Genomic DNA, 243,793 nt, shown 5'->3' on the forward strand with positions numbered 1-243,793 from the left:
CAAGTTGCTTGTCTTTGGCTTCATGTTTTTGGCTTAAATTCTACAGTTTTCATTTAAGTGCATATACCTTAAAGTAAATGTAGCATCTATAACAATAGATCTGCTTAGATCTGGACTGGAAATGGCGATGAGAGATGAGCTGAATCTCTTATCAACTCTACTTTAATGGTAGAGAGCCCTGAATACTGTACAAATAAAACAGAGGCAAATGGAAAGAAGGGGGATGTGTGCACGCGTACATACACACACACACACACACACACACACACACACACACACACGCTAAATGAGCTAAAGTAGCATTTATTTCTTTTGCATAATGCTTCAAAATCCAAAGTCACCCCTCTATTCCTTCCAGAGTAAGGGATGTGAATCCCTGCAGTGTTGAGCTCTGGTCCAGGACACTATTAACATTTCCCAGATGTGCAGCAAATTCCTTACTCTGTCAAAGGAAGGGGTATTCTTCTAGTGAAATGCTCCACCTGGCACCAGAGACAGGAAAAAGGGAAGATAAATGGCTACACTTTCTCTTTGTTCATAAATAGTGTCTTTATCATTTTTGGTTAAACTGTGATTGGACTAGAAGGAGAGAAACAAGTTGTGTATTATTTGGTTAAACTGGGTCAGAAAACAATTATATTTTCATTCTGTACGTCCAGAGTGCAATGATAAAGCAACAGAGTGAGTCGCACCAGACAGGACAGAAATAAGATCTATAGTCAGAGGGACCCAAAGGGAGAGACAGAGGACTCAATGGCAGGCACAAGAAGGCAGCATCTAGTGTTTATCAGGTATAGTGGTGATGTAAGCATTCTGGCTTCCTTTCTCCCCCTACACCACCCTTACAGAGATTAGATAAGTAATGAAGACCATTTTCTCACCAGGCAAGTACTCTGTCACTAAGGTAAATCTGCAACCCTGTAATTTTGCATGTGAAAGGAACACAAAATGTAGCCAGAAGAGAAGAATGGGATAGGTCATATCTTCCAGATAACGAGGTGAGAAAATTTGCTGTTCACAAACCTTTAATCCCAGCACCCAAGAGGCAGAGATAGGTGGATCTCTGAGTTCAAAGCCAGCCTGGTCTACAGAATGAGTTCCAGGATAGCAAGGGCTACACAGAGAAACCCTGTCTCAAAACAAAACAAAACAAAAATTTGCTGTTCACTTGCTCCTCTTCACTGCAGGTTTGTCCTTTGCTAGTTATTGCCACAACATTCATCAACATTTATGCCACTATTGCATTAGTATATTTTCCAGGTAGGTAGATGTTGCAGGATGCAGGTTACATAGCTTGGTGGTATTGATGATTACTTTTCTCTGGTACCATTCAGAGAACCTTTCAGAACCATGAATGATAGTCAGAGTTGAAGCTTCTAGTCAAATATCAGCTCAATTTCCTCATGTTCAAAGACATAATACTCAGCAATAGGTTACTGTTAGGTTGTGGAAGGTAACCAATAGCCTTTGCAATAGCCTATGCTGTTTGAAGGGGACTGCCAAAAGGACCTCTTTGGCCAATGATTTGTCAAGATATAACTGGTACTGAGGGTTTTACTAGATGGAATAAGATGTCTAGTTGGGGCACTGAGGCCCCTCCCCCATTATATAGTAACTCCATTTTAATTTCTTTCATATATGTATGTATACTGTTAGCTTCTACTGTGGTAGGTGTCAGACAAAAGTCCCAGTACAGAAAAGTGGAGGTGGACACAATGTCCCACCCCTAGCCAGGAATTTATTTGCAATTGATACTTGCTAGAAAAGGGAAAGTCAGCTTCCTCCAATGGAGAGACCCTGGGAACACCAACCACACAACCAAGGCAGGCCCCATGCCCAGGAGTGGTTGGCCAACACAAAAAACGACTACTACTCTAGTTGGCAGCTTGTAAAAATGAAGCAGCCTAAAGCCTCATGCGATTTATACTCTGAGGTTAGGAAGAGTCACCTGAGAAAAGCATTCATCCACAAGAACAGGCTGCATGGGACAAAAATGTGTTTTTCCATAGAGACTTATAAAGAGTTGTAATGAATAATCTAAAGTGAGCTCACCCCTATCTGCTAAAGCTGGGAGGGTTGTGGATGCACATTCCAAGAACAATTCCGTGTTTTTGAAGAAACTGAGATCACAAGACTCTTGACTTGTTTCCTTGGACTTTTTTCACAAACACTCAGAATTCCCCTAGCATGACTCCATTCTTGGACTGTGTTCCAACAAGACACCATGTTTTTTTGTGTGATTTTTTTTTTTATTTTTTTATTTTTATTATTTTATTTTTTTTGCTATTTCTGTTTGGTAGTTTTTTTGTCTTATTGGGTTTTGTTTCTTTGTTTTGATTTTTCGCTGCTTTATTTTTTTTTTTTGAGAGAGAGAGAGAGAGAGAGAGAGAGAGAGAGAGAGAGAACATGAAATAGAGTTGGTAGGGAGATTGTGAGGACCTCGGAGGGGTTGGGCAAAGGAAAAGAATGTGAATACAACATATTGCATAAAAATTTTAAAATAACAATAAAAAACAAAACAAAAATGACAACCACAAAAGAATGCTTGTTCACACAGTAAACTACCAGGCTGATGGATGCTCAAGTTCATGAGAACATGGCAAGCAAAGCTGCGTCCAAAATCCACATCCTAATCTCCAGTCCCCTGCAAGCAATGCTGAGTGATTCATCTTGAAAAGTCTGACCAGCTGAGCTCTTAGATGCCCACATTTCACAGAAGCTACATGAGAAACCCAAGAGAACCTTCTGTCTGAGACCATGCCATGTGTTGAACTACAAAAGGCAGTCATACTACTTAGTATTCTTATGTAACTCATGCTGCTGCGCTTGTAACATCAAGATAAGGACGTTGTTACAAACTTCATCTTTCCTCTTCCTTCCTGACATTAGAGGTGCCAGAATACACATGCTGTCTCTGCTGGTCACATCTTTGCTTCCTAGAAAGTCAATTTCGACCATTCAGAGACCGGTTTCACTCTCTATGGTTTGTGTTTACTTTTTATTCTTGCTTATTTCATTCTCCTTTTAAGAAATCACTGGCAAGAAAAGCGTCTGGTGCAATAGAGTTTTACATCATACACCTTTACAAAACTCAAAAATTGAGGCCCCAAACTTGCTAGCTTCTTAAAGCAACAAGTACTAAGGGAGAGCAGTGAAGTGGGATAAAAATGAATTTACCCTTAAATGCTATGCTCTCAATATCAGGAATAGAAGAAACCAATTGATAAACATGTGAATACATTTGTGCAAGTACTGGATGTCAGTATAGGGAGGTTTTTTCAGTCACTGTTCACGAAAGCATCTTCTATTTTTTGTTAGACTTCTAGTGAATGCATACTCATGCACTGATACTTAATGAGAATTCAGTTCATTTACAAAGTTTTGTGTAACATGTTATTACACACACACACACACACACACACACACACACACACACACACACACACACACACAGAAAGAGAGATTGCTAAGAAAGATGCTTCCTAAGCAACATGTCAATGAGCTCAACATTTCTCTCATTTCTTAAAAAAGAATTAGGTTGACTAGTCTGTTGCATGATGTATGAGTAGGATGTTTAGATGACGGACAGAAAAACAGGAAAGATCACCTGGGGTAGGCACTATGACTAGAGACTAAGGCACAATCACCAAAGTAAATGTCCTCTTTCAAGGAAATACAGGAAAAACTTGGGACTTTCTGCCCCCCAGGAAGTCTCCTGTGAGGATAAATCCTGTCAATTTGAAGCAGTGTTTCCTACTGTAAAACCCGAAGTTAGCCTATAGGCCCCACCCACCTGGAATGCTAAGGGTTATATAGTTTTTTTAAAAATAACAGCCAAGCCACATGGGAAAATACGGTGGCCATATGGGTTTGTCCTTAAATAACTCTCTAATAGACACCTCAAGGTCACTCAGCTGGAAATTCTAGGGCGTGGTCCTGCCAAACTCCATCTTGATCAGTACTTAATATTTGAAGAAAGCTTACTTCAAATTTGGTTCAAAAATGTAGAATTGGTTTTTCTCTGGCAAATCTCAGGATTAATGTTTGGAGGCTTCAGAGAGATAATTCCACCCCAAATTCTAAAGCTAGGCTCTTTACTCCTTACACTGAATGGTCATGCTAAAGAAAAAACGGTGTGGGTGGGGGGGGAATAGCAAGCTTTTTTTTTTTTTTAATGGAGGCCTTTTTTTGGTAAGTCATTGAAGACTTTTTTTTTTTCCTTTTTATTTATTTATTTATTTTTAATTTTTCCAAGCTAGCTTCCTGTGACAATTTTCTGCCTGGTTTCTGGATTCTGGTTATGGGGTATCCCCTTATCTGGGACCACAGGGGACCTGACAAGGCCCGTCAATCCTTCATCCAGGGAAAAGGGAAATGTCCTACCGCCCACCGATTATATTGATTAATTGGGAGTTCAGCCAGAGCCACCAGTTGTTTTACGATCTGCCTTGGAGCTCTGAGGACGAGCTGGTGATTCTAGGGCCTGGGTCAGGAAACTCAGAGAGGCCCAGCACCTTGGTACCATCAGCGGGGTTCCAGTACCCACGCTGTACAACAAAGTCAAGGGTGCCCCAGGACACTGAGGGCCAAACCTAGAGTTTGGAGAGGCCCAGTGCAGGGACATCAGGCAGTCCAGGAGTTGTACAAGGAGACAATCAAACAGCTTCATATCTGTTAAACTCTTTTGGTCAAACCGGTGAAACGTCCGTGCAACACCAATTGTTAAACTGTCTCGTGATTTCTGTTGTTGTTTGGTTCTGTTTTCCACCATTGCTTTGAGTCTTGTCTTGTGGATGTGCTTGCCATTGTAAGTTCTGACTTGGAAAGATTGATTGGCAAGGTCACTTCAGAAACTGCGGAGCTTTGGGGACTTGGGTTTGATGGCAGTTATGTGTCGGGCACAGAATACGATGTGTGGGGCCAGTGGGCAGCTTTGAAAAACTCAGTCTCCATAGGGAAGCCACTATAGCACCGCTGTGTCTGGGAGAATTGGATTCTACAGCAGCCCCACCCCCTTCGAAGTTAACATTGGAGGAAGTAAGAAGAATTTTGTCTGTCTGTTTTGAATGTATGAATGTGGCCACTGAACGTTTGTTTCTGACTGATCTCAAATGTGTGAGTTCACTGTGTTCTGTGTTTCTTGTCTGTAGCTCAGCTGTTACTATTGCAGCCAGCCTCCTAGGCTCAGAATTCGCTTCTGGGATTTCTGGCCATTGGATCTAATATAACAGGGATTCAAGTGTCATTTGGGTATTGGATAAAATTAAAGTTGTTTTATGCTGTTCTACTTTATTAAATGGCTGGCTCTATAATTGGGTTATGGAGTGCCCCTTTTCAGACACAGGCATGCTTTTAAAGTCTCTATGTCTGGGGTCAGAAACTGACAGGGAGAAGGGAAAGAGCAGGACAGCTAAAAAGGGATTATTGTCTTATAAGTTCATTGGGTATGGTTAAAAATCTGTAACAAAAAGTTAGCTTAAAACTTGTAACATGGGGTTAGTAATTAAAAGTCTGTGCACAGATAAAGAAACCATGTGGAAGGATTCCATTCTGGAATATAAGCAACACGTGGCTTGCCACCATCTTGGGCAGCCACATGGTTGGTCACCATCTTGCCTAGAGTTGGAGAAGATTGATGTCATGGCTTGACTGCCATCTTATCTAAGGGAAACCATGTGGTATAGGCCAACCAAGGAGATAACAAGTCTCCAAAGATACTTTTAAATTGGGATAGAATTTTTGTATGGTAATTCCTGTCCTGTCTTAAAAACAAGATTTATAAAAGATACCATTAAAAACAATGCTTGTTTAATGAGGTATTAAAGCTGCACCCACCTACAAGCAGTCACATAAAAGAAAGTACCTTGTTGGTAGCCTAACTTTGTAAGCTAAGAATCCCCCAAATGGTATTAGTTTTAGAGACATTGAATTGTTGCACTGTTGGAGCTCAGTTTTGCCTTGTACAGATTATCATTGTACCCTCTATCTTCACTCTTGAAATTAAAATTACTTTATTTTGATATTGCAAGAGTGCACAGCTGAGAGATTTTAAACTTCTTTAAAAGGAGATATTAGAGTTTTACAGAAAGTTTAAATTAAAAACCTGAATATTTTAAAGAAACTCCTTTTAAGAATATTTAAATTTAAAAGGCTATGGGACATTTTATATTTATAAAATATTTTATTATAATGTCTTCATTAATATATGGTCTTGACAAGTAGATAAATAAAAGGCTAAAAACTAAGGCTGTGGTGATATTTTATTTGTGCTCTAACAAATAAAGCTTGCCTGAAATTCAGAAGGAGGAGCTAGCCACTAGTTAACCATAGAGGTCTGGAGGTCTGTACAGACAGACAGGAAGTGATAGAACTGAGTTTAGAGAGGAAGTGATAAGACGGGGTGGAGAGAGGAGCTCACTTTCTCTCGGTGGAGGATTTCATAGGGGTAAGAACTAGTGGTTTTCTGCTCTGCCTCTCTCGTCTTTCATCTTTTACCCCCAAATCTCGCTTTGGGTTTTTTATTAATGAGCATCAAACATTAAACACCAGAGACTGAGTTGTTCCTATCTTATGATGCAACAAAGCAGTGACCTAAGCAGTCTACCAAAAGGTCTCTCCTTACCTAAAGTTTATTCAAGATAACAGAAATAAATGTATGAATGTATATCTAACCTATTTCCTTTTTCTAACATTTTTAAGCTGTACCTATTTTGAAAAACTGAGTCATATAAAAAACAGTTATGTTCTGTAATGGTGTGCTATTAAAAAGATAAAAAGGTTCCCAGTCTCTTTATGGATTATGTTTATGAGTAAAGTGTCTTATCTTGATATTGAAAGGTTTTCAATTCAAAAATTATTTTTATTATAAGCTGTTAAAAATGATTAAGCTTTAATATGTTCAGAACTATGCTTGTAGTTGTGATTAATTTCAGGAAGAAAGCTTTATTTAGCCTCTTTATATGCTTCAAGATATAGCCTAAATCAAATATCTAAAAATAAGTAAGAGTTGTTTAGCTCAGATAGCCTTAATGGATAGTGGTTCTCTAACATGTCAAAGATCTGCTGAATATGGCATTTAAGATATTTAAACTTACTATGACTGATGGAAATTTCCAGATCTTAGAAGGGATCCCAAGGTCTCCAGGAAGATGATGGACACAGTGATAATGACTCCACCTAGATTGTGGTAATGCTAACCACTGGGAAAGACTGCCCCAATGCTTCACCAAGACCTGATCCAAACTGTGGACAAGCAGGACACTGGAGAGTTGATTGCCCCCACTTTACCTAGGCAAAGTAATGTCAGACCCCCAAGTTCCTCCTCTACAGGAAAAGCTTCTCATTTTCTGGGACTAGCAGCTAAAGACTGATGCTGTCCTGATACCTTGCCTCCAATGCCATGGGGACCACAAGATCCTGGGATAACTGTCTAATGGTAATGGGTTATGGACTGGTCTGTCATTGTAATTGATACATAGGCTTTTTGCATTATACTTCCTGCTACAATTTATCCTTCTCAGATTTCTGATGATGTTAATAGCTAGGCTAAATGTAGCTTTGTCAGGTAGGCAACAGCAAACAATCAGTTCCTTCCCCCCAAAGGCTTCAGCCACCTTGTTAGTTCGTTAGTCAGTTCATTAGTTAGTTAAAGTTACTAGGTCTCTTGTTAAGAAAAGGCACACAGGTTTGCCCTGCTAACAGGCTTCATAATAAAGGATCAACAGGTTTCAATTGTAACTTTCCATTAAAGAATCATGCTTTGCAATGACTGTTTTCAGCAATAACTACTCATGTTGTGTATCTGGTAAATGATTAGATTAAAAAAAAGAAGAAGAATCAAAGTCCATGCAAGGTTTGAGGATGTAAAAGCTAAAATAAGTTCTGAGGGTCTCAAGAAATGATTTAAAATATATACATTCAAGTTGTAAAGGTATATAAAAATAATTTAAGGCACATAAATAATGAAAGATATTTTAGATTTCTCTTTCCCATTCTAAGCTATTGTTATACTGAGTTTTCAAAGGCTCAGAGTTTTAACATTGACCAATAGTTCTGATAAACTGCTGGAGCATTGACTACTTACCATTCAGTCACAAGCCAATTTCTTTTGGTTGTCTTCCAAATATAGACTTAAAAGTGCTTTTCTTTCTTTCTTTCTTTCTTTCTTTCTTTCTTTCTTTCTTTCTTTCTTTCTTTTTTTTTCTTCCATTTTTCGAGACAGAGTTTCTCTGTGTAGCTTTGCACCTTTTCTGGAACTCGCTTTGTAGACCGGGCTGGCCACAAACTCACAGAGATCCACCTGCCTCTGCCTCCCCAGTGCTGGGATTAAAGGCGTATGCCACCACCACCCTGCCTAAAAGTGCCTTTCATTGAGCTAAAAACATAATTGGCTCTCTGGAGTGATGAAAAAGTATTCATGCTTTTTAACACAAAATTATAGTTTTCACTGGGATGCAAAGGCATGAATCTACCCCCCCCCCATTTTACAATGTGGATTTTAGTACAATGGCAATACTAATATATCTAGAATTTTTATCTCTTTTTGTAAACTTAAAATTCATGCAAGCTTCAGGGAGTTTAAAAAAAAAGCCATAAGACCTGGGTCTACCTGTCACAGGCCAAATGGACTCCAGACAAGTATAACTTATCTGGATAAGTTTCCTCACTTGCCTATTTCTGAGGATGGGGACTCTCTGTCTCTCTCCCCTGGTCTTGGGATTCTTCCCATCTCCTAATTACCAGGTCTATGGGCCTAAAAGTTCCAAATGTAAGGTTTTCTTTTAAGTTCCTAAATTTTAACTTCTGTCCCTAGACTATATTTGTCTCAGCATATTTCCACTTGGCTGACAGACATCATCCAGGGATCACCTGAGGACAAATTGCTGCGCTCTGAACATCCTGAAAGCTGATGTAAGCCTGTAATGTCTTTATTTGTACCACCAATTTCCAAATAATGACACAAAGACTTATTAATTATGAAAGCTTGGCCTTAGCTTAGGCTTGTTTCCTACTAGCTCAATAACTTAAATTAACCCATTTATATTAATCTACATTCTACCATGTGGCTTGTTATCTCTCTTCCATATTCATGTTCTGCTTCGTCTGTGTCTCAATGGCAAATTTCATACACTTAGATTCATCCTCTCTCTGCCTGGAAGTCCTGCCTAACCTCTCTTGCCTGGCTATTTGACATTCAACTCTTTACTAAACCAATCAGAAAGTGCTTTGACGGAGACACATCTTCACAGTGTACAAAGATTATCCCACATTTCCCTCTTTTTGTCTAAACAAAAAGGAAAGATTTTTTACTCTAACACAGTAAAACTATATACAGTAAGAACAATTATCAGATGAGAATTATATTCACAATGCCCAGTCCATCTGTATTTGGCAACTTTGGAGAAAGAACTCTATTATCTATCCTGTCTTGATGAGTCCAAAGTTTTATACCTATACCATTTTCCATCATAACTTGTATTACCAGCCTAAAAATATCCTTTTAGACCTTAAAACATTTTCTTAGATAAACAACTTAAGCTTTTATGTCTCTCAACCTCATAAAATTTACATCTCTTTTGTAAGTTTCCTTTTTGAATTTGGTTACAAAGAAAACATTATGAATATCTAGCCTTCAACCCCATCAGAGACCCAAGAAGGATAAAATATTACCTGAGTAAACAGGAAGTGCAGAGAAAGCAACTTCTAAAACTATAAAAATGACAAGGACACCTGGCTGCCTAGACAGTCACCCAAGGTTTCTCTGCAACATTGGAGCATCCATCTTTGGCTTTCAGGCCTAGAATATCTGACAGACTTATCTGTGAAGCAGGAATTTTGGAGGATTGTCCTACCTTGTCTTGGCAAAATTTGGCAGTCACTTTCTTTTATGCCCTGCTTGCCCAATTTGGACAGCATGCTGTCAGCAGTCTAGGCAAGGGTAGTTTCTTGCCCAGTGGTCAACTTTATCACAATGAAAGCAAACTCCATATGGAGGTTCTTTGATGCCCATTATCCTCTCTGAAGTAGATTGATGTTTTCAGGGGCAGACATGTCTCACTACCATGAAAAGCCTTATATTATTAAAACATCTTAAATGCCATATTCTCTAGGTCTCTGAAGTGTTTGAAGACCACTTATCTATCTAAAATATATATGTTTGACCTTGAAAACATACCTAACATGACTACAAGTTTGATTGTTTATAGATGACTAACTACTAATCTGCATTTCTTAATTATCCTAAATAGTTTCTAATAATAGCTTTCAAGGACTAGAACTTTATGCTACATTTTAAATGAGCTGCATAGATATAATACCTTACAGTATGCTGTAACAAAATAACCTTAAATTTGTATAAATATATAAAAATCCATACCAATGTAAAATATTTGAGATTAATATTTGTTTTTTAGTTTAAAAGTAGATTCAATAAACTACTTTTTATCCTAGCAGTCCTATATCTCCTCTTTTCAGAATGAGATCCCTAAATTTAATCTTCCTTGCTTAGTTTTCTCCTTTGTCATAACCAATAACAATTTACAACCAACGCCCTAAGTGGTGACAAGCATCCATAACCCACCAAACAACCAAAAACCATCAACCCTACTTCTTGGGAATGTGGAAGTCATGTTCTTAAAATTCATTTCTGCTTTCTGGTGGCAAACACATCTTTAGGGGACCCTGAGAAAATTGAGATAATGGTCAAGTCCTGAGAGACCTAGCTGTATCATTTGTTGTCTCTGTCTAATGGGAACATGCAGGAATTGCCTGAAGTCCTGACTAGAGCAGTCTGTGAGGCTGGCATCTTAGGTAGCAGCTCTGAAGATGTTGCGGATTTTTGGGGAAACTGCAACAGAGGCATTCTAAGAGGCTGGATCACCCAGGCTACTTGTCTTCATTGGTGTTTGGTCCTTCAGTTCTGAAAACACAAAAACTTTTAAAGGTAACATACATAGCTACATTAACAAAAGTATGGAAATGTGCAGTGTTCACAAGTCAGCTAAAGATGATTTTCTGCTCTATGTTTGAGCAGGTAAAAAGACATCTGTCAACTTTATAAATCTGTTTGGACTGCACAACTAAATGGTAATATAAATTACCATTCATGCCATATGAAAGGATGCATGTAATAATAAGTCATGAGGACTCTTTAGCCAACAAGATTTATCATGTCTCATCCAGTCTCAGAGCTGCTCCCATGCAGAGGGATCAGCATATACATCACATGTCCTACAGTCTTTCCTGGTTTCTTCCTTCATGTCTGCAGCCAAAATTTTTTAGGAGGTATCCCCCAGTCAACTCTGATCTCTATTAAATTTGAAGGAATCCATACCTTTCATTTCCTGTGGAAACAAAAGCAAAATCTCTCCCTCAATGCAATATATTTTCTGACTTCCATTCTGAAGTTAAGACATCCTTAAAATATATAGGTTAGTTTAATTCAGCAGTCCCTTCTATAATCCAGTGTCTCACAGCACCTGCTATTCTTTGTTCAATGACATTCAAAAAATCAAAATGAACAAAACACCATATAAGGTCCAAACTCCCTGTGTTACAATATTTCTCATCCTTATGTGACTTATTCTTTATATATCACTTTACTCTTTTTAAATACTTTATTATTTTTAAATTATTTTTCTAATGATTGTCTATATCCATTATATTTTCTTTCTTCCACACCTAAGCACATTTTAAGCATATTGTACCTTTTCAGAGGTCTGAACTTGGGGCCTGCAGCATTCACTGACCATATAAGCCAAGCCTTAAAGGGCCATCCACCACATGGTACCACTTAGCACATGGTGCTGGTGACTGGCTCTGATTCCCTCAGGTCAGTCCAGCAGGCTACCCCAGGTTCTGGGGTACAGCTCATGCCTACTGGCACTGGGCCAGGAGCTGTGTTTTCCCACTCTGGCTCTGGGAAGTTGGTGGGCCCAGCAGAGGAGGGCTTCTTAAAGGAGCCATGCCTCTATATTCTACAAGCACTAGGCCTGCCCAAGAGACTGTAGTTACTAGGAAGCTGTGTCTAGCTCCATGTTCTTTTTTTTTTTTTTTTTTTTAGCTTTCTTGGGCCCTATGTAGGTATATGTGCCTGGACATTGGGCGCCACATGTAACAAGTCTTTCTTTGTACTGCCAGCTCCCAAATAATGACATGGAGACTCATTCATTATTAATTATTAAAGCTTTGCCTTTGCTTAGGCTTGCTTCCAACTAGCTCTTATAACTTAAATTAATCCACTTATATTAATCTATGTTCTGCCATGTGGCTTGTTACTTCTCCTCCACACTTCATGTCCTGTTTCCTCCATGTCTCACTGGCAGATTCTGCATGCTTAGATATATCCCCTGAGTTCCTCTCTCTACTCAGAAGTCCTGCCTAGTTATTATCCATTCAGCTCTTTATTAAACCAATCAGAAGGGTCTTTAGCAGAGACACATCTTTACAGTGTTCCAAAGGTTTATCCCACAACAATTGCTTCCTGACTCTTCAGCTGGATCAGCTAATTAGAGGCTTCTGATAAATGTCCTGTTACTCAGCCTTTGAGTAGTCTTTCAGCATTCCTGGGCCCTAACAATGATGTCCCAGTTTCAGCTAGAAGTAGTTACAGAAAAGAGTACATTGTCCGTTGTCCCCTCCCTAATAGGCTGTAATGCTAAATCAAAAGGAAATTCTCTGACATAGAGGGCAAAATGGCTACCTATAGTGCCAATTTACATACCAGGAAAGTGGGCCCAGATTTATCAACTGGTCGATTCATTAAGTACAATATCATAGGAGACTTGACCTGCTTTATGCAGAACAAAAATGTATGGGTTTTTTTAGTTGTTATTTCTTTATAAGCCACTTGAGATTCAATCTTTTTATACTCAAGGAAGTATTACCAAAAGTATACCTGAGATGAAATAAATGACTGATGCCCCATCTATTTCCAAGATTCTTCTAGTCAGTAACTCTGATGTCAGCTATCACAGGTCCTTTGGCTCTTCTGCTTCTGCTAGTTACCACTGGCTTTACATCATTGTCTTAGGTTTTCTATTGTTACAAAGAGACACCATGACCATGACAACTCTTATAAAGAAACACAATTGAATTGGGGTGGCTTACAGTGCAGAGGTTTATCCCATTATCATCATGTTAGGATATGGCAATGTGCAGGCAGACATGGTGCAGGAGGAGGAGCTGAGAGTCTTACTAATCCACAGGCAACAGAAAGTGAACTGAGGGTCTTACTGAGTGTAGCTCGAGTAAAGGTACCTCAAAGCCCACCCTCAGAGTGACACACTTCCTCCAACAAGGCCACACATACTTCAATAAAGCCATACCTCTAATAGTGTCCCTCCCTATGAGCGTATGGGGGCCAATTACATTCAAACTACCACAATCATTGATTCAATAATTAAATGACAATTTATATCTGGGTACCACCATTAAGCTGATGGTTATTAGATCCAAATACAAACCAGGACCCATCACAGAGTTAAGGGTTTGACCCAGGATACAACTCAAGTGTAGGGGGAATTTAAGCCCTGAAGTAAACCTATAAGCCCCATCTGACCAAGGACCAAGTAACTTCCTGGAATGTTGGAAGTCATAGTTCTTGAACAATAATAGCCAAGCCACATGGGAAAAATGGTGACTTGTATGGGTTTGTCTCTAACTATCTCTGCAACATGTGTCTTAGGATCCACTCAGCTAAGAATTCTAGAGAATGGTCATGACCAAAGTCCATCTTGGCCAGTATTTAATATTTGAATAAAGCTTGCTTCAAATTTGGCTCAAAATGGTAGAATTGGTTTTTCTCTGGTGAATCTCAGGATTAACATTAGTATGATTGAAACATCAAAATGCTATGGTCTGCTTTATATTTTAAAATGCTCCCTCAAGTTGATGTGTATATGTGTTGAATCATATCTTAGTTAGGATTTCTGTTGCTGTGATAAAAAACAAAAAACAAAAAACAAAACAAAAAAACAAAAAAAGACCACTATGAATAAAACCACCACAGGGTAAGGCGTTTATTTCATCTTATAACTTATAGTCTATCATCTAGGGAAGTAAGGGCAGGAATTTAAGGCAAGAGGCAGGAACTGATGCAAAGGCCGTGAACGATTGCCCGCTCTTCATGGTGTGCTCAGCCTGATTTCTTACATCATTCAGCTGGGCCCAACCACATCAATCATTAAACCAGAAAACATTACACACACTTGCCCAAAGGCCAGTCTGCTGGGGGCATTTACTTAACTGTAAGTTCCCTTTCCAGAAAGACTCTAGATTGTATCAAGTTAACAAAACAATACCCAGCGTAGGCTGTGATTCCAGTGACCAACAGTATACAAGTGAACAGAACCTTTATAAACCATGTTGATGAGAAATCAGTCAATGCAAACAACGTATTTAGAAAAGTGTTCTACATGACCCTACTGCAGCCAGGGTCTGCGTTGGTTTCCGAGGCCCCTGTTACTGTTGAAGGCCATGCAGATGCCCGAGGTCTGAGCCACCATCTGGAACCCTGCTTGCTGAAGGCCACACTGCTACTAGGGCCAAGATGATCTGGGTGGCCTGTGCTGCCACCTGGAGCCATGATGTCCTTCGAGCCTGAGCTGCTGCTGAGGGCCGTGTCTGGGTCCACGGTCCTGCTGCATCTGGGCTGTGTGTTAATGTCAGAGGGCCGTGATGAGCCGGCTCACCCTTCGCTGGTACTGAGAAAGCTGGCCTTGCCCCTTACTAGACACAGCAGCAGGAATGCTGGTCCTGACCCCCCACGCTGGGGAGAGACGGCCCCACCCTTCACCAAGGGCAATGGGAGAACTGGACCTGATGGCATGGGCATAGGAGAGCTGGCTCTGCCCCTCACCTGAGAGGAGCAGCCTCAGTGGCCTGGACTGACCAGCTCAGCTACTGTTCAGGCTCACAGCCGGGCCCTGGGTTGGCCCAACCTAGGCCCAACCTAACTAACGTCTACCCCATCTAGTCCCTGCTGGAGCTGTGAAGGGATCGGTCCCTTCAATACCGGCAGTATTTCCATGACTCGGGGCAGCCGCCGGATATCCAGGAGGAGTTTCAATGAGGATCCAATAATGATGGAACACCAGAGACCAGAGGCCTTGAACCCGACCAAAGACTCATTTGTAAGGTACTTTTACAGGTAAAGCTGATTGGACAAAGGGTATGTGTATACTATGTGGCACACCGTGGATGAACAAATAGGTGTTGGAGGAGTGAAGAGATTTTGTTTGCTTGCTTGCTTGCTTTGGGTTGGCTCTTTTTTTAAAATTTTCTTTTGGGAGAGAGACACTGTAGGAGTAAGGGAGAGATATGGGGGACATGGGAAGTGAGCAGAATTGGGGTACACGACGTGAAATTCTCCATTAATCAATATAGAAATTAGATTTTTTAAAAATGTTTTAATTTTTTTTAGATTTATTTTTTCTATTTAATGTGCATGAGTATTTTGTCTGCACGCATGTGTGTGCCTGGTGCCTATGGACAGCCTTGCTCTCTAGGCCCTAGCCTCCAAGGGCAAATCCTGTGCCTCGCCCCCACCCATAGAAGCCCCAGAGACCCTGCAGCAGCCTCCCCATGCCCTTTCATTCTAGCATAGATCTATCTAAATCCATCTACTTGAGAAGGTACTTATATCAGCATTTTAAAATTCCCCCCAAACCTCCTGAAACTGAGAAGCTTTTATAAGGCAAAGGACACGGTAAATAAGACAAAATGACAGACTACAGAATGGGAAAAGATCTTCACCAACCTCACAGAGTTACTATCTAGAAGGATATTAGATGCAAAACAAAGAATAACCAGGCTACAGTCCACAACCCTACAGAAGGTAGGCAAAAAGGCGGATCCTAAGAGGGACATACATGGAGGGCCCCAGGAAGGGAAAATAGTTGAGATATCCTGGGTAAAATGGGAGGGGAATAGACAGGAAGGGATGGGGGATGGGAACATGAGGGACTGAGATGGTCAAGTGGAGGGAGGGGTGGAGAGGAAGAGCAATGAAAGAGATTCCTTGGTAGAGGGAACCATTAGGAGGTTAGGGAGAAATGTGATGCTAGGGAAATCCCCAGGAATCCACATGGATGTCACCAAAGATATGACTGCTAAGACTCCTAGCAATAATGAAGAGGGTGCCTGAATTTACCTTCTCCTATAATCAGATCAGTGACTATCCTAATTGTCATCATAGAACCTACATGCAGTAACTGATGGAAGCAGATGCAGTGATCCCCAACCAAGCACTTGGCTGGTCTCCTAGACTTCAGTTGAAGAGAGGGAGGAGGGACCACAGGAGTAAGTGAAGTCAAGATCATGATGGGGAAAACCACAGAGACGGCTGACCCAAGCTGGTGGGAGCTCATGGACACTGGCCCGTCAGCTGGGGAACATGCATGGGACTGAACTAGGCCCTCTGAATGTGGGTGACAGTTATGTGGCTAGATCTGTTTGGGAAGCCCCTGGCAATGGAACCAGGACTTATCCCCTGAGCATGAAGTGGCTTTTTGGAACACATTCCCTAGAGTGGGATACCTTGTTCAGCCTTGACACAGTGGAGAGGGGCTTGGTCCTGCCTCAACTTGGTATGTGAGAGTCCGTTGACTCCCCAAAGGAGGCCTTACCCTCTCTGAGGAGTGGATGGGGGAGATGGGATTGGAAGAGGCTGGGGGGTTGGAGAAGGGGAGGAAGGGGGAACTGGGATTGGTATGTAAAATGAAAAAAGTTTAAATCAATAAATACAAAAAAAACCATGAAGCTTCAAAATTGGCAGTTGCTCAACGTATAAGACACTTGTTACCAAGCTATTGAGTCTCTCATTTGCTTAACATTAGTAGCAGCATTTAAAATTATTTCTTAGTTTGGAGTTCTGTAATTTTTTATACCCAGGAAGATGCATTTTATCAAGACTTCATGATAGACAAGGGCTGTGGGGGTCCTCTGGCTATCTGGAAGAAAGGCAATGGGAACAGGGTTGCCTTGATGAAAGCCAACTCAGGCATGTAAGTTGGAAAGGGTGCATACACATACATACTGAGAAGTTAGGAATTGTTTCAAATTTATCTTGCACCAATACCTTGCAAATTCTTTCTGCACATGGCTTGGAATTCACTGCTGCAGTTGGTAAGCTCCATAAAAGCATGGTATTGTGCTTCGCTATATTTCATGCCAACAACACATTCAATATTTTTTGGTAAATCGTAAGGAAGTAGGAGGACAAGAGAGGGTTGGTCCATTTTCCTATTCTTCCCATATCTTTCTTCACCACTCTCCTTACGTGCTGTATTGAGGTGCAGTCACTGAAACACCGAAAATAATTCCTGGCAACAGGTACCCAAGCTAGAAATAATAACATTAAACGTAAACACGCACGAGAACAAATCTGTCTTTATTACTCAGGAAGAATTCTTGGGTAATATTCATTTGGGAGACAGCGAGTCAGGTTTCTTGAGTGAACCCATTTCATTATGGTCATCACTGAAAAATTGGGTTCTCAGCCTCCTCATCCTCAAGCCGGTCGGCAGCAGCGGGTGGTGGTCCAGTCCATGGCTGAGCATTGACAGTGGCAAGTATTTCCATTCTGGATCTCCCAAGATTCACAGCCATAGCCGCAAGCACAGCCAGTGACAGTCATCCCTGCATGGTCATGTGAGACACAGACATCAGAGTCCTTGTACTCTAAAGGGACAGTGATTCCCCAACTATTCTCCTTAGGAAGCTCATGGGTAAATCTAGGCTTAGGTGAAACCAATTCAATTTTGGGGATTATCTTCAAGAAAAAAAAAGTCATTTAAACTTCTTAAACAAAAATCACTTAAACAAAAGGATTTGGAGTTTCAATGTCGTTCAGTTGATGACAAATTGACCTCCATGTTGGCTCTCTGCCCAGCAATGCAAGGGAATAGATTGGGAAAGAAATGAGGACCATATCCATGACCAGACACAAAAAAGTGATGGCACACATGGCTGGCATCTGAGAATCCAACAGAAAGAAATGAATGGAAGAACAGAAACCTGAGTTCTCTCAGTAGCATCTCTGAAGGATCTGAAAAACAGTAAGGGATGACTGGGTGCCCGGGACTATGGTTTATCTCCATGGTAGTATACATTTGATCTGGGAAAATAATTCATTATTAGAAGATTGATGGGGAAGAACAGAGGACATCTTGCTCATAATTTTTTCTTGTGGAGTTACTCACCAGGAGGACAGGAGGACCATCTGCCTGGATTTCTGACACTGGTGCAGAAGACCTTTGAAGACCCTGTCAAGAGATGTTACTTGGAGTAGTAAAGACTAAGGAGTATTGCCCACGTTCTCTTTCTTACAACCTCCTTCAAAGTCCTCTTCTGTCTTAGAGTTGCTTCCCCCGCCCCCAATAATCAGGCTACTCAGTAACATTCAAGGTTTAATTTCCTTTTTAAAAACCTTCTCATGTGCATGGGTGTTTTGCCTACATGGATGTCTGTGCATCAAATGCATGCCTCAGTTAGATCTTCTGGGTGCTAGGAATCAACCGGGGTCCTCTGGAAGTGCAGCCAATGCTCTTAACTGCCTAGTCATCTCTGTGGACCTCAAATGTAATTTCTTAGTTTATGAAATAAAAGTGATAGTTATTCTTAGCTCATAAGCTGGCTGTAAAGATTAAATGAACTAACCAAAGCCTTTGAATTATACTTGATTCAGAATGTGTTCACACATTATGGCTACCACCCTCCTTCTCCTTCATCATCATTTTGACCAAGAGCTCAAAAAGGAGTAGAATAATAAAGGAATCCCTGAACAGGAAAGAGGGACTGCAGTGGAATAATCAGAGGCTGGGGTCTTTGAATGGGATGGAGATGAAGTAAAGGATTAGGTGGCATAAGTAAGGGCTAAGCTGAGATTTTCCTTACCCCAATGCGGGTCTATACCATGGAGTTCATCCTGGTTATTTTTATTCACTGAAGAGTCTACAGAGGACTGAGTGTTCACCATGATCATCAGATGGAGGAGGGAGATGAAGATAAGAAGAAAACGTATTGTAGGCTTCATGCTTGAAGAAGGTTAGCCTCCTAGAGCTGGAAGAGAAAGGGAAAGAAGGTGAATCTCTGAGCTCTGGTGTGGCCATGAAGGAAGGGAGAAGACAATGTTTAATGTCAAGGGAGTAAATGGGGAGGAGGATCAGCATCCATAGTGCAGTTCTTCTAGCTTTGTGGAGTAGCAGAGGGGGTTCCTAAAGAGCAGATTCACCCACCAGAAAGCTCAGGGACATGTTGGTTGGGAAGAAGTCTTTCCTCCTGTGGGTTTGTAGACCTGGACATCTTTAATATATATAAGTGCATATACAAAAGACTTTCAGTGTCTTGTTAGTGGGGTGTGACACTTCACCACAATAAACTTTAGTGTGTCTTTGAGAAGCAACAGCTAGCTGCCTTTGTTATGGTTCCCTGCCAAGTCATTCTGCCTGCTTGTTCACTCCCCTCCTTTCTTGATCACCTACCTGATAAGGACAACCCCTGCACCTTCAGTTGCCTGTCCCATGTTAGGTCTCTCTTGCTTGATCCTCCACCAGGAAGGAGGTGCTTTGTGGTCTTCTGAGCGAAGGTGTTACTTAACACCTGTTCAGACACCATTTTCTTGTTGAAAGCTAATCCCCTCTTTGTAAAAGTAATAGAAAATCTGATTATTCCTGACATAGAAATAAGGAAGGAAAAGCATGGTGTATTTGCTTTTCTAGAGTACTTTCAGAGTCTCAACAAAGTTATCATTAGACTGATCTTTTCATACTTCTTTCCGCCTTTCTCAATTTATCTTTTGATTGTGCCTTCTCCTAGTCACAAGTGGCAAGTAGCACATTCTGAGTCCAGACTGAGCAAAAAGGAAACATGAAAACAATCCCATTATCTTTGGAGGCTTTGTCTTATCTTCTCATTTTGGAAACGGCTCATCACTATTGTTAAGTTCTGGATCATATTACTTAGCCTTTATACTACCTATGTCTGGTATGATGATTAACAGTCTCAGCCTGGTGGGATTTAGAACCACCATAGAAACAAACCTTTGTACCTGTGTGTGAGGATGTGACTACATTAGGTTAGTTGGCGGGAAAGGATATACCCTATGTGTGGATGGCACCATTCTGTGAGCTCAGATCTCAGACTGAATACAAAGGAGAAAGGGAACTGAACACTAGCACTTGCCACCTCCTGCTCCCTGCATATACAACATGACCAGCTGCTTCACACTCTTGTCACCAAGTGTTAGTTGCCATGATGGACCACACTTTTTATAAGCCAAAATATACCTTTCCTTCTTTAAGTTGCTTATGAGAAAAATGACGAACAGAGAAAGAACACTGGGTCCTGAAGTGGGTTTGTAGCTGAATTAACTTGACCATGTGGTTTGTAAGCCTTTGGAACTCATTTGCTGAAGGATTGTGGAAGAGATCAGAACTGGAAGCTAGAAAAACTCCATACTGCCATATGCGGAGCATTATTGGGCTGTACTGGAGGGGGCTTAGAAGACAATCATTTCAGGAGAAACATAAACACTGATAGCCTCTCTCATGTTACAGAGGGGACAAAGTACTCCGCTGAGAACTGAGCTGGCTGGGGCAATTAGTGCTGGAAAGGCATTTGCCTATGCCCTGAGAATTTTATTAAGGCAGAATTGAAAGGTAATGAACTAATTTGTTTAGCAGTGGAAACCTCAAATTGGGACTCCATTCTGACCGTGACATGGCTACTGCTTACTATCTTCTAGCTCTGCCATGAAGAGCAAAACACACAGCCAAAAGATGTTAAAAATGCGCAGAGTGTGAGCAACTTTACAATTATAGACAAGGCCTGGATAGGTGGAGGACACCCACATGCTCACCTGGTGCCATTTGACCTGGATGGGCAGAAGACAACCATGGGCTGGCCTGGTAACACTAGGTCCATACAAATGGGTATCATTATGGTAAGTGAATATATGGTGAGGAAATGAAAGAGAGGCAGAATGGTTCATGTGCTGTGGAGAAGGGTGGATCTGAAGAGGTGAAGGTGGGCGGGAAGGGATGACAGGCTATTGTGGGTGGCCTGCTTGCTACCAGCCCAGATATCATGATATCTGGGCCCAGGTAGCTGCTAAGGGCCATGTCTGGGTCCATGGTCCTACTGCAGCCATGGTCTGTGTCGATGTCTATGGCTCCTATTACCATGGAAGGTCATGTGGTACGGGGGATCTGGACCACCAGCTGGGGCTGTGTTGGTGTCTGAAGAGCATGCCACAGCAGGGGCCATGCTGATCTGAGTGGCCTGCACTACCAGCCTGGTTCATGGGGACATCCAGGCCTGAACTGCTATTGAGGGCCATGTCTGAGTAAATGGTCCCACTGCAGCCAGTGTCTGTGTTGATGTCAATGGGTCCTGTTACCACCAAAGGCTGTGCAGATACCCAGAGTCTGGGCAAACACCTGAATTTATGTTAATGTCTGAGGGTCATGTTACCACCATGGCCATACAGATCTTAGTGGCCTGTGTGTCTACCTGGGACCATGGTAATATCTGGGTCCAAGCTACAGCCAAGGGCCATGTCTAGGTCTGTGGCCCTGCCATATCTACAAACTTGTTGATGGTCAAGGTTACTATTACCACCAAAACCTGTACAGATACCTGGGATCTGGGCCACCACTGTGGGCCATGCTGGTGTCTGTGGGCCACCCTACAGTCAGTGCCATGCCAATCTGAGTGGCCTGCACTGCCACCCAGGGCCATAGTGACATATGAGCCCAGGCCACTGCTGAGGGCCATGTCTGTGAAAGCTAGGATCTCTGTTGATGTCCACTGCCTATGTTGCCACCAAAGGCCACACAGATGCCCAGGGTCTGGGCTACCACCTGATGCCCAAGGGCCATGCTGCTGTTGGGGCCATACAAATCTGAGTGGCCTGGGATGTCATTCAGGACCATGGTGTCATCTGGGCCTGAGCTGCTACTGAGGGCAATGTCTGATTCTGTGGTCCTACCACAGACAAGGTCTGAGTCAATGTCCATGGCTCCTGTTACCACTGAAGGTCACACAGATGCCCAGGCTTTGGGCTGCCACCTTGGGCCACGTTGGTGTCCAGGGACCATGCTGCCACCAGGTCCATGCCAATCTGAGTAGCCTGCACTACTACCCAGGGCCATGGTGACATCTGGGCCCAATCTTGCTACTGAGGGACATGTCTGGGTCCATGGCCCTGCTGCAGCTGAAGTCTGTGTCTGTTGCTCATGTTATCACAGGAGCCCATGTAAACCATGTATGGTTGAGCTGGCTCCCACCACTCATTGGCTCTGGGAGAGATATTCCAACCTCTATCGGAGAACCAGCCCAAGCTGGTCCCAACCTCTCACCGTGGGCATAGGAGAGCTGGCTCTGCCTCTCACCTGAGAAAGGTGGTCCCAGTAGCCCATACTGACCAACTCAGCTACTACCCAGGCCCACAACCAGGCTTTGCATTGACATACCCCAACATTTATGTATAACATGCTGGAGCATGTAACTGGTCCTGTGGAACCATAGCCATAGGATCTCCACAACTTGAGAGGCCTTCAACCTGACCAAGAACTCACTACACAATGAACATTGCAAGTAAAGCTGTTTGGACACACGGCAGCTCCCAGTGCCACTAAGACAAATATAGAGGTAATGGGCAGGCGGAAAAGATGGAGGAGCAAAGCGTTCTTTTTGTTGGTGGTGACATTTTGTTTTGGTTTTGTTTCTGATTTTTGTTTGTTTTGACAAAGGGCAGATACAGAGGGATGGGTGCCCGATGTGAAATTCCCAAAGAATGAACAAAAGTTATGTTAAAAAATAAATTAATGAATGAATAAATAAAACAAAATTACAGACAAGGCAGGTTAGAAAGAAGCTCTAATTGCTCAAGATTAGTGTCATCAAAGGGAAACCAGGAACTCTTCACTCAGACAACAGGGAAAGTCCCCCAAAGGCAAGGTCCCACCCACAGGAGGCTCCATCTTGTGAAAATACAAATACATTTGACAGGAGCAAACCTTAACTGTGACTGCCATTGAAGGGGTTCCCTGCTGAAAAGCAATGTCCTAGGGAAATGTTTCCTCAGAGTCAGCAAACAGAAGCTGATGCAACTGTGGTCCAAGTGCACCAACCTCCATCCAGTGGTGGTAGCCAAATTTGGCAGCATGGTCCATATGGTACTGGTTTGGTAGGCATGGAAGATGCAAGGTGGAGAGGGTCATGGGGTTCTGTGTCATAGTTTCAGAGACACACTGAGGCAAAGATTTAGACTCACCATGGAAACAAATACCATGGAGGAATTTTTTTTTTTTTTTTATCAAGTTAACTGAGGTGAGAAAATCCATTCTAAGAATTGGTGGAGCCATTTCATGAGCAGGGTTCTTGGACTGAATAAACAGGAGGTACACTTTCTCACTCTGCTTTCTTATACTTGTGGATACAGTGTGACAGCTACCCCAGGGCCCTGCCACTATGTCATTCCATCATTATGGATTGTACCCTTGAACTGTAAGCCAAGTAAACCTTTCCTTTCTTCAGTTACTATGCTGGCAATTTTGTCACTAGGATAAAAGTTAATAAGACAGTTGGGAAAATAATAGGGCTCTGTACTGATTTCCACCAATTTCAAAAATGCCAGGGAAAAACAACTTCCAAAAAGGAAACTTAATTTTGGTTCAAGGTTTGGATTTTGTTGTTTGTTTGTTTTCCTCAAGATTTTGTGCTAGACTATTATATTATATTTACATCCTTTCTATCCCTATTTCTCACCTTCTAACTCTTCCTATGTTCATCTCCCTACAACACCCTCTCAAATTCATGACCTCCATGACCTCTTCTTTTTAAATTATTATTGCTATACACATGTACACACATGCACCCCATATATATGTGTGTGTATATATACACAATATGCTGAGTCCATTTAGTGTTATTTGGATATGTGTTTAGTGCTGGCCACTTGAAATTATACAACATATTCTTTCCAGAATTTTGACCAGTTGTGGATTCTGTGATGGTCTCCATCTGCTTCAAAAAATGTTTATTTGATGAGAAGTAAGAATTACACTTAAATGTAGTTAGAAATTATGTTGTCTTAGGGCAGTGGCAATAGTTGACTGTCCTCTAAGGCCCATGATCTCACCAGCCACAGGTACTTGGCTAGGCTTACAGTACCAGGCATGGATTCCCTTCTGTCGAGTAGCCCTTAAGTTCAGTTTGGTGGTTGTTGATTACCTCCTAGATATAAGTGCCAGTACTGGGTAGGATATGTTATAAAGTATCAATGGCTATGAGAACTTGAGCCAGAAACTAATTGTCTTAGAATAGCCAGAAAGCAAGTGGATAGTTTACTAAGTTAGGGCTTCACATACCTACTTCCGTCTACTAGGTACCACCTCCTAAATGAGATTATAGTAGTCCATTGTTGAGTTCAGAGCCTTTCCCAGGCAAACAATTCTTTAGCACATTGTTTTGGGAGTTCCTTTTGTTCCATACCACAGTAGACTCCTCAATCCTTCCACCTAATAACTCGGCTGATTGTTCTCTCTCTCCTCCTCAAGGTTTTACCTGTGATATGTAAGCATACTCCTCCACTGAGTTATATCCTCTGCCCTGGTTGGTAAATCAAATAAACAAAGCAATAGAGTAGAAAACAAGCCTAGAAGAACATAGATTGAGAAATATAGATCAAATTGAGTTGACTTGTCAATTTGGGGGATTGACAAAAAGAGAGGAGACAATCCTAGAATCCTTAATACATAAAATGAGCCTATACAACAGGCGTTTTGGCCATGCCTCCAAGGGATGCTTGTAGCTAGTGGCATACCCAGAGTATCAAATACCCCAAAGAAGTCACTTTTAACACCTCTATTCTATATGTAACAAATTATTTTAAGTAATAATTATGTAATGATTAGAAATGTCATTATTTTTTAATGATATTCTGGCTTTAACACAAAAATTAATATCAATAACAACAAAAATCTAACTTTAGTAATATGATTCAGTACAATATATTATATATGTACTAAAATTTGTACTTATCAAACAAAAATATAATAGCACTATTTCAGTTTTAATTATGAAGGTATGTAATTTACATAATACAGAATGTTCAAATTGATGCAATTAAAGTTTTATTAATTCCTTCTACAATTGCTGGGCTATTGTTGGTTATTTAGAATCTACTGTTTAAATGTAAAAATATATAGAAGTAATTATGTATTGGAGGCATTAAATGTGAGAAGCAAATATCTGTTAAAATATATGTAGAAGTTTCCTGAATTAATATCCATGGGCAATACATTTGTCAAAAGAGATATAGAGAGCCCAGCACCAATAATCCTTCTGTACACTATGCAAATATATGTCACTATGATTAGTTTAATAAACAAGCTGACTGGCCAATAGCTGAACAGGATAAAGTTAGGCAGGAAAGCCAAACTGAGGATGATGGGATAAGGAAGGATGGAGTCAGGAGTCACCAGCCAGATGGAGAACAAATCAGACACACAAAATGGAATAGAGGCAAAAGCCATGAGCCTCAGGGCAGCATATGATTAATAGAAATGGATTAAGTTGTAAGAGCTAGTTAGTAACAAGCCTGAGTTTTGGCTGAGCATTTGTAATTAATATAAGCCTCAGTGTAGTTATTTGAGAGTGGTTTCAGGGCAGAAAAACTCCACATACAGGTACATGTACAACACAACTCCTGCAATAAGGATCAGGGAACATCTCAGAAGAGGAGCAGAAGACCATGAGGACCAAAGGACTAGGAAGTCTGCTGTGAGATTGTGTCTCCTAGAAATGACAGGGAAGCTATACACTCACAATACCTGAACAATGTGCATGTTAAAACAAGACCCAAGCAATGACATGCTAATGTGGATGGGGGAAACTCACGGGGTGCCACCCCTAGACAAATAACTACAGACAACTAATGACTACTAAGAGAGGAAGAATGTTGAACTCTCCTTGAGGACTATGTAAAAATCCCATTCTGTAGACAAATTTCTAAATGGTCTTTTTAAATAAAGAACACAGAGCCAACTATAGGGGTGAAAGCCTTAGATCGGGGAAATAGGAAAAGCCACCAGCCAACCTTACCTCACCAACTCTGCAGCTTCCAAACGCAAGTTACTTTCTGTCTGCCTGCACCTTTATTACCTTGCTGTTCTGCCCTCTCATTGGCTATCTTATCCCAGCTACCTCACTTCCTCTTCCTACACAGCTCTGTCTCTTTCTGTCTGTCTGTACAGACCTCCAGGCCTCTATGGTTTAGTACTCGGATTAAAAGTGTGTCACCATGCTTGGCTCTGTTCCCTAGTGTGGCCTTGAACACACAGAGATCCTGCCTGCTAAGGGAATAAGGGCGTGTGCTGCCTGACTTCTTGTTTACTTAAAATGGCTGGCCTTTCCCCCTGATCTCCAGGTAAGCTTTATTTATTAACATGCAAATAAAATATCACCACATCTCAGCATAAATAAAACATCACTACACCATTCAATAATACAGAGCTCTACACCATGAAACAGGGGAAATTTGGGTCTATAATATTTGTTGATACTTCTAATTAACTGTGAAGCCATAAAAGTTCCTTATCTACCAAGGTTCAGACATGTGCTCCTAGAGTTTCTTTTCTACCTGTCATTCTGTCGTTTTGCCTTAGCAAATAGGGGGGAAATGGAGCGGTGGGTAATAGAGGACTCTAGCATTCTGACCCAGGAAGGAAATGGTCCATGTAGAGAGGAAACTTTTGCAAATTGTTCATGGCCAAGCAGAAGTGATATCATTTCTGTCATATTCTTAAGGTAGACACTCAGCCATTTCTAATGAACTTTCTAATGAATTCTTTTTGAAGGATCTTCTACAATGGTTGGGGGAGGAATGGATGCTACTGAGGAAAATTTGCGAGCCATGTGTCCTTTAATTCTCTAACATTGTAAGAGGAGAGCTAAACTAATCAAAAATAAGAAACACACACACACACACACACACACACACACACACACACACACACACACACTTTAATCTATTAATCCTAGTTAAATACTGGTACTTGTAAGGAATGTAACTGAGTTTGGAATTCTTTTTGATACTTGCCATAAAACCAGAGCAAACATAATTTGAGAGGTTCTGGATGAGGATACCATCATTAAATATATGTTATATATTATAGTCTATAACAAATGAAATAGAAATTTTATAATATATTTTTAAAAATTTCAGTACATTTTTGCATGCATGTGTGTATGTTATAGGTGTGTGTTTGTGTGTTATGTGAGTACAAAAACCCAGGGCAAGGCTTGCATGTGGAAGTCAGAGAACAACTTGTGGGAGTCAGTTTTCCCTTCTACAATCTGGATCCTATGAATCCAAAACAGGTAATTTGACTTGGGGACAGTCACCTTTACCCATTCAGCCATTGAACCAGTTATTATAACACTTATGTTATATATTTCTTCTTTTGATCACTACAATATGACTAAGAACAGTGAGTAATAACCATGCTACAGCCTTATGTTATGTCAGGTTGAAGTTTTCTTTTTTGAACAACTTAATACATAGCTGTTAAATTCAGAGAGACTAAAACTTTCAAGATGTGGACATAATGTAGTTCAGTTTGTTGGCAGAAAGTATCATAAGTGTTTTCTAGTTTAAATTCCCAATAGAATTCTTATTCTGTTTTGAATCTTAGAAGTCTAATTGTCCCTGTCCCCATTTCCACTGGAATTATGGTCTTCCAAACTCCTACCATAATAACCCACTAACTTCTGCATAGAGCAACCTAGTTCTTCTCTATGTATCATATATCAGACTGAGATTACCATCAAGTATTAGGGCTTGCAAGGCCCTTGGAATGGAACAAACCAGACTTTGTCACTCAAAAGGGAACCCATGGAAAACGGTGGAGATCATTGTGATTTACCTAAGGTCAAAAATGAGCACTATTCGAGGACCTTGACTTGGGAGTAGAACCTTTGTTCCACTGCATCATCCTTTGCATGATGCTGTCTAACTTTTCTGGAATTAAATGCAATCTAAAGAATGGGATGCAACATTATCTTTGCTAAACTTTAGATACATTTTCTATTTAAGTGAGTCATAAAAGAGAAAAGTTATATAAATAATATAGCAAAAATGTTTACATCATAATTAGAAAATACAATAGCAAAGTTATTTCCTTTTCTTGATGCCAGGCTGAGACCACAGAGTAATGGAGATGCTAACACTCAGTTTTGCAGACTATATTCCCCTTAACAAAGCTATTTTCAAACCCAGGTGTCTGGTGAGAAATGTTAACTCTAATCTCTACCAATGGGTAATTGACATTTATTTAAAAATTAAATAATAGCATGCAGTAGCTGGGAAAAAGAATTCTGACAACAGCTAGTTTCAATATTCAGTGTTTTGTAGCTCTCTTTCTCAAAGCGTAGTCTTCGTGGACATTATGTTCACTAATGTATTCCTTTGTAATTTATCTCTATTATTATTATTATCAATTGTTGTTATAACTTTTCCATATCAAGCCCTGGTAAAGAGCTTTGAGCTGGGCATGAGACTTTATAGCTGTGTTACCAAGCAGAATGGCCACTATCTACTGCCACTTGCACAAACCTGGGTGTTGTGCCATAGATCAGCATCTAGGAGCTAGTTCTGCTTTGAAGACTTCTGCTGTTCCCTGCTGCACTTCCTCTCTGGAGTTTAAAAGTTCAAGTATAGAATTAAGGAACAATTTAAACCACTGGTTCTTATTGAAAGGTGGCTGATGCTAACTGAAATATCTGGGTTATGACCTCAGCATTCCCTGCTTACATCAAGTTTGGCAAAGGCTCCATAATTTTTTAGTATTCCAATTTTTGTTGATTTTCTTTTGCCAGTAAAATAGGTTGTATTAATACAACTGGCAAGGACCCAGTTCATTTTGGGCAATGTCATTGTGTGTTGGCATGGTGCCTGGCCTTTTTTTGAGGTGTAGTCTGGAAGTTTGGTACCAGGATTAGAGATCTGGGCAACATGTGGTACAAGAGACAGAAAAACTGAAGGATGGCAACAGCCCTGGTTTGGGGAAAGACTTTTATTTAATTTTTAGTTCAGTCAAGTTCCAAACTTGCCAGTTGGACCTGGAGAGACCCTGGAACAAAATAAGCATAAAAACAATGCTGGGAACCAAGTAAGAAAGTCTATCTAACAATTTAAACATTTCAAAATTTGGCTGCAAAGCTAGGGATTCATAGTATCTGAAGAAAATTAACTTGTTGTTACTAAGTGTGTGTGTGTGTGTGTGTGTGTGTGTGTGTGTGTGTAATTTATCTGTGGCAATATGGGAGCATGTTGAGGGATGCAGGGAGGTCTGTATGTGTGGAGGTCCAAGGTCAACTTCTGGGATAGTCCTCAGGTTCTGTCCACCTTGCTTTTGAAACATGTTCTCTTAGTTGGCTTGAAGCTTGCCAATTCAGTTAGGACAGCTGGCCAGCAAGCCTCAAGGACCTGGCTGTGTCTGCCTCCCAAACAATGGGAATAGAAGCAGTTACCACCACAACTGAGTTTTCATGTGAGCCTTGGTTAGTGACCTCAAGGTTTCTGCTTGTACTGCAAGTACTTTACGAATTGCACTTGCCTCCCAGCCTTAAATTTCCATTATCCCATTATCTTTCCATTTTCCCAGAAATATATAAAGAGTATGTACATTCTTTTGTGTTTTCTTCTAAAAAGATAGTTTACTGCTTAAGTCAACATAGAAGTCTCTTTGACATTTCTCATTCTGCTTCTATCTCTACTATGTTCTCATTTTTGCTACATCCTTCCTCCAAATCTTTGCTTTTGGGGAGAAGTAACATTGGAAGACTATCCTTGGCTTCAAAGTCACTATTTGACTATACTGAAACAGGTTTTTTGTTTGTTTGTTTGTTTTTCAGACTCATTTTTAACATCTCTTACATTTCCATGATAGTTTCCATCTTTTATATCCCTTATAATATTCTATGTGTTGATTTATAAAACAAGTGTTTACTTAGGAGACCAGACATTATTAGACCAGTCCATAACCAAAGCCTCTGCTCCGATGGAGATAACAGCACACAGGAAAAAGACAACATTAAATATGTCATAACAATTTACAGCAATAAGTACAGATTTATCATTTGTTAAAGGTTAAGGTGAAAAGTGGAAGAGAGTGTCCCCTGTGGAAGAGACAGTGATGAAACTTGATCAGTAGGAGAGCCTGGTCAAACACCCTGAACAGGAAGAAACCCTTCCAGGAAGACCTTCAAGATGGGAGCCACACCGGATTAACAGGAAAGTAGCCCATGAGACAGGAGCAAGAATGTATTTGGGGACAGTCTAGGAGTGATCAATGGTCTTCATGAAAGGTGCTGGACATGTAGAGCAAGTGGTAGGGTAGCAGACTGGCTTAAGGAAGGATCGATACTGGAGATAAAAACAAATCTCTGAAAACTGCTTAAGGATTTGGTAATGCTGCTAATGTGCTGTGTTCATTATACAAGCTTCCAAATACATCTGAAAATCTTCAGTAAAATAGATGCAGATCCTCTGAACAGCAGGTGGCAGATGGGATTAATCACAAGAAGATTTCCTTAGGAGGCACATCTGAAGAAAACAAATGGGTAAAGGGCAGAGAAGGCTGGTGAGCTGTAAGGGAGTATGCAGGCTTGGACTGGATTCAAGAAGAGAGCAAGAGATGAAAGAGCCACCCTGCAAACAGAGTCAGTCACTGAAGGGTCTTTGTGCCCTGTCCCATCTCCCTGCAATTTCTCTGCTCAGCGTCCCTGCCACAGTCAGTCTGATAGGTAGAGTGATAAATTTAAGAACAGAACCTGGGTGCTTGAGTTATCACATTGCTTTAGCTAGAATTCTTAGAGTCTCAAGGCCATTGTGCCTTTGAATACATGCATTTTAGCTAGTCTACCTACATATCAGCCCTGACAATCCCCTGCAGTAAACGTAGGGTCTCCAGTAACCTGCTGGAGCTGGAGGATGGGGTGTCTAACAAAGATGCTGTGGTACTGTAATAGTAGATTTATCTCATGGTTTTTCATATTGTCTCTCCCAGGTTTCTATGCATCTGATTTCTACACCTTTTTTTTTTTCCCTCTTACAAGTCTTCACACTGCCAGAGAAGCAAATTCACAAAATCATTTATATGAAAAAATAAAGTATTTTCCTAATATTTTATTCCCTGAAATTCTTTTCTTTTCTTCTTAATTGGATCATTTGAAGTAGGAAGAAGATCCACTTTTTTTGAGCTGAGGATCGAACCCAGGGCCTTGTGCTTGCTAGGCAAGCGCTCTACCACTGAGTTAAATCCCCAACCCCGAAATTCTTTTCTTACTGAAAAGTTTGATTTAGCTCAACAAACAACCCTAAAATTCCTGCCTTATATTTTAATCTCTGTCTAATTTCTGCGGGCATCTCAGAAGATGATGCCATTTCCTCCTGTCCCAGCTGTGAAGAAAGAGGCTACTTATCTTCTCAGGAAACCAAGTTTTCCATCTTGAGAATGGACAGACTCCCAGGAGGATGGTGAGGATTAAATGGACTGTGTGTATAAAATTACAGTGATAGTTCCTACATAGCATTTAATAAAGGTTAGTTATCATTATATCTTTGAAAATGATTATATTACCATCCTTTTCCAAATCAATCTCAATAAGCTTGGCATAGGTTAACTGGTTATTGAGATTAAACTGGCTCATTGTAAATGTGAAGAAATATTTTTTGCTTTGTCAAGGTGGTTGTTTTGTTTCAAAGATGAAGCCTCAAATTGTTACCTCAACCTGGTATGTTCCTAAGTCTGAGACAATTAATAAATCACACCTCAAACTCAGAAACAAATAATGATTTCACAGTCAATTATATCCTTTCATTATGGAACATAGTGACAAAATATAATGATTAATTAGTATTTGTGTATTATGAAGAGGAGAGTCTAGCCATGTAGGCTCTCAGTTTAAGTCTGTGGTTTTTTTTTTTTTTTTCTCTGCTTGCATAATGCTTACTCTGAGGACTAAAAAGTAAACTTCCTTCTTCAGAGTTGAAATCAGCATTAACTTGATTGCTGGTGCTGTTCTTTTTCCATGAAAGTTAGAGTTATGTATGATGTACAGGAACATCCTTCTTGTATTGATTACTCTTGTTGTTGTGGTAAAATACTATGACCAGAAGCAACTTGTATAAGAAAGAGTGTTTTTGGTTTATCGTTCCAGAGGAAGAGTCCATAATGCTGGGGGAGGCATGGCAGCAGGTGGACAGAGCAGTAAGGTGGATGATCAATTTTCATCACACAACAAGGCAAAAGAGCGAACTGGAAGTGGACAAGGCAACATGAGTTTAGGCCCTAGATGTCACCCAAAGAGAAGCCATGCAAGACAGAAGGAGAATGTAGTCAACTACAAGTCAAGGAGAAACATCTTACAAGATTATTAGTCCTTCTCCACCTTGTTCTTAAGGTGCCAGTCTCCAGCACTGTGAGATGCTAAATTTCTATTTGCTCCATTGCTGAGAGCCTGCCCTCTCATGTGTTCCTGCTCATTCTAAAGATTTCATAACCTCTCCAAACAGGGTTGGTGAGCAGGGATCAAGACTTTAAATACATGAACCTTTGGAGACATTTCTCGTTCAAACCACCAACCTTCTTAAACACTCATTCAGCTGTTGGCCTCTTTACTTCTCTCAGACAGGCTTTCTTATGCTTAGAGATTTATCATTGTCAAAGGGAAGGATATCAAGCCTAGACAAGAGAAAACACAGCTGAAGCTGTTTACTGTTTTCAGTCTGTTTCCAGGTTTTGAACTGGCACTTTAAGACAGGCTCACATGTTCAGTTCTGTTGTTGGTCTTGACTCTTGAGTTACAAATGACATCTGTTACAGACTATGATGCCTTTATTCTGCACTGTTGTTTTAGTTTCTGCATACTGAGAAACTCAAGAAACAGACATTTAGTATCTTGCAGGTCTGAAGTTGGAAGACTGAGACCAAGGTGTAGTTGGACTATGGTTTTATAAGAACTTCCTCTAGCAATTGGAGAAAACAAATGTAAACAGTAAGACACTCTGGGAGCTTCTCTGTGCAGAGAAAAGAAATGCAATGTATCTATAGATATTGTATCATTAGGAATATTTGTTTGGTATGATGTCTTAAATGGGATAAATAATATTAAGCCTTAAAGAAAAAAAGAACTTCTTACTTATAGCCAGACGCCTTCTCCCTGTTTCCCATGTTCTGCTTTTCCAGTGACATCTATGTCCTAAGCTTACCTTTTCATGAGTACACCTGGATCATCATATCATGTCATTGACTCAGAACCTAATCTATTTACCCTGAATTACCATAATCACCTTTAAAACTCCCTGTCTCCAGTACAGTCACATTCTGGGTACCAAAATTAAAGTTTCAACATGTTGGTGAGGAGGAGGCACAATTCAGCCCGTAATACCATTATTGTAGGGAAACGGAAGGGAATCCATTTATATTTAAAACAAAGAGTGGCTGTCTATCAGATGGAACAACCAGACAAGCAGTTCAAAGCATGTATTTGAGTGGAAAATATTTTTTACAATGTATTATGATGAAAGTTTAATGAGATGCTTCAATAGAAATATAGAAAGCTTGCTTTGTATGCAGCAAGATGGGAAAAAACAGGCAATTTAGGTGTCAAAAGGAGGTCAGTACCTCTTGGGAGGGGGTCATGAAATAAAGAACACTTTGTTTGCTGATATAAGCATCTTTATCTCTGTTATCTCAATTCTGAGAAAATAAAATAATGGCATGTTTGTGCCAAATAAGTAGCACACTCTAAACATCTGATGGGGGAGGGTGTATGAGAAATACAGGTTCCAACTAACATACCATGGTGGGGGCTCTATTCTGGTAATGTCTTTAGGAATTAGAGAGGCTTCCACAGGAGTTTAAATAACTACCTATATGTTTAGCTGTGGTACACATTTTTCTGGTGGCTTAAAAGGAATCAATATTAACAAGACATCTGAATATGAAGGCCAATTCATATTCTTTTCCTTAGAAAAATATTTTGGTATCTCTTTATATGAAATACTGTCATCTTTTTAATCCTCTCTCTTAGGCAAATACATTAAAAAAGAGGATGTTTATGTTACTTTTGCATCACTCTGTGTCATTAATTACCTGACAGAAACAAGAAAGGGAAGATTTGTTTGGACTCACGGCTTCAGGGAGGTGAGTCCATCATGACATGGAAGGCATGACTATGGGAGTGTGGTGCAGTAGCCTGTTCACATGGTTGTGTGCTGGAACTGAGAGTACCTGACTGGAACCAGTGGTATAACCTTCAAAGACCAACTCCCAGTGACTTGATTCTGCTATTCAGCTTCCATCTCCTAAAGGCTCTAGTCTTCACAAGAGTGCTGCAAGCTAGGTTCTAAGCAGTAAGCAAAAAAAAAAAAAAAAAACCATGAGCCTATGGGGGCCATTTCAGACTCAAACTCTAAATACATGCACACACAGAGGGGAGGGGGTTAAAAGTTTTAGCTCTGCCTCTCTAATATAAAAATACACACAAATGGTTTCTGGATCATTACCTGGAAATCCACACATTTGCCAGGATATTTGCACCACAACTTAATTTGTTTTAGAACAGTCGTTCTCAACCTTCCTAATGCTATAACTCTTTAATACGATTCCTCACAATGTAGTAACCCCCAACGATAAAATCTTATTTTTGTTGCCACTTCATACCTATAATTTTGCCTTCATTGTGAATAGTAAAGTAAACATTTGTGTTTGCAGATGGTCTCAGGTGACCCCTGTGAAAGGGACATTTGACCCCCAAGGGGTTGTAATTCATAGGTTGAGAACCACTGTTCTAGAAGGTTGTATTCACATGAGTATTTGCCTACCTAAGAAAATAATCTACTCAACACCATAAAACAAATGTGTTACTGTTTCTTATGGCAAAGATATAGAATTTGAAATTGTGCAGTTACATTTAAGCCTTAAAGAAAAAAAGAACTTCTTATTTATAGCCAGATGCCTTCTCCCTGTTTCCCATGTTCTGCTTTTCCAGTGACATCTGTGTCCTAAGCTTATCACATTAAAATGTTTGTGTAGCATTCCTGGAAGGTAACTTTCACATGTTCCACACAAACAGAACCTGTGATTGCTGCAGGGGTCTGTTTAGTGGAACAGCTCTGCCCAATAGAACATTCGTGAACAGTGGAAAATTTCTATGAGATGTATGCTGTCTAGATGCACTATGCATTCATCAGATATTTGCTTTGATCTCCATTTGGTGCGTTTAATATGTTAGACATTGGAAAGGAAATGGCAAAGAACGTGTAACCAATTCTCTTAAGCGTCAGAAGAGCTGGTCAAAGCATGTGACCCAACTGGAGTACTAGAGCATTGTTTGTGAGTTGTACAGAGAGCTAACCAACCCAGCTGTGTGAAGGAGGGTTGGGGAAAGGCTGTTGATTATTATATAATTCAATTAACTTTTGTGGTAAACATATCCTTACACTTCATTTTTTTTCAAATACAGAAACTTACGCTTTTATCTTTCTATCTGCCTATCTGTCTGTCTATCTATATATCCATCTATCATCTATCTATCTATCTATCTATCTATCTATCTATCTATCTATCTATCTGCCTATCTATCATTTATCTATGTTTCAATACATCCCAGCTGTAGTTTCCCTTCTCTCCATTTCTCCCATTCCCCCACTGCATCTCCTCTCTCCTCCAGATCCACTCTTCCTCCATTTTCCTTCAAAAAAGAACAGGTCTCCCAGGAATGCCTACCAAACACGGTATAAAAAGATACAATAAGACTAGGCACAAACCCTCATATCAAGGCTGAGCGAGGCAACCCAGTAAGAGGAAAGGGTCCCAAGAACAGATGAAAGAGTCAAAAACACCCCTGTTCCCACTGTTGGGGTCACACACACACACACACACACACACACACACACACACACACACACACTAACAACCATAGCATATATGCTGAGAACTTACCACAAACCCACATGGGATCATGATTACCGTTTAAGTCTCTGTGAGCCCTCACGAGCCCTACTTAGGTGAAGTCCATGGGCTGTATTCTTTTGGTATATTTGACTCCTCTGGCTCCTACATTTCTTCCATTGAGGTTCCAGAGCTCCAAGGGAAGAGGCCTGATGGAGATCTCCAAGTTGGATTTTGTCTTAGTTAGGGTTTCTATTGCTGTGAAGAGACATCATTACCATGGTGATTCTTATAAGGAAAACATTTAATTGGGATGGCTTGCTTGCTTACAGCTTCAGAGGTTCAGTCCTTTATCATCCTAGGAAGGAGCATGGTGGCAGGGAGGCAGACATGGTTCTTGCTACATCCTGATCAGAAGGCAACAGGAAGTGAACTGATATATTGGATAGTATCCAGAGCGTAGGAAAGCACAAAGTCTGCTGCCACAGTGACACACCTCCTCCAACAAGGCCATACCCACTCCAACAAAGCCACACCTCCTAATAATGCCACTCCCTATGAGCTTATTGGGACCAATTACATTCAAACTACCACAGGCTCTCCCCTCACCTAATTTTTGGATGTAGGTCTCTTCATTTGCTCCCATCAGCTACCAGAGGTAGCCTCTTTGAAGACAACTGGGCTAAGCACGGATATATGAGTATATAAGAGTATCATTTGATTAATTTTTTTCCTATCATAGGTTACTGGGTGCAGTGGCTTAAAAGAAAATGGCCCCCAAAGGGAGTGGCACTATTAGGAGGTGTGACTTTGTTGGAGAAGGTATGGCCTTGTTGGAGGAAGTATGTCACTGTAGGGGTGGGCTTTGAGATCTCATATATACTCCAGCCATGCACAGTGTCTCAGATCACTTCCTGTTGTCTGCAGTAAGATATATAATTCTCATCTACTTCTCCAGCACCATGTCTGCTTCATGCTGCCTTGCTTCCTGCCATGACAATAATGGACTGAATTTCCCTGAACTGGAAGTGAGCCACCACAATTAAATGTTTTCCTTTATAAAAATTGCCATGGTCATTGTGTCTCTTCATAGCAATAGAAACCCTAAGACACTGGGCCATCCAGCCTCAGATTACTGACCATCCAGTCAGTGTTGGGCATCCCTCTTGTGGTGTGGGCCTCATATTAGAGCAGTCATTGGTTGGCCACTCACACAAGTTCTGTGCCTGCATTGCCAAATTCGTTGTGCAGGTAGGATAGAAGGTTTTGTGGCTGGGTTGGTGTCCCAGTCCTACCTCTGGAAGCCTTGCCTGGTTACAGAGGATTATTCAGTTCAGGCTCTGAATCCTCTGTAATTAGGAGTACTGGCTAGGGTCACCCTTGTAGAATCCTAAGAAATTCTACTGGACTAGGTTTCCGAATCATTCCCATCACTCACCCCCTGTTCCCCAAATGCCAGGGGAAGTACTGGGAGAAAAGATTGGAATTGGAGGGCATTTAAGGAAGGTCAAAAAGAAACCCAGAGCCCCATGAAACTGCTTAGACAGATTGCTTAAACTGCAAAAGTTACATGTTTTGTACTGCTCTCCCAAACTGCCAGTCGACATTTAAGAAATGTGTTTGTATTTGGCATAGTGTTGTACACTTTTAATCCTAACACTCAAGAGGCAAAGGCAGGAGGATCTTGTGAGTTCAAGGCCAGCCAGGGCTAAAAAATGAGACCCTGGCTTTAAAAAAAAAAACAAAAACAAAAACAAAAAAAACAGTGTTTCAGAATTTCTGTACCCTGGTTTGTTACTATAAAAACAAGGATTTTCCCAGCATGATAAGAACAATGAGACATCTTCCAGCACGCTTCACTCTACCCCCAAGTGTTTTGTTGGTTCTTAGTCTATACACGAGGCAAATTATTCTCTATATATTTTTTTACATTTTGTTTGTTCTTATTCTATCAAAAATAGTAAATATAGGTGCTGGAGAGATGACTCAGAGGTTAAGAGCACTGACTGCTCTTCCAGAGGTCCTGAGTTCAATTCCCAGCACCCACATGGTGGCTCACAGCCATCTGTAATAAGATCTGGTGCCCTCTTCTGGCCTGCAGTCATACATGCTGTATACATACATACATACATACATACATACATACATACATACATACATACATAAATCTTTAAAAAAAAACAATAAATATAGGCTCAAATAGTGTTAATCCTGAGATTTTCCAGAGAAAAACCAGTTCCACTATTTTGAGTCAAATTTGAAGCAAGCTTTAATTAAATACTGACCATGATGGACTTTGTCAGGACCACTCCCTAGAATTCCCAGCTGAGTGGCCCTGAGACACGTGTTACAGAGCTAATAAGGACAAACCCCTATGGCCACCATATTTTCTCATGTGGCTTGGTTCTTATTTTTCAAGAACTACAACTTTCAGCATTCCAGAAAGTTACCTCATCCTTGGGTGGGTGGGTCTTATACTAACTCAAGAGATGTCAATTAAGAGAAGAATGAAATCCCACATTTTTTATTATAAATGTCAAGTTCCTGCATTTTCTGTCTACTGGTCATTACTCCAACTTTATTTATGACCTATGCTCACTTTGGCCATATCTGTGTTCCTATACATTACACTCACCCTCCTACTTCCTACCCAGCATGAACTATAATTAATTAGAGGACAAGTCCAAATCTGAACCCAGGTCAGCTTCTCATACTTTCCATGACTTTTCCTCTACCCCAGTCCTGGCCATGTAGCAACAGACATTTTTTACCGGGTGCCTGGATCCCTAAGTGTGTATAAATAAAATGTATGTTTGTCAGATAGTACCTTTGAGAAAGAAAATACAGAGAGAAAAGATGTAGGCCAGAGATCAGCAACAGTAAAAGTAGTTGTCAAATTGTGTACATCAGATTAATAGTTAGCTGCCAACTTTGTGGCCATTTTCCTTTTTTGTGATAACAGAATCCTGATTCCATTTCAGGATTATAATATATCCTACCTTGGAGAATAAAAATGTGTATTTAACTGAAACCTTTAGTGACCAAATATTCTGATTCCTAATTATCTCAGTGTACGATGAAGAAACCCAGGCTAGAAACCCAAATCAAACAATACAAAAAAAATTCTGCTTTGGTCTTCTGAGAAAGTATGCTTCTTAAATGAAAACCAGAGGCTTGATTCATTCTTCCCACTAATGTTGGGGATACTGGTAAAGTGCGTGATCTACTTTCACAAAAATATCTTTATGAAATCAATCACCATGACCATTGAATAGATGCCAGTTAAAAACCCAGCCCCAGTAGTCTACAGTGGATGTATCATTGTGGATTTCTGGGGACCTCTCTAGCACTTTGCTTCTTCCTGTTCTCATGTGGTCTTCATTTATCATGGTCTGTTATTCCTTGTTCTCCCTTTCTGTTCTTGATCCATCTGGGATCTCCAGCTCCCCTAAACTCTCTTTACCTCGAACTTTACCCTTCATTACTCCCACTCTTGTCCAGGTTGTTCATGTAGATCTCATCCATTTCTTTGTCATTGGGTGATCCCTGTGTCTTTCTTAGGGTCCCATTTTCTAGGTATCCTCCCTGGAGTTGTGTAGCAGTCTAGTCATCTTTGTTTTACATCTAGTATCCTCCTATGAGTGAGTACATACCATGTTTGTCCTTCTGAGTCTGGGTTACCTCACTCAGGATGATTTTTTCTAGGTCAATAGAAAGTCTGATCTGACCTAGTCTGGTGATCAGATGCCCAAACACCCTAAATGTCCTGCTGGAACTCTCACCCAATAACTGATGGAAGTGGATGCAAAAGATCCTTGGCCAGGTCCCAGGTGGAGCTCCAGGAGTCCAATTGTCAAGAAAGAGGAGGAACTGTAAGAGTGTGAATTGTTGAGACCAAGATTGGAAAAGCACAGGAACAAACAGTCAAACTAATGGAAACATATGAATTATGAACCGAAAGCTGTGGAGCCCCCAACTGGATCAGGCCCTCTGGATAAGTGAGACAATTGAATAGCTTGAACTGTTTGGGAGGCACCCAGGCAGTGGAACCTGGACCTGTCCTTAGTGCATGAGCTGGCTGTTTGGAACCTTGGGCTTACACAGGGACACTTTGCTCAGCCTGGGAGGAGGGGACTGGACCTGCCTGTACTGAATCTACCAGGTTTAAATGAATCCCTAGGGGAGTCTTGGACCTAGAGGAGATGGGAATGGAGGAGAAGGGCTGGGGGAAGGTGGGGATGGGGGCGGGAGGGGGGAGGACAGGGGAATCCATGGCTGATATGTAAAGTTAAAACACAAATATAATTTAAAAAATTAAAAAAAAACAGCCCCAATTTATATATCCACAACAGTACTCCTACACCTAATGCTCAAGGAACACCCAAAAGAGGAGGCCAAATGATGAGCCTAGAAGATCAGAATATCTGTTGGGAGAGTGTGTCTTCTACACATAATAGGGAAGCTACACCCATCACATTTCAATAGTATGATTTCCTAAACAATGAAAACACCAACTGACATGGAAATACAGAAAGGAGAAATCTCACAGGCCCCACCCATAAATGAAGAACTATAGCCAATTAATGACTTCTTGAGAAAGGGAGAATCAGTCTTCCCTAGGAGTGAACCCCCAAATTGGTTATTCAATGCCAAATGGTTAACCCTAAGTACACATACATACGAGCAGCCATAAATGAACTTAGCAGGTTGTATGTATAGATTTACTCATATATATGTCTATACATACATAATAATAATAAGTAAAAGTATATTGCCCACAAATTTGAGGGGTAACACAGAAAGAGTTTGAGGGAGAAGGTGAAGGGGAGAGTGATGAAGGAACACATATATGAATACATAAAATGCTTAGAAGTTCTCAAAAAGAAAAAGTCAAAGAGGGGCAAAACAGGCTTAAAATTAAGACCCCTGGGTTTTTTTGTGCTATTTATATGCAGAACGTATGTCTGGAGCCATGACATCTGTCTTCTAGTATGAGATTTTTTGTGGTTACTTTTGCAAAGACACAAATAGTTGGGGGCCAATGTCACCTGATAAGAGTAGATACAACCAGTAAATTTCAACCCACACATGCTTTTTCTGTCAAAGCAATGAAGAAAGGGCCCATAAGAAACATGATCAAACTTGCAAGCTTATTCAAAGGTGATTTCAAGGTGTTGGAATGCATAGGAAAGAATTGAGGAACATAAAGAAAGAGGCAGGAAGATCTCACCTCCTCAAAGCAGAAGTCCAGGGCAAAGGTAGCTGGAACCTCTCAAGATATATACACGAAATTGTCTCAGGCTCATTGTGAACCTTAGACCCTTTCCTACTACCTTGGATCCCATTCACTGCCAGAGTGTTCACTAGCGGGCAGGGAGCAGGAAGACCTGGTAGCCGATACCTCTAAAGAGGGACATCTGTCCTCTCATCTCGGCAGCATTGTGTTACACAGGCAGTGATTCTAAAATAATCATAGACATAGTTGTCTTCATGACACCTGTGCTTCTCAGGTGGATACAGAGGAATGAATCTGTATGAAGACAAACGTGATGTAGGCTTTATGGAGACTGACCAATGAAGGCCCCAATCTGAACTCTTCATGTGTCCCATAGTCTCAGCCTTCAAACTATGTAAGATAGTTTTCTCATTTACCATCTTCACGATGAAAGTAATTTAACCTCCACCATCTTCCATCTTCCTTTCTCAACCAGATCCCACAATGCTTTTGCTCTAGCAGAAAAGAAAACACCTGAAATGAGAAGAAACAAAGGAAAACTGGATACAGGGCTTTTCTTAAACTCTAAGAGCGCTGGATTTTCCATTCCCTCTACCTCTGCCACCCATGTCATGCAGGGTGCATCATCACTGGAGTTCCTGTGGCTATGTCTATGAGTGATGGAACATTCCAGTGACAGGATGGGAGGCCAAATACCCCTCTTTAGGGATATGGAACGCCAAAAGGCCTCCCACCAGTAAATACTCTTGCAGTAATAGCTGGGATCTAAAGTAGCTGAGAAGGGTCATAGTTTCAGGCAACATGTTATTGCCAGTGCACTGTGATAGGGTGGATCACTGCCCACCAATTCAGCTGATCTAAATAAAAATGCTAGTAACTCAGTCTTCCAAGAAGACCATAAAGCCATGAACTCAAACAGGATACTTCTACCACTGTTCATGCAAACCACAATGGCTCAAAACATGGCCTTTTTGCTTTCTACACTCTACTCACAAATAACAAAGAAAATCTTGTCATCTCTGTGTGCTTGTGGCTTCAGGATCACCAGCCCTTGACTAGCACCTTCTCTTATCTACAGGCTATTTCCCCTTTCCAAATGCTCCAGCTAGGGGAGGCCACGAGGTGGTACAGAGGAACTGAAATCAACATCTTGCCCAAAAGGCCATTGTACAGCTCTTCTGCAATCATTGAATTGCACTATTATGGGCAACAGAGATACAGAGAAGTCAAACCCTAAAAACATTCCTTAGATACCAATGCATGAGTGGTCTGTTCCTCACCTTGATCTTCCCATACGCTTTTTAAAAATACGTGTTTTAGCTTTATTCAGACATGGTACAGCCAGTGGAGCAGGCAAAGATGATCACTGAACAGAAAATTATGCTCATATATAGAAGAGAGGGAATATACCATAGCAAGGTTGGGGAGAGGCTTATGAGGTCAGCTGGGAGGCAGTAGGAATAAGAGAAATTATGGTTAAAAGCCTCAACTGTGGGTTCAGTTTGAAGGAGTTCCCAAGTGTATGAAGCTTTGCAGATGGAGGAGCTGGCTCAAGAGTGAGGTACTTGCCTCACAAGCATGGTCGTCTGCACTCACATCTTCTGCAGCCATGGAGACACCCAGCTGGCATGGGGTCCACTTGTAACCAGAACTTAGGAGATAGAGAACCTCTACTCTAGGAGCTTGATAGTTACACTAGCTGAGCTGAAAAAGTCCGAAAGCATGTGGAAGACATTGCCTCAGGATACAAGGTATAGAACAAGGAAGAAACATACCTGATTGCATTATCTGGCCTCTACACACAGATGCAAATACATATGCTAGTACATACACATACCACACATGTATATGAGCAAAATCAAAAATTTCAAGATGTATTAGGATTGGCTGGCTTGAATCATTTCATTGTGTTCTGGGAGAAAGGAGCTTTCCTAGTTGTCTATTTCCTGGCCCTGTGGTGACTAGAACAGGTGGAGAGATCACTTGTTAAGAGAAAGTGCACACAAAACTGAAGTCCAAGTGGATCAAAGACCTCAACATAAATCCAGTTACTCTGAACCTGATAGAAGAAAAAGTAGGAAGTACTCTTGAACGCATTGGTACTGGAGATCACTTTCTAAATATAACACCAGTAGCACAGACACTGAGAGAAACAATCAATCAATGGGACCTGTTGAAACTGAGAAGCTTTTGTAGAGCAAAGCACACGGTCAACAAGACAAAGTGAAAGCCTACAGAATAGGAAAAGGTCTTCACCAACCTCACATCTGACAGAGGGCTGATATCCAGAATATATAAAGAACTCAAGAAATTAGACAACAAAATGCCCAACAGTCCAATTAAGAAATGGGCTATAGAACTAAACAGAGAATTCTCAACAGAGGAAGTTCAAATGGCTGAAAGACATTTAAGGAATTGCTCAACATCCCTAATTATCCAGGAAATGCAAATCAAAACGACTCTGAGATACCACCTTACACCTGTCAGAATGGCTAAGATCAAAAACACAGAAGACAGCTTATGCTGGAGAGGATGTGGAGCAAGGGGAACTCTCCTTCACTGCTGGTGGGAATGCAGGCTTGTATAGCCACTTTGGAAATCAATGTGGCACTTCTTTAGTAAATTGGGAATCCATCTCCCCCAAGACCCAGCTGTAGCACTCTTGGGCATATACCCAAGGAATGCTCAATCATAACACAAGGCATTTGCTCAGCTATGTTCATATCAGCACTGTTTGTAATGGCCAGAACCTGGAAACAACCTAGATGCCCTTCAACTGAAGAATGGATAAAGACAATATGGTACATATACACAATGGAGTACTACTCAGCAGAGAAAAACAATGACATCATGAGGTTTTCAGGCAAATGGATGGATCTAGAAAAAAATCATCCAGAGTGAGATAACCCAGACTCAGAAGGACAAACATGGTATGTACTCATTAATAGGAGGATACTAGATATAAAACAAAGATGACTAGACTGCTACACAACTCCAGGGAGGATACCTAGAAAATGGGACCCTAGGAAAGACACAGGGATCGCCCAATGACAGAGAAATGGATGAGATCTATATGAACAACCTGGATGACAATGGAAGTAATGAAGGGCAAGGTTTGAGGGAAAGAAAGCTTAGGGGAGCAGGAGATCCCAGCTGGATCAAGAACAGAAAGGGAGAAAAGGAATAACAGACCATGATAAATGATGACCACATAAGAACAGGAATAGGCAGAGTGCTAGAGAGGTCCCCAGAAATCCACAATGATACATCCTCTGTAGACTGCTGGCAATGGTCGAGAGAAAGCCTGATCTGACCTAGTCTGGTGATCAGATGCCCAAACACCCTAACGGTCATGCTGGAACTCTCATCCAATAACTGATGGAAGTGGATGCAGAGATCCTCAGCCAGGCCCCAGGTGGAGCTCCAGGAGTCCAATTGTTGAGAAAGAGGAGGGACTGTAAGAGTGTGAATTGTTGAGACCAAAACTGGAGAGGCACAGGGACAAATAGCAAATGAATGGAAGCACATGAATTATGAACCAAAGGCTGTGGAGCCCCCAACTGGATCAGGCCCTTTGGATAAATGAGACAATTGAATAGTTTGAACTGTTTTGGATGCACCCAGGCTGTGGGACCTGGACTTGTCCTTAGTGCATGAGCTGGCTGTTTGGAACCTTGGGCTTACACAGGGACACTTTGTTCAGCCTGGGAGGAGGGGACTGGACCTGCCTGTACTGAATCTACCAGGTTTAAATGAATCTCCAGGGGAGTCTTAGCCCTGGAGGAGATGGGAATGGAGGGGAGGGTATGGAGGGAAGGTGGGAGTGGGTGTGGGAGAGGGGAGGACAGGGAAACCCAAGGCTGATGTGTAAAATTAAAACACAAATACAAAAAAAAAGTAGATTCATTCATATTACACACCATTTTGGGTATTCCCTGAAGTTGTATTTTCTATGCTCATTGTATGTTCCAGCATCTCCATGATTGTCATACGTTATGGATACAAGAAAAGGGTTCAACACATCCTCAGCACTCATAAATCCCCCAGAATCTCCCGTTGAGTCTAGAGCTACACAGACCATTCTTGTCTTGGTTTGCACCTTTCTAGCTTTTATTACCCTCCCCTCCATTTTACAAGGTGACATTGTTCTTTCTCATAATGCCAGTTGGTGGATAATGAATATCACAGCTATCATTTCTATTACTTTTCCTACTTTAAGCCCCTTTGTGATAAGTCATAGTTCCATTATTTCCAGATTTTGGTTTTTCTGGGTAAAGAATATAAAAATGAAATAATATTATAAATGTGTAAATTATATCATTTTAATGTTTTATATTGAAGAGTTTAGACACTCATGTCCTTCTAAATATCAGTCTCATAATTTATAGTATGTATTAAGAGTAAGATCATTTCACAAAAGAGAAGTAATATATTTTGAAGGCTTAAGTGAAACACACATGTCTTATGATATACTGCAAATGTTTTTTACTATAAGTCTAATCACATAGATTAATACAAAGCTATCTTTTATTTCTGATACTGTTTATATCAAAACATACTCCTACTATTCCCATCTTTGACTCTTCAGAGAAATGACAGAAATACTCTACAGGGGAACAAGACCAATCTGCCACATACACACTGCCAACTGCTTTATCTTTATGTGGAAGTACCATGACTAGAACAGAATAAAGGGTGCATTTTTAGAAAACGATACATGATTTTGCAGTTGTTGATAATGTATTATTCCTATAATAGGGTTATAAAGGTGGAACATTCAAGAAATGAAGTGAGAAAAGTAAGTATATACTTACTTTTCTTTCATTAATTCCCTAATTTCCAATATGTTCCACATGAACTTCACATTGTTCCCTTTTGGATTTGAACATGTGTCCTCTAGAAGAACAGTCAATGCTCATCATCTCTGAGCTATCCCTCCATCCCTGTTGTTATTATTTTTGTCTAAATGCTCCTAAATCAAATAGCAAGGTGGGATAAGGGATTGCTTTAGTCTGAAGTGATCTGGTCTATTCATAACTGGGCAGACCTCACAAACACAAGCAGAGAAATACCCTACGGCACAGTGTTTCATGGCTTCATTCATTTCCTGGGGTTGCTGTGACATAGTACCTCAAACTTAAAACAACAGAAACTTATTATAAGTATTACCTCAGCTATGGAGGCTAGAAACCCTCATCCCAGATGTCTGTGGGATCAGGATTTCTCTGACAGTTCCTGCATCTTCCCCTGCCTTGCCCGGATTCTGGCACTGGCCAGAAATCGTATGCTCTGTTTGGCTTGTAGCTGCTTCATTCTAACTACTACCTGAGTACACGTGTCTGGGCCTCCTCTTATAAAGATGCAGAGGAAGAACATCCCTACTCAGGTATGACTTCACCTTAACAGTATCTCCAAATACTGTTTCCATGTAAGGACACATTCACAGGTACCAAGGGTTAGGACTGCAATGTATGCTTTGGGGAGGCACAATTCACAAGATGGTAAACAAATGTTTATACTAAGTTGGTGATGGTGGGGAGATGAGAACAAGTATTTACAGGGCAAGCCTTCTGCTTCCTCCTGTGTAACCTTAAATGCCTGGATTTAAATAATGATGAGCTGAGGCCCTGGGTCTACCTCTTCCAAATCTAATCTCAGAGTACCTCCCTATCGTGGGGTGGATGGGACAAGGGTTCTAGGCACTGGTACCTGGCCACTAAGTTTTAGATTCCTTTAGATAGTTCTGCATTCCTTTTTAGTTTTGAGGAAGATTGATTGAGTTAAACTAGGGAATTGAAGCCAGAAAAGGGTTGGGGGTGATAGCTTAGATACATTTTTAGAAAAGGAAAAAAAAAAAAAAGGATGTGTTATCTCAAAGAAACAATGCATTCATAAGTTACTATCATGTAATTCTGATGCAAATTTAAATGTCTGCATATTTTCTTATTTGTTTGAATGTAAAACAGAAACCACACAAACCTTAGCACTGTCTCTCTCCTCAGTATAACAACAAAAACAAACTGAAGGAACTGAAAAATCCGTAGCTTTCCTTAGATCTATCACAGGGCCGTGGTCAATGGATGAACCAACAACCTGAAAACTAAAGAGGCTGGTGAAGATACCAGCCACTTATCTACAATGGCTCATCCCAAGTCTTCATAAAACCACAGACAGTACCACTCCTACACTTAGCATGTTGTCCTATATGCATGTACCCCAGACGGGGTTTAAACCAAGATGGCTACTAAATGGTTTATGGGCAGGATGCTTATATAGCCTTGGTAGCCTGGACAAAAGAATGATTTGCATCCCTGGTAGGGCAGAGCACAAGATTTCAGCCTGTTGCTCAAAGCACTGTGTATGTTAAAATTTAAAAATTGTTGACTACTGATTTTTTCCTGAATAATATAGTTAGACCATAGTTAACATTGAATAATTGAAGCTACAGGTGTTGGGGAAACTACGTAGAGAATGTGGGTCTGTCTACCTGAAGCACAAGCCAGTAACAGGTAGGAGACAGATATATTTTTAGGAATTATAAGAGGTTATAGACACACTAAGAGGCATGTTTAAAAACTCCTGGAGGCACATTTGCTTGGTTTTTACCTTCAGGACCCCATTACATTTTCATGGTAAATATAGAAGAAAAGTCCTCTCAGGTATGTCTCAGCCTGCTTGTGTTACTTGATGAGAAAGTCCACAAAACACTTGTGAAGTACAGAGACCAGTGGGGCAAGCTCACTCAGACACTGAGATCTGATTACAGCATCTGCCATGAGCTTACAGGCAGAAGGCCTTCCAAAGCCAGACACTATGTTAGGAGTTCCTAGGCAATCTAAAGACTGCAAGAGGGTTTAGATCAGAGTGCAGGAAAAGGCAGGACAGGAAGAAAGAACTATGGAGACATGGAATGGAAATGAGCCTTGTCCCAGAGACTGGCTGAAACCTTTCAATAAGCTAATAAACTCAGTTCCAACGTGGAGCAGAAGACAATTCAGTGGTAAAGGGGGTAAAGGAGATTCTGCCAAGCCAGATGACCTGAGCTACATTCCCAGAGTTCACATGGTAGAAGAAGAGAAATGAGTCCCACAAATTGCACTCTGACTTCCATACAAGCACCAGGAGTACCATACATATGCTTTAAAAAAGAATTCAAACATTTAACATTGCATAAGGCCCTTCTCCACTCTTAAACGAACAGGTTTTTAAGAATCTCCCCCTAAACTCTGCTTACAGTAAGACACTATCCTAAACATTTATGTAACCCTGGTGGCTCCTGGTTATACTTTATCAGATTGCAATCCCATCTAAGGTCCTTCTGGAGCCAATCTCTATATAATCCTGCCTAATAAAAATAAAGAGAAAAGTGCAGATGAAGTTTCTTAGCAACTCTACTAGTCAGAATTCCCTAGAGGAGCAAAAGGTGTGTGTGTGTGTGTGTGTGTGTGTGTGTGTGTGTGTGTGTGTGTCCCTCTCCCTCTTCCTCTCTCCCTGTAGATCAGGATGTATCTTACAGCTACTGCTCTAGCACCATGCTCCATGCCTGTCTGCCCATTACTATACTCCCTGCCATGATGGTAATGGACTAACCCTCTGAAACTGTAAGCAGTCCCAATTAATGCTTTCTCTTAAAAGAGTTGCCTTGGTCATGGTGTCTCTTCACAGCAATAGAAGAGTGTATAAGACAATTGTGTGTGTGTGTGTGTGTGTGTGTGTGTGTGTGTGTGTGTGTGTGTGAGAGAGAGAGAGAGAGAGAGAGAGAGAGAGAGAGAGAGAGAGAGAGAGAGAGATCAGGGTGCCTTACAAGCTGTGGTCCAGGTAGTCTAACAATGGCTGTCTCCCAATAGCCAGGCTAAGAATCTGGCAGTTGTTCACTCCATAGAACAGGACATCTCAGCAGTCCCAGGCTGTATACTAGAGTATCGGAGAGGTCCTAGAGAGCTGCCAGTCTTCAGTGTAGACTAAGTAAGTTCTAATACCAGGGAAGGAATGCCTAGGCAACAGGATAGTTGAACAATGAGAGTGAGGCAAGTGGGCAAAAAGCCACCCTTTGGGTTTCTTGAACAGCATTTTCTATCCTCTTAGTATACCGTGATACAGATTCCTAGCAGGGGGGTTGGGAATTTCTGGAGACACTTTTGGTTGTTGTACTAGCAGGAACTGGATGATCATTACCTGCCGTGAGTCTAGGCTGTGATCCCTGGGAAATATTCTCAATGCCCAGAGGCCTCCCAACAAAGAAATTCCTCACATGAAATAGCAGTGAGGCCAAAGGCTCATAAACTCTTTACAAGGATGTGCACTTCTATCCTCAGATAGGGGAGTCCATTTCTGAACTGAGAAGGACGTTGGTGCAGTTTTTGGAGGTAAAACAAAAGTCCTTCTAAGCCTCTCTATCTCTTAACCTAATATCTCTCCCTTTCTACTCTGTATCTTAGGAGCTCACAAGCCAAACAGAGGAGAAGAGTGGCAGAGAACTTGCCACATACATGACATCAGTGTGTGTCCTTGTGGCACTGGCAATCAGAAGCATATTCTTAAACTATGTCAACTGGCCGACAAAAACATACCAATTAAAATGCAATTAGCAGTATTTAGAGTGGCAAATTTCCACTTCCACAGAAACAATAAAATTGACCGTGGAGGTGGAGTTACCAGCATGTCATGTTTTATTGGCCCATATGCCAAGTGGAGTTGCTTACTCACTGCACTCCATATGTCGGGGGCAGGCCTCATGTACCTTTTGTGCAGCAGTAAATGGAGACTTATCATGGGAGCCACTTCTACTGCAGTAAACCTCCACCAAGCTCCTAATTTTTACCTGTCACACACAGTATTTTTGAAATGGTCAGTGTTGTTTTAGCTAAATAAATCTCTTACTTAGATGAAAAGACTTTCATTTTTCCTTCTGAAAAAAAAATGTGTAAGAAGGGAATCTCCAAACATATCATCTATATGGGAAGACAACATTGTCCTCTGACTTGTACAGAAGCCCTTGGGCTACGGGCTAGAGGTAGAAGGATCCAGACAGAAACTCCAAGAAGGCGCTAAACAGAATGAAAAGACAACAGAAGGCATTTGTGAAGCCCCACACTGATAATAACATTTGCCTCAGCATCAACAACTACTTCCACAAGTAACGCTGCAATTTGAAGGACTTCAAAACTCCCTACCTGTCTTCAAATGCCTGGTCTATTCTTTTTACCCTCAACTGCTGCTACTAGGTTAATTTGGGAAGTAGACATGATCAGAAATCTTTGAGTCTCTCTCTCTCTATATATATTAATAGCAAGAGTCCTACTCTGAGCCTTTCTAAACAGGATGCTTTGTATAATGGGAGCAATAATAGAAAATTAAATTAAAAAAATAGTCAGGGGGCCAGGAGAGCTGGCTCAGTAGTTAAGAACACCCACTCCTCTTACAAAGGACCCAGTTAAGTCCCCAGCACTGACATGGCATCCTTCAACAGTCATTCCAGTTCCAGGAAATCCAGCTTGCTCTTCTGGCCCTCATGGACATCAGGCACATACACAGTGAGCTTATACACAAGCAGGCAAAACATTCACACACATAAAAAATAAAAATACATTTAAAAATAAAAATCTAAAAATTGTTTTTTCAAATGACCCTTAATAGTAGCTGTTCCTCCCCATATTCCCTCCTTTAAACTGCCTTCCCCTCACCCCCCAAGTCAATTCTGCTACTCTAGTTTTTCCTTTACCCGTCCATAACAATATATTATATTTATCCTTCCTTGAGAGATCTTCATGTCCTTTCTGGTCCCTTACCAGGAATATAACCTATGTGGTTATTCAGATTATAGCATACACATCCAAACCTAAAACGCTAACAGCCCCAGAAAAGACAAAAAATGCAATATTTGTCTTCTTGGGTCTAGATTATCTCTCGTAAGATGATTGTTTCTAACTCCATCAATATACATGAAATTTTCATAGTTTCATTTTTCTTAAGCACCAGACAATACTCCATTGCATAAATGTACTACATTTTCGTTATCTACACCTCAGTTGATGGAGGTCTGAGCTAGTCAACATCTCTTGATTTTATAAATACATCAGCAGTGAACATGGCTGGGCAAGTATCTCTGTAGCAAGAGGTAGAGTGGGTATATGATCAAGAGTGGAATAGTTGGATCTTGAGGTAGATCTATTCTCCACTTCCCGAGGAACTGCCACACTCATTTTCAGAGTGGCCATACATGGTGTTACTCTTGCTAGCAATGGATAAATGTTCCCCTGTTGTAGAATATTATTTTAAGGGGTGTTACTTTTGTTTATGTTGCATTTGTTTAACTCTGTGAAGCTGTGTTACTGTGCCTGTCTAAAACACCCAATGGTCTTATAAGGAGCTAAGTGACTGAGAGCAAGGGAGGAGAAAGGATAGGTGGGGCTGGCAGGCAGAGAGAATAAAGAGAAGGAGAAATCTGGGAGAGAAAAAATAGCCAAAGAAAGAGGAGAACTCCAGGGGCCAGCCACCCAGCCACCCAGCCAGCCACAAAATAAGAGTTAAAGTAAGATACACAGAAGTAAAGAAAGGTAAAAACCAGAGGCAAAAGACAGATGGGTAATGTTAGTTAAGGAAAGCGGGCAAAGAAACAAGCCAAGCTAAGGAAAGGCATTTATAACTCTGAGTAAGTCTCCATGTGCGATTTATTTGAAAACTGGGTGATGGGCCCTGTAGTTCGTAGCTGCCAGCTTTGATCTGGAGGTTCCAGCCCCCATTGAGGCTCCAGTAACTGTCACACCTACAAGGCAGGGTGAAGGGAGGACCCTGAAGACTCGGGACCCAGGTTTGCCTGCTCTCTTGGTTCCTGGACCCTGGACGCTGGAGGTATACCAAGCAGAGTTCTCCAGAGAACACCACCAGACTGCGCCATACCTTTCCCAGACCCTGTAATCTATCCCTTCACTTGTAAGTTACCCCACAAATTAACCCGCCCTTTTAACCTCATGGAGTGGCCTTATAATTTCACCAATAGGGCCCCCCAAAAGAGCAAAAATAACATTCCCCTTTCACACATCCTTGCCAGCATATGCTGCCATTCATTTAATTGATCGTGGCCACCCTGACTAGGGTAAAAGGAAATGTCAAAGTAGTTTTAATTTGCTTTTCCTAACGGATAAAGGTTATTTGTGTTTCATCTTTGGAGAATTTTCTGTTTAGATCCATACCCCATTTTTAAATCAGATTATTTGTTTTCTGGAAGTTTAGGGGTTTTTTACTTCTTTATATATTCTAGACACTAACCCTCTATTATATATATACTTTAATAAAGATCTTTTCTAAGACCGTAGCCTGATGCTTTGTCTGAATGACACTCTCTGTTACCATAGAGAAACTTCTCAGTCTCATGAGGTCCCATTTATTATTAAGTGTTGTTCTCAGTACCTGTGCTATCAATGTCCTGTTCAGAAAGTCTTTCCTGGGCCAAAGGGTTCAAGCTTATTCCCCACTTTCTCTTCTAGCACATTCGCGTTCCTAGCCTTATATTGAGGTCCTTGGTGCATCTGAATTTGAGTTCTGAGCAGGGTAATAGCCAACGAACTTTTCAGGATTCCGTTGGTCATCTTTGAAGCTCAGCCTCAGTGGGGGGATGGGGAAGCGGGATGGAGGAAAAGCTGTTTTCTACTAACTCAGAACTTGCTGGGAAAGAATATCACAACTGTAGAGAAATTTCTAGAAAAAACAGGCATGTGAGGTGTGTTTTTAGGGATGGAGAAAGAAGAAATGATAGGAGAGGAATTAAGGAGGCTGAAGAGGATAGAGAAAGTACTTAGATGAAAACAGGAAGTTTCCTCCCTCTACAGGCTGAGAGTTGGTTCTCAACAAAAAGAAGTAAAGGTGACAAACCCTGGGAAAAGAAAAGTGTGGGCTCCCAATGGCATGCAGCTAGCAGGATTGCAAATTGACTGAAGCAAGTCTCACAAGGAAAGGGCTCAGTCAGTATTTAATGGCATGCTTAATTAATGGTAAGCAATAAATCTATGAGAGGTTTAAGGTAACTAAGTGTAGGTGGGTAGTCACTTCACACTTCCAGAGAAAAATACACTGGACCCAGTTTGCTCTAACTCCAATCAATTCCTTTAAAAGTAAGCGAGTTTGTGTATGGGTCATGAAACTGGGGGGAAAAAAAGATTATGAAAGAGGAAAAAGAGGTCTTAAGACAGAAGAGGGAAAAACACGCACAGAGAATAAGAGGGTATAAGTGACAGCAAGGCAGAGGAGGAACTGGGGGCAGAGTGAGGGGAAAGGGAGCCCGAGAAGGACAGGGAGAAGATCAAAAACAAAGAATGGGTGGAAATGTCTAATAATAACCCGTTCTTTTGTATGACAAATTATGAACCTAATAAAAAAGAGTAAATCCAAACCTATCAGTATTGATAATCATAATAGCAGGTATTTAAATTATATACAACCACAAAGTTGGTAGGGCCTGCCCATTTGGGGAGGCATTTGGGAGTTTGAAGGGAAAACAAGCACAGATATTTTTGAGTTTCCTACCGTATGAAAGTCTCAAGAGGAAAGAAAAAATAATACTAAACAAAATCACCTAAGATAAAGGAAAGAAGAAAAGCTGTCAGAGACACAGACTAGGAGGCAGATGAATGAGGCAAGACTGGTTTCAAGGAGGAAGGCCCCAGCTCATGAGACACAACACTCACTAAAAGCAGAACAAGAACAAAATCAGATAAACTCAAACAGCAATCAGCTTGTGGTTATTTCAACACTCGAGGAGGAGATTGACTTTTCCAATTTCAAAGCAAGCCATGTGCAAGCATAGAGGAAATAACATAGCCCCTCCTCTGAACACTAGATAAACCTGAAACATTAGTGCATTGCTGACAGTATTTTCTGGAGAGAACACATGTTTGACTGTGAAATTATTATTTGTTTCTGAGTTTGGGTGTGATTTAGTAACTTTTCTCAGATTTATAAACATGCTAAAATGATAATGTGTGAGACTATCTTCCAAACATATACCAGTTTGAGAAAGCCAAACCATGTGTCTTCACACTTAAAATGAGACAATTTTCCTGCACTGCAAACCAGCCCTTATCACTCTGGTGTACCTTATTGCCTTCTCCCTGCTTCTTTTCAACCATGGTCCCTACTGAAATCCTTGTGTTGTCCAGCTGCAGCTCAGAGGACCCACAGCTATTTCACTAATGATTTTCAAATGTGTAAGGATGTTTGCTCATTAAGCACATGCTAACAGTATTACTGAATCCATTAGCAATTTTCACATTTGTATTCCCATCTCAGGTACCTTCACTTCTTTTAACTACTTTGCTCCACATGTCCAGCATCTTTCATCAAGATTATTGATCGCTGCTGTCTCATGAATGCTCCACATAGTGGCTGGATAGTGTGTTCTGAGTAGGTATCTTTAATCTAACACTATTCCCTGAATCTAGAAATGAGTAGATATGGTCAATTAGATAGGATCATTGGGCAATGTCCTCCCATCTCCATGGACCTTGTCGCCTTCACTTCTCAACATTCTGCTTTCTCTGTTCCTGGATGAAATCTCCTGCAGGTCCTGGCGTGCTCTGGGCACTCTAGAAGATTTTTGTTTGTTATGATTCTGTGACTTGGCATGTGAAAACCTTAGCCTTTACAATAGTACACTGGCCAGTGCGCTGTGTCTGGGCTACTTTCCTATCAATGCAGCATGGCTACTCCCACCTGGAAGTTCTCACAAGATGGGTTCTAACCTGTTCTGGGTCTTTGCCCCAAGCTGCTCTCCTAATTTTCAAGTCTCACCACAGCATTTACCTAGGAAACGCTTTTTTCTTCTTTTCACTCTAACTTTTAACGAATGATAAATCTGTAGTTATTTCTGTAAAGTGTTGGCATGCTTAATGCTTTCTTCTTCCACTGTCCTATAATATTCATGGAAGCAGAGGCTTTAGTTTCACAATCTCATGCCTGGTTCCCAGAGAGTAACTAAATATTTGCTTTGATTAGTGAATATAAACAAAGTATTAGTAGATATAAAAACAAAATAGCTATGATGGAAGTTTAAAGAATGTTAAACAGGAATCAACAAAACCAAAATTGTTTGGATCACCTGTTTGAGTTTTCTTAAGTTGTGATATTGAGATGAGAGATGGGTGTTCAAATGTTACCTTTCCCCAGAGAATAGAGTTTTGGAGGCAAGACCTGACAAGGCAGGGATTGAATCTGAATTGGGACCTGCCTATTTTTCAGACAGTTCTTGATTTTGATAACTAACCTTCTCTTTAGGAGAAAACAGAGAAAAGGGTGGTGTTTTTGTACTCATTCTGGGAAAACAGAAAACAAAGACTGGTAAAGTCAGTAAAGAACTTGCAGCACAGGCCTAAGGAAATGAGTTTGATATCCAAAATCCAACTAAAGAGCCAGGTATGATGGTGTGTAATTGCAGTCCAGTGTTGCTGACAAGCCATCCTAACCAAATTAGAAAGCTTCAGTCCAAATGAGAAAAAACATGAAATGGACAGATCCTGAGGGCAACCCCTAATAATAACCTGCCCCCCCACATATTCACATATATGCCTGTTTGCCACTACCCCCAAGATACACAAAAATGGAGATTTAGTGCCAGAACACAAATGTGGAATGAAAATTTCCTCTAGGGTAAGTCAAGTTCTTAGTAAGAAGTTGATAGAACAGCTTCCTTGGCCTGGGCTGGGAACAGGAGAACTGTGACTCTTTCTTGGATACTTGATGATTAAATGACAAGTTAACTTTCTCAAATACTGTGCATGCCTGACTCTGAAGCCAAAGTTTGCAAATTTTAAATTGCTACACTTTCTTGCTCAATTCCTAGCATTGCTTTTATGCATAGCTCTTGACATCTTCGGTCTTGACAGACACCTAGTCCAAGGGGCACATGTGGAACTTAAACTGAGCTAAAATCAGCAAATAAATAAATACATTCCAGACGTATACATTACAGCTTATCATTTTACACTGAAAAGAATAAAGAGGATGAAAATCCAGAGAATGAGAAAATATAGGCGCTGTCAGAAAGAGACAACTAAGAGCCTTGTGTTGTGCTTGATGTCAACAGGAAATGCTGAGGTCCCATCCCTGATGTTGCAGTTGGCATCAGACAGATTCAATAAGAAGCAGTGGTTTAAATTGTTTCTTGATTCTACACTTGAACTTTTAAACTCCTGAGAGGAAGTGCAGCAGGGAAGAGCACAAGTCTTCAGAACAGAACTGGCTCCTAGATGCTAATCTATGGCGCAACAACCACGTTTTTACAAGTGACAGCAGATAATGACCATTCAGATTGGTAGGGTAGCTCTAAAGTCTCATGTCCATCTGAAAGCTCCTTCCCAGGACTTGACATGGAAAAGTCAGGATAGGTATAATGGAAATTGCAGAGGACTATGATAATTATCACAATACACAAGACAAGTATGATTAGAGGAGATGAGCTACAAAAATATTGAATACTGAACTAGAAGTTGTTGATATTCTTTCACAAATATTGCATGTTTCTGTTTAGTTTTATAATAAATATCATTTACCTAACAGGAGAGAAGGGAACCAACATCCATCACTATACCTCTGCTTTTGAAACAACTTTGTTAAGGAGAATAAAACCCTTGAAGCCAAGTATGAATAGCCTCTGTAGTCTCAGTAGTCTTGCATTGAGAGAATAAAAGTCATTTTATTTTATTTTATATTGTGTTTTGAAAAGTGCAGCATAATTTATATAACTTTATTCTTTTATGCTCAATCTCCAAGTCAAAACGAATAATTAGAGGATGTACATAAACTTGGCAAGTATCATGTCTTTTTCCATTTCTCGTATTTCATTTAGCCACAGAGAAGTTAGACAGCTTCATGCAAAGGATAATGCAGTGGGAAGGAGAGACTGTGGTTCTAGTACCAACTCCCAACCTACAAGATGCTCACCTGTGACCTTAGGTAGGCACAATGTTCACCTCAGTCTTGGGTTAGTTATCTTTAGAGTGAGGGCATCAAAGGAGTTCAGGTCCAAGGACCTTTCAAGCCCTAATCCTCTGATGTGGATGCCAGGATGACATATGAAAGACTGAGATGCCCTAAGGGTACTGCAAGCAGAAGGTCATGCCCATCGTGGTGTGGGGTTTGGAATGTTCAAAGGCCAGTAGAACTGTGGAGGGTGAAGACTGGACTCACAAGTCACTGAGGGAAGTAAGGACTCTTTTGGGAACTGGACTAGAGGCCATTCTGACAAGGACTAGATGCATTCTACTGTATCTAGAAATTTGGAGTGAGCCTTAATTCAAGGGTTACATGTTAATTTTTTTGAAATTTGAGTCAAGAAAATGCCCCATAGACCTGCCTATAAACCAATGTGCAGGAATTCACTCAGTTGAGGTTTCCTCTTCCCAAATGGCCCTAGCTTGTGTCAAGTTAACAAAATCTAGATAGCATACAAAGAACAACTTGAATAAGGTGGGGTATAAAAATCCACTGATATTCGAGGAGTCCCAGTTTAATATGCAGCTCATTTACAATTATAGACATGGATACTGTAGGATTTAAAAAGTAACTGTCACATATCACATGTGTCTTAGAGGACCATACTACTCCAAAGGATTTAGCATCTCTCTGGTCCTTGTAGCTTATTTGGAGTGAGATCTCATTCTCACTCCTTCAGTCTACCTGCATGCATGTATTTTCAATGTGTTTTAGAACATATAGAACACTCAGAATTTAACATCATGCTCTCTAGGCAAGAAAACCCCTTTGTAGAGAGGATGGTCAGAATTACAAAGTAAGGCCACCATCCTATGATAAATAATGGAACACTGAAGGTAATCTTGAAGTACTCTGAAGGTCCACTGTTGACCATTCCAAGTAAATAGAAATTGGACTTGAGAAACAACAGCTAAAGGGATTAAAATAACAACAACAACAAAACAAAAAACACCTACACATTAGCAAGGTCTAATTGAGCATGGGAAAATCCTATCATTTGTACCTGATTGACTTCTTCATCATGGAGGACCTCCACGGGATGGATCTCAGATACATTTCCTCAATCCCTATGGGTATTTTTGGAGCTAGCTCAAGCTATTCCTGCCTAGTTACACTCCACCCAGATTCTGCTCGAACTGAAGCTCTGGTATCTCCCCACCTCTCCCCTCTCCTCCTCTCCCCTCCTGCTTCTCCCTTCCTTCCTGCTATCTCTGTCATGGGTTGCTTCAATGTAAGCCCAAGGCTAGAACAAATTCCACCCTCAATTTACCTCTCTTCAGGACAGAAATGCAACATTTACTCTGGATGGGTCATTGCTCACTCTAGTGAAACCTGGTGCTTTTTACCTGGGCTGTCTTATTCCCATATCCACCCACTGCTGCCCATTGCCCCAGGTGCTTTTGAGACTTGTCATAGATGCACTTGCTCCAGAATCTCCTGAAGCCCAAGTAATTCGTACATTAATGGCAGACTGATGAGTTCATAGTTTGATGGGAGGCCTCCAGTCCATGAACGGCCCTCAGGGAACTTTGATCACCCTGTCAGAAAAGTGGATTGGGTGGTCTCCTCCATAATAGTAGTTTCTGTGAAGATCCTTTGTACCTTCTTAAGTTTTGCTCCTTCTTTTAACCCTTGGTGAAACACTGGTTAGGCTTGAAAAGCCTTCTCGGAACTCACAAAAAGTGTTCTGTTTCATTTTTATCAGTTTTTTTTTTTCTAGGAACTCTGAGAACTCAACACAAATCTTGCCACACTTGTTTTTTTAGTAACTATACAGAATTCATCAATTGTTTTTCCTCTCCTCATCTACTGTGTGTTTTAGTACCTTAAGAACTTAATTTATATTCTGCTCTTGATCATTTAGATCTTCAAAAGCCTCTCTTTATTGAAGAAAAAAATCATGTTTCATCATGGGACTCACCAGTCACTAAAGCCCAATAAAATATTCAAGTCTCTGATCAATTCACTTTAAAAAAAATTTCTCCTGAGAACACAGTTTTGGTGAACTAGGCACTAAACATCACTTTTGTAAGCCTTTATTGTTTTCTTTATTTTCTTTATTGTTATTTTTACACCAGGTCATTGTTCTGTACTACCTGACCCTTCCCATTAATTTTAATTTTTTTAATTCCAGACAAGGCTCTTAGTACAGATCTTACTTTGACTCTCTTTTTCTTGGATCTATAAGAAATGATAAACCATTATCTCCATCTCATTTTCTCTTTTATTCAACTGATGTTAAGCAGGCTAGCAGAACATTCCCTTGCATTTATAATTGCTACTTTAAAAAGGCAAGTCCTCACAGTCTAGCCATCTTGGCATGATATGACTTTTTACTAAAAATAGAAGTGTTTATGCTACTTTGGACCCAGCTTATGTATACTCATTTCCCTTACTTTTCACTCTCAGGGACAAAAAATATTGTTCTCAATCTTTAACCTTTCTTGGGACAACTATGGGTTGAAACATTGGGTTTACATATGGAAGGCTCCACTCATCAGCAGGTATGTCATTCCATATCATATAGAGGAAGATAGCCCCATTTGGATTTCCCCTGCAGACTACCCACCCAGACTTTTCCTCTGGACAGAAGATACAGCCATGATTATATGTCTCATCACCCAAAGCAAGGCCCATGCAACCCCTGATATAGCAATAAGGTATATAACCGCATACCATATGAAGAGAGCGAATTATATCAAGATTTCTGCTGTGGATGTCTACCCTTAGAGATCAGCTTCAGGTGAATGTCTCAACATCCTAACTCATCTTTGGTTCATGATCATATCCCTAATCATGTATCAAATGAATTGTTTGTACTTTTTTTCTCAAAAGAGATACACATGACTATTCATCCTAAGAGATAACTGATAATGGATCAACAGAACTAATCTACCCAAGTCCAGCTTGGTGAGTCAATAAGTTACTGGAGTTCTTTATAGGCATCTAGGTGAAGGGTTGCTTACAGGAGAAGGGATAAAAAGAAGCAACTGACCTACTGAAAAGCCCATCCAAGCATGGGTGATTTTAGGGAGCAAAGAGCCTTGTGCACACAGATAAGCTCTGGAGAAGCCAGGAGAGTTAAACACACAGCTTACCTCTTCATTTCGTAGCTGTTTTTCCTGGAACGCAAGGAATGATGCCCTTTTACAACCTGGTGATCCTTTGCTGTCTGATGAGACAGGACCTGCCCTTATCTCCCAGAATTTATGTTTTTACTTATCCAAGATCCTTTCCACTAAATCTTGAGCATCACTTTTAAACCATAAAACCAAGTCACCTGTGCTTCACAACAGCCTAAGTGACTTCTATGTTATCTTAGGGCCAGGCCAATCTCAACATCCACAGGTGTAATGTTTACCTTAGTCAAGCTCCCTAGACACTAAATCTTAGCACTATCTCTGAGTCAATAGCACCTACCATTCTTGTAAATTCCAGATGTACTTTGTAAAGAATCACAATGTAAACATGTCTTAAATTGTTGTGTACTTGGACTGAGTTAATTGTTTTCTGACTACTTTTTGCAAAATTGTGTTGTTCTTAAATATGGCTAAAGTAAAATGATCTGGCCAGACTCTAGAAGTCTTGGTACAGCACTGGTTATAGGAAAATCGGGCTGAGCTGAGTTTCATTCTTGTCTCTTTGTGGATCAAAGAGACAAGTCTGCTGTAAAGTCTGCAGGGACTCACCATAGCTGGTGCCCAATGTGGGGCCTCGAGCTCTCTGTACACCTTGCAAGCAGCTAAACAGGTAGTAGGCTCTCCTCCAGGCAGCTCAGCTGGTCCGTCTCCTTCCTCAGCAATTGCTTAGCTGCTCCTGGGACACTAGGCAGGGGCATTTGGGAAACACTTTGAGAGCACGTAAGTTTGGATTTTCCAGCCAGCCATGTGCAGTGTGTTTACCACTTGAGACTCAAGAACCTCTCTACAGGTGCTTGAGGGAATGCTTTAATGCAGAGGAAATTGCTAAAAACTATACCTCAGCTGCCAGAATTTTTTGAAACTATGGGAAGTATTTACATGGTGGAGGTGAAGGGTTGTGTGTTTCATATACTAATGGCAGCCAGGCTGATAATCCCGCAGAGTATAAAAGCATCCTTGCTTGGCTGGCCTTGGAAACCTGACTGATTTTTATGAGTGAATCTTCCCTGTGGGAACCCATCTTTGCTTCTCCAAACAGCTAGAACACTTGCAGCATGGTTGCTTTGTTCTTCCCTCTCTACTCTCCCCAGAGTGTAACTGTCTCCTCCTCTCCCTCCCAGCTAGCTACTCCAGAGCTCAGTGATCTCATCTTCTCTGCCTTTTTTCTTCCAGGACATTGCCTTTCAACAGGATGAGGACTACAACCTGCTCACTTCTCATCATCATCTCCCTTCTTCAACTGATGATTCTAGGGAATACTGAAGAGACTTTAGACTCCATCATGAAGAAGCTCAAGGAAGCTCTCTGTCACCTAGGTAACAGATGGCATAGGGGAACACTGAGCTTAGTCAATGTTCACGCCTCCTATTCCTACATTATAATTTCATCTCTATCCTATTCCAAGATCATGCCTCTATTTAATCAATTATAGCCCTAACTCCTTGTTCAGGACTTCCTTTATAATCATATCTTTTTTTGAACTCATGGTTAAAAGCTCCATTTTCTTTGATAATCAATAGGCCTAGGAGGGTAGTACCTGTAATTTATGAACACATTTTGAAAAGGCATAATATAAAGCTTTAAGATAGTTCGTTTTAATATTCACTGCCATTATATGAGATAAGCACAACTGTTATTTTGATGTCACATGTGAAGACACTAAGTCTTAAAATGTAGTCATTAGCCTACTCGTGAAAACAGGGACTTCTCTGAGACGGAGAATGGGTAAGAAAGAGAGCTGTAGGAACAAGTGATTATGGTAATACCCCTTATTCTCTTACCTGCAGAGCCTCCTCGCTCCACTGTGACTAAGAGTGTCTCCTGCACTACTATCAAAGCTGTGGGAAAACTGGCTTCCTGTCCACCTAGTGAGTAACTCATAAGGGGAATTTGTGAGTAATTCTCAAAGCTCACAGAAATCCTCAAGCACGATTGCCTGTATCTTATAATACATCAGATTTTTATTGCCAATGGGCTGTGATGTAGTCCCAGGTGCCTAAACATTCCTTCCTGATTTCCATTTCTCTTAAGGATGCTCCTGAGGGACTCTGAGTTTGTTCTTGTTACATCTTCCTTTGTGACCATACATAACAATTTACCAGACTTCAACTCTGTGGCCATGGACATGGCCCTCTTTAGTTTCCCATTCTATTCCTTTGTAGTGGTGGAGGAGGAGCCAGCACACAGGTGAATTTTCCATCAACTTAAAGACAGTGAAACCACAAGTCTTTTCATTTAGATGATTTTTTTCTTGAAGAAAATACTCAAAACTGATTTAGTTTTATGATCCACAAAATGTAGCTATATGCATGAGCTATCTAGGGAGAATAGCTAGGGACTCTCCATTTCTTATGGTCCAGAGTCTCTGATGTCTTTGTCTCACAAAATCCTGCTTGGATGATTGCTACTGGTTGTTCTTGTGGCTTTGCTTGTGGATCATGGAACGTCCAGAATGAAAACATTTGCCACTGCCTGTGTCTATTCATAGACTGGACTGTTGCCCGCTGTTGTGAACTGAGGAAATGAGGAAGCAGAGAATCCAGTTTTGAAATGACCATTATAGTGAAACAGTGATCCCACCCAGGAAATCTGACTCACTGCTCTTCTGATAAATTCCTATTACACAGCAATCCTGCTTCTTAAGTAATAAAGATAGATTTGCACTCATCTATGTTTATGACTTCAATGTTAGATGCCACAACATTTTCAGGATCTCAATGATTACATCTCACTGTATCTGAGATGGGTGGTCAGGAAAAGTATGAAAAGAAAGAAGACAATGATACTCCCCCACCCAGTTCTCCAACTCCCCCATTTTATAAAAAGTTTAAGTATATTGGATGGCATGAAATACCAAGAAGTGGAGTAGCATGCTTTTATGAGAACCAACATCTGCAACAGTGAGATTTGAAAGACTGCAAAGTGTAGGCAGATGGGGAAATTTAAAATAACTATGTTCTAACTTTTCAGCATGTGTGGACACTCTTTCCAATTCAAGTGCCTGTGGTGGCTTTAAGGTGACTTCTTTCCCAATCCCATGTCTCACATATGTTAAAAGAACAGCAGAGTCCTCATCTGTCACTCAGAATTCTTTTTACTTGGGCATTAAAAATTTACAGACTTCCAAAGCAAAAAACAATTAAAATATTGGTGACAATGTTAAGAAAGTAAGCAAGTGATTGGGCATAAAGTATTCTGTAAGTTTAGGGGCTTGCAATTGTGAGCTTTCACAGGAGGATATAATTCATGTGCCAACTTTAGACTATCCAAATAATTTTATATAATAAATAGTGGTATGATTATTGATAACTTGAAAAGAATTAAAATAAATTGAATTCAACCACACTAAAAATCTTCTCTTTCCATCTTCTAAATTATGGCAGTAGATTTCTCAAAGCTAAAAACCATGAAGAACCTACTTTCTATATCTTAAACTCACATAAAACAGACAGAAGTGCTAGTGCATACTAGTAATCCAAGTGTTGACAAGGCCCAGAGGGGTGGATTCCTTGGACTTACTGCCTGGCCAGAGTAACTGAATTGGCAAGCTTCAGGCAAAGTGAGAGAACAAGGTAGACAGAACCTGAGGATAAGCCACAAATTGACTTCCAGCTAGCTCACATATGTACAGGCACACACACACACACACACACACACACACACACACACACACACACACAAAACACAGAGTTGGGGATGGAGGAAGGAAAGGAGGGAGATTGGGGGTGGGGGGTGGAGAAAGAGAGAGACTGGTAGGGATTAAGTGCCAGAAGGCAGATGTGGAATGAGAATTTTCCTCCAGGGTAAGTTAAATTCTTGGGGTGGAGCTCAAGATAGAACAGCTCCCCTTGCATGAGATAAGGACACATGAGGTGATTTAACATTATTTATGTTTTATATTGTGATATTAATATTAGTAGGAGACCTTAGGGATAAACAATAAAGGAACACTTAGAGGTCAATAATGATGTGTTTGTATATCAAGTTGGCATGGGTTGATTGCCCTGGTTGGGTTGTTTTTTGTTTTTTTGTTTTTGTTTTTTTTGTTTGTTTGTTTGTTTTGTTTTTTGGGTTTTTTTTTGTTGTTGTTAAATTGACACAAGCTAGAGTTACATTTATGAGGAGCTGTGGCTCTCCCTTTGAATGGTGATACCTTACTGCTTAAAAAGTAACTAATTAAGCTTATTTAAACACTGTGCAGGCCAGGCTCTCAGAATAAATTTGCATTGAGATTGGACTTTCTTACTTGGTTCCTAGAATTTTTTTTTTACATTTACTTTGCCCTAGGATCTTCTCAGTTCCCAATTTCTTATATTGTACTCCTGGTCAAGTGGCATGCTTTGAACTTAACCTGAAATAAAAATAAATACATACATACATAAAAATCTTTCCAAAAGTAAGCATTGCTATTACTATCCAGTATTTCTATCTTTTGAATAACATGTTGCTCAGTCCTCCAATTCAAGGACTAGGCTTCCAGGCCATACTTGACAAAGAAGTCAGGCTCCATGCCATCAAACAGTGACATCCCCCAATATGATCTGGGCCCAAGAATTTTGTAGCTATGTCTAGCCTTGTACCTTGGGTGAATTCATCCTCTATGCTTGATCATTTATGGGTACATGAATAGTTTTAGATTTTATTTAATCTGAAAAACACTGAGAGATTAGCATCATGCTATAGAGGGTTGTCACCAAGACACAGCAAGGACCCAGGACATCACCCTACTGCAAAAAATGTGACTATCAAGGTAATCTTGGGGACTATGAATGCCCACTGGTGACCATTCCAGGGAAATGCAAACAATTCCTGATGTCCAGTAGCTAAGCAGATGCTAAAAAAAAATGCACTAGCAAGATCTAGTACATCCTGAAAATATCCAACTACTTATTACAATCATTTGGCTTCCTTATACTAAGACAACTCAGTGAGACCTCCAAGCATTTTCCCATCCCTAAAGCCTGGGTGGGGACATTTCAAATTAGCCCAGGGGCAAGTAGGAACAGAACACCCCCCCCATGCCCTGCTGGACCACCTCCAGGGACTGGTAGACTGACCTACAGCTCTGCACATTTCCACTGTCTGTCCCTCGGGCAAGCCTGGCTCAGTGATAGCCCCTGGTTAGCACACCTTTTTGTATACTTTTCTCTAGGGTAATTATTGCCCACCTAGGACAATCTTGGTTTGTTTGACTTGAACTGTTTTATCCCCAGATCTTGTTATTCTTTGGGGGACTCTAGGTACAACATTTTGAAGGGTCCACCAAGATTCCTGAAACCCACTGTGAGAGCAAGACAAACCCTATTTTAAAGAAAATTCCATTTCAAACAGCACTTGGCCAGGATCTGAACTTAGTTCCAGTAAAAACCTCACAAACAGATCAAAGAAAAATCACAAACAGCTAGGGCGTAGGTCAAGGTACCCCACCAGAATGGTCTGGCCAATGAGTAATTTTGATAAATAACATCTGTTGGCCCCAAATGTCATTGGTCAATGTCAGCAGGCTCCAAATATCCTTCTGATTAACATTTGTAGTTGAAAAAAAATCCTCTGAACCCCAACCAGTGGATTCAAAGGTTATATACCCAAACCCAAGCCTATGGCGCAAAGGCTTGTACCAACCTGCCTGTGGTTTATCCCTTTAAAAACCCTTCACTCTGAGAGCTCAGGGCTGTCCTCCTCCACCAACTGCTGTATCAGACTGTTGGAATATGGAACAAGCCTGGGTTTGTAATCAATAAAACACTGTGTGTTTGCATCAGATATTGGCTCTGTGGTCTCACGACGTGGGCACAACACCACCACGACCACCATCCTTTGAGTCTTATGGCTCCTAATATCAAGTAACTTTCAGATTTTCCCAGGCAAGGTTTTTTTGGCTTCTGGTATTTGTTTCTGGCCATTTGTGGCAGTGGGAGCTTTGTCAGTGAAGCCCACACAAGATCCATGGTGGAAACTGTCTGACTTCTGGTTGGGGTTTCTGGAGACGTCCAAGGGGTCTTCTGGTGGATCAGGAGATCTTTCTCTTGTGGATTGGATTCCCCTGGTTCCTCTGGAGAGGCTGAGCAGGTCTCAACAGCAAACTGATGTCTTTGTCTTTGTCTTGGTCTGTGTTCTGACTGTTACTATGTTACTGTGCTGTTCCATATGGTTCAGTGGACTAGGTCCCCCTGACTGAACTGAGTTAAGCAGGTAGCTCCTGCCAGGTTGGGCTAGGATACTGCAAGAGAAGCCATCTGTTAGATAGGGCCCACTAACTGAGAGTGAGGCCATGTTCTCAGCACTTGTGTTATGGTACTTATGTCTAAGTATTATTACTTCTTTCTGTCTACTAACCTCCCTCATTTTCCTGGAAGAGATGGAGAGAGAGGCATAGCATGGGTCACTTCCCTCTGTAGCTCTCTTGCTATCAGGCCTGCAGCACAGGTTGGGGCTGGTCTTGGCTTGCAAGAGAGGCCTGCAGCCAGTCAATGGCTCTCACAGAGGGTGGGGGTGCACACTATCAGTGCAGGTGGGCAGCAAGGAATTGACAGTTTATAATTGACAAGCTGCTTGAACACCAAATAGAGACTCTGGGATTAATTGTTAATTATTATAGTGAGGGGAGTTAACAATTTTTTTCAGAAACACTGGAAGCCAAAGCCATACTCTGTGCCTACTGCCCCTGCTCCCTTCCTTCCTAAGCCAAGTTCTTTGTTACTATGATAAAGTCAAGGTCTCTTCTGCTGGCCAGCAGCTTCCCATCTTAACCCTTCTCTGTCCTGATAGTGCTTGAAGAAAATATTAAATTACCAGCCTGCATACTTTGAAAAGATTTGACTTTAAAATAAAAGTCAAAGATGCATTGTACCATTATGCTTTTACTTCCACAGGAAACGGGGAAAAAAAATACATGGATTTTGGTCATTTGAATTCAGTGGGTTACAAATATTTGTCATCATTCAAGAAAACTGGTTAAAAAATTACTATTGATTAGGATTAAAAAACTTCTGCTAATATAAAATGTTTCACATTATACAAGTTTTTATATACTAATGCAAACATCTTTTATTATAATATATGCAAATATTTCTATTCTTCTTTGAAATGTTATACCTATATAATATTCTAAGCTGCTGGGCTAGAAACCACAGGAAAGGACATTGATGAAAATTGGTATGTCAACTAAAAAGCAAGAGAAGGCATAAGACTGAAATAATAAAAGGAAAGGGAAAATATAAAATTTTCTACGTCTGGCTGTACTACAATTGTAAAAGGCCTGACCTAAAGATACATGGAAAATCATAAAAGGCCAGAAGGGATATAAACTATGCTGAATATAAAAAAAACATAAAATATATTGGGAATTTAAACATGTTGGGTTAATTCAGATGAGTTTTCTTCATTTAGAAAAAAAACTGATGATTCTTCATTGCAAAATATTTATATTAAAAATGAAATCATGCTCTTTAAAGGAGATAGGAGGACAAAGGTCTAAAATACAGGTTAATAATTAATCATCATATTACAGTCCTCTGTGTTATAGGATTATATATATTAGGCCTCCTATGAAATAACAAGGCTAAAGCTCTTAGAAATTCAGAGTTACATAGAGAAAGCCAAACCTCTTTCATAAAACTGTCAATATCACATCTATGGTCTATAAAGAAAACTGCAGTCTAACGGCTAAGAGATATAGATATAGATAGATATATACATATATACATAAGAAAATGCTTATAAAATATACTTATAAGAAAAAAACAGAACCCAGAGATCCATTTGACTAATATATCCATAGGATAACAAATTGGCCTGGTTACTGTTACTAAACTTAGAGATGCTTTCAAGATTAGGCCTAGATTTATTTAGCTCAGATATATTTAATAGATAATGGTCCTCAAACCCATCAAAGATCTGATGAATATGGCATTTATATTATTTGATAAAAGGCTTACTATATATAAACAGAGACTCTGAGATCCTAGCAATGACTCCCAAGGCCTCCAAAGAAGATATGGAATAACAAGACAACACCACCTGAATTATTGACAGCACTGACCACTGGGCAAGATGCCCCGACTCAACACCTGCTGCCAGGAATCTGGCCCAGACTTGATAAATGAGACACTGACAAAATAAGGTCAGTCTTCCCCAAGGTCTTCCTCCATTGAGAGAACTTTCACCTTATGGGCCTACAGCTGAAAATGGATGCTGTCCTGTCACCTGTTCTGCCAATGATATGAAGACTACAGGAGCCTGGGATGATGGCGGTCTGGGTAATGAATAGTCTCTCTCTTCTCTCTCTCTCTCTCTTTTAATATTTGGAAGTCTGCACTCAGATAAAATTTATCCTTTTCAGATCTTTGATGGCACTGATGACTGGGATAGATATGGCTTTGTCAGCTTAGCAACATCAGACAATCAGAGTCTTCCACAAGGTTGCAGCCACCTTATTACATTGATCAGTCCATTAATTAATTAATGCTACTAGGTCTCCTGGAAAAAAAAAAGAGACAAACAGGTTTGCCTTACTCACAAGCTTCATAATAAGGGATAAATGGGTTTTAAATATAATTTAAAATGGATGTTCTTAAAAAGTAACTGCTTATACTTCCAGTAAATAAGAAAGTGTAAGAGTCTCAAAGGTATAAAGATCCAAGAAAAATATATAAAAGATATTATGAAATTTCTTTCATTCACTATACCTTCATTGCATTGAAACCTCAAAAATTCAGAATTTAACATTAATAGAATTCTGACAAGCTAGTAGAGCAATGACTACTTACTGTTTGGGTTATGAGCTCAAGATTTTAGATTTCTTTTGGTTATCTACTGAGTATAGACTTACAGATGCTTTTCATTGGGCCAAAGACATTTCAGTCCAAATTTATACCTGGCCCTCTGGACAGAAAAAATAAATTACATTTTTTTAAACCCAAATACATAGCTTTTGCTAGGACTCAATGGTATGTGTGTGCTCTTGTTGTTTTACAGATACCTGTTACCTGCTTTTTATACAATATGGATTTCAATACAGATTGAGAATGCTAATCTATCTGGAACTTTTATGACTTTTCATGAAATGGAAATTCACATAAACTTCAAAAATAAACAGGAAAGGCATAAAACTTGGATCTACTTCTCACAGGTCAAAAGGATCCCAGATAAATACAGCCTAAATTTCACCACCTGCCTATTCCTGAGGATGGTATTTTTCCATCTCCTGAAGTTGGGGATCCCCGCTTCCTCAATTTCTGAGACTATGGGTCTGAAAGCTCCAAATAATTTCATGAATTTTAACTCCTGTTCCTAGTTTACATCTGTCTCAACAGGTTTCCACTTGGTTGACAGACACATCCAAGTACCATTTGCTGGAGACAACCTACTCCAAATGACTGCGAGCCCTGGATTTGCTAAAAGCTGATATGGACCAATCCACCAGATATAAATGCCATCTTTTCAGCTGGTCAATGAAACAGATCCTTCTAAATTCTCTCCTTGCCTTTGACTAATATTCTGGCCTTTAGTGCCCTGACAACAACATCCCAACATCAACAGGAAATAATTACAGAAGCAATAACGTCACCCTTGTTCCCCTGCCTCAGGAATATTAGATCAAAAGGGAATTTCTTGTCAAAGGAAACCTGAGATAAAATATTAACTTGTCCCCATTCTCGTTTCCAAGTTCCTTTAGGATAAGAAACTCTGTCAGCCATCACAGGGCTTTTGGCCCTTCTGCTTCTACTAATTGTTGTTGGCTCTTATTGTCATTGATGCCTTAACTAAATGATGATTCTTTTCTGGGAACCATTAAACTGAGGATGCTAGAATCCCATTATCAGCCCCTGGACCAAACCAATGATACACTTGCAGATGGCAATAACCTAAAAAGGGAAGGCTCACTTTGCTGTTGATAATGTGAAATAGTCTCTGTTTGAAACAACCTCTATGTGTCTATACAAACCTCTCATTCAGTATCCATGAGAGCTAGCTTCCTGATCCCACTGGAGGATACCTGATGGAAATATATTTCTGCCTTGACCCTATATATTAATGTTCAAGTTTTAGACCAAGTAAACAAACACTCAAAAAACCTCTTATGTCCTGGTACAATTAGTCACCAAAATAATTTATTACCCTGATGATAAAGTCTTTTACCAAAAAGAAACATGTCCAAGATTGGAGATGATATAATACTCAAGGGGGTAATGAAAGGACCATAACAGGCTTCTCAGGCTTCTCTCAGTAATCAGGACTCAATTTCACCTTCCTGAGACTGAGAAAGCAGTTTCTGAGAGGGCAATGAACAAAAGACAATTAATCGCTGGTGACCCTACCAACAGGGACAAGGAGATAGGACACATCAAGCCTGGGCCACTGAGCCAGCCCCTTTAGTCTGTATGCGCTAGCCCAGCTAGTCTCCGTAGCAGCTCAAGGACAAGGCCTAGGACTTCTCCAGGCCTGCACAAAAATGGACAACTGTAACACCCAACTAACCTTAGCCAATTAAAAGTTACTAACATGATTGCCATTTGCATAAACCAATCCTGGGTCTGTTCCTGTGTAGTCTGTAGACACCAAGACACCCCCATGCGTTACTCCCTATAAATACCCTACCTTTTTACAATTTGGAGTCTCTCCTGATCTGCCTGCTGCATCGGACTGATGCAGAGGCCTTGGGGATATTCTCAAAAGTAAAAAGACTCTTTGCTTTTGCATTGGATTTGGTCTCTTGATGGTCTTCATGGGGACTCTAGGTACAGTATTTTGGAGGAACAACCGAGATTCCTGAAACCCACTGTGAGAGCAAGACAAACCCTATTTTAAAGAAAATTCCATTTCAAACAGCACTTGGCAAAGAGCTGAACTTAGTTTCAATAAAAAACCTCAAACAGATCCAAGAAAAATCACAAACAGCTAGGGCCAAGTTCACGGTTCCCCACTAGGATGGGCTGGACAATATCAGCAGGCTCCAAAAATCCTCCTGATAACCCTTGTTGTTGAAAAAAATCCTCTTTACCCCAACCATTGGATTCAAAGTTTACATACCCTAACCTACACCTATGACGCAATGGCTTGTACCACCCTGCCTGTGGTTTTTCCCTTTAAAAACCCTTCACTCTGAGAGCTCATGGCTGTCCTCCTCCTCCAACTGCTGTGTCAGACTGCTGGAATATGAAACAAGCCTCAGTTTGTAATCAATAAAACCCCGTGCTTGTGTGTTTGCATCGGATATTGGCTCTGTGGTGGTTTTGCTCTGGAGTCTCACAACATTAAGAGGTATGCTTACATCATGTGGAAAAACGTCTCAGCATCATTTGCAGGGACATGATGCCACTCTGTCCTAAGAGCTTTAGTTCTTTTTTGGTTCTATTCTTGTACCAAGTGTGTTGTGTGAGACTTCTTTTTAGGATTCAGAACACATTCTCTGTTTGTCTGTCTCTCTCTGTCCTTTGTGTGTGTTTGTGTGTATTTGCATGTGTGCTGATTTCAGGAGTTGGGACAATATGAATGCAGCTTCATTATTAAAAAGCTCACACCAGAATGTTTTACAGTTCTCTGATACTGCATCTTTGGAACTCTGCCAAATTTTCCAGGTCCCTCTATGGGACCAAGAGTCTTCCCTTAGCAGTTCAGCTTGGCAGAGTTAACAGCTGATTGCTTCTCCTATAACTTGGGGAAGGATGTGAATCTTGTAAGTTTCAGTTAATTCAGACAAGCTATGAAGGTCAAATTCCTCAGATTCATGAACCCCACCTCTTCTACTTTAGCCAAGTGTCTTAATTCGCATGAATTTGTCATGCAAGTCACCTGGACTGTCAAGATGTATGGAAAGCATCCATGTCACTAGAGTGTGCTTGTACATATTAATGGTGTCCAGGTCAACTATCCCACAGTCTCTTTAAGCATCTCATCTGGTCAGTCCCTGGAACCACTCCTGAGCTTCCCGTGAGTCAGTCAGCTTGGGAACCTTCTCTGTTTCTGCAAATGTCTGAAACAGTTACAGTCTGCTTACTTCTGTCACCTCCTCCCTTCTCTCTCCAGAACATTTCCTTTCCCTCACAGCCATGCCAGAGCTCAGTGATCTCATCTTCTCTGCCTTTTCTTCCAGGCCCAGGACAGTGACTTTCAACAGGATGAAGACTACAACCTGCTCCCTTCTCATCCTCATTTCACTTCTCCAGCTGATGATCCCAGTGAACACTGAGGAGAGCTTAGACTCTGTCCTGAGGAAGCTCAAGGAAGCTCTCAGCTATGGAGGTATAAAATGAGTAGGAGAAACAAGAGCCTAAGTTTTGCTCATGCTGTCTGTTGATAAACCAAAAATCCCTTGTCCCTCACACTAATATCTCAACTTGTGTTTAGTCCACTTCATCCCTGCCTTCCTGACTAGGGCTCTACTCAGTAGACTACCCTTTTTTACTCTTAGATAAGAACTCAATGTTCTTGATGATGATGAAGAAAAGAAGTATATGTCCTGTATTTTATGAACACATTATGAAATATGTGTAATATTAAGCTTTTAGTGAGTTTGTGTAATTTTCATAGCCACATTATGAAGTAAGTATTGTTTTCTTTGTATTATCTTTTCTCTTCACAAATGAAGATACTAAGTCTTAAAAGTTATTGAGAGGACTACTTATCGAAACAGTGATACACTAAAGATTGAAGAGAAATTTTAAAATATTCATATGCAAAGATAATGGGCAATATCAAGTTTTTGTCTTACTCAGGTAACCATCGCTCTACTGTGACTCAGACTTTCTCCTGCACTAGTGTGAAGGCTGTAGGCAGACTAGCCTCCTGTCCTGCTGGTGAGTAACTCCTCAAGGAGAATCTGTAAATAAAGTTTCCCTGTGTTCACCCCATCAATTCCCTAATACCACCTTCTCCTAACTCTGGCTTCTATTGCCATGGAGATGAGGTGTAGTTCCAGAAGTTTACACATCACTTTCATGTTCTCAGTCCTTAAGGATGCTATTGTTTGTCTTGTCACATCTTTCTTCATGCCCACAGATGACAGTCTTCATGGACCTAAACTGTGTGGTCACTGATGTGGCCTTCTTTAGTTTCCCATTCTATTCCCTTGTAGTGGTAGAAGAGGAGCCAGCACAGAGGTGAATTTTCCATCAATTGAAAGATAGTGAAACTACAAGTCTTTTCATATAAATGAGTTTTTTCTTGAAGAAAACACTCAAAACTGATTTAGTTTTATGATCTACAAAATGTAACTATATTCATGAGCTTCCTAGAGAGAACAGTTAGGGACTCTCCATCTCTTTTGGTCCAAGGTCTCTGACATGTTTATCTCACACAACCATGCAGGGATGATTGCTACTGGATGTTCTTGTGGCTTTGCTTGTGGATCATGGAACATACAGAATGAAAACATTTGCCACTGCCTGTGTCTATTCATAGACTGGACTGTTGCCCGCTGCTGCCAACTGGCCTGAGAATGAGGAGGCTGAGAATCTAGTTTGGAAATGATGATTGTAAAGAAACTGTGATCTCTCCTGACTGAAAAGCCTGACTGATTGTCCCTGTGATGAATTCCTATTACATAGTAATCCTGTTTCTTAAGTAATAAAGACAGATTTTCACTCATCTATGTTTATGTCTCAATGTTATTACTATTGACTTGTGGTGTCTAATGCCTGAAAACATATTCCAGATCTCAATGATTTCATCTAACTGTATCTGAGATGCGTAGTCAGGATAAATATTTTTTAAAAAGGGGAAAATGGACCACCCCACCCAATTCTCCAATTTCCCCATTTTAATAAAAAGCATAAGTGTACTGCATGGCCTGAAATACTGAGAAGTGGAGTAGCATGCTTTTAAGGGAACCAACATCTGCGACAGTGAGATTTGGAAGACTGCAAAGTGTGGGCAGATGAGGGAAATTTAAAATAACTATGTTCTAACTTTTCAGCATGTGTGAACACTCCTTTCAATTCAAGTGCCTGTGATTGCTTTAAGGTGACTTCATTCCCACTCACATGTCATATATATATATATATATATATAAACAGCATGGTCTTCACATGTCACTGAGAATTACAATATTGTCTCTTACTGGGGCATTAAAAATTTACAGAATTTCAAAGCAAAAATAATTAAATTATTGATGCTAATGTTAAGAAAGTAAACAAATTATTGGGCATTAAGTATCCTATAATTTTGGGGGGCTTCCAACATTGAGCATTCACAGGAGTATATAATTCATGGGTCAACTTTAGACTACTAAAATAGTTTTAAATATTTAACAGTGGTATGCTTATTGATAACTTAATAAATTCAGTATAACTACACTAAAAATTTTCTCTTTCCATCTTCTTAATTATGGCAGTAGGCTCTTCAAACCTAAAACTCATGAAGAACCTATTTTTTATATCGAAAACTCACATCATCTAGCCAGACATCCTAGTGTATGCTAGTAATCTCAGTGTTGAAATGGCATAGACAGGCAGATTCCTCGGACTTACTGCCTAGCCAGAGTAACTGAATTGTCAAGTGTCAGTCAAAGTGAGAGACCAAGGTGGACAGAACCTGAGGACAAGGCCACAGTTGACTTCTGGCCTGATCAGACACACACACAGACGTAGGTACACAAACACAAACACACACTCACAGAGACACATACAGACACACATACACAGAGACAGAAAGAGGGGGGGGGAGGATTATTTTCCATAATGCAAATGTGGAGTGAGATTTTTCCTCCAGGTTAAGTGAGCTATTGGCTGAGCATTTGTAATTAAAATTAGCCTCAGTGTACTTATATAAAGCGATGTAGGCTTTATGAAAGGTGATGTAGGCTTTATGGAGACTGACCAATGAAGGCCCCAATCTGAACTCTCCATGTGTCCCATAGTCTCAGCCTTCAAACTAAGTAAGATAGTTTTCTCATTTACCATCTTCACGATGAAAGTAATTTAACCTCCACCATCTTCCATCTTCCTTTCTCAACCAGATCCCACAATGCTTTTGCTCTAGCAGAAAAGAAAACACCTGAAATGAGAAGAAACAAAGGAAAACTAGATACAGGGCTTTTCTTAAACCCTAACAGCTTTGAGTTTTCCATTCCCTCTACCTCTGCCACCCATGTCATGCAGGGTGCATCATCACTGGAGTTCCTGTGGCTATGTCTATGAGTGATGGAACATTCCAGTGACAGGATGGAAGGCCAAATACCCCTCTTTAGGGATATGGAATGCCAAAAGGCCTCCCACCAGTAAATACTCTTGCAGCAATAGCTGGGATCTAAAGTAGCTGAGAAGGGTCATAGTTTCAGGCAACATGTTATTGCCAGTGCACTGTGATAGGGTGGATCACTGCCCACCAATTCGGCTGATCTACATAAAAACGCTAGTAACTCAGTCTTCCAAGAAGACCATAAAGCCATGACCTCAAACAGGAAACTTCTACCACTGTTCATGCAAACCACAATGGCTCAAAACATGGCCTTTTTGCTTTTTACACTCTACTCACAAATAACAAAGAAAATCTTGTCATCTCTGTGTACTTGTGGCTTCAGGATCACCAGCCCTTGACTAGCACCTTCTCTTATCTACAGGCTATTTCCCCTTTCCAAATGCTCCAGCTAGGGGAGGCCACGAGGTGGTACAGAGGAACTGAAATCAACATCTTGCCCAAAAGGCCATTGTACAGCTCTTCTGCAATCATTGAGTTGCACTATTATGGGCAACAGAGAAACAGAGAAGTCAAACCCTAAAAACATTCCTTAGATACCAATGCATGTATGTTTTACTTCCGTTCCAGAGATACCTGAATGAATGGTCTGTTCCTCACCTTGAGCTTCCCATACGCTTTTTAAAAATACGTGTTTTAGCTTTATTCAGACATGGAACAGCCAGTGGAGCAGGCAAAGATGATCACTGAGCAGATAATTATGCTCATATATAGAAGAGAGGGAATATACCATAGCAAGGTTGGGGAGGGGCTTATGAGGTCAGCTGGGAGGCAGTAGGAATAAGAGAAATTATGGTTAAAAGCCTCAACTGTGGGTTCAATTTGAAGGAGTTCCCAAGTGTATGAAGCTTTTCAGATGGAGGAGCTGGCTCAAGAGTGAAGCACTTACCTCACAAGCATGGTCATCTGCACTCACATCCTCTGCAGCCATGGAGACGCCCAGCTGGCATGGGGTCCACTTGTAACCAGAACTTAGGAGGTAGAGAACCTCTACTCTAGGGGCTTGATAGTTAGTTACACTAGCTGAGATGAAAAAGTCTGAGTGCATGTGGGAGACATTGCCTCAGGATACAAGGTATAGAACACTGAAGAAACATACCTGATTGCATTATCTGGCCTCTACACACAGATGCAAATACATATGCTAGTACATACACATACCACACATGTATATGAGCAAAATAAAAAATTTCAAGATGTATTAGGATTTGCTGGCTTGAATCATTTCATTGTGTTCTGGGAGAGAGGAGCTTTCCTAGTTGTCTATTTCCTGGCCCTGTGGTGACTAGAACAGGTGGAAAGAACAGTAGCTAAGAGAAAGTGCACGATAGAGGAGGTGGATGAGGTAGTGGGTTACTGATAAAAATCCATGGAAGGTTAGATATTCCACATCCTTAGGAATTAGTTACAGAAGTAGCCCCTCCAGGATCAGTAATGACCCAGTATCAAAGCAAGGCTACTTTACATATTTTTACAAGTCTTCAAATTTCTTCCTACTTTCTCTACAAAAGAAGCACTATATTTAAATGATCTTTATGCTCCAAGAGGAAATATCCTATGTAATCCCACAGATCTTTTCTGGGCTATAATCCCATCACAAGTGCAACATTCAAATCCTAAAGAAGGTGGAGGAAAGAACATGGAGCCTGAACCCTACACAAAGAACCACAGGCAACTAAGGAATGCTGGGAGTGGGAGAAATAGTCTACCCCAGGGAAGAGCACACCACTTGTTTATCCAATACCAAATGGTCAGTTCTGAAACATACATACAAATTATATTATGCTGACTGAGCAGGTTGTACTTATGTATTTAGGAACAGACACACACACACACACACACACACACACATACACTCAAATGCATAACTTAAATTAGTGGAAAAGAGGCCATGGGTTCTTTTTTTTTCCTTTTTTATTATTATTATAATTGAGTTTTAATTTTACACATCAGCCATGGGTTCCCCTGTCCTCCCCACTCCTGCCCCCACCTCCACCTTCCCCCCATCCCCTCCCCTCCATTCCCATCTCCTCCAGGGCCAAGACTCCCCTGGGGATTCATTTAAACCTGGTGGATTCAGTTCAGGCAGGTCCAGTCCCCTCCTTCCAGGCTGAGCACTAAGGATAGGACCCGCTCCCACAGCCTGGATGCCTCCCAAACAGTTCAAGCTATTCAACTGTCTCACTTATCCAGAGGAGGCCATGGATTCTAAAGAGCATCAAGAGGTATATAGAAGGGTTTGAAGAGGGGAAAGTAATGGGGAAATTTATGTAATTATATTCTAAATTCAAATAGTAAAAGAAGCAATAAAATGGCTTATTTATTTTGAAGGCTTAAGTGAAAACACATGTCTAATGATATACTGCAAATGTTTTTTACTATAAGTCTTATCACATAGATTAATACAAAGCTATCTTTTATTTCTGATACTGTTTATATCAAAACATACTCCTATTATTCCCGTCTTTGACTCTTCAGAGAAATGACAGAAATACTCTACAGGGGAACAAGACCAATCTGCCACATACACACTGCCAACTGCTTTATGTTTATGCGGAAGTACCATGACTAGAACAAAATAAAGGGTGCATTTTTAGAAAACGATACATGATTTTGCAGTTGTTGATAATGTATTGTTCCTATAATAGGGTTATAAAGGTGGAACATTCAAGAAAGGAAGTGAGAAAAAAGTTAGTGTATATTTACTTTTCTTTCATTAATATCCAATATGTTCCACATGAATTTCACATGTTCCCTTTTGGATTTAAACATGGGTCCTCTAGAACAGTCAATGCTCATCATGTCTGAGCTATCCCTCCATCCCTGTTGTTACTATTTTTGTCTAAATGCTCCTAAATCAAATAGCAAGGTGGGATGAGGGATTGCTTTAGTCTGAAGTGATCTGGTCTATTGATAACTGGGCAGACATCACAAACACAAGCAGAAAAATACCCTACGGCACAGTGTTTCATGGCTTCATTCATTTCCTGGGGTTGCTGTGACATAGTACCTCAAACTTAAAACAACAGAAACTTATTATAAGTATTACCTCAGCTATGGAGGCTAGAAACCCTCATCCCAGATGTCTGTGGGATCAGGATTTCTCTGACAGTTCCTGCATCTTCCCCTGCCTTTCCCGGATTCTGGCACTAGCCAGAAATCATATGCTCTGTTTGGCTTGTAGCTGCTTCATTCTAACTACTACCTGAGTACACGTGTCTGGGCCTCCTCTTATAAGGATGCAGGGGAAGAACATCCCTACTCAGGTATGACTTCACCTTAACAGTATCTCCAAATACTGTTTCCATGTAAGGACACATTCACAGGTACCAAGGGTTAGGACTGCAATGTATGCTTTGGGGAGGCACAATTCACAAGATGGTAAATAAATGTTTACATTAAGTTGGTGATGGTGGGGAGATGAGTACAAGTATTTACAGGGGAAGCCTCCTGCTTCCTCCTATGTAACCTCAAATGCCTAGATTTAAATAGTGATGAGCTGAGGCACTGGATCAGCCTCTTAAACATCTAATCTCAGTGTACCTCCCTATCGTGGGGTGGATGGGACAAGGGTTCTAGGCACTGGTACCTGGCCACTAAGTTTTAGATTCCTTTAGATAGTTCTGCATTCCTTTTTAGTTTTGAGGAAGATTGATTGAGTTAAACTAGGGAAATGAAGCCAGAAAAGGGTTGGGGGTGATAGCTTAGATACATTTTTAGAAAAGGAAAAAAAAAAAGGATGTGTTATCTCAAAGAAACAATGCATTCATAAGTTACTATCATGTAATTCTGATGCAAATTTAAATGTCTGTATATTTTCTTATTTGTTTGAATGTAAAACAGAAACCACACAAACCTTAGCACTGTCTCTCTCCTCAGTATAACAACAAAAACAAACTGAAGGAACTGAAAAATCCGTAGCTTTCCTTAGATCTATCACAGGGCCATGGTCAATGGATAAACCAACAACCTGAAAACTAAAGAGGCTGGTGAATATACCAGCCACTTATCTACAATGGCTCATCCCACGTCTTCATAAAACCACAGACTGTACCACTCCTACACTTAGCATATTGTCCTACATGCATGTACCCCAGACGGGGTTTAAACCAAGATGCCTACTAAATGGTTTAGGGGAGGATGCTTATATAGCCTTGGTAGCCTGGACAAAAGAATGATTTGCATCCCTGGTAGGGCAGAGCATAGGATTTCAGCCTGCTGCTCAAAGAACTGTACATGTTAAAACTCAAGAATTGTTGACTACTGATTTTTTTTTTCCTGAATAATATAGTTAGACCATAGTTAACATTGAATAATTGAAGCTACAGGTGTTGGGGAAACTATGTAGAGAATGTGGGTCAGTTCCCCTGAAGCAGAAGCCAGTAATAGGTAGAAGACTATAAGATATATTTTAATGAATTATAAGAGGTTATAGACACATTAAATGAGGAGTTTAAAACTCCTGGAGGCACATTTGCTTGGTTTTTACCTTCAGGACCCCATTACATTTTCATGGTAAATATAGAAGAAAAGTCCTCTCAGGTATGTCTCAGCCTGCTTGTGTTACTTGATGAGAAAGTCCACGAAACACTTGTGAAGTACACAAACCAGTGGGGCAGGCTCACTCAGACACTGAGATCTGATTACAGCATCTGCCACAGGCTTACAGGCAGAAGGCCTTCCAAAGCCAGACTCTATGTTAGGAGTTCCTAGGTAATCTAAAGACTGGAAGAGGTTGTGGTATTGTATTCCCCCAAAATATTGTGCACCCTAATAAACTTATATGGTGTCAGAGAACAGAAAAGCCACAATATTAAGCATAGAGGTTAGGCTGTGGCACTCACACCTTTAATCCTAACATTCCAGAGATAGAAATACCTCTGGATATTTGTGAGTTCAAGGCCACATTGGAAACAGACAGGCATGGTGACACACGACTTTAATCCCAAGGAGTGAGCCTTTAATCCCAGGGAGTGATGGAAGAAAGTAGAAAAATATATAATCATGAGGACCAGAAACTAGAAGCATTTGGATGGTTAAGCTTTTAGGCTTCTAGCAGCAGTTCAGCTGAGAACTCAGAGGCTTCCACCCTGAGGAAACAGGATCACCTGAGAAATTAGCAAGGTGAGGTATCTGTGGCCTGTTCTGTCTCTCTGATCTTCCAGCATTCACACCAATACCTGGCTCTGAGTTTGTTTTTATTGATAAGATTCCTGAAGATTCCTGCTACAAAGAGGGTTTAGAACAGAGTGCAGAAACAAGGCAGGACAGGAGGAAGAACTATGGAGATGTGGAAGGGAAAGGAATCTCATCCCAGAGACTGGCTGAAAGCTCTCCAATAAGCTTTGAAACCCAATTCTAACGTGGAGCAGCAGAAAATTCAGTGGTAAAGGAGGTAAAGGTGCTTCTGCCAAGCCAGATGACCTGAGCTATATTCCCAGAAGTCATATGGTAGAAGAAGGGAAATGAGTCCAACAAATTGCCCTCTGACTTCCATACAAGCACCATGAGTACCATGGGTAAGCATATACACATACACATGCTTAAAAAAAAGAATTCCGTGCTGGGCAGTGGTGGTGTACGCCTTTAATCCCAGCACTCTGTGAGTCTGAAGCCAGCCTCGTCTCCAAAGTGAGTTCCAGGGAAAGCACAAAGCTACACAGAGAAACCCTGTCTCAAAGGAAAGAAAAAAAGAGTTCCAACAATTAACATAGCATAAGGCCCATCTTCACTCATAAACCAACAGGTTTTTAAGAATCTCCCCCTAAACTCTGCTTACAGTAAGACACTATCCTAAACATTTATGTAACCCTGGTGACTCCTGGTTATACTTTATCAGATTGCAATCCCATCTAAGGCCCTTCTGGAGCCAATCTCTATATAATCCTACCTAACAAAAGTAAAGAGAAAAGTGCAGAGGAGGTTTCTTAGCAACTCTACTAGTCAGAATTCCCTAGAGGAGCAAAAGGTGTGTGTGTGTGTATGTGTGTGTGTGTGTGAGTGTGTGTGTGTGTGTGTGTGTGTGTGTGTGTGTGTGTGTGTGTGTGGTTTGAATGAGAATGGCCACTATAGGCTCAAATATTTGCATGCTTAGGACGCATTTGGTGAACTGCTTAGAAGTTTTAGTAGGTGTGGCCTTGTTAGAGGAGATATGCTGCTGGCAGTGGGTTTTGGTATTTCAAAAGCCTATGCCAGACCCAATAATCTCACTCCTGTGTGTGTGTGTGTGTGTGTGTGTGTGTGTGTGTGTGTGAGAGAGAGAGAGAGAGAGAGAGAGAGAGAGAGAGAGAGATCAGGATGGCTTACAAGCTGTGGTCCAGGTAGTCTAACAATGGCTGTCTCCTAGTGGCCAGGCTAAGGATCTGGCAGTTGTTCACTCCAAAGAACAGGACATCTCAGCAGTCCCAGGCTGTATGCTAGAGTACCGGAGAGGTCCTAGAGAGCTGCCAGTCTTCAGTGTAGACTAAGTAAGTTCTAATACCAGGGAAGGAATGCCTAGGCAACAGGAGAGTTGAACCTGCCAATGAGAGTGAGGCAAGTGGGCAAAAAGCCACCCTTTGGGTTTCTTGAACAGCATTTTCTATCCTCTTAGTATACCGTGATACAGATTCCTAGCAGGGGGGTTGGGAATTTCTGGAGACACTTTTGGTTGTTGTACCTAGCAGGAACTGGATGATCATTACCTGCCGTGAGTCTAGGCTGTGATCCCTGGGAAATATTCTCAATGCCCAGAGGCCTCCCAACAAAGAAATTCCCACATGAAATAGCAGTGAGGCCAAAGGCTCATAAACTCTTTACTAGGGTGTGCACTTCTATCCTGAGATAGGGGAGTCCATTTCTGAACTGAGAAGAACGTTGGTGCAGCGTTTGGAAAAGGTAAAACAAAAGTCCTTCTAAACCTCTCTATCTCTTAACCTAATATCTCTCCCTTTCTACTCTGTATCTTAGGAGCTCACAAGCCAAACAGAGGAGAGAGTGGCAGAGAACTTGTCACATACATGACATCAGTGCGTGTCCTGGTGACACTGGCAATCAGAAGCATATTCTTAAACTATGTCAACTGGCCGACAAAAACATACCAATGAAAATGTGATTAGCAGTATTTAGAGTGGCAAATTTCCACTTCCACAGAAACAATAAAATTGACCGTGGAGGTGGAGTTACCAGCATGTCATGTTTTATTGGCCCATATGCCAAGTGGAGTTGCTTACTCACTGCACTCCATATGTCGGGGGCAGGCCTTATGTACCTTTTGTGCAGCAGTAAATGGAGACTATCATGGGAGCCACTTCTACTGCAGTAAACCTCCACCAAGCTCCTAATTTTTACCTGCCACACACGCTATTTTTGAAATTGTCAGTGTTGTTTTAGCTAAATAAATCTCTTACTTAGATGAAAAGACTTTCATTTTTCCTTCTGAAAAAAAAAATGTGTAAGAAGGGAATCTCCAAACATATCATCTATATAGGAAGACGACATTATCCTCTGACTTGTACAGAAGCCCTTGGGCTACAGGCTAGAGGTAGAAGGATCCAGACAGAAACTCCAAGAAGGCACTCAACAGAATGAAAAGGCAACAGAAGGCATTTGTGAAGCCCCACACTGATAATAACATTTTCCTCAGCATCAACAACTACTTCCACAAGTAACGCTGCAATTTGAAGGACTTTCAAAACTCCCTTCCTGTCTTCAAATGCCTGGTCTATTCTTTTTACCCTCAACTGCTGCTACTAGGTTAATTTGGGAAGTAGACATGATCAGAAATCTTTGAGTCTATTTAAATATATATATTAATAGCAAGAGTCCCACTCTGAGCCTTTCTGAACAGGATGGTTTGTATAATGGGAGGAATAATAGAAAATTAAATTAAAAAAATAGTCAGGGGGCCAGGAGAGCTGGCTCAGTAGTTAAGAACACCCACTCCTCTTACAAAGGACCCAGTTAAGTCCCCAGCACTGACATGGCATCCTTCAACAGTCATTCCAGTTCCAGGAAATCCAGCTTGCTCTTCTGGCCCTCATGGACATCAGGCACATACACAGTGAGCTTATACACAAGCAGGCAAAACATTCACACACATAAAAAATAAAAATACATTTAAAAATAAAAATCTAAAAATTGTTTTTTTCAAATGACTCCATCCATATACCTGAAATTTTCATAATTTCATTTTTCTTAAGCACCAGACAATACTCCATTGCATAAATGTACTACATTTTCGTTATCTACACCTCAGTTGATGGAGGTCTGAGCTAGTCAACATCTCTTGATTTTATAAATACATCAGCAGTGAACATGGCTGGGCAAGTATCTCTGTAGCAAGAGGTAGAGTGGGTATATGATCAAGAGTGGAATAGTTGGGTCTTGAGGTAGATCTATTCTCCACTTCATGAGGAACTGCCACACTAATTTTCATAGTGGCTATACATGGTGTCACTCCTACTAGCAATGGATAAATGTTCCCCTGTTGTAGAATATTATTTTAAGGTGTGTTACTTTTGTTTATGTTGCATTTGTTTAACTCTGTGAAGCTGTGTTACTGTACCTGTCTAAAATACCCAATGGTCTTACAAGGAGCTGAGTGGCCGAGAGCAAGGGAGGAGAAAGGATAGGTGGGGCTGGCAGGCAGAGAGAATAAAGAGAAGGAGAAATCTGGGAGAGAAAAAATAACCAAAGAAAGAAGAGAACTCCAGGGGCCAGCCACCCAGCTACCCAGCCAGCCACAAAATAAGAGTTAAAGTAAGATACACAGAAGCAAGGAAAGGTAAAAAACCAGAGGCAAAAGACAGATGGATAATTTAAGTTAAGGAAAGCTGGCAAAGAAACAAGCCAAGCTAAGGAAAGGCATTTATAACTCTGAGTAAGTCTCCATGTGCGATTTATTTGAAAACTGGGTGATGGGCCCTGTAGTGCGTAGCTGCCAGCTTTGATCTGGAGGTTGCAGCCCCCATTGAGGCTCCAGTAACTGTCACACCTACAAGGCAGGGTGAAGGGAGGACCCTGAAGACTCGGGACCCAGGTTTGCCTGCTCTCTTGGTTCCTGGACCCTGGACGCTGGAGGTATACCAAGCAGAGTTCTCCAGAGAACACCACCAGACTGCACCATACCTTTCCCAGACCCTGTAATCTATCCCTTCACTTGTAAGTTACCCCACAAATTAACCCGCTCTTTTAACCTCATGGAGTGGCCTTATAATTTCACCAATAGGGCCCCCCAAAAGAGCAAAAAATAACATTCCCCTTTCACACATCCTTGCCAGCATATGCTGCCATTCATTTAATTGATCGTGGCCACCCTGACTAGGGTAAAAGGAAATGTCAAAGTAGTTTTAATTTGCTTTTCCTAACGGATAAAGGTTATTTGTGTTTCATCTTTGGAGAATTTTCTGTTTAGATCCATACCCCATTTTTAAATCAGATTATTTGTTTTCTGGAAGTTTAGGGGTTTTTTACTTCTTTATATATTCTAGACACTAACCCTCTATTAGATATATACTTTAGTAAAGATCTTTTCTAAGACCGTAGCCTGATGCTTTGTCTGAATGACACTCTCTGTTACCATAGAGAAACTTCTCAGTCTCATGAGGTCCCATTTATTATTAAGTGTTGTTCTCAGTACCTGTGCTATCAATGTCCTGTTCAGAAAGTCTTTCCTGGGCCAAAGGGTTCAAGCTTATTCCCCACTTTCTCTTCTAGCACATTCACGTTCCTGGCCTTATGTTGAGGTCCTTGGTGCATCTGAATATGAGTTCTGAGCAGGGTGATAGCCAACGAACTTTTCAGGATTCCGTTGGTCATCTTTGAAGCTCAGCCTCAGTGGGGGGATGGGGAAGCGGGATGGAGGAAAAGCTGTTTTCTACTAACTCAGAACTTGCTGGGAAAGAATATCACAACTGTAGAGAAATTTCTAGAAAAAACAGGGATGTGCGGTGTGTTTTTAGGGATGGAGAAAGAAGAAATGATAGGAGAGGAATTAAGGAGGCTGAAGAGGATAGAGAAAGTACTTAGATGAAAACAGGAAGTTTCCTCCCTCTACAGGCTGAGAGTTGGTTCTCAACAAAAAGAACTAAAGGTGACAAACCCTGGGAAAAGAAAAGTGTGGGCTCCCAATGGCATGCAGCTAGCAGGATTTCAAATTGACTGAAGCAAGTCTCACAAGGAAAGAGCTCAGTCAGTATTTAATGGCATGCTTAATTAATGGTAAGCAATAAATCTATGAGAGGTTTAAGGTAACTAAGTGTAGGTGGGTAGTCACTTCACACTTCCAGAGAAAAATACACTGGACCCAGTTTGCTCTAACTCCAATCAATTCCTTTAAAAATAAGTGAGTTTGTGTATGAGTCATGAAACTGGGGGAAAAAAAAGATTATGAAAGTGGAAAAAGAGGTCTTAAGAGAGAATAGGGAAAAACACGCACAGAGAATAAGAGGGTATAAGTGACAGGAAGGCAGAGGAGGAACTGGGGCCAGGGTGAGGGGAAAGTGAGGCCCAGAAGGACAGGGAGAAGATCAAAAACAAAGAATGGGTGGAAATGTCTAATAATAACCCGTTCTTTTGTATGACAATTTATGAACCTAATAAAAAAGAGTAAATCCAAACCTATCAGTATTGATAATCATAATAGCAGGTATTTAAATTATATACAACCACAAAGTTGGTAGGGCCTGCCCATTTGGGGAGGCATTTGGGAGTTTGAAGGAAAAACAAGCACAGATATTTTTGAGTTTCCTACCGTATGAAAGTCTCAAGAGCAAAGAAAAAATAATACTAAACAAAATCACCAAAGATAAAGGAAAGAAGAAAAGCTGTCAGAGACACAGACTAGGAGGCAGCTGAATGAGGCAAGACTGGTTTCAAGGAGGAAGGCCCCAGCTCATGAGACACAACACTCACTAAAAGCAGAACAAGAACAAAATCAGATAAACTCAAACAGTAGTCAGCTTGTGGTTATTTCAACACTCGAGGAGGAGATTGACTTTTCCAATTTCAAAGCAAGCCATGTGCAAGCATAGAGGAAATAACATAGCCCCTCCTCTGAACACTAGATAAACCTGAAACATTAGTGCATTGCTGACAGTATTTTCTGGAGAGAACACATGTTTGACTGTGAAATTATTATTTGTTTCTGAGTTTGGGTGTGATTTATTAACTTTTCTCAGATTTATAAACATGCTATAATGATAATGTGTGAGACTATCTTCCAAACATATACCAGTTGGAGAAAGCCAAACCATGTGTCTTCACACTTAAAATGAGACAATTTTCCTGCACTGCAAACCAGCCCTTATCACTCTGGTGTACCTTATTGCCTTCTCCCTGCTTCTTTTCAACCATGGTCCCTACTGGAATCCTTGTGTTGTCCAGCTGCAGCTCAGAGGACCCACAGCTATTTCACTAATGATTTTCAAATGTGTAAGGATGTTTGCTCATTAAGCACATGCTAACAGTATTACTGAATCCATTAGCAATTTTCACATTTGTATTCCAATCTCAGGTACCTTCACTTCTTTTAACTACTTTGCTCCTCATGTCCAGCATCTTTCATCAAGATTATTGATTGCTGCTGTCTCATGAATGCTCTACATAGTGGCTGGATAGTGTGTTCTGAATAGGTGTCTTTAATCTAACACTATTCCCTGAATCTAGAAATGAGTAGATATGGTCAATTAGATAGGATCATTGGGCAATGTCCTCCCATCTCCATGGACCTTGTCGTCTTCACTTCTCGACATTCTGCTTTCTCTGTCCTGGATGAAATCTCCTGCAGGTCCTGGCGTGCTCTGGGCACTCTAGAAGATTTTTGTTTGTTTGTTATGATTCTGTGACTTGGCATGTGAAAACCTTAGCCTTTACAATAGTACACTGGCCAGTTGTGCTGTGTCTGGGCTACTTTCCTATCAATGCAGCATGGCTACTCCCACCTGGAAGTTCTCACAAGATGGGTTCTAACCTGTTCTGGGTCTTTGCCCCAAGCTGCTCTCCTAATTTTCAAGTCTCACCACGGCATTTACCTAGAAAACGCTTTTTTCTTCTTTTTACTCTAACTTTTAACGAATGATAAATCTGTAGTTATTTCTGTAAAGTGTTGGCATGCTTAATGTTTTCTTCTTCCACTGTCCTATAATATTCATGGAAGCAGAGGCTTTAGTTTCACAATCTCATGCCTGGTTCCCTGAGAGTAACTAAATATTTGCTTTGATTAGTGAATATAAACAAAGTATTAGTAGATATAAAAACAAAATAGCTATGATGGAAGTTTAAAGAATGTTAAACAGGAATCGGTAAAACCAAAATTGTTTGGATCACCTGTTTGAGTTTTCTTAAGTTGTGATATTGACATGACAGATGGGTGTTCAAATGTTACCTCTCTCCAGAGAATAGAGTTTTGGAGGCAAGACCTGACAAGGCAGAGATTGAATCTGAATTGGGACCTGCCTATTTTTCAGACAGTTCTTGATTTTGATAACTAACCTTCTCTTTAGGAGAAAACAGAGAAAAGGGTGGTGTTTTTGTACTCATTCTGGGAAAACAGAAAACAAAGACTGGTAAAGTCAGTAAAGAACTTGCAGCACAGGCCTGAGGAAATGAGTTTGATATCCAAAATCCAACTAAAGAGCCAGGTATGATGGTGTGTGATTGCAGTCCAGTGTTGCTGACAAGCCATCCTAACCAAATTAAAAAGCTTCAGTCCAAATGAGAAAAAACATGAAATGGACAGATCCTGAGGGCAACCCCTAATAATAACCTGCCCCCCCCCACATATTCACATATATGCCTGTTTGCCACTACCTCCAAGATACACAAAAATGGAGATTTAGTGCCAGAACACAAATGTGGAATGAAAATTTCCTCTAGGGTAAGTCAAGTTCTTAGTAAGAAGTTGATAGAACAGCTTCCTTGGCCTGGGCTGGGAACAGGAGAACTGTGACTCTTTCTTGGATACTTGATGATTAAATGACAAGTTAACTTTCTCAAATACTGTGCATGCCTGACTCTGAAGCCAAAGTTTGCAAATTTTAAATTGCTACACTTTCTTGCTCAATTCCTAGCATTGCTTTTATGCATAGCTCTTGACATCTTCGGTCTTGACAGACACCTAGTCCAAGGGGCACATGTGGAACTTAAACTGAGCTAAAATCAGCAAATAAATAAATAATAATTAAATACATTCTCAAAGCCAATATTCTAGCCATCCTTCTGATTTTCTCTCTCTTGAACAACAGACTGCCCAGTCCTCCAGCCCTAGCACCAGACTACTAGGCCACACTTCACAAAGAGGTCAGGGTCCATGCCAAGACGCAGTGACAACTTCACAAAGGACCTGGAATCTTTCCAGACATATACATTACAGTCTATCATTTTATGCTGAAAAGAGCAAACAGGATGAAAATCCAGAGAATGCGAAAACATAGGCGCTGTCAGAAAGAGACAACTAAGAGCCTTGTGTTGTGCTTGATGTCAACAGGAAATGCTGAAGTCGCATCCCAGATGTTGCAGTTGGCATCAGACAGATTCAATAAGAACCAGTGGTTTAAATTGTTTCTTGATTCTACACTTGAACTTTTAAACTCCTGAGAGGAAGTGCAGCAGGGAAGAGCACAAGTCTTCAGAGCAGAACTGGCTCCTAGATGCTAATCTATGGCACAACAACCAGGTTTGTGCAAGTGACAGCAGATAATGACCATTCAGATTGGTAGGGCAGCTCTAAAGTCTCATGTCCACCTGAAAGCTCCTTCCCAGGACTTGACATGGAAAAGTCAGGATAGGTATAATGGAAATTGCAGAGGACTATGACAATGATCACAATACACAAGACAAGTATGATTGGAGGAGATGATCTACAAAAATATTGAATACTGAACTAGAAGTTGTTGATATTCTTTCACAAATATTGCATGTTTCTGTTTAGTTTTATAATAAATATCATTTACCTAACAGGAGAGAAGGGAACCAACATCCATCACTATACCTCTGCTTTTGAAACAACTTTGTTAAGGAGAATAAAACCCTTGAAGCCAAGTATGAATAGCCTCTGTAGTCTCAGTAGTCTTGCATTGAGAGAATAAAAGTCATTTTATTTTATTTTATATTGTGTTTTGAAAAGTTCAGCATAATTTATATACCTTCATTCTTTTATGCTCAATCTCCTAGTCAAATAGAACAATTAGATGATGTACATAAACTTGGCAAATATCATGTCTTTTTCCATTTCTCGTATTTCATTTAGCCACAGAGAAGTTAGACAGCTTCATGCAAAGGAAAATGCAGTGGGAAGGAGAGACTGTGGTTCTAGTACCAGCTCCCAACCTACAAGATGCTCATCTGTGACCTTAGGTAAGCACAATGTTCACCTCAATCTTGGGTTAGTTATCTTTAGAGTGAGGGCATCAAAGGAGTTCAGGTCCAAGGACCTTTCAAGCCCTAATCCTCTGATGTGGATGCCAGGATGACATATGAAAGACTGAGATGCCCTAAGGGTACTACAAGCAGAAGGTCATGCCCATCGTGGTGTGGGGTTTGGAATGTCTGAAGGCCAGTAGAACTGTGGAGGGTGAAGACTGGACTCACAAGTCACTGAGGGAAGTAAGGACCCTTTTGGGAACTGGACTAGAGGCCATTCTGACAAGGACTAGATGCATTCTACTGTATCCAGAATTTTGGAGTTAATTCAAGGGTTACGCATTAATTTTTTGAACTTTGAGTCAAGAAAATGCCTCAAAGACTTGCCTATAAACCAATGTGCAGGAATTCACTCAGTTGAGGTTTTCTCTTTGCAAAAGACTTAAATGAATTAAATCCTCCAAAGGATTTAGCATCCTTGGTCTCATGTGGTAGCTTATTTGGACTGAGATCTCATTCTCACTCCCTCAGTCTACCTGCATGCATGTATTTTCAATGTGTTTTAGAACATATAGAACACTCAAAATTTAACATCATGCTCTCTAGGCAAGAAAACCCCTTTGTAGAGAGGATGGTCAGAATTACAAAGTAAGGCCACCATCCTATGATAAATAATGGAACACTGAAGGTAATCTTGAAGTACTCTGAAGGTCCACTGTTGACCATTCCAAGTAAATAGAAATTGGACTTGAGAAACAACAGCTAAAGGAATTAAAATAATAACAACAACAAAACAAAAAACACCTACACATTAGCAAGGTCTAATTGAGCATGGGAAAATCCTATCATTTGTACCTGACTGACTTCTTCATCATGGAGGACCTCCATGGGATGGATCTCTGATACATTTCCTCAATCCCTATGGGTATTTTTGGAGCTAGCTCAAGCTATTCCTGCCTAGTTACACTCCACCCAGATTCTGCTCGAACTGAAGCTCTGGTCTCTCCCCACCTCTCCCCTCTCCTCCTCTCCCCTCCTGCTTCTCCCTTCCTTCCTGCTATCTCTGTCATGGGTTGCTTCAATGTAAGCCCAAGGCTAGAACAAATTCCACCCTCAACTTACCTTTCTTCAGGACAGAAATGCAATATTTACTCTGGATGGGTCATTGCTCACTCTAGTGAAACCTGGTGCTTTTTACCTGGGCTGTCTTATTCCCATATCCAACAACTGCTGCCCATTGGCCCAGGTGCTTTTGAGACTTGTCATAGATGCACTTGCTCCAGAATCTCCTGAAGCCCAAGAAATTTGTACATTAATGGCAGACCGATGAGTTCATAGTTTGATGGGAGGCCTCCAGTCCATGAACGGCCCTCAGGGAACTTTGATCACCCTGTCAGAAAAGTGGATTGGGTGGTCTCCTCCATAACAGTAGTTTCTGTGAAGATCACTTGTACCTTCATAAGTTTTGTTCCTTCTTTTAACCCTTGGTGAAACACTGGTTAGGCTTGAAAAGCCTTCTCGGAACTCACAAAAAGTGTTCTGGTTTGTTTTTATCAGTTTTTTTTTTCTAGGAACTCTGAGAACTCAACACAAATCTTGCCACACTTGTTTTTTTTAGTAACTATACAGAATTCATCAATTGTTTTTCCTCTCCTCACCTACTGTGTATTTTAGTGCCTTAAGAACTTAATTTATATTCTGGTCTTCATCTTTCAGATCTTCAAAAGCCTCTTCTTATTGAAGAAAAAAATAATGTTTTATCATGGGACTCACCAGTCACTAAAGCCCAATAAAATATCCAAGTTTCTGATTCATTCACTTTAAAAAAATTTCGCCTGAGAACACAGTCCTGGTGAACTAGGCACTAAACATCACTTTTGTAAGCCTTAGTTTCTTTATTGTAATTTTTACACCAGGTTATTATTCTGTACTACCTGACCCTTCCCATGGATTTTAAGTTTTTGAATTCCAGAGAAGGCTCTTAGTACAGATCTAACTTTGACTCTTTCTTGGATTTATATGAAATGATAAACCAATATCTCCATCTCATTTTCTCTTTTATTCAACTGATGTTAAGCAGGATAGCAGAACATTCCCTTGCATTTATAATTGCTACCTTACAAAGGCAAGTCCTCACTGACTAGCCATCTTGGCATGATATGACATTATACTACAAATGGAAGTGGTTATGCTACCTTGGATCCATCTTATGGATACTCTCTTCCCTTACTTTTCACTCTCAGGGACCAAAAAATAGTTCTTAATCTTTAACCTTTCTTGGGTCAACTATGTTTTCATGTGGAAGGCTCCTCTCATCAACAGGCATGTTGTTCCATATCATATAGGGGATGATAGCCCCATTTGGATTTCCCCTGCAGACTACCCATCCAGACTCTTCCTCTGGACAGAAGATACAGCCATGAATGTGTGTCTCATCACCCAAAGCAAGGCCGTTGCAACCCCTGATATAGCAAAAAGGTATATAACCTCATACCATATGAGGAGAGGGAGTTATATCAAAATTTCTGCCATGGATGTCTACCCTTCAGAGATCAGCTTCAGGTGCATGTCTGAACATCCCAACTCATCTTTGGTTCATGACCATATCCCTATCTATCAAATGAGAGACAGGACCTGCCCTTATCTCCCAGAATTTATGTTTTTACTTATCCAAGATCCTTTCCACTAAATCTTGAGCATCACTTTTAAACCATAAAACCAAGTCACCTGTGCTTCACAACAGCCTAAGTGACTTCTATGTTATCTTAGGGCCAGGCCAATCTCAACATCCACAGGTGTAATGTTTACCTTAGTCAAGCTCCCTAGACACTAAATCTTAGCACTATCTCTGAGTCAATAGCACCTACCATTCTTGTAAATTCCAGATGTACTTTGTAAAGAATCACAATGTAAACATGTCTTAAATTGTTGTGTACTTGGACTGAGTTAATTGTTTTCTGACTACTTTTTGCAAAATTGTGTTGTTCTTAAATATGGCTAAAGTAAAATGATCTGGCCAGACTCTAGAAGTCCTGGTCCAGCACTGGTTATAGGAAAATCGGGCTGATCTGAGCTTCATTCTTGTCTCTTTGTGGATCAAAGAGACAAGTCTGCTGTAAAGTCTGCAGAGACTCACCATAGCTGGTGCCCAATGTGGAGTTTCGAGCTCTCTGTACAAATTGCAAGCAGCTAAACAGGTAGGAGGCACTCCTCTAGGCAGCTCAGCTGGTTGGTCTCCTTCACCAGCTATTGGTCAGTTGCTCCTGGGACACTAGGTAGGGGCATTTGGGAAACACTTTGAGAACACTCTAGTTTGAGATTTTCCAGCCATGTGCAGTGTGTTTACCAATTGAGACTCAAGAGACTCTCAACAGGTCCTTGAGGGAATGTTTTAATCCAGAGGAAATTGCTAAAAACTATGCCTCAGCTATCAGAATTCTTTGAAACTATGGGAAGTATTTACATGGTGGAGGTGAAGGGTTGTGTGTTTCATATGCTAATGGCAGCCAGGCTGATAATCCCGCAGAGTATAAAAGCATCCTTGCTTGGCCGGCCTTGGAAACCTGACTGATTTTTGTGAGTGAATCTTCCCTGTGGGAACCCATCTTTGCTTCTCCAAACAGCTAGAACACTTGCAGCATGGTTGCTTTGTTCTTCCCTCTCTACTCCTCCCAGAGTGTAACTGTCTCCTCCTATCCCTCCCAGCTAGCTACTCCAGAGCTCAGTGATCTCATCTTCTCCGCCTTTTTCTTCCAGGACATTGCCTTTCAACAGGATGAGGACTACAACCTGCTCACTTCTCATCATAATCTCCCTTCTTCAACTGATGATTCTAGGGAATACTGAAGAGACTTTAGACTCCATCATGAAGAAGCTCAAGGAAGCTCTCTGTCACCTAGGTAACAGATGGGGTAGGGGAACACTGAGCTTAGTCAATGTTCACGCCTCCTATTCCTACATTATAATTTCATCTCTATCCTATTCCAAGATCATGCCTCTATTTAATCAATTATAGCCCTAACTCCTTGTTCAGGACTTCCTTTATAATCATATCTTTTTTTGAACTCATGGTTAAAAGCTCCATTTTCTTTGATAATCAATAGGCCTAGGAGGGTAGTACCTGTAATTTATGAACACATTTTGAAAAGGCATAATATAAAGTTTCAAGTTAGTTCATTTTAATATTCACTGCCATTATATGAGGTAAACACAACTGTTATTTTGATGTCACATGTGAAGACACTAAGTCTTAAAATGTAGTCATTAGCCTACTCGTGGAAACAAGGACTTCTCTGAGACAGAGAATGGGTAAGAAAGAGAGCTGTAGGAACAAGTGATTATGGTAATACCCCTTATTCTCTTACCTGCAGAGCCTCCTCGCTCCACTGTGACTAAGAGTGTCTCCTGCACTACTATCAAAGCTGTGGGAAAACTGGCTTCCTGTCCACCTAGTGAGTAACTCATTAGCGGAATTTGTGAGTAATTCTCGAAGCTCTCAGAAATCCTCAACCTTGAATGCCTGTATCTTATAATACATCAGATTTTTATTGCCATGGGGCTGTGATGTAGTCCCAGGTGCCTAAACATTCCTTCCTGATTTCCATTTCTCTTAAGGATGCTCCTGAGGGACTCTGGGTTTGTTCTTGATACATCTTCCTTCGTGACCACATATGACAATCCCCCTGCACTTCAACTCTGTGGCCATGGACATGGCCCTCTTTTCTTTCCCGTTCTATTCCCTTGTAGTGGTGGAGGAGGAGCCAGCACACAGGTGAATTTTCCATCAACTGAAAGACAAGTAAAACCACAAGTCTTTTCATTTAGATGATTTTTTTCTTGAAGAAAATACTCAAAATTGATTTAGTTTTATGATCCATAAAATGTAGCTATATGCATGAGCTATCTAGGGAGAACAGTTAGGGACTCTCCATTTCTTATGGTCCAGGGTCTCGGATGTCTTTGTCTCACAAAATCCTGCTTGGATGATTGCTACTGGTTGTTCTTGTGGCTTTGCTTGTGGATCATGGAACGTCCATAATGAAAACATTTGCCACTGCCTGTGTCCAAACATAGACTGGACTCTTGCCCGCTCTTGTGATCTGAGGAAATGAGGAAGCAGAGAATCCAGTTTTGAAATGACCATTATAGTGAAACAGTGATCCCACCCAGGAAATCTGACTCACTGCTCTTCTGATAAATTCCTATTACACAGCAATCCTGCGTCTTAAGTAATAAAGACAGATTTGCACTCATCTATGTTTATGACTTCAATGTTAGATGCCACAACATTTTCAGGATCTCAATGATTACATCTCACTGTATCTGAGATGGGTGGTCAGGAAAAATATGAAAAGAAAGAAGACATTGATACTCCCCCACCCAGTTCTCCAACCCCCCCATTTTAATAAAAAGCATAAGTATATTGAAATTAATGAAACACAGAGAGATGGAATAGCATGCTTTTATGAGGACCAACATCTGAAAGAGTGAGATCTCGAAGACTACAAAGTATGGGCAGATGGGGGAAATTTAAAATAACTATGTTCTAACTTTTCACCATGTATGAACACTTTTTTCCAATTCAACTGCCTGTGGTGGCTTTAAGGTGACTGCTTTCCCAATCACATGTCTCACATATGTCAAAAGAGCAGCACAGTCCTCACTTGTCACTAAGAATTCTTTTTACTTGGGCATTAAAGTTTTACAGACTTCCAAATTAAAAAATAATTAAAATATTGTCAACAACGTTAAGAAAGTAAACAAGTGACTGTGTATTAAGTATTCTGTAAGTTTGGGGACTTCCAACATTGAGCATTCACAGGAGTATATAATTCATGGGTCAACTTTAGACTATCCAAATAATTTTATATAATAAATAGTGGTATGATTATTGATAACTTGAAAAGAATTAAAATAAATTGAATTCAACCACACTAAAAAATCTTCTCTTTCCATCTTCTAAATTATGGCAGTAGATTTCTCAAAGCTAAAAACCATGAAGAACCTACTTTCTATATCTTAAACTCACATAAAACAGACAGAAGTGCTAGTGCATACTAGTAATCCAAGTGTTGAAGAGGCCCTGACAGGTGGATTCTTTGGATTTACTGCCTGGCCAGAGTAACTGTATTGGCAAGCTTCAGGCAAAGTGAGAGAACAAGGTAGACAGAACCTGAGGATAAGCTACAAATTGACTTCCTGCTTGCTCACATATGTACAGGCACACACACACACACACACACACACACACACACACACACACACACACACACACGTATACATACAGAGTGGGGGATGGAGGATGGGAAGGATGGAGATGAGGGCGGAGAAAGAGAGAGACTGGTAGTGAGTAAGTGCCAGAATGTAAATGTGGAATGAGAATTTTCCTCTAGGGTGAGTTTAGTTCTTGGGGCAAAGCTCAAGATAGAACAGTTTCCCTTGCATGAGATAAGGACACATGAGGTGCTTGAAAGTTATTTATGTTTTATATTGTGATATTAATAATAGTAGGAGACCTTAGAGATAAACAATAAAGAACAGTTAGAGGTGAATAATGATGTGTTTGTATATCAAGTTGACATGGGTCAATTGTCCTGGTTAGGGGTTTTTGTCAACTTGACACAAGCTAGAGTTATATTGAGGAGGAGCTGTGGCTCTTCCTTTGAATGGGGATACCTTACTGCTTAAATGATAACTAATTTAGCTTAATTAAACACAGTGGAGGCCTAGCTCTCAGGCCAAATTTGCAGTGAGATTGGACTTTCTAACTTGGTTCCCAGCATTTTTTTTTTAACATTTACTTTGCCCCAGGGTCTGCTCTATTCCCAATTTCTTGTATTGTACTCCCCATCAAGTGTCATGATTGGAATTTGACCTGAAATAAAAATAGATAGATAGATAGATACATAGATAGATGATAGATAGATAGATAGATAGATAGATAAAAATAAAAACCTTTCCAAAAGTAAGCATTGCAGTTAGCCTCCAATTTTTCTATCTTTTGAACAACATGTTGCTCAGTCCTCCAATCCTAGGACTAGGCTTGCAAGCCACACTTGACAAAGAAATTAGGCTCCATGCCATCAAACAGTGACATTCCCAAAATGATCTGGGTCCTTTTTAGGTTTGTTTAAATATAACCTATTAATAATTGATGAGAGAGTGGAGTGAATGAGAACTGAGAATGTGAACAAAATTTGTAGCTGCCAGTAATAGGGAATTGAGACATTATGGAGCCTTGTGCCAAACTTGTTAGCAAGGAATGCTGGGATCACATCCCAGATGTCTCAGTTGGCATCAGTCAGCTTCAATAAGAAACCGTTTGTTCAAGCTGTCTTTTAATTCTGTACTTGAAATTTTAAACTCCAGAGAGGAGGTACAGCAAAGAAAAGCAGAAGTTTTGAGAGTAGAGCTAGCTGCTAGATGATAATCTATGGGCACAACACCCGGGTTTGCATAAGTGACAGCAGAAACTGGCCATTCTGTTTAATAACACTGCCTGAAAGCTTCATGTCCCACTCTTTACTGGGGTTTGGCATGGAAAAGGCAGAATAACAAGGATGGAGTCTGACTGCAGAGGACTATGTCAATGTGTGTAACTCCCATGAGAAGTATGTTTAGATATGCCCTATGAAAACATTAGCATTTGTCAGAATTCTTTTTCTTAACTCCCACAGGTTCCTGATTAGTTTTATAATAAATATCAATTACCTAGCAGGCAAGAAGGAAGTCAACATCCATCACTATACACCTGTTTTTTAAACAACTTTGTTTAGGAGAATATAACCTCTGAAGCTGAGTATAAGTAGCCTTTGTGGTCTCAAGCAGTCTTGTACCTAAAAATGAAGCAATGTTTCAAGAATCACCACTAGGCTGTTCAGCTGGTCAAGTCAATAGCTGATTGCTTCTCCTATAACTTTGGAGGGTGTGAATCTTGTAAGTTCCAGCTTTTCCAAACAAGTGAAGAGGGTGAACTTCCTCAGTCTCATGAACCTCACCTCTTCTTCTTTAGATATGTGTCTTAATTCATAGGAAATTGCTATACAAGACATCCGGGCTGTCAAAATGTACCGAAAGTGTTTACCCCACTGAGGTGTGCTTGTATATATTAAGGGTGCCCAGGTCATTCTACTAAAGCAGAATCTGGTCAGGCCCTGGAACCTCTCCTGAGCTTCTGGTGAGTCAGTCAGTTCTCGGGAACTCTCTCTGCTTCTCTAAATGGCTAAACCAGTTACAGTCTGGTCCCTCCCGTTGCCTGCTCCCTTCTCTCTCCAGAACATTTCCTCTCCCTCACAGCCATGCCAGAGCTCAGTGAGCTCATCTTCTTTGCCTTTTTCTTCCAGCCCCAGGACAGTGACTTTCAACAGGATGAGGACTACAACCTGCTCCCTTCTCATCTTCATCTCCCTTCTCCAGCTGATGATCCCAGTGAATACTGAGACCTTAGATTCTCTCCTGGAGAGAAAGATCAAGGAATTGAGCTGCGGAGGTATGAGATGAGTAGGAGAAACCATAGCCTAATCCTTGCTCATGCTGACTCTTGATAAAGCCTAAAATCCCTTGTACCCTACTCTAAGATCTCAACCCCTGTTCAGTCCACTTCATCCCTGCTTTCCTGACCAGGGATTTCTTCAGTACTCTACCCTTAGGTAAGGGATGAATGTTCTTTTTTTGAGACAGGGTTTCTCTGTGTAGTTTTGGTGCCTGTCTTGGATCTCACTCTGTAGACCAGGCTGGCTTCAAACTCACAGAGATCTGCCTGGCTCTGCCTCCCCAGTGCTGGGATTAAAGGTGTGTGCCACCACTGCCCAGTGAGATCAATGTCTTGATGATGATGAAGAAAAGGAGCATAGGTCCTGTAATTTATGAACACATTATGAAACAGGTATAATATTAAACTTTTTAGTTAGTTCATTTAATTTTCATAGCCACTTTAGGAGGTAAGAACACTTTACTTTCTCTTCACAAGTGAAGAAACTAAATCTTAAAAGATAGTGAGTAGACTACTTATGGAAGCAGTGACACCCCCAAGATAGAAGAGGACTTAAAAGGGAATTGTGAGAAAGATCATGGGCAATATCACTTTTTTCCTCTTACTCAGGTGAGTGTCCCTCCACTGTGACTAAGAGTCTCTCCTGCACTAGTGTGACAGCTAGAAGCAGACTAGCCTCCTGTCCTGCTGGTGAGTATCTCCTCGAGGACAGTTTGTGAATAAGGTATCCCTGTGTCCAAGCCATCAATTCCCTAATCCTGCCTTCTCCTAACCCAGCTTTCTGTTTCCATGGAGCTGAGGCATAGTGCCAGGCGTAGACATCCCTTCCTAGTTGTCCATTACCTTGAGGACTCTAGGGTTCTGCTCTTCCTGTAACCTCTTCCTTCATGCCCACACATGCCTGCCCTTCTTGTCCCTTGATTGTCCAGTCATGGATATGGACTTCCTTCATTTACTAATCTATCCCATATATTGGTGGGCAGGGGGCCAGAACAAAAGTGAAATTGCCATCAATTGAAAGGCAAGTCCCTCAATTTAAGTCATTTTTGCATTTCATTTGCTTGAAGAGAATTCTGAAGTTTGAAGAGCTTTATGCCCTGCAAAACCTAGATCTACCCATGTGCCTCCTAAGAAGAAAGGACAGTTAGGGACCTTCCATTTCTTGCATTCTAAAGGCTTTTATGTCTCACATGACTATGCAGGGATGGCTGTCACTGGCTGTGCTTGTGGCTATGGCTGTGGATCATGGGATATCCGGAATGGAAATACTTGCCACTGTCAGTGTTCAGTCATAGACTGGACCACTGCCCGCTGCTGCCAACTGGCCTGAGAAGGAGGAAGCTGACAACCCAGTTTTGAAATGATGACTATAACAAAACCACAATCTCAACATGGATACCTGGCTCATGTCCCCTTAATGAATTCATATTACCCAGTAATCCTGCTTCTTGAAAAATAAAGACAATTTTCACCTGCCTATGTTATGTCTTTTATGTTATTACTCCTAACTTGGGAAATCTCTCACTAGAAAACATTTTCAGTACCTCACATTACATCTCAGTATGGCTCGTGAGATTTGTGGTTAGAGAAGGATGGGAAAGGAACTGATTCTCCACTTCTTCTATTTCCTCATTATTTAACAGAAGGTAGTGAGTACGTTGTTTGGCATGAAAGATAGTAAATCAAATACCATGCTCTTGATGGAGCTCTCCAGCTGGAACAGTGAACTCTAACCCATGTGCAGGAGAACTTTGCAAGATGCAGGCAGGCAAGGGGAAATGGAAAATAATTTCTAACCTTTTAGCACACACATGTACTCTTTCTTACTCAAGGACCCAAGATGGCATTCATCAAGGTGACTTCCTTCCCTGTTGCTTTCTTTTGAATAACAACATAAAGCCACATCTCTCACATGTCACTGAGTCTTACTGTACATTTTCCTGGGTATAAAAACTATAGAATTCCAAACAAAAAATAAGTTAAGCAAGTAAATAACCCAAGGACTTGGAAGTGACTGTGTTTTAAGTTGGTGGACTTGAATTTTTAGCCTTCAGGGTCCTGAATAAAATTATAATTAAGTTATAACTTTGGATTACCAAGAATGATTTTTCTTTTTATTTATTCTTCTCTCATCTATTACATCCTGACCACAGTTTCCCCACCTCCTCTCCTCCCAGCCCCCCCCACTTCCTCTCTCCCCCAGATCTACTTCTCTTCTGTTTCACTTCAGAAGCCGGCAGGCCTCCTAGGGATATCAACCAAACACAGTATAACAAATTACAATAAGACCAGGCATATGCCCTCATATTAAAATTGGATGAGGCAACCCAGTAGGAGGAAAAGGGTCCCAAATGCAGACAAAAGAGCCAGACATAGGCCTTGCCTTCACTGATAGGAGGCCTGTGAGAACACCAAGCTGCACAACTATAACATATATGCAAAGGATGCAGGTCAGACCCATGCAGGCACCCAGACTGTTGGTTCAGTCTTGTGAATCCTTATGAGCCCTTCTTAGTGGATTCTGTGGGTTTTCTTGTGATGTCCTTGACTTCTCTAGCTCCTTCCTCCCCTTCTTCTGCAGGATTAACCAAGTTTCACCTAATGTTTAATGTGAGTCTCTGCATCTGTTCCTATCTGTTGACAGATGAAGCCCCTCTGATGACAATTATGCTAAGCTCTGGTCTATGAGTACAACAGAGTCTCATTAGTAATCATTTCCTTTCCCTCTTTTTTTTTTTTCTGGTTGTGTTTAGTTCTGTCCTAGGTCTCTGGCTTATCCACTATGGTTCCTGGCCCTCCATGCAGTGTCAGGCATGGGATTCCTCTTGTGGCATGGGTCTCAATTTCTGTGATGCTTCTTCTCCAGCACATCTTGCAGGCAGGACTAATTGCAGATAGAAGATTGTGCTTAGCTTGGTGTCCCAATCCTTCCACTGGAAGCCTTGCCTGGTTACACAAGGTGGCTTGTTAAGACTCTGTATCCCTCATTACTAAGAGGCTTCATGAGGGTCACCCTCATAGATTCCTGGGAGTTTTCATTGCACTAGGTTTCCACCTTGCCTCCCCAAAGTCCCCCAGTTTCAGTCATCTCTCCTAGGACTCTCACCACCACCCCAAACACATCCCTCCTGTTCCCATACCCACACATTCCCCAATCCACCAGTGAAATTTATTCTATTTCCCCTCTCAGGGAGATCCATGTGTACCCACCTTGAGCCCTCCTTGTTAGTTAGCCTCTCTGGTTCTGTGGATTGTAGCATGGTTATCCTTTACAGCTAACACTCACTTATAAGTAAATACAAACCATGTTTGTTCTTCAGGATCAGATGGAACACAGAATAATTTTTTTCTAGTTCCATACATTAGCCTGCAACTTTCATGATGTTACTTTTTTTTAAAAAGCTGAGTAATACTCCATTGTACAAATGCACATTTTCTTTATCTACTTCTTGTTGAGGGACAACTAAATTGTTTTCAGTTTCAGGCTATTATGAATAAAGCTGCTATAAACATAGTTGAGCAACTGTCCTGAGATAGGATGGAATGCCCTTTGTGTATATGATTATGAGTGGTATAGTTGGGTCTTGATCAATTCTGAATTTTCTGAGAAACTGCCACATTGATTTCCAAAGTGGCTGTACAAGTTTGCACCCACACTAGCAATGGAGGAGTGTTCCCCTTGCCTCCACATCTCATCAGCATGAGCTGTCACTTACATGTTTTTGACCTTAGCCATTCGGTCAGGTATAAGATGGATTCATTTTGATTTTCATTTCCCTGATAGCTAAGGATGTTGAACATTTCTGTTGTCAATTTTTTAAGACATGGTTTTTCTTTGTAGCCTTGGCTGTCCTGGAACTCGCTCTATAGACCAGGCTGGCCTTGAACTCACAGATCCACCTGCCTTTGCCTCCCAAGTGCAGAGGTTAAAAGCATGTGCCACCACCTCCTTTAAGTGTTTCTTGGCCATTTGAAATTCCTTTGTTGAGAATTCCTTGTTTAGATCTGTATCCCATATTTAATTGGATTATTTGGTTTGTTGATGTCTAGTTTCTTGAGTTCTTTATGGGAAAAGATTTTTACCGACTTCAAAAATGATTTTAAATAATAAATATTGAGAAGCCAAGAGGAATTTAAATATATTCACCTTCACTACAATAAGAATATTCTCTTCCTGTTTATTGACTAATGACTGTATTTCTCAAAGCTAATAACCATAAAAAATAGAAATTCAATTAGATGCTGTGATATATCTGTGAATATATAAAGTACTTATATCCTCCATTTAAAGATGCATTCATAGGTACACTGTATTGCTGCAGCCAGTGCGGCTAAAGCCAAGACTTGGAGTTTCTCGAGAGAAGAGCAATGACCAAGGGCAGATAGATACATAGACACCCTGGTACAGATAGGACGAAGACACCTTTTACTGAGAAAAGAGAGCTTTCTTTTATAGTTTGGTATGTTTTAATTCCGAGCAGGGTTGCTGAGAGTGTCAGCTCTTATCTTAGCAGTCGTAAGTGTTCAGAGCTACCTCCAGAAGGCACACCCAAAGGCTATCAGATTACCCTTCAATTTTCCACACAGATGCATGCACGTGTGAAAGCCAAGAGGGCGATTATCTGAGTCACAAATTGCCCTTGAATTTAAGTTTGTCCTTTAGCTTCTCTCCATAGCAGCAGTCTATTTGTTAATTACTTATCAAAATGTTTTTAGAAAGCTCTATTCACTGGCATACTGTTAATCATTGCAATCATAGTTCAATGTTTATATCTATAGCAACTCAAATGAGTATTTTAAAATATAAAATAGACCACGAATTATCTCGTCTCAATTATTCTAACTCTAGTGCTGTTGTTCTCAATCTGTGGGTCATGACCCCTCTGGAAGTCACATATCAGATATCCTGCATATCAGATTCAAATCATTTGCTACATTTCATGTAGCAAAATTACAGTTATGAATTAGCAATGAAATAATTTTATGACTGGGGTCACCTCAAATATGAATAACTATATTAAAGGGTAGCAGTATTGGGAAGGTTGAGAACCACTGCTCTAGTGACATTACATGAAAAATTATGTCCTACTTATTTGACGAAGGCTAACAAAATTCTGAATTCTGTGGCTCCTGAACATACTTTTGAATTCATTTCTGATCCTTGCTCATTTCACTCTCTCTGGTCACATCTGCATTGCTATACATTACACTCATCCTCCTATTTCCTACCCAGCATGAACAAATTAATTAGTGAACAAGTCTAATTCTGAGTCCAGATCAGTGTCTTCCCTTACTTTCTGGGCCTCTTCTTCTATCCCGGTCTTGACCATAGGGCAACAGATATTGTTTTAACAGATGTTTGGGTCCCACGGTATCAACAAGAATCCTATCTGTTTATAGACAGTACCTCTGAGAAAGAAAACAGAGAAGATGAAGATGGAGGCCAGAGGTTAGCAATAGTGAAAGCGGAAGTCAGACCTTGTAGGTTGGGTTAACACAATTGATGACTGTATGGCCAGTTTCTTGTCTTGTGTGTTAACAAAAGTCTGATTTCTTTCAGGTAAGGTATCCTGCCTAGGAGAATAAATATGTATTAGACACAGTAATGGAACTCACACCTTTCTTGGCCAAATATTCTGTTTCTTAACCATCTCTATATGGGTCTCTAGTGGGTCACCTAAGTCAGACCATAAGAGAAATCTGCTTTGGCTTTCTGAGAGTATGCTTCTAAAGTTAAAACAAGCAAACAACATAAACAAAAAACCAAAAATCTAGGTTTAAGCCTATGTCTACTTTTTAAAGTAGGGACAGATATGGTCAAAATATATATAATACATTTGAGTGAAAGTCCATAATAAAATTCATCACTATATGCAATACATATACAAAAATTTAAAAAGTGAAGAAAGAAAAAACAGGCTTAAAATTGTCCAAGACCCTTGTTTCTTCATGTAAGATGATGTCTCATGCTATGGCACTCCTCCAGTTTGAAAGTGGGAAGTGTACTGTTGTTACTCCCCCATAGAGAGAATGAGTTGAGAGCAATGTCATGCTAGGCAAGCAGATGACAACCCATAATCTTTCATCTTATCATATGTTTACTGCTTTTTCTTGTTGAATCAATAACTAAAGGGCTTATAATGAGAGATGTTCTCAAACTTGGCAGCTTCTACCGAGTGGGGGTGGATAGAAGAAAATTGAGAGCTGGAAAGAAAAGGGCAAGAAGATAGATTCCCCCTGCCCGCCCCCGCCACACACACACACACACACACACACACACAAGCAGAGAACCAGAGCAAAGGACACTGGCTAGAAACTGTCTCTTGCACTTTTTGAAAGCTCCGTCCTCTGCAGCTGTCTTAGATCACAGGTACTGCCAGTGTGTTTGTTTGTTGGGAGAGGGAAGAGGCTGAACTTGTGACAGCCCACACCTCTAAGAAGCATCTTTCCTCCTGACCTCTGAAGCCCTGTGCTACACTGTCAGCGATTCTGAGGCATAGGAATCTTCTGGGGCATCCCTGCTTCTCAGGGCTCTGCACAGAAGCTTAGCCTTGTTTAGTACTGCAGCTTACCCTGTCAACTCCTCACAGCACCAGGTCCTATTTTCCTCACCTATTTTCTTTGCTGTCCCTCCCAACCATTCTTGAGCAGTTACAATATTAGTGTTTTCTTAACTCTTCACTTTTGTCTTAAGAGGTAAGCGGTGTTAGTTTTTCCATTTTACAGAAGAGGAAACTAGAGTTTAAAGAAGTTACATAATGCGTCTGGTGGCACCCAGCTACCAAGTGTCTTGCTCTTGCAGTGACTGATTAATATGAGCAGACAAGTGATGGAAGTTTGAAGGAAGGTTCTGGCCAATAAGGTCCCTGTCACTTTTTCCCACTTACTTTATTTTGTGCCTATGGAGGGGGTATGCAAGTGCTATGGCGCATGTGTTAAAATCAGAGGAACAACTTGCTAATTTGGTTCTCTCCTTCTACCATGTGGGTTTTGGGGCTGGAACTCAGGTCACTGGGCTTGAAGCAAACAATCTTATCCTCTGAGACATCTGACAGTCCCAATGGTTCCCATCTTAACACTTCAATTATCCCACAGAAAGAGCCCTTATATAGTCTGTAACATCTCTTCCCTGTACTATCCTCACTATTGAAAGTAATTGGACAATCTGTCTCTCCAATGAAGGACAATATGTAGCTGAAGGGCTCTGCTTAACTCCCTACTCTTGCTATGTACCTAGGCTGCCATCTCCTCACTGCTTAGCATGCTAGGAGTTAGGAATAAAGCAACCCATTCAGTAGGTAAATAGTCTGGGCCATGAGACTAAACATACAAAAGCAGTATCTACATGCCCTGAGAGAATGGGTGTCAAGCCTGAAAACACATTATAAGTTGTAGGTAGTTATTAGCCTAAGGAACAAATAACCCACTCCATCCATAAGGGGCCCCAACTCACCAAGATGTCATCCAATAACCAGCCTTTGTTCTTTCTATTTCCAGGTTCTTTCTACCTCTTGGTGTCTTTGGCAGGCTTTTATGTCAGACTTTTTCTTAGGCAGTCTTTTTTCTGAGCCAATGCCCTTCCATTCCATGTCTCCACTAGTCAGAATCCTCTATACACATTCAAATGAACAAACCGGGATCCTACCAAATGAATACCTAATTTGTTTAGAGGCAGGACCACATTAGCCAAGAACTCTCCTTGGCCACCCAGGAATTAACCTGTAACTTTGTGATACTCAGGAAAGAACAGTGGAGGCAGCCTCATATAGGGCAACTTGAAGAGAAAGTGGCAAGTGTCTTTGTGTCTCTAGCATCAGTCCTTGGAAACAGTCCATGGTCCCCATGGAATCATGAGCCAAGATGGGGCCTTCAGCTGTCGATGTCTGTAGCTTACTCCCAAAACCTGGGAGATATATTCATTGTGTTGCCTCCAGCCCCCAACACAAATGAACCATCAGCTGCTTCAAGCTTGAAACACCAGATGACCATTCCACCATGTGGGATCCATAGTATTTGTGTCAGCTTTTTCAAGAAGGAAGCATTAAATCATCAAGGTTACAGAATCTCTTAGACTGTCGCACACGATTCAAACAGCCTACTTCAATTATACAATAGGAAATCAACAAAGGAAAAAAAAGATTCCTAGCTATTAGATGGGAGGAGAGGAAGAAATAAAATGAAATCACCATCTCTCCCCCCATGGGTCCAGTGTGAAATACTCTTGCAAATCTAATTATAGCTAGCATGTAAGGAGCCTTTGAAAATCATATGGAAACCTACTATTGTGGAAGCTCCCTGAACTATATCAGACTTTTTTTTTTCTTTAAAGCACTGCTTTCTCGGTATTCAAACAAGTTATCTTTCACACTGAAATGTCAGCAATAACTCACTGATTCAATGGGTTTTAGGAAAGTACAAAATATCTGTTACTGGGAATAAAAAGTTTATTAGCTAGATTAAGGGAAACTGCTTACATCAGTAAACCTTTTAAATTACATGTGCATGTTCTATATTATTTTGATAGCTGTTATGATTATTGGTAGTGATAGATTCAGGTATATTCATTTTTTTTTTTAGGTTTTAAATTAGCATACAGAGTAATGGGCTTCATTGTGACATTTTCCCCAGTCTTTGTTTTCCCTGATTCTCCCTCCCTACTCCCTTAACTAGGTTCTGTTCCTAGGACCAGTCTTGGGGTCCCCTTTATTACCTCAGTGGCCCCTATTGGGTTGTATTAAATTCATATGTCCAGTGGACCTAGTCCATTGTGGGTAGCAATACTCCCAAGGTAGGGTATCTTGAACTATGGAATAGTAGTATGATTGGCTGAGTACAAGCAAGAAAGTGAGTATATTTATGCATTCATTTCTTGCTGCTCTTTACTATGTATACGAAGCAACTATCTGTTCTAAGCTCTTGCATTGACTTCCCCATAATGATGGATTGAAACTTGGAATTGTAAGCAAAACCAAACTATTTTCTCCTCTAATTTTTTGTTGTTGTTGTTTTTGTTTTTGGAGACAGGGTTTCTCCATGTCTGGATCTCACTCTATAGACCAGCCTAGCCTCGAACTCACATAGATCCACCTGGCTCTGCCTCCCCAGTGCTGGGATTAAAGGTGTGTGCCACTGCCCACACCCAGCTCTAATATGCTTTTTGTCGAGTTATTTTTATAATAGTACATATGTAGAACTAGAACAGATATGGGTAGTGTGGTAGTGGGCTTAGTGCTGTGATCAGTCTGACTAACCATATGGCTTTCATGTCTTTGGACTTTTGGTTTATTCATTTGGAAAAGCAATTAAATGCCGGAAGCAGAGCTTAACGGGCCATTTTTATAGGAGCTTGGAAGATTGCTGAGAGGATATGGTTACTACACATTGTATGAAATTCACAAAAATTCTAATAATAATGCAAAAAGAATGCTGAGAGAAACGCTGGCAGTTAAAGCCCAGTTCAGTTTTAGAGAGGAACAAAGAGTCTACCGGGGATAGGAATCGGAGCTACTTGTGCTGTATCCTGACTACAGTCTGCATGCTGATCAGGCTGATCTGGGGCTGAACTGAAGCTAAGGTCGTAAAAGGGATCAGTATCACTGAAGTGAGTCATCCTATGCTCCATGAGGACAATAGGGAAGTGTTTCCTCAGAATCAGAACACAGAAGCAGATACAGCTGTGGTCCTACATTTCTCTCTGCTCTTGACTATGGAAACGACAAGACCAGCTATCTCAAGCTCCTGGTTCTGTAACTTCCCGGCAGTGATGGAGTGTAGGAATTGTGAGCAAAAATAACCCCTTTCTTCCCCCAATTACTTTTTGTGGGGATATTTGATAAGAGCAACAGAAGTGAAGTGAGAGCACAGGGTGACCAGGACAGTCTCTGAAGCACTGAAAACAATATCAACGAATCATTGTTTATGAGTATGTTTCCCTATAAGGTCATCAATTTAAATGGCAAACAAAACACAGTTGTATTTTTTTTTGAACAAGGAAGATTAGTTTCATGACCAGTGGCAACCCCTGAGGAAATATGAGAAAAATCCTTTCTCCAAATGTTCTTAGAAGATTTCTCAGCTCAAACTCTACCATTACTTTAATATGGATAGGCTCAGAAACCAGGTTTTTAGTAAAGACACATATTCACCTTGAGCTTTATGAAACACTGCTATACACATAATAGGAAAGGCAGTAGAACTCAAAAAGAAGGTATCAAAAGGGCAAGTTTTACTTATGTCATTATTTACTCTGGTCAGTCATGGAGTCAACGCCTGGAGGGGCAAGAGGAAAGGAGTCTAAGAACACATTTATATGAAGAGATTCCTGACAGAGGGAACCCTAGCTGAGGACTAGACACTAGGAAGTATTTGCATGAAAAGGAGAAGAGCAGATGGGTGCATTTACTGTTGTGAAGGCTGATGGAGACTGGCTATGCTTAATGATATACCTATATGAAAGGGGTAAGACACTTCTACACATAGCTAGTGAGGAGAGGCTTTAGTGGGTAGACAAAAGCATGGACAATGTTTAAAGAAGCCTGTAGTCTCAAGGCAGCCTGGGGACAGATTAGAAAGAGGGCTGACTGATGAGGGAGGGACTCGGGAAAGCTGAGTCTGTGCTCACCTCAAGCACATAGGAAGAGGTTTAAAGTAGTGTTGCATCAGCAAGAACGATCAAATTTATTTCAAAGTTGTCATATACATTCTCTTGTTCTCTGATGATCTTCCCATCAAAGTGAGAGTAACAGAAACTGGTGATAAGTAGTCCACTTTTAGCTTTGAATTTCAAATCAACGTCTTTGAATCTACAATTGGACAGTATTCCTGAGATTGAAGATTTATTTGGAAAAGATAGGGATTTTCTGTACTCTACAACATTGGCTTTATATAGCAAGGACAAAAAGCACAGGGATTGAATTAAATCATAGGACAGCTAAGATGTAGGACACGTTCTCTAGAAAGTCCTTAACCTCAGCAAAGAAAAGCCTTTTTATTCTATAAGATTGGAGAAGTTCAGAGGCTGTAGAACTATTTACAGATTCGACATACATCACCAATAGGAAACCTAGACATATACTCATGCACTTTTCAGAGCCAGAGGGGAAATGATAGCCATTTAAAGAAAATCCAGTAAAAAGTGAATCTAAGAATGTCTACACTGGTGACCGTTCCCAAACTGCTTTGCAGGGCATTTACCCACCAACCCCACAGCTCCCTAGCGTTTTCTTGAGTGTGAGCAGCAGGAACTATTAGATAGAAGCATTTAGATTGTAGAGATAAACAGATAGAAAATAAAGGATAGCCTTGAGAGGGCCTGGAATCAGGCCCTGACTGTCTCTGCCCCAGGGTATTTATAGAGATGCCAAGGGGTGGAGCAAAAGACCTTCCCCCTAGCACAGCCAAGTGCAGACCATCTCAGACACCGACACCTGCACTCTGGCCTGTGGTCCTAATCATCCATAGGGCACTCGTGTTTTGTGAAATTATGCCTAATTATCCATCTTCTAGACACCGAGGACTCCCTATAAACATGGAGTATGACCTCAACTCCATGTTTATAGGGAGGCAACTTGCAGGTAGAAACTCTGGAAGACATACATGCCAGTCTTCAGACTGGCAGATATGGAGTGAACTTGAGGACTACGGCATGTTGGGACTTTACTAAGTACTAACCATACTGGGTGCCACTATGGACCCAAAGCATAGGCTAAGTATGTTCCAGTTTAGATGAATAGCTTTGCCTTGGGTGCCCAGAGGGGAAAAGAAAACTCTACTCATCATTAACCACAAACATCTGTCTTTTCTATATGCAGCAGCTACTTGGAGTTAATGCCATATGTAGAAGGATACAGAGAGTGTTTATCAATTACATAACTTTAAAGCACTGATTTTAGCCTTCTCTGTTGTGAATAACATGATTAACTATGATTTAGGATATGACTAATTTTTTTTTCTGTCAAATATCTTCCATTTGTTTCTCATTAAAGAATCCAAAAGGTTGAGAGCCATATGATAGAATCAAAAGAATATCCATTCAATCTCCCAGAATGAAGGAGGAAACAAATTGTTTCTTGATTTGAATACAAAATTCTCACCATTGGTTCATAAAATAATTTACCCTTTAATCTGTGTAGATCTGACAAAATAAACTTTCTCTCTTTCAAACCCAAACACCAAGGGCATTTAATCACATTGAAAATGTATGGCAGTGGTTCTCAATCTGTAGGTCGCAAATCCTTTGGCAAACCTTTGTCTCCAAAAACATTGACACTACAATTCATAACAGCAACAAAACTATAGTTATGAAGTAGCAATAAAAATAATTTCATGGTTGGGGGTGACCACAACATGAGGAACTGTATTAAAGGGTCACAGCCTTATGAAGGCTGAGAACCACTGGTGTGGAGGGTTCCCTCTGAAAATATCTGCTTTGTAATTTAACAGGTGTTTGGTGAAGTGGTCTGTGTCCAGGTCTCAAGAAAGTAGGCTGGCCCTTCAGGAGAGAACGAGATGAGTTAACATATCATCTGTTTGTATACATGATACAACTGGGGGCTGGCTATGTGATGACAGAAAAGTCCCTGATCATTGTAACAAGAAACTTGCAGAATCTGACTCTTTACCATCCAGAGGACCACAACAGAGGTTACAAGTGTCTTCTAAGTGAATTTCTAATCTGAGTCTCAACTAGCACCAACTATTTTGACTGAAATAGACGTGGACTGTTAAGATATAGGGTGAATTGTAACCAACCGGAATGCACATGTGCCTCTAAGTATGTTTGATAAGAAACAGTATGCTGTACCTGGCATAACCAATGAGGGCTTCTTTACTATCTGCCCTGCCATTAATCCTGCTCAAAGTTCCTTCATTTCAAAGATGGGTGTTCATTTAGAGCTTGACAGTATCACCTTTCAGACACATCATAGGGAAGCACCCTTGAAGAAGAGGACCTGAACAGTCTCCTGGGCTCAAAGCACTATGTTCATGTGCTTGTAAATGTCTACTTATTCATATAAACCAGTACATTATGTATCCTGACTTGTCAGGAATTTGGCTAAATAGGTTACTGTTGACACTTGAGAAAGTAGGACAAAATACAAGTTCCTAACTAACATCTGATTGCCTGCTTGTATCTAAGGATACGTAATAGCCATCATGTCCACTCACATTCAGCCTTTAGAGAACTGTTTGGAGAGCCACTCCCTCACATGAACAGACAGAAAAGGATTTCTACATGTGTAAAAAAGAAAGCCAACTAGAAACACCTCAAAGGATTTTACTCAAAATAAAGCATCCATGATATGAGAACATTTATATGAGAGAAATCAACAATAACGAAGTAGTACAAAATGTACTTGTATGTCCCTACATGCATGGAAATTCATGATGGGAAGGGACTGCATTTAGACTATAATCAAGTGGGATTTTCCTTTTGTGTATCGGTTTCATTCATTTATAAACAGTGATGGTTAACACAGACACTTCTTAGAACAATAGCATAATCTTGCCAAGCCTTTCTCTTCTCATACACAAAGTAGGAAGAGTAAAATGCATATCCCACAGGGTTGATGAAAGATCTAAGTAGAGTTATAAGTGAATTTATACAAAGCCTCAGATGAAGGCCATAGTTAATTTGCATATGTATGTATATATGCATATGCATATATATATTTAACTCTGATTTTCTAAAGCATCAACTTAGGGTCTAGTATCTAGTAAGTGCTCCATATGGTCATTTATCTCATTAGAGTTGACATTTCAAAAACACTGCTTCATCATTGACATTAATCTCATTTTTGTCTACAGCAAATCACTTTTTCCCCTTAGTGCAAACAGCAATGAATCTGGCAGAATAAGGCCTTTATTAAAACCAAAGAGACAAAGTGAGAAGACAGGAGTTGCTCCAGGGATCTGCCCATGTATCATCCCCCAAAGAGATAAAGAAGACATTTGTGGAGCATTAACTTATAGACCTAGAATTCTAAATTACGTCGTCTATAAATCTCAGCTCCCCACGAGTGAGACTTACACCCAAGCATGAAAGCTGAAGAATAATGGTGTTATTTATCTGCTAAAGTCCTGTGGATGGCAGAGATCCCAGGGTTAGCACTGACAAGCAAGGCTGCGGAAGAAGCCCTGACCATTGTAAATCACTCCTGGGTATTCTACCTGGTGGCAATCTCTGCAGAACAATTCAGACAGGAGGGGAGAGTACGGCAGGAAATCCCCTGGGCAGTTTGATTGGCTGGCTTTGCCTGGTGGGCATTTGCTCCCCCAGAAGAAAAGGGTGCAATCAGAGGATTACCCCGTGTTGATACATTATCGACTTTTGCTTTCCTCCTTTCCTGAACCTAACACTAGCAGGAGGAGGAGTTTAGATGTGGGTTCTATAGTGCCAGAAGGACCTCAGAATTATGTGTTATGTTGGTTTAGTAAAGTTCTCTTCATTTGTGATTAAAGTGTGCCATATATTGAAGGGGGACGAAGTGTTGTCATTTAATCCCTTACTCCTCAAGGGAGAAACATATGTTCCTGTGGTGTTAAGGTAAAATAGAAACAAAGCAAACACGACCAAATGAAGATCAGACAAAATGGAGAGTACTCTAGATCATCAAAAATGTCTAATCACTAAAGAAATGTCTCAGTGGAGAACAGAAAAAATATTTCCTTGAAAGTTCTAGACAAGCTGATAGGATATAACAATTCCCCAAAGCTCTGAATAAAAGGGCAGTCCACAGTCAGCAAGGACAGAGAAATTTTGAAGGGAACTGAAAATGTGCCTGATCTTTGCTACTTTGAAAGCTATCATCAAGGGTATTTATGAAATGTTTCACAATGGAAAGGACATGAACTCCAGTAGAGAAACTGACATAAGCACAGCCTCCCCTGCTGAGCACTGATCAAAGCTTGAATCTTATGTTCCTACCATGTTAGGTCCTTCAATGGAAGAATAAACAGTAAAATTTATTTTCTAAAAGTTCTAGAAACCTTAATCAGGTGAAACTATATAGTCAAAAGTGAATTCAAGTAAAAAAGCAATCATTCAAGTTCAGGTTTGAACCAGGAGTTAGTGATAGAGTAACAAGAAAAGAGATCTGAGTTCTATCTTGTTATCAATTTGTTTTTGTCTTTCAACAAGTTTCTTAGACTACTTGGACTTCAAATCCCTGTGAAAGAAGAACAAAGGTTGGGGAAGAACCATGAACAAACTCTAGAGATAATCCTAATCTACTGTGTGCGAGGCAGTCCCCTTTTCTCTCAACATATCTTAAGATACAAAAGTGCCTATACATACCTTAAGATTCATGAGAAAGAAGGAGGCCTGTCCTTTACTGAAGTGAAGCAGAGAAGTAGATCTGGGGGAGAGAAGAAGTAGGGGGGCTGGGAGTAGAGGAGGTGGGGAAACTGTGGTCAGGAAGTAATAGATGAGAGAATAAATAAAAAGAAAAAATCATTCTTGGTAATCCAAAGTTGTAACTGAATTATAGTTTTATTCAGGAACACGAAGGTCAAAAATTCAAGTCCATCAACTTAAAACACAGTCACTCCAAGTCCTTGGGTTACTTACTGGCTTAGCTAACTTTTTATTTGGAATTCTGTAGTTTTTATACCCAGGAAAATATACAGTAAGACTCAGTGACATGTGAAAGATGTGGCTTTATGTTGTTATTCAAAAGAAAGCAACAGGGAAGGAAGTCACCTTGATGAATGCCATCTTGGGTCCTTGAGTAAGAAAGAGTACATGTGTGTGCTAAAAGGTTAGAAATTATTTTCCATTTCCCCTTGCCTGCCTGCATCTTGCAAAGTTCTCCTGCACATGGGTTAGAGTTCACTGTTCCAGCTGGAGAGCTCCATCAAGAGCATGGTATTTGATTTACTATCTTTCATGCCAAACAATGTACTCACTACCTTCTGTTAAATAATGAGGAAATAGGAGAAGTGGAGAATCAGTTCCTTTCCCATCCTTCTCTAACCACAAATCTCACGTGCCATACTGAGATGTAATGTGAGGTACTGAAAATGTTTTCTAGTGAGAGATTTCCCAAGTTAGGAGTAATAACATAAAAGACATAACATAGGCAGGTGAAAATTTATCTTTATTTTTAAGAAGCAAGATTACTGGGTAATATGAATTCATTAAGGGGACATGAGCCAGGTATCCATGTTGAGATTGTGGTTTTGTTATAGTCATCATTTCAAAACTGGGTTGTCAGCTTCCTCCTTCTCAGGCCAGTTGGCAGCAGCGGGCAGAGGTCCAACCTATGACTGAACACTGACAGTGGCAAGTATTTCCATTCTGGATATCCCATGATCCACAGCCATAGCCACAAGCACAGCCAGTGACAGCCATCCCTACATAGTCATATGAGACATAAAATCCTTTAGAATGCAAGAAATGGAAGGTCCCTAACTGTCCTTTCTTCTTAGGAGGCACATGGGTAGATCTAGGTTTTGCAGGGCATAAAGCTCTTCAAACTTCAGAATTCTCTTCAAGCAAATGAAATGCAAAAATGACTTAAATTGAAGGACTTGGAAGGTGGATTTCACTGTCTTCAATAGATGGCAATTTCAACCCTGTTCTGGCCCCCTGCCCACCAATATATGGGATAGATTAGTAAATGAAGGAAGTCCATATCCATGACTGGACAATCAAGGGACAAGAAGGGCAGGCATGTGTGGGCATGAAGGAAGAGGTTACAGGAAGAGCAGAACCCTAGAGTCCTCAAGGTAATGGACAACTAGGAAGGGATGTCTACGCCTGGCACTATGCCTCAGCTCCATGGAAACAGAAAGCTGGGTTAGGAGAAGGCAGGATTAGGGAATTGATGGCTTGGACACAGGGATACCTTATTCACAAACTGTCCTCGAGGAGATACTCACCAGCAGGACAGGAGGCTAGTCTGCTTCTAGCTGTCACACTAGTGCAGGAGAGACTCTTAGTCACAGTGGAGGGACACTCACCTGAGTAAGAGGAAAAAAGTGATATTGCCCATGATCTTTCTCACAATTCCCTTTTAAGTCCTCTTCTATCTTGGGGGTGTCACTGCTTCCATAAGTAGTCTACTCACTATCTTTTAAGATTTAGTTTCTTCATTTGTGAAGAGAAAGTAGTAGAAAGTAAAGTGTTCTTACCTCCTAAAGTGGCTATGAAAATTAAATGAACTAACTAAAAAGTTTAATATTATACCTGTTTCATAATGTGTTCATAAATTACAGGACCTATGCTCCTTTTCTTCATCAATGATCATCAAGAACATTGATCTCTTACCTAAAGGTTCAAAAGGGTAGAGTACTGAAGAAATCCCTGGTCAGGAAAGCAGGGATGAAGTGGACTGAACAGGGGTTGAGATCTTTTGTGGGGTACAAGGGATTTTAGGCTTTATCAACAGTCAGCATGATCAAGGATTAGGCTACGGTTTCTCCTACGCATCTCATACCTCCACAGGGGAGAAGTTTCTTGATCTTTTTCTCCAGGAGAGAATCCAAGGTCTCCTCAGTATTCACTGGGATCATCAGTTGAAGAAGGGAGATGAAGATGAGAAGGGAGTAGATTGTAGTCTTCATTTTTGAAGGTCGGTGTCTGGAGGCTGGAAGAAAAAGGTGGAGAAGATGAGATCACTGAGCTCTGGAGTAGCTAGCTGGGAGGGAGAGGAGGAGACAGTTACACTCTGGGGGGAGTAGAGAGGGAAGAACAAAGCAACCATGCTGCAAGTGTTCTAGCTGTTTGGAGAAGCTAAGATGGGTTCCCACAGGGAAGATCCACTCACAAAAATCAGTCAGGTTTCCAAGGCCGGCCAAGCAAGGATACTTTTATACTCTGCGGGATTATCAGCCTGGCTACCCTTAGTATATGAAACACACAACCCTCCACCTCCACCATGTAAATACTTCCCATAGTTTCAAAGAATTCTGGCAGCTGAGGCATAGTTTTTTAGCAATTTCCTCTGCATTAAAACATTCCCTCAAGGACCTGTGGAGATGCTCTTGAGTCTCAAGTGGTAAACACAATGCACATGGCTGGAAAATCTCAAACTTGAGTGTTCTCAAAGTGTTTCCCAAATGCCCCTACCTAGTGTCCCAGGAGCAGCTGACCAACAGCTGGTGAAGGAGACTGACCAGCTGAGCTGCCTGGAGGAGAGCCTCCTACCTGTTTAGCTGCTTGCAATTTGTACAGAGCTCGAAGCCCCACGTTGGGCACCAGCTATGGTGAGTCTCTGCAGACTTTACAGCAGGCAGGGAGACAAGATCCACAAAGAGACAAGAATGAAGCTCAGATCAGCCCGATTTTCCTGTAACCAGTGCTGGACCAGGACTTCTAGAGTCTGGCCAGATCATTTTACTTCAGCCAATTTAAGCACAACACAATTTTGAAAAAAAGTAGTCAGATAACAATTAACTCAGTCCTAAGCACACAACAGTTTAAGACATGTTTACATTGTGATTCTTTACACAAAGTACATCTGGCGGTTTTTATAAGAATGGGTGCTATTGACTCAGAGATAGTGCTAAGATTTAGGGTCTAGGGAGCTTGACTGAGGTAAACGTAATACCTGTTTGTTTTGGGATTGGCCTGGCCTGGCCCTAAGATAACATAGAAGTTACTTAGGCTGTTGTAAAACACATGTGATCTCATTCATAGGGGTGGGTTTTATGGTCTAAGAGTAATGCTCACCATTTAGGGGAAAAGTCTTGAGTAAAGAAAGCCATAATCTCTGGGAGGTTAGGGCAGAGCCATTCTCACCAGACAGCAAAGTAGCCCCAGATAGTAAAATTACATCACTGCCTTCTGTATCCAGAGGGCCTCGTCCATTCCAACGTTTGGGGGGCACCCAGGAATGGGGATTGGGATCTGTCCCTGGTCTATGGGCTGGCTTCTGATATCTGGTGCCTGTGGTATGACACCTTGCACAGCCTTGGTGCAGTGGGAAGGGGCTCAGACCTGCCTAGGCTCAGTGTGCTGGGCTCTGCTGACTCCCCATGGACGACCTTGATTTGGGGGATGTGGGGATGCGGGGTGGCTTGGGAAAGAGGGGATGTCAAAAAAATTACATCATTGCTAGCATTCTAGGAAAAGCAGCTATGCACCTCATTCTTTTGAAGAGATAAGCTATGTGTTTTAACTTTCCTGACTTCCCCAGTGCTTACCTCTGCACACAAGGCCCTTTGCTCTCTAAAATCACCCGTGCTTGGAAGGTCAGTTGCTTTTTATTCATCCCTTCTCCTGTAAGTAACTCCTCACCTAGATGCCTATAAAGAACTCCAGGAACTTACTGACTCACCAAGCTTTACTTGGGTAGATTAGCTTTGTTGATCCATTATCAGTTCTTTCTCAGGATGAACAGTCATGTGTGTCTTTCCTTCTGAGAAAAAAAATTACAATTCATTTGATGCATGATCAAAGATATGTTCATGAACCAAATATGAGTTGGAATGCTGAGACATGCACCTGAAGCTGATCTCTAAAGAGTAAACATCCACGGCAGAAATGTTGATATAATTCCCTCTCCTATATTGGTGGTTTCATGGGCCTTGCTTTGGGTGATGAGGTATATACAATCATGGCTGTATCTTCTATCTAGAGGAAGAGTCTGGGTGGGTAGTCTGAAGGGGATCCAAATGGTGCTATTTTCCTCTATATGATATGGAGTGAGATGCCTGCTGATGAGTGGAGCCTTCCATATGAAAACATAGTTGACCCAAGAATGGTTAAAGATTGAGAGCAATTTTTCTGGTCCCTGAGAGTGAAAAGTAAGGGAAGAGAGTATCCATAAGCTGGGTCTAAGGTAGCATAACCACTTTTGTTTGTAGTAAACAGTCGCATCATGCCAAGATGGCTAGTCAGTGAGGACTTGCCTTTGTAAGGTAGCAATTATAAATGCAAAGGAATGTTCTGCTAGCCTATAACCCACTACATGCTAGTAGGAATCGGGATGTGTTAAGAAGAAAAAAGGGTTCGGGAAATGGAGGAAATAAGTGAGGGGAGCAGGGGGTGAAAATGATCACTATATACAAGTATAAAATTATCAAATAATACATAAAATGTTTTTGAAAAGGAGAGTATGATCTAGTGTTAATGTGTACATGTGAAGAGATGAGAAATTTCACATACTGCCACTGGGAGTGGAACTGATTCTCCTTTTTCTAGACTGTAGAATTTTGACCACGCAATTTTAAGGTCTTTGAAAAGGATACAGCCCTTACACTACTAGTCTAATTTCCTTTAAACAAACAAATGTCACAAAAACATACACAAGATTTCTTCTTTATAATTAAGACAGTAAGTATGAACCTCGATACTTTAATAAATTAGTTAAGTAAGATTAAAAACAGACAAAGTTTATATAGTCATGGCCCAGGTCTCAAGAGATGACTGAACACTAGGCTTATACCCCATCATTAGAGGTTCTGTTTCTCTTACATTTTTCAAAATGCTTAAGTTTCAAATTTAAATATATTTGAAATAATTTAGGTGTTTCTATTAGTTGGCTAAAAGTTAAACGTCCCCTCTAATTTGTTTTACAGGAAATGAGAAACTTGCCTCTTTAGATTTAGTTTTGTTTCAGTTTTGAGAAATGGGGTTACAACTGGAAAGAAATTATTACAACTAATTACGCTCTTTTTTCCTCATTTTTCCTTTTGTTCAGAATCACCACGGAAATGCCCTCTATAGTCAATATGAAGATTAAACAGTATCTACTCAAAATTTTAGAAATAGCATGACATTTGAAAGTTACTGGCTTATACATATTGAAAGTAATCTTAGAATTTTAATTAGGAATGATAAGAAACCAGGCATAGAGGCTCAGGAGGTTGAGATACGAAATGCAGGTTCAAGGCCAGCCTGAGCTACATAGTGAACTCCAGGCCAGTCTATCTCAAAACCAACCAACCAACCAAATAAACAAACAAACAAAAATTAAACATTTAAAAAAGAAATGCTAATAAGCTGTCCCACATGTGAACCACATACAGAAATGATCTTTGATGACAAGCTGATGCCAATGATGTTTACAAGGCCAGTAAGTTCTAAGATATCATCACCTGGCCTTGATCTGACACCATTCGATGACCTAAAATAAAAGTAAATTATCTTGTACCTACTAAAGATTATGAAAAAGGGTTGGTGTTTCTTTTTTCTCCCTTCCCTCCGTTTCTCTCTTTCTCCCTGTATTTCTGCATTCTCTTTTGCTGTGATAAAACACTACGGCCCAAAATGAGTTAGGAAACTTATTTTAGCTTATGGTTCCAGAAGGACAAGAGTTCATTATGGTGGGGAGGCATGGCAACAAGAGGCAGGAATGAGAAATGGAGAGATCACATCAGGAAGCAGAACTAAAAGTAGGTGACACTATATACACACATTCTCCAGTCTAGTCCCCGGTTTATATTTTCCCAGCAAGGCCACACTGTACACTCTGCAAACAGCATCACCAACTAGGGAAGTCTCTTTAAATGCCTGAGCCTCAGGAGAACATCTCTCATTCAAACCACCACTCTCCACTCCCCCAGCCCGCCCTGGCTCCTTTCTCTCTGTGATACTGACAATCAAACCTTGGGTCCTACATATTCAAGCCGAGTCTAGTACTAGGTTATACCTCAGTCCTGATAGTTTTGAATGAACAAAGTGTCTCCACGATTCTCCTCTCTTCCTTCCCCCTAGCTAGCCCCCTTTCTCCTGAAGCCTTTCTAGCCTCTCCTAACCTGCCCCACCATTTGAGACTGTGCTTCTTGAGAGCTCACCAAGATTGGATAACCACTACAATGTGTGAATCATCATTTATCCTTCACATCTCAAAGTCTCAGTCCTTTTTTATAGAGCCCAGAAGTGTCATGCTGATCTTTCTACATATTAAAACATGCTAATAAGAGCTAATTAATAAAAAGAAAATGAAAAGCATGTGTAAAACTGCATTCAGGAACTCATCCTATTTTAGAGTGTACCTATTGCTTTTTTTATGTGCATACAAAAACTGAACCTTCATACAGTAATTACAACTCTTTGATGTAATTAATCTTCATTGTTAACTAGGCTGGGTTTAGAATCCGTATAAAATACCTTTCTAGGTTGTCTATTATAACAGTATTTCCAGGAAGGTTTTATTGAGAAAAGAAGACCCATTCTGAATAAGGGCAGCACCGTTCGATGGGCTGGGATCCCAGACTGAATAAAAGGGTGAGCTGAGCACATTGATCTCTCTGTGCTTCCTGACTGTGGATGGAATATTACCAGTCACCCCACATTTCTACTTCCACATCCTCCTTGCTGTGACAGGTGTCCCTCAACCTTTCAGCCAAAATAAACCCTTCAATCCTTAACCTTCTTTGTTTAGTGTTTGTAATAGCAACAAGAAAAGTAACTAACAGGAGGTCAGATGGGTATGAAAGGGAGAGTTTTATAGGGAAATGCCTGGAGATTAAGCTTTGACCAGGAGTTGGGGATGTTTTCTAAGATTTTTGCTGGTAATGAGTTGTGACTATTACTGTACACTTATGTACTTTAAAAGTATTATCTGCTCATATGTGAGAGTTCCTTACCTGTCTTGTCTACCATGTGTCTGTATCTACTATATCAGGTTTATAGATCCTCTCACTTAGCTGTGTACAGAAGGGCTTGCTTCAGAGCCTTTGCCAACCAAGAGGTGCTTCCTAGTCTACCACCCTGAATTAAAATTATTTATATGATACAAATAAAACATTTTTTTCTTATCTGGCCGCAGCTTTATAGCTTCATCAGTGTCTGCATTCTAACTCCAGTTCTTCAACGAACACTGAGAAAAGTCTCTTTTCCTCTGTAAACTAATTTCTTCTTCTGTAAAATGGGGATAATTACTTCACTTTATAAATATGCTGTATGGGCCAAATTAGAATATCCATGTAATGCTTAAATTTAACATATTTTACATCTTTGGCTGAGCATGGTAGGTAGAAAGAGGCATGAACACTTGGTTTCATACAACTTCTCCATATTCCCAAATGACCCAGTTATCTCAGTCACCAAGGTGGTCTGATTGTTCCAAGCACCTCTGAAGTATGGCTATCACCACCTGGAGACAACACAATCCCTCTCATGCTAACTACAACACCCCCTCCATGTTTCCTTTCTTGTCTGCTATGGGTAACTGCTGCTTCCTGTTACTGTCTCCCCTCTTCTTATGGTTTGAACTCTTTCCTTTCAGGCACTGACCTGGTTGGAGACACTTTCATCCATGCCCAGCTGGTTGCTGCAGGAAAGAAGCTGCCAAATATTCTTCACAGAATAGAAGTTTCAGAATCCATTTTGAAAGCAGTCTTCTAAATGACACTTCTTCGTTTCTTCCCTCATCTGCAAGGAGAATCCACTTCTACAATCTCTTTCCTTGGTTTCTATTTTGTTTTGTGAACCATCCTGCTTACATATATTTTAACTAAAACTAGAGGTTAGACTCCCTCAACTTTTTTCCTGTATACCAAATGTATGACGTTGCTTTTCTATTGATTGGGGTTAAGAGAGAATGAAACGTACAGATTAGCAATCTCCAATTCAGGATCACATACTATGTAAGAAGGCTTCAATCAAATATTTGAGTTAAAAAAAATAACGTATCTTTGAAAATGAGGTTTATGACTGAAATTATTGGGGTAAATGTTTTCTTGTTTTGATATGGAGACTTTGGGGAGCATAAAAGTAGTTTTTAAAAACTGTTTTCCTGAGCACTGAGAACAATAGATTTACAGTATGGAAGCTTTTCTTGCCATTACTTGCTGTGACCTTTTCTGAGAGTTGGTTCCCAGTTTTTGAGCCTCAGTTTCCTTTCTAAGAATGGATCAAATAACACCTAACTTGAGCTAAGTGTTATGAGGGAAACATGGTATTTTTAAAAGTGATTTGCAAATATCCAATGTCTAAAAGTTTGTCCATCCTTATGAAGAACCAATATTTAGGACATAATAATGCTATCAGACTCACATTTTCATGTTGCCAATGACTGCTGAGGAGTATTAAAATTTACACAATTTTATTTCATTCAAGAAGCTAAGAATGAGCCAGGCGGTGGTGTAGCGCACCTTTAATCCCAGCACTCGGGATGCAGAGCCAGGTGGATCTCTATGAGTTCGAGGCCAGCCTGGGATACAGATTGAGTTCCAGGAAAGGCGCAAAGCTACACAGAAAAAACTTGTCTCAAAAAATTAAAAAAAAAAAAAAATCTAAGAATGAACACTTGCTGTCAACCACTCAATGAGTTTTCCTTGAATGTTTCTTTCCAACTTTTCTAGGTATTTTAGTATTTTCATTGTTTCTTGCGGGTATTAAGGGTTGAATCCAGGACCTTGTGCATGCTAGGAAGACACTTACAACCGAGTTATATCCTCAACCTTCCTTCTACGTTTTACTTTGAGACAGAGTCTAAATTGCCCTGGCTGTCCTTAAACTCAATCTGTAGCTCAGGCAGACCTTACGTATGTGGCCTTCTTGTCTCAGTCTCCCAAGTAGTGGTCATTAAAGAGCTAAGCCACTCCACTCAGCACACTTCTGATACTACCTCTACAGATTCAAGGCTGGGCCCAGGATGCAGATGGCATGTGCAATTGCTAAGCATTGTGGTCTTGTCTCTGCAAAGCTGCTATCCAGAGAATAATTCAAATACTGACCTGAAGGTGTTTTGTGAGGCAGTAGTATAGCAGAGATCATGGGTTTTAGAGTTAGACAGACCTTTAGGTTCCTTTTTTTTTTTTTTTTTTTTTTTGTTAGACAGCAATTTCCACCTTTTAGAATGTTTGGAGGTCCAAATAAGACAGGTAATAGTAAGTTGTATAGTAATTCTGGAACACAGAGGTGAAAAGCAACTCCCGTTTCTTCATTGTCTGTAATGCTCCCTTTAAGCATCTCTTTGCCCTCCATCATTTAGGTTGATGCTGAGGTATCTCCAGCAACTATGCTTCAGCATGAGAGTCATGGAGGCTCTAAAAATGAATGCTGCAGTCTTACATTTGGAAGGATCCTGCTGTAGAGTACTTTCCCCTGATATGATGCTAATTGCTTGGTCATATGGTATACAGAAATGAGAATTCAAATCTGTCATGATGAACGCCTGCATATTGAATATGCACCTATTTATCACAGAATAGCAAAGACAATTTCTCCCAGAAAGAAATGTTTCTGATTTACATATATGTGGCTGGTGCATAATGTGGGTTTTATAAATCACTGTGTCATCACCACCAAAATATGCCCTCTAGCCATATTAGAAAGAACCCATGACAAGGGGCCTATCGAATGGAAAGAAAAGGCCATAAAACCATCAGTTCATTTGACATAAAACTGATATACAATGTGATAGTGCTTCAAGAAGAACCTGGGACCCCATTCATCAAACAGGCTGCTCCACACTAGGTTCTGAGCTGTGTGTTAATGAAATTGTCACAGTTGACTCAAAATGTAAATTGCAGTCCCCAATCTACAAAGGAGGCTACATACTAGCAAATGTTCCTGTTGGAAATGCTTCACCAGATAATGAACTTTCCCAGGGGAAAGCCGTAAAAAGATAGATGTCACACTGCCTATTGGATACGGTGTTCTCACATGTAAGACATCAGGCTAGAGATTTGGTTTTTAGTGTTGATACCGTTCATCTGGTGGGCCTACTGAAGGAGAACAGGAGTCGCAGAAATCCATCTCATAGGTGGGACCTGGGAATCTTTAGCCTTACAAAGAATCCTGGGCAATGCTGATGTTTCCCATGGTTTAGTTTTTCTACTAAAAGTATCACCCCAGAACCAAGAGCATTACCATCAGGAGCTCATTAGAAATTCAGAATCTTAGCTCTCACCTAAGTACTGAATCAAAGTCCAAATTTTAATAAGATGCCCAGTGATTCAATACAGTTCCAGCAATATTAGGAGTATCTCATGGGCTTGGCTCTCTTTGGGCTCTCTGAAATACCTTAATGCCTCAGCTGTAACATTAATTAAATAGAAGCCAAGCAAAGGGGAATTTTGATGTTGGAATGTTTGCTCTAATCTCCTCTTGTGACTCCAATGTGTTAGTGGGACCTTTGTCACTATGACTAAATACTGGATAAAAGGAAGGAACTCTTTAATTTGGCCCTCATGGTTAGTTTTAGATGTTTCAGTCTATAGTTCTTCCCTCCATGCCCTGAGTCCATGATGCAGTGGGAACATGTGGCAGATGTTATTAACTTCCTAGTAGATAGGAGACTGAAAGTATCCATTAAAAAAAAAAAGAAAAAAAAAAAAAGCTTAATGAAAGATACCGGTTCCTAGGACATGCCCACAATGACTTCCTCTAGCTAGCCCCCAAACACTATTACTACCTTTCGAAGTATAACCACCAATTATGAACAAAGTTTTCAACAAAGAATGTTGGAGACTTTGCCAACAACAAATATGTAGCCAAACTTGAAGCCTCTGCTGGAGTCTCCATAGCATAATGATGGGAATCTGTACAGTGAAGGAAGGGGCTTCAATCAGCCACAGAAAGAAGAGAGTCCTATTATATTCTCTGATGTCAGTGCTAGGGCTATGGTATCAAGTGATGGTGCTCATGAACAGATGAAGGTCTTTTGGATGATAGGATCCCAAAGCAGATTTTAGGATCCTCTTTCCTCTTTCATCCTCCATCTTCCTCTTCCCCTCCAGTTTCTCTCCTTCTTCCTTCCTTTCCTACACTCCCTGTTTACCTCTTCCCCTCTCCCAGGACATGCCACCATCTAGTATCCTCACCAGAAATAAAGCAATGCAGGTGCCATACCTTTGAATGTCCCAAACTGTGAGCTAAACAAATACTTATTGTTTTTGTAGAAGACCCAGGTTCCATTCACTGTACCCACAATCACCTGTAAATCCAGTTCCACAGGATCTGACACCCTTCTCTGACACCCAGATGGCACACATGTGTACACACATATACATAAAATAAAAATGCAAACCTAGACTTACCCAAGAAAATCAAACTCTATTACACCTTTTAGCTTCTGAAATTTAATCTACACTAGAACATCTAAATGCTCACTGCCGAGACAGATTCCCACATGACTGCTCAGCATATGCTCATATAAATACATTGCCATGATGGCTGTCTAGGACCTGTGGACTAGGACTTTCTACATAGCTGGTAACTGAAAACTACCTACTCAAGAAAATCATGTTCATTTATTGTTTTTAATCTGACTATAAACCAAAAGCAGTACTAACCTACTCCAATTATAGAATCCTTATCTGAAAGGTTAATACTTATTTAGGAATATCTTACAAATGTAGGGCATTCTTGACTAACTTAGAAACCAAACCTGCATTCTTGAACCACAAAGCTAGATTCATTTTTTTTTTTTAAGCTGGGAAAGATTAAAGAATGAAAAAAAAAAAGTATTAATTAAGTCAAGATAATTTGCATGAACTGGAACCAACCTAAATGAACCACAGGGGAAAGTCAAACCCTTCCCACCATGTCATGTCACTACCATGACTTTGTATTTTATATACTCAGCACTATAGTCCTAGTAGAAAATAGCTGGCTTACTGTGCTTACCTTGTTTAATTTGAAGAGAATTATTTAAGAAGGAGTGAGTGCTACTTTTGTTATGTATGAAATAAATCCAAAAATGGATGCAGATGTCAGCACTAGCAGGAACACCAGCAAGGGGACAGAAGATCTCTATTACAGCCCTAAAATGCTACTTTGTAGTGTTTATAACTGTCACTTTGAATACACTGTTTTGCCCTTATCTGAGTCTTGAGATTCATCATCTGTAGAGAAATCATAGTAACATACTTGTCATTAGTAGATCAAAGTACCAAAGATATCTGAAGGTATCCTATAAATGCTGTGAGCTGTCACATACATGAAAAATAAACAGAAAGGCAAACATCACAAGGCATATCCTCCAGGAGGAGCTGTATTACTAGATACTTTCAGATATTTTACTATTTTAAAAATTGTGTGTGCATACAGAGGTGTGCATGCCTGTGCACATGTGCAGAGGCCAGAAGGCTCTAGGACTTACGTTCTCGCTACCTTAATTCCCTTGAGATAGAATCTCTCACTAGTAGGCTATCTGGTCAGCACACTCCCAGGTTGGAGTATATAAAGGTATGTCCAGGTTTTTTATGTGAGGGTGTCAAGATTTGAACTCAGGTCCACATGCTTGGGCACAGCACTCTTATTCACTGAGCCCCCCCAAATATTTTTGATACAAATACTGCCATGCCAGGAACTTTCTGATTAGTTGGTTTTCTGAACATGGTAAAATCATTCCTCAGCAAAAACAACTGTGTACCACCATTTTACAGCTCCATTATCTGCAGCATCTGGAGATACAGACATGACTTTGTGGGGTACTCCTACATTCTCCCCACAGAGCAGTGATTGTGTTAAGTCTTCTGGCTCCTTACTTGAAGTCGAGAATGATTAGCACACACACAAGCCACACTGTGCATGTGGAGGTCAGAGGATAATTTGCAGGATTAGTAGGTTTTTTACTTTCACCATGGGGATCCCAGGGCATGAGGCCTTTCAACGAACACTTGCCACTACTATACTCTGGCACATGAACCAGAAAAGGAGCCATGTGTAGTACATCAGGAGCCATCAGTATCCTTACCTCCTACCCAGATGACTTTGGACAAGAAACACCTACAAAACAGAGGCAGATTAGAAAAGCACTGACTCCCAAAGCTCTGCATTCTAAGACTCCAAGACATCCTTGGCATTTCACAAGATGAGATGACTAACAACTTAGATATTTCCACATTATTTCCTCAAAATGGAATAAAAATTCAAGTACAACTCAACAGAAATAGACATTTGAAATAGAGAAAGTATTTTTAGATACATTTAAAAAGAACACATAGAAAAATAGTTGTTCAATTCAGAAATACTTTTATTTTCCACATAAAAATGAAATTACAATTATAAACATGAACTAAGAAACAAATTGTAAGCACAAACTATCTTACAAGGTAATTTGCTACATAACTGTGATAAGATGATGACTGAAATGTCCCCTAAGTTCTAGATTCTGCAAATCCACCACAATGCTATTTTATATATAAACGAATGACATACTGAAGAATACTTTTCCTTCCTCCGTCCCTTCCTCTTTCATGCATCTGAATGTATTGTGTCCATGTGCACACACAAGCCACACTGTGCATGTGGAGGTCAGAGGACCATTTGCAGGACTGACAGTTCTTTCTTTCACCATGCGCGTCCCAGGAACAGAACTCAGGTTATCAGGCTTGGCAACAAGCACCTTCACCTGCGGGATCATCTCACCCACTCAAATGTTGACATTTTAAAAATATTTTTCTTCATATTTTTCAGTTTATTTTCAAAATAGAAAAAGAAGTTTAGCATACAATTACAGGCACAGAATTATTAAATAAATTCACAGTAACTTCAAAATACATTTACACTGAAATATACACAAAAAAACAGTTGCTGAGTCAAAGCAACTTTTGCTCCCAAAATTAATGAAATTGAGATTGTTAATATGAACCAAGGATACATGTCTCCCAAGGTAACTATGGATTTACTTTAAGTTTGAAAGTACAGGCATGTACATCACTTACAGCATTTACACTATTTTTAAAATAGGCTCTGTTGTCTAAGAATTGGAACGCTCTCTCAGTGACAAGCTTTAGACAGGCAAATGGTCTTGTGAATATCAACTTTGTCACAAGCAGCAGCAAGTACATATAAATGGCTTCCACTCTTCCCCAGAACAATCACATGACAGCAGACATTTTAATCAGGAAAAGAAATCCTCTCAAATGTAAATGATTAAGAGCCAAGGAATATGTTTACAAATAATGTAAGATCTCAATTAGTCATCTCAGCAAATGACTTCCTTTGCATATCTGCCTCCTTTACTAGCCTTGATTTCTAATTCTAACTTCATTTAATATTTATGGTGCTAACTATTGGGAACATAGGTGTCTTGTGATGTGATTTTAAGAACTAGCTGTTGAGGGAAATACAAATCTTAGTTGTAGTTTCTATAGTATAATTATTGTGGTGATTTTATTGCACCAACAATTTAACACACTGGTTCTGCAATGTCTGAAACAATCATTTGTCACAGGCTATTATAAACCGCTGTATGGTCACCAGTGTCAAAGTGTCCATAATCTCATCAAGCGTAGCTATTTCAGAAGATAGAAAAGCTAAGATAGAATTTATAAGTTTTAATAGTTACATTTTAACACCAAAATCTCAAAGTTAGAAAGAAAACTAAAATCTATAGAATTTTCCTACCTTTTCTCCTAATTTATTTCAGGAAATTAAAATGTACCATACTTGAGAGAAAGTAAAGAGAGTAAGAAGGAAAAAAAGAGAGGACATTCTAAGAAATACACTGTTATATTTATAGGTCTTGTGTTTACACACAGAAAATGTTATGAAGAGCAATAAAATGCAATTATCAAAACCCACTTTCTTTAAGTCCCTTCCATTGAATTGACTCATGCTGTAGATCTGTCTTGATCCTGGCTCAGCCCTGGTATGATTAGCTGGTCTGTTTGCATGACACCAAAGGGCATACTGCTACATAATACTGTTCAAACAATTAGCTCATTAAAGGCCAAATTAAATTCCAATTTCTAAAACTCATCTTAGGTATAGCTACCTGCCTTGTATCAGATCTTGGGTAACTGCCCGTTGGGGTGGCCAGGCAATTCTGGTAGAGCAAAACATGGAGTCTGCAGGTGGGGCATGTCCCCTGTTGCATCAACCATGGTCTAATGCACTAAGGAGCAAAATGATTCCAGTCAGAGTTTCAAATTTAGCCTAGCAGAGGCAGCCACTGCTCTATACAGCATAGTTCCTAATCAACATGTCTTCTGGTGGGTCTGCAAGCCAAGCCATCTGTTACAACCATGGTACCCTCTCTGGTTTGCTAAGCATTATAAGCTGGCAACTGTAGAGTATCTTTAAGCAAGTCTACTCAAAATTTGGTCTCACCCTATTTTAAAAAATGACTAACAGTTCTTCCTTACAAGGATATTGGAGAAGCTTGTTATATTCTCTCTTTAGTTGATTTTGTTTATAAATTCTTTTCACTTATAATTAAACAACAACTAGACATACAAAAGTTAGCAATACCTTTATGGGGCTCTAAAGCTGAAACACACTGGATGAAAACTCTCTTCAGATTATTTTCTACAGTGAAAATGATAGTATTATTGAACCATGAAGTAATTATTTGTTATGTTTTGCTAAGTTTTGACTCAAAACATATTTTTGATGTTTGAATAATGGAGACCCAAATCTGATAACAGGATTAAGTATAGGGACTCTATTTGAGGCTTCATAACTAAACTGAGTAAACTGAATGAATTATGTACTTCTCGTTCACTGGGCAATGGCAAATTTTTGACAAACATTCTTATTTTAAAATCATTACATATTAAAATTTCAAAATGGGAAAGATGTGTAGCTAAGTGTCACCTTGAAGACCTTTTGGGATTAGCCATTTTACAAACCTCTTCAGAGCAAAGCAGATAACACACATAATTTTGTATCAGGTACCACATATTGTATCTTTGAAACATGGTTTGAAAAATCAGGCAATTGTTCACTTCCCCGAGAAAAACACTTCTTGTCTAACATAATCTTTCTTTTGTTGAATCACATTCCCCCCAGAGGATTTGGACCATACATTGTACATCAGTAACAGTTACACAGCAGCAGCACCAGGAGTTAATCTATGTAGATACCAAGAACACGAAAGCTATGCCAGGCTCACATTTTCTAACATTAATGCGAAAGCCTTGGAATCTTCAAACATAAACACAAGAGGTTAGAGAGATTACTAAGACAAGTCTGCTTTAACTGAGGAGGCCATTATTACATATGGACAGCAGACACTGTAGAGTTTACAGCGAGTCAGGGTAAAGCGACACTTCTTTGTTGTTAGTCACTCAACTGCTGTCAATTCCTGTTTCTCCTAGTTCTGTTCAAGGGAACTGTGTACTGATTCCATTTAAATCTCCAGGCTGTCCTCCTGAAAACCATAGTACAACCATGACTGCATACAGGGAAAGATGGAAACATTTCTGTATGGTACCCAGAGAGGGAAGTGCAGTTATGCCCAGTGGGACTTTAAGTAAGGCAGTAAGCTTGCTTAGCTGATTAATGATAAAATGTTAACAGGACAAGCTTAAACATTTACCTGAGAGTGGAATTTGTGAGCACAAGGCAAAACTGAAAGGTTTTCTGGAGACACATTCTCATGACAGATCACACAGGGCTCCTCTTCTTCCTCTTCATTATCCTAGAGAAAAATAGGTCTGATAAATTTAGGCTATTTTTTTCCTCTCAGATCTATATGTGTTTATAGTTAACAACTTCTATCTCACCAAATCTTTGTCTCCTTCCCATGTGGTAGAATCTTGTGATGATTTAGGGGTCTGGGGAGCATTAGGCTGTGACGAAGTGTGGCTGGGTGATGCACTATTACCATCTGGTGCAGATTTTCCTTCACTCTAAAAATAATATTTTAAAAAATTATCCTAAAACAGTGTCAACTGACAGAATTGAATAAAATACACTGCAGCAAAAACTACCAAAAGGATAAACAATATTCATGATAAATCTTGAAATAAAATGTTAGCATTATTTGTTAGCTATGTAAAATGTTAGTTTAAATAAAATAAATCTTCACAGAAAATTAGAATGCAAAACTTGTATTCAGAATTGTTCAAAGCAGCCTTCAGAAAATTCAAAGGGGAACAGTTTTATTCTAGTCTCATCTAAAACACTTCCCATGTCATTTGTCATGTTGAATTTGTGGAATTACTTATTGTTAATCAATGATGTCCTATGATTAAGTTATTGATTCTTGACTCTATGTATGTTATGGCACTATTACAGAAGGGAGAATAGAGAATTAAAGTTTGTTGTTGTTTTTATTTGTTTGTTTTACCTCAGGTTTCTTGGGCTCAATCATTTGAGAAATCTTGTAAGCAATTTCATCAAATGTAAGTCGAGACACAGACTTCCCATGAGAATCCTTCAGTTGTTGTAAGAAATCTGTAAGTTCCTTCCTGGAAGCGATCAAGAATAGAGAAGGCTTGGCTTTTCCTACTGCTTTGAGGATGTGCCTTCAAAGATGAGATAGGAAATCCTATCCATACGACAGTCAGCATATAGACTGAAGTCTATAGTCTTGAATCTAAAAATGTCATTCGCATTTATTTGAAACCCAAATGAAAACTGCTAATTAATTATGCCCCAAAGTGGTATTTAATGTATTTACCAGTGAAAGTTAACTATGTTTATGAAAGACTTCATTATGTGAAAATTCATTTACATACTGAAGACTTTTTATCTCAAATTTCATTCAAGACTAAAGAATTTCTGTTTACAAAACTATTTTAATAATAACTCTTGCTATTGTTTTCTTATCTTTGTAATATTTAAATGTTTCACTTTCATAAAACTCAGAGAAAAGATAAAGATTAAACAGAAAATAAAGCAAACAAAAGATATGTTATTTTAATCAGTATTTCCCTTTCTAATCCTTCATTGCTACCTGTTCTTATAATAGAAAAAGAAGGTATTTTTCTTTCCTTTGGTTCATGAATTAGTCATTTTATAATTATCTATAACTATATAATTCTATTTTTCTATCTGTAATCATGAAAATGATTAAAAACAATCTAATTTAGTAACAAGATATGATGGTTTCAAATGAAAATACAAAGGAAAACTGAACTTATTTCCACACATACAAATAGACATTTTTAGAATTAACTTTACTTCTGCTAAAGTCAGAGTAAAAGCCAGAAAAATTATGATTTATTATATTGAACTGTGTCTACTCAAATACAAATAAATCATAGGAATCTCAATAAAATAAAAAAAGAAACCTAAACCTGATGATGTTGAAGCTCAGCATACAATTAACTGAAAATGTACTTTGGTGATCTGTTATTAAGATAATTGTTGTAGCCAAAGGCTTCAAACTAGGTAAGTTTACAACTACTACTTCTAGCAAATGAGCAAACATAAATTTAAACACTAATCTTCTCATGCCTTAAGACTAATAAAACGTAAAAATGTTTACTTAGCATTTCTATTGAGCACTTAGTCAATTTGATTTTCCTAAGACCATGGTAAAGAAGTCATTGTACTTATGGATGTGTGTGAAGTGTTTCATTTCTACAATTAATGTTATGGAAACTGTGAAACACAGTGTAACCACTGAAGAAGATTGTAAGTACCTTGTCTGTTGTGGAAAAGCAGTTTTCAGCCTGTCTGTAATCCTCTCCCAGTTTATCATGAGAGGTTCACTGCACAGACTTGCACTGGGTGACACAGTATCACCTATAGGTGTTGGCATAGCCCAGGTTATACCAGGCATCTGTAAAGGGCAGACAGTTATAAACATCAGCTTCAGTTAGTAGGTAATAACACTTGGATACCTCAGAAAAAAGCAGAATGAAGAGTCATAATGATATCTACATTCTCTAATACAGTTTATTTCTCAACAAATACAATATTTCAAACTTGTTATTACCTATTTAAAAGTAGGGTGTTTGCCCCGAAATTACCAGCACATACAGAAACACATGCAGAGTATATTGTTGAATTTTTAAGAAATAATAGTGGAAAATTGAAAATTACCTAAAGTCTGTCAACAACGAAGGGATTGAGTAAAAAAATTATAGCAAATCAATCAAGTTTTACAAATAGATATGTATGTCTGGGCATAAGAGACAGCCATGGAATAAGTTTAATTTTCTTTTCAAAATAGTATCTAGCGTAGTATTCATGATGTGACTCCTTCAGTATTAAAATTTTTAATAAGTGCATGCATATGAACACATAAAAGCATCTGTAAATTACACAATAATCTGCAAATGGTGATTTTTTTCCTAGGGATTCAACCACAAGGTAATTTTAATTTGAACTGTCTGTATTTCTCCATTATCTATATTTTTCCATAAGTATACTTTTATAATTAGAAAAATAATGAAGATAAAATGTAACTGGAGTTTTCCTGGTCCTGCCTGGCTCACGGTCAGGACAAATCTCTCTCACCCGCCAGTCCTGTGGTATAATCTTATTATAAATTGATCAGGAGTTTAACCAATTTGCTTTACAAATGGGGAATGCATGCCATAAGATACTATTGCCTCCTTAAACCTTCGTAAATCTAGCATTTCAATTGGATTCCAACTATTTTGTGCATTCAATTGCCCAGGTAACTGCTGTACGGTTTCCAGATAAATTAAGGGTGATTGTGAGAAAACAGGCTTTCTTTCTGTAACATTATAATCCAATCCCAAAACATTTCACCGTTAAATTCTGCTGTCTGAATCTGAATTTCTCTATAATTCATTTTAATAGGTTTGTCTAAAGCTTTTATCCTGGAACTTAAATTGACTATCCTTTTAAATAGTAAAATAAGGATAAAGAAAGTAATAATGTGCATAATCCCATCAACATTAATCTTCTCATATAGTTAGTTGTTCCATTTTCAGACTGCCTAAAATTTTATCAAAGTCCAATTTTCTTCTAATATATACATAATACCCATTTTTTTTAAATGTGGAAAAAAAATTTAAGTAGCTTTTTCCTTTAAAATATCTGATATCTTAATTGACTTACCAAGTCTGTGTAGAACATTAGAAATCCGAGGGAATAATTGTTTTATTATATGTAATTTTACTACGTTAAAGTTAAAAAGTTCCTTTTTGAAAAAAAAAGGGGGGGGGAGTGCTGTGGATATCACTCTGTATAAATAAAATGCTGATTGGCTAGTAGCCAGGCAGGAAGTATAGACCGGATAAGCAGAGAAGAGAATTCTGGGAACAGGAAGGCTTAGTCAGGAGATGTTGCCAGCTGCTGCCATGAATACCAACATGTAATATACTGGTAAGCCACAAGCCATGTGGCAAAGTATAGATTAATAGAAATAGGTTAATTTAAGATAGAAGAACTAGATAACAAGAAGCCTGCCATGGCCATACAGTTTGTAAGCAATATAAGTCTCTGTGTGTTTACTTGGTTGGGTCTGAGCAGCTGTTGGACTGGCGGATGAGACAGATTTGTCCTGACCATAGTCCAAGCAGGACCAGAGAAAACTCTAGCTACAATAAAATTTTAAATTGTATATAAAGATGATGATAGTAATATAAGTGCTTTTGCTAAAAGGCTCAAAAATATTACAGACAAATGACAGTGTGGAAAGTTTAATAGTATATTTAAAACATTAAGATTAAGTGAATTAATATCAATAAGAGAATTTTTAGATGGCTAATTAGGTTACCAAGGCAATTATACCATGTTTACTAAAATCTCCATGGGTCACCATGAAAGTAAGCAACAAATACCAGTGGTTGGAATCAAACACAATCTGCCTCAGTCTGTAGCTTTTCCCAGGCATCTGAAGATAATCTTATTATGAGGTTAAGAGATTTCAACGTTTTCAATAAAATTCCATTCCAGTCATTACAGAATAACAGCACGCAAACTGCATAAGCAACACCGTTAACATGGTGATAAACGTTGTGGTACTTATTTAAAATGTTGAGACATATACATATCGTCTGTAGACAGTTGACATAGACATAAATGAGTCCATCTAACTATATATTTCAAAAAGAGATAGAAAGCAAGATCCAAGAATTACATACTACCATAGACAGACACACACACATATATGCACATGTGAAAATACAGACAGACAGATATATACAGACACACTTTTTAAACTTCCCAAGTGCCTTTATGGGAAAGTCAGGGATTAGAAAAATATTCCACTAATTATATCTGACATCACTCTTTTGGGGAAATTTTTGTCATTCATTTTTTTTTCCCCTTAAAGTTTAGTCAAGATGATAAAAAATATTCTAGCCATTTTAAATGTCTTTAATCTTTCTTCAGGTCTGAATAAAACTTACTTGATTATCTACAATTAGGAAGATTGAAAACTTTAGAGTTTTTTTTCCATGCTGATGCTACTCATATTACTGGTTGTGGATACAGTGGGAACACACGAGGTGTGTATGTAAACTTAGTAGCTTAATAGCTCACTGTGACTTGTCCTCTTTGTTTTTTCTATAGAACAGGTATGTCAAAAATAAAAATGCCAATCTGTCTCACAGTTTTGTTACAGAAATAAAACTACGCAAAGCTACACAGAGAAACCCTGCCTCGAAAAACCAAAAACCAAAACAAAAAACAAAAAAACCCTGCAGTTCCAAGAACCCAGTAGTATAAAAATGCAAATTTTTGTATTTCAAAACTAAGCTAATATTAGGTAAAACATTTATTATTAATTATCAGCAGCAGCAGCATTACCAACATTATCCTTCCAAACAAACAAATGAACATAAAATGTTTATTCAGGATTCTCATTATAGTTATAAAGAACTAGTTACTATTATTTCACCAGGAAAGGCTCTTACCAGGGGTGGTCTAGGCTGTACAGCTGCAGAGATAACTCCAGGGCAAACTGCAGACATTTGAGGAACAGTAAGGATGGGTCTAAAGAAAGATTCCTTCACAAGGGGTCTTCCTAAGAACTGCTGAATCTAACATAAAAAAGGCAAAAATTAAATAAAATAAAACCTTGCATATATATAGAGGTTTTTTGTTTGTTTGTTTGTTTAAATGAACAATGCTTTAAAGTCAGAGAACAATGTATGGGGTAAAGCACTGATTTGAAATTTAGATACAAAGTATATTAGAAGCAATGTGTGTGGCAGGATACTATTTAAATCTGTAAGAATTGAAAAAGCAGAGGAAAATAAGATAGAACAGAAAGAACAATAATAAAACAGAAAGAGAATTAAGAATTTACTATGACCTTCTCTGTACCTGGTTAGATATCTTTGGATGTCGAATTGTTAAGACTATAAAGTAAAGGTTAGATTAGTGATTTTTAAGACTCACCCTCAGATCTAATAATATAAGACCCGCAAAGGTATAATATGTACAAACATATAATATGTATAAATCTCAAAGGTTTCAGTGAATGTTGTACATGTTGAGAGACAATACTCAGCAACTAAAAATCTTCAAAATTATTCACAGAAAATATATGTGTACTGAAGGTACCACTTGATGGAATGAGGACTTTAGTTTTAGCTTTAAAGACAATAGAAGAATAAAACAGAGCTTATGACAAGGGTTACTCCATCACAGAGGTTCCTTTTGGTTGTGCTTGTATTTCTGAAGGGGTCTTGGCAATTGTTAGTTAGAGAGAAACTTCAGTTTGTTTGAGTATAGAGGAGACAGACTCAGGGAACTTCTCCAGTGTGCTAGGTCTAATATGATTATAAAGCAGGAACACAACAATAATTTGCTGAAGTGAAAAAAAGAACATTAACATAGCTCTAAGTAATGATCTTAAAGTAAAAATTAATAATGAACTTTATAATGGACAGACAGGTTAACATTTGATTCTTAATCACTAGGGAACAGACACTGTGAACCTTATAACTAAGAAAAGGTATTCTGAGACAATTAAGAAGATATAAATTCTAATTAGATATTAAATATTAATGTTATCTATAACTTAGTTTTCTTAGTTAAGATAATGATGTTGTGATTATATCCAATAAGAGTTCCTCATGTTTTAGGATATATACTGAAGTACAAATTGACGAAATCATGATGCCCAGAGTTTGCTTTATAATATTTCAGGGAGAAGGAGATGATATAAAACAAGACTGTCAACTGCTGATAATGCTGAAGCTGGATTTCAATTTTCCTTATTTTTTACATACTTATTATGTAAAATCAAGTTATATATGACTGTAACATACATATATAAAATTATATACAACTTGCAAGTTTTCATTGAATTTTAAAATAATGAGTAAGTGGTGGGTACTGAGTCTGCATTAAAGTTCCTTTGAGACTCACTATAGCCAAATTACCAATAATTTCTTGAAAATCATTAGGGGCTTTCCCCTTCTTCTGCTGCCTAGCACATCCTGAAGTTAACTGCTCTACTGTCCCACCGTCTTCCTGCCCTGACCAATGGACCCATCTGAAACTGGGCCATAAGATATTCTTCCTCCCTTAAGTTGCTTTGTTAGGTACTTCATCTTATGAAACAAACTATGAAACAAACACAGAACACTAGAATTCAGTAGTGGGATCTCACTGATGACTAAATCTGACCATACGGTTTTTAGGACTTCGGAACTGGTTGTGGAAAGAATATGGAAATATTTGACAAGAAAACTCTAGAATGCTGTAAGCAGAGTTTAATGGGTAATTTTAGTGAGAGTTGAGAAGACCAGAACGCTTATAGTAATGTGAACAGTAATGGAGTGCAATCATGAAGTTTTAGATGGAAAAAAGATTCTATTGAGAATTTGACAAGAGACCATTTGTGTTATAGTCTAGCAAATAAGTGGTCTTTGTTATACTCAAGAATGAGTAGAAATAAAGTTTACAGAGTTGGCAGAAATGCTAACACCAAAAGCCATTTGCCCCTAAGTATTTCATCTTTCTTTACTTTCTATATCGACTTGTATTAAAAATAAAAATTATCACCAAATAATAACCTAAAAGTTCACAGAAACTTGTATTTCTCAGATTAACATACTCTAGTCTCTAAAGTACACAGAGCAGTACATCTGGTTAAATCTACTGTTTCTTTTTTTGGGGGATGTGGTGGGTGGGTTTCGAGACAGGGTTCCTCTGTAGCTTTGTGCCTTTTTCCTGGAACTCACTTGGTAGCCCAGGCTGGCCTCGAACTCACAGAGATCCGCCTGGCTCTGCCTCCCGAGTGCTGGGATTAATAAGTAGAGTAGTGGTGAAAGTGGAAATTGCCCTTGCTGTCACAAACACAGTAGATTAGAAAAGGTAAACGAATGTATACGGTAAAAGTAGAGGGGACTGACTCTCTAGTAAGCTTTCTTGGTATTATGCTGCAATGTTTTAGTTATATAGTACTAAAATGAGAGCACTGAAAATTCTGAGCATTCATAAGTTATCTCTCATAATGTAAGTTTCAGAGGATGAAAATATCATGTTTATACTTCAAATGCTTGACTAAATGCCAGTCTGAACTAGACTCGGTCAAACTGTACCAGCACAGATTGGCCATGAGTGGCAACTGGTATTTAAAATATGCACTTAATTCTATTTGAGCACATACCAAATGTACTGTACATTCTGTATTTTACACATTACCATTTATCAAAATGAAGATAGAGACTTTCCAAAATGCCAGGAATCTTACCAGTATCTCAGGACTTGGTGGTGGTGGGGGAAGCTGGACTGGAGGTAGCGTACTCAAGGCAAACCCTTGTTTCACCTTATTGATTTGTTCATTGTACTGTGTCTGACAGAAGAAAAATATTTTAGCCCACCACGGAATCTAAAGAAACAATATATAGCAGTGTTTGATTTAAATAATTCAACGTAAGCTAGTAGTTCTCAACTCATTGACAGAAGAAATATCACAATTCCTAACATAAAAATAATTCTATAGGCTTTCATGCCCACATTTAAATAGCTGTGCTGAAGGAATTTATTGAAAAAGTGACATAATTCAGTTGCTTATGGTAACTCCTCAGTGTTTCCAGTATTTCCAGATCCAAAACAGGCACCACTAATACAAAGTGAGTATAGAATCTAAAGGAATCTAATACCTGTAAGAAACACATGGGCTAATAGGAAAATTAACACATTTTAACAAAGTACTGAATTCACTGTCAATGTTCATTTTTTAAAAAGGAAAAGGAAAATTTTAGAAAATGTTAATTAGATATCTGTAATTTTATTTTATCTAAAAAAACTACAACTGTTTCTTGCTCCAGTTCTATAAATGTCTTGTTCTCCAGTTTGGGAGTAGGAAAGGGGAGAACAGAAAGTAGAGAGGAAAAGGAAGGAGAAAGGAGAGGGGAGAGGAGAGGGGAGGAGAGGAGGGGTCTAATTAGGAAACTTTCATGTTTTCAGTATTTTCTGGCATTGTCCCTAATTTTCTTTATTCATTATAGTAAACAACCCGTAAAAACTGGAAAACAAAACCTTATATATAAAGAAGCATTTAGTGATTTCCATGCAGGAAATAGGCTTGGAAGAAAACAAGGACAGGAAACAAGGAACAGTGCTTTTGAGGCTAAAACTTTGAATACTCTTAAAAGTAGTTCTAAGTACCACTAAAGACAGAGGAACAATGATCCTAGGCAGAAACAGTTAAAACCACCATATGAAAAGTAAACAAGTCTGTGAGAGGGATTTGTCTTGACTGTGGGCCAGGCAGGAAAACTTCAACTACAAATGGCGTCCAACGTGTTGGCAAGAGTTTCCACCTAAAACCTGAGAAAAAAGATTCTAAATGGAGCTAAAAACAGCTTCCTAGTTGTCTCTCTCAAGTTACTGGCAGCCTGCCGGTTTGAGCTACTATGGCGGGTTCCTGGTGTGTGTGTCTGACCTGCTGTGTGGCGGGAATGAGGAATCTACAAGCGGCACTTTACTCTGCTGTGTGGTGGATTTAGCCTTTGCTAGTTAAAAACAATAACAACAAAAGGTTTCTGGGCTATGAACTGCTTTGATAGAACTGCTTCTGATAGTTGATGGTACACATGGCTCCAGACCCAGAGCTGGCGGTAAACTGTACCACTGCCATGTTGGGAAGCTGAGGTGGGTGGAGCCAGCAGCCACAGTGGCATTTCAGTTTTACAAAGATGGATATTACACAGAGAATCTGGTTTGTCTTGTCTTTGGGATTTTTAACTGCAGAAAAAGATTTGATCATAAAAGCTGTTGAGTTAAACAAAAATGTAAATTTTAAAGGTACCTTGACTTCAAAATTTGGATATAAAGATATGTTGCTTTGGAAAAGAGTCTCTGCTTTTGTTTCCACAGAAAGCCAGAGGCTATGGATTTGTTCCAGATTAAGATACATCAGGTTTGATCAGCCAAGACCACCTGAAAGGTCTCCGATGACACAATGGCCCAGATGATCCAACATCCAGAATGGTTTCAAGGCAACTGGCTCAGAGGTTCACCCTAATGGACTACTCCATAATCCTAAAATTTTCTTTATGTCCCCATAAGATACAGCGCCCCCCTCCAGCAGGAAGTAGTAAGAAAAACTACGCCCAAATTCCCAGCTGGCTTTGGAGATGGAATTGGCTCACTCCTTCTCTAAACCCAAGCACATTGTTAAAAGAAAAGGTTAAGAGATTCTTGTGTCCCAAATCAGAAGAGCCCTCTGGTGTGGGACAGAGAAAAACCAATGTTTTATTTAAATAGGTTGATTATAAATGCAATCTCTTTCTAAAGATAAAAAGGGGATATGATATAGATATGATAGGATGAAAGGGTAGATTAATGAACTTACTTCTAAAGAGCAACAACTCATTTAAAATGTTTTACATTGGTATAGATTTTAGTCTATTGATACAAACTTAAAGTTAATTTTGTTATACTGTGTGTATATTTCTACTCTTGTTTAAGGTATTGTGTTTGTACAGCTCATTTAAAATTGTAATGGATAATTAAAAATAGATTAATAACTGGTCATCTATGATAATCATACTCATAGCCATGTTAGTTAAGTCTTCTAGGTATACATAGAGATATTTCAGATAGATAGGTAATCTTCAAATACTTCAAAGACCTACAGAATATGGCATTTAAAATATTTTTAAAATTTAGACCTTCTGGACAGTGAGACATGTCTGCTCCTGGCAGCACCAATTTACTTCAGAGAGGAGGATGGGCATTGAAGACACTTCATATGGAGTTTATCTTCACCTTGGCAAAAATAGCCATTTGGATAAGAAACTGTTCTTGCCTGGACTGCTTGATCGACTGGACATGCAGCACACATAGAAAGGTGACCATTGAACTTTGCTTGACAAAATGGTCCTTCAGGTTCCTGCTTCGCAGAGGAAACTGCTAGACATTCTACAGGACACTGAGACTCTAGCCCTGTGGGCTGAAGACAAATGCCCCAACTTTACAAAGGAACATTAGGTGACTGTCCAGGCTGCCAGCTGTCTCTGTCTACTCTTGCAAGACTCCTGAAAACTGCTTACATCCTTCTCCTGGTTCTCAGGTAATATTATATCCTTCTGAGGTCTTTGATGTGGTTGAAGACTAGATGGTTATAATTTCCTCAGTTATGATAAAAGATAAGTTAGATATAAAACCTTAGACTCACAAATATAAGATAGATAGAATATCTTCTTTAATATTGTAACTGTAATTCTTGCTTGATAATTGTTTTGTTATATGTAATAGTACTATGTAAAAGTTAAAACCTCCCTTTAAAAAAAAAAGAAAAGGGGAAGTGCTGTGGATATCGCTCTGTGTAAATAAAGTTCTGATTGGCCAGTGGCCAGGCAGGAAGTATAGGCGGGACAAGAGAGAAGAGAATTCTGGGAGGTGGAAGGCTGGGTGAAAAAAGACACCGCCAGCTGCCACCAAGACAAGATGTAAGGTACTGGTAAGCCACAAGCAACGTGGCAAAGTATAGACTAACAGAAATGGGTTAATTTAAGATAGAAGAAGTAGATAACAAGAAGCCTGCGGTGGCCATACAGTTTGTAAGCAATATAAGTTTCTGTGTGTTTACTTGGTTGGGTCTGAGCCTCTATGGGCCTGGCAGGTGAGAGGGATTTGTCCTGACTGTGGGCCAGGCAGGAAAACTCCAACTACAAAAGTCCACAGTGTTCTGAGGCAGCTCTTTGTAACCGAGCACGACTGCTTCATTTATAGATGTGGTGTGGATGTAACAATCCATCAACTTCACATACAAAGATCTGAGGATCATGTCAAAAATAGTCACTAGTCTGGCTTTCTCACAGTCTCAATTCAATTAAATCAGTAATTAAGATTCTACATTGTGGAACAATTATATAAACTGTTATTACTAGAAACGAATATAGCTCAATATGACATTACACTTAATTGTACAGCTGGATAGGAGTTTAATTTTGTTTGGCTTTGAAATTCTGGGAAACCTAGGTAAGGAACAACTTTTGAGTTTATCTCTCCCTGGGATAAGGATCTAAAAGCCACACACGAGTCTATAATTTATATCTAACATTAACTATATGAAAAAAATACAAACTGAGATCATAAACTTCGGTAACTGAGATGAAAAAATGTTCTTAAGTATCTTAACTTTTTGCTTTTAATGGTAGATGTTCCTGTATGTACTCTCACACAATTCTGCCAATTTGGTTGAAGTATACTCCAGCACTTACCCTGAGGAATGCAATCTTGTTTCTAACATCTGCCACAATGGCATTCCAGCTATCCACAGCTGCCTTTAATTGAAGTGATTCTAAGTTGCTGATGTAGAAAAGGAGACACAGAAGAAGCTTTCTTTATACATAACACTGAGGTTTCCAAAAATTTCAAAAGTGTTCTCTAGTATTTATATCACTAATACAAAAGAAGACTATCCCCAATACTAGCAATTACCTCAAAGGTTAAAGACACATGGAAAGGCTTGTTATTAATAAACAGAGAAACTGGCAATATATACACCCTTTCTAAGGGAAGATAATAACATGTGTTTCCAGAAACTATTTCTTCCTATCTCCAGAACACCACTTTCCTTTCCTATCTTGGTAATACTACAAGACCGTTTTGCATCCAAGTGTCTCCAATGCAGCAGAGAAGCAGAGAAATGTAAACACAGAAGCTGCCTTAGTATCTAAAGCAGGTGCAATCTCAAGAATGGTGTCTCACCTGGGAGGCAGGTTCTGGATCATCTTCACGATAATCCTGATATCAAAGAGCCAGAATTGATCTATCTAGCTCTAATGTAAATTAGAAAATTAAATTGCTTCTGAGATGACAAATTATAAAACACACACACACACACACACACACACACACACACACACACACACACAAATAAAACCAATCAGCACTCTCCTGTGAGGAAGAATGCTATCACTGGCCCGATAAAGGACACAAAATGCACCAGTGTAGCAACTGTTTATTGATACAATCCTATAAATAGTTAAGTCAGGAAAAACTCATGAAGTTTAGTGCATTCTGCCTCTACAAGCAATTTCCTGTGGATTTCCAAAAGGACTATCTATAGCAGCATTACCATGTCTATATCATGAGCTCAACAATTTACAATAGCAAAACAAGTCATCACTAAGATCAGACAAAAAGGAGCCCCACAATATTCTAATTTATACAATGCTCTTTCTCCTTCTGGCAAGCAAAGACAGACTGATCACTCACAACAGTACCTTCTCAGCTTTTCTATACATCAGTATTAAAGAATAACGACAACTTTAAAAATGATGATTATTATAAAAGAATAATACTTTGATCTCAGAGATAATTAAGTCATTAAATTTTAAAGCTATACCCTATAAGATAATAAATTTAAGGAAAATTTCATGAAGCTCATTCCAATACCTGAAAATTAATATAGCACAGCAATAACTGCCATTTAACATGTAGCATTAGGTGTTACTACCAATTTTTTCCTAAATTTATTACAAAAGGACTTAAATCAAGCATTGATAGAAAGAGTTTTCCAATTCCCATCTGTCTTGCGCATCTGGCCTGCATGCATGCCTCTCACTGGGGAGGAAGCTGCCTCTATATTCAGTGCTTCTCAACAATTCAGGAAATGCAACACCGCGCATCAAGCACAAAGAAACAATCCAAGAGCTTGGGATTACTTTAATAACTCTGATGCTCGCATGTAAAATTCATTGACCATTATGTTCAAGTAAGGAGACATCTGTCCCTCTTTGAGGTCACAGTGAATTAAGAAGAGAAAGTTACCTTGCCGCCAAGTGAGTCACCCTGGCGAGCTGATTGAGACACTCCTTTTCCGTCTGTTCGAGGTGCAGCAAACCAAAGTCTCTACGACACTGTAAGAAGTACACCTACAGAGGTTTGAAAGAGAAAGGAACTGAAGGAATTCTAAGTGGGCATCCTCTTCTCAGTGAGCTCAAGAAAACTTCAGTCTCTCCCAGAAACACTGCAGTGTCCTGACAAGAGACATCGTGAATGCTTTCTGAGCAAGACAACTTTGCAATTTTAGTTATTTTATTCAGTAATTACTGGGTTAGTAAGGACCCAAGAACATCACTTTTCAATTTTTTTCCACATACTGGACTAGTCTTGCAAACTTTAAAAAGTAGTGAGTGCTTTGCTCCCAGAGATACTAACTTAATTGATAATAGAGATAGCCAAGACATTAGGGTTTTGTTTTTTTTTAAAGTTCTCACTAAGTTAATTTTAATATGCAGCACAGTTTGAGAATATTCAAAAGAGAACCTATGGTTTCTATGTTCATGATGAAGGGCTCAGAATTACAGAAGTAATCAGACTACAGAAAAGGCACACTCCAAATGGTCCTACAAACCTTCTGGTCCAATATTTCTCCCACAGCAGGAAGACCTTCCACATCGTTACTGATGTACAATCATTTTGTCTAAAGTTTTAGCTGTTAATCACTCAATAATTACCAAAAAGAATAGTCTTAGACAGAGATAAGTGTCAGAAAGTATTTCCTAAAATGAGTAACAGAAGCAGAAAGAAACAAAGACTACACATGAAAGACAAGGCCTGCCTTTCCTTTGTGGGGAGAAGGCTGCAGGACTGTTTCCATGGTGTGCTTGGATCACCACTCCTGTTGTTCTGGACTCCCAAGAACTCTACTAGAGCACATAGCTTACCAATGACAAGTGGCAAGGTCTGCAATATTTTTTGATGTCAGCAAGCTCTTCAAACAATGTCAATCTTAATATATAGCAAGTTTCATTAGCTATAAATAAAAATTACATGCACATATGCAACCTTATTTCTTCTGAGAGACCTTAGCTGTATGGTATTATTAACTAACTTTAACAGTATTAGGTGACTTCTTAGGGTTATGGAAACTAAGTTTTCTTCTGACACTGGGGCTTATGATGTATATGTATTTTTGGGAGATTTGTATGGGGCATAGCAAAGAAAGTGTTATTACAGTAGTGGTTAAATGTTATTCTTACAAGTATGGCTTAATGACCTAGCTTCATGACAATTAGTCTCTATTTCTTGGAGTCACTGAAGGAAAGCAGCATAAGATTAGAAATACTCAAGCATTCCCAGATGACGTGCCAGTAAACAAAAGGGTATGCATTTAAGATGTATTTTTCTGGATGATATTAAGATGTCTTAATTCTGTTTATTCAAAGCCAATCTTTTATAACTCTTTAACGATACTAAAGTAAAACTATCTTTCCTCCTCCATTCCCATTTTCCTTTTACCTCGGCTGTTAAGGCTCTATTGGTTTCTGCATTCAGTTTGTTTAAATATGCTTTAACTGTGCTTTCCAGATTATGCTTCTCCGTTTCCCACTGAGATCTGAAATGAATGATCATTAAAAATGAGCAATATTACAATGATAGCCCTTTCCATCATATTCAGAAGGAGGAATATAAAACTATCACAAGGAGAAAATGTTTTCTTGAAAAAGTATACATAACACATAAAAACAAGAGAGGACACTGTTTAAAACTTATCGTTATTCTTTATTACCAAAAGTACAGAAGTTTTAAGGTCCTCAGCACAGAGGTTATAACCTAAATTCTGAATCTGTAATCTTAAAATGAATCTTACCACCATAACCTATTAAATGTAAAACCTTAGACAAGAACAATGGATCAAATGTTTGAGTTCTTCTTGACCCACAATTTATTAGTTGAAATATTCAACCCTGTTGTGTAAGTTTCTTCCAACATTTAAACATTCCATTTTGCAGAAAATCACTTAAACAGTAAGGTATAAACAATTCGAAATAGCCTCAGGAAGTCCCTGAAACTGACCAGACTAGGGCCCTCCCTAACAAAGTAAATAACAAAAACTAAGAGTCCCTTTCAGAAGAGCAGAGCCAAGCTGCAAAGCCTCTGAGACCAGACCAGCTACCTGGAAGAGGTTTAGACCAACTAAGATACCTGGAAAGGACACTATCCAACCTGATGAGCTACCTCCAGCTGCGCAGTATGATCCAGGTTCCCAGCTTTGTGAGCTGTCACTCATGCTTAGGTGGGCCTTTGTGATGCAGCTGTCTTTGAGACATTTCTGCTCCCATAAGTAACACCTCACTCACATTCCTATAAATAACTCCAATAAAACTCAACTGGTTCATCAAGTTGGACTTGATGCTATCTGAACTTTGTCATGGATTCCCTATCTGGAATGAGTAGATATACGTGTTGTGTCTTCCCCAGAAAAATACTGACATAGAATAAACTCCAAAGTGAGGATCTTGGAGGAGGTAGTACTTTTTTCCTAATGATTTGAACACAGAATTCTGTCTTTTTTTTTTTTTTTTTTTTCCAGAGCTGAGGACCGAACCCAGGGCCTTGCGCTTGCTGGGCAAGCGCTCTACCACTGAGCTAAATCCCCAACCCTGGACACAGAATTCTGGGAAGTGATATGGCCATAAGGATGAAATTGTCATAGATGGGAATAATACTTTATTTTAAGTGATACTTTGAGACAGGTCCAGAGCCCTTCTACTATGTGAGGGCAGAACAAAAAGATGAGGAAGACCTGCTGGGAGGCAGCAAGCCCCGATCAGATATCAAAGTGGGTGTTATCTCAACCTTGGAGAAATCAGTGTCTGCTGTTAGTAACTACTCAGGCAATAGTGTATAATAGTGAAGGAACCACATGAACGGGGTGCTTAGTTCTCTATACTTAGCTTCTGCACGTGTGAAAATGGAGAAAGTTTTATCACCTTAAAAAAACAATTGCTATAAAAATAATTCACAAAAAATACATAAAACATTCCATGTTTGACATTTCATACGAAACGCTGGTTATTGTCATTTTTATTTAACAGTGCCTGCTCTTGCATCAACAACACTCCTTACCCTTGTATAAGGAAGTCACTGCAATCAAACTGTTTACTAGTTCTTTTCAGTATTTGTAGTTCACACCTTAAAATGGAACTGAATTCCATAGCTTGAAATGTAAGAAGAGAACCACACTCTAGAGGCTACTACAGACCATGGAAGCTCTGAGGATTCTTCCTTTTCCCCTATCCTTCCTTAGTTTCCTACATTGAAATCCTAGAACTATATACCCTGCCAACTAAAACCTGCCTTTAACAAGAACAACTGAAAGTATAATTTTATAATAAGAAACATCACAGAAGCCATTTTCAATGTTTTTTAAGAGAAATACACTCAGATGCTTAAAATCATAAAGAAACATTGGTGGGAGAACATGACAAAGGTATACCATTAAGAATAGCACTTACTAGGGACAAAATATAAAATATTTAAGCAGACATATTACCTCAATACAAGTATTAACTATTACACCACTAAATATTGTATAAAATTTCCCCTAAAATAAAAAGAAAATTTTATTCCATCAAAATAAAAAAAGTTTAAACACATCAGGCAAATGGAAAAAGAACTTGGAAAATGGGTAAAAATACCTGAAGATCAAAAGTGTATACAGGGCTGTTGACAGCTGATTGCAAGAGCATTTCCCTAACTTCCTTGAGGCACAGCAAAAATCCTACTCACACTAAAACATACAAAGAACTCATAGTGTTCAACAGATTTCCAAACTTCAAAATACGCCAAGGGTTTGGATTAAAATATACTCAAGAAGATACATTGAAATAAGATGTTCTTGAATGTACTTAAATCAGTGGAAAAATACAAATCTAAATCAAAATGACATTCTGCTCTATATTCAACATATTCCAGGTAAAACAATTAAAAATAATCTAAGAAGTTTTGGTGGGAAAGAAGAGAAATGAGAACTGGCCCACCAATACTTGCTGACACTATAAAAGAGTGTAGCTACTTGTAAAACAGCTTAGTAATTCTTTAAAAAGTTAAATGCAACGTTTATTGATGACCTTGCAATCTTACTCTTGGTATATATTCAAAAGGAAAACATTAAAAAAGCATCTATATATAAATGCTTCTTAAGGGGGGGGGGAGTGTCAAGCCAAATGGACATCAAACAGCTGAAGACAAAATGAGCTACATCTAAACAATACAGGTTTATAAAAGTAATGAACATTTTTGCATGCTATAACATGGAGGGATGTCAAACCAGTAAGTTAAACAAAAGGATTTGGCTACAAGAGCCGGGCAGTGGTGGCACACACCTGTAATCCCAGCACTCGGGAGGCAGAGCCAAGCGGATCTCTGTGAGTTCGAGGCCAGCCTGGTCTACAGAGCGAGTTCCAGGAAAGGCACAAAGCTACACAGAGAAACCGTCTTGAAAAACCAAAAAGAAAAAAAAGAAAAAAAGTCACATATATAACTGCATTTATACAAAATGCTCAGAACACACAAATCCAAAAGACACAAAGTAAATTAGTGTCATCAGAAGCTAAGGAGTGGAGAGGGGCAACACTGAAAGAGTACGCAGTTCGTTTAAAATAGAGCAGTGATGGTTATGTAGTTGCATGAATATACTAAAATTACAGTGAGCCATGCGCACTAACCAGGTGAAATTTATTCTGTGTGAACTAGTGAGTCTTGGTAAAAGGTTCAATACTACAAAGTCCTTGCACCTAGCAGTATTAACAGAAGAACTTCCGGTTTCTGGTAGCAATCTGCCGCGAGACTGCATGCTGTTGGCTGAACTGCTCTCACTTTCCCTCAGTCAGAGTTATGATGAACACACCTTCCATTTGCCTACACCTCTTCTTGTTTATACCTATTAACCCACAGTAGCTGCTGACACTACTCAATCTCCTGTGCAAATGTGATGTCTGGATGATAAATTATTGGTTATCCCGGCTAAAACTGTTGAGTCAAATGCAGTTTCAGAGAGGCAGCATCAACACAAGGAAATGTCATACCTTTTCATGGAAAGCTGATCTTTAAGATTCTTTATCTCATCATCTTTAGCATGGATTTGGCGCTGTAATCTAAGTAAATAATGAAGAAAATCATAAAATGTTAGAAATTATTTCTCATTAACACAGAAAAGCTCCATCTTCTGTGGCAGAGAAAGGGAATGAGTATATATTATATGAATCACAAATCTTGGCCTTGAAAACAGTAAATGAACTCCTATATCTCATCCATTTGAAAATTATCTTTCTTCTTATTCTGACTTCTCAAAAAGCAACACATACAGCCTTTACAATTGCTATTGTGCAGTCACACTGCCACCTAGTGGCTTCAGGGAGATTAAGACAAAAAACAAAAAAAGGCAATGCAGCATTTTCAGTTTGTACTTACTTGGATACTTTATTGATTCCAAAAGCCACTTGCTGGTTAAGAGATACAATAATTTTTTCTTTCTTCTTAATCTGCATTTGCGTTTCCTGCCACCGAAATGTCACTGTTTTCAGTTGTCTTTTGTAATCCTGCTCAATGAAAAGTATTGTGTCACAGCATTTCAGTTACCAACATTTGAAAGAACAAAATCCAAAATCCACTGAGTTATTTTTTAGATGAACTTCATTATAAAAATAAATGCAAACAAATAAAAACACTACATACCAAAATTAACCAGCCCCAAAGTCTATACAAGTTAATGAACTCATCATGTATGATTAGCATTGTCATTAAAATGAGAATTTTGAAGCTTCACATTAAATATTATATTTTCAGTATCAAATATTTTATGCATTTATTACCACAAAAAAACCTACGGCAAAAGAACAACTTTATATTCTCTTTCGTAACTTATATCCATTATTCATATTTAGTCCTTCCTCCTCCCCTTATTCAGTCCTTCTTGTTCTTTCACATTATACAGTACCCACATGCACACTCGTGTATATATAACATATATACACACATGTATATATACATATATATATTATTATCTAGATTCCACATGAGTGAGCATGTACTTTATTTCTGAGATTGTGTGATCTCAATTAATATCAAAGTCCATCCATTTTCCTGCAGATTTTTAAACTTTATTTTTCTTTAGAGCTAAACAGTATTCAGAAATATGTGAGCACACTCTCACACACACATATACACCAAATATTCTTTTTATTGAAAATAAGTATTTTTCTCACATAATATATCCTGATTATGGTTTCCCCTCCCTCTACTCCTCCAGGTTCTTCCCCACTTCCCTTCCCATCTGGATCCACTCCCTTTCTGTCTCTCATTGGAAAACAGGCTTCTAAGCATGCCTTTAATCCCAGCACTTGGGAGGCAGAGGCAGGTGGATCTCTGTGAGTTTGAGGCCAGCCTGGCCTGAGTTCCAGGAAAGGTGCAAAGCTACACAGAGAAACCCTGTCTCGAAAAACCAAAAACAAAAAAAAAACCAAACAAACAAAAAACTAATTCATCAGATTTGGACAAAATATGGAAGGCTTCACAAACTTGTGTGTCATCCTTGCACAAGGGCCATGCTAATCTCTGTATTGTTCCAGTTTTAGTTTATGTGCTACTGAAGCTACCACCACACCAAATTTTCATTATCCATTCAGTGTCTACTGATAGAGAAGATTGATTTCAATTCTTTGCTATAGTGAACAAAGCTGAGAAAAACAAGAGGGATACAAACATCTCTATGGTAGGTATGGAGTTCCCTGAGTATATGGCAAGGAGTGAGAAGGATGGGTCACACTGCGGTTCTACTTTTATTTCTTTGAGAAATCTACACACTGATTTCAACAATGTTTGTATTAATTGGTACCCCCACAAGTAAGGAATAAAGGTTCATTTCATTGAGTTCTTTAAAATAATGTCACTGAATTTAAATATTTGATCTATTTATTACTTCCCTTAGATCTAATGACAAAAGTACTCACTTCACACTCATACTGCAATTTATAAAGCTGGTGTTGATGAGCAAGCCTTTCCTTTTCAGTTTCTTTGCAGTCTGTACTTTCCTTTCCAGATGAGCCCTTAAGCAAACGTAACAAGAGTATTTATTTCCTATAAAAAGCACTAATGTTTTCCATTTACAATGTTTCTCCTGTATATAGAGTTGCCTTATATAACATTTATATATCCCCATTTATGCTTTAGTTCCCTAATAGCACTCATTAAATAATACAACAGCTCTAAGTTGCAGCTACTGCTGAGTGACACTCATGTTTGCTACTTGTAGTTTGTGTAATGCTCTTATTTTTATAGGAATCATATGATGAGGTACTTGCTATTTTCATTTTAAGATAATAAAGGGGTAAGTAACTTGCCTATATTTACAGATAGTAAGTGGAAGAGCCTGAATTCTAACTCAGGCAATAAATACCAAGTGCCCATTCTTAATTACAGCAGTACACCAACTTATTTTAATGTTCAACTTCTCTCCTATATTATAAACAATATACTAACAAGGACCTCACTAGAGCACACTTATGACACCTTGCAGGTGGCTTAATGGTTTCTAAATAAGCAAATAAACATTCTCTGCAAGTATGTGACATTTTGACTCTCATTTTAGAGTTCTTCTGGGTTACTGGACTAACATTACTGACCTCATATTTAAATTTCAGTGCAATAGCCAAAGCTATGTCAATTCAGTTAATATATACATATTTCAATACTGTAGCCAGGGATATATTCAAATCAACTTGACGCTTGGACAATGGGTAACTGATTGTGATGCATCCACATTTTAAACCATAGAGCACTCACCACTAAATTCAAACACAATGTGTGTACGCATGTGCGTGTGTTTTCAATCCTTCATCTACTTTGAACAATTAATTGCTCTTTTGAGCACTAATATTCATATACTTATAGGTATATCATTTCAATCGGTGGCTATCAGAAAAGGAGCTAGAAAAAATTGCCATACACTAGTGTTTTTTAGGAGATATTTCACAGTTGTAACCAAGTTTAATTTAAATAAATCAAAGTAGTTTTGATTTACTAAAATCTATTTTCATGACATGGAATTTAGTGGGATTTATTCTAGTTTTTAGTGTGGAGTGTTGTCTCCTCTCTCTGTTCCTTCACACTCTTTAGAAACAAGAAAGCATTTGTAGTACCTTTTTGTGTGTGTGTGTAATCCCCTTGACTTGCAATATGCTCTGTTTTTGTTGCTTTTCTGCTGGGCTTTTCAAAAAGACATACTGCTTTAAGAGTCTACAAAACAAAATTAACAACTCTTTCTCCAAGGAGGAAGGCAGGGCTGAGCCCTCTCCACTGCTCACCTGCTCTACCATGTCCAGAACATGTAGTTCATCCAGGCTACAGAACTTGTCCTCCGCTGCAGAATCTTCTTGCGCATCACTTGCATCAGTTTTTACGGATGTGCTGAGTGTGTGTACATCTACTTGTTCTGTTTCCAGTTGGTCTTCCTTTTCTACCATGTATGAGCTATAGTGGGGACATAGTCAATGTGACCTTTCACAAAGGTACAGTGCTTTCCTTATAGGCTATGGCCTCTCAAATTAGTATTATACTGCCTTGTGAGATACTCTGCATTAGAAGGGTTCATGGGCAAAGTCTAGACAGTGTTCACACTGTTCTTTTCTCATGAACACTAACAATGGACATTAACATATTGCTCAAAATACCTATTTAATTGCTCACAGCAGTGTTTTCAGGAATTATGAGACCACAGGGTTTATTTCTCAAATTATAGTTATTAACGTTAGTTATTTTGGAAATAGTATTTTGGGACAGGTTTGCAAGCATTTCCACATCTTCAAAATTATATTATCATCACAACTCATGCATTTACCCCAACCAAAGAAAGGATATACAGATGTCTGTTGGGGACATAAGAATGATCTATCCATTAAATTAAGTTTTAGTCTACGTATATTTTTTACCTATTTTAGTAAGCATTCAAGTCAGTGTTTGAATGAAGGAGTTAGTGTGTTAGATGACTACTGAATAGCCTTACAGAAAAAATGGTGATTTTATTCTTCCAAAGTCAATAGTAATCTAACCTACAGTAAAATGCCAATTTATAAGACAAAGCACCATTTTTCCTTAGAAGTTTCCCAAAAGATATCCATGTATTATTGACAAAGCATACCTTAAAAATACCAAGAAAAGTTAAAATGTAAATACTTACCCTTGCTCTTCTTCTGAGTCCTTATCCTGAAAAGACAGCAATACAAGAATTAGTAATCTGTATCAACTACTTTAGTTCAACACAGTGATAAGATTGCATTTAGATTCAAACTTTTTCATAACTAAAAAATTGTACACCATTTTGTATAATGATGCTGTACATACTTACGTATCAGTCAACTATAAAGCAGAAATGTGAATTCTATGAAATATATAACTACACTGTATATGAAGCAATGTGGTTTTTCTTTAATTGCCACTTAACCTATTTTCCTTTTAGATAGATAGTGTTTGCATCTCATTAAATTTATTTTATGATCTTGAAAATCACTGAGTGAGATAACAGAAGTGAATACTGCATGTGAGTTTGTATCTATTAGGAAGCCTTGGGACAGAGTATGTGTAAAATCCATTATTTCCACACTAACTAAATAAAAGGATTTTGAAAAACTACATGGAAAAAAAATAAATCGGATTGACATTTGAAGAATCTTATACATAAAAGACACTTAATATACATTAAAACAACTTAAATTAGGAATATTAATTAACCAGAAGTATTGACTTCTACTATCTATGTGTTTCCTCTACAGGTACGAGGCTGTACATACAAATTTGTTTTCTCATTTTTATACCAGTTTCTTTTTACAATTTAGAAATGTTGACCTCTACCTCGGTTTTAGCATATGTGAACACTTGAGTCGAATACCTGATATGAAAAGACCGTCAGCTGTTCATACCGTCAGCTGTTCAATACATCTAGAACAGTTGATTATCATTTTCCAAAGTCCACTTTAGCTCTTCCCGTGAAAACTTCACATCAACCCACGTTAGCCTTAGTATGAATCTCTGCCATTCTCCCCTGTACAGTGACAACTCAATTTAAAGGGCAGGGTTCATTTTCCTGTCACGTTTCTTTCTTCTTAAGGCTTCATCATACAAAAAAGAAAGAAAGAAACAAACAAACCAAATCTCCTAGTCTTTTGCTTACTCTAACTCTGGCAGGAGATACACAAAATTTGATTGCTTTCTTCCAGATAAATCCTGACAGGCATTTTCAGAGCTACTGTTATATAGTAAGGTCCATATGTTGTAAAACAACCAAGAAAGGGGGTTGTAATTTTTCAGAGACTTTGTCATTACTTTGTATAACAAGCAAGCTTCCATACGCTAACCATTTTCACAGGAATTCTTGATCAGACAATGAGGCTAACAGTGTTCAGGGCCTCCTGTATATACTGCAAAAGTATATAGACTGTTGCACCTATAGCAACACTAATTGTGTAACACAATATAAAATAACTATAAGCCTAATTTTTAATTTTTAGAATTTGTAAGTTATTTAATACTAGGATTAAAGTATAACATGAATTTGTCTTGTAATGCCAAAAATCTCTTAATAAAACTATCATTTTCAAAAGCCTCTCAATTCTTAATAAAACTAAATTGCAAAATCCAAGAATGTTAAAAAAAAGCAGCCATTGGATGAATGCTAGCTTATGGGGTATGACCCTGAGACTTAGCATTATCTTGGAAAATATATATCACTAATGAGTGCTGCTGTACCTTATTAAATAAAATTATTAAAAATACTCATTTTTAAAAACATTTATTTTAACTTATTTATTTTATGTACACTGGTGTCAGATCCCCGGAACTGGAGTTACAGAAAGTTGTGAGCTGCCATGTGGGTGCTGGGAATTGAACCTGGGTCCTCTGGAAGACTAGTCATTGAATGCTTTTAACTGCTGAGCCATCTCTGAGTCCCCCACTAACAACTCATATTTTTAGTTTAATTTTCATAATAGCAATTGAGTAAATTTTATATAGTTACAATAATATGACAATGCCACTGATATTTTACTTAGCAGACTAAAATGTTATTTTATTCTTAATCTTAATTATTTTATAAATTCATCTTCATTGTTTCATTAGTCATTAAAATGTTTATATACATCTCAGTGACTAATAACATATAAGTAAATTGTATTTAGAGAAACTAGTCAGTTCATGATACACAGAATTATCAAGATTTTGAGTATGTTCCAGATTAGAAAAATTAGGATTTTTCTTTTAATCACGAAGTTTACATGGCATAAATATTAGCAATATGCCCCATTAAAAATATTCCCATTTTTCCTTATACTTCTCAAAGCAAATCAGAGAAGTTTTAATACATCTATGATTCACACAGTGACTTTTCTTTTTTGCAGCTGACAAAAGTCTGAGGAATGGGTAATGTAGAAAGTTTTGAGGAAACACTTTGGAATACAGCAGGGATGTGACAAAAAAGCAGTTGCTAATAAAATAAGGAACAATTTTTTTTTTTGTGGGATAATTGTACACTGTGTGAAAATGCATTGCTGTGATTGGTGTACTAGAAAGCTGAACGGCCAATAGCTGGGCAGGAGGTTCAGGCGGGATTTCCAAGGAAAGGGGGTGGAGGATGAATCTAGGCATGTGAAAGATGCCATGGAAATGCAGAACGAGTCAGACACACAGAATGGGAGAGAGGTAAAAGCCATGTGGCAAAATGAAGATTAATAAAAACTGTGTTAATTCGAGTTATAAGAGCTAGAGGTACAAGCCTAAGCTAAAGAAATTATCAAGGGACTAATTCAAGATTATTTACGATATAAATACAGGTGTATGTATATGTATGCTCAATAAGATTTTGAATAACCTGTATGTCCATCTGGAAGAATTTAAGTCCTAATTGTGAATACATGTATTAAACTTCAGGTATTCATGATCAGACATCCATCTGTTACAATGCCAATGCAGTGTCTTACCTTTTTATTCTTAGTTTTTTTCTTCTTCTTTGTTTTACTTTTAACCTAATAGATAAGAAATAAACTATTTACTTAATATGTTATTTAAGCTGTACAGTGGTTATTATCTAATATTTCTTCTAACTACTGAAGTCTATGTCTTCTAATACTTATTTTTCTAGATTTTTGTGGACTTTTCTAGATATTTTCTATTTTTATGGAAACAAGTATATTTAATTTCAATCTTCAAATGCTTGAAAAAGAACAGAGAAGAACATATCAAACAAAAACAACAACAACGAAAAACAAATGAGAAAGGAACTCTTTAAAGGGCAACAATATATTCATGCTCATAAGACAAAATTTTCAGCCAAAGAGTAAATTAGTATCTATAGAGCAGCTATCTGCTAAGCCACTCAAGATTTCATCTAGGTGATTTCATCTCTACTTCTGTGTTAAGAGATATTGAAATATCTCAATATTCTTATTTTTTCTATCTCTTCTATTCCCAAATGTACTTCCAGTGGCCAAGAGTAAAAAAACTTTATTCCCATAGCTAACACAGTACTTGACTTGTGACAAAACAATTACTGAAGTAGAAGCTATAGTAGAAAGAAATGGGCAGAGTCATTTCAACTCTGACTCTTGCCTCCAATGCTCTCAATATACTACAAGCAACATCTCAAGTGCAGCCGTACGTTCTTCAACTTCAAATGGTAAACCTTATACCTCTTGAAGATCTTTAACAGATTCTGTTGAAGATTCACTAGGTATCGAGGATACATCTTTATTTATTTCTGCTAACTGCATTTCAGTGTTTGATTTCACATTTATACTATATTCCATCACAGGTGGACTCAATTCTTCTTCATCATTCTGTAGCTCTTCTATATCCATACCTAAATAATAAAGAGAAAGATATAAAATCGAGTGGCAAAGTTTTGAGAAGTTTAGCCTTTTGTTAAAATTATAAAATATTTGCCAGGCAAGCAAGATATGCAGTAAGTAAAGGCTCTTGCCATCATGCCTGATAACATGAGACAGATTCCCAGAACCCATATGGTAGAGGGAGAACCAGTCCAGCAAGTTGTCCTGACTTCAACATTTGCTCCATGGCAAGCACATAAACACTTCATTTCTAAGTGAAAATCACAGGTATGCATAGAAACTTGGAACCAATCAGTACAAACCAAAACAACGTGACTCCTCATTGATATTTAAATAAATTCTAAGTGTTAGGTACTTTAAAATGTAAGTACAATTTAAATACTAAGGTATTAAAGTCTGCGATCAACCTTATTAAAATGCAACTAACATTATTTTATAGAATACAAATATGAAACATAAAGCAGGGAAAAACTAGATCATTTCCCTTTCCTTTTTCATAAAATGTAATTGCACCATATTATATGACTACTCCTTTCAATCTTTGCTCTCTCATTGTCCCAAATATTCAGTCTCAAAACTTCCTCAGAGATGGCCTAACTTTAATCTCAAGCAAAAACATGGTATTGTTCTCTAAAGAATAACTTTGAGAACATTAATTACATTTTTAATTTACACTTGTTTACTTAAGATTTATTTGTGCATGTGCATGTTTGCACTTTTACGTGTGTGTGTACCCACAGAAGCAAGGAGAAGAGTATGGTTTCTCTTGAACCTGGAGGTATATAGGTACACAGGTGGTTGTGAGCAGCCTGATATTGGTGATAAAAATTCAAGTGGGGTCCTCTGTAAGAACAGCAAATTCTCTTAACCACTGAGCAATCTCTTTAGGCCCCAAAATTTTATTATTTAGAGCCTCTGAATGGAAATTACTAAACCAGGCAGGAGTCATATGTTGCAGTCACAGATATCCAGATGCTTGTTGGGCGAATATAGGTGGATTAAGAACACAGCTTGGGCAACACTGCTTACAAGAACAACAACAAAAGCAAAAAAAACCAAATAACAACAAAACACCTAAAAAGAAAAAGGAAGTGAAAAACAGCAACTCACCACCTGTCCCCAAAATACAGAGGTATAGACAATGGCTTATGAAGACAATAATGCTACATAAAGCAGCAGTTAAGCAAGTAGAGCAAGCAGACAGGCATTTCTGCCTGCTTAAGTCCTGAGTATAAAAATCTGGAACCTCATCTCTGGGTAAGTCCTGTGACATGCACTAAAGTCAAATCTGAGCAAGGCAGAAACTAGGATCAGCTGACCAACAGTAAATTGGTGATATAATTTTCTAAGCTTGTGGGTAATGTACACTTTAGCATACAGTTTATCTAAACACATGTCAACAACATATATATGTCTTAGGGATGCTGAATTAAAAGGTCACTTATGCATTTTGAGTTCAAATATACTTACGCTGACTGCCTGTTATTGACTGTAGAGCAATTCCTATGGCAAACAGAGAAAAAAATAATTAGGAGTGTAACTGCAAGCACACCGACAAGTATCTGACTAGGATTAAGAAAGGCCAGAAATCCTTTATAGAATACTAATCTATTCTATAACTATCTAGAAAAGAACCAGCACTGCTCACTAATGCAGTTTGGACAAGGCACAATCTAACTACAGTAAAAGCTATAAATCCACGATTTAAGAAACAAAAGTAAGACAAATAAAAATGAGAGTTCATAATAGTTAAGACTTGGGGCATCAACAAACAATTTATTTTTTTAATCAAAATACAATTTCATAGTTTTCCTCTTCCATGTTCTCCCTTATCCCAAACTTTCCACTTCCCTTCCTCCTCTTGAAATCGAGCATTCTTTTTATCTAGTTGTTACTGTTACATATGCAGACATAGAAACACAAGCTGTTCAGTCCATTTAGTGTTACTGACGTAAGACTTCAGAAGTGGCCCCTTGGTACCGGATAACCCATAGGGACTCATTTCTGAGGAACACTACTTCTCCCACTCACCAGCCTCTTAGCTGCACACAGTTTTGTCTAGAGGTGGGCCCTCTAGAGATTTTCCCCTTCCATATTCGCATATCTACTGGAGCTGTACTTCTCAGTTCTTGATTAAGCAGTTATACTGTTAACGTGTCATGGGTGAAGCTCCCCTGTCATTTCTAGGAAGATAATTCTCACAGCAGTTTTCCTGGTCCTTTGGCTCTTACAATCTTTCTGCACCCTCTTCTGGAATGTTCCCTGAACGTCAGGTACAGGAGTTGTGTTGTAGATGTATCATCAGTTGCAGGTACACATCCATAATGATCACTTACATAAGCATTTTAAACTGAGCAGAAATTCTTATTTATTATTAATCTAAGACTATGAAGGAATATTCATGAAATGTACAGCACATTTCTACTGAAGGTTTGAGTCTTTCAAGCCATACAATTTACCCTGAACATGACACCATTCCCTGTCCTTAAGTTTACTGAGTATCTACAATATTAACAGGCTGTATTAGACCATAGAGATTAAACAGTAAAGGTTAAAAAGAAAAGAAAAATCTTCATGTAGACATAGTGGGGATAATGAATGTTGTTGGACCTGTAAATGAAAACTGAAACTAATAATTAAAAAAAGAGAAAAAAGGCACCATGGAAGCCTCTGTTATAGGTATTTGACCATAAACTCTTTAAGTAAAATTTGTGTGAAATGCTGTGGACTTAGTAAGTGCTCAGAGCCCTTTCCTATACACACACACACACACACACACACACACACACACATACACACACACACACAATTTGAGTAGAAGTAATTTTTAAGGCCTCGAAGTTATAGATCAAGGATTCTTGTCTAGTTGTCTTTTCATACTGAATAAAAGCCTCTAAAACACTAAATAAGAAAACAAAATATCCCTAAACACAGAAAAGACACTCTCGAAAATGATTTGCTGGCTAATGAAGTAATTATTTAGTACCTTGTTGATAGCAGGATAACATCCTCTGGATGATTTCTGGTACTGGTATGCCTAGATAAATGGACAGCTGATGATAATCAAGGGAGATATTCTCAATGGGATTCTCCTTGACTTTGTCAATATCCTCTTGTTTCATCCCAAGGCGCAGAAGAATATCAGAAACTTTTTTCCAAATTGAATTGAACTGTAACTCAGTGAGACCATTCATCAGGATCTCACTGAGGAGGATATCTCTGTACTTGCAGAGCCTCAGAATGTCTGCAGACTTAGAGAGATCAGAAGACGGTGGTTCCATATCCCAGCCTTTTCTGGGTGCAGGGAATACATTCAGATGTTTAATGAGCGCTAATAAGAGGCATAGGTCAAACTGTTTGGACTGTGGTAGCTCCTTGTTTGGGGGATAAAGCAGATGCCATGATCCACCCAAAGGGTGATTGGTCCAAAGATGATTGTAGTAGGGTTCCAGCACATTCTTGTGTATAAGCAGTTCTTTTTTCAAAAGAGTAGGTGGCATAGCCTCATCAAATATTTGTCGGACAATGTCAGTACCAGAAATAATAATTATATGAAGCAGATGATAGAAATAATTATAATCAAGTTTGAAGATAGGCATTTCATCTGAAAATGAATTTGGAGAAGTCAAAACAATCCACATTAATGTTCTTTTTCTATGTGGTCTCTCACATTGCACCCTAAGTTCCTGTAAGTCAGGAACTATTTCAAGGAATAAAGAACAGAAGAATTTTATCATGTCACTGTTCAAAATGCATGCTGCTTTCTGTCTAGCTATCAAAAACTCTAGACAAAAGGAGCATGCTTCTAAGTAGAAGAAAGTGAAGATTCCTCTAACCCGAAGGCTTTCATTCAACCATGTATGATTTTATTTAAGTAAATTAACTTTGGCAGTATAATGACAAAGTAGATTTGAAAATCCTGTTATTTGTCAGGAATAGCAATTTTCTAGGTTTAAATATAATTTACAGAAATAATTTTGTTTATATTTTACATGAAGTCAGTACTGTCCAGTAGAACTTCCCATGCCAAAAGTAGTACATTGGTCTGCCACTCACTGAGTACTGTTGTCTGAGTGATCAACAGTTGAGCCTTCAAGGTTATTTGATGATGGTGCAAATTTAACTACATATAGCTACTGTCTATTATATTAAATAGTTCAGATATATACTAGTCTAGTCAATATGGCTATCTAATGAGTTGCTACTCAAAGTGCAGTCCGTAGACCAGAAGTATTAGCACCTATCAAGAGACTTACAAGACATGTAGAATCTTGGGTAACACCACAAACCTACCTATTGAATGGACACCTGAGGGTTTGTTAGTTTGGTTTGGGATTTTTTGTTTGTTTGATTTGTAATCATGAGATGAGATGATAGGATTTAAGAAGCACTTTTCTAATAAACTTAATAATTATGGTGCTATTTCAATAATGAAAGGGAATGAGGAACCAGACTAAAGTATTGATTCTTTTCAGTTAAGTGCACTTCAAGAGGAAAGAAGGTTGAGGTAAGTTTGAAAGCTGTCTATGATAGTATTTAGTTTTTGTATGAATAGTAAACTGTGTGCTTATTGTAAAATATAGCTTTACTATTTTATCGCTCATGGTTTTAAGAGATTTTCAATGAGTAACTTTGCTTAGTATACTTAATATACACTGTGAAAACAAACACAATTTAAGAGAAATGTGTCAGAAGGCCTTCTTTACACAGTCAAATACAGAGCAGACTACTTTTTTTTTTTCCCCTGAGACAAGGTTTCTCTGTGTAACTTTGCGCCTTTCCTGGAACTCACTTGGTAGCCCAGGCTGGCCTCGAACTCACAGAGATCTGCCTGCCTCTGCCTCCCAAGTGCTGGGATTAAAGGCATGCACCACCACTGCCCGGCCAGAGCAGACTACTACTAGGGACATCTAGTCTCCCTAGTAAGAGGAGCTGACCCCAACTCTTCTTCCATGGAATCAGGGACCTATATGGTCTCCAAGTACTGATCAGACTTTTCTCTAGTACACTCCTAAAGAGCTGGCATGTAAATTTAGACTATTTGAATCCAAGCTCCAAAATGTTCGTTCCTTCTGTTATGGATTGCTTACATGCTTGCTCTTTTAAGAGAGAATGTAACAAGAGGGGAGGGGTTGGATGAAAACTCTCCTGAGGTAAATCCTACTGTATACACACAAGTATGTTGCAGAGTCAGCATGTCTCACCACAGAATGCTAAAGTAATATGAGAGCCATACACATGCAGATTTTACTGTCTATGGGTTCTAGTACATAGTAAGCACTATTTGGTGGAATAAACCTGATGCTTGTGAATAGCAACCATAAATAACTGCACAACTGCAAATAGAATGATACTTTACAGAGACAGTTTAAGAAAAAAAGTGAATAATACTTTTCAGTGGCAGTCATATTTTAAAAAAGTAATACCTTTTTCATTTAATTTTAAATTGAATTCTGGTCTTATATCAGTGTCAGTTAATTCCAGAGACATCAACTTCTTGTAACTGCAAGCAGGAAAAAAAAAGTTATAGTGAAAAAGTACCAAAGTTAGACCACATTTTTCATATGAGCAACATTAAATGAGTGTTTTATTCTTAACATAGGAACAATGTGAAAGCAAAGGGAAAGACAATTTGAATAAAAAATAAAGGCCACCAGTAGTGATAAGTCTACACTGTAATCAAGTACATAGTATTAAGAGAGTTTAAATGAAATCTGTGATGCAAAAACTACGTGGTAGCTTTAAAAAGGGAAATAAAATGATTAGTGGACTCCAGTTCCCTTATGCCCACTTTCAAAGACAAAAAGCAGCAAACAGGAACTCTTTCATGACCTATTATGATCACACAAGTTAAAAACAATAATTAAAGGTAATGCAACTTACTCAATTTCTAGAGATGATTAAAAAATAGAACTCTTATGATAATACTAAAATAAATAATTAGAAAGAATGGAAGGAAAAGCAAGAAAATTTACTAAGTAGGTAAATGCTGTCAACAAGTAAAAACCCTATTTTTGCTTTGAAATGAATTTTGACTCACAAAACAAATACCAGACAGTAATACTAGGAATTGAACGTTGTGGTTGGTTACTGTTCGTTGATAATGGATCTTATCCCAGATGTCTTTATAAGGAATAATCTAAAGCTCAAACAATATGTATTATTGGTTAAAAAAAAAACTAGATAAAAGGAATAATATCAGACTATTGGTAAGAAATGTAAATTGGTAAAACTATTGTGGAAAAAAATTTAACAGTGTCTAGTAAGTTAAAAAGTGTACACAAAAAGGTATAGAAATCCTAACTCCAGGTAAATGTTATGAAAAATTTCTACATATACTTATATTTACTTTTGTACCACTTATGGAGTTTTAGATTATAAATAATACAAGTATCTATCAAGTGTTGCTATAAAACAAAACTAAAGCAAGGAAATACCACAAATGAAACACACACTACAGAGTTTAAGAATGCAAAAAAAAACAAAAAACCCAAATGTGTTTGATATACAAGGTTCTACACAGAAAACTGTATTATAAGCAAAAAATATATTATGCAATTTTGAAAACAGGTTATGGATTAAAAATGTATATTATAAATTATAATCAATAAACAGCAAAAATAATAGGATAGCAGTTCTGGAGAGACAGCTTAGCAGTTAAGAGCACTAACTGCTTTGGCAAAGAACGTTAGTTTAGTGCTCAGAACCAACATGGTGGCTCACAACTGTCTATAACTCCAGTTCTATAAATTATCGCACCTGTTCTGACTTTCACAAGCTCCTATACACAGCACACACGCACAAAAATCTAATTAAGACACACAAATGAAAACAAAGATGAGATGGAAAAAAATCATCTAAATAACCGCAGAATATACATATTATATATATAATGTATCCCATGGAATAAAGATTAATACAAAGGCAAAGATTAACAAATTAGAAATAAATAGCATAATCTATGCCATCTACAAAAATAAAAACAATTTTCACTGAGATACATAGGTTGAAAGAATGGATAAAAAAGAAATGGAAATGTTAATACCAGACAAAGAGACTTGAAGCAGGATTTTAAGAGATAATGAGGATTTTTTACATAGGGTTACATAAATGCTATGTATTTAGCATCTAATAAAACAGCTTAAAAAACAAATAAGGATAAAGCACAGACATCAGATAACTTTTTCAAAAGTAAGCATGTAATTAGTCAAGAAAAACAGAAAACACTGAAACTAAGTGTAAACTGGTACCCAATGTGGGGCCCAAATTTCCACACAGTGCCTGAGAAAGCTGAACAAACAAACAAACAAACAAACAAACAACAGATAAGGCTCCTTTAAGAGGCACTGCTGTGCAGCAGAGCACTTGAGCAGCTGGCACACTGAGTAGAAACAGTAAGCTAAGTAAAAACGCCTGCCACCATATGAGCATCAGCTTCCTAGGGCAGGGGTGGTTAAATGCAGCTCTTGGGCAGTCCAGTGGGCTCAAGGCTTGACTCTCAGGGACCCAAAATGGGGTGGAGCCAATTGCCAGAGCCATACAGTGGAGGGTCTGCCTAGCTGCTGCTTAGAAGTTTAAAGTTGGGTTCATGCAGTCAGAGAACACTACAGGTACACAGTAAAACAGGTCCAGACTGAAAAAAACCTTTAAACAAGTTAGTGTGCACAGGTACCTAAGAAAGCAAGAAAGAAAAGAAAATTGGTACAAACAGTCATAGGAAGAAATAGTTTAAAAATAAGTAAACTCTTAAAAGAAAGAGTGAAGTAATATAAAAAGAATAAGATGCATAAAGATGGAAAATATACAGGGAGTTTGGATCCTGTATGGTGTCTGCTGACTTTGAATTTTTTGAATGCTGATGACTGAATGGCAGCTGCTGACAGACATAGGATTATAAAGGAACTACTGAATTAAACCAGCCTAGATACTTAAGGGATGTCTTAACTTTAAAATTGAATTCAAAAAAATGTATCGTGTTGGAGGAGGTTATGCTTTTATTTCCACAAGAAATGAAAGGCTGTGGATCCACCAAAATTAATAGAGATCAGGTTTGATTTTGGGAGATCCCCTAAAAATCTTGGCTACAGACATAAATAAATAAACCAAGAAAAAATACAAGATAGGCGACATATATGCTGATCCCTTGACATGGGAACAGCTCTGAGACTGGATGAGGCAATGATAAGTCTTGGTTATAGAATCTTCATGACTTATTACATGCCATCTTTTCATATAGGATGGATAGAGGTCAGTTTTATACAGTTCAAACTTATAAAGTTGACAGATGTCTTTTACCTGCTCAAAGATAAAATAAGACATCATCTTTGGCTAACACAGTCCATTCTTGTGTTAATGTAGGTATGTACACTATCTTTGAAAGTTTGTATGTTTTCAGACAGGTGATCCAGTCTTTCAGAGTGCCTCTGTTTCAGGTTCCTAAGAGTTATGAGTTCAGAACAACTTCAAGACTGCTAGCTGAGAAGGTCCAGCCTCACAGAAAATTTTAGCCAGGACTTCAGATAAGCCATGCACTTTCCTATTACACAGCAACTAGACAACAAGTGTTATAGCTAGTTTTCTTAGGACTTGACCTCTCAATTTTCTCAGGATCCCCTGGGGATGCCATTGCCCCTAGACAATAGGAAGCAGTCTAGAGAACACAATTCCCACATTCCCAAGAGGTGGGGTGGATGGTTTCTGGTCATTCAGTGGATAATGGATGTTTATAATCATTTAGTGGGGATATTAGGAATATAGACTAAAAAGATAACTAACTATTCATCTCAAATATTTTACATTGGTATGGATTTTAAAATACTGATACAAAATTAAGGTTATTTTTTGTTATACTATGTTTCTACTCTTGTTTAAAGTATTGTACCTAAGCAACTCATTTAAAAATGGAAGGTAAAGTTCTTGACTCTATTATCAAAAACTGTTCAGGATAATTAGGAAATGTAGGTTAGTATTTAGTAGTCTGTAACAATCAAACTTTTAGTCATGTTAGGTTGTGTTTTCAAGGTTAAACATATACATATACATATACATATATATATGATAGGTGATCTTTAAATGCTTCAGAGACCTATAGAATATGACATTTAAGATGTTTAATAACCTAAGGCTTTTCATAACAGTGTGACACATCTGCTCTTGGCAGCACCAATCTACTTCAAAAACGGATGGTGGGCACCGAAGAACCTCCATATGGAGTTTGCTTTCACTGTGGCAAAGCTAACCATTTAGGCAATAAACTGCCCCTGCCTCAACTGCTGACATTTCTGAAACTGTAGAAACTTAATAATTACGAAACAGACCACCAAACTCTGCCGCACCAAGGTGGGATAGACCTTTAAATTCCTGCTTTACAGAAAAGTCTGTCAGATATTCTATATCTGTAGGCTGAAGATGGATGCCCCAATGTTGCAGAGGAACCTTGGGTGACTGTCTAGGCAGCCAGCTGTTGTTGCCATTTCTAGTTTGGTAAGTTGTTTCCTCTGCACTTCCTATTTACTCAGGTAACAGTATATGCTTCTCGGTCCTCTGATGGAGTTAAAGACAAGATAATTATAGTTTTCTTTGTTACCAAATTCAGAAAAGAAACTTACAAAGAGATGTAAAATTTATAAGACTGAGAAACATAAAAGGTTAAATTGTTTATCTAAGAAAATGTTTTGAGGTCTAAAGTGATAATTTTGGGTTGGTAATACAAGTTAGGACAGAAAGTAAATTAGGTACAAAACTTTGGACTACACAAAATAAGACAGATAATGGAGTATTTTCTCTGAATTTGCCAAATGCAAATGGACTGAATATTATAAATGTATTTCTTACATAGTAACTTTTCTTATTGTACAGTTTTACTAGGTAAAAGGTAAAACCTTTCTTTGTATTTAGACAAAAGGGGGGATATGTTACAGAATGTTTGTTTATGCAAAGACATGTTGCATTTGTTCAACTATGTAAGGACCTGTTGCATTTGTTTAATTACGTAAAGATGTGTTGATGTTTTACCTTGCCTGCCTAATAAAAAGCTGACTGGCAGATTGCAAGGGAGGAGGTATAGGCAGGACTTCTGGGCAGGGAGAGTAAGTAAGTAGGAGGAGGAATTTAGGCTAGAGGAATAAAGAAAAAGAAATGCCAAGGAGATGCCAGGGGTCAGATAGACAGATGAAGAAGCATGAAAGTAGGACACACAGAATGAAGGGTAAAAAGTCCCAAGGCAAAACGTAGATGAACAGAAACAGGTTAAATTAAGTTTAAAAAGCGAGTGTGGGACAAGCCTAAGCTAAGGCCAAGGATTAATAATCAACAATAATTCTCTTTATTTGGGAGCTGGAAGCCCAAAGAAAACTCCAATGACAGTCAACTGTCTAATGATGTACAGAATACAACTGTCTTAGGGTTTCTACTGCTGTGAAGAGAGATTATGACCATGACAACTCTTTTTGTTTTATTAACATAATTTATTGATTTTTTTTGGAATTTCACATCATGCATCCTAATTCTTCTCACCTCCCTGTGCCCCATATCCTCCTCTCACCCCTGCAGCACCCCCAAAATCAAACCAAACCAAAAAAAGCAAGCAAGAAAGCAAACTAACAAAAATAAGAACAAAACAAAACAACCGCTTTGCTTCTCCATCTTTCCCACCTCTCCCATACCTCTTCATTTGTCCTGGTGGTATTGGGAGTGGTGTGTCACACAGTATATCTTTTTGGCCAATCTGCTTTACTTGCAAATGTCCATTGCAATGAGCACTGATCTGGTTCAAGGTCTCTGGTTTCTGGTATACCATCATCACTGGACCCTTGACAAAACTCTTCTGGGATATCATTCGGCCACCCCACATCATGGAGATTCTGTGGATATTATTCCACAGGACCAGTCCCTTCAAGACCTCCAATGAGTCCTAGAATGGGGTATATGTTAGGGTGAGCCAACACCAGGCCCAGCTGTGGGCCTTGGTGGTAGTTGAGCTGCTCAGTCTAGGTAGAGCCAGTTCCCCTACGCCCATGCTATCTGGGCAGGTCTCCCTATGGTGAGGGATGAGGCCAGCCCTCCTATGAGGGTTACGGTCAGCTCTCTTGCTGCAGTGTCCAACAAGAGGCATAGCCAGCTTTCCCAGGCCCAGCAAAGGGCAGGGCTGGCTCAGCTTGGCTCTATGATTTCATCACATCACAATTCCTATGGCTTCCTGAGGTAACCCAGTCCATAGACATCAACATAGACCCCAGGTGCAGCTAGACCATTGACCCAGACATGGCCCTCAGCAGCCTGGACCCAGAGGACATCATGATCCTGGGGTGCAACACAGGCCACCCAGGTCTGTATGGCCCCAGCTGCAGCATGGCCCTTGGACTCCAACAAGACCACAGATTGCAGCCCAGACCCTGGGTCTCTGCATGGACTCTGGTGGCAACATGGGCCATGGACACAGACCCCAGCTGTAATAGGACTATGGACCCAGACATGGTCCTTGGCAGCAGCCTGGGTCTGGATGTCACCATGGCCTCAGGAGGTGGTAAAGGCCACCCAGATCAGCATGGCCCCAGTGGCAGCACAGCCCTTAGACACATACATGGCCCCAGGTGGTAAGAGAGAACTGACTCACAAAGGCTGTCCTTTGCTTCCCAAACACCTGACGTGGCACATGTGTGTACACACACACACACACACACACACACACACACACACACACACACACACCAAAAATTTAAAAAGAAAACTAAACCCAATACAAACAGAAGCAAGGAACTAATAAAGAGAAAACATTAAATTAAGAACTTAAAAGTATTGTCTAGCATTCGTATCACACACCTTTAATTCCAGTACCTGGGAGGCACAAGCAGGCAGATCTCTGAGGCCAGCCTGGTCTACAGGGTTCCAGGACAGCCAGGGCTACACAGAGAAACTTTGTCTCCAAAAAAAAAAAAAAAAAACCAAAAAACAAAACAAAAAAAACCAAACCCCCCAAAAACAACAACAAGAACAACAAAAACAAAAACCAACCAAACAAAAACCACAGAATTGAAAATAATAAAGAAAAAAACAGTGGGGAAGAAAAATCTGACTCTTTCAAAGGATAAACAAAACTGAAAAAGGTTTTTATTTAAAATAGTTGATAAAAGCTACAAATTACAAAAACAGGAACTGAAGTGACAACATTACATCATTACAAACCTAAAATTCCTGGTTAAAGAAACCATAAAACTAAATCAGCAAAATGAAGAGACAGAGGAACTTCACGTAGGAGTTAGAAAAGCATCCCCAAAATTCTCTTGTATCTCTGCCTTGCCAGTCAAATACCTACTGTTTGCAAACTTAAAGCAGTCCATCCAACCAAAGATCTCTACTGAAACTGAAATACCACCCAAGAAACAAACTTTACAGTTTACAACCAGTCACATGTGTTTGATAGACTGTGCACCCCAATAAACTTACCTGGGGTAAGAACAGTTACTATATTAAACACAGAGGTCAGGCAGTGGTAGCACACACTTTTAATCCTAGCATTCTGGAGGCAGAGATTCATCTGGATCTCTGTGAGTTCAAGGGCACACTGGGAACAGCCAGGCATGATGACACATACCTTTAGTCCCAGCACTTGAGATCTCATGTCTTGCTTGGGAAAGACACATGCCTTTAATCTCAGGAAGTGATAGCAGGAAGCAGAAAAGTATATAAGGCCTTTTAGCTTTTAGGCTTTTAGCAGCAGTTCAGCTGAGATCCATTTGGATGAAGATTCAGAAGCTTCCAGTTTGAGGAAACAAGATAGGCTGAGAAGTTGGCGAGGGGACATTAGCTGAGGCTTGTTCTGCTTCTCTGACCTGTCAGAATTCACCCCAATACCTGGCTCCCTTGAGCTTTTTATTTAATAAGATGGTTAGAAATTTGTGTTACAGTCACATTAACTGCCTATCAAAACAAAAGTAAATTATACATTGGAGAATGATAGAATTCAGAATGATATGTTTCGGGCAGTATTTTGTGTGCTGGGAAGCAAACCAGTAAGCAAAACAAAATTCTTACCCTTACTGAGGTGACTATCAAATACTTACCCTCTGATATGCAAGCAACTATATCAAGCATTAGCAAATGTTTTGAGAGGCACAGAAGGAATTATGAGAAACCCGCACTCTCAATAACTCGGCAAAACCAAAGAAGCACAATATTCAATGCCAGGTCTGAGGGTAAAATAGGAAAACTCTTTTACCTTGGGTAAAATTCTGGAAATTACTTAGGATGACACATTCAAGAAACCTTTTAAAAGAAGCTCATTTATTTAGTCAAAGCAGAATGACTGGAGATGATATAGTGAGTTCAACAGGACCCAAGGTGACTACAGGGACAAGCTAAGTGAACTGGTATTGACCCTAAAAATAATGTGGAGCCTCTGAAATATTGTCAAACACAAGAATCATATATTTGAATTCTTTTCTTTAAAAAGTTCTAGTGACAGCTAAATAAGCCACAGACTTTAGAGAAAAGCAAGGTAAAGGACAGCTACTAAGAAGCTGTTTAGAATGGCTATATTATGGAAAGCATCCTACAGACTCAATGCGATATCTACAAAAAATCCTCAATAATCTTTTCTTTAATAATTTATTTAACTTTCTTTTATGTGCATTGGTGTGAAGGTGTCAGATCCCCTGGAAACAGAGTTACGGACAGTTGTGAGCTGCCATGTGGGTGCTAGAATTGAACCTGAGTTCTTCTCGAAGCGTAGTCAATGCTTCCAACCACTGAGCCATCATCTCTCCAGGCCCCTCCTTAATAATCTTTTCAGAACTTGAAAAAGAATCTTAAATTTCATAAAGAATCTTAAATTTCATATAAACATAAAGATCCCAAAACAAACAAAGCAATTCTGAGTAGAAAGAGGAACAACCACATCTATCTCCAGCTCAAGGGGTCTAACACCTCTTTTGAAATCTACAGACAAATGCACTCACACATGCACACACCTACACACAGACACTAACATATATACCTAATTTAAAATAAACAAATAAAAATAATCGTTTAAACAGAGAAAAACTGGACACCTGCACATAGAAGAGTGAAACCAGATGTGTATGTCACCCACATAAAAATCAATTCAGTATAGACCATGTGTATGTACATATTTGCATACATATACTATGCTCATGTGTATGGATATATATGTGTAAAGTTCAGAGATTAACATCTGGTTTTTATTCAATCACTCCTTATATTGTTTTTTTGAGAAAGGATTTTCACTGAAACAATAGCTCACTAAATGGCTAGGCAGGCTGGTCACTGAGCTGCAGCCTCTTCCTATCCTAAAAGCATTAAGGTTACAGATGCATATCACTACATTTAATTCATTTCTTGTGTAGCCAGAGGTTTATCCACTATGCTACCTCCCCAGCCCTGAAAAATAGATCTCAAATAAAAATGCCCCTTAATATATGATCTGACACGTTGAAACTACTAGAAGAGAACACCTAAAGACTGAGGCACAGGCAATAACTTTCTGGATAGAACCATGCCAATGGCCCAGTAAAATAAATATCATGAATTGAGGGATTGAATCAAATTAAAAAGGAAAGAAAAGCACCACATAGGAAGTAACAGAGTAAAGACACATACAAAGTGAAAGAAAAAAGTTACTATCTGTCCACCTGATAGAAGACTAATACACAAAAGACATAAAGAACCCCAAAAATTAAGTACCCAAAGGTACTTACTGTACTTAGAAAGTAGGCAAACTAACTGAGCAGACAATTCTCTAAACAAGTTCAAATGACCAATAAATACATTAAAAAGTTCAATATTTTAGCCATCAGGACATGCAAATCAAAATTACACTTGGTTCACACCCTTACCTCATGCAGAATAACTACCAAGAAAGCAAATAACAAATTCAGGCAAGGGTGACAGAGAAAAATAATGTAATTCATTACAGACATCATAGAAGTTAGTATGGAGGTTACTGAAAAAACTAATACTACCACATAATTCAGTTATAGCATTCCTGGATGTGTGCCAGAGGGCTCTAAGTCAGCAAGCCACAGAATACTTAAAAAGCTATGGATATTATGGCATTATTCAGAAGTCAAGACATAGAATTAGCCTAGGTGGCCACTGACCAGGAATGAGTAATAAAAATGGAGTATGACTCAGACACAAGAAGAACCAAATCACATCATTTGTAAAAAAATGGATGAGACCAAAGAATTTTGTGTTAAAAAACAGAGAAACAAAGCCTCTTGAGAACAAAGACAATTACCATTCCCTACTTCACAGATGGAATCTAGATGAAATTAGATAGAGGAAGAGGAGCTGCAGAAGAGGAGGGAAAGCAGAGGAGAGACAGGAGGATCTCTGGAGTCCACTGGGCAGCCATTCTGTCTCAAAAGAAAAGGTCAAGAGATATCAAGGATGATAACATTCAGTGTTGACGCCTGGCCTGTAAATGCACATGCACACTGCCATGAGTATATACATACAACTCAGGCGCCAACAAATACATGTAAGAAAAAGAAGTAAAGGGCTAGAAGAACTTTTTATATTGTAGCTTCCAACTATAATAGCAATAGTCTACGCCTCTGTAAATGTTCTGCTTAACATATACATCAGTATTATTTAGCAACATGCTCTGTTCACCTAAGATATAGGAAGTTTAAATTTAAGACAAGCTTTGAGGCCTACATAAGCTCTGAAAAATAAGAGTTTTTAAATTGTAACAATAAATTTACATTATTTTAAGAAAAATGCATTTTGTACTCAGAAAAATGATTGGTTTTACACTTAGTGATAACCATATAATTTTTCCTTCCTTGTTCTAAAATGTAAGTATCCACAATAGTAGGAAAAGAAGGGGGAATAAATGAGATCTCACTGTGGGTTTTTTTCCCACATGGAATACTCTTAAATAGGTGCCCTAAAACTGATAGGACACAGAGGCAGCTTCCAAAACACATAAACACTCAGAAAAAAGTAACAAAATCTTTTATTATAAGCTTACCTTGCTCCTAAATTTTCGATGGTTATATATTCATCCTTCCTCACCACTTCAAACTGCAAGTGATGGAGAAAAAAAGCCCTAAAATAGTTCAATTTCCAAAATTCTTTAGGTTCTCAGCTTCTACATTTACAAAAAGATAATTAGAATAAAAGCACATTGACTACAAAACAAATGATACAATTAAAAGCTAACCAACATAAAATAGCACTCAAATGACAAATTACAGTTGCTCTTAAAAGCAGCTGATCTTACATCATCATGCGATTTGAATGCCAATATTAAAATATAAAAGCTTCAAATATAAAAGCATAAATAAGATATATAATAAAATAAGATTCATTTATAGTTCTAATTTCATTCTATTTTCTTAAACTAAAATTCAAGATATTCTATTAATTAAAAACTAAACAGGTAATAGACATACACTAAACAGATATCAGGCAGTTATTTACAGACTATATGTGATCAGGGTCTGGAGATCAGCTAAATAGCAGGGTGCATGTTGAGTATGCATAAGGCCCTTTACTCAAACCCCAGTTCCACCAAGAGAGGGAGATTCAGAAAGTCTAAATTTATTTTTAATTTAAGATGACAAAAAAGTAGTTAAATTATCACACTTTATCATTCTTCTACAATATATTCCTCACCACTAGTTCATTGGTGGTATATTTATTTGTTTCTACTTTTTAGATTTTCTTATACTTAAAGACCACTTAATACATCAGATAAAACAGGAACAGAAGGGGCATGGAGCTAAGTCACAAAAACTAGAATGTAGCTAGACTCCTACTATTGCTGTTAACAAATCCATTCTATGCCAAAAATAGTACTACAGAGAAGGCGGACAAGAAAAATCAGAAAAAAAAAAAAAATCACTCACCAAAATTTTGACAATTCCAGGTACATCACATTGCAGCATCCTTACCATGTCACCTGCACATCCTTCTTTCAAACATTTTTTCCCACTAAAACTCTAAAATTGTTCATAGAAAAAGATAAAAATATAAACTCAGCATTGTACAAATCTGAGCCACTTAAGCAAGGTTAGAAGCAGACAAACTGAAAAATGTGACCAAATAGTTTAGAGTGAGCTGTTCAAAGTATTTTATATCAATGCATATGTTTGTTATAACATTTTCCTTTACTTATTTAGACTTTCAATCTTTAAGGAGCTATATTACAGCCTAAAGTATACTTGCTAATCGTGGAAAGAAACTTTAGCATGTACTCAGCACAAAAAGTATGCAATTTCCATAAGCTACTTAAGGACTCTAGAGAAAAGGGAGAAACAAAAACAGTGAGTTCTCTGGCTCTGATCTTGTAATTTCCTCTGGTTAACTTACTTCTATTTCCTGTACTTCTCTGTCTAATAAGGAGAAAAATCAACTGCTCCATCAACCACATAAACTAAAATGTATGTATCCTTTTAATGCCTTGTTTGTTTTATTTTTATAACATGACACGCCAGTTCTTTTATTTGGTCATCCCAACACACACACACACACACACACACACACACACACACACACCCACACCCACCCACCCACCCACCCACCTACCCACCCTAAGAAATATGTACACTTCACAGTCATTTTAGAGCTTAGAAATATTAGTCACAGTGGTAAAGTTACCAGTCTAATATAGTAAAACTAGTAAGTAGTTCAAGCTAGATTTAACCCCAAATCTGCCACCTCCAGTTCTCTTTTCTACTGTATCACAACTGCTTAAGGATTTTTCCTTGTTTATATAATGTAAAACTTGTAGAAATTAAAGTCACAAAGCATCTGTGACCACAGCACAAGTAATTAATAAAGAAAAGGGCTCTGGATTTCAATTTAGTAGTGAACAACTCAATTTATCATATGACTGGCATGACTAAACAGAAATAACTCCGTATCTGTACACTAAATCTTCTATTTCATCTTTAGAATAGAAAGTACCTATAAACTAAGAGAGTCACGGAGATAAACCCCAGAGAGAACAGAGAGTCAACGGAGGGAGAGAGTGAATGTGGCAGACAATGAAGAACAAGGGGAAAGGGATGATGTGGGGTGGCGCGGAGAGTGCAATACCTGATCATTTTCTCCTGGGTACTTCAAGTTCTTGAACTTTTTCCAACAAATTTTATGGAAGTAAATACAGCAACTTTTACTGCACATTAGCTGAAAAAATCCCTTGGAAAAAATATATGGAAATATAATTCATGTTAACATAGAAATACCATCAAGTCAGTTTTAAGTCTATAATTTATAGATTATACTTTATTATGATACTGTTTTACACATTTATAATTTATTAACGAAGACTGTAGATACCAAATGAATTTCTGATATTGTAGAATTAATAAAGTCAGAAAAGTAAGGACAGTAAAAAGAGGGAGAAAGGCAATGATTTGAACTAGGCAATGTAAACTTTTCCATATTCTATGGTAAAGAAAAATAGCAAAAACCCTCAAATGTTTTTGTAGAACATGCTATCTATGCACCCCACTTTTACATTCCTCTTTTTCTCCAGCTCAACTCACTTCTGTGCCGTTTTCTTAATTCCCCTGTTACCACCCAGGAAACCTCAGATCTCCTGTCCTTGTGAAAGAATTCCAAATCTACTATGTTCTCCAAGAATAGAGACTTCTGTTGTACTCTCCTTAGGAACGAGGTCCTTTAAATAGGAATTCTCTTTAGATTACAATAGTCTAAACTGTAATCAGAAGTTCTGTTGCAACAGACATTCATTTGGTTGGAACCCCGAAGCTATCCTAAACCACAGGACTGACTAGCTACAGCACCAACCCTTGAGTACTGCATCTCTCCACCCGGCCTACCTGTGCAGAGAAGCCCGCAGCAGAGGTGCTAGCCACTCTATCTCAGAAGCAGGATCTGACCTCAACTCAGGCTGACAATTCACACCCTTCCTGGGTTTCACAGCCACACTGATTCAGAGATTACAAGATCAAGGCTGCTCACAAGAACTTTTACTCTTTCCTCACCCGAGGACTCATAAAGAGCGATCATGTATTTAGTAACATGGGCCCTGAGAATTGACCACTTCTTAGTATACGCCACTATTCTCAATTTCTACCACTTTTTATTATAAGGTGGAAAAAACATCTTTTTATAATCTTATTTTTTGAGAACTTCATACATATGCACTGCATCTAACATCACTCTTGGCCCCCTTTTCCCTCCCAAGTTCATCTTTTCCGTATTATTGTATGAACATGTACATATTTCAAGGGTGTATTTTCCCTGTCAAGTGTAGGGGACATTGTATAGCACCAAGACTTCTGGGCTTCTTATAATCTATCCACCTCCTGTTTCTGTGATTTTTACCTGAGTCTTAAGTGTTAGGTTATGTGGCAGACATATCAGTTGGGGCTGGGTACCCCGTGTGTGTGTGTGTGTGTGTCTTTGTGTGTGTCTTTGTGTGTTGCATGTATTGTTAAATGCTGTTATGTAACATAGGGTGATGGTGCTCTCCACAAGAGCCATGCCTACCTAACATAAACCACAGAGCCAGGCAGAAGAAAGAAATCTTCCCCCTAGTTGCTGGTCAGAGAAATACAAGAATCTCCTAAAACAACATACACTACTGATATTTCCTTTAGTTGCTGTCCAGAGCTTTAAGGTAAATTTCTACTTCTGCAGACACCACAAACTTCAGAAATAGAACTTGGAGCAACTGAGCTAGAACTGACTTGGAAGCCTCCTCCCTGAAGACTGGTGTTCATAGTTACCAGAATGTACTATAAAAGCTGCAGAGGAAGAAGAGCAAACTGTAGTGTTACTCAGCTATAAACCCTAAGAACCACAATGACTAGACCATAGAGATATCCACAATGATGCAATACTGGTACTATTATCGTGGGGGTAACCAAAAACTGTCTATTGCATTTAAGGTCCACTCAATAGGAGGGGACTCACGCTTGGTACTAGAACCTAGCTGGAGAGGGAACAAGCCCAAAAGGAGAACTGACCATTATCCATTTCTAACTGTATAACCAACAGATAACCAATATAAAAATCTAACTGTAGTCTAAATATTTATCCTTAGTCCCACAGATAAGTGTAGCTCTTACCACTCATCAAAGAAGCTTCTTTTTGCAACAGAGATTATTTCAGAAATCCACAACTGGTCAAAATATAGAGAATAGATTATTTTACTGTATGAATGAAAGGCAAATAGCCATAACTTCAGAGGCAGGTGAATATTACAAAAACTTCAGCAAAACCAACCTATTCTTCTACTGACTCATACAATATAACTGATATTGACTGTGAATACATGTTCTCTGAGACAAACTACTTCTTAACTATATTACCATCATAATTAAAGTAAACACTGTTCTTTAATTTTTTTTCCCCAGGGCTGGGACAAAATTCAGGAACCTGCACTTACCTCAGTAGAGCTCTGCCACAGTGCCACATCCTACAGCCTATGTAGTATTTTCATATATATTAATAAAATAATTAACTGTTTTATAGTATAATGAAATGGTTAATTGATAATTATGTTACCTTATAGTTGGTGCTCTTTAAAATGTCAGCTTCACAAGAGCGCTCACAATCAAGATAACTACAAATGGTCTGTTTCATTATATTATTTTCAGTTCTTTTGATAAAATTATTGAGAACATCCTAGAATTTAAAAATACATATTCTTGTGAATTATCTACTATTAATTAAGCCAGAAATATATCCATGATTTGCCTTAAGTAATATATCCACAAATCCCACTTTTAAATTATTGTGTGTATACATACATACATATATATACACACGTATATGTGTGTGCATGTATGTATGTATAAAAGTAACACAACTTATTTACCCATTCCAATGTAAATAAATAGAAAAACCCTAAACTAGAAAAAATGGATATCTCACAGGGAGAAAGTAGACAAGAGTATGTTTGAAGCTAAATTTCTCTTCCGTATTCTAATCCATAGTATGTCCTTATCAAGAACCGTATACATACATATCTCAGAACTGGACCAAGCAAGATATAATAACAATAGAATCACTACAATGGTGCAATATGAAAACTAATGACACAATGGGCAGAAGTACGATACAGAAATATTTCTCCAATGCCAAGTTATAACACAGAATAAATTTTCTCATTTTAAACTAATTAAATGTAAGCAAATTACATTATCTTCACTGAGTTAGGCAAGGACCTTAATATCTTTTAGAGAGAACATGTTGGATCAAATAGTACTTATTAGTGGTAATATACTATGAGTATACATGATATGAAAAGTAACCCTTTACAGGTTATTTAGTGAGCAGCAGCAATATATATATATATATATATAAATTTTACAAAAATATAACAGATGATATACCAAAACTAGCAACAACAACAAAAATCCCCCCCAAAATAACAAACAAAACCACTCATAAAGGGAGTAAAGTTAGTGAATTAGTCCAATGGGTAAAGAATAGGAATAAGCATCTAAACAATAAAAAATTGAGAATTTATCCTGAACAACTCTTAGAAAATGGAAAAAGTAAAATAGTTTACATGTAAAAGGTTAAAAATCAGACTCATCAAAAAATAAGATTAAAGGATAGAAAATAACAGTGAAAAAATTTAATGTGTTAAGCTCTTTGGCCTATGTGTATGTCTGTATATCATGTGTGTGATTTGTCCATGGAGGCCAGAAATGCACACTGCACCCCCTGAGACTGGAGTTACAGATGGTTTGTAAACCATTGTTGGGTCTGGGAATTAAAGCTTGGTCTTCTGGGAGAGCCAGTGTTCTTAACGACTGAGCCATTTCTCCAGGAACCAGTAGGAATTTTTAATGACTGAAAATTATTTTGAACATACAATTCTATTTCCAGACAAAGAATATATAATGTTTACAAAAACTTTTTTTGTTTTGTTTTGTTTTGTTTTTCAAGACAGGGTTTCTCTGTGTAGTTTTGGTGCCTGTCCTGGAACTCGCTCTGTAGACCAATCTGGCCTTGAACTCATAGAGATCTGCCTGCCTCTGCCGCCCAAGTGATTAAAGGCATGTGCCACTATCGCCCGGCAAAAACATAATATTTTGAGAATTAAAAGATCTCAAAAAAATTTACCTCCCTATCAAGCACTTAAGCTGGTGTTGGAGTTACACCAAGCAAACAAGGAAGAAAGCCTAGAGTGGGTAAAACTTCAGTTCTGAGACACATAATTTTATACAGAGAGGAGAAAGATAAAAGTCATCCCCAGGGTGAGGCCAACTGAATAAGAACCAGTAAGGTGGGAGAAGTGTGTGCATGTGTGTACATGAGAGCACATGTATATTTAAAGGAGATGCTATCAACGTAAGAGAGCTCTCTAGTACCACATCTGTTATACTGGAATGGTAAGACAATACCTTAAAAAATTTAAAAACAGCAGGGCAGTGGTGGCACATGCCTTTAATCCCAGCATGCAAGAGGCAGAAGGATATCTGTGAGTTCGAGGCCAGCCTGGGCTACAGAATGAGTTCCAGGAAAGGTGCCAAAACTACACAGAGAAACCCTGTCCCAAAAAACAAAACAAAACAAAATTTAAATACTAGGACGGTTTTTGAGTAAGGGGAAAAAAGCCTATCTAGAGACCAGAAACTACAGTTGCAGACAATGAAGCAAAAACTCAATTTTTAAATCTTTAGTCTTAATATTTTTTAATAAAATTCTCTATAAACTTCTTTGCATGAAATAAAATTTTACTAAAGCATTGTATAGGCAGGAAAATATTTAAAAGGAAGAAAACAGTAAAAACATCAAAAAACAATTAGATAGAGATGGCTTCATATAGGAACAAATTTCAAAACTTTTAAAATATACAAAATTATTATTTATAAGTCAGTTAAAGTCTTATTCATTTTGACAGTAGAAAAACAGCAATCAGTAGAGTCTACTGATTACTCAGAAAGGTATATTTAAATACTTCATTATGATCAGAAGTTTATAAAAATTTGTCCTTTCAGTTTTGACAATTGATACTGATTTTGAACTTCTATGCAATATTCCCCTCTATTTTTAGGGATGCTATTAATCTAATTAGTCAGAAAAGTTTAAAGTAAAGTTAAAGATTTGCTTTTGAAACATCTACCAAGTGAAACATGTAGCTATTTTCGCTTTAAACAAAGCAACTCAATGGCTTTGCATAAAAGTTGCCTGAAAAGTAAGCAATATTCAGGTTTGGGGAAATGAAAGCGTTCACATTTTATAATGAATATACACTAAGAGGAAGTATAGAAACATCTACCAACAATTTATAATCAATGAGCAGTGGCTTCATGATTCTACTATCTAAATGTTATTCTAATAAAATGATATGGGAATATACAAAGATCATCTAATATAAGAATGAAAAACTGAAAAGTTTTAGCTTGGACTATGTATTCAGTAATAGATGACTAAGTAAATTAAAGCAGGATACTAGTAGACACAAAGTAAAACTTGGTGTATTATACCAATTTTAATAAACATATAGGGAATTATTAGTATGTATGCACATGTGTGTAGAAAGGCAAAAAAAAAGGACAAGAATAAGTTCTCCATTTCAATAGAAAGGAGTAAAAGTTTTCTTTTTAGATAAGGGGGGTAATTTTATAACTAAATGTTCAGTATTTTGTAAATCAAATTTAAAACAAAATAATAGCAAATGTAATTACAAAAAATCAAATAAGAAATAATTATTACACATGGGTTTTTAAAAGACAAGTATCAGGCTAGTTTAGCTACTGGTCTACTTATCAATTGAAAATGACGACAGTGATTCTTCTTTTTCTCTAATTGTGCTCACATTTTACACAAAAAGCTAATTGTCAATAAAAGAATATACTTACATAATATTAATATTTGATTTTAAAGTTTCTTGTGAAAGACAATTCTGAATAGACACAGGTAGCAAACTTTTTAATATTTCTTACTTTGAAAGTCGTAGGTAAATCTTCATCATCTGTAGGATCTACGTCAAACCAATTATCATCCGTATCTCCCATTTCTTGTAAGCTTTTGTGAAATTCTAGAAGTCCTCCATTATATCTGCAAGGCAGTTTAAAGTAAAGGTTAGTTTGAACTACACTCAGGTACTATATCGTTCATCAATGAGGGAACCAGAAACCCAAAGAAGGTGGTGATAACCTCTGGCATGCTGTAGAAATACAAATACTAGGACTCTCACCTGTGGTAGACTGGGATGAAATACAGGTAGGAGGGGAGGCACTAGGTTATGTAGTAGCTCAAGCTTGAACAGTATGGGGGCCATGGTAATTAAAGGGGCTGTAGAGTTGGTTGGCTTTTGTTAACTGTCTTGGAGGCCTTGAAGAAAGAGAATGACAGGTATAGGTCAGCCAACTATTAATTTAGCATGCACTTTGCAAGCCAGAAGGCCTCTAAGGCAGCATTTAAATTTGATTCTTATTTCCTATACTCAATCTGTGCTGAAAATAAGGGCCAATAAGAGGATAAACTGTAAATGAAAAAACAAATGTACAGCCTTGACAGGCTATTATCAACTCAAGACACTCCGAATTATAACAGCATATTATGCCAAATTTGAGGCCAGAATTTTATAATAAAAAAGTAAAACCACTGTAATGGGGCCTCAGGCCCAGCCTCAATGGGACTACTATGCTAAAATCGGGGCTTTGATAATGAATAAGTAGACCCAGATATCTGAAATGAGGATATGAATATGAATGTGCTCAGAAATTGTAAGTGTCTAAATTCTTGCTGACCAATTTGACTAGAAAGGATTTCTTCTTCCTTCCTAGAGGATACCTGCCTCCCTTTAGAGATCATGAAAAAATATATTCAGAGATGCACATTCCAAGAGAAGATGACAATCTTCTTCAGATCTTTCTCTCCACTAATTGCCCTTGGACCAGGACAGCAAGGGTCAGACATAATGGCCCAAGATGGAAAACAAAGTCTAGTAAGTCCAGGAAGAAGAAAAAAAAAATCTCTATATCTATCTATCTATCTATCTATCTATCTATCTATCTATCTATCTTCACCTATAAATTGCTCATGACTGACATGAAAGAAGAAACATGGAAGTAGATTCTAAGAATGTGAAACAAAGGGGAAAATACAAGCCTAATTGAGGAAGTGGATACTGACATAGGACACCTCACACAGAAGTCAAGATTTGGTATTCTTGCAGGGACTTCTGAAGCCAATCATGACCTGCTTCCAGAAATTTGATACAATTATGGCAACAGTAAAGGAGGTAGGTACAAAGGCCAGAAATTTCTTGGCACAGTATTAACAGAATCAGGAGTTTCTAAGGGTTATAATGGTACTGCTCTGTAAGAACACAGAACCTATTACTTGTAGACAGTGAAGAGAGCCCTAAGTGTATTTGGTCATGTTCCTGTCAAAGATCCCATAGCCACAGGCTCATAAGGATGGCAAAGACTTCCTTGGAGGACAAGTGTGAGTGCTGACAATTGTGTGCAGAAAATGTACACTACAGTTACTACAGTTTTCTCCCTCTGGATATTTATGGCCTAACGCGTGTTCCACTACAGAGACTGTTCCTACTGACATTAGTAACTCTGTCTCCTTGATCCAGCTATAAAAACCCTGTGTCATTGATTATCTGAACGTAGTAACTCTGCCTCCTTGTTCAACTGTATGGAATAACTCTGTCTCTCTGTTCAACTCTATATACTAAACATGCTAAGCTTGCAGGACTTTGTGGTTCTCCAGCCAGGACCCCAGACTGCCTGATCCCAGGTTTGGGTTTTGGTCCATGTATCTGCCTGTGTTTGTCTTTTTTTTCTTTTTTTCTTTTTTAAATAAAATTCCCTCGCTGCCCAGTCAGGTCTGTTCCTGGAGTTGTACTGGACATAGCAATCACAATGTTCCTGGGAGAGGCACTGACTAATGTACTAAGAAATACAAAGAGCATCAATAACTCTGATAAGCTCAATGATGTCCTCTATAATTCAGGGAAGAATACATAGTTATGTTCCTTCTACTTGTTAGCTTTCAAGATCTATTTTACCAACATTTTTGTTTATTTCTATTTTACTCCAATATTAGTTGTATAGAATATTATAATTTTGATAAATTGATTTGTTTAATCAATGTGTCAATACTACAAATTCTCTGTAACCTACTATTTCCAAAGACAAAATGCATTTGTTTGAGACACTGATGAAATATAGAAAAACAACTTAAAAATAAAAAGTAATGATTCTGCTACTTAAAGGGCTTTTAGTGTCAGTGATGTAGAGAATAGATCCTCTTCAAATCCAATCAAAACAGAGAAGAGAAAGTAGTTTCCTTTCTGAGGGAAGGTCACAGTACACATCTTTGTGTTGATCTAAATGTTAAGTAAATGACTATCAGAGAATCATCTTTCATTTTGATTTTTACATTTTCCAAAGCATCATATGGACCCTGGTACACTGGTGATGTTATTTCTAGCCAGACGCAGTGAATAGAAGTAGGAAGACTCTGACTCCCTACCACAACAGTCATGCCAGAGGATAGGAACGAAATCCTAACTAGAATAAACTACCATCTACATGGTAGTTTTAGGCCTGCAATGATTCTTCCCAGCAACAATCCCTTTCATCCCTTATACCACAGCCAACAATTATATCCTTAGACTTTTGTTGAATTTCTAGACCATTTTAGAGCACCCATAAGGACTTGGATTATTCACTGTATTTTCCTCCACAGCTAATATGTTTCATTTTTTCATTACTGGGTGTTTTGAAAGATCATTTGATTAAAACCTACATTTTTCACAATACTTTAGTTCTATGTCATGTTTTATATAGTACTGTATCCCTAGGACCCAGCACAATCCTTGGATTATGATAAATGCTTAAGATAAATCAAATAAATGATTGATGCTACAAAGCTATGAATATCTATAAAGTGAACAAAAATTTGCATAGGTTTCTCTGTATAATTTCATCTTCCTAAAATAGGTACTATTTAGTAGTCTCAAAGCTCAATACTTGGACCTTTCAACTTGCTTATTTTCATTTGTTTGTTTCTAGTTGTTAGGAAAGAGTCTCACTCTATGACCTAGGCTGACCTGGAACTTATGATCCTACTACTTCTGCTTCCTTATTGAAGGACTATAGGTATGTGCAACCATGTCCAAATTCCTTCCAATTCCATATCAGGTCACTTATACCTAAAAAACTCAGTAGTGAGATTGTCCGTAACTACAATCATCATTTATCATGCACTATATTAATTTTTTGTACACTAGGAACTGTTATTCATCCCATAAAATTTTTATGATATAGATGTTAATCTTTGTTCCATTTTAGATATCAGAAAAATCAAACTTGGCAACATTAAGTTTCTTAAGGTAAGGGGTAGAAAAAATGTATTTGAATCCAGGTTGTCAGATTCTAAAGCCCATATTACTAATGTTGATGATGGGCTGCCTCACATTGCCATGGACTGTTAAGTTCCAGTGTAAATATTTCCAAGTGCATGGAATTAACTACCAGAAATTAGAAAGAAAAAAAAGAACACTCTGAGACCATAAATTTTATGATCAATGGTATACAATGCAAATTTGATTTCCATTCCACAATAACAAAAGGTGAAGATATACCTATAAATAAAATGCTTACCTCTTCTGAGCACATCGAAGTAAACCACGTCCAAAATAAACTAAAGTCATAAAGTTTTCACAAATTTCATGTTCTTGGATCACCATCTTCATCACTAGAAACTTATTTTCAGCTTCTGTGCAGTCCTGTAGTGACACAATATTGGTTGGCTGTGTGAAAAATGCTTTTTTCCTTTACAATAGATATTTATTCTGCAACTAGAAAATTTAGAATACATTTTAGAAAAGAATAATTTGGGCTAGAGAGATGGCTCAGAGGTTAAGAAAAAAAATGATGATCCAATCATCTGATTATGTATTACTATCTGTAATCTCCATATCTCTGAAAATGATTATAGGTACTAGGCATTTAACATAGTTCACAAACACAAAAGCTTTAACTCTACATTTTTAATCATTTCAAAGAGAAATTGTAACAATTTTTGGATATAAAATGACAAAAAATTGTCAAACAGAAGCATATCTAACAACTACTAGAATATAATTAGTTGTTTGTTTGTTTTTTTTAAATTCTAATCACAGCATAATCTGTGAGCTTTTTAAAATGGAAATGGATGACTCCCTGACAATAAGTATAATTTTTTTCTAAGGGGAGAAACAGTGTAGACTTGTAATTTAAGATTAGAATTAGTTCTAACAGATGCTTCATTTCGCATGTGTGTGATAAAACTTAGTAAAGAGCAAGGGCTGGTAAAAAGGAAGTAAAAGGCTATCAAAGCTGCAAAAAAGAAAAAATAAACAATGAAAAAAAGGAAGATTTCTAGTTAATTTCTAGATTTCTATTCATTTGGTTCAGTTTAATTTGACAAAATAAAAAAACTGAGGTAAAGCTCTCATTTTACAAGAATAAGATTAAGAAAAAAGAGATTAAGCAGCATTTGAAATAGATTAATATATATTAAGTACACAAATGAGAATCATTTAAAATATGATTATTTTTATAATAGTCTTAAAAAAAGACAGTTTAAGGATAAGCTAATATTAAGTTCTCCATTATGTCTAGTCACATCACTCTTCAACAAAATTATTAACTAATACAAATATAAGACAGAAAAGTTAAAGAATGCCTTCAATTTCAGAGTTATTTTTAAATCACCACTTTCAATTGCTACAATGAAGCTAAGGAGTATAAAAAGATTTATAATTTAAGATTTATAAATAACACATGCTACATACCTCTCTCTTTCCTCTTTCACTGAGTGCTACTCCATACAAAAACAGTAATGTCAAATAATAACCAATATTAATTTGCTGTACCTACGAAAAATATGTTAATTGGTTATTTACATCTTGCTACTTTTCAGTTTAACAAAATTAATTAGAAGTCCTTGATCTAAATAATTACTAAAAATAGTGCAAATTTTCATTTAATTACCCATCATTTGCTAATAACTATAGAGAAGCACGTTATTTTCATTTGATACAATTACCCACAAAAGAAATTAAAGTTAAAATAAATTCAATCAAAATTTATTACATTTAGCTTTGTTAAAAATGCTTTCTCTTTTTAATTACGTAACATTCTAATTATCAAAAACACCTATAAGATATACTACAGGCTAAGAAATAAAAAAAAAAAAACAACCCAGTGCCAGGAATTGGTTATCTTTCTGTGCTGTTGGCCAATGAGTTCTTGTAGACCACCTCCCACCCCCATACATTATAGGCTACTGCTGTTGCTATTAGTCATATCCAGAACTTTATGGTACTGTTGAAGACATCATGTACTTGAGTAACAGAGCATGAAGATATCAAGCTCATCCTGACTAGAACCTTCTTTCATAGTTCTGGGAGGTGTTATGTACACTACTGGAGGAGAAAAGTAATTATTAATGCTTCCTAGCTGTGAATTCTATGAATTACAATAATGTCTGACATGGCAAGATATACCTACTGGTGCAATGATGACATGAACATCTTGTGAGTCACCAACAACTTTCCCATTGAATTTAAGTCCTGCTCTACAAGATAAAAACCATCTCTGGAACCAGAGGCCAAGATCTTGTGGCTAGATAGATCACAGGCCCTAATACTCTTAAATGAACAAAGTATTAAAATGACTTCTAATGAGCTATCATTATAACCATAAATTAATGCATTTCTGAATCTTCATCAATGAAACTTCTATTTGCAGTAGACACTGATTAGCATGAAGACCTACAATTGGCCAAAGTGCAAAGAATAAGAGACTATGGAATGCTAAGCCCTAAATGGGACATCTGTATTACAATCCTTTCTCCTAAGATTCAAGGATCATTGTAAGCAGAGCAGAAAGACAGTAGTAGATGAATAAAAGGAAATAGTGTCCTGCTGAGACAACAGAGTAGCATAACAGCAGAAGAAGCTAATAGGTAGGGAAAAAGAGGGTTCTTTCCTCATATTGAAAAATGTGTATATATTTAATATATACAACAATATTTGAGTTACACATAAATTGTAGAATGACTACACCAAGCTCATTTACATATGAAGGGCTTTACATATTTATCATTATTGTGGAAAAAATTTATAATCTTCTCAGCATTCTTAGGAATGCAATACATTGCTAGTAACTGCAATCATAACAAGGTGTAGTAGGTCTCTTAAACATCTTCCCTCACATCTAAATAAATTTTTGTATAGTTTGACCAACATCTCTTCAACTCTTCCCCTCCACCCCTACCTAGGTGTCAATCATTCTATTCTCTAACATTTGTGGACTCTTTATGTAGCTACATTTCTGTGTCTGAATCATTTTCTGAAGTTCATGACTTTATAAACTGGAATGTCCAGTCCCACTAGTTCAAGTGTCTCTCAATGAAAAATACAACCCAAAGCCATGATTTCAAACATTCGATACAAAACACTCACAGTACAATTAGTAGCTTGAATGTTTCTAAGTGATGTTTCCAGTTGTGTTATCAAAAAATTTAATGTTAAAGCAGGAACAATTTCTTCCCCAGTCTGGCTATTAGCTGCAACTTCCCTCTGTGGATAATAAGCGAGGTGAAAATGTCTTTAAGTTAGGATTTCTAAATATATTACACAGAAAGAAAAATGTATAACCTTCCCTTGTTGGAGACAAAGATTTTTTTTAAATTACCTTAGTAATATACACTATTTACATTTATGTTATTGTTGAAACAAAATAAACATTAAACTTCATAGTTTACTACTAGAAACCTACATTCCTTTGAGGACTTTTCCATTTTTTGTTAACAAGTCCATAGTCAGGGTGACATCAAAACCTTTTCTACATATCCGATGTAGATTTTAAGACTCTGATTATACCACAGAGCTTTAAAAGTCATATACAGCTGTACATCTGGACTAAAGAGATATGATGATTTTTACCTTCATAATCTGGAAGAAGTCTTCTTGTATGAACTTTTCAACGTTAGGGACCACACCTTTGGGTAGAGCATCGATGGCATTTAATAGCTTCTTCACTTCTAATACTATGTTTACAGGGTCAAGATCAGTAGGTATATTTGTTTTCTCTTTGTCCTACAAGACATTTAATTTATTAAAATATAATAATACAATTTCATTTACTCTAGTGATAAAATCACCAAAAATATTAAAAAATGGGCAAAGTTCTTTCACACATATAGGTAAGTAACAGAACCATAAAATATAAGAGTAAGACCATTTCTGCTTCCAAAAAACACATATTATGCAGATTATTCTATACAGTAGGAAAACAATTAATTGTTTTTTATGTGATATGATTGCTCTTTCAGCTTCTTTCTAGACTCATGCATTTTAAGTGAACTAAGCTTCAGGATTTCAAATTAAAAACAAAAATAGAAAGACTTATTTCAACTCAGTCAGAACTGAGCAATTATTAATAACCTTATTTACAGATTTAAACTAGCTACCATTAATGGTTAACTGATAACTAAACCGTCAACCCTGAGAGACTATCTACTAACAACAGTTGTGAAAAGCCAGTGGAGAAGAGAGAAAGACAAAAGATACAGAGCCAACAGATGGCAGCCCTCCCTCACAAGACAAACTCTGAGAACATGGTTTCGTGGTTAACTTCTAAAAGGTAGAATAGCTTATTACAGACCTAGAAAGAGCTTGAGTTACTGAAAATGTGCAAGCATGGGATGTTTAATTCTTGGATCCCTGATATAATAATAATTAGAAAAGCAATTAAGAATCAATAAAGCCTAGTGAGGCACTGTCTCTATAGATACTCCATTCTCTAGGGCTGAGTCTCACAATTGTTCTTCCATCCCTAGCCATTTTGAAGAACTGATACAACATATTTTGCAGTTCTTCATGAATGACAATTACAAGCAAAGTCTTATAAAAAATTGTCAAATGTTTTTGAAAAGTACACAAATACCTGTTACAGAATCTGCTGGCTTGAAATTTTCAAAGTTTTTTTAAAAGCCCACAAAATAGGGTTTTTGGTTTTTTTTGTTTGGTTTTTCGAGACAAATTAGCTTTTAAAATCTTACAAGGAGTGACTATTGCCTATAGTACAACTACGCTAAATTAAGGATCAATTCTAAAGTCAGAAGTTACTAAAGAATCTGACAAGATTAACAAATTTACACACAGACATGATTATGACATGAATAAATATTTCTTAAGGAAATGTCATGGATGATACATATTTATCTTAATTTTAACATTTTAAAATTTTTTGTCAAAATATTTTATGTCTGATTTACTTTAAGAAAGTTTATTTAACATCTAACCATCTAACCAAATTGATGTGGAAGTATGCGGTATTTGGAATAAGAATGGCTCCCAAGGCTCATGTATTTGAATATTCCAGTTGGTGGAACTGTTTAAAAGAATTAAGAGGTGTAACCTTGTTGGAGATGATGTGCTACTCTCTGCTACCTGGTTGTGCCGCAAAATGTAAGCTCTCAGCTACTGCTCTGGTGCCATGCCTGCCAGCCTGCCATGTTCCCCATGGTCACAGACTTACTTATGAAATTTTGGCCCTCATTAAATGCTTTCTTCTTTTATTTGCCTGGATTACAATGTCTTATCACAAAAATAAGAAAGTAAGACAAAGTGTCCACTTTTTCTTAATTCCATAGACCTAACTTTGATTTAGAAATGCCATTTCTGGATCTAACAACCCTGGTTCCTGCTTTTGCTCAAATGTATAATCTGTGTATACTGGAACGTATTATAACTATTCTGAAACATTTTCTAGTAATAAACTCATGCTATTATGGTTACTTTTCTTCCCTAATGTGTTATTATAAAACCTTCCAAATTTTATTAGTATGTGAATATCAATTAATAAGGAAAATTGATGAGAAGAAAAACTAGATGAGAAATAAAATGTTAGGCTCATAACCAAAAAGAAAAAAAATGCACATTATCCCTTTATGTATGTATGAGTACCATGTGTATGCATGATGTCCATAGAGGTAAGAACTGGGCATGAGATCTTTAGAACTGAAGTTACAGACGGTTATGAATTTCCATATGGGTGCTGAAAATTAGATCCATGCTTTCGCAAGAACATCAAATGTTCATAACCTTTAAGCCATCTCTCTGGCCCTTCATCTCAATAAAAGTTTTAAGTTAATATATACCTCAAGCTTATTATCTTCCACTTACACTTAGAAGTTCTAACAGTAAAAATAATAAAATGAAAAGAATTAGTTTTAGAAATAAATCAATAAAACTTTTTGATAAATATAATTCTGGATGTGGGTTTTCCTTCACACACACACACACACACACACACACACACACACACACACACACACACAGTCTTAGCTTAATTTTTTTAAAAATTTTCCTTTTCATAGGTAAATGAGGTTAGGAGGATATCTAATGCTTACTTGGTATGGTTTCATGCATAGTATTGCAAAGAAAAAAAAACATTAACAAATGAAACCTGATAAGACGTTTTGGGGTAAGGATTTCAACTCCTCATAAGGATTAGAGTGCCCTTGGCATACAGCAGCAATCATCTCAGAAAGACTTAATTATGAAAAATGTACTTTTTCAGAAAGTGACTTACTAAAAATTTTATAACTAGGGGCTGGAGACATGGCTCAGAAGTTAAGAGCACCAACTGCTCTTCCAAAGGTCCTGAGTTCAATTCCCAGCACCCACATGGTGGCTCACAACCATCTGTAATCAGATTTGGCACCCTCTTCTGTGTACATAATAAATAAATAAATCTTTAAAAAAAAAAAACAAAAAAAAATTTTTATAATAGACATTGTATCGTAACTTCATATACAAATGAATCAACTCATTACCAATTTTACTAAATGTTAATGAAAATTAATTTCCTCTTACCAGCTGACTGACTGGTTTCTCTACTTTATTCTCAGTTTCTTCCTTGGTTTGCTCCTCCACATCAGGATTTCCACTTTAAATTAAAAAAAGAAAAGCATATAAGAATATCTCCTCACAAGGATCATAAATTGTATCAGTAAACAATCAAAGAATGGAGTCATCTAAAAGTTTCAAAAGTATCACAAAGGTCCATCAAAAACTGAAGTGGGAACAGGTATCATATCTCTTTGGAGGCTCAATTAAAGAAAAGCTATGGTAGAGAAACCAGCAAAGCAGTATAGTCAACTCTTTATCCTTACCAGATGCACAACAGACAAAAATATGAGAGAAAACCTGATTAACAGAGCTGGGGATGGCTCAATGGGTAACATGCTTGCGCTGTAAGACTAAGAACCTAAGTTTGGATTCCTAGTACTCAAGTTAAAAGTCAGGCATGGCAGCACACTCTTTTTGTTATTGTTGTTGTTATTTATTTTGGCAGCACACTCTTATAACCCCAATGCCACTGCAGTGGGGGATGGGTAGAGGCCCCTGTCCAGCCAGAAGAGTAGAAAGAGGAACTGCAGGTACAGTGAGAGATGCTGCCCCAAAACAAAAGGACAGTGATGGAGGAAGCTTTCTAACATTATAGAAAGGGGAAAAATGGGGAAAAATGTATCTGATAAGGATGATATTCTTTATGTGTGTGGGTATGTATGAAAATAACAAAGGCTAGGAAGATATGTGTGTATATATATGTGTGTGTGTGTATACAGATATAGTAAAAAGAAATGTACATTTATATATATATATTTATATACAAACACCTATTTTGTTGTTTTAAATTTTATACAATGTATTTCTTTCTTCCAGTTCCTCTCCACCTACATACCTACCTACCTACCCACACAACATTACATGCTTTCTCTGTCTCAAAAACAAAGTATGCAAAAAGCAAAACAAATAAACAAAAAAAAAATCAAATCAAAAACTGCACAAAAAGAAAAAAAAAAAAAAAGAATTGGTTTTGTTTCAGCCATCTGCCCCTGGGCATGGGACCTTGGAGAATACAAATATATTTTGAGACCAAGTTTTGCTATGCAGCTTAGGCTGGTATGGGACCTTTAAACCTCCTGTCTAACCTTATAAACACTGAAATAAGAATAATATAATAAATCATATGCCATAATACCAAAAGCTTTAAAAATCTCATATAATTTTATTGTTTGTTTAATAGCTTCTGAACTGAACTTCAAATTGTCCAGTTTTTTAATGTTAATTGAGGGAGACTATCATATTTAGAAATCATGAGTTGTTTTGGTAATAAGAAATAATCAGACAGCTTTTACTTTTAATATTGACTCCAATATTAACATATGCAGTTTTATATAATTATTTAAAAGATTCATAAAATTGATTTAAAAACTTTATAAAATTGTTTTGTAGTGTCACATAGGAACTATAATTTAGGATCACATGTAAATTCTGTGCTCTTAATTCTGCAGAGTGCCACATAAAATGAGGCGAGAAACAATGATTTATATAGAATTATACTTTATAAAATATGACTTATTTATATGTTCATCTGACAATCATTTATCATTTATTATGTATAAGCTGATTTCATCTGGGCAAACTGAGATAAACTATAGAAACATTTTAAAATATGACTCTCAGTACACTTAGCATGTCATGGCTAAGACAAGCCTACTATCTTTGCTAATCTTATAATCTTCATTAGTTACTGATGGAGGAGAGCCCAGACCATTGTGGGTGGTTCCATCCCCAGGGTGGTGGTCCTAGATTCTATAAGAAAGCAGGATGAGCAAGCCAGGGGAAACAATCCAATAACCAGTACCCCTCCATGGTTTCTGCATCAGGTCCTACCTCCAGAATCCTTCCCTGTTTGAGTTCCTGTCCTGACTTCCTCAGTGATGAACAGTGCTGTGAAAGTGTAAGCTGAATATACTCTTTCCTCCTCATGGTCATGGTGTTTTGTCACAGCAATAGAAATTCTAACTAAGATACTGGCTTAAGAGCTTCTGATACAAATATCATTAGCTGCTATATTTTCTCTAGCTTCCAGAGTAAAATAAAGTATATAAACCTCAATCAGTCCTCATTCCTTCTTTACACAAAAGAAAACCCCTTACCAAGAAAATACAAATCCTCCAGAAGAAGTACTTAGCAAGTTAAGTTCTTAAGTGCATGTTCTTTTCTGGTGTTGTATATGTGTGTAGTACCATGATTGAACTCAGAACCTAGAGTCAGCTAGGCAAGTGTTCTACTATTGAACTACGTCATCATCTTTCAGGGCCAAGCTAGATAAATTTCCCTGGCTCACCTCAAAGTTGACAACCTCTTACCTTATTTATACTCCCATTAGTTACAATTAGAGGCATGTACAACCAACTTAGGCTCTTAAGCACATTTTTTGATCTTTCAATTCAAATGATGATCTATTCTCTCCTGTTTCTAAAGTCATCAAATGTTTCTCATCATTCTGACGTCATTCTGTGAAAACTCAATGGCCATTGGTATTATTTTTTCCCATAAACCCAGAGTCTGTGATATTATATTTATGTACTTTGCCTATAAGTATACATTTTATACATGTTCCTACTGTATCAGTTCTACTTAAAAAGCCTTTTTCTTAGGTCTTGATCTTTAAGTACCAAGGAATCAATAAATAGGTCTTCTATGTTATGCTTCTTACCTTATATAAAGTGGGCATTAATAAAACACAAAACAAAAACCACTAAAATCAAAGACAACTTATACTCAGTAAATTAAAGTGCCTGTTAAAACAATATTTTGGATAAAAAAAAAATGCCCCAAGTGGGGGCTGGAGAGATGGATTGGTGGCATTGGTTAGTCATCCAGAGGACCCACTTTTGATTCTCAACATCTGATGCCCTCTTTTGGCTTCTTCATACATACACACACACAGTACACACAAATACACGCAAGCAAAACAGGCAAACACATAAATTTATTTTTAAAGTCATGTCTGTATACCTTGAAAAACATGCCAAGTATACAACACTGTTAATTCTTTTGTTCTTTAGCTAGAGATCTCTTCTGAAAACTGGACTTCTGTCTACAATTCACTCCAAATATGTTAAATTGACTTGAAGCTTAGTGACATTTAATTCAGAATGGTTTTCAAAGTTTATGGAGAAAAATCTAATGTTGTAATATCTTTGGAATATAACAACTGCAGTTGTTTTTGTTAACCTACTCCTTACCTCACCAAAAATTCTTCTGTTAGAGAATCCATGTTACAAAATGTTCCTTTACAAGATTTATTCCAATGCTTGCAAGCTGAATTTTACTCCAGCAATTCAAAGCTGTAAGAAAAAATAAGTTTTAATAGAAAGATACAAAATTTTTCTCCCTGTATAGACCAGTAAATGGTTATTTTTAAATTTTCTTGATGTTCCCATAAAAGAATATAATCACCACCTAGAATTTACATTTTTTTCAAAGCATAGGTATATTTTATAAGTCTATAATCATATTGAAATAGTTGTTTTTGTAGCACTGAATGCTGTATCAAAACTATCTTTTACATTATTTTAACTTCCAATATTACTAAATAGTTGGTTCATTGTGTTTTGTTTTTCTAGTACTGGGAACTGTGCTTAGAACCTTGTGCACACTGGAGAAGCATTAAATCTACCTACCATTCAAGCTCTATCCCTACCCATATTTGATATTTCATTATTTCTATTAGTTCTTTGAAAAATTTTATAGCATGCTTTGATCATATTCATGTACCAACTATTCCCAGACCACTCTTATTTTTCTATGCATCCAACTTCAAGTATTTTTCTAAATCTCATTAAGACCAGTTTGTACTGCTCAAATACTAATAATGCATGTGCTACAAGATCACACTAAACTGCCCAAGCTGGCCTTGAACTCCCTACACAGTATAGGCAGTACCTGAATTATAATGTTCCTGTGATTGAAGGCCTACACCACTACACATTTCATTAGTTTTCTTAACCATTTTCTTATAGCATACAACTTGATTTCCCATTTTTTTCATTATGAACGATTCCACAAACTCCACTGACCTATTGCCCTTTTATTATATTAATGGCATTTCTTTACAGTTAACTTCACAGTAGAACTGATAGATCAAAAGATACATAATTGAGTTCATTGACACATACTGTCAAATCAGTTCCTGCTCTATAATACTAACAGTAGTAGTGAACATTCTTTTCAATATAAAAATGCTACATAGTCACTTTCCTCCACAAACCATACAACTGTATAGCTCCATAAAATACGTGAGATATAATATGCTCTTGCATATTCTCCAGCTCAAATACCAAAAAACAAAAAAGAATGTATAGATGTACTTTTCTTCTCCCCCTGCCTTCTGAAAGACAGGGTCTCACTGTGTAGTCCTAAAACTTACCATAATAGACCAGGTTCGCCTTGAACTCAGAGATTCTCCTGCCTGTCTCCAAAGTGCTGGGATTAGGGTCAAGTGCCACCACCACCCAGCTAAGATTTATATAGCTAAAAAAGCCTTTTAGCATATGCAATTTCCACATCAAGAAAATATATACCACAAGGTCTATCTATTAAGGAATCAGATGATACTTAAGAAACAATGTCTTTATTATGTTAAAGAGAACTGAAAGCTTACAACTCTTGTCTTAAAGTATGAGTATTTACCTATTAGTGAACTTAAAACAGGTGGTAACCTATCCTGGTACAAGGGCCATAAGTTCTACATAGAGCACTGCAAAGTAGGCATGTCCTATGAAATGAAAGTATGATACTCTCAATATTCTACACTGACTGTGACTGCTCAGTACCACATATAGATCAGAAAAGCAAGAATAATTCAACAATCTGATACTACTCAAGGTACAAATGCAAAGATATATACACACAAGGGAAGAACATTCTGTAAATCTCATAGAAAGAGAGCTTATTAATACCTCTCATTTCTTATAGTCCTCAACAAAATACTTCCATGTATCAGCTTTGATAATCAATATGGAGAATTAAGTTCTCTGTGGTAAATTATTTTATCTTACAGTTTTACTAAGTAAGCAAAATCACAATCAGAGTCACATTGAATGTGTATTACTGACAAAAGACACAAGCAACAGCTAATAATGAAAACAGGAGGAGGATAAGTAATCTTTCATACTGATCAGATCTGTATCTTATCTTAAATAAAAATACAGATTGGGAATTTTGTGATTCTGTGAATTATTTTTCAAAAAGAAAGTCAATAAGACATTATTTCAAAACTGTAATACAGACATACATTTGCCTTTTCTGGACATCCCAGATTCATTGAAGTTCAGACATGGAGACCTTATTCTCAGTAAGGTCTCCTTTAATTAAATTAAAATTTCCTGTGAAGATCACAGGAAAGGTTTATGTAAAAAGGAGGAAAATGTGGCTAGAAGGTAGAAAAAAGTCCTCTTTAAGCTGTTCTGTATTAAGATGAAAGGGGATAAAAATTAATAAATCAAGACATTTATATACTGAATTAATAAAGGCTAGTAGCTTTTCTGCCTATTTAAAATACAATCTGAGACAAAGCTAAATGAGGAAATTTCCAGGAAAGCAGATTATCAACGTTATTACTCTCTAGCAGCCGAGCAAGTATGTGTGGGCATCAGCAACAATCCCATTTTACAGCCTCAACTAGGAAGGCCTAAGTACCTGGCAACCAAAGGAAGCAGACAGAAGTGTTACCAGTGTCCGCCTACAATAAGCTAGAGGTTGCTTATGCTGTGAATGTGTTGCTCTGATTGATTAATAAATAAAACGTTGATTGGCCAGTAGCCAGGCAGGAATTATTGTATAGGCAAGACAAGAGAGAGGAGAATTCTGGGAGGTGGAGACACTGTCAGCTGCCACCATGAGAAGTAAGATGTAAAGTATCAGTAAGCCACAAGCCACGTGGCAACTTATAGATTAATAGAAATGAGTTAATTTAAGATAGCAAGAAGCCTGCCACGGCCATACAGTTTATAAGTAATATTAAGTCTCTGTGTGTTTACTTGGATATGAGTGGCTACGGTCCCAGGCAAGACTGAAGAAATCTTGAGCTACAAGAGGCACTCAATTTTTTAAGAGGTCAGAAGGAACCTTTAAAGTCAGGATTAACATAGGAGAAAGGGTGAATTTAGTTTCCCCCAATACATTTATTTCAGTCCCGTCATAAGAGACAATTCACTGTCTTCCTTACACCGAGACTGCTTTTTGGCAGAACTTATTAGGCTCCTGCTTGACTGGAGGGTAAGCTAAGGTTCACTGTCAATTTACTACACATCTCACCCTTCAAAGATTTTACCCGCAGGCTGTTTTTCACTGGCAGAAGAACATACATTGTTATCTGTACCAGTAAAACACCTTTCTTACTGCTTCTTCCAAGTTCTCAGCTCTCATTGTTATTTACTGCTTTTACAGTAAACTCCTTTATTCATTTGCAAAAGTGATTTTGGTTCCCATTTTTATGACTGTGATTAGTCACATCGAAGTAGACATGACAGTTACTTTAAACATTTATATCAAAGCACCTGTCAATTCCCCCAGACTATACATGGGTATATTTTTGAAAAAAATCCACTCCAGTGTTCATCTTGACTAAGTTACCTGCCCAAGTTGTAGATTCTAATCTTAACAAGTTTCTATTTCAGAGGGTATGCAAAGGCCCCATCAATTTTCTACCCTTCCCAACTCTGGCACTTATAGAATGCAGGTGGAAAACTTATCAGTGTAAAGAACAATAAAAAAAAAAAGTAGATTTCACACCTTTCTCAATGCTAGTAGCTTGAAAATAAATCAATATAGTTGGTATTTCCAGGAGAGGATTTTATTAAGAATTTTTCATTTGTAAGCTAAACTACCTCCTCTCAGCTCCACTGTGGCAACCAATCTATTTCAAAATGATTTCATTCCTTGGAGCAAAAAACTAGATGAAGAACCACTAAGTTAAAAGAATGCATTGTGTTAATAAGCTTAAGTAGTAAACATAAAAATGATTTTGTTCTCAGGAAGAAAAATAAGACCACTCTAACTATGATATTTATACAAATACAGATGATAAAACATGTGTATTAACAAAGTGAAATAGCAAATTACCTCGTTTGGATTCATTCTGCAATCCACAGGTCTGCTCAGATATACACTAGTTTTTCAACTTTATATGAAATTAAAAAAAATAATCTAGACATCAGGTCATCTGAAAATGGAGATAACGGTACCTATACTTTATGGAGTTGTTGAAACATGCCCTATAAAGTATGTTTCTTCCATAGCCATTTTCATTAAAATAATCAACACCATCATCACTTCACTGTTTAGGTACACAGCAAAATTAGTTCACTTTCCTCTTTTCCTCTACTGTGATGGGGAAATGCTATTGTATAGAAAGCAATGGTAACACTGAGATTTAAGAAATGGGACAAGAATTATTTTTCAAATATATATAAGCTGCAACTTAAGAGTCTCCTATTTTCATATCCGTACAGAATCAGCTACTGTATGTATGTACTCTTTGCCAGTGTATCATTTTTACCAGAGTACTATTGATAAAAATATCACTTGTTCTGGGTTTTGCACGTTAAGAGAATTTTGCTATTACAGAAATGCTGCATTAAGCAACCTTTAATAGATAACTTGCTAACATTTTGAGTTTGAAGAAGCTCTACTCATTGTTTTGTTTTGAGACATGATTTCTCTGCAAAACAGCTCTAGCTGTCCTGGAATTTGCTTTTTAGACCAGGCTGGCCTCAAACTCAGAAATCCACCTGTATCTGCCTCCCATATTAGTGCTGGGATTAAAGGCATGTGCCACCACTGCCCAGCTAAGAATACTCTTATGCCATTAATTAAATATACTCCAGAAGTTTATGAGTCTGTTGACAAGCAGAATCTGACACTGCTATATTATGACGTTTGCTTAATTTTACCAAAGAGGAAAAAAATAAAACTCCTAAGACATGAGAAGTGATAGCTAGTTCAAAATTCAAAGTCACACCCAGTGGGATAGGCCTATCATCTCTGATACTCAGGAGGTTGAGGCAGAATGCTCTCAAGTTCAAGGTCAGCCTGAACAACTCAGTAACATTTTTTTCTAAAATATTAAAAGGAGGAAAACGACAAGTGAAAATTTTCTAAGGACAATTAAGACATTTTTATTATTAGAGTTTGTGGTGGTTTGAAAAAGAGGTATGTGGCCCCCATAGACTCATGTCTTTGAATGATTGGCCCACAGGGAGTGGCACTATTAGTAGCTGTGGCCTTGTTGGAGTAAGTGTGTTACTGTGGGGGCAGGCTTTGAGATCTTGTAAGTCTTGAGCATACATTTCAAGTCTCCTGTTTCCTAGTTTGAGTTGCCAAGGTGTCTGACCATGGGTAATGTGATCCAGAAAGCCAGCTCATGTACCAGAGATAGATCCTGATCACACTGCCAGGGGCCCCTCAAACAGACCCAGTTACACAACTGTCTCCCATATACAGAGGGCCTAGTCTGGTCCCATGCAGGTTCCATCGCTGTTGGTCAAAAGTTTGTGAGTTCCTATGAGCTTCATTCAGTTGTCTCTGTAGATTTCCTCTTCATGATCTTGACCCAACTTTTCATAGAATCCCTCTTTTCTCTCTTAAGACTGGACTCCTGGAACTCAGCCTGGTGCCTGAATGTGAATCTCTGCATCTGCTTCTATCAGTTACTAGATGAAGGCTCATATTTTGTCTTTGAGTCCAGGTTACCTCACTCAGGATGACATTTTCTAGTTCTATCCATTTGCCTGGAAATTTCATGTCATTGTTTTTCATAGCTGAGTAATACTCATTGTGTAAATGTACCACATTTTTGTTTTTATCCATTCTTCAGTTGAGGGACATCTAAGTTGCTTCCAGGTTCTAGCAGAACTATTTATAAGAATTTAAAACTGAGCTGGCTGGTGGTGGCTCACACTTTTAACCCCAGCACTTGGGAGGCAGAGGCAGGTGGACCTCTGTGAGTTCGAGGCCAGCCTGGTCTACAAAGCGAGGTCCATGATAGGCTCCAAAGCTACACAGAGAAACCCTTTCTCGAAAAAACTACAAACAAACAAACTAATTTAAACTGAGGAATAGTTATATATCCAGTTTTCTTTTTTCAGGACCTCCTAAACTATGCATATCCAATGTAGGTACACTGCAAATACTAAAAATGAGTTAGTATTTATAGCATGTAGATGTGGTCAGAATGTGAAGTAGTCTCCCATAGGCTCATGTATTTGAATACTTGGTTCCCAGATGGTGGCACTGTTTGTGAAGGTTATGGAACCTTCAGAAGATGGAGCCTTGCTGGAAGAAGTGGGTCACTGGGTACAAGCCTTTAAGTTTTATCACTCCCCTATTTCCTGACTACAGATAAAGTGTGACTAAGTAGCAGCTTTCTGATCCTCCTTTCTTATCTTCCCTGCCATGATGGAATGTAGCCCCTCAAACTGTAAACTGGAACAAACCCTTTTTGATATTCATTCAACAAATAATGTCACCTATCTCTCTTCATACATCAAAACTTTTGAAGCTAGAACAAGATGCTGCTAAGTAGATTAAGACTGTACTGCTAACCTAGACTTCTATCAAGAGGTGGTAAATAGGTTCTTTAGATGGAAGATAACCACAGGGTTAACAGAATACTTACATGTATTTGCTTGCAACAACTTCTTAGTCACCTCTCTCAGTTTCTCCATGTCTCTCCAATTTTTAAATACTTAAGTACTCTGAAATTCAGACCTAGGAAAAAACTTCTCTATCCATACTGACTTCTACAACATTTTGCCTTGAAGCTTTGATTTCGTTGTGTTGCAGCCCCAATGTCTTAACTACTAATAAATTTAATAGAATAAACAATATCTCCTAACAGACATTTTGACACAATGTAAACTCTGATGTCTACCACTTTCCACAAAATAGCTGAACAGACACACTCATGGACAAGAAATAAATACTTCTGATTCTTACTACTTTGTTTTCTAGTACAAACTCTCTAAAACTGCAATCAAAATTTGAATTATCTTAATCATCAATACCATCCTATCTCTCTTCTCTAAGTCTTTCATCAAAACATATATTAACATTCATAACTTGTTTACATGTCCTATATATAATTTCTATCTCCCATTAAAATAAAAACTCTACTTGTGTAGAAATTCACCATTGTATACTCAGAATCAAGGTAAACTACTTAACTATTCATGAAATATATGATAGATGCATAAACAGTGGGTTACTGGTTTGTAATATGATCCCTACATCACAATATTCTACAGTTCTATAAAAACTTCAATCCCTGCTTTCATTCAGACTGATTATTTAGTATCAAATGTTATGTTAAAACTTGATGTTACTATTCAGTATTGAAGTCAATACTTTTAATTTCTTCTAGAACTAAATCAGCTAATGATACATAACTTTTGTTTTAAAATTGTAAGCAAGCAATATTTCTTTCAAGCCTCTTTCCTGCATTATAAACTGGAAAGACTATCTAGACAAAATGTGAACAGAGTAATAAAAGCTTACAAGTAGGAAAGATTTTGTGCTAATCCTTAAAAGAATGAGTAAACTGGATTTCATCTTTAAAAAAAAAAAAATGTATTCCTAATAACATTCTACTTTTCCCAGTAGCACTTATCATAGTTCCCCAGACTTCAACCTCTTTCCTGACTAGTTTATGTCAACCTGCCACAAAACTTAACATTTTAACCCCAATACCAAATGAGAAAATAAGAAAAGTGCTGAAAATTCTAACTTAAAAATACAAGGCATGGAATTCTGAATAAAAACAGCCAAAGTCTTTTTGTTATTGCCTTTGTACCTTCACCAATAACCTTATGTTATACTTTGTAATCTATAAAATGGTTATCACATCAATAGCACTGCACTGTTATGAAGATTAAATAGTCCTTAGAACAACCTTTGATGGATGGCAAGTACTCAAAAGTGTTAGTTGTTATTCGTATCCAACAAAAAAGCAACACAATTCACTGTATTTCTTTAAAAGGGAAACTAAATGTATAAATGTGAATGTCTGGAGATTTTAAACAGGGTTTTAAAAAGCTTTAGGAAGAAATTATTTTTATAGACAATCTATATGTAGGAGTTCTAAGAGAAAAACTAAACTCTTAGACTTAACAAAATTTTGGGAAGTAGCTCCTGACTTAAAAGATATACCAAAAACCCAGTACCTTTTAGAATAAAAATTCATGAGAAAAGGAAATTCTCACATAAGAAATGTTCTAATACCTATGAATACACTTAATTATTAAAGTACAGAACTGACAAACTACATAAAATTTCACTGCATCTAAAAGATACCAATGAAAACTGTTAATTACCTTAGTATTATCTCTACCTCCTTAATCCTGCAATCTAGAAACTTGGAATCTCTCCTAGACTGTAAAGAAAGATGGCACTTTGATGATGTAGGCAGCTTGGGGCCTTTCCTACTTGTCAAAATGGGAATGATGCTGGACACATCACTATATGTTAAAAATCTTAAGACTACATTCTTACAATTCCATTTACCAATGACTGTACTTAGTACAGAAAACATAATTATTAACAATTAACAATTTACTCTTCACATCAATTAACTAATTTGATTAATAGTCTCTAAGACCATTTTATGACCTGATTTTTCACATCACTACTACTTTCAGCCTTGCTCTCTGCCCACTACTAGTTCAGGCTCTTCCTGGCACACTGTCATATTCCCACTTGACTTTTGTCCACGTTATTCCAAGTATTTTCTCCTACAAAGTATGGTTGATTTCTCAACTACTAAAAAGTATTTGCTCCAATGCTGCCATTTTGTTTGCTTTTGTTTTGTTTTGGTGAGGCCTATCCTGACCTCCTCTTTTCCTGCCGTGATCACTGTTACGCTACAGTTTTTTTTTTTTTTTCTCTTAGCTTATTATATTTTTTATTATCAGAATGTTAAATCCGATGCCCATAGACCGGGCCTCTAGTGACTAGAACAGTGCGCTTCCCAATGCAGAAGCTCAAATACTTACTGAACAATCATGTGAAACCGAATACTCTCGGTTTTTACTTTATGAAAAGGCTGAAGCAGTGAAAAGCAGTCACAAAGAGAAAGGTGCAAACAAAGTTGATAAGCCAACTCAATCCAAAAGTACCTTTCTATTTTGACTATTTCCCTTATTAGTTGCTTTTCAGCAAACCACACTTCCTCCTCTTTGTTCTGAGTGGCAATTCTCAGTCCGTTATACACGTTTAAAATGGAATGAATGGATGGATGCATAAATGAATACATCAGCTACAAAGTCTTGCATGAGTAACAGCAACACGAGCGTTTTCAGTCATCAGTCACCTTCACTTTTACGTTTTAATATGAAGATAAATCCTGTCTTTAAGAAGTAGTAAGTTTCCCGAGTTCACAAAACCTTTCAGACGAATTTCTTAGTCAAATGGGCATGTACTCCATTCTAGACCTAGCTTAATTCGTTAAGCAAAAATCCTCTGAGCCAGTTGCTGACTCACTTCGTTATACATCCATGCACGTTACCTCTGATTCAAAAAACAAAACAAAACAAAAATCTCAACAGTGCCATTTCTTTTTGTTGGGGGGGGGGAGCCACTGAAATATGCAAAACCATCAAGCATGCCAGACACGACCAGACACCTTCGCCTATAGCCATCCACGCTGATGAGAACGCGCTCGGAAGCAACTCCGGCCCGGGTGCTCTCTGGAGGGAGTTTTGACAAATTCCAGTGTAAGGCCCTGACTAACTGGCCACGGAATCGCGGCGGCCACGGGTTCGGTCGTCTCCGGACACAGGGGACCGAGCGAGGCTGGAGGGACTGGGGGCCCCTCCCCCGGCCCCTCCACACCTAAGTCACAAAGACCCTGCTCCGAGTGCCTCACCGTGCTAGACTAGGGGGAAGCCACCGTGTCCCGAGCAGCGGCCGACGCGCACACCACCGCCAGGCCCCCGCGGCGCCGAGGCCGAGGCCGCGGCCGCGGCCGCCCACGGAACCGGAGCCCACGGAACCGGAGCCCACGACGCGCAGCGACCCCGGCGCGCCTCCCAGCCCCTCCACAGGTGGAGCGGCGATCGCGTTTCTCGCGAGATTCCCGCGTCTCCGCCGACCTCCCGCGGAAACCTCGCGGCCCCTCGGCCGAAGCGGGGCTGCTGCGGGGTTCCCAGCCACCTTCCCGCTCCCGCAGAGCCTCCACACCCGCTCTGCCCACCCCGCCAATCACAGGCCGCAGTCCCGGAGGCGGCCCAGAGACTTCCGGAAGCCGACCGGAACCGGAAGCCGCCGGGGTGGGAGGGGCGGGGCCTGAGAAAAATCAAAAAAAGCGCGGCCACAGCTGGAGGTCGTGGCGGCGGCGGGGGTTTGTGGCCGCTGACAGCAAGCAGCACGGCGCCTCGGGATGGACTCCACCGCCTGCTTGAAGTCCTTGCTCCTGAGCATCAGTCAGTACAAGGCCGTTAAGTCGGAGGCGAATGCCACCCAGCTCCTCAGGCACTTGGAGGTAAGGGGTGTCCGGGAGCGAGGGGGTGCGGCCAGCGAGTGGTGGCCTGGTCCAGGACAGCCCTGCAGCCCCTTCGCTGTCCTTGCACTGGTGACGGCGGCTGGGTGTGCGTGTTCGCGTGGGTGCCGAGAGAGGGACGGTGGCCTGCCCCGGACCGGGAGGAGGACTGCCCAGGTCCCGAAGAGCCCCAGGTTTAGGCTGTTTCTGGCCGGAGTGTGTGTGTGAGAAGATCCACAGGTTTGGGCTCTTGTTTCTGACTGCCGCGCTGGGGCCACTTTTTCTTTCCCACGATTTGGCTCGCGTGTGTGTCTTTTATTGGTCTGTCTTTTAGGTGCCTATCTCCTATGTGCAATTTGTTTTCTTTTTTGAACATTGACTAGCTTCATTCACCCAATATATATTCGGGTTGCACGTACTACCAGGACTTTTTTTTTTTAATGTTATGTGTAATTCCGTTTATATAAGTGTACCACTGGTTATGTACATTTACCTGTGATTAGACATTTGGATATTTTTTTGAGGTCTGGATGGAATTGTAAATAAGTGCATTCTAATCATACATTTTTATTTGATTTATTTTATCATCTATTTGTTTCTTACACACCTACCAGTAGAGCTGTCGGGTTCTAAGAAAGGTCTGTGTTCCCTTTTTTGTTGTTTTAGTTTTTTTAATTTAATTATGTGTTATGCATGTGAGTGCAAGACCTTCAGAAGGCAGAAGAGGGTATTATATCCCCTGGAGCTGGACTTACAGGCAGCTGTGAGCTGCTTGATGTTGGTGCTGGGACTCAAACTCAGGTCCTCTGCAAAAAAAAAAAAAAAAAAAGTACATTCTTCCATCTGCTAAGCCATCCAGTCCACATCCACTTTTATTTCATATTGCTGAAAACAACTTTCAAAAAGATGGTAGCATTTTACTCACTAGCAGTATAGTGACGCTACCATCATTCAACCATACCATCCTTAGTTCTTACTATTTGCCTGTTTGAGGGCAATATTATCTTTTAGTGGTCGACATTATTATGTAGAGCCCTGAAAACTATGTCAGAGGATAAACAAATATACAGCATGAGAAAGAGGATTCTTTTCATTATTCTGAACTGCTGCTGCCATAGTTTGACTTTAAAAACCCACACAAAACCGGTACACACAACCTGTACTTTGAGTCCTTTCATGATTGGCAGGGCCAAGTTGAGCTACTCTAGTATCTGATGATGGTATTTTACATCACTGGCCATGTGACTAATTATTAAAAACATGGACGCAGATCTTTGGAGTATAAGTCTCGGTTGTGCTTCTTTGTCATCACTGTGTGCCTCAAAGTTTACTCACATACAAATAAAATCAGTAGCAACTCTCTTACAGAGTTTGAAGACTAAAGAGAGCATATGTAAAGCACTTATGTCAATGCCAAGGTCAGATTAAGTGCTATGTAAATATTATCATTAAAAGAAACTAGTTTTCATTAGGAAAAAATTAATTTTTACCTTGTATTAACTAATTGCTATCTGCTAGAATATTATTGAAATAAAAGCCCAGTTACAGTCATATTTAAAACAGAAAATGTCTTCATATTCTAGACAGTTAAAATCATTAATAGATGAAAGAGACCATGTTCAGAAAGTTCTTGACCCCAAGAAAAGTTACCAATTTGTTTCCAGTCTTACAGATATTAACTAGTGTTAAATCACATTCTACTAGGGAATAAGTACTGTGAAATTCCAAGAGCACAGCTTAGTAAGAAAATGAGAAGATAGAAGGGAGGGTTATAATTAGAGGGTTATAATTATAATAAGCAGTCTGCTTAGATGTGACCTTTTTAGAATATGAATATATAAGATGTATTAGTCTTAATTCTAAAGTAAAAAATTGTTTGACTTTAAACACCAGGTTTATATTGACTCTCCCTCATTAGAACAACTGGATTAGAAAGTAAAAATTACTAAGTCTTATCCTTGCTTCATTTGAAAATATTCTTTAATTCTATTGTTTCTGCATAATCTCCTAACTTCTAGGCTCAGCCTGAAAGCAGTTACTATCCATTGGGCTTCATATTCCATTCTCAGAGTAGATGAGATGAGTGTACTAGGCTTCAGAATAATAAATCTACTTGGTTCTTGTCTTAGTTAGGGTTTCTATTGCTGTGAAGAAGCACCATGACCACAGGGACTCTTATAAAGAAAAACTTTTTTTTTTTTTTTTTGGTTTTTCAAGAGGCAGGGTTTCTTTGTGTAGCTTCAGAGCCTGTCCTAGAACTCACTTTGTAGACCAGGCTGGCCTTGAACTCACAAAGATCCGCTTGCCTCTGCGCACCCCCACCACTGCTCTGCAAAGGAAAACATTTAATTGGGGTGGATTGCTTACAGTTGAGAGGTTCAGTCCATTATCATCATGGTGGGAAGCAAGGCAGCATGCAGGCAGACCTGGTGCTGGAGAACCTGAGAGTTCTTACTTGACCCACAGGCAACAGCAAGTGGTCTGAGATACTGGGCCTGGCTTGAGCATATATATGAGACTTCAAGGCCCACCCCCACAGTATCACACTTCTTCCAACAAAGCCACATCTCTTAATAGTGCCACTCCCTATGAGCTTATGGGGGCCAATTACATTCAAACTACCAAAGTTCTATACATTTTTAGTCTGTGTTCAGTATAGTATATAGTATAGTATAGTATAGTATAGTATAGTATAGATAATTACAAATGTTAGTCAGAAGTTCACCAATACATGAAAGAAGTAATAGTATACTGTAAGGCTGTATATAATAAGTAAAACTTAGGTGACTTAAAGTGGCTTAGGAAAACATTTCTAGAAAAGGTAAACTTAAACTGAAATCTAGATCATTCAGCTGGAGAAGGAGAGAGCCTGTATGTGGGGAGAGAGAAAAACAGGTGTGAATTTTCTAAATTGGGGGAAAAAAGATTAAGTAGCACTTCAGAAAAATGGGTTTTTTTTTTTGAAATGGAGAAGAAATAGAAAATTTCCAGCACTTAACACATTTGCTTCCTATTTTATAGGTAGTTTCTGGACAAAAGCTGACACGACTGTTTACATCACATCAGATATTGCCAAGTGAATGTTTGAGTTGCCTTGTAGAACTTCTTGAAGACCCAAACATAAGTGCTTCACTGATCTTAAGTATTATCAGTTTGCTGTCTCAACTGGGTAATGTGTTTATACTTTTTTTTCCTTTTTGAGTTTGGAAGACTATGAACTTAATTTTTTTAAGATTCATTTATGTATATATATTAAAGTGCTTTATCTGCATGTACACCTTCCCGCCAGAAGAGGGCATTAGATCCTGCTATAGATGGCTGTGAGCCAGCATGTGGTTGCTGATTATTGAATTCAGGACCTCTGGAAGAGCAGCCAGTGCTCTTAACTGCTGAGCCACATCTCCAGCCTCGAACTTAATATTTTTAAAGGGCAGATAGAATTATAGAATTTCTTCAAGAATGATTTACTTTCAAAAGAATTCTTCATTGTAGAACCTTTTAGAGTTAGTCTTACAGTCCTCACAAAGGAGTCCCTGAGTATATACATATATATAGACACACATGAACATATAAATATCATGTCTTAAAGACTTCCATGTTCTGTAGAAAAGAATACATATGGGAAAATGGCATTCTATTGAATTTTAAAACAACAAAAAGCCACATAAACATAATGTCAATATTAAAGACAACAATCTGAAAAGCATAACTACCAATCAAAGAATAATCCTTCTGTGATAGACTACATTGAACTTAGAACCAAAGATAAACTATAATTGCTTTCCTATTTCTTCCCTTTATGTTTCATTTTTAAATATTCATCTATTAGTAATTTTTTACCTTGATTTGTGTATGCACAGAGGTGTTGGATATTTTTGTATATGGCTATAATCAGGTCTGCTTAGTAATAGAGAAGTATTAGCAGATAGTGGCATTGCATTGTTCAGTAGAACAATCAAAGTATTGTTAGTGCTAGAAATATTCTGAGTTTGTGTTGTCTCCTAGAGTCGCCTCCTGCCAAATAAGCTTGTTAAACATTGGAAGTCTGAGGAGCTGAATCTAATTCTGATTAAATTTAATTTAAATAATTACACATTGACTAGTAGCTGTCATATTAGATAACACAGATAAGAGTAAAATATCCCAAGTTGTAATTCCTTATCCCAGCTGTCTTTATCATTTCTACCTTTAAGGTACAATCTTAATTAATGGTTTGATATGTATTTTTCTGATTTAAATTATATATATTTAATTAATAGGCTTTATATTTTAAGTCTTTGGATTTATAATAGAAATTTAAATGATAATCTGATTGCATCTTTGTAATCTAGGTTGACCTGGAACTCAAAATTCTCTTATTTTCTCATTTCTTATTCTCCTTAGTGTGGATTACAGGCATATACCACCCACCAACCTCAGTTGTTATATTGTTTTAATAACCAAGTTTCTACACGTATGTAAACAAGGTTTTTTCCTTTGTTATTAATTCTATAAGAGAAATTACTTGTACTTTGGAATTGGTAGGGATTAATTAAAAAAAAGAGAAAAAAAGTCTGTCTTGGCCAGCCGTAGTGGCTTAATTCTGTAACCTCAGCATTCCTAAGGCTGAGACAGGAGGAACTGCCATGTGTTCCAGGCCAGTGTGGGCTACAGAGTGAGATCCTGATTCAAAAACTCAAAACCAAACAGCTATCTCATTTAAAGATAACATTATATGACATAAAATTATTTTGCTGTTGTGCAATGATTTCTGCATGAAAAGTGATATATTTTATGCCATTTTATTTTAACTTTCAGCTGTAGATACTGAAACCAGAGACTGTCTTCAGAGTATTTACAATCTGAACAGTGTGCTGGCAGGAGTGGTGTGTCGGAACAGCACTTGCCACAATGACTCAGTGTTTTTACAGGTATGCAGCTCCTCATAGGATATTGCCACCTGTTTTCCTTTCCTTGTTCTCAGATTTGAACTGGTAAGATGTAGTAGGCTTTCTTGGACCACCAGCCTCCAAATCTTGATACAGAGACTTATTACTAATTATAATTGATCAGCCTTAGCTTTAAGCTTGTTTCTAGCTAGCTTTTTTTCTTTAACTTAAATTAACCCATTTCTACTCATCTATGTGCTGGTCTGAGGCTCATTTACCTCATCTACATACTATCCATCCTGCTTTTCGGCTTCCTTCAAGGCTGACTGGCTGGTTGCCTGGTGGGCTGCGCGCGCGCGCGCGCACACACACACACACACACACACACACACACACACACACACACACACACACACACACACACACCCCGGCTGGCTGGCTAGCTGGCTGACTGGCTCCCCTTTTCTGTCTGCCACCAGCCCTGCCTATACCTCCTCCACTTAGCTATTAGCCATTCAGCTTTTTATTAGACCAGTCAGGTACCTTGGGCAGTCAAGGTAAAATGTTAACACATCTTTACCCAGTCAAATAAATGCAGCATAGACAAAAGCAAGGCACCTTTACATAGTTAAACAACCATTCTGCAACACATCTGTACATAGTTAAATAGTCTATTCCACAACAGTAAGACCTTTTATTGCTAAGTTACGGTTTGTATGATGACGTGATATCATCAGGCTTAGTTCTTATTAGGAGCTAGTTGGACACATGCAGACTATGTAAATATTTCTCAAGAAGGGAACAGTGATAACCAGATCTGTATCATTACCATTTCAATTTATAATACTATAACTTAAGGACACAGATGTGTACATTTGAAATGCGAACTTAAAATTATAATTTGGGTTGATATATAGTCTCAGGCTGTTAAAGAAACATCTTACAAAATTTAAAGCTAATGGTTTATACTTGTGTAGCATAATTTGGAAACTCTTGCACCCATCATTTTATTGAATCTAAAATGTAATCAGCTGCAAGAAAGAAAAACATGACCAATGAAACTGACATGCACATGTAAAGAGAAGAAGATATCCTTAAATTAATTCAACCCACACTCAAGTTTAATGTAAGCAAGTGAACAAGGCAGATGACTGGGCATATTTGGTTACTACAGCTGAATACTTGGGAGTAGTTCATTTGATAAGGAAAAGGGTGTATTTATCTGTTAGGTTTGATGGTTCAAGGACATGCTATCTATAAGAACTTAGATCTGGCAAAGGGTCTTCTGGCTATAATCATGGCAAATAGGAAGGGTAGGAACATGATCATATCTCAGAAATGACAGGAAAGATACTGGGACCAAGCTTGTTCCTTAATAACTTTCCTCTCTTGAGAACTACCAACAGGGTCACATGGGAAGTACATCATACCTCCAGTGATCTAAGAACCTCCATTCAGGCCCTAACTTCTTGAGGCTCTGCCACCTTCCAGTATACCATCCTGAGAAACTAAGGCTTAGTCACAGGACCCACCCTAAATGGACACAATTAGGTGCCACTCAAACCATAACAGTGACAAGCCATGAGATAAAATATGTAGAATTGGATAAATTAAGACATGACTCCCAAGGTTCCTAGTAGTCCCATTACTTAGTTTATATGTTTTAAAATAAAATTAAAGTTAAGAAATGGCATGGCTCTTGCTCTAGTGTTTGGTTCCTAAAATGATATGCCCAAAATACTTACAATAGTCCATTTTTATGAGTAGGCAATATGTTTTCATGTGTATACTCACAATTGTTTTCTTATTCTCAGTGCATTCAACTCCTGCAGAGGTTAACATATAATGTCAAATTTTTCCATTCTGGTGCCCATATAGACGACTTAATTACATTCCTGATTGGTCATATGTAAGTAAGCAGCAAAACATGTAGTTAGATAATTTATTGGTTTATTTTTAAACTAAAACTAGGTAATAGATCATTTCTCCTTAGGTAATGTTATCTAGTTTTAAAAAAAACAAAAAAAATTATTTATTCATTTATTTTTATGTGTATGTGTTGTGCCTGAGTACATGTTTGTAGTACACCATGTATGTGCAGGTACCTGTGGAGGACAAACGTGGGCTTCAGATCCTGTGTGTTGTTCAGTGTGGGTGCTGGGAAGTGAGCCCCAGTCCTCTAAAATTGCAGCAAGTGCCCTGTACCAGAGTCATCTCACCAGCCCTAGCTCTACTGGTTTTTAAACTAAAATCACTCTTTCCTCCACTTGAGTGATTTTAAGGGTTAAGTATCATAAAACAGGTTTAATTTTCATAAGTAAGATTTAACAAATTGATTTAAAAAGAAAAAAATTAATCAAGGTAAACATTGTATGCTCTTTATGGGTGAATTTCATAAAATATCATGGTCATTCTGACAGTTATTTCTGTATTTCTGTGGCACAGTTGAATAGGATAATTTGGTTTCAAAGTATAAACAAAATACTCAGTGTTACTCAGAATTTGATAGTGTTATTTTTACATGTAAGAAAGAACTTAAGCATATTTACTACTTTCTGATTTTGACTAATTAGAGTGAACACTGTGTTTTCTGTCTTTACAACAGCCAATCTTCTGAAGATGAGTTGACAATGCCTTGTCTAGGACTATTGGCAAATCTTTGTCGGCACAATCTTTCTGTTCAAACACAAATAAAAACTTTGGTAAGTTGAGGGTTTGAGGGGTGTGTGTGTGTGTGTGTGTGTGTGTGTGTGTGTGTGTGTGTGTGTGTATTAGGTTATATTCCAAAGTTCTTCCAAGTTTTTCTCTTCTCTTTTTATTTCCGTTGCTGAGTGTGGAACCTAGGGCCTTACACATGCCATTTGTGTACCTTTACTTCTCCTAGATTCTATGTAGATCAAATAGTCTTGTAATTTCTACTTATCTGTGTTGTAAAATGTCCCTTTAAAAAGTAATAATAATTTTCCTTTTAAAGGTAATAACCATGTGTTGAAAAGTTCATAATAGTTAATAAGTTTGTCTACTGTGTACAGTTGTATTTTTTTCAATCAAAACATAGGTCTTTTTTTCCCCCCAATTCATTTTTTTTTTCTCCTACAGAGTAATGTAAAATCCTTTTATCGAACTCTCATAAGCTTCCTAGCACACAGCAGTTTGACTGTGGTTGTGTTTGCACTTTCAATATTATCCAGTTTGACGCTAAATGAAGAAGTGGGGGAAAAGGTAATTTTTTTCTATTTTTGAAATTAATTTTGAGTCCCTGGTGTTTAACATTTTTAAAACATTAAGATGTCAACTTATAGTTTCTTATGTATAATAAACTTTTCCTAATTTTTCAAAGCTGTTTCATGCTCGAAACATTCATCAGACTTTCCAACTGATATTTAACATTCTCATAAATGGTGATGGTACCCTAACAAGAAAGTACTCAGTCGACCTACTCATGGATCTCCTTAAAAATCCTAAAGTTGCTGATTATCTTACCAGGTAAGTTATTTATCAATAATACATCTTTTTTTTTCTTTTAATTTTCAATTTTGTGTACATGAGTGTGGTGCCAGCATGTGTGTATGTATACCACATTTGTGCCTGGTTCCTGTGCAAACCAGAAGAGGGCCTTGGATTACTGGAACTGGAGTTAAAGACATGTGTGAGCTGCTATGTGGATGCTGGAAATTGAACCAAGGTCCTGTGGTAGAGAGCACCCTTAATGGCTAAGCCATCTCTCCAGCTCCAGAACGTTTTTGTTTTGTCTCCAGATATTTTTTGTCACTTACATTTTGAAAGTCAATAGCATTTACTTTCAAAGAGTTTGTTGCATTAGAGTCTTTGTCTTTATTTTCAATATTTTCTTGCAGTTTATTTTATTTTATATATATGGGTTTTTCCTGCAGGTATGTGCACCATGTGTATGTCTGGTCCTTGTGGAGGATAGAAGAAAACATCAGAACCTCTGAAACTGGAGTCATGGGTGGTTGTGAGCTACCCAATATGGGTGCTGGGAACTGACCCCTGCTCCTTTATAAAAGTAATACTCATCCTTAACCACTGAACTATCTCTCCAGACCTTGACTTTAGCATGTTAATTTAATTTTCTCAATGCTTAAATTATGTTGGGATCTTAAGAAATTGGTTCAAATAATTAGTGACTCATCTACAAATAAGAAAACATTTATTGAGCACCTAAGTTGTCCAAGCAATGAGAGACAAAGGAGTCCAACAGCAGCAGGATGTTAAATAATTCCCGATTTTTCATGAACAAAATAGACCTAAGGACTAGGGCAAAATTAACCTTGGGTAGCTGGACTTCTGCCAAACACATTCACTTCAGCATTTCATCTTTTTCCTAAGCATCTGTGATGCAAATGGGTGTCAAGTCAGTGTCATAGATAATGGCATCTTTTCCTTCAGAGTACCTTCCCTTTACCTGGCCTATTTTCTTCTGTTGTGAGTGTCAGAATATCCATGTGTATCTGTTCTGACTGTCATGTAATGCCTACTTAAAAGCCTTATAGTAAATTGAAATTATCTTTTGGCTATTCTCTCAGGAGACAGAAAGATGACCATGTGTAGCATCAGTGTGAGAGGTCTTAATACTCCTTTCAGCCTCTCAGTTGCATTCTCTCCTTCACCCTTCTGTACAGAATAGCTCCCCAAGAACCATGTCTAGCTTGTCTTGTCTCACGGCCATAACATTTGTTACGACCTCAATCCTGAATCTGTTTCAGAGTCTAACAATGTTGGGTTTCTACCCAGATATGAGAAAATCCCACAGCTTTACCTGGGCCAGACCCCTTTTCTTTATTCTGTCAGCTTCCTTTCTTGACTCCTACAATGTCCCATTCAACTATGCATTGCTTTATTTTGCTACCTTTCCTATACAAGCTCACTTTATCTTTATTTCAGATACATGGAAAACAAACTAAGAATGTCATCTGCTTAGAGCTCCTCCTTATTTGCATGCCTAGATAAACTTGTTTCTACACATTCTTTCTTAGTTTTGTCCTGACTTTATTACACTGTGCTGCAAGCCTCTTTCTGTCATCTTCAGTAGAATAGATTTCCTTTCCATTCAGTGCTTCCTGTTCAGTTGTCACTTCTTTCTACCTATGCATGTGTTCAAGCATTAACTTGTCTTTCAACCACTATGTTCCTTTGAGAGTGTTCAAGGTAAATACCCAAATCTAAGCTCTGGCCACATAGCAGCTTTATCTCTTGACCCTTGCAGTGCTAGACAGTGGCTGGAAGCTGCAGCTAAAGTCGGCACCTCGAATCATGGTGGTAAACAACCAGTCAACCATACTGTATGGTGTTGCTGTGTTCTGATAAGTCAAAAGATTGGGTGGTAGAAAATACATTTTTCACATGTAATTTAAGTTGAGATGAGTTTATTGGTATAAACTATGTCATAAATCAAGGAATATCTATGTAACCATTGTAAGCACATTTGGTGTATGAATATTTTTTATTTGAGAATTTCATGCATGTATATAATATATTTTGATCAATTGTACCCCCATTCCTTTGCCTACAGTTCTTCCCCCTTTGTCACTTTATGTATACCTTTAAACCTAGGTATGAACACTTCTCTTCATGTCTTAATCAAGTACTAGGGCTCCTAAATGCGAAAGACCCTGATTCTTCTTCAAAGGTATGTAAAAGCATGACATTTTGTTTGAGACTTTTAAAGACTAAAATGTACAGGAAAATCTTAAGTTTATTGCTCTGCAGATTTAGAATCTGCTCATACTCATGTAACCAATATTAAAATCAGAATGAGAGCATTACAAAGTGGAAACTACTTTAAGTTTTTCTTTTAGAATATTTTCATTAAATTTGTAGGGCATTTTTAGTGTCGTCGTATGCTTTGTCTGTTAAAAGCCCAATGAAGTTGGTATTTAATGAAGACTTTACATTGCACAGGTTTTAGAATTACTTCTTGCATTCTGTGCAGTGGCTCAGCTGCGCCATGTACTCAGTCAGATGATGTTTGAACAGTCTCCATCTGGCAACAACATTCTGGGAAGTCGTCCTAAGAGCTTAGAACCCACTGTGGCTCTACTTCGTTGGTTAAGCCAACCTTTGGATGGATCTGAAAACTGTTCTGTTTTAGCACTGGAGCTGTTCAAGGAAATCTTTGAGGTAATGAAATAATTGACAAATGGACTTTTCTACTTTCATGATGCTCACTTAACAGTTGTTTTATGACACTTTCATGTAAACTTCCAGTTGTTCACACATGGGATAAAATTGACAGTTATAAACCAAACTGTCTGTAATTCAACTACTGAGGTTTTTTTCCTGCAAAGTTACATGTATTAGCATTTTCTATTGAATGCTTTGTATGTATTTTCTTACATACATACGTACATACATACATACATACATGCTTACATACATACAGTTTCTTAAACTGTATCATTTTTTACCCAATATTTATATGATTTCTTATCGTGTGGATACATGTGCTTTGGTTGTTTTCTCTATGTCACATTTTGTCTTCTGCCTTTTATTAATTCTGTAAAATATTGGTCTTAATTAGTGAAATGAGACAGCATGCAGATTCAATGCACTTAGTAGAATGAAGACAAATAATCTTGATCTGTAGATTATGCTACTAGGCAGTTTAGCATTATCTGCTGTTCACCTGCTTTTATACTCATTCAGCCTGTCCAGTCTTCAAATTATTTTTCAATCTCATAATTGGATCCTATACACAAATATATATGTGAGTGATCAAGTCTATTCATTAAAATTTATGTATAAACTGCTTTTTTGTTTTTTGTTTTTCTTGGTCCTGATGATTTTAGCATGTATAAAACCTTTGAAATTATTTGTGGTTTTACACTATTGAAGTCGATCTCTTATTATTTAATTACATTTAGCAAATTCAGGTATTGTCATTAAATATTAAACATATTTAGAATAATATTTAAATCATGGAATCCTTAAAATGCATTTTTTTATAATGTTATGTCTTCATTTGAAGAACAAAGCCAGAGTAAGTCTGAAAGCTGGCTAAAATGGTAAATTGTAAAATGTCGTTTTAAAATAGAAGACTTGAATAAATGGAATATTGAAATAAATGCTAAAAATTTAAAGAATGTGTTAGTTCAATAATGACTGTATTATGTTATGTGTTCCATCTTTATTTTCAATTGTTCTTAATGGTAAATTTTCTAGGATGTCATTGATGCTGGTAACTGTTCCTCAGCTGACCGTTTTGTGACCCTTCTGCTTCCTACAATCCTTGATCAGCTTCAGTTCACTGAACAAAATCTTGATGAGGCCTTAATAAGAAAAAAATGTGAAAGGATGGTCAAAGCCATTGAAATTTTATTAAATATCCTTTACCATGATATAAATGGAAAGTATAAAACCTCCAATTTTGTCTCTATTTGTAATCTTATAATTTCTCATATAGTATCAGAAATATTGTACCAAGGGACTGGGGAGGTAGCTTAGTCAGTAAAATGATTCCCTTGAGAGCATGCAGACTTGATTTCAGTTTCCAGCAACCATATGAAATTGTCAGGCAAGCATGATTGTGTGGGCTTGTAATTGTAGGCCTAGATAAGCAGAGACAAGCCTAGGGTTTGCTGGCCAGCCATCTACTTAATGGGTGACCTACTGTCCATGAGAAACCCTGCTCCAAGTAGACAGACTGTGGTTCTGAGAATGACATCCTAGGTTGTGCTTTGGCCTCCTTATGTGTATGCACATGTGTATATGCACACCTGCACACAGCATGTAGAAATATGCACTTACATAGCCAGAGAAAGGATATTGAACTGAAAATTAAAGTTTCAAGGACACCTGAAAATTTTTTCCAGTTTGCTTTTTCTGTATTTATGTTTAAGTACATTATTTTCTTCTAGATACCTCTTTGAGTATATGTGTGCATGTGTCCACTACAGAGAATCAAACTAAGCACCTCAGTAGTAGGTCAGCTCTTCTACTATTGAACTACATTCCCAACCCAATAAGAACCCATGTCCTTAAAACATGAGCATTTTTTAATTACAGTTTGAGCTTTGAAGGTGTATGCTGAGTTGGCTCCTCATAACTCTGCTGCAGTTTTAGTGCCGGTTGCTGCTCCTGTGAGTCTTTGGTTGATGTATCAGTCCATAAGCAAATACTGATAGAGCTTTCATGATTTAAGCCCCCATTCTCTGTGTTTGTGATTTAATCTACTCATGTGTTTCTTACATGTAGCCAAGGTCAAAAATCACTGCTGTAGAGGCATGCAGTTGCTCTGTTTAACCTTAAAGGTGTTTCATAACTTGGCCCTTTTTTTCTGATATTCATAGTAATTTATAAATTATGAGTATATATAACTCCCCATAATCCATCCAATGTTTATTGAAACATTTTGATCACTGCTGACTAACTAACTAACTAAATAAATAAACATCCAGGGAAGAAATATCTTTTCTCTGGTTTTACCATGTGTCAGACACTTCCATGAGTCTATCTCTTACTATTTACTTAATACTCTTAAGTTCCACTTTTCTAACATGTCTTAAAGCAATTAAAATAATTACACTGGATTGCAGTAATGTCAAAAGTTGTTTGAAATTATTCTAAATGTTCTAAGTTATAGATAGCTACACACTATATACCAAGTATTTGGATTTCTGTGTACCTTAACCAAACTTAACCTCTGTGTGGAGATGACACTCTGAAAATGCACATTGTAAAAGTATTGACCACTATAAAGTGTACCACGCTGATAGAACAACAGTTTACATATGGCAAGATTGACCTGGGATTTGGAACAAAGGTGGCAGATTCTGAATTGTGGTGAGTATTTCAAGTCCAAAATGCATACTGGCTAAAGGCAGTAAAAGTCGTAAAATATAGTTATCATATTCAAGGATCCTCTCTAGCTATGTTCCATTAATTCAAAGGATAGCTGGAAATTGTTAAATTTTGAATTAAAAATTCAATTTATGGATTGCATACTTCTGAAAAGTTTTGACATCTGCAGTTTATATTTCATTAGGACTTTTTTTTTCTCTGCATGCATATGAAAGAGAAGTTAGATTCTGAACATTTCTCTTCTGAAACTTCCTTTTGACATTGCCTTGGTAATTTAATTTTTGCTTCATTTAATCTTACATTTTTAAAGAGAAAAAAGCATGACAAAATGGATGGTTTCATTACCAGAAAGCCAATCCCTGCTGAAAGCTTCTTAATAACAAAGACAACTTCTCTCTTCTCTTTCATACATCAGAGCTTTGGTTAAAGGTAGATGCTCAGAGTAATGAGCAACTTTTATTTGTGCCCCCTCCCTCTCATGAGCAACTTTTCCTAATGAATATTTATTGAAACCCGGTTAAGTGTCAAACCCTATAATTTGTTTCCATTTCTGTAAATAACTGTCAGCAGTTGTATTCTTGAAGAACAAGAATTACCTTTTCACTTTTAAAATTTTGGGTGTGTGTGTGTGTAGTATGTGGTCACTTGGCCACAGCATAGGTGGATGTCAGGACAACCTGTGGGAGTTGGGCTTTCTCCTTCCACTATGTAGGTCCCGTGGATTGAGCTTGGGTCACCAAGCTTGGTGGGAAGACCCTTACCCACTGGACCATCTCACCAGTCCTCCCTTAGACATTTCATTCCCTTTCAGATGCAAAGTGGAGTGAGTGTATGGTCCTGTATAAGTCGTTCTCTACATAGTAGGTTTTGTTTTGTTTTTGCTTTTAATTTTAGACAAAGTTGATTTAGAAACAGTTGCTAAAAATGAAATGAACTATGTTCTAATGCTTGTACTTAATTCAGCAGAAATTTGAACCATATTGGTATTTAAGAGTAGATAATAGTTTGAAATTTGTATTCAGTACTAGTTCTTTCTGGAACTTGAGTACTAAAAATACTAACTTTTTAAAATATTTTAATTCTTAGAAATTTTACTTTAATCTTCTTGTTTTAAAAACAAATTTGGTAGATTTTTCACTTACTTTAGAATTATAGACAAAAATATGCTAATTTTCTAGTTATCTAATTTAAATGTGACTTATTTTGAAGCAAACTTGCCGCTGACGTAATTTTGAAGACTCTTAATTTGATGAACAAACTAAAACAATTAGTTCCTGGTATGGAAGTAAGCTTCTACAAAATCCTTCAGGTAACTTCAGCCTTTTCACACATTTAATTATCATAGGATTCTTTGTATGCACGTGTATACATATGATGTATATTTGCGTAGTCTTGTGGTATGTATGTGTATAGATACATGTGTGGGCATGCATGTGGAAGGTCAGTGTCGTGTGTTTTCTTCAATTGCTTATTATCTTTTATTTTTTTGAGTTAGAGTCTTACTGTCTTGGAGATCACCAACTCAGCTAGGCTGGCTGATCAGTGAGCTCTAGATATCCTTCTGTCTACTTCCCAATCCCAGGGGTAAGGCTATAGATGTGTTGCCATGCCCTGCATTCTGTGTAAGTACTGAGGCTTGAACTCAGCTCCTTTGTCTGAGCAGCATGTCCAGCTCCTCTACCTTGGTTTGTAATAATGCTTGTTTGTTTCTTTCTTGATTTCTTGTTTATTTGTTGAGACATCATATCACCATGTAGGCCAACTTGACTTTTAACTAACCTTTCTCCTGCCTTGACCTCCTAAGTGCTAGGATTCAAGCCCTGCACCATGCAGGTATTTCTATTTTAATAGTCTACATGCTTAGAGGATATTTTTCTTAGAATTGGCCATGAGAAAAAACTTGACAGTTCTGTCTTTTTTAATTAGAATGTTCTCATTATATATCTTAGAAACTAAATCTAACTTCCTCCAGGTTCTAAGGAAATAATTTCCCAGCATTTCCTTTCATTGTTTTGTACATGTAGATTTCTTGATTTATGTTGACATTGAGAAAGACTTGTATGCGTGTGCATGTGTGTGTTTTTGTGTGTGTGCGTGCGTGCGTGCGTGTGTGTGTGTGTGTGTGTGTGTGTGTGTGTGTGTTTATACACCTATGAGAGACACATATATAATGGCTTAAGGATGACTTTGAGTGTAATTTGTTAGGCCCTGTTCACCTTTTTTTTTCTTTTTTGACATGGGGTCTCTTCACTGTTCTGGACCTCACTAAGTAAAGTAGGCTGATGGCTAATAAGCTGCAGGAATTTGTTCCTCTGCCTCCCCAACAGGGGGTTTATAAGCATATACCCAGTGCTTTGTTGTGGCTTCTCTGTATTAAACTCAAATTTACTAACTGGGCCATCTTCCCTAGGTGAGCTTTTAATTTTGATAAGAGTTGGCGGCATGAAATAGTAAGGAGATAGAAAACCTCTGAAAGAGAGGGACGGATCAGATTAGTGCGGGTGTGCTGAAAAGAACACTAGCTTACAAGTTTCAATGATAGTAGATGAAAAGTTCTGGGTGTTATCAGAAAGCAAAATTACAATAGACTTAGTTTAAAGATTTAATTGTATTTTGCCCCCTACTCCCCATCTCTCTACCACTAACCCAGGACTTAAGACATGGTATGTAAGTACTCCTTTACAGGGTTACACTATCAGTTCTCATTTGCTCTTCAAGATCAGGGGACACCTAATTTTGTAAAATTCATGAGTGTTCTTAGCTGAGCTGGAGGAGGTGGGTTTTATAGATAGAAAAAGATTTATCAAAGATGAGTGACCCTGTCCATTACTTTCCTTATAGGAGGAAGGTCTTTCTATGCAACTATAATCTGTTTTGCTTGTTCTTGGAAAACTGGAGCTAGAGTTTTTGATTAAGTAGTATTTAGGCCAAAGAACTTCATTCTGTTTTTTTCTGGTTTTCTTTGTTTAATGAAGGGTTTCAACATTACCCATGTTAATTATCTATATTACCTAGTTTATAAGAGTTATTTAACAAAAATGCAAAATTATTTTTTCTGCATTAAGCTTAGGAAGGATGATGGTGAAATGTTCAGATAGAATGGAAGATAGAGTTGAACCCATAGGTAGTGACCATGGGCTCCATAAGAGCATTTTTATAGTTAATAGTTGGCTGAACTAGTTGCTAGTCAGTGTAGGTTTGACCAAATCATTTTCCATCTTTGTACTTCAGTTACATTTACTGAAAACAGCAAATAGTGATTCTCTCTGGGAGAAATGTGAAGGGATTCTTTTGAGTTGTGAAGGTTGAATTATACTTAAGTACCTACAAAGCATTTAACATCTTAATTATAAAGGCCTTACTACTAATATTTTCTTCATTAATAGTTTTTCTTTAAAGAATTAAGTGAGGGCTGTGGAAATGGCCCAATTAGTAAAGTGCTTAAAGTTTAGATCCTCAGAACCCACGTTAAAGGTGAGTGTGACAGAGTACATGTGTATCTAGCACTGAGAAACAGACAGTGGCCTACAGGGCTTTGTGACTAACTGGTCTAGCAAGTTGGTGAGCTCCAGGTTCCGTGAGAGACTCCATCCTAAAAAATAAGGTGGAAAGCAATAGAGAAAGACACCTTACATAGACCTCTGGCCTCTATACCTGCCTACATATACAAAACATACAAAAAAAGCAAGCCATGTTTTTCATAATAAGTGATTTTAGAGCTTATGGTCCTAGTGTGAAATACTGACATGAGGGACTTTGAAGTGTACTGCTTTGGTCATTGGTTTTCTAATTTGCATTCATTATTTCAAATTTTTATTTGATGGTTTTAATTTAGAAATTATTGAGCATTCCAAGTTTTCATTTATTGGAAATAAAGCTATCTAAATACTATTTGATTTTGAACAATTTAAATTCATTGAAATATTTAAGTCATAATTCTGATAGGCATAAAATAAAACATGAAACCTTTTGCTGGATATTTCTTAGTTTCTCTGTGGATTACAATACAGTATAAATCTGTGCAAGGTGGTAAAGTGTATATTTGCAGACATCAGGTAGGAGTAGTTTAGAATACTCTTACCTTTGACTAAAGACTCAGCAATACGTGAGTCTTACTTGCTGCCTCTTACTTGCTGGTTTCTGATTTGTTTAGGATCCACGTTTGATTACTCCTTTGGCTTTTGCTTTAACATCAGATAATAGAGAACAAGTACAATCTGGATTGGGAATATTGCTGGAAGCTGCTCCACTGCCAGATTTCCCTGCCTTAGTGTGAGTTGTGTTCATTTGCAGTATCTCTTAATACAGTTAGAATGTCACTCTGTGTTTCTTCATAATCCTCCATGCATATTTATTAATAAATTGGTGAACTGCAGATTTTATTGTAATTATCAGTAATCTTTCAAATAATTAAAATTCTGATTTCCCATCATGGAAAAGGACAAAGAAAACATAGATGCAGGTGATTTATCATGTTCTTTTGTCTCATAATCACCTCTTCTGATCATGGATTCTAGACATTGAAGCTTGAACCAATTGCTTTAGTTCCTTTTGTAGAAAGAACTTTTCCTTTCTGGTTCATTTGCCAAGGAGTCCTAAGAACTACATGAACTCAGACTAAGCTGGGAAAGATCAGTGGGGGAGAGGGGGAATACTGAAATATTAAGTGTTTTATCATAAGATGGAGTAGATGATGGCCAGGCCAAAAAAATTTACTACATCCTTTTATTTCAGATAATAGTATACTGAAAATGCTTTGCAGTTTTTTTGTTTGTTTTGTTTTCAATTGAGTTTGTGTGTCAGGGGAAGACAATATGTAAACTGAATGGTTACTATAGTTTACTTGGGATTTAATTTTTAAAACTTTAAGTAATTTATATAATAGAATTTGTAAAAGTCACTTAAGTAATTGAAACCAGAGGTCAATAAGCAGGCCAGTGAACAAGCTTTTGCTTTGTAAATAGTTTTATTACACCAAAACCACACCATTCATTTTAATATTGTCTGTTATCTGTGCTACTTTCACTCTCTAAATGTAAGAGATGAGTTTGTTAATCCATGCTGTCTGTTAAGTGACTTTAGGTACATTTTGCAGAATTACTCATGTATATAGTCATAAATTAAAAGTTAAAGAACTATTGAACTAATATCTGTAGCTGAAGTTTTCCTGTGTCCTGCCTGGCCTGTGGTCAGGAAAAATCTCTCCCACCCACAGGTCCGGCAGCCGCTCAGACCCAAGTAAACACCCAGAGGCTTATATTATTTAAAACTGCTTGGCCATTAGCTCAGGCCTACCACTGACTAGCTCCCACACTTAAACTCAGCCCATTTCTGTTAATCTATATGTCCCCATGTTTTCTGTGGCTTTACCTATGTGCCATTAAATGCTGTTCCCTGGATGGTAGGCTGGCATCTCCTTACTCAGCCTTTCTCTTCCCAGAATCCCCCTTGTCTGCTTATTCTGTCATACTTTCTGCCTTGCTATTAGCCAATTGTTGTTTTATTAAACCAGTGCACAAAAGCATTATCCCACAGCAAATAGCTAAGCCAAATATGTGGTAGTATTGGTTTGGAGGAAAAATATATGGTCTAATAAATATTTTTAATGAACAAAAAAAAAAAAAAAAAAAAAACACTTAACAAACCCAACCCAAAATTTTGGCACATTTGTTTAACAAAATATTTTCTTATTTCTGATATTATAACGTAAATACATTTCTCCCTTTCCTCCCTCAGAGCCCTCTCATACACCACTCCCTACTCTCCTTCTAATTCATGGTTTCTTCTTTCATTAATTGTTATTGCATGCATATATGTGTTTTTTTTGTGTATGCATGCATATTTGTATTTGTTTTTATATGGACATGCCAAAGTGGACCAGGAAAGGCCCACAAGATCTCAGTCCTACACAAAGAACTAATCTTGGAGTGGGTGAGAAGGTAGATAGTGGGGAGAGTAGACAACCCAGAGACCTAGAGTAAAACCAAATACTGCTGTTCATTTAAAAAAATTTAAAAAGCTAGCAATGAAATGATTCCTGGTGCTATTCTGCTATACTCATAGATTAGTGCCTTGTTCAGCCATCATCAGAGAAGCTTCCTCTTGTAGCATATTAGAACAAATACAGATATAGAGACCCACAGCCAGACAGTATGCAGAGAGTGAGGAGTGAGAGACCTTGAACACTCAGCCCTAACCAGGATGTCTTCATCAAATCCCTCCCCTCAGGAACCTGTAAAAGTGGACACAAAAAGAGCCAGAGGGATGAAGAACACCATGAAAGCCAGGCCCTCTAAATCAACATGATCAAAGTTCATATGAACTCACAGAAACTGAGGCAGCCTGCACAGTCTACATTAAGTCCTCTGTTAATACATTTTAGCTTCTAGTTTAGTGTTTTTATGGAATTCCTGAGTGTATGAACACCTGGGATTCTGATTCTTGTGTGTTTTCTTGGGCTCTTTTTCCTTCTGTTTGTTTGTTTTGTCCAATTCCGATGTGTTAGTTTTTTTTTTAATCTTATTATATTTTGTTATTTTATTACTAAAAAAAATTAAAGGTTCATATAATGTCCACCACTATGGAGAGGAGTAGCTAATCATTTATATTACATAGGGCATTAATAATAACCTCTCTGGAGAGGTGACTTTAAACCAAGGTCTTATGGTAAGAGGGAATTCTTACTTCTTCTGATAGTTTCAGATAAAGGAACAGCTCATCCAAAGGCCTTGAATCATAAACAGGATTGGCTTTTAGTGGAGCAGAATAGAAGTAAGATTGATGAGGATATACTATATGAGAAAAAGGGTCAGAGGAGAGTATAGATGGGTCCAGGTGATACCATCTATGATAAGAAGGTTGTTCTGAGTAATACAGTAACTTTGTACTCATTGCAAATACTCTACACTCACTAACTAGTGCTAGAATGCCTCCAAAATTGTCACATATAGTAAGTAGAAAAGAGTTCTCAGGAAAATTGAGAATGTTTCCCCAAACTGCTTTATTGTGGTTACCAAAAATGATTTCCAATATATTTCAAGATGTACAGTCCCCAAAGAAGACTCATTTCAAATACTACCATAGTTCTATAACAACTTTCTGCCTTTTGCTCTGTTTTTGTGATTGCTTTTTCTTCCTGACTCTTATTTAGACTTGGAGAAAGTATAGCAGCAAACAATATATACAGACAGCAAGAAACCGAGCATCTGCCCAGGAAAATGTCTTTGCAGCCTTTAAATCACTATTTTCCAGCATCAGCAAAGTGCTTAACACCACCTCTTTCAAAAGATAATGCTCCTTTGAACATTGAGGAGCTAATAGAAAAACTTCAGGCCGGAGTGATGGTGAGTGAGAAGTAGCACTGTAAGTGGGCTTGTGCTTCGTACTGGCCAGCTGTCAGCTCTGATTATAGCATTTGTTTAAACAACTACAGATGCAAACTTATCCTTTGACATAAAAAGTAAAATCTGGATGTTTTTCAAAGAAAAGAAACAGTATAAAATGTAAACACTTTGTAAAAACCAGCTGTCATTCTTATTCTAGCTCCCTTCCTGCCTGCCCCTTATGGCTTTTAAATCACTGTATGAATACTGAACCTTGCTGAGACAGCCAAATTAGTGAAATATTTGTAACCCACCTGAAAGAACATATATTTTTACTCTTCAGCTTTAATGATTGAGTTACAAAATACTTTCATTTTTCTTTTGTCAAATTTACAATTTTCCAATTTTAACTCTATAAAACCAGGTGAAGGATCAGATTAATGATATAAGAATATCTGACATAATGGATGTTTATGAGATGAAACTTTCCACATTGGCTGTGAGTACAAGCTAATTTTAACTGTGTAATGATGTATGCCTTTCACAGATGTTTTCCTAAACAATGAACATTAACAGTGTATTTTCTTCTAGTCGAAAGAGAGCAGGTTACAAGATCTCCTGGAAGCAAAAGCCTTGGCTCTTGCACAGGCTGACAGACTGATCGCTCAGTATCGCTGTCAAAGAACTCAAGCAGAGACCGAGGTCTGTACACTATAGAAATAAAGTATGTCTGATGCTTCCATAATGAAAAAAAAAGCATGTACAGTACTAGTTACAAGTATGTGACTAACACATGTTGAAACTGAGGTGAAATGCCTAGAGCATTTCATGCAAGTAGTTCTTTTTGTAACTCTCTTCCCTTTACTTTTGGCTACATTATCATCTCAATTTTCTTTCCTACCTGATTGATGAGTGTCAGAGATCCTCAGAATTATTATATTCTGAGCCCTTTCTTCCTTATTTTTCTGTTGTATAGTTTCAACCATTACTAAAAGTCAATGTTCCCAAATTTATGGCAAGCAGAGATCCCCCCCACCAAACACTAAGTAAACTATATTGCCAGATTTAGTCATTTGGGAAATGCTTGAAACGCTGTATAATCAGTGGTAAAGTACTTACCTTTGGCATTAAAATATACTTATAGTATAGTGGTCTGTGTACTGCTTGAGTTTACTGACTTAGAAACCCGGCTTGGTTGGGTCTGAGCGACTGTGGGACTGGCGGGTAAGAGAGATTTGTCCTGACTGGGCCAGGCAGGAAAACTCTAACTACAATTTCCTTCCTGTAATGTTCCCAAGTTTGGCTGATTAACTTTGATATAGTCTGTTACTCAGACACACTGCACTTTAGTGGTGTCTATGTTTTGTCCTTGTTGCTTTATGGCAGTTCCCAAGAGTATTTCAAGGAGTGCCTCATCCTATGTCCAGTGTTTCAGGGTAGTTGTCATTGCTCTCAGATGTCACAGAAATTCCTCAATTTGACAAAAACAAAAAATCTCACTTCACACCACATCTTCCATATTTTGCCAATAACTGCTTATACTGATTTGCATTTTGGTAGAACTCAACCATAGTCTTCTTATATTTTCTTCTTAACTTTGAATTTCCTTAACCCTATTAGAGCACCTTTTTTCTTCCTTAATACCTCATCATCTTCAGTTTTCATTTAAGTGCCTGCCTCCCCACAAGCATTCTTCTTTGTTTTTTTTTTTGTTTTGTTTTTTGTTTTTCGAGACAGGGTTTCTCTGTGCAGCTTTGCGCCTTTCCTGGAACTCACTTGGTAGCCCAGGCTGGCCTCGAACTCACAGAGAGCCGCCTGGCTCTGCCTCCCCAGTGCTGGGATTAAAGGCGTGCGCCACCACCGCCTGGCCCCACAAGCCTTCTGTGATTGTTTTCTTCCTCATGTTTGGCTCTCCTTCTATGCCTCCACCTGTGCTTGCCTCTTCATAGTACTTCCATAGCATATGAAAATCATATTACCTCCCACCCTTACTTGTGATAGATAGTAAAGACTATTTCTGAATCTCCAAGTCCCAATTCTTGGCATATGGTAAGTGCTTTAGAAGTTTGATGATTAAGGTATTTATGATACATACCTTATGGGTTAAAACTTTGTTTAATAGTATGAAATTCTTAGCAGATTCACATGGAATGTATTCATTACTTCAATGAATAAATTATAAAACTGTAGGAATTTGAAAGAGGGATTAAAATCTCTGATAAGTAAAATACTTAAAATATTTTCAGGATAAAGATATCCTAATAATTAGAGAAATCTAACTGAAAAGAAGTGGGGAGAAATAAGCGTGTATTCTATTCATGGATCATGTCTCATCTGGGTTACTTTTCCTGCTGCTGAAGTTAAGTACTTGACTAGAGCAACTGCAGGAAGAAAGCATTGACTCCAAGGGTTCCGCGTGTTTGGAGTGAAGTGACAGGGCATTGCACACCAGTCAGGGCGTCGAGTGACAAGCACTCCAATGCTTTGCTGGGTTTCTCCATTCCATCCATTCCTGGGTCCCTTGCAGGAGAAAGGGTCCCTTCCAAAATAGAGAGGGGCCTTTCCACACCAGCTAACCTAATCAGATAATCCAGAGACCCATTGCCCAGGTCATTTCAGATTCTATTAAGGTGACAACACTAACCAGCGCATCTATTAAAATAATATAAAAGCATAATTTTCTGCAAAAATAAGCCCTCCTTTTTTAGTATTCGTGTTTATTTTTAAAAATATAAAATAAATTTTAAAAAGAAGTACGAATGTTTAATGTCCTTTCCCCCCTGTATTTTTTGTTTGTTTGTTTGTTTTGTTTTATTTTGTTTTGTTTTTCGAGACAGGGTTTCTCAGTAGCTTTGGAGCCTGTCCTAGACTAGCTCTGTAGACCAGGCTGACCTCGAACTCACAGAGATCCACCGGCCGCTGCCTTCCGAGTGCTGGGATTATAGGCGTGCGCCACCACCACCCAGCTTCCCCCTGTTTGTTTTGACTGATAAATTGAACTTCTAAATGCCAAGAAAGGAAATTAGTAATATTGAAAGAGTTTATTCTTCTCACTTCTCTTAGTACCCTTTACATTGTGTGTCTTTTGGGCATTTTTAAGACAAAGTGGTAGATAGTATCCACTCCTTAATTACTGCATATTTAGACTCTGTTCCCTAGCTAATTAGTTAATTCTAGCTTAATTTTAAATGTTAGATCAGTATCAGTGATGTTAATATCTTATTCTTGATTCTTACCTGAAATGAAGAAACTGATGTATGTAAACATAGCAGTTTAGTGTTGATGGCTACCCCTAAGTACTGTATCCTTTCATCTGAATACATATGGAAAGTTAATTTTTTGTCTTTCAGCTTTATCTGTTATTTATCTGTTATTCTGGTCATGCTGAAATTGCTTTTGTCAGAAAAGTCTATTAAGTTAAAAATTACAATGGTATGGTTTTAGTATTCAAACTTTTGAAAGCCAAAATGCTTCAGAATCTGTAATGTTAGACTGATGAGGTGGAACAGTAGGTAAAGGCCTTTGTCACTAATCCTGATCAGTTGAGTTCAGTCCTCAGAACACAAATGGTGGATAGAGAAAACTGACTTCCACAAGTTAGTCTCTGACCCCCACAGATGCACAGTGACATACATGCACTCAGACACACACACTCACACACACACAAATAATTAAATAAACAAATAAATAAGCACAGTGCAATTTATAAAAGTAACTTTTGGGGCCGGGTGGTGTAGTTAGAGTTTTCCTGCCTGGCCCAGTCAGGACAAATCTCTCTTACCTGCCAGTCGATCAGACCCAACCAAAAAAGCACACAGAAAATTACATTGTTTACAAACTGTATGGCTGTGGCAGGCTTCTTGTTATCTACTTCTTCTATCTTAAATTAACCCATTTCTGTTAGTCTATACTTTGCCACATGGCTTGTGGCTTACCGGTGTCTTTACATGTTGCTTCTCATGGCGGCAGCTGGCGGTGTCTCTCTCCAACCTTCTACTTCCCAGAATTCTCTTTTCTCTTGTCCCACCTATACTTCCTGCCTGGCCACTGGCCAATCAGAACTTTATTTACACAGAGTGATATCCACAGCAGGGTGGTGTGACGCACGCCTTTAATCCCAGCACTCGGGAGGCAGAGCCAGGCGGATCTCTGTGAGTTCGAGGCCAGCCTGGGCTACCAAGTAAGTTCCAGGAAAGGCGCAAAGCTACACAGAGAAACCCTGTCTCGAAAACCGCCCCCCCCCCAAAAAAAAAACTTTTGAATGAATACTGTCATGTTGTGGGTGGAAAATTCTCCACTATGAAACTTTTATGCACAAATTTTTAAAACAGTGCATAAGATTACTACCTTCAGGTTATGTATATGAGGCATATATATGTAATATAAATAAATTTTGTGTTTAGATGTGGGTCTCATGTATATGTTGTGTGTGTGGAATATTCCAAAACCCTGAAGAATTTGAAATAATTCTGATTTTCAACCTGAATCAGATTTGGAAGTAGTAAGAATATACTGCTAATACAGTTTCTATAGTCCAGCAGATGCTAAATTAAATGTTTGGTAGCACTTTTAAATTGTGTAATTTATCAACAATAATGTGTGCTCATATTACTTGTGAATTATTTAATACATTCTTTGAAATATGTTAGACAGTTTGTTGTTGTGCCAACATCACATACTTTACTTAAGCTAAGATAATTAGGCAAAATAATCCAGTGGAACCACCAACAGCTATGTGATACATTTTTTTATCCAAGCGTTCTTGCATGATATTTGTATATGTGATAGTGAAAAAGTACATGTTTCTTTTTTTTTTTTTTTTTTTGAGGCACGAACTCTTGCGGGTATGTTAAGAGAGGTTGAGAGAAAAAACGAAGAGCTTAGTGTGTTGCTGAAGTCACAACAGCTGGAATCTGAAAGAGCCCAGAGTGATATTGAGCATCTCTTTCAACACAGTAAGAAGTTAGAATCTGTGGCTGAAGAACATGAAATATTGACAAAGTCCTATATGGAACTTGTTCAGAGGTAAATTAAGTAAAAGTTTTTGTGTAAAGTTAGAACCTAAGTGAACATGCCACATTTCCTCAACCCTTAATAATTTTTAAAAATATTTCTTAAATTGTCATGACACCATAAGATACGTAATTCTTACGAGATTTAAGACTGCCTAAACATGAGCTGAATAAGAATAACAATAGACATATCAAAGTGCATAGGGAAAAGACCGTGAGGCCTCAACCCTACACAAAGAGCTGCAGACAACTAAGGAATGCCGGTAGCAAGAGAAATAGTCTAGTCTAGAGAAGGGCAGACCAGTTGGTTTTCCAATAGCAAATGGTCAGCCCTGCAAATATAGAAGTAATATTACACAGACTCACAGTTTCTATGTATTTTTAGAGTCATAGGTTATCTGGGAAGTAAGCTTCTCACAGACAAGTTTTGTCATTTTGATCACTGACTGATCACCATGGCCTGGAACAAGTAGTGCTTGATAGTGAAGCGCTGCTACTCTAACAGTTATTGAATAAGGGGCCAGCAAGATGGCTCAGTGTATAACGGTACTTGCTACCAAGCCTGGTGACCCAAGTGTGACCCCAGAATACATATGATAGAAAGGGAGAGCCCATGTACTCAGACATTCACATACGCACACCATAGTACACATGAACTCCTCCTGCACACACACATAATCTAAATATAGTTGTAAAGAAATCATTGAATGAACTTAATTGTCACAATTAATATTAATATTAGAACAGACTGGTCATTTCAGCAAGTCAAAATTAGTTAAATATTGGGAATTTCGTGTCATTTTACCTAATACCACAGAAATTTGAGTTACTACTTAAGTTGCCTTTTATTATCATTGAATATAGTTTAGTGTGCTATGCAGTGAGCTAGCTCTTTAGGTAAATTGTGTAGTGAAAGAGCATAAGCATTATATTTTAATAGGCATTTCCAGATCCCCATGCTGCTTTCCTCTGATACTGAGACACTTCCTTGTCTTTTTAGAAATGAGACTACTGAAAAGAAGAACACCGACTTACAGACTACTCGTGAGTCCCTGAACAAACAGATTGAGACAATGAAAAAGCTGAACGAAACACTCAAGCAACAAAATGAAAAGTAAAAGCCTCTAATTCTGTATTCTAATTATTTGTCACTTTGGAAAGACAATGATTCTCTTTCTACATAGAATATTGTTCTTTATTGATAGCTATAGATAGACCTTCTTTTGGGTTACAATATAAATTTGTCGCATTTATAAGTAATTAAAACTTTTAATACCTTTGGGGAGTAAAGTAGTACACGTAATTTTATTCAGTAATTTTTCTTTTATAATTTTAGAACTATTGCTCAGTTGATGGAGAAAGAAGAACAGAGAAAAGAAGTCCAGAGCCAGTTAGTAGACAGAGAATGTAAATTATCACGTAAGTGGCTTTGTTTGAGACACTCTTTTTAGCATATTTTGCTTTGGAAGAAAATCAGAGCATTGGTTTTAGTTTATTACTGCTATTTACTTCCCTTATTTATTTTAAGGACATTGTTTTTATTGTTCTCAACTTTGTGTGTATAAGGATAGCTGGAATAGATGCCATGAGTACAAGTGGTCATGGAGAGGTTTTGGATACTGATTATCTGCAAACGCAGTGCCTGCTCGAAACTACTGAGCCATCTCTTAAGCCCCAACTTCTTTATTCTCTAAATGACTTCCTAAACAACTTCCCTTTTCTTTGAACTTTGATTAAAGCATTTCATTCATTTGATCAAGTAGAAAATGTGGTGGGTATTTTTCTTCAACTCTAGGAATTACAAGAAATAATAGCCCTTTTTAAAATAAAATTCATATGATAACAGCAGGTGGCAGCACTGGATAACAGTTACAACTCTGTAAATGCTGTCATCTGTAAAGTGACCATTCTTGTTCTAAGTCACCTTCCTTACTGCACAGAGACCAAGCCCTCTTTATTGGCCATGTTTTGTGATCTCTGTTTTCCAGTAACCCTTAAACTCTGCGGTCCAGTCCCCTCCCATCCTGTCCTCATTCTGCACCCACCTCCTTCTTGCCATGCTTGTTTAGAACAGAGGAAGTGGGGAAAGACAAAGACTTGCTCTTTTATATACAATACTGGTAAAAAGGAATTTGGGGGTATTTTGCTTTATTTATTCTTTACATTTATTTTGTGGAAGATAGGGGTTGCAGGTAGGTTCCAGAGGTTAATTCAGGTGATGATAAGCACTTATCTTCTGAACCATCTCTCCCCTTGAAGTTAATTTTTTAAGTCAATAGGTTTTATATAAACATATTTCCAACAAGCTATTTGAATTTGATTGTCTTCCTCATCTTTTTCTTTTCCTTTTATAGTAGCTACTTAAGTACATGGCTTTTTGTTTTTGTTTTTAGATTTGCATAAAAAAGCAAAGTCCCAAGAAGAAAAGATTAATGTTTTACAAAAGGAAAAGGAAGATAAGCAGGAAACCATTGATATCCTTAGGAAAGAATTAAGCAGAACAGAACAGATAAGAAAAGAGTTGAGTATTAAGGTAAGAAAGACTCTTCAGTTTTCCTTGCAGGAAAATGAAAAAAAAAATTTTTTTTTAATGGAATGAACATGTGTAGCAGTCTTAGTTAGGGTTTCTGTTGCTATGAATAGACTCCATAACCAAGGCAACTCTTATAAAGGAAAGCATTTAATTGGGGCTGGTTTACAGTTCAGAGATTCAGTTGATTATCATCATGGCGGGACACAGGCAGACATGGTGCTGGAGAGACAGAGAGTGAGATACTGGGCCTAGTTTGCGCTTTTGAGACCTCAAGCCCCCGCCCTTCAGTGACACTTCCTCCAACACAGCCACACCTGCTCCAACAAGGCCACGCCTCCTAGTGGTACTTCTTCCTGTGAGTCTATGGGGCCATTTTCATTCAAGCCACCACAGTAGGTTAATGTTCTGGTTCTTTAGTAAGTTAAAGTCATTAAAGATTTCTTAAGTGGGTATTTATAGCTTTTACGTGTGTAGAGAACAAAGAAAGGGTTCATAGGTCTTCATGCAGGTAGCTTTATATAGGTTGATAGCTCTGTTTTTACTTACACAAGTGGTAAGGAATTATTTGTTTAGAGCCTTATAATTTGCAAAGAACTCCTAAAGATATTTTGTTGATTATCTTCTCTGACAAATAGAAATATCAAATATTAACACTTGTAACTTACCGATGAGGAAATGGAATCTGAAGTTATATATAATTCAAATAATAGGCATACATTGTGGATTTTAATCTATTCTTTATATATGATTGTGAGTTAGCTATGAATTGTGCTTTCTAGCCCACTTACTGCCAGGAAGATAAGAATAGCCCAACTTCAAGACTAACTATTCCAGAACCAGTATAGCATAAGGGACAGTAAACATGATGGACTATTTATAGCTTGGGGGAGGGGTATCTGCATTAATCTGGTTATTTTTTAAGTACTATTTAGTATGTACTTTTCTTGCAAAAAAATTGTAGCTGCTATTCTGGCTTTGTGTGTATCTGTGTGTGTGTGTGTGTGTGTGTGTGTGTGTGTGTGTGTGTGTGTGTCTGTCTGTCTGTCTGTCTGTGTGTGTCTGTGTGTGTATGAAACAGGTCTCACTTTGTAGCCCAGGCTGGCCTCAAGCTTAAAACAATCTTGCCTTTGACATACAGAAATCCACCTGCCTCCTGAGTGCTGGCTGCTATCATTGACTTTAAAAGATAATTTTAAAGTTCCAGTTTCTATTAATTTATCTTAAATTTCACTATGTAATTTAATTAAAATACAATATATGTAATTTGTCCTAAAGTGATTCTTACAAGTAAAGAATAAAAGACATTTAAAATATCTCAGTTGAAAAAAACATTCTGTCCTGTTTATTCTCCATTTCTTATTCCTTCCTTCCTTTTTAGGCTTCCTCCCTAGAAGTGCAGAAGGCTCAATTAGAAGGTCGTTTGGAAGAGAAGGAGTCTTTGGTGAAACTTCAGCAAGATGAGTTGAACAAACATTCTCACATGATAGCAATGATCCACAGTTTAAGTGGTGGAAAACTAAGCCCAGAAACTGTGAATCTCAGTATATAAACATTGTGGCTTTGGGGAATTTGTGAATGAGTACTTTTGATGTATTTATATATTGGAGGTGGCAGTAAATGGAAGAAATTGTGACTCTAAAACAGTTATCATTTGCTTACTATCTATTAACTTAGTAAAATTCCTAATTTGATACATGTTTTATTTGGTCTTTGAAATATTAATTTTTAGATTTTATGATTTGGTTTCTCTAATGTTTGCTCTTACATGTCTTATATATTCTCATTTATGATTATATTCATGGATTATTTCACATCAATCATGGGTACATTTTCATAAATGTGCCATTAAACACTTTATTGTGTAAAAATGTTTGAGTGGACACATAGACTATGAGTGATACAGTGTCATTTTTTGGGGACTGTCATAACAACTATGGTCTGTCATTGACTAAAATGTCATCATCACAGAGTGATGTATTTGTTAAATTAAACTTTCTTGATAGAACAGTCTTTAGGATGAATCAATTAAGATCAATTGGTTAAAAAAGGAAATGGTCTGACACTAATTTAATTTCTCTCTAAAGTTAGTACAAAATAGTAGATTGAAAGAAGTTTCTATTACTGCATTTAAAATAAAGTAATGTAAACCCTAAACTCTGATTTTGAAAACAATGTAGTAGTTACCAGAAATAATGTTTAAAAGTTGGGAAGTGCCCATTGTGTTAAATGATTACATAGTCGCTTAAAATTAATAATTTGTAGAATTATTTACAGCTTTCTTAAGTTCTTTTGTTTGGCTTTTTTTTTTTTTTTTTAATTATACAGTGTTCTGTCTGCATGTATGCTTACAGGCCAGAAGAGGGCGCCGGATCAAATTTGGATGGTTGTGAGCCACCATGTGGTTGCTGGGAATTGAACTCAGAACCTCTGGAAGAGCAGGCAGTGCTCTTAACCACTGAGCCATCTCTCCAGCCCGTTTGGCTTTTTTTAAATTTTGCTTTATTTTTTTTGTTCCTTGAGACATCTCATATAATAACCTAAGGTGTATTTAACTCACTTTCTATTTTATTTTTTGCTGTTGTTTTTAGTTTTGTTTGTTGTTTGCTTTTTGAGACATGGTTTCTCTCTAATCCAGGCTGATCTTGAATTCACTATAGAACCCATACTGGTCTTAACTCAGCATTGGCCTCCCATAGACTGGAATTACAAGTGTGATCCACTATATCCAGCTGTGTTTTCTCTTTAAAATGTTAGTATATTGACAAACCCATTCTCGCTTTCAGGACTAATTGAATTTCTATTCTAGCTACAGTCAGAAATGTTATTTCCTGTAGTATACACATTTAATATATAGATAGTTTTTCATTGAGCCATTGACTTTTAAAGCAAAAGTTAAGTATCCTTATTTAGGTATTTCACACAAGGGAATTTTTTTTTATTTTTTGTTTTTGGGGGTTTTTTTGTTTTGTTTTTGGGTTTTTGTTTGTTTCTTTGTTTTTTGAGACAGGGTTTCTTTGTGTAGCTTTGTGCCTTTCCTGGAACTCACTTTGTAGACCAGGCTAGCCTTGAACTCACAGAGATCCTCCTGGCTCTGCCTCCCTAGTGCTGGGATTAAAGGCGTGTGCCACCACCACCCAGTGGGAATTTTTTTAGCACTTTTCACTTGAATAAAATGTGTGATGTGCTTAAGAAAACATTTGAGATCAGTACTGTAGTTTCAGTTACATTGGCGAACTTTTATCTGAAACAATAGAAATAGTAATGTATAAGTTTTAAATTGCACGTGATTCTGAGTTGGTGAAATCTCGTGTTTTCCTGCTCTATTTTGGATCAAGAATAATCTCTTTATCCATCATGTCTCTACTGCATATTCTACCTGCAATTTGGCTACTTACTAGTTAACTCAGTTATCACATCATGTTCTCAAGTATTATAATGCTATGTTCAACTAACCCTTGTTTTGTAGTACTTAATAATGGCTCCAAAACATGCAAAAGCAGTCAGTTTGGATGCAATTACTATCTATCATAATTAAAGGAAGTAGGATAAGTAGAATTATATTTTGAGATCAATACTATAATTAAATAACTCATTACAGCACCTTTTTATAATTACCATTTTTAATTATTGTCGATTGTTATTTCCTTGAAGTACCTAATTTATAAATTAAGCTTTGTATAGCTAGGTATAGTACTGTGCCTCAACTCTCTTTTAAAGCAGAGACAGGTGGATCCTTAGTTCAAGGTCATTTGAGCTGCACAGTAAAGTCTTAATATGGATAAAACTATGGGCTTTGTAGAACAGGAATTAGTTAAATTTTATAATATGTATTATAGGAAGAATCATAGTACATACAGAACTCAGTACTACCTCTGGTTCAGGGCATCTATGAGAATTTTAGAGTATTTCTTCAGGTAAATGGGGACTGCTGTACTCCACTACATTCCTAGTAACCTTTCTCAAAGTGCAGTCATTTCCATCTTTCCTCTCTCTGAAGAAAAAGCATCTTTCATCACTTTCTTTTGTTCTTGTAGCACATGTCTTATCATTTCTATTGTTCTTTTCAACACTTAGTATATTGGGTACTTTTCTGCTTTGATTTTGTTTCTGGTTCTGTGTACCTCAAATTTTAAAAGTCAAAGTTTATATTTAAGTATTTTTTTTCTTTTCTAAAAAGGTTTAAGTTAGGTTCACACTATTTTATCATAGTAGAGGATTTAGAGATGATTGGTATGTATATACCATGTCTCAAAAGAAAAAAACAAACTTTAGAAATTTATTAGTAGTATTACTCAAATCTGCTTAAATTTCTTGGGGGATAGGTTTTCTAAAATACACACTATCATATTTCCTTTTACTATTTATACTTACAACTTGAATAAAATTTGTTCTTTTGATTGATTAAAGTTTATTCTAAGCTGTTCATTAATTTAATATGAGGATAAAAAGATAAAAAGTTAATGTACCTTAGGAAGAAATCAGATTTTAATGTTGAAGATATTTTGTTTTTTTAAAACTCATTGTATTTTTGGTATATTATTTTCCTTCCATATTCTCAAGTTTAAGTATTATTAAATCATGAGGTATATCACTTTCTTTTGCTTTCTCAATGATTACCAGTAAATATTAAATGTGTATTTCCCTCAATTATAGGTTAATAATCATACATTGTCAGCTTTCACTGAGTTCAAATATAATTCAAGTATTCAAAATAATTACTTTTTTAAATGTGGACAGTGTAACTGAATATTTTAGTTATGTAATTTCCCAGTGACCCAGTCTTTACAGGGTCTTGCTATTTCAAAAGAAGATGAATAATCCTAGAATACATAACAAAGGCCTTCTAATGTGAATCTGATAAGAACGTGACATTTTCAAAGTTAATAGAGAAGATTGGATCAGTTTCATTGTGTTATTAAAAACTAATTTTCCAGTAGCAGCAGAGGATTTAACAATGTGTTACTAGTCAATATGAGTTTACTCTGTTATACTTTCTAGAGTGACATTTTAAGAGTTGTATTTCATCTTATTCTCAACAATACAAAATGATCTAATGTATTAGTATATCTAGCCTTATCCTTTTCTCCATTTTCAAATATGACAGCTGATGAATGAACCCTAGGGAAAAACAATAATGTTCATGTTCAATTAAGCAAGGTTTTACTATACCCCCAAATCTAGGTAATAATCTGTATAATGCATAGAAATAATTCAAAGAGAATAGTGAATCCAAGCTCTTTATGTTAAATAAACACTGTTAAAAGTCATTTTGTATTTAAAGAAATGTACCTCATGACTTAAATACAAAGTAATACATGGTCAAAATACATGATCAAAATGTTATGCATAGTTTTTACTTATAGGGCTTTATTTAGCTATATCTTTTGTATTTATATTTATTTAATTTATTTTTTTTTTACTTACAGGGATTCATTATTTAGACACTAAAATTTAGCCACAGCAGTATTCATATACCAACACTGTTATGGCAAAAGTTTTAAATAATGTCTTATTTAGGGTTTCTATTGCTGTGAAGAGACACCATGACCACAGCAACTCTTAAAAAGGAAAACAACATTTAATGGGGTGGCTTACAGATTCAGAGGTTCAGTTCATTATCATGATAGTAGGACATGGTGGCATGCCGGTAGAAATGGTGCTGGAAATGGAGCTGAGAGTTTTACATCTTGATATTCAGGCAACAGGAAGTGGTCTGAGATACTGGATGTGGCTTGAGCATATATTAGTCTTCAAAGCCTTCCTCCACAGTGACACACTTCCTCCAGCAAGGTCACACCTACTCCAACAAGCACATACCTTCTAATGGTGCCACTCCCTTTGGGGGCCTTTTTTTTTTCAACCACCACATTCCATTTGCTGGCCCCCAAAGGCTGCAGGAGTCCCACAACTCTTGCATATTCAACATCTTGGGTTCTCCAAGGCAATCCAGGATTTACCTTCCCAGCTTCACACAATGGCATCTCTAGGCCTCCATTCAGAAACACCTCTGACACATGCCTGGCCTCAGCTGCTTTCCTTAGTCCTGGAGACAGGGTGGTACTTGCCAGTAAGCCTGCCATGTGAACCTGTTCCCCCACTCCTCCCCCTCCCCCACACTTATCTCCTTGAAAGGAGGACTTAGCTCCATTTTATTTCCTGGTGCTCCTTTCTTTAGGTTTTACACTTTGTATTTTTACTTTCTCAGCTTGCTCCCCATTAGAAATCTTCATTAGATTTACCACTAATAACATGACAGAATCTATATTAGGCTGTTTTGAGATCTCTTCTGCCAATGGAGTTAATCCAAAACTCTTCACTTTAGCCTCAGGCAGACTCTTCAGATAAGGGCTTTCTGAGAAGCTTCTGCACAGCAAAGGACACCATAATTTGGACAAATTGGCAGCCTATAGAATGGGAAAAATTTTTTTTACCAACTCCATCTGATTGAGAACAATTGTCCAAAATATATAAAGAATTTAAGAAAACAATCTAAATTAAAACAAGCCAATTAAAAAATCCCTTAACATAATTCTCAATAGAGCAGATACAGATGGCTTAGAAACACTCAAAGAAATGTTCAACATTCTAAGACACTGGGGAAATGTAGTGTGGATCACATGGCAACCAGTGCTGCTTAAGAAAGTTCCAGCATTTTGACGTTGGAGATTGTTATGCCCAGATTGTGGGGACCCCCCAAAAGACCACTACAGAGACCAAATCCCTTATGTAAAAGCAAAGAGCCATTATTCAAGCTTGAGTTTGGACTTTGTCTGTCCGATGCAGTGGTGTAAGCAGAGAGCACTGACCCCTGGCAGGGTAGGGTTTTTATCACAGTAGGGGTTGGGGTGAGGGAATTTCCAGGGTTCAGGACCCTGATTGGCTGACAGTTGTCTAGATCTTGTCCATTTGCCTGGCCGCACAACCTTCCACCCAACACCGCTCCTCTGGTGAGTTTTCCACTTTTCAGCTAGTGTAAACTGTTTCCTGAATCCATGAGAAAGACCGTTGAGTGTCTGGCATCTCACTGGTTTTTCTTGAAACTGGGGAACCCCTGGCCATAGTCTTCACTGGCTATAGTCGGCCCCTATTGCAGGCCTAAATTTCCAGCCATCTCCCACGTCTGCAGCTTGAGATATTTCTCAATTAGACCACCACTGTTGGGTGCATCCTGGGGCTGTGTGAAGCCGGCATGTTTTTCTGCACTCAACGGAACAGTTAGACATTAGGGATTCCTGGGGAATCCTTGCTCCACACAGCGGGGCCCCTGCTTCTCAGCTGATGCGGCTTGTGCCTGGGATCCGTCCTTGCCCTCAGGGATGCCTGGGGGTCTAGGCTCCGGATCACATTTGTTTTTTTTATTTTATTTTTCTGCCTCTCTGCTGCAGACATGGGAAATAAGGCTTCCAACCTGATCAGTCCTTCCTCTCCCTTAGGCTGTCTTCTTGAAGCTTTACTTAAAGATTCCTAAGGTTATCCATCTCTGTACTGAGAGATAGCCCAGGTATGCTTTAGAAAATAACAAAAAATCCTGATATTTTACGGGAGTTATGTAATTTCCGGCCAGCAAACAGGCAAATGGAAAGAGTTGCTCTCTATCTTAGCTTTCTTCTCAGTGTTAAACTGTCTCTCTGGATTCTTCTCTCCTGCTCATGTGCTCCTAACTATGCCTAAACCGGAAGATTCTCTGACTCTGGAATCTCTAACTCTAGATGCTGCTGTCCCACCTCCGGCTCCCACCCCTACTCCTAGGGCGACCATTCCTTCAGCTCCTCTTCCGGATTCTTCTTCCTCAGCAGCGGCCGTTTCCAAAGGCCCTACTCTGGCTCCAACTTTCATTCCCCCTTCTCTCTTCCCTCCACGCGGTCTCTCTGTCTCTCTCTCTCCCCTCTGTCTCTCAATAAAGCTCTAGAAAGGTAACCATGGCTTGTGATTCTTCCACCAACCAGCAGGCACCTCTGGCTGGCCACTCCGGACGGTGGCCAGCCATGAGAAGTACAGCTTTCCACTACTGATACCGCCACGATTTTTCACAGTAAGTCTGCCATTCTCATGGCTGAAGTCTGAGCTACATCTTTGTGTCGGACACCCCAGGCATTGTCCTTGGGCTGTGCTGGCAATGGCAGGCACATTTTTGCTCCTGAGGAGAAGGAGCAAAAATGTCTTCTGGAGTCTACCAGGTGGACCAACGGCAGCGTAGTCATAGCTCTTCCCTCATTCTCGGGACGCCTAAGTTGAAGTCTGATCCAGGTTTTTTTTGTTTGTTTGTTTTTTGTTTATTTTTTCCTCTCAGCTACAGCCATGGGACCAAAGGGGCAGATACCACCCATTTAACATTGGCGGATGCAGCGGTAAATTTGGCCGCTTAACAGCTTTGCGGTACCAGTAAACCTGACCGCATAACAGTGTGGCGGGAACTTCGGCCAGCAAATGGGAAAATAAGAGTTGCTTTCTGCCAAAGCTCTAAACCCTTTCCTTCCCCACTTCTGCATCAGCCATGTGAAACCTCTTCTGTCTGACTTCCGCGCTGGCAGTGGACAGGCTCAAATGTGAGGGCTTGGGCAGTTTCTAAGACTCTCGCCCTAACTCACCTTAATTCCATCCACTCATTCTCAAACTGCCTTGAGAAGCACAGACGGGTCTAAAAGCAGCTGAGATCTAAACAATTAAGTTTACAATAATCAGGATGGCTCCTAAGCCAAAAAAAAAAAAAAAAAATCAGCTTATAGCCTCGCAAGTCTTCCAAAAGGATCGGTTTATAGTCTGCCTACTGGCAGATCTTCCAAAAGCTGTCCGTAAGCCACCTATCATCAAGAAAAAAAAAAAAAAAAATCAGGACACAGAGTAAAATCTGTCTCTTGTTCCTGGCTAAAAGTTAAGTATCTAGAGAGTAAGACTCCTGACCCCCACAGGCAAAAGAGTCATCTGTGGCATTTAAGGTGTGCCAGGGAAGAGATAAAAACAAAATTGCCAAGTGCTGGCACTCGCTGACTCCTGAAAAGCTATTGGGTCCCTGTTTTAAGTGAAAAAGGCCACGGGCTAGCAAATGCCCTGCCAGGCCATCAACACCCTTGTTAAAGGTGCTGCCTAGAAAGACAACCAATCAGCTGACTGCCCCCAGACGCCAAGACGCATGGGTACATCAAGCTAAGACCTCCAGCAAACCTAGGCTTGGCTACAGACACAGCAGGGAACCCAGAACTCAGCAGGAAAGCGATCCCTTTCTTTCCTTCTGGACACTAGAGCCATTGATTCAGTCAGTCCTGGGAGTTTTAGGATGTCACTTCTCCTTTCTATTGTCGGGTACAGAGGACAGCCTTACTTATCTCACCAGATTTAATTCCAGAGTTACTTAATGAGAAAAATTTCCAACTAAGATAAGAGCTCATTGTCTCATTTCAAAGTTACCGCCTGTGTTTCTCATGTGCATACAGACAGGGCCATGATCTTTGCCTTGTCTCCAATTCAAAAAAATAAGTTCTCATGCACTCTCAAGCTCCAGAGGACATCAGGATCCACTGCCTTGACACCAGTTCCAGAAGAATAAGGTATTACCCCTTTCTTTCCCAACTAGGGCCACACAGAGCCGGAGGCAAAAGGCCCATCAAAATATCCAGGCGGTAAGGATATAACAGTCTATCACTTTTCAATACTCAGCAACTGATCACCTGTGTTTCCTAAATGCTAAACTAATAAAACAAACAGGTGCCTTAAATAAACTACCTTGAATAAGGCTTGTCTCAGGTAAAAATTAAGCAGAGTACTAAAACACCATAATAATCATCAATTTTATCACAGCCACCTTTTTAACATGTCTCCATCCGGACAGGCCAAATCTACCTCAGATAAATGTCAACTCCAAAAATAAAATAATAATGAATCTTTTCTCTAAGCTTTTTATGTCACCAGTATCTTGTCAGACAGAAGGTTCCCAGCCACACCATGAAGGATGGACAGCTGCAGGACAAGGCATGACAGAACTTCATCCCAGGACCAGCCACACCATGAAGGATGGACAGCTGCAGGACTTCATCCCAGGACTTCAGGAGCCAGCTTCCCCATTTCCCCCAAGAACTAACTGATGCCCACCATTCAGCCTGAAGCAGTCTTTGAGAGAAACGGCACCCCATACCCACTCATCCACATTTTTTTTCTCTTTTTAGAGAAAAACAAGTCAGGAATGATATGAAGTCACAACATGCCCACACGGTTGGGCTTGCCCAACGGACTGCCTAGTTATTTCCAGTTCAAAATAGCCATTTCCGGGTCAAAACATCTCACATGACTAGGACTCCGTGGCTTTGCATGGTTGCATAAAGTGTGCACGCAGCCATGTAATCTACATGCATGCGTGGAGTAGCCACAAGTTCCTGTATGCATGCATGGCCCACCCTTTATAAAGCCAGCGCCATCTTGCACAAGCACCCCATTTCTCTTGACCACGAGTGTTTCCCACAGGCCTGTCATGTCTGTCTCTTCCTATCCTATCTCAATAAAAACTCTTTTGTGGATTTGTCATGTTTTGGGACCTTTCCTTGCAGAGTAAAAGCACCAAATAACTAACAGTGTCAGCTTATGACTTTTCCTGGATCCAGGTGTTGCCTGCAAGTAACACCTCTCATGGCAGCTGCATCTGGGCCTCCAAGCCTGTCATGGCAGCTGTGTGGTTAAGCTGTTTTGGAAACCCCACATGGATCACAATTCTCCAGCACCCTTATATTTTGATTTTCTAATGATTCTCACTATGTGTTATGGGAGTTCCCTTATGCCTTTCCCTTTGGGAAATTTTGTGTGGGCATTGAAGAATGAAAATATATAAAATGGTAGCCTTTTTAAAACAAATAATTCTTTGGAAAAAAATCCCCAAAACCATGGAACCATATAGCATGATAACTCTGACTACTCCAACACAAGCTAATACAAAGGT

The 243,793-nt window shown here is 38.4% G+C and overlaps 9 protein-coding genes and 1 non-coding gene across 11 annotated transcripts; 6 read left to right on the plus strand and 4 right to left on the minus strand.

The window, feature by feature from the left end:
• Positions 1–17,509: 17,509 nt before the first annotated feature.
• Positions 17,510–19,033, minus strand: LOC118593835 (resistin-like beta). The gene is made up of 3 exons (XM_036203426.1): positions 18,895–19,033; positions 18,201–18,263; positions 17,510–17,637 (listed from the first exon to the last, which is right to left on the minus strand). Exons 1-3 carry the CDS (start codon positions 19,031–19,033, stop codon positions 17,510–17,512), a joined length of 330 nt encoding a protein of 109 aa, XP_036059319.1.
• Positions 19,034–61,512: 42,479 nt separating this feature from the next.
• On the plus strand, positions 61,513–62,850 carry LOC118593736 (resistin-like alpha). Its single transcript, XM_036203218.1, has 3 exons — positions 61,513–61,639; positions 62,111–62,194; positions 62,719–62,850. Exons 1-3 carry the CDS (start codon positions 61,516–61,518, stop codon positions 62,847–62,849), a joined length of 339 nt encoding a protein of 112 aa, XP_036059111.1. The 5' UTR covers positions 61,513–61,515; the 3' UTR covers position 62,850.
• An 8,571-nt stretch (positions 62,851–71,421) lies between these two features.
• LOC118594099 (resistin-like alpha) lies at positions 71,422–73,910 on the plus strand. The gene is made up of 4 exons (XM_036203897.1): positions 71,422–71,585; positions 72,418–72,566; positions 73,040–73,120; positions 73,632–73,910. Exons 2-4 carry the CDS (start codon positions 72,443–72,445, stop codon positions 73,757–73,759), a joined length of 333 nt encoding a protein of 110 aa, XP_036059790.1. The 5' UTR covers positions 71,422–71,585; positions 72,418–72,442; the 3' UTR covers positions 73,760–73,910.
• Positions 73,911–93,633: 19,723 nt separating this feature from the next.
• On the plus strand, positions 93,634–94,969 carry LOC118593836 (resistin-like gamma). Its single transcript, XM_036203427.1, has 3 exons — positions 93,634–93,757; positions 94,229–94,312; positions 94,839–94,969. Exons 1-3 carry the CDS (start codon positions 93,634–93,636, stop codon positions 94,967–94,969), a joined length of 339 nt encoding a protein of 112 aa, XP_036059320.1.
• Positions 94,970–98,004: 3,035 nt separating this feature from the next.
• Positions 98,005–99,815, plus strand: LOC118594162 (resistin-like gamma). 2 transcript variants are annotated; one of them, XM_036204004.1, is made up of 4 exons: positions 98,005–98,034; positions 98,201–98,346; positions 98,959–99,039; positions 99,552–99,815. In XM_036204004.1, exons 2-4 carry the CDS (start codon positions 98,226–98,228, stop codon positions 99,677–99,679), a joined length of 330 nt encoding a protein of 109 aa, XP_036059897.1. In that variant the 5' UTR covers positions 98,005–98,034; positions 98,201–98,225; the 3' UTR covers positions 99,680–99,815. The 2 variants fall into 2 exon arrangements, with proteins under 2 accessions (XP_036059897.1, XP_036059898.1); XM_036204005.1 differs by having other exon boundaries at positions 98,009–98,034; positions 98,207–98,346.
• A 14,659-nt stretch (positions 99,816–114,474) lies between these two features.
• Positions 114,475–115,914, minus strand: LOC118594306 (resistin-like gamma). Its single transcript, XM_036204161.1, has 3 exons — positions 115,788–115,914; positions 115,231–115,311; positions 114,475–114,702 (listed from the first exon to the last, which is right to left on the minus strand). Exons 1-3 carry the CDS (start codon positions 115,912–115,914, stop codon positions 114,575–114,577), a joined length of 336 nt encoding a protein of 111 aa, XP_036060054.1. The 3' UTR covers positions 114,475–114,574.
• An 11,294-nt stretch (positions 115,915–127,208) lies between these two features.
• On the minus strand, positions 127,209–204,031 carry Dzip3 (DAZ interacting zinc finger protein 3). The gene is given in 33 exon segments (XM_036203288.1): positions 127,209–129,029; positions 129,032–129,092; positions 130,518–130,619; positions 130,705–130,830; positions 131,271–131,391; positions 132,571–132,710; positions 135,763–135,888; positions 138,555–138,656; positions 142,537–142,624; positions 144,092–144,195; positions 145,565–145,661; positions 149,137–149,205; positions 149,522–149,649; positions 151,060–151,155; positions 152,413–152,578; positions 153,285–153,310; positions 156,076–156,120; positions 156,784–156,953; positions 158,413–158,445; positions 159,929–160,546; positions 162,369–162,445; positions 172,937–172,989; positions 173,817–173,909; positions 175,009–175,110; positions 177,451–177,570; positions 180,846–180,960; positions 184,530–184,654; positions 185,705–185,785; positions 187,379–187,495; positions 187,862–188,014; positions 190,799–190,871; positions 194,026–194,127; positions 203,703–204,031. Coding segments are annotated over 32 exon segments (3,606 nt in total). The 5' UTR covers positions 194,058–194,127; positions 203,703–204,031; the 3' UTR covers positions 127,209–128,982.
• Positions 150,605–150,708, minus strand: LOC118594364. Its single transcript, XR_004946354.1, has one exon. It is a non-coding gene; the product is annotated as a U6 spliceosomal RNA (small nuclear RNA).
• Positions 203,484–204,125, plus strand: LOC118593837 (early nodulin-20-like). The gene is made up of 2 exons (XM_036203429.1): positions 203,484–203,593; positions 203,711–204,125. Exons 1-2 carry the CDS (start codon positions 203,484–203,486, stop codon positions 204,123–204,125), a joined length of 525 nt encoding a protein of 174 aa, XP_036059322.1.
• Positions 204,126–204,215: 90 nt separating this feature from the next.
• Positions 204,216–234,418, plus strand: Cip2a (cellular inhibitor of PP2A). The gene is made up of 21 exons (XM_036203111.1): positions 204,216–204,317; positions 207,336–207,483; positions 209,112–209,224; positions 210,997–211,091; positions 211,788–211,884; positions 212,282–212,404; positions 212,523–212,668; positions 214,757–214,832; positions 215,105–215,323; positions 216,365–216,524; positions 217,843–217,984; positions 219,212–219,311; positions 222,156–222,274; positions 225,153–225,345; positions 225,749–225,823; positions 225,916–226,026; positions 230,153–230,349; positions 231,337–231,450; positions 231,673–231,755; positions 232,730–232,869; positions 234,248–234,418. The coding sequence occupies exons 1-21, from the start codon at positions 204,216–204,218 to the stop codon at positions 234,416–234,418; spliced, it is 2,724 nt and encodes a 907-aa protein (XP_036059004.1).
• The last annotated feature ends 9,375 nt before the right edge of the window (positions 234,419–243,793 follow it).

The sequence above is a fragment of the Onychomys torridus genome, chromosome 12 (assembly GCF_903995425.1).
Source record: "Onychomys torridus chromosome 12, mOncTor1.1, whole genome shotgun sequence".
Taxonomy (NCBI): Eukaryota; Metazoa; Chordata; class Mammalia; order Rodentia; family Cricetidae; genus Onychomys; species Onychomys torridus.

Bases quoted from the DNA above. Each gene is read 5' to 3' on its own strand.
- LOC118593836 (XM_036203427.1), top strand. From the start codon at position 93,634: ATGAGGACTACAACCTGCTCACTTCTCATCATAATCTCCCTTCTTCAA. The intron at 93,758-94,228 runs GTAACAGATGGG...TCTTACCTGCAG, and splicing joins GGAAGCTCTCTGTCACCTAG to AGCCTCCTCGCTCCACTGTG. The intron at 94,313-94,838 runs AGTAACTCATTA...AAAATCCTGCTT, and splicing joins GGCTTCCTGTCCACCTAGTG to GGATGATTGCTACTGGTTGT.
- LOC118594162 (XM_036204004.1), top strand. From the start codon at position 98,226: ATGAGGACTACAACCTGCTCCCTTCTCATCTTCATCTCCCTTCTCCAG. The intron at 98,347-98,958 runs GTATGAGATGAG...CCTCTTACTCAG, and splicing joins CAAGGAATTGAGCTGCGGAG to GTGAGTGTCCCTCCACTGTG. The intron at 99,040-99,551 runs GTGAGTATCTCC...ATGACTATGCAG, and splicing joins ACTAGCCTCCTGTCCTGCTG to GGATGGCTGTCACTGGCTGT.
- LOC118593736 (XM_036203218.1), top strand. From the start codon at position 61,516: ATGAGGACTACAACCTGCTCACTTCTCATCATCATCTCCCTTCTTCAA. The intron at 61,640-62,110 runs GTAACAGATGGC...TCTTACCTGCAG, and splicing joins GGAAGCTCTCTGTCACCTAG to AGCCTCCTCGCTCCACTGTG. The intron at 62,195-62,718 runs AGTAACTCATAA...AAAATCCTGCTT, and splicing joins GGCTTCCTGTCCACCTAGTG to GGATGATTGCTACTGGTTGT.
- Cip2a (XM_036203111.1), top strand. From the start codon at position 204,216: ATGGACTCCACCGCCTGCTTGAAGTCCTTGCTCCTGAGCATCAGTCAG. The intron at 212,669-214,756 runs GTAAGTTATTTA...CTTTAAACCTAG, and splicing joins GTTGCTGATTATCTTACCAG to GTATGAACACTTCTCTTCAT. The intron at 225,824-225,915 runs GTGAGTACAAGC...ATTTTCTTCTAG, and splicing joins TGAAACTTTCCACATTGGCT to TCGAAAGAGAGCAGGTTACA.
- LOC118594306 (XM_036204161.1), bottom strand. From the start codon at position 115,914: ATGAAGACTACAATCTACTCCCTTCTCATCTTCATCTCCCTTCTTCAA. The intron at 115,312-115,787 runs GTATGAGATGCG...CCTCTTACTCAG, and splicing joins GAAACTTCTCCCCTGTGGAG to GTGAGTGTCCCTCCACTGTG. The intron at 114,703-115,230 runs GTGAGTATCTCC...ATGACTATGTAG, and splicing joins ACTAGCCTCCTGTCCTGCTG to GGATGGCTGTCACTGGCTGT.
- LOC118594099 (XM_036203897.1), top strand. From the start codon at position 72,443: ATGAAGACTACAACCTGCTCCCTTCTCATCCTCATTTCACTTCTCCAG. The intron at 72,567-73,039 runs GTATAAAATGAG...TGTCTTACTCAG, and splicing joins GGAAGCTCTCAGCTATGGAG to GTAACCATCGCTCTACTGTG. The intron at 73,121-73,631 runs GTGAGTAACTCC...ACAACCATGCAG, and splicing joins ACTAGCCTCCTGTCCTGCTG to GGATGATTGCTACTGGATGT.
- LOC118593835 (XM_036203426.1), bottom strand. From the start codon at position 19,033: ATGAAGCCTACAATACGTTTTCTTCTTATCTTCATCTCCCTCCTCCAT. The intron at 18,264-18,894 runs GTAAGGAAAATC...ATCTCTTGACAG, and splicing joins TGGTATAGACCCGCATTGGG to GGTCTTCAAAGGTCTTCTGC. The intron at 17,638-18,200 runs GTGAGTAACTCC...ATGACCATGCAG, and splicing joins ATGGTCCTCCTGTCCTCCTG to GGATGACTGTCACTGGCTGT.
- LOC118593837 (XM_036203429.1), top strand. From the start codon at position 203,484: ATGAGAACGCGCTCGGAAGCAACTCCGGCCCGGGTGCTCTCTGGAGGG. The intron at 203,594-203,710 runs GTTCGGTCGTCT...TCACCGTGCTAG, and splicing joins CGGAATCGCGGCGGCCACGG to ACTAGGGGGAAGCCACCGTG.